Below are 247,960 nucleotides of genomic sequence, written 5' to 3' on the forward strand. Positions count from 1 at the left end.
GAGAGGATGGATTTCACCCCTACTCCTCCCAGGGACATAGACATCTTTAGTTGTCATAATTTGGGGAAGGGGGCGCTATTGGCATCCAGTGAGTAGAGGCTAGGGATACTGCTAAACATCCTATAATGCACAAGGAATTACACAAAGAATTAGCCCCAAATGTCAGCAGTGCTAAAAATGAGTAACCCTGTGCCTAGCCTAACTGCCGTAGTAAGAAAAGCATTAAATTCAACCCTGAGCTCTGCTGTTTCAAAAACAAGATCAAAGGAGGCTAAAATTACAGGAAAATATTTGATCGGACTCCTCCAGACACAGATCCCATCAGAGGAAAACAAAACTCACACTGAAGGAACCTATGGGAAGAAAGTGACAGGGCTCAAGTGAAGGGAGAAGAAGAAACTCTACATGGAAATCCTTGGTGTGGCAAGAAAAAACAATACACAGGGAAGAATACGATATGTTCCCACAAAATGTGAAATAGGCCCAGTCAATGCCGTTTATTGTACATGTTGAACAGCCTCTGAGACCCCAGGGCTCCCATATGAGGTTTTTTTTTCCTTTTTCTTTTTTGCATCAAACAGGTTCTTCCAAGAGCCTGTTTACAAGGAAGACAAAAACAGAGTAATCCTCAATAAAATAAAACAAACATGAAAAGCTAAACAGTCTAGATATGGGGGGGAAAAAAGTAAAAAAAAAGAAAAAGAAAAAACAACAACAACAACAAAAACCACACCACTCATCCCATTTAATTTCCTGTTACATGCACTGAGGAAACTGAGAACATCAGGCCCCAAGGCAGCAGTGCTGAGGTTCTAGCTCAGGTTCCCTCTATGTGACAGATACATGCACACACATCCACACATACCACTGACCCAGGCAGACGCACACATGCATGCACAGGCAGCCAAAGAACCACAGTGAGAGATGAGGGAAAGAGGAGGGGGGGCTGGTCAAGGATATGGTATCAATTGGAGACTGCGGACCCAGAGAACCCTTTCGCTGCAGGCTAAGCGAAAGTCAAAATTAAAACGAAGGCAAAAACACAGGAAAAATGTCAGATAGTCAGAGAGGAGATTTGACAGATGAAGAGGGAAAGATGCAGGAGAAGTTTCTGGGAAGCAGCCTCAGAAGAGGAGGGTTTTTTTTTGTTTGTTTGTTTTTTTTTTTTTTTATTGGGAACTCAGATGAGCAGAGGTCCTGTGACTCCAGTGATACACTGAGGCTGAAGGAATATGCCACTGCATTACCTCTGCCTCCTGTGCTCTCCCCCAAGGTAGAGGGAAACCACAAACACTCACCCTCTAGCCCTCCCCATTGCCACTCTTAAGGGCCCTCCAAAAAATGACCCCCACACACACACACGCACAAAGTTAAGCCCAGGAAAGGGCTAAGCATGGAAAGCCTCAGTAACTCTTCTTTGTAGAACCAAAGCCAGAGAAGCCCATCACAGCTGCCATCTCATCATCCTCCTCAAATGTCAAGTCCTCTTCAGCCCTCCTTTTCTTCTCCTTCTGTTTCTCTTTTTTGTAGGCTTTGGCCTTTTCCTCCTAGGAGGGAAATCATGCAGAATCAGTTCAGACTCCTGAGCCAAACATTGTTGAAAGAGATAGGTGAGCTTTAAGATTCTTTTCTACCTTTAGGAGAAATAGTTAAAGTAAAACTGCAAGAGCAAAGTAAAAGCCACAATAAAGACTATAAGGGATAACAAAAGTTTCAGCTTGTGAAGAGCAGTTCTCATTCCTACTTTCCAGTTCATTTCTAATTCTTAACAAGGTTATGGGAGCAAAACTATTTAAATAGCATTTAACATTCTGAGGAATGTAGCATATATCAAGAACTGGTCTAAGTGCTTTATACATATTATATACTAAGATCTCTAATATGGGGAAACTGAGGCACCAACAAGTTATATATCCATAGCCTGTGAATGTAGGAAATGGAATTTGATCCAGTCAGCCTGGTTCCATGGGCCTCTTGGGGACTAAGTGCATTTAGTTAATCCCCCCTGTAGTAAAAAAAGCATGGCCCAGAGAATCCAGGAGCCATTTCCTTCAGAGTCCCAAACAAGGGAAATGTAAATGTTTCTCTTAATATACAGAAATTCAGGAACTACAGCTATCCTGGGGGGAGTGACAATGGAATGAGGAAGAAAGCCTCCCCATGATTCATAACATAAAATTCTAAGCTGGGGGAGGGAGAGGGAAGACAGTAGAGTTTAACCTCTTCTCTGAGCTCCTTCATCCTTTCCTCAAAATCATAATCCTTCTGCTTCTCTTCCATCTTCTTCTTATTGACTTCAAAACGTTTTTTCACCTGATCCAAGGTGGAACGTTCCACACGCATAGACATGCCCAGGTTTCGCTGATCTGGATGGAATCAGCAGTGAAGAAGGTATGGTCATTACAACATCCACAAAAAGTCTTTCCCTGACATCTTTAAAAACGATCTTCTTATAGAACACAAAGCAAAAAAAATCATAGCTAAAAATAATTCCTTTGGCTTTACTTATTCCCAGAAACAGCAACCCCAGACAACAAGATGCAGATGGCTTTCGACTGCCCTTAGTGAGCTGATGTATGTCAGTGGGGACAGCTGAGCCCATGGTTTTGGCTTGTTGAGTTACGAACAGTGTCTTACCTCACAGCCCCCAGAAATGTTAGATAATAAGTAAAGGATAACCTGAACTAAGGCAACCAGAGAATTCCCCAGGCATTAAAAAAAGGGCACAATAAGGGGTGGCTCCATAGTGTAGTGGTTAGTATGTCTGATTTGCATACAGAAGCTCCTGGGTTCACGCCCCAAGTGGAGCCATAAACCATACCCCAGGTGTGCCAGGCCGTGGGTGTGCCAAGCCCCATGTGCACACTGCGAGGGGACACCTTGCCTTCAGAGATCCAGTACTTAAGGGGAAACAGCAACATCCATGGGTCAGGGGTGGAACCGGGGAGGGAGATTAAAGAGGAGAGCAGAAGAGCACAATAGAACCAACCCTTCCTCCCACCCTCACTGCAAAGCCCATTCCCAGCCCCAGTCACAAGCTACCTCCAAGCCTTACGTTTCTTTCCATTAATGTGATCCAGGAAGTTGATGGAGTCCTTCACAACACAGTCACAGACATTGCAGTAATACCTATCAAACATAAATAGCACTTGAGTCAAATCTGGCTCTAAGGGTCTTATTTATTTCAACCAAGAAACTTGTACTTCTAGGTAAAAATTCTTTTTAGAAACAGCTACCTCTGATTTCCATAAAGCCTTAGCTCTTGGAAGAATGTGGTAGCTAACCTTCAAGATGGCCCGATAATGATCCCCACCCTTCTGGTATTTCTATACTGTTTAGTCTTCTCTCAGTTTGTACCAGTGTTTGTCTGTGTGACCAACAGAGTATGTCAAAATTAATGCTAGATCAATTCCAAGATTAAGTTATTAAAAAAAAAAACATGGCTTCTGTCTTAGTCTGTCCATGTGGATCACTTGCTCTAGGAAAGCCACTTGTTTTGTTGTGAGAACTCTGGAGAGGCCCATGGAATGAAGAACTGAGGCCGCCAAACCAAGCCATGTTGACAGATGTTGGAAGATCTTGCAGCCACTTATACCTCAAACGAATGCAGACCCAGAAGACACCTTAATTTCAGCTGTTTTAGAGACCCTGAGCCAGAACCACCTAGGTAAGCCTTTCCCAGATTCCTCGCCCACAGAAACTGTGAACTATGTTATTTTATGCTGTTAAATTTTGGGTTAATTTATATAGCAATAGATTACTAATACAGAAAAGGATGACAACAGTTTATTTGCTAAGTAGCTCAGAGAAGTGTTACTCTGCTATCTGTGTTGCCTTCCTACTGGAAAACCAACCTAAAAAGAGAGGTAGTAGGCAAAAGCATGAAGAGTTCTTGTGAGACCCTTCTTCCTATAGGTTATAGTCTTGGTCTAGGAGGGAGGTGCACAATCAGGCAATCCATAACAACTACTGCCTTTACAACCAGTCTGGAACCTCAACCCCCTTTATTTACCATCAACAGCTCCCAGACTCCATTCTAGCTCCATCTAATTTCTCCTTTAGAAATCTCCTCAGTGGTCCTTTCCTTCATTTGTTCCTTGGCAGGAGAACAAAACATCCCTTTTAAGATAGTAAATAGTTACAATGCTAATATGAAGACGCCTACAGAATGATCCCCCTACTAAAGATATTATTGTTAACCCAAGACTTTGGGAGGTAAAGAAAAAGAAATCTGAGGATGGAATTACAGGCAACAAGATTGTTAACCTGGGGCCATGAACCCTTCTCAAGACTTCCTAAACCAATGTACTTTATTAGACCTTCTCCTGGCTACAGAGTAAAATGAAAAAGCCACTCACCCTCCCATCTCAGATTGTGGGGTGGTCTTGGTAATGACAATGGTCTTTCCAAGCTTGGATTCCAAGTCCACTTTGTAGTCCCTATGCCGAAGGAGCTCCCGCTTGACTGGTTGCACTGGTTTTCCTGAAATATGAGAAAGGAAGTCCCCTCAATGTTGCAGTCTTTCAACCAGATAGGAAAAGACATGCATGAAACCCAAAATCTAGAGATTTATTCTCATTTCATTTTGAAACCTGAAGCAAAGGATATAATGGGCACTTCTAGTAGCAGCTAGGGAGCATATGACCAGGAAAACTGTTAAGCAATCCTTAACTCGCTACAGCTTTTCTCCACTTTAAAACCAAGTCTAAAGGCAATGTTTTCTATTCATTAACTGAATTGAAGGGGGGGAGTTCTGCATTTCAAAAAAAAGCAACCTTTTAAAAGAAGAGCAAGTACACTCTAATGCTTTCAAATACCACAGATATAACACAGAAAAGATTCTCCTGAGAGTTGAGGAAAATTTAAAAAAAAAAAAAAAAACCAATGTTTATAAATTACCTGTCACATACCAAACACTACAGTTACATAAAAACTAAAAAGGTTAGTGTGTGTAAGGTGGTTTGTAAGTAAAGTGAAAGAAGAATATACGAGTTGGAAAACATGAGAAAAATCAGACATTTCTTTCTGTAGAGGCTCGAGGAGAGAGGTACCGACTCCCTGACATTGTACAAGGCACAGAGAATAGCACGAAGCACTATCATAAACAATCGCACCTTCCGGGTACTCTTGCTCTTCTCAGACTATAAGAAAAGGTTTTCTTTGGGCCAGGAATGTTCTTCTCCCCTTTAAGTAATTTCAAGGGAAAAAAAGGGGTCTTCGAGAGCAGTAAGGCACACCAGCAAAATACTCCGCTAACTTCTCTGTCACTACCAAAGATTCCATTCTCCGTATTTGGAGAAAGTCCTAAATAAGCCAAACAAAGGGAGGGCAAGAAAGCAGAGGACAACAGAGCTGTCAAAGCACCTCAAAACCCCTCTAGTACTTCTCCTTACTCTCATTTTATACATGAAGAATCAAGGACGAGGGAGGCAGCGCTCAGCCAGAGCTTACACAAGGTAAGAGGACAGTGTGTTTCGACTCCCTAGCCGCTGTCCAGGCTCTGCATCGCCTCTACGATACCCTTAAGCCCTTGACGGAGCAGGCACCCACCATCTTTCTTTTCTCTCTCTTCCGTGAGCCTCTTCTCGGCGAGCTTCTCATATTCATCTTTGTCCCACTTTCGGCGAAAGTCCAAGTTTTTTGTCTGTGAGGAAAAAAAACCCTCGAGATTCGTCGCTAATCTTGTCGGACCCCTAGAGAAATTGCATCATCGCCGCTAAGGCGCCCCTGGTAACTGTCGAGAGCGAAGCCTCTCCGGACCGCATCATGAGGCTGAGGTGGCCTCAGGACCCCAACCAGAGAGACCTCCGCCATTCCACTGACCCGGCGCCAGGGCCTTACGGGGAAGCTCTTGCACCCGGGCCATAGAATCGCAAGGAGATGTTGGGAAGCCAGCGGGGTGCAGGATATTCTACGTTAAGAAACCACCCGCTACCTCCCGACCTCAAACCTCCTCCTCACAGACAACACCTACCCCGCTGCCCGACGCCATCTTCACCGCGAAGTGAATGGGAAGCCGGAAAGTGCCGTAAAAAGTGATCCTAAGCCGTAAAGCAACCTTGCCCTCCAATAAGCTGAGTCTCGTGTTCTAAACCAGCTTAACACTGGAGGGCTTCTAAAACAGGCCCGTCGGCCCCGCCTCTGCCCCAAGAAAATGGCGCATGCGCAAAGAGAGTATGAAGCAACACGGAAGTAAGGGCGCGTGCAAACATTTTTTTGCCCCGGCTTTCAAAACAAGCATGGAAGGGCTGTTCAACTCTTCTGTTTTACAAATCAGGAAACTGAGGATCAGTGCCCTTTTCTCTAATCAACTTTGCGTGCATTTCCAAGAGTTTCTAAGCCTTCGTTAAGGCTAAAGCACTGTTATTACAGGCACCAGATGCCTCATTTATCTATGTATACACTAAAGGTAAGGCCCCCCCCTTCCCCCAACACCAAAGTGTTTGCAAGAGCTACCGCCTTCCCAAAGCACAATGATACCTTTTTGCACTTTCGTCTCTTTATCTTGAAGCAATGCTATCACCCTATGGTTAACTCATTTTTCCAACTGAGGAACGTTATAGTCATTCAATACAGGGCACAATTTAATCAACATGATTGGACTTGAGAAGGCCGGCCAATTGTTAGGAGCACTCTAGGGTGAAGAACTCTGTCAGATGGCTCACTATATGCTGATTTAGCAACACGACTGTTATCTCCAAGGGGTGGAGGGTGCAAGAGAAAACTGTGGCTGTCCCCCTTCACTGAATACAGAAATATCACCCCAGGGGGGTTAATCCTAGCTCAAGATTAGAATTCTTCAGTGTACCCTCAAGCACTTTCCATGCAAACCAACCCCTTGATAACAAATTACCCAAACTATTACATTAAATATTTTATTTAATATATTATCCAACCACTTCTAGAACAGTCTCCTCCATGACAGGACATGGAATAGTCAGCAGTGATTCTGGCACAGGAAATGGTCTGAAAAATCTTAAAGATCTGGTCAGACCACCCACTAAGTCCAACATTCAAGATGATCAAACAGCCTCGCCCTGGTATTATTAACAGCAGATGAACTAAAGAGATGCCACATCAATATGGGCACTGCTACACCCCTGGGATAGCATCTCTGTCCTCAAACAAAGCAGAAAGCAGAGATTGCCCCTCCTTGCTTACTCCCAAAAACTTGGATAGGCCCACAGCAGGTTGTGGACAAATTCCCCAGAAATCTGGTTTAGAAGCCACAGTACAGTGGAAGGCTAAGTATCTGACATCTGATCTCAATAGTTCAAAATTCTCTCAGCCTGAGGTGACTTCCCAGAGCCTTGCTCACAGCAAATATGTCAGTACCTCTTGGCAGTATTCAATGACACTTCAAATCTGCCATCTGACTCTGCAGTTGAGCAGGTCTCTTTCACATACCAGCCATCTGCGCCCATGCAGAATAGCTGCTGGCAATAGTCCAGGAGTCCTCAGGGCCTTCTACAGTTCTGTACCCAGGAAGGACGGAGAAGGCAGAAGCATTTGTCACCCATCCTGGCCAGCAGTTGTGAAGTCCATCAGGAATTCAGTCCTAGAAGAAACATTTTCTACAAAGCAGCAGATGGCAATCAAGCAAGGATCAAGACTCAGATAGTCGCTTCTGAATTTCAGCCACAAGATTTTCCCGTTTAATGGCCACCTGAAACATAAGAGAACCCTCATGTGACAAACTAGAGAGTGATACTAGCTCCTTAGCAACTGCTTTCCCAGATTCCTCTTATTCTATATCTGCTCCCATGACTTCTGCAACCAGCGGGGAATAGATTGGGCTTCAAGCTGACCTGGAGAATATTGCCCTGGAGACTAAATGGGGTCAAAATACCTATCTCTGTTTATCTTGTTGATTAATCTCAAAATACTCATTGAGGTTTCATTTCCTTTTTCTTCCCATCCAGCCAATACCATTGGCTACAATGGTTGCCTGGGATAGGTCTTCATTCATCTCTATCATTATTCACTGTGGAGATATTTCCTCAGCCAGAAATATTATTTCTTAAAGAATCTAAACAGGTCGAACACTTGGTCTTTTCTATTTTTGCCTGCTTCACTTACCTCCTCCCTGCTGGGCACTGAACGAAGCTTGATGACCCCTTCCTTCAGTTCTTGCTCACCAATAATGACCGCCAGTGGAATGCCCATGTTCTCACAGTAGTGCAGTTGAGTTAGTAGTTTAGGGTTGTTCTTATATAGCAGCTCTGCCTGAAAAGGATAAAGGTAGGAGTTTTAGAAGTGACCATACCACTCAGGCCTCAGGCAAGCATTTCCAAAGAAATAAGGAGCTAGCCCTCACACCGTAAGAAGACACTTTAATAAAGACTAGAAAGATCTTAAGTTCCACACTAGGCACAAAATAGAAATGGGCCTGGTGCCTGAATTCCACATATACCTAGATGGCTTGGATAATGGCTCCACCATACCTTGATCCCAGCATCCCAAAGCTCTGCAATTAGCTTCAATCGTTCTTGGAGAAAGTTCTTCTGTGGAGTAGCTACAAACACTTGCGTCTCTGTGGTCCGTATCTTTTCACTAGAAGTCTGATAAAAGAGAAGAAAGTAAAACTAAAAAGCTTCCTTTGCACTCCAAAAGACAGGACAAAAAGAATTATCAGAAACAGTCTAACTGCACCTCCGGAAACATTAAAGTTCCTAGGCTTCCAGCCCCACTCTACCCTTACCTTCATTCTGTGCTCCATAATGGAGAAGATTCGCTCTACTCCAATGCTGAGCCCCACACATGGCACATTGTGGCCGTTAGGGTCAAACATGCCCACTAGCCCATCATAGCGCCCACCAGCAGCCACGCTGCCCAGATTTAGGGGCTCCTCCTCAGGCTGAGCGGGGGTCTGTAGCAGCACTGCTTCATAGATCACTCCTGTATAGTAGTCCAGGCCCCGAGCCAGACTTAAGTCAAATGAGATCTGTGGGAACAAGGCTATTGTGAGTCCCAGACAAGACTCAGGACCCTGAGAACCTCAGAGATCAGCAGGAGGTCCATTCCCAACTCAGTTACCTTCCCGGCAATTCCGAATAAAGTCAGGTATTCAAAGAGCAGTTTCAGGTCCCCCAGACCCTCTAGGGCCTGCTTATTCTGAGATATTCTAGGATCCTGGAACATTTCCTCTACCAAAGACACTCCACCTGGGAAGACATGTGGGGAGAAACAAGGTCTGTGCTATTCACCCAGATGTGTTTCATCCAAATTTATCCCTAATGTGCTCCAGGTAGTAGTCCTCTTCTTTTTCTTTAAAAAAAAAAAAAAAAAAAATCCTGATCTCATATGACCAGACTCTCCTCCTCTGCCTCTAACTTTGCCATCTGAAGACGTAGGTGGTTACGATAAGTAAAAGGGAAATTAAATTCAGGCCAGGCTCTGGAGCTTAACACATCTACAGAAAGGAGCTGCTTTAGAGTTAGAAGCTGGTTCTATGATATAGCTCTGAAACCCTGGTTCTTACCATGACATTGGACATAGTCCCCAATTCGATCAGCCACTTCAGGAGCCAGGCCTTTCTTTGCCACCATCTCATGTCTCACATCTTTCCAAGATATCTGCACAAACACCCAAACATTAGCCCAGCCCCAAGATCCTTCTTTCTATAACTGGAAAAGAACATCTCACTTTCACCCAGTATGTCTCATGAGTACTTAACACTATACTCAACAAAATTAGAGGCAGCTTAAGAAATCCAGTCACAATCCCCACTGCACAGTCAAACTCAGGTCTTGCTTTAGAATGGCTCCTTACCTTCCTCCCAGAAATAGCTCACTTCTAGCCACCATCTCCTTATTTTTCTCTAGAGGTATAAATTTGAGGGCAGGACAGACACTCTGATAGGATCTACTGAAGTGTGTCTTCTTTGTTACCTTGTCTAGTTTGTCTATCGAGGAGCAGATGGCACGGAACTTGCTTTCAGGAACACCACAGACAGCAAACATCCCATCCAAAACCCTCCGGTCATTGACCTGTGAACTCAATAGAAGTAACCTAAGTGCCTTGTCAATGTCCTTTCCCTCAAAACAATGGCAGTCCCTATTCTACTAACTCATAAAAGGGATGGAAAGGAAATTTCACAGGATGACGATATAGATATATATGAAATGCAACAACTATACTAAGAAAGTCCTAGAACTGCAGGCTTAAAGGCTGGGGTTATCTATGTTTTGAGGAAGCATCAGGCCAAATCCCGACTTCTCCCCTCAGTGCTGAGCCCTGGCCTCACCTTAATGAGAAAGTCCCCTAGCTGCAACCCATTCAGGATTTCGCAGATGATTTTCAAACATTCTGCATCAGGGATCATAGGATCAAACTGACCAGCAATGTCAAAATCCTACAGCAAAGAAAAAGACAGGAAAAAAATCTCCACTGAGTAGCTGGTTCCCAGGTTGTGGCCTCTAGAACTATCAAACCATGGTGCCTCCTTCTGGTCACTTACGCACTGGCAGAACTCTCTGTAGCGGCCTTGGGCTATGGTTGGGCTCTCCCGCCGCCACACCTTTCCAACATGGTAGCGTTTCATCTTCTTCAGTTTATTCATGGCCAGATAACGAGCAAAAGGGACCTCACATAAATAGGTTAAGGAGGAAGGAAACTATGTCCAAAACTTAGGACCAGTATAAAGACATTTGAGAGGATTATGCCTCTATCAATTAGATCCCATGGATGAGAACACCCACCTTCTCTGTCTTGTTTCCTACTATCCCCAAGGCCCAGCAGTACTTGGCACTCAATATATATAGAATAGTGTCAAATGAAGAAATCCCACCTAACAAAACTACAAGATCAGCAGAAAGCAGGAGAAGCAGAGATAGCAATGACCCAAAAATTTCAAGACTAGGCCATTCCCTCCTATTTGGATCAATTCTCAACCATCTCAAAAGCTTCAGAATTTTGATTTGCTTACAACTTTTATGTCAATGTTTCTTAAATTGTAGGTCAAAGACCACTTGCATCTTAATTACCCAGTTGCCTGTTTGAAATGCAGACTGCTGAACCCCACTTCAGCTACAGAATTAGGAATATCTGGGGTTGGGAGCCAGGAATCTGTGTATCTGCAAGTTTCCCCAAGGAATTCTGATACACATTACAGGTAAAGCACAGTGCTCCAGATCAGGTTCTGCTGGCAGGACTGCCTTCTGGGAGAAACTAGAAGTAAAGACTGATGCCAAGAGACCTATGTGGTCTCACAGTCATTCTTGTCCTTTTTGTCAGAGAAAGCTGTCTGGATTTGGAAAGAGATGATTCAGGCTCCAGCACACAGAAGGATACAGTAAGGTCATAGCGCAGGGACAACAGCTCTCCACCCTGATCCTTCAGATCATAGATGAGCCCAGAGTCCTCTCCATACTTCTCAGTGAGCATTTCCTGCAGGGGTCACACAGAAAGCGCCACAGTTCAAAAGAGGATTCCAGAACATAGACTAGAAGCCCTCAGGAAATGAAGGTAGGTGAAAAAATGGGGTTCCAGCTCTCTTTTCCTCTTACCTTTAGTTCAAATGCTGGGGTATCCAACCCTTTTGCTCCATGACGTTTAAAGCAGCTAACAACAGTATCAAGAATTTTCTCCCTCACGACCATCTGCTGGGGACCAAGATCTCTGGTGCCCTAGAAAGCAAAAGCAGCCATAGTGAAAACAAAAATAAAAACAAGTCAATGTAAGACAAAGAATTAAACTACATCTATATTATAAGGTCTGGAGTTGAGAGTTCAGATAACTCTAAGCCCCAATACCTCAAGAATAGTGAAAATTTGTCTTTCTTTTAAGTAGTCTAAAAAGACATTCAAAGAGGCCAAGAAGAGACAGTCAGAGCAAAGGGCAGGCAGTCCTCCAAGGCACTCTAATAGGACAGCATGGGGCAAAGAGAATTACCTTTGGAGTCTTGATAATAATATTTGATTTCTCTTGATGTGGTTTCAGTTGAGATGTTAACACTGCCTCTGAAACCTGGCAGAAGAAGAAATAGGAGATGTGGCTCCTCTCAAGACTGGCCAGACCTATAACATCTCTGGCCCTGTGGACTACCAACCTGCAAAGGGCTTTGGCCCTGAGCAACAGGAAACCTAAACACTATTTTATCTATCCCAGTCTCAGTCCCCCTCCAAATACCCATGCTGTATCTACAGTCTATATATGTAATACACATGAGGTCAGGTCTATACTACACAAGATTGTCTGTAAAAGCTTAAGCACCTGAGAACAATGAAGGTAAAGAACAACCCACCACTACTATCATCAACCATCTAAGGGCAGGGATTAGTGTGATCTTTTCCAGTTCTCAGTTCTTGTTCAAAGAGCTAAATCAATTTTTAATAAGGTAGCAATGGCCATTAGGCTTGGACACAGGGAAAAACTAACTTGAAGAGAGAAGAGAACCAGCCCAAGGACAAAGAATATGCCTGTAGAATGAACAAGGATGGATCTGCTGTTGGAAAAATAAAGATTGTAAAGATGCTATGACTGAAAATTAATAACAAAGATATGAGCCCTGTTCATGCACAAAGCATCTGCTTAAAAAAAAAAAACAGGGTCCTTCACAAGGTAAAATAGAATCAGCGAAGTTTATTATCAGCAGACTGAATGCCCTTCCAGCCTTCCAGAAATATAAAAAGTGTGATAGTTATATACTTTAGCAGATTCTCTGCTCCAAAGGATGGCAGTTCAAGTCTGCAAACCCTCCTCTGCCATTCTAAAATCCAAAAATCTCTGAAAAATGGTGCGCATTTTCTTTACTCATTTTAAGGTAAATTCTAACGTGAACTAGGGTCTATTTATGATCATTAATCATCTCGGTGGGAATATTCATATATTTTACTTAAGAAGTTTTAATGCCTTACTTCAACCGGTTCAAATGAGGGATTGTGGACCTATATTAAAATTCTCCCTTACTATATATCCATAGGTAGGTAAGTCATTTAACTTTGCAGTCTCCTTTTCCTCAATTGTATGATTTTAATAATAATCCCAACCGCTCAAGATTGCTTAAATGGATTAAATGACAAAGCATCTAAACCGCTCAGCTTAGTACATGGTGGGCACTCAACGAAAACCGATTTCAATACTACTGGAGCACGGGCTGCAAGTCCATGCTTACAGACCTAGAGATCCTGCCCCGACGGACCGGGGCTCGGGGCTATCTCTGGCTGACTCACCTGGCTATGAGAATGGACCGCCCGGAGGCACAGAGCACCGGGCGACTGCCGGAGCTGGCCAAGCAGCGTAGCCCAGGCCCTCCCGTGCAGGAGTCCGAGCTGGGGCATCGTACAGCAAGAGGCTGGATTTCCAAGACAAGAGGCAAAGGACCTAAGAATAAGGCACGTCGGACCCCAGAAAGGGTGCAGAGAGCTGTAGAGATGAAGCCCGAACACCAAAGAAGAGGTGAGCGCTTCTGAACCTTCCAAATCCCGCAAGGTGTCTCGGGTCCTCCCCTGATGCCTCTCAGTTTGGACACTTCCGGTAGGAGCCGGAAGTGTATTTGCCCGGCGGAGGCTCTCTAGGCTTGCGGGCCAGCTACTCGACGGCCGGAAGTCATCCGAGCTGAGGCTGTGGTTACCGCCGCGGATCTAGACACCAGTCCTCACCAGTTAGCAGCCAGTATGGCAGAGCGTGCGGCGTTGGAGGAGCTAGTGCGACTTCAGGGAGAGCATGTACGGGGACTCAAACAGCAGAAGGCCAGCGCCGAGCAGGTGACCCAGTGGCAGGGGAGGGACCAAAGCAAGGCCCGGGAGGACGTCGAGCTGGGGTGGTCTGCACAGGGGACAGGGACATGGGGGAGAAGGGACCCAGCTTATAGAGGAAGATGGGCTGGGTGGTGAGGTAGCCGGGGTAGAACCCGAAAGAAGCAAATCTGGGCCTGGGGAGAGAGATCTGCTCCAGAACCTTATGGAGGGATACTGAATGAATGTCGTGGGAGAGAGGGGAGTAGCAGATGTGATTTCCCAGCACCTGCTTTCCCTCCACAGATCGAGGAGGAGGTGGCAAAACTACTGAAACTGAAGGCACAGCTGGGCCCTGACGAAGGGAAACAGAAGTTTGTGCTCAAAACCCCCAAGGTAAGTATTCCTTTAGGAAGCCTCTGAGAGGGTCCCTAATTCCACTCACAAGGACGTATATGCTTGCTTCCCTGAACAGGTCATTGAGGAGAATATGAAATGCTGCAGAGACAACAATAGTTGCCAGGCTGGATTGGACTCTTCCTGAGTCATTTGGGGATGGCAAAGTGAAGGCAGAAACTAGGCCAGCTGGATGCTTAGGGGAATCTGCCTGCTACTGCTATTCCTTCTTCCATTCTGTAAATATTTATTGAGTGTTTACTATGTGCCTAGCACTGTGCAATCCAGTGAGTATGGCATGATGAACAATATATTCTGCCCTCATGGAGCTTACTATGTGCAATCCAGTGAGTATGGCATGATGAACAATATATTCTGCCCTCATGGAGCTTACATTCCACTGAAGGAAACAGACTTTTAATACAAATAATTCCTTAAGCTAAGATATAATTACAAATTGTGATAAGTAATATAAAGAAATAACAAGGATGATCTGAGAAAAATAAGGCAGTTTGAGAAAGCCTCATTGAAGAAGTGATGTACTAATCAACCTAACAGATGAGTGTGAGGAAGGTAGGTCCAGGTGTAGTATGGACACCTGAAACAGAAAATAACCTTGGTAGTTTCCAGGAACTAGAAAAAGACCGGAATGACTAGACCCAAATAGAAGAGAGGAGAGTGGAATGCAGTTGGAAATTCCTAGCTCAGCCTCCAAGATTTCAGTTCAGATGCCACTTCTTGTAAGTTCAATAAATGGAACTATTTACCCCTTCATCTAGGTTCCTTTGGCACTTACTGTAAATCTCTATCATTACATTTATTGCTGACTTTTAGTTATTCACATGGTTTATTTATACTGAGAGGTTGAGATCAGGTGCCTGGAATTAAATAGGTATTCAGTGAATATATGTGAAATTGAACTCAAAGGAGAAGAGATGATCTGTCTTCCTGGCATTAAGATTTTTCCCCCTTTTAAGGTTAAATCTTTGAATGCCCTTTCTATACAAATTTCAAAGGTTAAGGAAACAATGTAAAATCCCAAGGCAAAGTGATTATCAATAGTTATTCAAACTATTAGGTGAAAAGATTAGTGGAAAATTGATGATAGATTAGGCTGGCTTCACCTAAACCTAATGATCAATTTTAATGTCACTAAAAGTAGGACAACCAGACATTGTTCCTCCTGATGTGATGCAATAAGTACACAGTCCCACCTATGAATTATTCTCCCCAAGAAAATTTAACCTGAATCTAATCAAGTCTTCAGACCAACCAGTTTACTGGAAATATGGGAGATGGAGGAACATATTAAATGACACATTGAGTATATTGGTAACCAAATCTAGAATGAGAAAAATTCTTTAGGACAAATGACTCAATTTCCTCAACAAATAAATGATTTAAAAAAAAAAAAAGGAAACTAAAAAAAAATAAAAAGGAAACTATCGTAGATTAAATAGACATGAAACATATCAACCAAATACAACGCATGCATTTCATTTAGAATCTGATTTAAACATGCCAACCATAAAAAGATATTGAGGCAATCGGGAAAAAATTAAACATGGCTTGGGCATTAGATAATATTGAAGGGTTGGTGTTAGTTTTATTGGTTGTAATAAAGGTAGTGAGGGCTTTTTTTAATCTTTTTATATTTGAGAATCATTCTTAAATATTTAGGGATGAAATGATAGGATCGATGTTTAGGATTTACTTTAAAGTACTATAGAAAAAAAAATGTTGGGACTTATATCAGATAAGAATAGCAGATGCTGATGGTAGTTGAAACAGGGTAATAGATACGTGGTGGTCTTTTGTATTATGCTCTATAATGTATGTTTGAAATTTTCCATAATATAATGCTAAAAGAAAATGAGGTTATACTGGAGAGTTATTTCCCCCTTTAATTTGTTGAAACACATTTCTCGATGTGAGTCATGTTAATAACAAAACGGTATCATTGAGACAGTACTCTTTCGAGGGCTCTTTATGGTCAAAATTATTGTCATAATGTCATTTTTTTTTTTTTTACTTCATTTGCACTGCAGGTACAAAAACACTGGTTAGTAGAACTGCTGTTGTCTTAGCACAAATCAAAACAGTGGCACTAAACAGTACTAATAGCCGTTATGTTCTTTACTTTCAAGCCCTCACAGTTAAAAAAAAAAAAATCAGTTTTACTTAATGTCCTTGGTAAAACAGTAAAAATTAATTTTATTGAATCTTGACCCTTGAATGCATTTTTATTAATGTTCTGTGTGATGAAATGGGAAGTACACATAAAGCACCTCTGCTGCATTCCAAAATAGGAAAAACGCTTTTGCCATTGTATGAGTTGTAAGCTGATCTTTTCACAGAACACCTTTATTGAAAGAAAAATTGAAAGACAAGCTATTGCTTTAAAGGTTGGGTATGTGGCAGACATTTTCACAAAAAAATGAATGAAATGAGTCTTGTCACAGACTGCCACAAACCTGCTGAATGGCCTTAAGTAATGATTTAACTTCTCAACATCTCATAATTCATCTATAAAATGTATCTGCCCAGCCCATGTCGTAAGGCTGTCAGAAACAGAGAATAAATAGAATTCATTAGGATTTTTTTTTTAAGTTATGTTGATAGAGAATATTACTTGTAAAATTTGGAGTTAAACTATTTAATCCAGTCTGAGTTGGTTCTCTGCCTGTCTGTCATCAGGTATGTGTTTTCTATTAGGCGGGAAAATGTTACCCCAGAAAAAGAGTTTTTAGGAAAACTTTTCAGAGAATAGAACTCTAAGATTTCTAGAAAATAGAACCATGCTAAAAAAGGAATGGGTGGTAGCAAATGGGTGCGGCGATGAATAGGGGCTAGTTGTACCTGTTTTAACAACTCAGTGGCCTGTCGGAAAATCTAATTTTGGGGTAAGATTTGCATTCGTCATCATGGAAGTCATGCTTCTTTTATTTCTAGACCTTATTGTTCTTATTCATTTTTAAATCCCATCTTTGGTTCTTTGGCTGATTTTTACTCCAAGGGAACAAGAGACTATAGTCCCCGGCAGATGGCAGTTCGGGAGAAGGTGTTTGATGTAATCATCAGCTGCTTCAAGCGCCATGGTGCAGAAGTAATCGATACGCCTGTATTTGAACTAAAGGTGAGGGATAAGTGAGGAGAAAGTGCATGGTGGGAGAGAGGGTATGTGAACAAGAGGATAACAAGAGAGTGAAGGTCTCTCTCAAAGGTCTCTCTCCTGTTGTGGACAATGATCAGTGGTTTCTTCAATGAGAAAGGGGATGGTACTGGCTTTGAGGGAGAGGCCTTGCCTTTTATTTACCTTGATTGTGGCCAGGGGCTTTCAAAATAGAGGCTTTCTTAGGAATGAAAGTTGTTACAGGTTCTATTTATATTGAATTCCAGGGTACCTGTACTTGAGATGTTTTCTAAAAACATGCAAACCAAACATATAAAGTATAAATATGCCACCAGACACCTATTGATGGACCCTATTGGTAGAGGAGGGCGTGGGAAACAAGTTGCATCTCTCCCTACTTAAACCCCAGTGATTCCCATTGCATGTATAATAAAATCCAAACTCTTACAAGCCTACATGATCTGGCTACTGCCTATCTTTCCCACCTCATCCCATACTATTCTTCCCCTTGCCCATTATGCTCCTCTGGTTTCTTTCTGTTCCTGGAACATAATAAACGTGTTTCTATGTCAGGTCCTTTGTTCTTGCTTGTCCCTCTTCCTGAATTTTCTTTTCCCCTAGCTCTTTGTATGACTTTAATTTCAGATTAGAGATTGCAGATTATAATTTCAGATCTCAGCTGAAATGACATTTCTCAAGTAATCATCTCCAACTTCCTTGTCTAAAGTAGCCCTTGCCTATCACATCGACCTGTTTTATATCCTTTAGAGCAGTTATTACTATATGATGAAATTATCTGTTAATGTTTCCTTGCATTAGTGTATTGCCTGTCTCTTCCCACTAGTATAGAAGATCCATGAGGATATGGACTGCTTTTGTCTTGTTCATTGATATATATTCAGCGCTTGGAACAATGTCTGGTACTGGCGAGTATTTATCTGCAGGCTAAATTCATAGAAATGGAATTGCTGGGTCAAAAGGTTGTTCTCATTTATATTTTTACCAACTGTATTAGTTTACTAGGGCTGCCGTACCAAAGTACCATAGGCTGGGTGGCTTAGTCGACAGAAATGTATTGTCTAAAGGCTAGAAGTGTGAAATAAGGTATCAGCAGGGATGGTGGTTCCTTTCGGGCCTGTGAGGGATGCATCTGTTCCAGGCCTCTCTCCATGACTTGTAGATATTTTTCCCTTGTATCTTCACATCATCTTCCCTGTGTCCATTATTTCCTCTTTTATAAGGACACTAGTTATATTGGATTAGGGCCTATCCTAATGACCACATTTTAACTTAATTACCTCTTTAAAGATCCTATCTCCAAATATAGTCACATTCTGAGGTTACTAGGGGATAGGACTTTGATATATGAATTTTGAGGGAGACACAATTCAGCCCATAACACAAATCAATGCATGAGCATTTCTGTCTCTACATACTGGGAATATTCAGGCTTTTTAAACTTTGCCAGCTAGTAGGTGAAGTAAGTTATCACTTTGTTGAAAACATCACAGGGCAAGGACTGCTTTTGACATTGTTCAAATCTATGGCGTCAGAAAAACATTTATGTTTTTTGATCTAATAATCTGCTCTGAGGAGTTTATCCTCAGAAAAAAATATTCAAAAGAAGAAAACATGTACCCAAATATATTTATTGAAATGTTATGGAACATTTTTAAAAATTGTAATAACCTAAACAGCTAACAGTGTAACCTAGGAAGGAAGGAATATTACACAGCTTTTAAAAATGGTACTTCAGCTCTGTCACAAAATGGAAAGAGTGATAAGCAGAAAACAAAATTGGTGGTTCCTTTGATTATAACTAAATCAAATACATAAGTATTGGGATAGGAAACAGAGGAAATATAGACAAGTTGAAATCAGTCATGTTAGAGTGGTGGGTTTTTGTTTTCAAAACTTCCTTTTAAATTGTTATATTTATCATTGTGACATTCTTTATGTTTTCTCCAGGAAACACTGACTGGAAAGTATGGGGAAGACTCTAAGCTTATCTATGACCTGAAGGATCAGGGTGGGGAGCTGCTGTCCCTTCGCTATGACCTCACTGTATCTTTCTGAATATGTATTCTTGACCCTTTGGAGGGCTGGCCCTCCCTGGGCTGGGGCCATTACTAGCCTCAGGTTTGGGGACAGCCAGACACAGGTGGGATCAGATACTATGCCTTTGGCAATCTCAAAACCATGAGGAGGACTTTGGCTAAACAGAGCTTAGCCTGAGAAGTCTTCTAAATTCTGGGGAAGACCTCAGCTCTATGTCTAGGCCCAGTTCCAACTCTACCAATAATTTCTATGATTTCTGAATACCTCTTCCCTGCCCTGTCCAGTGGGCAGAGTTTTTAATTGACCAACAGCACATTTCCTTTATCTCCATCCAACCTATGTCAGAGACTCCTCCACTTAGAGATCCCACATGGGACACTTTTTCTGCTCCCTGGCTGATCTGCTCAGCCCACTGCTATGCTTACTTAGCACAGGGGAAACTACCAAAATGAAAGAAGCCTTACTCTCTTTTGAGACTTTGGCTGCCCCTTGTGTTAACAAAGTTGATTTTTTTTTCTGATGTTCAGAAATGCTGTTAATCTTACTGGTGGTGGTTTTACCCACAAGGGAGAGACTAGATCCAGTTTCTGTTGGGGATGATAATCAACTTCCAGACTGATAGGAGGGGCTTTCTCCTTAACTCTTTGTCATCAGGTTCCTTTTGCTCGGTATTTGGCAATGAATAAACTTACCAACATTAAACGCTATCACATAGCAAAAGTATATCGGCGGGATAACCCAGCTATGACTCGCGGCCGATATCGGGAATTCTACCAGTGTGTGAGTATGTGAGGCACAGTGGGTAACTTGGCACCCACCCTCAAGCTAGTAAAATCTACTGAATACTCATGGAGTCCTAAGCAAACTTGATGCCCCAGATAATGCCAGACTCTTAGGTTTCTTAAGTATTTTCATGTAGATTTAACAAAGGCCCTGGGGGTGGGGGTGGGAGAGAAAGACAGGGATTATTCTCCCTGTTTTATATATAAGTAAACTAGAGACTCAGCGAGATTAGAGATCATAGGGATAAGAAAGGCAAAGTCAGGACTAGAACTCTTGGTCCAGTGCTCTTCATATTAAATCACAGTGAGAGGATCACAACAGCAAAGGATGAGGAATATTGGATTTGAGATATCAAATCATCCAGCCTGGTAGGCAGAGCTTCTGAATAGAGAAAATGACAAAGAACTAAGGCTGTCTAGTCACCCCTACAGTGGTTTGAGGAAATAAGAAAAAGTAAATTAGTAAGGTAATGAAGGAATAGCCCCATGGATGGGAGGGAAAGCAGGATGCATAAGAGACCCCAAGAATGCTGAGGTTTTCCTCTGGACTGATGAGGAAAGTCTGTGCATGAGTATAAACTGGCCTTCAACAGAGAGCAGAGCTCCTAGGAGTGCCCCCATTAAGAAAGTTAAACCCCTGAGACCCCTAACTACCCATCTTCCTGCAGGATTTTGACATTGCTGGGCAATTCGACCCCATGATCCCTGACGCAGAATGCCTGAAGATCATATGTGAGCTCCTGAGTTCACTTCAGATAGGTGACTTCCTGGTCAAGGTCAGAGCTGAACAGGGCCGGGAGGGCAAAGTTGGGTCTAGCTTCTCACAGGAGAAGGTCTTTGTGCAAGGAATCAGTAGCCCAAGTGACCAAGGTTACTGAGGGTCGTGTAGAGATTCTCTCCTCACTGCACTTTTGGTCCCTGCAGGTAAATGATCGGCGCATCCTAGATGGGATGTTTGCTGTCTGTGGGGTTCCTGATAGCAAGTTCCGTACCATCTGCTCCTCAGTGGACAAGCTGGACAAGGTAACAACCCAAACACCTGCCACTTTTTTCTCCAGATCCCACCCTGCCTTGAGAAATGGAAAACAAGATTAGGACAGAGAGGTGCCTACCTCCATACCCACCAAGGGAAGGTTAACTCAAGGATGTAGGTTGAAAGGCAGCTTCTACTCTAAGACAAGGAGGGGCCCACACTTGTCCTGTGGTGGGAAAGGTGCCCAGAGGTCCTTGACTCAAATCTGTCTGCTCAGGTGTCCTGGGAGGAAGTAAAGAATGAGATGGTGGAAGAGAAGGGTCTTGCACCTGAAGTGGCTGACCGCATTGGGGACTACGTCCAGCAGCATGGTAACAAACCCTGCCTCTTCAGCAGCCATATCACTGACCTCAAGCTTAACGCGGGGAGGGAGAGAAAGAGAACGAATTACACATATATATGTGCAGTCCAGGCTAAAAAGTAAAGCCCTTACCTTTTTTTCCTGTCGGTCTAGCTCACAAATCTGTTTCTCCAGGTGGAGTATCTCTGGTGGAACAGCTGCTCCAGGATCCTAAACTGTCCCAGAGCAAGCAGGCCTTGGAGGGCCTGGGAGACCTGAACCTTCTGTTTGAGTATCTAACCCTGTTTGGCATTGCTGACAAGGTGAGTCAGATTGGGAATGGGAGCCCTAGCTGAGCTCTGGGGCTTCTGATGCTCAATCCTCATCTGGTACTGACCATGTTCTTGTCCCCACAGATCTCCTTCGACCTGAGCCTTGCTCGAGGGCTGGACTACTATACTGGGGTGATCTATGAGGCGGTGCTGCTACAGACCCCAGTCCAGCCAGGGGAAGAGACCCTGGGTGTGGGTAGTGTGGCTGCTGGAGGGCGCTATGACGGGCTGGTGGGTATGTTCGACCCCAAAGGGCGCAAGGTGCCATGTGTGGGGCTCAGCATTGGAGTGGAGCGCATCTTTTCCATCGTTGAGCAAAGGTTGGAGGTAAGTAGATAAAAGGCAGGTGGTGACACCTAAACTATCTTTGATCTCCAAGGGAGCAAATGGTGCTTTTTTGAGCAAGTAGCATCTTTGAAGAGAAATGGAGAAAAGATGATCACTGACCTTCACAGACCCCCACCCCATTATAGGCCAGCTTTATGGATATTTGTTTATTACTTTTTCACAAAATACCTTGCTCTGTGTCCCTACTTCCGTCAGAGCTGTCAGTAGTCTAGGCTGGCATATCCACCGACCCAGATCTTCCTCACAATACAGAATACTTAATATTCTACTACTCTTCGCCAAGCACTGTGCTCAGTACTTTTCATGCTTTTTATAATAAAATTCTTTCAATGGCCCGCTGAGAGTAGCTACTTTTATTATTTAAATTTTTCAGATGAAGAATATAAAGAATTTACCTAAAGTCAAGAGTCTTTTAAGTGGCAGAGTCAGAATTTGAATCCAGGCAGTCTAACTCTGAAGTTTTGCTCCGATATTGTCTCTAAGTGGGAAGCATGCGTCTGAAGCCCTGGGATCCCTCAGATGTCTGTCTTAACTCTCTAGCTTGTGGAGTAACACCAAGGAAGCCCCTCCTAGTCTCAAGCACTCCTTTGCATGTTCTTAATCGGCTGCTTGCGTTTCATCCCCTAGGAATGCTCTGGCAGTAACCTCGCTGCTCCTCCATCCTTTTCTCTACAGTGGAAACCACCCATGTTTCCCAGTTGAAGTCACTGTTCCAGTAGGCATCTTATGTTGTAAAACTATGAAAATAGTTTTCCAGAAAAACACAAGGGGCAGCAGCAGCATTCTCCCTTCCCCTATCCACACATACCCTGGGTTGTGCCCTATGGCAGAAGTGTAAAAGGCACAGTCTCTTGACTGCCCATATGGTTAAGTGGGAACTAGAATTGCCAGGGGTGACTGGATTGCCTGGTGGGTTCATAGTATCATTTCTGTGTGAATGTTCTTATGGGCCCTTAAGGTACTAGATGGAGATGAGCTAGAAGTTACTGTACATAAGTTACCTATGCCTTTAGCCTAGGTCATTTATTCTATCAAGTCACATGTACAAGCCAGTTAGTTCAGTTATATCTTCTAAGAGCTACCTTATGCCCAATTGCTAGATGAAAGACTGGACCCCTGCCCTGGTAGAGCTCACAAAGTTGGGCCTGGTCTCAGAAGCCTGACAAGGGCCTGCTTTGTGTGCTCCTTAAAGTTGTTGTAAAGGGTAGCCCAGCTCTTTGACTCTTATCTGCACCTTCTCTAGGCCTTGGAGGAAAAGGTACGGACCACAGAGACACAGGTGCTTGTGGCATCTGCACAGAAGAAGCTGCTGGAGGAGAGACTGAAGCTCATCGCAGAGCTGTGGGATGCCGGAATCAAGGTATAAGAAACAAGCCCCAGGGTGGCAGTTAACCTGGGAGTGCTGGCTATAGACTAAATAAAAGCTTACTCATAGTGACCCTGCTATTCTGTGATTTCTTGGGGTGGACTAAGAGCAAGGTGACAGGTTGGGCACCTTGGAGGTTGTCCCTAAGGACATCAGAAGCCAGCCTTCATTTTCTGCCTGGGTTCCCTGCAGGCAGAGCTGCTCTACAAAAAGAATCCAAAATTACTGAACCAGCTGCAATACTGTGAAGAGGCAGGCATCCCACTGGTGGCTATCATTGGTGAGCAAGAGCTCAAGGATGGGGTCATCAAGCTCCGTTCAGTGGCCAGCAGGGAAGAGGTAAGTAGGCAGGCAGGAAGAATAAGAGAGGGAATGTATGCCATTTTGATAGGCTAATGTCCATTCAAAACCTGAGCAAAAGCCTGGCATTCATTTTCATACCCACTTATAAAGGACTTAAGGGCTTAACCTGTTACTATAGTCATGGTAGGGAAAGATCTCCATCCCCACATACACCCTGTGTCTCTGGCTTCCCCTAAGAAGCTCTGTCTACCCTGAGTTGTTTGAATGAGTTCCTGCTCCTAGCTATTCCAAGCCTGATGCCTAGAGGAAAGAGGGCCCTCAGGGAACAATTGGGTGAAAGACGCTCAGACCACTTTCTCCCTCATCTTGGCCAGGTGGATGTCCGAAGAGAAGACCTCGTGGAGGAAATCAAAAGGAGAACAAGCCAGCCCCTGCTGAATTGAGCAGACTATCAGAGGACAGTGGGACTGGCACTGTTTATTTAAGGCTTACACAAAACTCTGCATATGTACATCAACAGCTTTGCACACTTCTGTTCCAGCAGGAAGACCCGAAGAGTGGTCAGAACAGAGACACTATTATTTTATTGGTAATCACAGACAAAGATGGCCAGGTACTAGGCCATTTTCTATCAGAGGCCCTGGGGGCTTGGTCCAGTCTGGCTCGTGGACAACAAGGACCCAGCTTGAGATGGCTTCCTTTGCAGGACCCTGCACTAGGTGGAGGGACTGTCCCCACAACCAGTCGCCAAAGGTCCAATAAAATGCCTCAACCACTGGAGCCTGCTTGTGTTGCTATTGCTTAACTCTGCCTTCTGTCAGAGCCTGACCACTTTAGCGGTGGAAGATGGGAGAAAGCCTTACAGCAGGCCCCATGGACTCTGGCCAGGGTGAAGGGTACCCCCAAGTTTCTGGCCTCCAACGCTCATCCTTGCGGGTTTGCCAGCTGTTTCTTAGGAGCTGGGGCTGCCCACAAACTGACCCGCCCGGGTTTCTAGATTTCACCTGAGGGTCAGAGGGTCCCGCGGCGCACGTGCGGCGGATACCCCCACCCCCTTGGGGGGCGGGGTCGTGCTCAAAGCCAATGAGAGCTTGGTGGGGTGGAGGGGTAGGGAAGCTTCCAGAGGCTGATAGGGAGGAGGTTATATAGAGGGCACCGGCGGACCAACGGGAGAACCATGCAGACCAAGCGGGAGTGTGAGGTAGGTGGTTGGCAGCAAGGGGGTGGACAAGCCCCACCTGCGCAGGGAATGGGGGCGCCTGGAGGCGCAGCACGACAGGCGAGGTGGGGGCGGCGATTCGCCATTCCAATCTGCCCTTTACCCCTCAGCTGTGGTGTGAGAGGGTGAATCCAGAAAACAAGGCGGCGCTGGAGGCGTGGGTCAGGGAGACAGGCATCCGCCTGGTGCAAGTGAACGGGCAGAGGAAGTATGGCGGGCCACCCCCAGGTACGCTAGTCCCAGCCCTACGCCTGCCAGGCTACACCAGCCTCGACGGCCCCGAGAAACCCCTTTGGGGGAGACGCCTATATCGAGGTTCCGCAGTCAGAAACTGAACTACCCGTTACCCCCTCCCCCAGCAAACGTGGAAACGTCTTGTTTTTGGCTTTCCACCCACCCTCCTCCACGAGGAATGGAGCCTGCCTTAAGGTGCACTTACAATGTGCCAGCCTCGTTTATGCCAACAACCCGGGGTACGGGCGTTGTACCCATTTCACAGACTAGTACTAACGTGATCCCTCCCGCGCCGAGACCCTGGACTCCGAACCTGGTCCGTCCCGGTGGATGACGGTGCCCCTTCCCGCCCCCTTCCCCCAGGCTGGGTGGGCAGCCCGCCGCCGCCCGGGTCGGAGGTGTTTATCGGGCGGCTGCCCCAGGATGTGTACGAGCACCAGCTGATCCCACTGTTCCAGCGCGTGGGCCGCCTTTACGAGTTCCGCCTGATGATGACCTTCAGCGGCCTGAATCGTGGCTTTGCCTACGCCCGCTACAGCTCGCGACGCGGCGCCCAGGCCGCCATCGCCACGCTGCACAACCACCTGCTGCGGCCCTCCTGCCCGCTGCTCGTATGCCGCAGCACCGAGAAATGCGAGCTGAGCGTGGACGGGTTGCCGCCGGCTCTGAGTCGCCGCGCGCTACTGCTCGCGCTGCAGCCCCTGGGTCCCGGCCTGCAGGAGGCGCTGCTGCTGCCCAGCCCCGGGCCTGCGCTCGCGCAGATCGCGCTGCTCAAGTTCAGCTCGCATCGTGCTGCCGCCATGGCCAAAAAGGCCCTGATGGAAGGTAGGGGTGAAGGCTGCGGGAGTAAGCTGGTCGGGGCAAACGTGTTCGGCCAGGCACTTTACTCAACAGTCAGCCAGTAGTCTCGAGATCTTAGGGTCACGAATGCCGAATTTGTGACCTTATACTATTTGAGCTCAGATTTTAAAATTTCCCGTGGTACTACCACTTACCTAAATTTAACACTTCCCAGGCATTAGCTCCCGACTTAATCCTCAACATTCCAATGAAAATAACACAGATCTCCCTCTTTAGAGATGAGATTGTTTTAAGAGAAGAGGACTTGCCCAAGGCAGTCCAATTGAGGATGTGAGAATTATAGGGGGCATTTTGCATATTCCTTGATTCTTAGCAAGTATTCACAGTAAAGGTTAACTATTATATGGTTATGAGGCAGACAAAGCCTGCATCAACCAGTACTCCTGCAAGAGAATTTAGAAGGCAGCAGTTTTTACATCCCCATTACAAATACAAGGAAGCCTTCAGTTTCTTCATTTGCCAGAGCGCACCACTAGGAAATGGGGAGGCTAGAAATTAAAACAGGCCTGTGCCACTCCTAAGGGCACTTGGGCCAAGGGCTAAGACTTGTCCTGTGTCTGCCTTTTTCTTGCAGGGCAGTCACGCCTCTGTGGAGAGCAGGTAACCGTGGAGTGGCTCAAGCCAGACCTGAAGCAGCGACTCCGCCAGTTCGTGGGTCCCTCTCTGAGGTGCCCACAGCCAGAGGGCAGACGATTGCCCCTGGCCAGGGACAAGTTAGAGTCCCAAGGGGCTCGGGCCGCCCTGCAGCTACTGTGCCAACGGATGAAGCTGGGTAGCCCAGTGTTCCTCACCAAGTGCTTAGGCACAGGTCCTGCTGGCTGGCACCACTTCTGGTACCAGGTGGTGATCCCTGGGCATCCAGTGCCCTTCAGTGGCCTTATCTGGGTTGTGCTGTCTTCTAATGGGCAGGATGGGCATGAGGTGGCCAAGGATGCTGTGTCTGCACGGCTGGTAGAGGCACTGAGTGAGTCTGGGGCCAGCCTCTTGTGGTCTGCTGGGGCTGAGGCAGGTACCATGGTTAAGCAGTGACCCTTTCCTCTCCACAGGCAGCCTGACCAAGCAGGCAGAGCCTGTGTCAGTTCCCAACCCAGCAAGCCTGAATAGCCACCATCTGATCCCAAAAAGGGGAGGAGCATGGGCCCTACCCTAAGCCTGACACAGCCTCCCAGCTGGGGCAGGGCCCCAGCACACCAGGGGGCAGCTCAGGTTTGACTAAGTTGTGGTGAGGGACCTTGCCCCCCTCCAGGCCCAGGGTCTCACATGACCCCATGGTCTTCTTGGCTGTTGTGTGTATGGCACACACATACACACTCTTCCCACAGCTTAGCATGAATCTACACTTATTTTTTTTAATTTGTCTTTGTTGGTTTTTATTTGGGGGCCGGCTGAGCCAAAGGGTCAGAAATCTGCCTTTTGTCCCCACCACTTGGCATTCTGGTTTTGGTATATGTGTATTGTTCATTTTTTCTATGCTGGTTGTATTTATATTAAACCCCTGGTTAGTGTATACCTGTGTCCGTGCTGTCTTGCCCCAGCTGGGGGCTTCCATGAAGAGAATGAGCAGCTCTACTTCCCCATATTGGTGCCCTGAGTCCTGAGCCTCTGTCTCCCAATCTCCTTGCACTGCACAATAGGGTACAATAAATTCATAGCCTCTCTGGGAATCCAGCCCAGGAAGCATAACTCTTGCCCAGAGGACCTGCCTTGAGATCCAGCTCATTCCCTCAGTCACTGTCATCTTCACTCTCCTCTTCCTTCCTCTCTTCTCCCTCCTCCCTCAGTCCTGCAAAGAAGTCATCAGTGCTCCAGGCCTTGCTGCTCAGGGCCTGCAGCGGTCTTCCTTTTTTTTTGCGCCGACGGTAGTCATCTACCACCACAGACCGCAGCTGGGCCATGTCCCAAAACTTGAGGCGTTGGTCATGGCCACTACTGGCCAGGAAGCGGCCACAGTGGGAGAGGGCCAGCTCCTCCACAGGCTCTCCGGCATGCTGTCCCACGCTGCCTACCACTCGGTTTGGCAGGATGTTCACAGCCCTGGGCAGAGAAGAGTATTGGGTATTGGCTGGTTGAGCTTGCCCTTCCTATGACCTGAGGGTCTGGCTTCTCTCACCTGATGACTCCATCAGTGGAGCCAGTGCATAGCAGACTGTCAGTGACTGGGACCATGCAGTCGATGGACTCGGCTCTCAGTGCGAAGCGGTCACTTGTGGCCCCAAAGCCATTCCAGTTGAAGAGGTAGATGGTACCCTCACTGGAGCCACAAACTACCTTCTTCCCGGACTGCAGGGAAATAGAGCAAAACATGTTTGTAGAGCCACATCAGACCAAATCCCTAGCACATGTTCATACCACCATACCCAGCTGTACTTTCATGATTGTGACAGAGGTCAGGTCTCCAGACTGAGGTTCTGAAAGCAGCTCAAACCGGCGTCGCTTAATATTGAAGACACCAAGACAGCCATCCCCACTGCAAAGAGAGCAGCACAGCACACTTGGCCAGAGGCTCCCATTGAGGGAGACATACAACAGGAAAGGGAGGAGAGGTGGCTTTGAGGCAGTACCTGGCTGTCAGCAGCAGCTTCTTGACTGGATCCAGAGCCATGTCAGCAATGTACTCCTCATGCTGCCGCATATCCATTAAGGGGCCTTCCTTCCGCTGGTCCCAGAGCCGGACGCCACCTGTGTCATCTCCAGTGGCCAAAACATTCTCATCCACTAGCAGCAGACTGTTGATGGGGGCACTAGAGAAACAGATACAGCAGTTCTTGGAGCATCTATATCCCAGTAGGGAGCTATAAGTCCTTACCCCTCACCTTAATGCACAATTGGCTTCCCTTACCCATGAGCCTTGGAAATGCGTCTTTCTAGTTGGCCTTGCTCCACATCTAGAACATGAATGGCTTTGTCCTTGGACACAGTAACAAGTTCTGAGGAAAAAAGGTTCCCAGGTCATAGTGCAGCTTACTGCGCCCTTCCCACCACCACACTGCTGACTGCCTTCTGCAATACTCACTCTGCCCATCTTCAGAGAAGACCACAGCACGGCAGGATTTGAGGTGGTGACCTGAGGACCAGAGCTCCTTGGTTTCTCCCTCTTGGCAGGAATAGGAAAAGCTGGGGAGACGTGGAGGAAAGTAAATGACCAGAGATCCCACCTGGGATGCATAGAGTATAAAGACCAACTAGTCACCCTTCCACCTACCTAGGAGTTCCTGCCTGACACCTCTGAACCTGAGTAGCCTACCATCCCATTTTTCCATTTTCAGTGAGCTTCAAATGTTAAGTCTTTTTCTCATTTGAAACACATCAAAAGTACATTTGCTTGGGACTTCTTCGTAACATCTGCCCACCCCTCTTCATCATCATTGAAAGCTTGGGGAAAGATTAGGTCTGGGCCACTGTGGAGGCCCTGAAATATCTGTTAATGATAGAAGAACAACCCCAGAAGTTGGAAATGTAAAGATTAGTAAGGCAGGATTCTTGTACTCCATGTCTGCAGGAGCTAGAGAAAGCTACAATTAATTATGGCACATTGACCACATGCTGAAAAGGAGGTAGGATCAAAATGGAGGTGAAGCAGAGAGGCAACATGTAAGCTCGGCTTCGAGGCAAGAACCTGTTCAGAGGATCCCCAGTGCCCTTGTCAGAGCAGATCCCTAAAAAAGACCAAATGAATTAGTGCTTAACTGCCAGTGCGTTCCAAGTGGTCAGAACAGGGTCTATGTATTATTGTTTCCTCTATCCAGTGCCTAGCATGAAAAAGCCGTCTAATTAACACTAACATTTTTTAGTGGATGAGACAAGCGTTCAAATAATTACACAAACCAACATATGATTACATACCATTATGAAGTTCACGAGAGAAAGGAATCTGTTGCCAAAGTATTACCTAGTAGGTAATCAGTCTGGGGCATGGAGGAAGCGTGAAGAAATGCTGAGAACTCAGGGATAGTAGGTACAAGTGAGGGGAAAGGAGTTTTCCAGGCAGAAGGAATAACATGCAAAGGAGCTGAGGCTTCAGAGACATTATAAAGGTAGAATAAATGAGCACAGAGAACACGGGAAAGCCACCAAGGGGACAGCCTGAGGATCAAGGCCCTGAATGCCGGATTAGTGAGTTTGGACTTAATCCTAAAAGCAAAAGTAAACCAAGGATTTTAGTCAAGAAAGCGAAATGGTTGGATTTGTGTTTTCAAAAGATCAATTAAAGTAGGCAAAAAGCAAAAGTAGGGGCCCCCGCTGGGCCTCTTGCTGGCTCAGTATAATAATCTGGTGGTAAACAGTGCCCTGAAAGCCTTCTTGTCCTGCTGCTTGCTTACTATATCTGGGCTCCATCACGACATTACAGTCACTTTAGTTTTAAGTTCTTTCAAGAGATTTGTGTGATAACTTGTTTAAAGCCGAATGTTAATGAACGAATCTGATCAGATGAGTCTTGCAAATTTTGTCTCCGGCAACTCTCCTCTCTCCTCCCAGCTTTATCTCTGGAGAGTTTCCAGATCGGACAGTCCCCGCACCCACAACGCCCCCAGCTCTGCCGTGCACTTACACGAACACGTCCCCGTCCACGTCCCCAGCCGCCAATAGGTCGCGGGACGGATGGAACGCCAGTCCACTTGCTGGAGCTTCCAAAACGATGTCTTCTGGGGTGTCACGGATCCGGGCCGTAACTTCAGTGGAGTCGGAGTCTCCCTCGTCGCTCCTATCTCCCGCGGGCCTCTCTTCACACGTGTGGTCCATGCACGGAAAGACTGCGAGCCGCACAGCACTCGAGCTGAGAAGCTAAGAACCAGTCACCCGGCAGTAGTAGTGATTCACTCACCGCTTCCGCATTGAAGGGGCGGGTCCGGAAGTGGCGCCGAGGCGTTCCTAACCCGGAAAAGGCGGCCGCCTGCAGCCGATGTGGGTGGAGCTGACCTTAGTGGCCTGGACTCCCGGTGGGTTGTTTTCACGTGTTCCTACCGCCAAGTTTTTGGCCAATTAGACTGTAGGACTATCAATCAATCCCCTCTTTAGTCACTTCAGCGTAAAGTTGAGAACTGCATTAAGTCTTTTCCCTTCATCCTGACCCATGCTGGGGAACATGATCTCAGATGTTCCAGAGAGTAACAAGTTTTGCAGTTTTTGTGCATTTGAAATTAAGTAGGGAATATAAGGAAGGTTACATGAAGGTAGAAGGTGAAGTTTGGATTACAGGATAGTTAAGATTATATGCTCTCTTAAGGGTGGTTATTTCAAAGGTGTGTTAACCTAGATGCACAATGGACATGGCTTTTACTAAAATGTTATGTGACTGGGGCCTGACTACCCATCATGACCTGCCCAGTTAGGAATTGAAAATCAGATCATCCTGAGGTTACTTTCCATAGACCTAGTAAGAACTTAATGCACTCAGAGTTGGGAGAGGACACCACATGTTCACGGCTTGGTGAAACTCAGGACTATGACAAGTGTCAGCCAGGTTCCTCAGGAAGCAGCAAAAGCGTATGCCACAAGAATTTCACAAGGGATGGTGGACAGCAGGCAGCCCACGCACACACTTAGGTTGCTGCCGTCCATGCTCAACACCTTCATGGCTAAAGGAACAGCATGCGGACCGTTCCTAAAACGAGGCTGCAGACCTTCAGTGGGCCAGACCAGCAAGGCTCAGTGCTGGCAAACAGTTGCTGATGAGGAATATGGGCACAACAGTTGATGTTTTAGACATTCCAGTTAAAAAAGGTTCCATAAAGATAGGAGCACTGTGTGGTGGGGCCGATGAGGAGCAGGAGTGCTTGAGGCTGAAGAGAACTCACATGGCTGTGGTCTTAAGCCTTCTACAACATCTTACTTGCTGATGCCCAGCTCCTTTAATGAGAGGTGAAATAAGTGAGGTTAGGGACCTGAGAGGCTCTTTTTCCTCTGTGTGACTGGAAGTGCTAGGAGTCCTTGTCACTATATGGCCAACCAGAGGGTCTTGGTCATCTTCACAATTGATCGTACTTGCAGAAACTGATTTTAAACCGCTGTCAACCCCCAGGTCTTGATCTTAGTGAACCTCTGGGTATCACCACCTGAGCCAGGTCTCTGTGACCTTTTTCTTAACTGAGACCACTGCCTCTAACCATGAAACCTAGGTATCATTTACTGTCTGAGATTAACCCCATTGCAGACAGTGCCCAATTTCAGTTTCCTAGGTACCACACCCAAAGCTGGCTTCCTCAGGAAGCCCTTGACCTACCAAGGTGAAAGTGACCAAAGGCAATGGCTAAGGTGGTCTTCTAGCTTTCCTTGGACCTGGTGAGGTCACAAATCTTAGGCCCAGAATAGGCAGTGGCAGCCAGGGATCCAGCCAGAAAGAAGTGGCAACCTTTATTGATGAATACCAGACCAAAGTACTAGAAATGAACAGAGAGAAGGAAAGGAGCAGGGATGGAGTGATTCGGGGAGGCTAAGGAGCCCACCTTGGGCCCCAGTGAAACTTTTCAGGGTGTTCAAGGACACACCAAAACCTTCTGGCCAAGGACGGGGATTCCCCCAAGGCACTTCTCCAAGGTTATCCCTTCAGCCAGGGAAGCAGCGATATGAGCTTGGAATTACTAAAGCTCCCAGGAGGGCATAAATTCATAAAAAGTTTTTGTCCTCACAAGTGATTCTCACCAGTTGCTATCACCTAGCACCTAGTTGTGCACAACCTTGAGATTAGGCTAGCAGCAGACCACTGGGCAGACCCTAATTCCCAGATAATCTCTGCCCTAAAAGTAGGCCTCCAAATGGACCTGGATTTGAAACCAGTCGTCCTTACGTTCCTCTAACCATCTCTCGCCCACCAGTAAGGGTCACTCCCTTCTTCACTAGGCACCCTGGCTACTCAACATCCTTACTGTCTATGAATCTAGAACCACAGCTTGAAAGAACTGAGCCGGCACTCTACATGTGACTTTATACAATCAATAGAATTAATAGCCCTTATGGGGCCTTAAGGACACTGGAGGGAATATGCTTGACACAGAGAAGACAGCAGAGTTAACCAATTTTAATGGAACCAAATATTATACAGTATTATTTTATATACAGTCATTAAAAAAAAAACCTTTCACCCTTTTTGGGAATTGTAGAAAGCAAGCAGTGGGAAGCACATCGTGTGGAGATCATTCTTGGCTTCGCATTGGAAATGGAAATTAATATTTTGGTCTTTTCACCTCAACCCTGCAATAGAAGGAGAAATGAGTCAGCTTAAGTTTAATACACACTAAGCAATTCCCACTGGTCCCTCAGAGGAAGAATAATGCTGCTCACCCATCGGCTTCCATCTTCTTCCTCTTCTCAATGATCTGCAAAAAGAACAGTTATAGTCAATAGTTATGCTGCCAGTCTAAGCTCACCTGAGGCCCAAGCCTGACCTCTCCCCTACTTCCATGACTCTCCAACTCCTGCCTGCTCCTGGATCTGTGGACCACTGTCTCCTCCCAGCTGAAGCCTTCCCACTAGAAAAGTAGTCCTACGTACTGCACTAATCTTCTTCCACTGGCGATCAAGTTCTGCCTTGTCATTGGTTTCCTTGAAGCGCCTGGTTTTCCGTCCTTCAGACATCTTGATGCCATACTGGAATGCAGCCCTGAGACAAAAAAGAACAGTTGAGGCAAGAAGGCATCAGAGGTTGCACAGTAAAAGCAACATGTTCCCAGAGGACCCAGTGAGCAGAGAACCTATTTGGAAATGTCTCAGCCAGACTACACCCTCTACCCTGATGTAGGCTAGTCTATCCATCACCTTGCTTCTTACTCCCTGGCCATATTTAGCACCAACTTACTTGGGCAAAGCTTCCTTGTTGTTCATATACTCGCTGTATTCCTCCTGGGTATCAAAGTCCCAGCGGCCTAAGGGACCCTTCTTGTTACCCTGTTGCAGGACAGATTAGAAGATGAGGAAGAAAGAGATGTCAGTGGAAATGGAATTTTAACTCTTGAATAAAGCCAGGCTCTCCCACAATTTCAGATTTCATCAATCATAAATCCAACCCTAATAAATACTAAATGATTATTATGTACTTATTATGTGCCAGGCATTACTCTGAACACCTATCTCATTTCTCTTAAAAACTCTATTAAGAGAACATACATTTCTTTCCATTTTCCTGATGACGAAACTGAGGCAAAAGTGTTAAAATGAGTTGGCATAGTCACAGACATTTAGGGTTTGCTGGGTTTTGTTTTCGTTTTCATTTTAAGATTTGGAGGAAAATTTCAAAGCTAGCTATGACAAAAATAAGTTATTCTTTTTTTTAATTCAGTTTTCTAAAGATTCTAATTCCTTCAGCCCTTTTCTACTTATGTACTCGAGGCTTGCTTACCACCTAGGATAGAAATGAAAGCCAGGCACTTTGTAGAAAATAAAGAGAAATACATTTTGGTCCTGTCTCATTTGATTTTGTACAGACATTTTAAAATAGTAAAGCTGCGCATGACCCCACAGCGCTGCTGATCCCACTACTGCAGCTGAGGGACGGTGACAACCAGTAAATGAGGAAAGGGACATGACTGAAGAGTAATTGCCCGAGAGCCCCCACCCATCCTTTCAACTCCACACCTGGTCCATTTTGCTATAATCCACCTCCTCGTCACTGTCTACAGCCATGTCATCCATCCTAAAGAGAAGCAACAGTTAAGCAGATCATGCAGACCAAGACTCCCATGTTTCATCCAGAAACCTACCCAAGTAAGAGGCTATATGCCTAGGGAGGACCATCCCCCTACATCTCTCACTGAGAGTCTAATAGTTCATCCAAGAAAGAAGTACCCCTAGGTCTCAGCAAATCAAATTTCCACCTCATTCCCCACCCCACTTGTTCTCCAATCATTCCAGCCTCCCGTCTTTAACAGAGTCTCACATACGTGGCTGGGTAGCACTCGGCATAACTGTTGGACATGCCAAAGAAATCTCCCAGCTGCTTCTTGTCCTCTGGCTTCTTTAGCATAAGTTATGTTAAAGAAAATTTTAAAAAAGTAAAATAGAAAATAATTCTACCTGTAGCAGAAAAGCTTTAAGGACTAAGGGCTTAGAAGTCCAACATGAAAACTCCAAGGAGAGGACTGTAGACTTGAATGGGTCCTCTGAGAAAGAGGAGAGTCATAATGACTTCATCCCTGTGAAAATTCAACACAAAAGGGAAGGAGCAGGGTTGTGGGCAAGCAGGCACTTGGAAAAATAACAATTCTTTAGAACCCAGGAACATATTGAAATAAAGGATATGATTCAGTGCCTTCCCAGCCAGCAGAACCAGCAAATTTTTCATTGATTGATTTGATCAACTCCTTGGCAGATCCAGGTCCTGGGGGAAAAAGAACTCTATTAAGACAATGAAACACGGAACTCATAGCCTCTTCCCTATAACACACTTTCAAACTGTAGTGTTTTTTTGTTTTGTTTTTTTGTTGTTTTATTTTTGCGAGGCAACCCTTGGTTGACCTCACAGACTGCAAGGACCATGTCAGCTTACAATCCCTTACTTTTTTACTTTTTACGCCTATAGCCCCTGGTCTTCCTAGGTGGTCTCCCATCCAAATACTACCCAGGCCCGACCCTGCTTAGCTTCCAAGATGTATTTTTCATAAAAACATTTTTTAAAGCAACAAAACACTTTTAGCTAACCAAATTTGAATCAAATCCTAACTAATAATGAACTACTCTGGTTGAGATGGGATAGTATGCCCAGGATATTGTCTGTGCAACCTGCCTCACATACTCAAAACCCCAAAGCTAGAGGAATTATGTCTAACAGAGCAAATGACTTGCTATTGGCGGGAAAGCTGGAGGGAACTCCAGACTCATCTTCTATTCCATATAGCAAGATATGAATCTTATGGGAACCCAGAACCAGGAAGTCCCCCAATCCTACCCTTGCCAGCTAAGCTCTAGGTCAGACTCTCAACCCAGGGGAAAGCAGGGCTGCCAGACCCAGGCAAGATGCCTTGGAAACAACCTACCTTTGTCAACGTCCAAGGGCTGGAAAGAAAATAGAAACTGAAGTGAGTGTCACCATGAGATTCCCACTCATCCTTTCCCCGTCTGAATCAATTCTCTACCCGCCCCTGGCCCCATTCCCTGGATGGTTCCCATCCTGGATTAGTTGACCTAGTTGTTAGTATGGAGCCACAAGTTTCCTATATGACAGAAGGGTCCTATACCTGGCTGGGGAGGTAGAGAGATAGACAGCTCTATCACCTGGTACCAGGCGCCACATCTCACCTCATCATCCACTTTTGGCTTCTCAAAGTAGCTGTGCCTCTTCTTCTCCTCCTCTCTCTCTCGGTCCCGCTCCCGCTCCCGATCTCGTTCTCGCTCCCGCTCTCTGTCACGGTCTCTCTCTCTCTCCCTATCACGCTCCCGTTCTCGGTATCTCTCCCGCTCCTTGTCCCGAGGTGTCTTGGTTGTGGAGGGCACATAATCCCCAATGTCTTCAAATATACTAGGAAAATAGAGATCACTAACTGCCAAAGTCACAAACATACTTACACTGGCCATTTCTCTAGATTCTCACACCATGGCCTTCCCAAAATGCCAAAGACAAGAAACATAGAGGCCCCTTCCTCCCTCAGATCAAGTGACAGAGGCTAGGATACATACTTCATGTCAGCCTCAGGAGGTTTCTTCTCTTCCAGCTTCCCTAAAATGTGAAGAGAGGAATGAGGAAAACTCTCCAGTTAATTCCCTTGATATACTAATTCTCAATGCCCTCTGATACATCTTCTGTTCAGAAGACAGGACAACAAAGGCTACCCACACTCTCCCTCTTCACGTCTCAAAGTTGACCACTGCCTCCTGGGTGGGTCAAACAGACAGATGTAACCAATTCCTTGCCAATGGTGCATTGCTTCCATTTTTCTCTGTTTCCCAAGAGCCTCCCTCCAGGGGTAAGGTTTCTCTAATTCTCCAGGTTACCTTTATCCTTCTTCTTGAGCTTCTTGTTGCGGGTGCCCTGCCTCAGATAGGAAAGGATCTGGGTGAGCTTGCTAATGACAATGTCATTTGTGGTCAGTGTGGTCTGGGCCTGAAAACCCAAAGAAGCAAAGTTATCCCACTGAGTAGGAACCTCTCCATTTATTCATTCATCCATTTAACAAACTGAAGGTTAAGTTAGAATTAGCTAGGTGGAGACAAGAAAAGGAGGTGTTGTGGAAAGATATCCCAGACAGATGAAACAGGGTAACGTGATTCCAGCAAATTCAAAAAAGCCAGGATGACTGGACAACAAACAACAGGAAAGCACAGTAAAAAAAGGCTAGAAAGGCCAGAAGTTGCAGAGGCTCATAGGCCACAATAGTTTGCTCTTTATTCTAATAGTGAGAAAACGCTGCAAGCTTCTAGACTGTGGTGAGAAAAAAATGCCTTTGAAATAATTGCTCTGGCCGTGTGTAAAAAGGGGATAGGGACATTTGAGGGGCAGGGGTGATGGCTAAAAAGTACAGCGTTTTTTTCTGGGGGGGGGGCGGTGATGAAAATGTTTTAAAATCGACTGCAATGATGGTTACACAATTTTATGAATATTCCAAAAACCATTATGGTATGGTATGGTATGTGAATTATATCAGTAATAATTAATAAATAAAATACTGGAAGGGAACCAGAGTGCAAGCAGGGAAACCAATTAGGAACCTCTTTTTATAGTTCCATTAAGAAACAATGGCTCAGACTAGAACATTATTGGTAGAGACAGAGAAAAGTAAATGGATTCAACTGAGATTTAAGAGGAAAGAAATAGATAGAACTTGGTAATGCATTAAATGTGGTTGATGATGCCCGAGGCAGAATTGAGGCTGATTCCCAGGACTGAGGTTCATGTGAAAGGCTCTCAGGATTTGGGTCACTTACCTCCATGGTGGGGCAATCAGCTTTACTGCGGATGAGAGTGGTGGGGATGTCTGTGTCAGCATACTCATCGTCCAGGTCTACCACATAGGCCATACGGCCTGGCAGGAACAGCTCATTCCGCTCATACGCCTTGCTCTTGAAGAGCATGCGGTAAACATTGCGGCCTATGAAAAAAGGAAGAGCAGCAAGTGACAAAGAGAACCTTTTAAAGTAACAGTTGCCATTTACTAAGTACTTACTCTGTGTCAGTCACCATGCCACATGCTATGCATGCTTTGTTTTGCTTTGCTTTGCTTCATTCAATCTTTACAACAGCCCTGTGAGGTGGGCACTATTATCTCCTTTTAACTAGTAAGAACACTAAGGCTGAGATTTAAGTAATTTATCTAAAATCATAAAGCTATCAAGTGATAGAACAAAAAGTGAGACCCAGACAGTCTAACTCCAGATCCTGAGCTCCTGTCCACCCTTCTACATTGCCTTCTTAAGGGCGCTATGTGCTTAGCACTGTATTAGGGCCTGTGAGGGAGGAGGATGGCTAAGGCAATATTGATGATGATGGAAAAACCAGCTCTACCACAAGCTCAGCATAATAGGCACATTGCATATATTACTTCTCTTCATCCAATAATCCCATAAAGTGAACATTAAACCCATTTTTGCAAATGGACAAAGAAGCACTGCGAAATTAAATCAATTGCCTAAAATCACATACCTGGTGTGGTTTCATCACCAGGATTCAAACCCGTCTCTCTGACTGCAAATTCTGAATTTTAAATCACCAGCAATGCTACTTCCCTCATAATGTATAAGCCCCAATCTGAAAAAGCTTCCACCCTAACAAAGAAGACATTAGTAACATACACAAAACAATTTAGTCCATGTCTGAATTCTATTAGAGTGTTTTATGGAAACTAGCTGGTTCAGAGGCAAAAAAGAGAAGAAAATGGGCTGAGGGAAAAGGGAAGCATATCTTACCCAGAGAATTAACATCCCTATGATTCATCTAGAATGCAAAGCCATTAGCATAGAAACTCTGTACTCACCCAGACGTGTTTTAAATTCGATTTTATTTTCAGGATCCTCATCTTTCCTGAAAAGACAAAAAAATATTTTTACGAGATGTAGTCTGACTTTAGGTCCCACCTTTTAAACTCTCATGTTCACCATGATGTTTACTTACTTGGTTTCCTTCTGGGGCTTTTCCATTAGCTCTTCCTCCTCTTTCTCTTTGCTGGCAATCTCAGCTCGTACCTAGCAGGAAAGCAAGTAGGGTTTACACCCTTATTCATTTACATGTATTTACTGAACACCACAACACCACACTGTACCAGGAACCAAGAATTCAATACTGAACAAAACAATATAATCCTTGCCCCAATGGAGCTTATAGCAGGAGAGACAAATTAAACAAACAACGAAGTGAAATAACTGTTATAATAAGTGAAACAGAAGAGGGATGCAAAGGTGTAAGAAGTGGGAGGTAAGGAATGGAAGAAGTTAACCATACCTAGGTGTTTAAGAAAGGTTTCCCCAAGAAAATAAAATTGAGGCTGAGACCTGAAAAATTAGTAGTAATCAGTCCTATAGAGGGGACACTGTTAGCCCTTCTAGGTGGTTTGAACTAACAGCAATCTCCCTTTTTACCTCGAAAGGCCCATTCGAGAGCATTCAGCACTCTAGTGTTACTCTCCGCTCACTCACCCAGGCTCACCTTTTGAAGCAGGGCAAAATCCAAGCCTTTCACCAAATGGGTATGTTCCATGTCACCACCCAAAAATTTGGACTCTTGGATCAACTGTCTTCTCTTCTCTGCAGCTGATTTGTCCCTGTATAATGAAAGAGGCCACATTAGAATAGTCTTTTGTGGGGGGCTAGTGCATCTTGAAATGGCATGGTGTGAGCTTCAGAGCAGGAAAAGTGTGAGGAAGAATTCATATTATAATTCTATGACTCTGGGATGCTGAGGGAATGAAGCCCCGGCCCCCTCAGTACTCACGCCTCAGCGGTGGGGCCCACAGCTCTGTAGTTAGCTGTGGTGCTGATAAGCTCAGTTTCCTCATAATCTTTATTTACACCATCTCGACGTTCCTTGGCACGGTCCCGGTACTTCTCTGCTAGTTCTCGCTCTCTCTCAATTTCTTGTTGGCGAAGCTTGGCATAATAACTGTGACCAGAGAAAGGCAAATGTGTACGGCTCACCAGCTAATATCCCAAGGTCAGCAGAATGGTTCCTGCCTGTTTCCCTATACCTTCATCCAACTCTCTATGGCAAAAGTTCATATACGTCCTGACAGAACAACTTGCTACCTCTTGCCAGTCCTCAAAATCACAACTACAGCATCTTCTGGCTCACAGATACATTATTCCAAAACCACCTCAGGATACTCCATCTGTAACTTTAGTATTCTTTAATGCTACCCAACTCTGCATCACTGAGTCTCTACAAATATGAGACTTTTCCCTACAGCGACAATGAAGTCATCTGAATCTTTATCACCTTCCAAATTACAACAGAAAATAAATCATTCCTTGCCAGTCCACTCTCAGAAGAGAGAAACAGCAAAGTATATGTCCCGAAAGTTTAGTATCATAAATGATGATGATGGTGGCCAAGACTTATATGCCAGACACTGGTGCTAAGTATTTACATGCATTATCACAGTTGATCCTCAAGATAATCTAATAAAAGTTATTATCACTATCTCCATTCTACCTATGAGAATATGGAGGATTAGAGAGTTAGTTAAGCAAATGCCCAAGGTTCTCCAGCTAGAAACCAGTAAACATGAGATTAAAATACCACAGACTGACTCCAAACCCCTAAACTGTCGCTCCAGAGAACTTTAAGACAATAAAGAAAAACCTCAATCTGCAGCCTTTTCTCTAAATACTATCCACCTTAAAACCCAACACTCCTCCATCCTTCCTTTACCTTTTCTTTTTTCTCCTTCGTGCAGCTGGGTCTTCATCCTCATTGTACTCCCTTGGCATCCTAGAAGAAAGAGAAATTCATTGAATGCAAAATATTGCCACAATCCCAGAAATCACAAGAAGTAACTGTGAGGACTAAAAAAGAGTCTAGCACACTGATCAAAGCAACAGTTTCAATCAGGCAGAGATCCACGTCAATATATGTATGGGTATCTCCAAATATCTGCCCCAGATTCTGAGTCTCTGGGGGCTGTAATGGACCCAGAAATACACACACCAGCAGTAATTTGAGTGCGAGTGACCCATGGAACATACTCTGAGAAAAAGTGAGACCCTCGAGCATCCCAGTCTACAAAGGAGCTTCAATCTCCAGAGGAGAGACTGGAAATATAAGTTTCAAAAAAGAACTAGCTCTCCAGTTCCTAAGACATCCAGACTGGTATATTTTTCTGTAGGAAGGTAATGAGAGACAGCTTGGATCATTCCAGAACTTACTCATGGTGACGTGACTTAGAGGGTGGTGCAGAGGTAGGTGCAGCCCTTGGGGTCATGAGCAGTTTCCTGAAGTCTTCATTGGTGAGTTTTGATCTAGAAGGCAAAGATTTTAAAAATTAGTACCCAATAAGAATTGGAAAAGGAATATGTGGAAAGTATGGTTAACTGTACTAGAAATCAAGGAAATACAAATTAAGACAAATACATGCCACTTTTAATGAATCAGAGTGTTAATTATTAAAAAGTTTGACAAATTAAGTATAGGTAAGAATTTCAGAAGCTGATATTCTCATATGCCACTGATGGGAATGTAAGTCAGGAAAGTATATTTGGAGGGCAATTTGGCAGCAACTATTAAAATTTAAGTGTGTATATCTTATGACTCAGTAACTCCATTCATCTATGTGTAGCCAATTACTGGAATATATGTATAAAAAGGCCTGTAAAGGTGATTCAATTAGAGTTTTGAAAATACAAACTTGCTAACAACCTAAATATTTATTAACTGGAGAGCAAATAAATTGTGACAGCATTTCTAAAATGTGGGGCAGAGAGCACTGATGGTACAAGAGATCATTTTAATTGGTGATGACAAAGACTCACTCCTTGACCAAACTTTAGTCAGGTTCCTTTGAGACCTCTTCCAACCAGGCCTCTCCCTAGGCCTGCTGAACCCGCTTTTAGCAAAGAAAAAATGCAAGAAGCAAAATAATATATATACAACACCATTTAATTTAAACATTTTAACTCACAAAGCAATGATATATTTTCCTCAGATATACGTGTATGTATATAAATGCATTTAAAGATACACATAAAGAATGTCATAGTGATTTCCTCTAAGAAAGGGACTGGAACTAAGGATATTATCAAAATGAATTTTACCCTTATTTCGGATATTTTAATTTTCTACAAGAATTCCTACATAATGTCTAATTAAACATCATCTTTAAAAACTAGCACCCTGCCTGTCAGAATTTTCCCTCTAATACTTACACAGTTGACCTGATTCAGTGAAAAGGGGAAGTGGTAAATTTTTTGACCATCCTTGCCAACAAAACATTCAGAATTTTTTTTACCACCGGCACCACTCTACTCATTGCCCAGCTCATTTCCACAGTTCTAGATCAAAACACTCACTGGTGGAAAGAGTGAGGATCGTCCACATCATGGCCATCTGGGGCCAAAGGGTTGGAGAACGGCTCGTCTAGGAAAAAGAAATGACATCAATTTAATCAATCTCTTCTGTGTCAGGTCCCATGCCAAAGTTGGGGATACAGTAGTGAACAATATTGATGTGTTTTCCTGTCAAACTGATCACTCTTGTGAGGGAGAAAGGCAAGAACAGCAACAGTAACAATACAATGTAATAAGTGAAACGGGAAAATATAAGGAGCTGTGGGAGCCCAGAGGAGTGACCCCTAAACCAGCGCTAGAGAATCAGCAGACTGCCTTATGATGACATCTAAGATATTACGTGAAAGATAAAGTGGCGCGACCCAAGAGTAAGTGATATGGGGCGGTGTGTGTGTGTGAGGGGTAAGTTCGCAGATAAATTCCACTAGTACTCACTTGGGGCAAAACAAGGATTAGGGACAGAGAGAGCTGCTGAGCCTCACTCAGGGCCTAACTGCTTCGCCAGGCTCCAAACGTCACTCTCGGCCCCTCTCTCCGCCCTCACACGCACACCCGGCTTAAGTTCTATGGACGAAATAACGCGCAAGTTCCCGAGTTCCGCGAGGAAGAAAGGGCAGATGACCCAGACTTACTATCTCGCTCCGGCATTTCGTCCGCGGTGTTTCAACCCCCGCAAGGCCTGGACCTCCAACGACAACACACCAGCGACTGCCTTTTCCCCCCACAATGCACCTCCGCAACCAACCCACTGTGCCTTGCGTTCCGCAGCCTATCCGTCCCCGCTGCCCAATCGAAGGAGACCCGACCCGTGCCTTACAATGCTCTTGAGGCATTGGCTAAACTTGACTCCGCCTCCTATCTCAGCCAACCTATCTCAGGGCCTGGAGAGTCCGCGATTGGTTCATCTGGAGAACTTGGCCGGAAGGCCTGGGCAGGGGTCTGAGTACTAGCACAGATGGCGGCGGCTGCGGCCAGTCGGGGGATGCGGGCCAAACTGGGCCTGCGAGAGATTCGTATCCACCTCTGTCAGCGCTCGCCCGGCAGCCAGGGCGTCAGGTAAGGCACGACGTAGTGAGGCGGGTGGGCTTCGGGGCGACGGGGTCACGACTGCGACCTCCCGGCCGGTTAGGGACGCTCGCGCCTACACAATATGCGGGGCGCTCTCTCTGGCCCCGCAGGGACTTTATCGAGAAACGTTATGTGGAGCTGAAGAAGGCGAACCCCGACCTGCCCATCCTAATCCGCGAGTGCTCTGATGTGCACCCCAAGCTTTGGGCCCGCTACGGTGAGTGCGAGACGCTGGGGTGGGGAAAACAAGGGTTCAGGAAAAGAAAGGGCCGCCCAAGGTCAAGCAAAAACTTGTAGAGACTGGAACTCAAGACTTCAGCCTTGCTTTTGACCCTGTTGCCGACAAGAAAATTTACATTCGTAGGGTTATAGGGTGCTTTGTGTCCCGGGTTACCAGCAGTGTGGAGGCGGGCACCGTCATTGTGTAATTCAGAACAGGTTTTAGATAGGGGAGAAGAGATGCAGTGCTGGGCCAGGTAGTGTTAGAATCTCACTGAGGGAAACCTAAAATGATGATTGTGTTGAGCACGTAATGCTGTACTCTGTGCTGCTTTCCTATTTAAATCTTGATTAATCTTCATTTACTATATGAGGGGATGTTGTAGAGATTAGAAAACTAAATCAGAAATTTCATGGAACATATACCTAAGGTTATGTAGCTAGATGTAGCCTTTATATTTGTTTCCACTTCCTAGAATGCACTACTGCCACACATTATGGCTGGCTTATTATTTCAGCTCTGAGCTTGTATATCACCACCTCAAAAAGGCATTGCCTGACCAGTTATGTAATATTGCTCCCAGACCTTTTTTTAAAAATCATATTAACGTATTTCAGTTTATCACAATATGAAAATTACTGCCATGTTGCCTGACACATAGGCATGAAGTACATTTATACATGCTGACTAGTGGTAATCAGTTTTTTAAATAAATTTATTTAAATTAGTTTCAAGTATACAGTACATTGGTTAGACATTTATATTGTTCATAAAACGATCCCTCCAATTGCTCCCTCCCTCCCCTCCACTTAGTCATCATATTAATGCTAAGTGCATTCCCTCTGTCATGCTCTGCATCCCTGTGCCCAACTATCAACTACTAATTTGTACTTTTTTAACCCTTCACCCCTTAATTAGTTTTTAACTACGCCTTGCCCTACGAAGTCTGGAGGAAGCAGGGTGGGGGAAGGTTATACCTAAGGCAGATTGGTTCTACCAGTGGACACCTGTAGTAATGCCGTGCACTAAAAACTGGGAGAGGAAAAAGGGTCTCCTTCCAAAAGCCAGTAGACCGGAGGAGATGGACTCAACTAACTGTAGTGTGTTATAGTAGATGGACTGTGGGAGTCAGAATGGGAACCCTGTCAAGGGTATGTCCATGCAATGCACTGCTCACAATGGTTAACAATAAATGCCTACTGTGCCCCTTAAAAGTTCCCTGAAACACCTTCCTTACCATGTGGCCACCCAGAATCAGCCAAAATTCTAGTTGGACCTGAGCTTCCTAGATGTATTTGAGACCCATAGGATAAATTCTAGGCATACCAAATCCACCTTGGTCATCTCTTTACTACCTTCTATCGTAACAATACTGTAAGTTAATGACCAAGACCTGTTGTTATACTTTGGTAGCTCCACAGTAGAGTGGATACTGAATCACCTTCCTCTCTCCCCAGCATTTGGCCAAGAGAAGAATGTCTCTTTGAACAACTTCAATGCTGATCAGGTAAACAGAGCCCTGGAGAATGTGCTAAGTGGCAGAGCCTGAAGCCCCCACTGAGGATTGAGAGCAACAACTGACAGCCTGGGCTCTGCTGGACCGAGTACAATGTAGAAAAGTGTGTTTTTCTGTTCTTTATAAAGCTCATGCTATAAGATGCTCTTGTCCTCATTCTACCCTCTACCCCTTATTGTGCAAGAACTTGGGCAAAGCAGTTTAATGTAAGAATAAAACTTTATTCTGTCCTATCAAAAGCCACCTGCTACTGAAGCAAAAAAAAAAAAAAAAAAAAAGAGAGAGAGAGATTCCAAGGCCCCAAAATAAGTGGGCCATAATGATTTCCCTCTGGTCCTTCTGCCTGGATAGCGCTGGGTTAAACAGGAGGAGCTAGGGTCCAAAGGTCTTGGTTCTCTGCTCTTGGGAGCAGAGAACATGATGCCTCATTATGGTCCTAACCCCCACTCCCCATAGGGGCCCCGCAGGCAAGGAACTTGGCAGCGGGGAGGAGTACAAAGTGACATTGAGAAGCCAGGTCACCTATGAAGAGCTGTCTGCTGGAGAACATGCACTCGTTCCTGGAGCTGTGCCTCCTCCTCATGCCTTTCCAGGGCTTGTAGTCCTGACTGCTGCAGGAAGGCCTGGGCAGCCTGAGGACAAGGAAGAAAAGGACTCAACACCTGGGTCCTTGTGCCCTAACACAATTCCTGCAGCCTCATGAGTTAGCCCTTCTTCTTGGGAGAGGGTACACTCCCAACAAGAAGATGGAGGTTCACATCTGGAACCCACAAAGGCCAGCCAGGCTCAGAGAAGTGACTACAATTAGGGCTGGAAGGAAAGAGGCCATGGTGAGACCAGAGGCCTCAGAACAGGGGGGATTGGGACCAGGGCCAGAAACCCACCTCTGGCCTATAGAGGAACAACAGTTGCAGCAGTTCCAAACTCTGGCCTATTACGTCAGTGTCAGAGAAGGCCAGCATGCCCAGCAAGGAGGAGAGCAAGGGACCTGGCCACAGATGCTCACAATAAGCAGGACCCTTCTCTGCAACATTGCACAGAACTGTGAGCACCTGCAGACAGAAACGTATATACACAGTCCCCACAAAGGACAAAAACAAATGTGCCAAGTAATTTTATATGCATGTTCTGTAATTCCCACAACTGCCCTCAAGTAGGATTACTATTCCCGATTATAAATAAGGAAACTGAAGCTTAAGGTGTTAATTGGTTTGCCCAAGGTTAATAACTCATAAACAAGTTTAGAAACTCAAACCTAGAGTGGTCTGGCTCTGAAGTCATCCATAGTACCTGCCAGCTCTCAGCTAAAGGCACTTCTGAGCTCCCCCATTTACACTTTGGGCACTAGACCTTAGTCTCAGATAAGTCTAATACCTACCAGTACGCTCACCACATTAGATACTGGCAATAACTGCAAAAGGGGCTCAATCAGATCCAAGGAGAGCAAGGAGGTACAGAAGCTTGGGCTGTTTGCTGGAAAGGAAAATGTCAGTAAAATCCCTCTAACCAAAGCCTGAAACTTCCCCCTTCCAGTCCTGCCCACCTTAGCCCAGGCCACAAAGAAGTATTCCCAGTATCTAAAGATCAAGGCCTGGACAGATTATGGTGCATACCAGTGAGGTTGTTAAGGAGCCAGAGGCCCTCAGGAAGTAGGCTGGGCTGTTTCTGGAGGAAGAACTGCAGAAGGATAAATAAGGCTGCTACAACACGCTCATCTCTGAGCTGCATTTGCCCTTCCACAGCCTCCGCTGCTGTCTCTGTTAGCAAGTTGCTTAGACACCGAAACACAGGGCACACCAGCTGCAAAGATAAGTTGGGGATCAGATGTAAATTGGAAGGAGCTACCTGCACCTTGGAGAAGGAGCAGAGTAGGAAGAAAGGTCGTGAAGATCTTGACCTGTCCTCTTCACCTACCAGCTCTAGCCCTGCATCCTCGGATCTCTGAACAGCCCCAGCCAAATCCAAGAGCAGCAGTCCCAGTGTGGACAGAGCCCCATGGGTGATGAGCAGGGCATTATTGACCTGGCTAGGCAAAAGGAAGCAAACAGTCACTATTCAGCTGATCCCACCTTTAAGTTGGCAAATAGCTTAGGTTTGTGGGCTTCCTGGGTTCCAAGAAGAGAAGGCCATGGAAGGAAGAAAATCCTCCACAATTCCAGAAACCCAAGTCAAAAACCTGAGTGTCACGAAGGTAGTCACCAGGGAGGTCTGTGGCCCTTTCTCAACTGGCCTGTGTTACCTGCAGATGATGTAGTGAAGGCACCAGGCAAACTCCACAGCGACCCCAGGGTTCAGCTTTGGGCCAGGCTGCAACAGTCGCAGCATGTGCTGGGGAAGAGTGGAGCCCAAAACAGAGCTGCCAACAGAAGCAGAGCTGTGAATAGGAACCATGGGAGGCAAGATGCCTTTCTCTCTTCCTAAATCCTAATAGCAGGTGGGAAGTGTCCAAACCCAAAGCCCTTCCCAACTAGACAAATGGAGTTAAATGTGCAACAGCTTTGGAACCAGGCTCAATAAGGAATCCAGGGGCTACACTGCCAAGTGGGTCACCCCTGCCAATACATCTGGAGACACAATTTTACTTACGGGATGATCTTTTCTGGAGCTTCCTTAGCTTGCAAGAGCTGGGACAAGGCATATCCAAGGGCTTCCAGCACAGTCGGATGGGGGGACTAGAAGGAGACAAGGTAGGGATCTAATGCTGGAAGCCAGGCCCTAAGATTTCCTGAGACTTTCAACCCGTTAGGTTGGAGCTGCCTAACTAAAGCAGCTGGAATATGTGGAAAGAAGTGACGGGAGTGTTGCCCAAGGAGGAAGAAAGAGAGTGGACACTCACCTGGATGCAGGCAGCCAAAGCTGGAACAATGCCCTGTGGCAGGAGCTGCCTTCTCACAGCCTCACTCTCCACAATCAGGTTTCCCAATGTATATAGACAGAGCTCCTGAGAGCAGGACAACAAAAACACTGGGCTTGGCCCAGATTATACCAGGGTTGGGGGTTGTGGTGGGGAGGATGGAACAGCCCTGTCCTTGAGGATCTGGGCACAAGGGAGTAGGAGATGATGGGTATATGTATGGCTGTGGGCATCAGGGGAAACAGGTTTTCTTATCCCTACCTGCCAGCTCAAACTGCACCTAAAAGCACAATCTTTAAACTCAAGCCAAGAACAAGGTAGGAAGGGACAGGGCTTACTATAAAGTCTGAGCTGTGACCGGAGAGGTAGGTGAGAAGGTAGGAAGTGGCTGGCAGGCAGGCCTCAGCCACCGCAGACTGCTCAGAATGAGAGAGCTCATGAAGGCACCGAGCCGCCTCAAGCTGTAGCAGGGCCTGGTTGCTGGTCAGGAGCCCAATCAGGGTCCGCATGCTGCCCTCCAGCCTACATGAGTGAGCATGAAAGCCCTACTCAGCCTGTGGTTCATCTCCCCTCCACACTCCTATCCATCCCTCAAAGCCCCAGACACCCACTCACACCACCCACACTGACCTGATGAAGGTCTGCTGCGTCTCCAGGTGCTGCAAGCCTCGACGAAGGCTGACTAAAGCCCTTTCTCTCTCCTTTTCCTCTGTCCCCCGCTGGGCTAACCGCAGGAACTGCTGGATCTGAAGCCCAGGACAGGGAGAGGAGAGATGGCAACACACAGATGTCAGAAAGCAAGTCGTGAATATTGCTTGCTTCGCCTGTGAGCTCTCCAATATTGTACCATCCCTAGAACCTGTCATTCATACTAATATGGCTAATAAGTGCCAACACTGCAGTAGAGTGGACAGAAGAGGGAATCAGGACTGGATTTAATACTAGCCCTGGGACTTACTCTACATGGGACCTAAACCTCAGTTTCTTACTTGGAAAATGGGAATATCATCTACCTACACCTTCTGACAGTGTTATTTCAAGGATAACATTTAAACCTCTCCTCCTATCATTCTCCCCATGCAACAACACCTAGTGTAACATGACTTTAATGCTGCCAAGATTTTGCACAATCTATGCCTGGCACACCCTCCCCAGGTCCTCCACTCCCTTCAGATGTCTGTTCTTGTCACTGCCCCTGGGAAGTAAGCTCTTTCTGGCTTCCTCTGGCAGACATAGGGGTTTCTATTGCACCTCATGTTTCCTTCATGACAGGTGGTAGCACATCTGTCTCCTTTACTAGGCTATGAATACTTCAGAGAAAGGGACTCTTCATCTTTGTGTACCTCAGTACCCAACATAGTTTCTTGCCATAAAGCATACAATAAATCAATGGTATAACTCTGGCGCCTGTGCTTTATAAACTAGATATGTAAACCTTAACAATATAAACACAGAGAATGTCCAATGCTTGCTGAATGAATAAATAGACAAGTAATTCTTTAATTCACTTATTCAATAAATACTGAGCATCTACTCTATGGCAGGTACTGTTAGGCATCTGAGTTTTCAATGATGACAAAGGGTCTAGGTGCCTGCTAATTTAAAGTCTAGTTGGAGAAATGATAATAAACAAGCAAACAATTATACAATCAAGCATGATTAATAGTCTGCAAACAGTCTGTCAGCGCAGAATATCAAAAGGGACCCAACTTGAGATGCAGCAAATGGAAAGACCTTGAAACAAAAAGAACTGTCACCGAGAACTGAAAAGGGGAGAGTTTAGTTGAGATGAATAAGCTGATAAGGTTGGAGGTAGGCAGAGGTTAGACCATGCTGTTCTTTATAGGTTACAGGAAGGAGTTTGGTCTCTTATGTTTTTAAAAGACGCATCTGACTGATGTATGGAGACTGAACTTGAGGGCGCAAGCAGAGATGCAGTTGACTGGTTAGAGGATGGTGGGAGCTGTGATAGTGAGGCACATAAAGAGTCCAGAGGTAGAAAACAGCCAACACTTGATGAAGTATTGATGTGGCGATGAGGGTCGGAGTTGTGGAGGATGATACCCCATTTTCTGGCATGGCCCACTGGATGGATGGAGGTTTTGAAGGGGCCGCGTTCAGGTTTTTGGGACAGATCTCGAGTACTCTGACGTCAGCCGGTGTGGACCTCACGGGGCACCCTGCCCCCTTACCTCGGCTTCCCCAAGGATCAAGTCCACACATTCCCCTGCGGCTTCCTCTGGGGCGTAGTCTCTCAACAGTCTCTTGCTGACCAGCTGCTGCTCCCTCCGCGCCTTCCTCAGTGCTGTGGGCAAAGAAGCTGGCTTAGCGTGGAAGGGGCATCCAGGACCCAGAACCCCGTCTCCCACCCATGGATCTCCTCACTTATCTCCCACCGTCAAACCCTATCCTCCCATGTTCCCTCGCCAGCCCGTACCAGCCTCCCGCTCCCGCCGACGGCACCGTAGCTCCTCCACTCCGCAGCCCACCGGCCTAAGACGGCCCTGCAGTCGGTTCCACATGGTGGAGCTGCAGAAAACTCGCACTAAGGGAAAAGTTGAAAAAGCAGCCCCAAATTCTGGCAGATGGGCTGGACTGCGCAACCGCAGCTCAGGGCGGAAGCGGAAGTGCAAGCAAAGGCGGGGCGATGAGGGGGCGACTCCAAGTCCTGGGGCGGGGCGGGGCGGGGGCGGGGCGGGGGCGGGGCGGGGGCGGGGCGGGGGCGGGGCGGGGGCGGGGCGGGGGCGGGGCGGGGCGAAGGTAGAGGGGCGGGTAAAGAGAGCGAAGGGATGGAGGGAGAGTGGAACCCGAGCTGGCAAAGGCTAGAGGTGGGTTGCGACTTAGGCAGAAAGCCAAACGGAGGCCCAGCGGCTTTGGTTTCACTTCTTCTCAATTCTAAGAAAGAAAATAAAGTAGTATTTATCGTACGTACTCAGGAAAGAAAGCTCAATCCCGACTCCGGCCGCCCCAGGTCAGTAGCATCACCTTCTACTAAGCAAACACAACCTACCTACTCCTAACACACATTAGAGGAACATTCAAAACTACCCCGAACTCTAGGAAGATATGGGATGCCATTTCACCAATAACACGACTTCCACTGATTAGGACTGGCTAAACGCTGGCCATGCATTGCCATATTGAATATACGCCATAACAAGTATCCCCATATTACAGGTAAGTAAAATGAGGCAAATGTTATTTCACTGCTCTGCATAAAAGTGAGTCACATTATTTTTAGGATAAAGTAATTCTCTCACCAAATTTTGAGCACCACTAAGTACAGGGGAAACACTGGTGCATTTAAAAAGTGTTTCTTACCCTCAAAATTTGAATTGTGGCCTACCAAGGCTTACATGGTCAATTCCCTGCATACATCTCCAGTTTCACCTGGAAAGGCACTTCACCTTACTCATCTCTCTTGGATCTTCTCTTTGTTCCCTAAATGAGCCCTGCTCTTTAACTCCTACGGGCTTTTGCACAGGCTGTTCCTTTGACTAGAGCACTGACACTGCCCCCCCTCCACAGGAACAAGAGCCCTTCCCTTAATTAACACCATCCTCAAGATCTCAGTTCCAATGTCCACTACTCAGAACTACTGGACCAGTTGCCCTGTTATGAGAGTGTATAGCACCACATACTTCTGTACAACCTTTTTCACAGCTGTCATTAAGTTATAGTGTAATTGATGTTGTCTCCTCCCAAATCCCCTTCGCAGCTCTAAGAGAGTCCTGGTAGCATTTTAAAAGTTTCATCGGAGTTCTCTAATTTTTAGAAAGCTATTACTTAGGCTAATGCACAAATAAAAAAAAAAAATCTAGGAAGGAGTATTGTTCATCAAACCAACTTCTTTCCTTGAATTTAATATCACTTCTCAAAATGAAGCATTTAGTCTCTTCCACAATACATCTACTTAAATAGCTGCAGGCCATCATCCTGTCATCTACATCTTCTTTCCAGGTCTAGCATCCATCTAGCCCCTGGCCAGCCACTTATTGAGAACCTACTGTGTACCATGCTCTGGCTGGGGGTAGGGCCTGGGTCTCGTCCCTTTCCTCTTGGACAGACTGACTTCTATATACACATCTTTCTCCTGGTGGGGAAGGTAAGACAAATCCCTAGACAAAAGCTATGTTCTGCCCAGAGTGTCTGCTCATGATAGTTACAGCTGCCCAAATTGCCTTTTTGCATTTATCTGCCTGACAATAGTGTTAACCCTATAAGAAAGAGCCCTATATCCTCTCTACTACAGGGTTAGCTGTTCTTTCTCCAGAGTTACTATGAATCCTTGACTTGTCCTCTTTAAGAGTCCTTTTCACTATGAATAGTAGTTCTGGGTTTGTTTTCACTTCCCTCACCTACTGTAGTATTTAAGGGCCTGAGTGATGGTCATGTTGGCACCCCAAAGCTTTGTACCAGCCCTAGCATTTGGTAGACAAATGATAGCTATGCTTGAATTAAGGTGTGAGTTGGGGGTCTCTGCAGAAACTTATTGCCCTTCTTATCCTGGACTCCTTATCCAGAATGTCTTTGCTAAGGTGATGGGGAATTTGCTAAAGAGCCAGACTTCAGTGGCTTAAGTCTTCCAAATACAGATGCTCTGTTGTAAGAGACTCCTGCGGTACAGAATGTTCCTAGCAGAATGTCTGGTGCTTGGAGCAGCAAGAACATCGGAAGTAGATGTGGACTTGCAGGCAAGGACACATTGCAAGGAGGGTGCATATGCCTGAGTGATTCTGAGACTTCTTGCTCTAGGGACTAGAAAAGGATACTTAAGAGGATAAGAAAAAGATACTTGAGAGGGAGTAGCTGAGAACACGGAGGTGGCTTTGAGGCTAAATTTGGGAGTAGGCTGTAGCTTGTATCTGCTGACCTAAGAGTAACTATTGTTAAATTACAAAGCCAGCATTGTTGTGAAACTTAATAAAAGGCCATGGAGATAGGGGTTGGGATGCTAGCATTGCCAATCCTCCACTCCTTTATCTATGTAAGTTAAACATTTCCAAGGCTCCAACTCTCCTTCCAAACTGTCTCTGCAACAGGCTCTGACAAAGAAGATAACAGTCAGGGCTGCTGTCAACAAATGTGGCTCTGTGCCAAAGACTTAGGATAAAGTCATAGACAGGAACTATTATTACATCCATGTTAAAAGCAGAAGCTCAAGCTCTTTCCATCTCCACCCACTGCAATGAAAAGAGCTGTTGTCATGTCCACATATCTGCAATGGATGGTTGTACGGAACCGCTACAGCTTCCCGATAAAGAGGAACAAGCAGACATACAGCACGGAACCCAATGACCTAAAGGCCCACAACTTCCTCTGCTACAACTGGCCAATTCATCTCAAGATGGTGGGCGTAGAGCTGGCAGTGTGGTGTTGTCGTGAAGCAGAGGTTTGGCCAGTGAAAGATGGCAACCTCCTACGTGCGGACCACCATCAACAAGAACAGCTGGATCATCTTCAGCAGCATCAGGCACATGATCGCAAAAACAAGTACTGCCCGGATCTGAGCATGGCCACCATTCTGAGCAGCCAGAAGCTGGTGATGGTGAAGAGGAAGCAGGCCCACCCCACCAAGAGTTCCTGAACCCCTCCCCCTCAGCAATAAAAGTATCAGCTGACCTTCCTATAAATAAACAAACAAACAAAACAAACAAATAAATAAATAAAAACAGAAACTCAGAATCTGAGGCCCGGAAACTTGCCCAACTCTGACAACCTCAGCGGTAGATCTGGGATTCCTTGCGGGTCAGTGTATTTAACACTGAGTTTTATTAAGCCTCTTGGTCCTTGAGGTTGTCCCAGTGACATGGCCTGAACTTTGGGCATGGCTCAGGGTATCAGGGCATACCCAATAGAACACACAGTGGGAAATGTGGTCTGATGAGGTCTCCTTGTTTGGACTGGGGACAGATGTGAAGCTACCTCTGGAAAATAGAGGAAGTGAGAATTCAGAGGTTTTTTTTCATGTAGCTCTTTCCCCAGAAATCCAAAGGTACAGACCTATGAAGGCAATTGTAAAAGTGTTAACAAAATTCACATACCTGAAAGCTTTTTTAAAATAAAGGGTTTATTGAGCCATATGCTAGTCAGAAAAAGACCAGGTCCTGGAGCATGAAACCTAAACCATGAGTAGCATGGCTAGGTGAAGAAGGTAACATTCTGGAGTGGATGGGCTCTTTTATTCAATACGTTTTGGGGAAGAAATATGTAAGTTGTTTGAAAGAACACACATTGGTTACAGATGGGGGAGGCAGGAAAATGTGAAGTGGAGGCAGTTCTATAATAAGTGTGGTCTGTAGAAAAATATTTACTATTTTTGATTGGATAGACACCAGTCCTGAATGTTCATGGTATGCAGAATGCAGCGGTCTAGCAGAAGCTAATAGACACCTAGAGATTGACTCAAAGCTCCAACATACATTCAGGAATGTGAGCAGTTTTTCGTTAGTTGGCCCACAGCTCCTAACTGGTTAACTATTCCCATCCTTTTCTGTTACTCTCCAGCCCCTGTAATTTTATTTGGAACATCTCATAATTTTTTTCTTGTCCAAGCATAAACCCTACCCCACCCTCTAAGACACTTGCTTTTTTTCTTGTTACTAATCTTCATTCGATCTAGGTCTAGCCCTTTCTTCCTAGAACAGAGGAAATTGTGTTGGGGGAGGGCAGGGAAGAACGAGATGCAAGCTGGAAAACTGTGTTAAAAATATCTAGTTTCTCAGTTTCAGCACAGAGAAATAAAAACTAAGAGAGCAAGTGACTTGGCCAGTGTGTTTCTGCTAAACACCTTTACTTACGAAATCGAATACTTTCTTAATAAAGTTAAACAAAGAACAAGTCAGCAAAAAAAAAAAAATGAGAAGGGGAATTGCTCTTCAGACCAACTTCCTTCTCTTTAACTTAATTCCAGCCATTGGAGTCAATAGATGAAGTTTGTTAGCAATCTGTTTCACAAAATATCCAGTTAAATATCTGAGGGTATTCAGGAGATTGGACTGGGGTGACAGGAGGTTAATAGTAATCACCAAGACTAGAGAAAATTCAAGAAAATTACCCAGGTTGATTCACTAGGATATAGGCAGGGTAGTCCTGGCAAGAGAGAGTCCTGGCAGGAGACGCTGGGGATCTTCCTTTCTCCATAGCCACCAGACAAGACTGGGGTACCCGAGTCATCAGACACCGGCTGGGGCAGAGCACATTGGAGGGCTTATAGAATTCTCCCCACTCTGCCCCTCCTCCCAGCAACATCCCTCATTGCAAAATTTCCCAGAAGGGTAGTTAATAGAGTAGTTGGGTGGAAGAGAGGTGGGGAGTGACCAGGGTTCACAGAGGAGGAAACAAAGTGACGTTCTCGAGGTTACATAAAGTTTCAGAGGCTGCCAAAGGGTGTGTAGAGCCTAGAAGCCAGCGAGCGCCGCTGTAAAGGAAAGAAGCCAGCGAAGCCGAAGCTCTTCCCAGAGACCTCTGGGGACACAGAGGCTCCGAGGCCTTAACGACCATGGTAAGTATACGGTCTTGGGGCAGAACGGGAAACCCTAGGGACTGGCTGGGGCCGCCCTGACCTCCGCTCTCTACCCAGGTGCGCACGCCTTGCCTGCTGCTGCTGCTGCTGCTATGGCCACAAATGCACGTCTCTGCGACCATACCAGAGCCCTGCGAAGTGGACGACAACAATTTCCGCTGCGTCTGCAACTTCAGAGATCCGCAGCCCAACTGGTCCAGCGCCTTGAATTGTATTAGTGCTGTCGAGGTGGAGATCCGTGGTGGTGGCCGCAGCCTGCAACAATTTATAAAGATCGCAGACATCGACCCGAAGCAGTATGCTCACTTGATCCGGACTCTGCCCTTCGAACGGCTCACAGTGGGTGATGCACAGGTTCCCGCCCCGCTTTTGTTCGCCGTCCTGCGTGCGCTCGGGTACTCCCGCCTCAACCAACTCATGCTCGAGGACCTGGAAGTAACCGGCACGCCGCCGCCGCCGCCTCTGGAAGCGACTGGGCCTGCGCTTTCCACCCTCAGTATCCGTAACGTGTCGTGGGCAACAGGGGGTGCCTGGCTCGCCGAACTGCAGCAGTGGATCCTGCCAGACCTCAAAGTACTAAACATTGCGCAAGCGTACTCACTCGCGTTTTCCTGCGCAGAGCTTCGCACCTTCCCGGCTCTCGTCACCCTAAACCTGTCAGATAATCCGGGACTGGGCGAGCACGGACTAACTGTGGCTCTTTGTCCGCACAAGTTCCCGGCCCTCCGGGAGCTAGAGGTACGCAACGCGGGGATGAAGATGACCAACGGCGTATGCGAGGCGCTGGCGGCCGCGGGTGTGCAACCCCACCACCTGGACCTCAGCCACAATTCGCTGCGCGCCACCGCTCCGGGCGCTCGCAAGTGCCTCTGGCCCAGCGCACTGAGCTCTCTCAACTTGTCGTTCGCTGGCCTGGAACAGGTTCCTAAAGGACTGCCCGCCAAACTCAGCGTGCTTGATCTCAGCTTCAATAGGCTGAACAGGGAGCCGCGGGTAGATGAGCTGCCCCAGGTGGGTAGCCTGACACTGGACGGGAATCCCTTTCTGGACCCTAGACCCCCCACGCACCAAGAAGACCCGAATAACTCCGGTGTGGTCTCAGCCTGTGCCAGTTCGACGCTGGCTTTGGGAATGTCAGGAGCTCTGGCGCTGCTTCAAGGGGCCCGGGCCTTCGCCTAACACCCAGGGTTGAAGAATGGATTGGCTAAAATTGCCCTGGCTCTGGGGACCCTCGTGAGACGTCTCAACCAACCAATCCTCTCTGTTGATCTTCATTAAAATCTTATAAAATGATCCATGTCATTTACTCAACAGATGTTTACTGGGCGTCTGCTATGTGCTGGGCACAGTGCTGATGGGGGAATACTTAGACCTTCTTACCTCAACTCCCCAGAAACCACATCTGCCTAAGTAAAGAATTTCATGGGCAGAAGGGAGAGGGAAACCTTACCTGTCTAGGGCTGCATAGGAGAAAGAAAGTGTTTCTGTGCAATCATGGCTTTATGAGCAGATTACCAGCATCTGTGTTAAAGAGTATTTGGTAAATATGCCTAGGAAGATACAGAATGTTCCTCTCCTAGTGCACTTTCAAGAGCCTGCTGGTCCCTTTCAAAGGTCCTAAAACCCAGAGCCATTTGCTTATTCCTCTCTCTAACACTCTCACCCCCCAAGACCCCAGAGACAAGGGACAGCTATGCCACCTGTAGTATATAAACTTTGAGTTTCATAATTTCAGGATTCTTCTACTGTTGTGTAAAGTCCCTCTGCACGCATTGGCACATTGGCTTCTGCTGTCATCCGATGGGGAATTTGGGCATGGGGAAATGATGCAAGATTCTGTCATTAAACAGTCTGTCTCTGAACCAGAGATCTTGTAATTATGTTAGCATATTTGTGTACTGTATAAGAGTTTCAGGCTGGCTTTTTGATTTGCAAATAGGATACACCTTAGACCTTCCCAGCTTCTTAGACCCATCACAAGGCAATTAACAGGATGTGCTGCATTATCTCAGAGACACAGGACATCAGTCAAGAAATGCTGTTCCTTCTAAGAGTCCTGTCTTCATTACATCCTGGAGGCAGCCACATCCATCAGAGAGCTAGATACCTGCCTTACAGGGGACCTGGGAGAGGGGTGGGAGGAGGCATCTAAGCAGAGCCCTCTAGCCTGCCTCCTTCCGGTGTCCAGAACCACACAGATAGGAATGGAGAAAGCAAATTAATATAGGTCACCAGACCACAGACTCAAAAAAAATTATGGGGACAGCTAAATAAACTGTCAACCCTACAGGAAACCCTACCGGAATACCCAAAAGGGACTTCATTCGGTCTGATAGGACATTTTTAGTATCAGAGAATTAACCATTTTAAGCAGCTTCTTATATTTGAGTAACTCTGAGCACTCTTCACCAAACAGTTACAGAGTCTCTGCTCCACTTCAGGTCCTGTGTGCTACAAGACAAACTAGCGTACAAACTATGTTTGTTGATTTTTAAGATGAGAGAAATAGCATGGTTGTGTGCTGATGGGAATAATCCAGTAGGGAAGGAAAACTTGATGATTCAGAAGAAAGAAAGGAGGACTGTCCTTGAGTAGGGAAAGGGGACTGGTATTTAATTCACTAGTGGAAGGGTTGGCCTCCATAGAAATAATCAATTTATAAGTATAGGCTGGAAGGCAGAGTACCTGAGCAAAGATGTTGGTGGGTACTTGTGGTAGCAGGAGTCTGCGGAACTTTGAAATTGAAGCTCTCAATACAGATTGTCGTGTGGCAGGTACCTTCTCATTGTTCAAGGTTCAACTCAAATGTCACCTCATCTGAAGGAGCCCTTCTTGCCTCATCATCCTGATTACGACATCCTATATTAATTTCTTCATATTATATATCAATTGGAAATCATCTTTCTTTATATCATCAGTTTTTGTTTGTTTAGTACTGTGTTGAAAGCTGCATGAGAGCAACAATTGTATCAATCGTGTTCAATTCTGACTAATCTCCAGTCCCTAAAGTAGTGCCCAGCATAAATCCTTACTAAATAATTGATTGAATGAATGAGAGAAGTGGGCTGAAGCCTTTATTGCTCCCATGAATTAGGTGAGAAAACACTGATTTACTTTGCTTAAGTCAAATAAAAAGATTTGTCTAACTGAGGTTAGAGTTGTGTCATGGTTCCAGCTGCAAGGCATATGGTATTTTTTGATTTTGTTATTGCACAGCAGCCTAGGGGCAGAATTTATTCATTCAAAATCATCAGGGATGGAAAGTACAGAGGGCAGCCCAAAAAACTATGTTTGTTGATTTTTAAGATGAGAGAAATAGCAAGGATTGAGCAAATTGTACTGATGTGGGCAAGGCTGGAAAATATGCCCTAGAGAAGGAAGGAAGTGAGTCAAAGAATGAGAGAGAGACTAAGAGAAGCAACGGATCCACTTTCATGTGGCACAATAAGGTGAGACATCTGGTGTGGTGTGACTAATTTTATACTGCAAGGGTAGGATTGGAGGGGTCATAGGACTTCCTCTTCTGAGCCAAAATCAATCTCCCCATAGCTTCCCCTTTTGTTCCTAGTCTGCTATCTGGAACCAAACAGACATCAGTTGTTTTCCTCATAAATCCTTATACTCCAAGTCCAGAGATTTTGTTCTCCTCCATGAAGTCTTCTTTTCTTTAACATCCCCTCCCACCACTTCTAATGTTCAGAGCCCCCTCATTCTCCAGGTCATGGCAGGCTCTTTATGAGCCACTTAGAATGAACTGCAGTGGGAGATATTTGCACAATGACTTGGATATTTGAGGATTTAAAAAATTTCCTAGTTTCTTTTTCAGTATGGTATTAGATATAGTAGGTATGATATTGTGGGTATGTTTAAGAAAGAGTGCTTGAGAAAGACATCACAAGAAAAGAAAATTACAGTCCAATATCTTTTATAAATGTAGTTGCAGAATCACTCAACAAAAGCTTAGAAATTGACTCCAGCAATGTATAAGAAGAATTATACACCGTGAATGCAAAGTTGGTTTATTTCTATACACCGGGAATGCAAAGTTGGTTTATTTCTATACATTTGCAATGAATATCCTGAAAATGAAAATTAAAAAAAAAATTCCATTTACAATAGCATCAAAAAGAATAAAATACTGAGGAGTAAATATATCAAAAAAGCAAATTTACACTTCTAAAACTACAAAATAGTGTCGAAAGAAATTAAAGATCTAAATAAATGGAATAACATTCCATGTTCATGGAATGTTAAGATGTCAATTCTCCCCTAATTAATCTACAGATTCAATTAATTTTTATGAGTCAAACTGATTTTTTTATAAATTGACAAGATGATTCATAAGTTCATGTGGATTTCAACATATGCTGACTAAACAAAAAATCCTTTACAAGAACAAAGTTGGAATACTCACACTTCCTGATTTCGAAATTAGTGTGAGGCAACACTGATCAAAACAGTGTACTGGCATAAAAACAAACATAGAGATCAGTGGAAGAGAAGTGGAGTCCAGAAACGAACCCGTGTTTCTATGGCCAGCTGATTTTGATAAGAATGTCAAGAACATTCAACATGGAAAGACTAATCATTAAACAAATGGCACTGGGACACCTGGATATCCAGATAGATAAATGAAGTTGGACCCTTACCTCAGACCATATACAAAAATTAACTCAAAAAGGAACTGTTAACTAAATGTAAGAGCTAAAACTATAAAGGTTTTAGAAGAAAATACAGATATTAATCCTCATAACCTCTTATCTGGCAATTAATGCTTAGATATGACACCGAAAGCAAGAGCAACAAAAAAAAAATGAGAAGCTGGATTTCATTAATATTAAAAACTTGTGTGTATCAAAAGACATTATCAAAAAGATGAAAAGACAACCTACAAAATGGGAGAAAATATTTGAAAATTATATATCTAATAATGATCTAGTATCCAGAGTATATATAGAACTCCTACAACTCAGCAACAAAAAGACATGCAACCCAAGTTAAAAATGGGAGGAAAGAACTGAATAGCCATTTCTCTAAAGAAGATATAAAAATGCCCAAGAAGAATGTGAAAGATGCTCAAAATCATTGGTTGTTAAGGAAACACAAGTCAAAAACTCAGTGAGATACCACGTCACACATACAGTGTGACTCTAAAAAAAGAAAAAAAAATTGTTGGCAAGGAAGTGGAGAAATAGGAACCATCATACATCACTTATGGAAATGAAAAATGGTACAGCCACCGTGGAAATAGTTTGGTGGTTCATCAAAAGTTAAATATAATCACCATATGATCTATCGATTCCACTTCTTGGTATGAAATAAAAGACATATGTACACATGGATAAATGAAAATAAGAGAGATGAAAACATTTATTCACACAAAACTTTCACACAAATGTTTTAACAGCATTATTCATAATAGCTAAGAGGTGGTAAAAACCCAAATGTCCATCAGTGGATGATGGATAAACAAATTGTGGTATATACATACGATGAAATACTATCCAGCCAAGAATGGGCATGTATTAATTCATGCCACAACTTGGGTGAACCTTTGAAAACTAATACTAAGAAGGGAGATGCTAATAGTCACCTATAGCATAGTTTCTTTCATATAAAATATTCAGGACAGGCAAATCCACAGAGACAGAAAGCCGATTCCCTGGGGAAGGGAAAGCAGGGGAATGGAAAATAATTACTTAATGGATATGATTCATTTTTGGAGGGTGACGAAAACGTTTTGAAACTAAAGAGAAGCGATGGTCACACAACATTGTGAATACACTAAATGTCACTGAACTATATGCTTTAAAATGGTTAATTATATGTATTGTGAATTTCACCTCAATTTCAAAAAAAAAAGATTCAGAGGGAGGAAATTAAACTGTAAGCAGTGACAGATCATAATGACAAGTATTATAAGTGGGATGTGTAGGGAGAAGTGGAGTCCTAGTGAATGTCCAGTTCTTACTAGATAAGGATGGGGTCATCACAGAGGAAGTGACACTGGAACTAGGGTTTCGAAGGAGAAGTTGGAATTCAAGTTATTCTATGCATAGGATGTGTGGTAAAAGGGTTCTTTAAAGAAAATGGGTGCTTTATATTTCCTGCAGAGGGAATAGAATGGACAATAAGGCTCAGGGAGATTCCTGGTTAGCGAACACATTGATGTGCTGGGAGGGTGTCGCACTCCAACTCCACAGGGGCAGGAGCTCCTCGCCAAGGACCCTTCCAGACCTTTCCTACGTATCTCTTCATCAGATTGTTCATTTGTACCCTTCATAATAAAAAGGTAATCATAAGCACTCACTTTCCTGAGTTCTTTGTGTCATTCTAGTGAACTACTGAAACTGAAGGGTGGTCATGGGAACCTCCAAATCTGTAGCCAAGTCAGACAGACAGTAATGCAAGTAACCTGGGGACCACAGTTATGGCTGGCATCTGAAATAAGGGCAGTCTTGTTGAGGACCTTGCATTGTAACTTGTGGGATTTGGAGCTAACTCCAGTAGTGTCAGAATTGGATCAAAATTTAGGTCACCTAGTGGTGTCAGAGTATTAATGTCAGGTACAGTAAGCATAATGAGTTTTCTGGGTTCTGTAAGTTGCTCTAGTGAATTATGGGACTTACAGCAGTGGTGAGAACACCTGAAAGTGTAGATAACCAGTCAGAAGGAGGGAGGACTGGGGACATCTGAGCTTGAGACCAGTGCCTAAAGTAAGGGCAGTCTTGTGGAGGACTGTGCTCTTAGCTGTGAAGCTGGCCAATCTCTGTGCTTGGTGACAGAAGTCAATTCATCCTTACACGGGACATTATTCAGCTATAGAAAGGAAAGAAGCACTGACACATGAATGAACCTTGAAAACAAGCTAAGTGAAAGAAGTCAGCCACGGAATGGTGACATAGTGTATGATTCCATTTATATCAAATATTCAGAATAGTAACTCTATAGAGACAGAACGATTAGTGATTGTCTAGGGGTGGAGGGGGATTGGTTAAGGAGGTCATAGTAAAGGGAACCAAGTTACTTTAAAAATGATATGTGTTCTAAAATTAACTGTGGTGACAATTACACGTATTTGCAAACATACTAAAAACCATGTATACTTTAAATGTATGGTATATGAATTATATCTCAATAAAGCTGTTATTTTTTTAAAGGGGTGGTTATTTTTTTATAAATATGTACTGAAATAGCTATGGATGAACTAAAAAGACATCTGGGATTTGGTTCAATAAAATCCTTTGAGATGGGGAGGTGAACAGAAGGAATAAAACTGGTCATCAGTTGATAATAGCTGATGCTGGGGGCTTGGAGTTTCATTATATTATTTGCTACACAGATGTGTTGAACATTTTTTCATAAGAAGAAAAAAAGAAGCCCATGCAATTTTCTGACTGCCTCAGAAAAGAGGGGACTTTAGTGGCCCCACCCAGAGAGCCTCAGATCAGGGAGATGAATTATTGAGGGGAATCTGAGAGGCATGAAAGCCATGGAGTGTAGAGAGGCAGTAAGCTCAGGGACTGGTTTGGGCCAGGGAAGCTCAGACCCCTTTGCCCTCACTGACCCTTCCGCCCTCACTGACAACCCACAAGCCATGCTGACCGTGGTAGTGGAAGTAGAGCCCGGAAGAAGACCAGGTAAGAAGCTGCACACATTCATTCTCAGAGGCAGAGCTTCTTGGGAGACAGAGTGGGCAAGGCCATCTTAGATTAGGAAACTGGGGCAAAGGTTGAGGGCAGTGCTCGGGAGTCCTGGGAGCTGTTTCCCTCATGAGAGTTGATAGGAAGCCCACCTTTTTCAGGCTCTGAGGAGACCTGTCACCCCACACTCCTTCTGGAGGGGCCCAACAGCATCCGCCTGCTTCAGCTGGGGACTCTGGATTCACAGGTGGAGATGGGATGAGGGGCAGGAGGGGCAGGAGGGGCAGGAGGGGCAGGGGAAGAGGGGCAGGTGTCACACCGCTAACCTCAGCCCTACTCACAGGAACAATGTTTCACCTTTGACAGAGTTCTGGGCTCTGATGCTGCTCAGGTAGGGGGTACTGATAGGGCGATGGGAGGAGGATGGGAGCCCTCAGGAGCCTGGGGTGCTGAGTGCTTCCCCAGCACTTTGCTCAGGCCAGGCTGGGTCAGGGCAGCTGAGACAGGGGACTATGCCTGGGTTTCCCTGCAGGAAGCAGAGCAGGAGCTGCTGGCACAGGTCCAATCCACGCTGGGCTCTGTGGGCCAAGGGTACAGTGTGGCCCTGCTGCTTCGGGGTCGGGAAACAGAGGAACCCCGGCTGGTGCCTCAGGTGAGTCCCAGAGGAGCCACTGGGTGTGAGTGTCATGAGGCTCAGGTGTTGCCTCCTCTAGGCGACTTTTGAGAACCTTCCTCTCCTTACCGTAGCCAGGGCCAAGTTATGCAGCTATTGAAGGTCAGGGAAAGTAGGGAAAGTGGGAGGCTGGAGCCAATGGGGTAAGGGTCAGGCAGGGGTGGTGTGCGAAAACCAAATATCCAGGGAGGTCTAATTTTCACAGTTCTTGGTAATACTAATAATTATAATAAACTTGAAAGTTTTGGTTTTTAGACTTCATCAAAATGCCCACAAATCAAAATATCTGCCTCAGAACCTTGTCATGGGCCCCACTCTAGCAAACAGCAGGTCCCACTAAAAATGTCTACTCACTTGTCTAGCTTGCTGTGAACCATGAGGCCTGACCCTGTTTCTATACTGGACACCATTTCCCCAACACCAAGCACAGGGCACAGCACAGACTTCACCCTCGGGAAATGTTAAAGGACATTTCTTACTCAATCCATTTCAATCCCGACTAAACCCTTTTTCCACTTTAGCTGCTGCAGGTGCTGTTTGAGGAAGCTCTGCCCCCCAGGGGCTCTGATTCTGTGCTCAGCACTCTTAGCCTGGTGCAGGTGAGACCTGGTGGGGAGGGGAGGCCTGGGGAGCAAAGGGCAAGATCATGCTGCAGAAAGAGCCTGAGGCTGGTAGGCAGCCAGAAGAGCTTGGGTCTAGCTCCACTCTGCTTCTCACTTGTGTGGGCTGGCCTCTCTGGGGTCTTCTTTTTCCTGCCTGAAATGGCTGAATTTTGGTTCCTCGCTTGGCCCACAGGGCTCCAGTGGAAGGATCATGTGAGCCAAAGGCTGGGGAAGGGCTTCGTTTGTAACAGATGTTGTGCTTGTGTGATTCCAGCTCAGCCCCAGCGGGAGGACTCAGGACCTGCTCTCTCCAAGGGCAGAGAACCTGTCGGTGCTAGATATAGCTCCTCTGGGCTTGTGAGTGTTCAGGGCCCAACTGGGCTGTGTGGGGGGGAGGGTCCAAGGATGCTTTGTCTTAAGGCAGGCTGATGCCCCCAAACCAGGCACTTAGAGGTTTCTCCCCACTGCTACCTCAGAGGAGGAAATCCCTGAGCTTAGGGTTACACTTAACAGGGCCTGGGTTTGCTCCCAGGACTCCCTCTCACCCTCTTCCCTTCATCCCATGTTCCCATCCCTGTCACTCCTCTCATTCATCCACTTATACCTCTTCAGCTCTGTCATTATCATCCTGGGTGATTTGAGCATCTCACTGAGCAGAACTTCTTCATTTGTAAAATAGGAACAATCCCAACTACCCTGTTTCCCTCACTGGGCTGATGACAGGACAAAAAATAAGGTCATGAAGATGAGAGGCTTTTAGGGGACATACTGAGCCTGGAGCCTTGGGGGTGATTCTTACAGGCTCCTGGGACCCCCATGAACTTCCCAAGCAGAGGTTCTATAGGAGCTGGACAGAACTCTGCTGCTTAGGGCTGAGCTCAGCCTCTCTTTCCTCCAGAGTGGTGGAAGAGGCCAGTGAAGTGGAGGTGTCTGACTCAAGAGCCGCCTCAGAGCTGTACTTACAGGCCACAGCGGGTAAAGGCAGGTGAGGACAACAGGGTACCTGACACCTGCCCCCCACCCCGCCCTTAGGCATTTGGCCTGATCCCACCCTCACCCTCTCCTCCACAGAACCTGTTCTTTGCTTACTGTCACCATGTCCCACCCGGGGCCTGAGCCTCCTGAGGGGAATGGGACCCAGAGTGTATGGCGAGGAGCCTTGCGAATCCTGCAGCTCCCAGGAGCCCTGTAAGTCTGCAGGTGGTGGGCATGGACGGAGGGTGTATAGTAACTGAGACATGGATGCTGAGCATCAGAATCTTCTCCTTTCCTATCTCTGACAGATGGAAGGACTCGCTTTAGCATTTCTTGTAAGGCAGGTTTACTAGCAATGAAATCCTTCAGCTTTCGCTTATCCAGGAATATTTAATTTCTACATTTTTGAAGAACAGTTTTGCCAGATACAGAATTCTTAGTTGACAGATTTTTTTTTTTTCTTGCAGAACTTTAAATATGTCACCACACTGCCTTCTGGCCTCCACAGTTTTTGATGAGAAAATTCTTTTTAATCTTATTGAGGTTCCCTTGTATATAACAAGTTGTTTTTCTCTTGTTGTTTTCAAGGCTCTCTCTGACTGTGGCTTTTGACAGTTTGATTATAAAGTGTCTTGGTGTGGATCTCTTGGAGATTATCCTCCTTGGAATTTTTTTGACCTTCTTGGCTGTATAGATTCACCACGTCTTTCATAAAATTGGGGAAATTTTTGAGCATTATTTCTTTAGTCTTCTTGCCCCTTTCTCTCTCCCTCTTCTATCCCTCGGCTCCCATCATGCATTTATTTGTACACTTGGTGGCATCACACAGTTCTCTTAGGCTCATTTTCCTTCATTCTTTTTCTTTCCGCCCCTCAGATTGGATAATTTTATTTGAACTATTCTTAAGTTCCACAAGATTCTTTCTTGTGCCTGCTCAAATCTGCCCTCTAGTGGATTTTTGATTTCAGTTATTATACTTTTCAGCTCTAGATTTTCTTCTTGATTCCTTTTCATAATTTCTATCCTTCTACCGATATTCTCAATTCATTGAGACATCATTTTCTTGATTTCCTTTAGTTTCCAGAACATATTTAAGATAGCTGAATTTAACTCTTTATTTGGTGAATCCAATGTCTGTGTTTCCTCAGGGACAGTTTCTATTAATTTCATGGTTTTTTTTTTTTTCTATGAATGTGAGCCATAGTTTTTTGTTTATTTGAATTCCTCATATTTTTTTTTGTTGGAAACTAGCCAATTTGAGTATTTTTATAAAGACCATATTTTTTATTATGTTGGTCTCTTAAGTCTCCATCCTTTTCCTTAGTGCTCTGACATTTTAAATGTGGTGTTGTGGTAACTCTGAAAACCAGATTCTCCCTTCTCCTCAGGGTTTGCATTATTGCTTGTTGTGGGCTGGAGCCATGTGTTTGTTCAGTTACTTTTCCATACAATTTTGCAAAGATTGTATTCTTTGTGGTCACTGAAGTCTCCTTTCTAGTATCTCAATGGTTAGCCAGTGACCTGATATCACATTCCTTTAACTCCTGGGATGGATAGATAGATAGATAGATAGATAGATAGATAGATAGATAAATAAAAAGGATGAAAGAGAGAAAGAAAAGGGAAGAAGAAAGAGGAGAAAGAGGAAGAGGGGGAGGAGGGCTGGAAGGAGAAGGAAAAGAAACAAAATTCCCCAGGTTTCTACAGATTGGCTCTGTATTAGGTGACTCCTATGCTTAGCCAGGCCATTTATAGCTCTGCCTTAGCCTCACTTTCTGCCTTTAGTGAGCCTAAAAATCAGCTGGAGATGAAAGCTTATGGTCTTTTCAGGTCTTTTATGAGCTTGCATCCTGCCCTGGGCATATGCGTGGATTTCTAGGTTCCCCAGGACACGTGGGAACTTCTCAAAGTCCTTCTTCCCTCCAAACCTCACTCCCCAGTTTTTCCTCTGAGTCGTTCTATTGTTTGCTCCAACTGTTATTTTTGCTTGTTCTTTCATCTTTCAATGTTTTGGAGGTTTTATGTTTTGAAAACAATGTTTTCAATGTTTGATGTCCTGTGGCATAGCTGCTCTGCCCTGAAAGAGTTCCAAGATAAGTGGAAAAAGGGAAGCCCTTTTGTTGGTCCTCTGAGGGAAAACCTAGCCAGTCAAAAGAGACAAACACAATTCCTTGGGAACAAGATCTGCTCTGTTCCCTCCAAAACCAGGTACTCTGCCCACCACCCTACAAATGTGGGCTGTTGTCTACAAAACCATCTCTGTGCTGGGTGGAGGGGTGGCGGAGACTGGGGCTAGGGTAAGTTAAAACATCACAAAGATCTCTTACTATATTTAAGAAAATATCTTCCTCTTGGTTAAGGATTTACTTCGTTGCTATAAACCTTTTACTATCTCCCAGAGTTCTAATAAGGTTGATTCTGGCCATTTTTGTCAGATGTTTCTGGGAGGAGGAACAGACCACAAGAGTTCCCTATTTCAACATTTTTGTTGATGTCACCTTGCTTTGCCATTTTCAAATTGGGTTAGTTGTCTTTTCTTATTGAAGTGTAAGAGCTCTTTATACATTGTGGATACAAGTCCATTTTTACTATGAGAACATAATATTTGTGTAATTAAAAAATAATAATAAAATAAAGATCTACACAAATTGTCCGGTGGTACACAAATGTTACTGGAAATAGTCAACCTTTCCGTCAGTGTGATTTGGGCCAGTTTCTTTCCTCAACCATCAATGGACATCTTTCTTTCTCCCTCTGGCAGAGACTGCCCCCTGCTGCAGGTGTTGTCTGGTAAGGTAGATGGTGCAGAAGTGGAGGGCTCTCTACCCTGGATCGTCTCATGGCTCCTGGAAGGAAATAACTACAGTGGCCTTCTTCTTCGCCTGGACCCTCTAGGTGACCTGGGGAAAGTGTGGGTTTCTTTGGGAAGCTCTGGGATCTGGCCTTGGGCCTGCCCCACCCTCTCAATCAACCAGTCAAAGCCTCAACTCCAGACCAGAGAGAACCTGACTCTCTAGGAGGACCAGGATTCAGTTTGGTATCATGATTAAGGCACAAGCTTTAGTGTCAGACAGACCTGGGCTTGCGTTTCAGTTTTGCTGCTTACCAGGAAGTTGCCTGACCTCTCTGAGATTCAGTTTCTTCATCAGGAAACTGTAGGGGGAGACAGGATAAAAGCTTTTTAGAATTGTTGCCCCACTGGAGTGCTGTGTGGAAAAAAAAGAGACAATCCATGAAAAGCCTTAGCACAGTGCTATCAAGCACATGTAAAGGCTGATGGGTGTTAGCTGTTTTTACTGTTAATAAAAATTACAAATACTATAGGCACTATGTTTTGGAATCCAGAGGAAGGAGTGATTCATTCTGAGTCTCCCCTCACTAGGCAGCAATCTGAGCTTGCTCCAGGCTGCTCTCTTGGGGGCTGCTGGAAGGAGGATACAGATGAAGCAGGTGAGGCCCACCCTATGGGATGCAGCAGGAGAAGCTCGAGCCCGCCGAGCTGGCTTGAAGAGCCTGCGTTCAGGCCTCCTTGGGGACTCCCTGACAGCCAGTGGGGTCAACCAGCTGGGCAGGGCACTGCGGGAGTTGCGGGTAAGCAGTGAGGCCTGGAGAAGCCTGGGCCAGCAGTGGCTGGAATCCACCTTAAACCCTCTCTCCACAGGTGGTAAAAGCCTGGAGCCAGCGCTTAGGAAGCCGGATGTTCAAAGGGGTCAAAGCTGAGGCCATGGGGCTCCCAGAACCACAGGTATGACTTCTTATCCAACCTCTTCCTTTCCTCTGTTTCAGCACTATGAGGGGAGCCTTCCTTCACTAACTGATTCCCAAACATTTATTGACCACTCACTATATGCCGGGCACAGTGCCATATAGGCTCAAGGAAATCTGTTCTCATAACGTCAAAGGGCTTATCAATACAGGGTTTTATGCGGCATGTAAGCTAGTCTTGGCAGGGGTGGGAAGACTTCACGGAGGAAGTTGATTCTTGGAGGAGATGGCCAGCAATGAGTGAAGAATATTCCAGGCAGAGAAAATAACAAGAAGTCAGAAGTGAGTGCTAGGTCTATTTGGGGAACTGTGAACAGCTCAATTTTTTGGAGAATAGAGTTTGAGGAAGAGAAAAGAGGATTGGAGAGGTCATGTAGGGCTTTGTAAATCTGTTGAGATGTTTGTACTTTATCTTGAATTTCAAGGGGACGCCACAGTACTGTTTTAAGCAGAGAGGACAACATTGCTCCCTTTATTCAGGTGAGCGAACTGAGGCTCAGAGAAGGGAAGTGAGTATCCCACCATCATCACTAGGATAATCAAATGCAGCACAGGTGCAAATGTCAAAGTCCTTAGACTCAATATTGTGCTCTTTCATCCCCTTAGGATGCATGGCCACTCCTGTGTAGAAGGGAGAGCTGTCTTCCATGATTTCCACAGGGTGGCTGGATGCTATCCCATCCAGCCTTTCCTGGTTTTCCCCTTTTCATAACTACTTACAACTTGTTTTTACAGCCCTGGACATTGGGAATTAGGCATGCAAGCTCCCAATGCTCTTTATCTCATTTCACACTATCTACAACTTTTATCAGCTTTTTATGGATGAGGAAATGGAGACTCAAAAGACTAGTCACTTTCCTGAGGTCATACAGCTAAGAAAAGGAGGGGCTGGGACCCTGATCTGTCTGATTTCAAAGCCCTGAGCTTAATCCATGCTGTTGGTTAAAGAGGAAGGTTGTGGAATTCCCACTCCTGATATCTTCTCAGCAGGTGATAAATTCAGCAGCTCGCCACAGCTCACATCTCCTAGGGGAGGCCCCAGGTGGGTCTGGGGCTTGGGGGTGGAGTTGGAGGTCTTCTCCACCTTTGATGTGCTTAATTGCATTTTCCTCTGGTGACAGGAAGAACAGCATCTCTAGGACCTGGGTCCCACCAAGAGCATCTTCTCAGGGACTCTGAGGAACAGGTACCCTCATGTACCCTAGAACTGGAAGCTGTAGGGGGAGTAAAGTTACAGAGGTACAGAGCCCAGTTAATATGTCTCAGGCTTACCCTGCTGCAACATCAAGGAGAAATATGGAGCTTCTGGGAAATAAAGAACCTTAAGGTCTACTGGATCCCTAAGGGAGGGGCATGAGATGGGACTGTTTTCCTACTGGGCTGGATTTCCTACGTGATCTGTAGGCCTCCATGGCATCTCTTGGCAGAGCCAATGCTTCTTTCCCTACATAGCCTCCGAGTCTCTATCCAGACTACAGGCTCTTCCAGTGTAGTTAGGTCCTAAATGTAGTTTTGGGAACAGCCCTGGTAAAGGGATTATGTTGGAAATGCTGGGCCCTGTGTCCCAACGCTTTGTGCCTACATATGCTTCTGGTTGAGCCTAGACCGATGCCACCAAGACTCAACAGGCTCCAGATGTGGCCCTACAGTTCTTCCTGGCTCAGGCCAGGAGGCAGAGACTGCAAGAACAGCAGCACATTAGGATCCAAGAGGAACTGAAACATTTGGAACAAGAGGAGGAGGAGAAGGAGGAGGAGGCAGGAGACCAGGTCAAAGGCCTGATGGCTGGAGAAGAGGTGAGGAGGGTTATGGAGGGGACTTGAGTTCTTTCTAGTCAGGCCAAGCACTGTGCTGGGGGCTGGGATCCAGTGTTAGTCACAAAAGACTGGGCCATACCTTTTTTCTTGGCCCTCACAGCTTTGTGGGGGAGAGATGAGGCAATTCTCAGTGCTAAGCGCTGTGACAGGGGGAGCTAGGGACTTGTAGGAACAAAGGTGTACCTGACCCAGGAGTGGGTCAGAGAAGATGGCATCCGAGCTGAGACTTGACAAACAAGTCAGCCAGAGGGATGGACCAGACAAGGGCAGTTCATGCTCATCCCAAGGAGGCACTCAGTAAATATTTGTTTGAACAAATTAAAAAATAAAATTTATGTGCATGGGGTTTGGGGTGGGATGGGGTTGAAAAACATGTGTTCTGAGAGAGGACAATACTGCCTGACCAAAGGCCTAGAGAGAAGAAATGGCAAAATGGGTTCTGGTTATTGCAATCTGTCGGTCTGGCTGGAGCCTGGCAGGTGCATGGTCAGAGTCAAGGCTAACAAGATCAGTACGTTCCGTGCCTCTGGATTTGGACTTTACTCCAAGGATGATGATGAACTGTTGAAAACCATGTCATCTCAGCTCTGTTTCTCACTAGCCATGTGAATTTGGGCACATTACGTTACTTCTCTGATCCAGTTTCCAAATCTGTAAAATGGCAACTTATCTTATAGGGTTGACATTGGATAAAATGAGATCATACACATGAAGCATATAGAACAGAGGGGGCACACAGGTGGCACTCAACAAAGAGTAAGTGTCCCTAGGACCCCCATGGATACCAAAATCCATCGATGCTCAAGTCCCTTACATAAAATGGTGTGTTTGTGTATAACCGGTACACATCCCCCATGTGCTTTAAACCATTTCTAGTTATACCTTACACAATGTAAATACTATGTAATAGCTGTTATCCTGTATTGTTTAGGGAATAATGACGAGAAAAAAAGTTTGTACATGTTCTGTTCAGACACATAACCACCTTGGACTGACATAACTACATAGCACATGTCAACAACAACGTAACATTAAAAATATGTATTTTCAAACTGTGGCGGGTTGAATCTGCCAACATGGAACTCGTGGATACAAAGGGCTGTGTTATTACTTAAGGAGAGACAGAGATGGCACCGGGAACAGACAGTGCTGAGACTCCAGCTGGAGGCTCTTCGGGCAGAGCGGGACACTGCAGAACAGGACCTCACAGCCCTCTATGACCTGCATGTGAAAGCCACCCGAGCTCAGACATGCCATGTGCTACAGGTCAGTGGGAACAGAAGGCAGGCCTTGAGCTGGTGACAAGGCTGGCTGACTGACAGATGTCTCTGTATCTGGGCACAGGTATTCCAAGCCTGGCGGGGGCTGTGGGAGGAACAGACCATGATCACAGAGCATCACCACCGTAGCCTGCTGGCTGGCGTCCTGCAAGACACCATCGACCTGGCCGCACAGAACCAGGAGCTCCAAGCCCAGAACCAGCAGCTTCAACAGGGTTTGCACTAGGCTGGATCCTGGTCCTAGGGAGGAATTTGGTGATCAGGACTCCTTCAGGGGCAGTTTCCTCTCTCCTCATTCTTGAGGGTTTTAAAAGGGAGAGGAAGTTGGGATGTAATTAACAAGCTAATCTTCATTATGGATAATTAATACCATTATTACCAGGTCTCATTGTGCCAGTCCCTGCTAAGTGCCTAATACCCACTATTTCATTTAGCTTTTTCTACTATCTGATATAACTGTAGGTACCATTGACCCCCATTTCAGAGATAAGGCAACTAAAACTAGAAGAGGTTAAGTTACTGCCTAAGGACAGTCAGCTAATTAAGTGATAGAGCCAGAATTCAAGTTCAAGTCTGGTTGGCTATAGCTCTACACAGCAGACAGTAGTGGTTCACAAGCTACAGCAAGAGAGGAAAAGATTCTCAAACCCTTCTCCCTAAGATTCTGCTTCAATAGGTCTGGGACTTTACATGCATACATGCATGCATACATACATACGTGTGTATTTTATGTATGAAAACACACACACACACACAAAAGCTTACTAGGTATTCTATCATGGGCTCAGGGCCTGACATTTCTCTGGCCATAAGAGCAGATGACAGGCAGTAGGGATCCAGAAGAAATGAAAATCAGAACCACACTGAGTCCTTAAGAGTTCTCTAGCCTAGTTGTCCTGCTAGGCCTAGCACCTTCAATTTCCAAGACTCCCTCTAAAATCCCAGCACCGAAGTTTTGTGCTTCAGGAAAATTTCAAAAGCTCTGTGACAGAAAACAGCCTTGGCTCCATGGAGTCCTCCAAGGAATTAATGCTGCTGATAACACAGGAGAAAACAGACTTTCCTCCTAGTTTATAAGTTATCCCATAATTAAGATACTCAGGGCACCAGGGGAACACATTGTTTGAGAGGAGCTATGCTACACAGAAGACAACAGGACAACCATGGCCGATTGTAAGAACCACGTACACCCCAGAACATTTTATTAACCTTATTGCTTATGTAGTTAGACACACTGATTGAACTATACAAGTTTCCCTGTGCCTGGTCCCAGGTCACTCCATGTAGAGCTTCCATGGCTGTTGGGAGCTGGGACACTGCTAGGCAGGGGCAGGACCCAGTGGGAAGGATGGCACCTCCTAGGAGCTGTAGAGGGGGCAGTGGACTTCAAGAGGGCCTTTGGGTGAGCAGAGAGGTCAGGAGTGTAGGCTTAAGCCAGGGCCCAGGGGCAACATTCCCTGAGATGAATCAAGCCCCAACCGCTCTGGGGTTTCCAGAACAAAGGCTGGGTGTGGAGAGCAGCACTTGGAGGGAGTAGGGGGCACTGTCTCCAGGCGCTGTTGGAATAAGGGGAGCTAGGCAGAGTGGACAGGGTGGTGGGTACGGAATCTGTGGCAACTGGACTTCCCTGTAGGACAGTGGAGGGAGAGGGTGACTAGCCTTTATGAAGGAGTCATGCACCATGGCTGGGCTGAGGGAGCCGGCACCAGGCCTGGAGGAAGTGGGTCTGCTAGGGTGACGGTAGGCAAAGGAAACCAATTGTTGCCCACGCCCCCACTTTAAGCAAGGCATTCATGCAGGTTGAGGCAGGGAACCTCCTCCATCAGGGATGGGGTCATTTCTCAGGCCTAAGTATTGATGCTCCTCCAATTCCTTAGTCTAGAACAACTTGGGGGCGAGTTAAGAATTTCCTTAACCAAACCCACTCTTCAAGTCTCCCAGGAGTACACCTTTATCTATCCACCTCCAGAGACTAACCTGGCTGCTCTCACTTCCGCAGCTTATCTCACAAGGCACTTGTTACAGGGCTGCTGAGGGGATGGGAGGCGCTGGGAGGTGACTTTAATGGTGGCACTCAATCTATGGGGCCAGGAGTCAGGGTGGAGGTGGTCAGGGTCTAATGGCTGCCATAGTACAAACGCACAGCCAGGCCAATGAGCAGTGCGGCCAGGAAGAAGGCAGCTGTGAGCTGTAGCCGCAGCAGGGCTGCTGAGAGCATGGCATTGACCACCAGTGAGCAAGATACCACAAAAAGGCGTGTGATGCTGCTGCCATGCTTCATCACAGCTGACATGAGCAGTCCATTTAGTGCCTGGCTCAGTACCACGAGTGCTGCCCATCCTGAGAAACCTTCCAGGAGGCCTGGACCAGGGCCGCCACCTGCATGCAGACCTAGGTTCAGGAGCACGCCAAAAGTGTACAGGAAGAGGTTCTGAAGTGCTAGGGGCAGCCGCTGTCGCTTCATGAGCAGCTCTGTGTACACGGACGATAAGCCTGAGATGAGGCAGTACAGGATGAGCAGCAGCAGTCCTAGTGGAGTAATATGCAGGCGCATGGGGCCAGCCACAGCTGCTGGAGGGGGCCCAGAAAGGGTGCTCCCAGGGTCCTGGAGGCCACCAGTGGCATAGCAAGCCCCTGCTGCCATCAGCAGCAGCAGTGCTAAGCCCTGGCGTGCAGAGAGGGCGCCGGAGGCAAAGGCAGTAGAACAGAGCCGTGCTTCCAATCTTGAGATTGCTCAGCACTTGGTAGGTGCTGGGGTCCATGTAACGTTGAAGATGGATCACCAGGTTGTTGTTAGCTCCATAGAGCAGGGCTGATAGTGCGAAGGGGGCAGCTTGGCGCCAGGGTGGGGCCCCCCGGGGCCATGCTTGCCAGCCCACAAGGAGGGAAAAGGCGCACAACAGCAACTTGGTCAACTCAGTCAGCAGCACAGCCGAGGAGGGTCGGAAGGGCACTCGGCCATCCACATGGCACAGTGCTAGCAATGGGGCATGGGCACCATACATGGCAGTGGACAGGAGTAGCATCAGGGTCCAGCGAGCCTGCCTGGGACGGCCCAGGCCTGGCACACCCCCGTCCTCTATATTCATGCCCACACCAGACCCTAGGTGGCCTGTGTAGCTAGAAAGGGGCAGTGAAGATCGTGACACGTTTGGTGAAAATCAAGGTATGGAGCCAGTTCCCAGGAGAGAGGAGCCATGGTACATTGCCAGAGACAATACTGAGGATCATAGTCAGCTGCAAACTCCACAGTCAGGGCTAGAAAGGAGCTGGTGGCCCTAGAAGCCACAGTCTTGGGGCCAGTCTCATGGGGTTAGCGAGGGAAGAAGCCCAGTGTGCTGGCTGATGAGCCACTGTCCACCCTCTGCAGGAAGGGATGCGAAGATGAAGGTGGCAGGAGAGCTGGAGACGGCAAACGGGTGAGAGCTGGGGAAGCCAGATATGGTGTCCGTGGTCGAAAGGCCTCCACCTGCAGGCTCGAGTTGCTCATCCTGCCTCCCCCATGGAATCCAGAGCTAGTCAGGCCCCTTGCGCAGTGACCGCAGATAGTCCCTCAATGTCTTCTCCACATTGGGCACAGCATATGACTGAGCTGCGTAGATGCCAGTGCAGGTGCCCACAGCAAAGCCTAATACTGCTGATGCTCTCAGTTTGGCAACCACATAACCAGCCAGGAAACCCTTGAGGAATGGGGAGGACAAGAGCGACCCATCCTGTAAAGGAAGATTCAGGAGAAAACTCAGCAGGCTCTCCCCTTCTCTAATCAGGAGCTACTTAAGCTGAGCTTAGAGTATCCCACCACTTGCTCAATCTTGCTCTGGAAATCTGTAATATTCTCTCCAAAGATTTTTCTCAAAGTTCTGGAAGCAGAAAAAGAATCTAGGAGTCCTAATCACTCAATCTCAGAACGCTGGGGTTAAAAGGTTCCAAACACAGAACCCTATTGCCACAGGGCCAGAGAAGTCCCTGAGGAGCCTGACCCCTACCTGCTTCTCTAGCCTCATTTCCTATAATGTTCTCCCACTACTACAGCCAAACTGAACAGTTTTCATCCCTTTATCATGCTACTTCCCACCACGAGGGCTTTGCATATGTTGTTCTATTTGCCTGGAATGTTCCCTCCTTCCCTCTTCACTTAGTCAACTCCTACTTAAGATCCCAGTTCAACTGCCACGTTCTCAGGGAAACTTTCCTTGAAGTCACAGAGAACAGGCCCTCAACAACCATTTGCTGAATAAATCTCTACCATCCATTCAAAAGCATATTGGGCAATGAAGCATAAGCGGGGTGGGGGGGGGCAGCTGCAACTTTACCTGGCCCATACCACTATTGACTTCGTCTTCTACACGCTGCTGCAGGTGCTCCAGCTGGTTCTTGAGAAACGTCAGGTCCTTAAGCTTGGGCAGAGAATCCTAGGACAAGGGAGAGACTGGCTCCAACAGACAGACCCAGCCCCATCTCCTGCTCAAGTCTATCAGAGGTTGGAGTGGAGGAAAGCCTGAGAAACCTCCTCCTATAATACCTGAGATGCCGGTGACATTGAAAAGGATGGAATTCACATGGTGGCCAAGGAGGGGGTGACTGTTGAGATGGGCATCAGTAACTTAAAACAACTCATGAATTTTACATAGTAGCAGAGTGTAGGGAAGGCAGGAAGAAGAGTGAGGAGATCTTAAATTATATCTATCAGGAAAGCACGAATGACTCCACTATAAGCTACCTAGAAGTGGGGACCAGTCTGTTCTGTCTACTGAGGCCCAAGGCCTAAAACAGGGGATGGCAAGTACTTAGCAAAAGTGAGTGCTGCTTAACTTCCAGACCAATGGTAAGTAACGGCCTGAGACAATTCCCTGGACAATTCTGGGGTAAATGTGGTTTTTGCTCTGGCTTCTCCTCCTTTCCAAAGGCCAGCTCAAACTGAATGTGTGACTGTAGGCATGCAGGCGCGCGCATGGTGGGGAAGGAGGAGGGCTGTGGGTAAATGAACTGAGTGATTTTGATTGCATATAAGTAAAAAATTCAATTGCGCAAGGGAGTGTTTGAATGAGGGTGTGTCAGCGTGAATTGGAAACGTGTCTCTGGGAGGGGCTGGAGAATGAAGCAGAGTGAGCAGTGTGCCAAAGTAAAAGGTTTTGAGTGTAAGTAACTATGGATAGTGAGGGTCCCCAGGAGGAGATACCTGGGGGATCCCCGACATCACGTGCCTCGCATAGTGCTCCGCCACTCTACTCCCCACTAGAGGTACTTACTATTGACACGTACCCAGCGGCAACACCCAGACGAAAGGCGCAAAAGTCCGCCCCCCAGGGGAAGTAAGGGCACCGCCACACATGATCCACTCCAGTATAGTGTCCCCCAGGACAAAAAAGGTGTGGACACCATCCCTACTGCAGATCACTCTCACGGTCACTCACCTTGTCATTCGCCATCTTCCCCGTCGAACTTGTTGCGCAGGCGCAGCCTCCCCGCCTCCGCCACCCACCTTATGTCAAGTGCTATCGCCATCTTCACTAAGGGCAGAGGAACTTCCGGGGCAATTTTGAAAAGGAAGGAGGCCCTTTCGTGGCGACCGAGCCTCGGCGGTCTCCTGCCCGCAGATACTCCCACGTGACCCCTCCCTTCAAGCCCCAGGCTGCGTCTGCGCGCGCGCACACTTCCTGGGCGCGATGATCTCACTCGTGCGCGTCTGAGAGCGGCGCGCGTTTGTCTGGCAGGTCGTTCGCTGCTTGATGAGACTGTGGTTGCGGGGTGGTGTAGGCCGTTCGCTGGCGTCAGTGCTCCTCCCCCGGACCCACGCACGGAAACGCGCACCCATTTGGGGATCCAGACGCCTGTATACACGCACCACCCCTCCGCGGGCGGTGCTGCTCAGGCTCATCCTTTTTCAACCCCAGGATCCGGCCGCTACCTTGTCTCCTTTTTCTGCGGCGCCCGCTGGCCCAGCTCACTCCAGCGCAGAGAGGCTGGGCTTATAGCCGCAGCAGCTCGGGAGGTCGAGTTGGGCTTAGAGTACAAGCCGGCGCAGGCCGGCTGGGACGCGGCCGCGGCTATGCTGGGCAAGGATTACATGCTGGCCATCATTCTGGTCAACTGCGATGGTGTGCACGGAAGGGCCTTGTGGGAGGATTGGGAGCTGAGGGGATGAGGGAGCACGAAAAGTAACCAGAGGCACAAATGCAGGGAGGGGGATACGTCTCGGGGTAAGAACCAGGGCACAAATGAACCCTGATCTTTGTACCGCAATATCCAACATTGCGAACTTGGACCATCAGCTATGAGAGTTGACAGGGTGTTATCTAAACCTACAAATATGCCCTCCTCCAATCCTTTGTTACCCCTTTCCATTCCGTGTTCCTGTAGATGACTTATGGGGCGACCAGAGTCTGGAGGGGGAGCCAGGCCTGCCCCCTGGCTGGAGGAAGATCCATGATGCTGCAGGTACTTACTATTGGCATGTACCCAGCGGTAGCACCCAGTGGCAGCGCCCAACCTGGGAGCCAGGAGATGCTGAGGACCCAGGCACGGTAGGTGGAGTGTGAGGAGGGGGCCTGAGCTCATGTATGTACTTAGGCCTGTTGCTGCACTGACCTAGCCCCCTCTCTACAGAGGACGGAAGGGATTTGGGGACTTCGTCCCCCCAAGGGGAGATCCTTCTCCAGCCTGGAGAGCTCACTGGACCGGAGGTAACAGGGATAGGCCAAGCCAAATGAAAGGCTTGGGGTTCCATGGCACTGAGAGATGCAGCTGGACCCACAGTCTGCTCTTCAGCCCAGGTTCTGGACTCCCATGTTTAGGGCTCTATCCTGTGCTCTTGGCTCTGTCCCATGTACTTGACTCAGTGTTTTGAGTTTTGTCCCTTGTTCCAAGCTGTGTTTTGCCACATGTTCTTTTCCTTATTCTGGGTTGTGTGACATATGTTCTAGACCTTGGTCCCTGTCCTGGGCTCTGTCAATGGAGGTTCGCATCTTGTGTTCTAGAATCCCTTATCCTGATTTTGGGCTGTGCTCTGTGTTCACAACTTCTGTGTCCTGTGTCCTGAATTTTTCTTTAAATTCTGAGTCACACTTTATGTTACATTTATTTAACATGTCCTGGGTCCTGTCCTGCTCTGGTTTTGTATTTGGGATACTATATATTCTGGGTCTAATCTCACCTCTTGTGCTCGTTAAGTATTCTGGGCCTCAGCAGTGTCCCTTCTGTAGGAAGTGTGGTCCTCTTACTAGCTCTGCTCTGTTCCAGTAACTCTCTGTCCTGGTATGGTGAGGAATCCTACATCCAGAGCATGGAGCCAGGGGCTAAGGTAGTGACTTAGGCCTGAGGGCCAGCTCATGGCATTGGGGAGGGTCCCAAGGGAAAGGTCAGGGGTGTGATTGGGCTGAACAGAGATGATCAAGGGTGAAGAGGTTTCAGAGGGTTTATGTGTGTGGAGCCTGTGGCATCTCCCACCCTACTCCACCTCTCTTCACTCAGGGCCCTCCTGTCCTTTCTCACAACCCATCAGTGCTTTGCAGTCCGCTCTCTGGGCTGGGTAGAGATACCCGAAGAGGACCTGGTACCAGGAAAGAGCAGTATTGCAGTCAATAACTGCATCCAGCAGCTGGCCCAGACCCGCAGCCGGGGCCAGCCTCCAGATGGTGCCTGGGGTGAGGTGAGCTGGCTAGCCCTTTAAGGGGTTCAGCCCAGGATTCAGCAGAAGTAGTTGTCCCTGAATTGCCTGTTCCTCATGGAAGCCAGTTTCATCTGAGCTTTGTGCTGCCCTCTGTCCTTGGCAGGGCCAGAACATGCTGATGATCCTGAAGAAGGATGCCATGAGCCTGGTGAATCCCCTGGACCACAGTCTGATCCACCGCCAGCCTCTGGTGCACATCCGTGTATGGGGTGTAGGCAGCTCGAAGGGCCGGTGAGGACCCTACATCCCTCCAAATGAAAGTTGCTCCTTTTCCCTACAGTCTGTGCTCCCCACTTGATGCTGACCCCTTGTACTTGAACCCCTGGACACAGATCCTCTGACATGGACCCAAGCTCTGCCTCCCCTGCCTGGTCCAGCCCTGCTTGGGGAGGGTGGGCCCAGCTCAGCAGGGACAGATGGGGGAGATCCTGAGAGGCTGAGCTGATTCTCTTCTGTGCTCCCACATGCTTCCGGAATAGTGACAGGTGAGTGACAGCCAAGTGCCTTGAGCCCCAGCCCCGATCTCCATGCCCATCCCTGCCATATCTCTTGCCTGACTTTCTAGCCTTTTGCAGGCACTACAAACCCCTGCCCTTACGCAGTCTCTACTCCAGCACCATCTCTGCCCCTGCCCCAGCCTTAGCCCCATCTCTTACCTGCCAGGGACTTCGCATTTGTGGCGGGTGACAAAGATAGCTGTATGCTCAAGTGCCATGTGTTTCGCTGTGACGTCCCTGCCAAGGCCATTGCCAGTGCCCTACATGGGCTCTGTGCCCAGGTAAGGGCCAGGAGTGGGGCAGGGAATGTGTAATGAAGCTTGGTCTAAAGCTGCTGAGGTGGTGAGGGTAGGGTGGTACGGGCTCCCTTAGCTCCACTCTTCTCTCCTGTGCCTTGAGTTAGCTGCATTGTGTTTCAGATCTTGTCAGAGCGAGTAGGAGTCAATGGTGATTCACCTTGCTGTTCTCTAGACCCCATCTCCCCTGAAGACCTGCCACGGCAAGGTATGGGGAGGGATGTGCTGCATTGCAGCAAAAAGCTATTTTAGTGAAAGACGGGGAGGGGGTCTTGGTTATTTTGTACTCTCCTGGAGAATATGGGACTTCTGAGGTGTCCTGGTCCCAGGTGCATCTGTAGTCTTCTGTTTTCTGCTAGCTCTGGCTCTCTTACTAGGGTGGGGAAAGGGGTCACTGAGAGAGCACCCAGGCCAACTTGGTGTGTATATTTCAGTGGAGCTGCTGGATGCAGTGAGCCAGGCTGCTCAGAAGTATGAGGCACTGTACATTGGGACCCTGCCAGTCACCAAGGCCATGGGTGAGGACTGAGCAGGCTGGATGGGGCGGTGGGCTGCATAAGGCAAGGGGAAGGTGGGTGAGGTAGGATCTACCATTGTTTCTCAGTGTGCTTCCCTGGCCCCGTATGGCCCGGATGTACCACCCTTCCCAACTCAGGATTCTAAACCCAGCCCCAGGTATTCTCTTCCTATCGCTCTGAATCCCAAGTTAGTGAGAGGGGCCTAGACACTTCCTGCAGATCCCTTCTTTACATTTGAGAGGTACCCTCATGGGCATGTCCCCTCAGGCATGGATGTACTGAACGAGGCCATTGGTATCCTCACCACCCGGGGGGATCAGGATGCCTGGATCCCTGCCATGCTCAGTGTGTCTGACTCTTTCATGACTGCACATCCCATTCAGGTACCAGAAGGTGAAATTGGAAGCTGGAGGGTGGGCAGGGATGCCGGGGGGTCGTTGCTGCTGGAAGAGCTTGGTGGGTCCAGCCAGTGCCTGGCCCTCTAGTGACTAGGCCTGGTGTGGGCAGGCAGAGGCTGGTGCAGAGGAGGAGCCACTGTGGCAGTGCCCTGTGCGCCTTGTGACTTTTATTGGCGTTGGCCGTGACCCACACACCTTTGGCCTCATTGCTGACCTGGGCCATCAGAGCTTCCAGTGCGCAGCCTTCTGGTGCCAGCCCCATGCAGGGGGACTCTCTGAAGCTGTGCAGGCTGCTTGCATGGTGAGTTGGGGTGGGAATGGTGGGTGGGGTTGCCCTGTACCTGCTTTGTACTGGTGACTGGGGCTCAGGATTGGCAATCTCGCTAGAAATCACAAACCAGTGATCCCAGGGCTGACTATGGTTCACTAGTGTTTTATTTGGCCTTCATGATATTTTTAGTAAGTTTTTAATGAGTTGCCAGTATTTAAGGCCAGGACATTTCACATAATAATTGCTATTCCTATTTTTGTTACAATATCAGAAGCTCTGACACTGGGTCCACATGTATGAATTTCAACATTCAGCTGGAATGATATAGGAGCTGTGCCCTGTAAAGTAGGCATTGTCTTTTTTGGGGGTCTCATTTAGATTATTTCCTGGTATCTCTGGATATTTAATTGTGGGACACTTGTACTCTTCAGCTTATTCCCTCAACAAATATGAGTGCCTGCAGGGTACCAGGCACCAGATGTGACCCTGGGAATTCAGGAGTATGAGGGCACAGCCTTATATTAGAGCAGACAGACTAGAAGGAGGTACAGCACAGAATGAAGGAGGAGACAGCCCCTTCAGGAGTTCAAGAAGACAACCTGAAAGAAGTGATAGGAAAGAGAGTTGAAGCTCCAAGGAGAACGTTAGCAAGGTGAAGAGCAGTAGGAACCACATCTGGGAAGGTGAGAGGTATTAGTGAATTAGAGTATCTGAAAGAATCTAGTGTATCTGGAGTGAAAGAGGGAGAGATGGCAGAAACCAGGTCATGATGGAAGAACTTATAGGTGATGGCAATTTTTTATATATTTTTTTAAATCCCAAGGCACATTGAACCATTGAAAGGTTTTCAGCAAGACAGTGAAGTCAGGTTTGGGGATTAGGAAGACCACTTAAGCTGTAGTATGAGTAAAAGATTTGGAAGAAACAAGAAGTAGGAAGACTTTAGGATCTTCTGAGTCCAAATGAGAGAAGATTGAGGCAGTTGCATTGGAAATGGAGTTTGGGTTGTAGATCTCTTGACTAAGGGAATCCACTTTGCCAGGGACCAGTCTATTCCAATGAGAGATGAAGGAGAATCAGCCTAGTGGTAGGTTTGGTTAAGATCATAGGTTCTGCAGACAACTAGGTTTGAATCTCAGTTCTACCATTTTCTGGCTAGGTGACCTTGGATAAGTTACGTGTTCTCCCTAAATCTCAATTTCCTCATTGGCAAAATAGGGATTATAATACCTGATAATAGGATTATATTACATTATACAAAGCATTTAGCACAGTGTCCTGTCCTCCTTAAGTGCTCAGTAAGTGTCAAGTTTTATGTTTTTGTTATTGTGGTACCTGGGAATGCTGTAGGTGCTCCAGATGTGGCAGACTACAAGTGTCATATCAAACTTAAAACTTAAATCCCCTGTCCTGCAGAAGCTTTCAGGGAGTCCAGGGACAGAAAGGAGCTGGATCTTCACATTCCCCTTCTCCCTAGGTTCAGTACCAGAAGTGTCTTGTGGCCTCTGCAGCTCGAGGCAAGGCCTGGGGTGCCCAGGCCCGAGCCCGCCTGCGGCTCAAGCGGACCAGCTCTGTGGATTCCCCAGGAGGTCCCCTGCCTCTCCCCCTGCTGAAAGGAGGGATTGGGGGTACAGGAACAGCCCCTCGAAAGCGGGGTGTCTTCTCTTTTCTTGATGCCTTCCGGCTGAAACCCTCTCTGCTCCATATGTCCTAAATTGATCTGGGAGGACTGGAAAAGGATGCTCTGGGTCCATGCTCAACTCTGTACTCCTCCATTCCCCAGGGGCCTGTAGCCTCTTACCCCCTTTGGAGCCTTCTCTGACTGCCTCTTCGACCTTTTTCAGCCTCTGTTTATTGCCCAGTTTATTCTTTAAATGGATGGCAGAGACCCTGCACCCCAACCTAGGTAGGTTCTTGGCTCTCCTTTTCCTGGGTCCATGTTCCTTGTCCCTGTCCAGCCCCAGACAGTTGGCTCTACCTCAGCAACACTTTATAGTAAAATCAGTACAAATAAAAATCCTTCAGTGACCTCACAGGGTGTGAGTATATTGGGCTTGGGACAGGGTTGGGGGTTTAATAACCTGTGTGAAGTGTGTGCTTGGTGTTGGTGGCTGCCTGATGGAAGTCTGAGTTCATTCATTCAACAAATATATTTTCTAAGGTCTTTTCTATGCCAGGCACTAAGCCAGACACTGGAGATGTAATAACATAGGGTTTCCTCTTTGAGAATGTCAGAAAGGGAGATGGACAAGAGTCAAATAAACAAGAGAGAAGATAATATACAGTAAAACTAGGAAATCTGAGGGTTGTGAGAGCTCAGATGAGACAGACATACCTAGCCTGAAGCAGTACTAGGCTTCCTGAAGAGTTGACACCTGAGTGCAAAGGAATTCTGTACTAGTTACCAAGCCTAGAGAGCCTCAATGTGCAGGGCAGTGGTCAGAGGCCAGGTTCTAAAAGTCTACCTGCCTAGTTCACAGAGAGGTATATGTGGGGCAAGAACTTGTGGTGGTTTAAACAATCCTGAGAGCAAACTGAGATATGGAGATCGGACGCAGAAGGGACTAGGGCTCCTAGAGCGCCTCCTCCTGAAAGACAGTCCCGTTTGGTGCCTTGCGGTCAGGAAGGACCTCGATGCATTTTTAACCGGAGGATGTGGGTGCGGAGTCCGCGCAGCGGCTGTTAGCGGTTCTGAACCGTCCAACCCAGAGTGCTCCAGGCAACAAAGTTGGGGCGGGGCGCTTGGGAAGTGACGTGTTGCCCTGTTGGCGTCCGGAAGTGGAGATGGCGGAGCTGTACGTGAAGCCGGGTGAGCGTGGTGGGGGGCTAGAGACGCTGGGTCCACCTTTCTCCCCAGGCTGGATCCTCCCTTTCCCCCGGGCTCGCTTCACACATGCCCTCCCGTTCGCAGGCAACAAGGAGCGCGGCTGGAACGACCCGCCGCAGTTCTCCTACGGGCTGCAGACCCAGGCCGGCGGACCCAAGCGCACTCCGCTCACCAAGAGAGTCGCCGCTCCCCAGGATGGAGCACCCAGAGGTGTGTGGGGGACCCTGGGCGCCGAGAGCGGTTGAGAATGGGCAGTGCCCGGGATAAGCTTGGCCCAAGGGCCCTTTTTGCTCCTCTGAGGATTTCCTGAGGTTGGATCCTCAGAAAGAGCCTCGGGGCAGGCCCTTTTCCGAGATGCTCTACTGCCCAGGTAAATAAATGGTACGTTGGTTTCAAAATAATCGCTCTCTGTTTCCATCCAAAGTGATTTCATGCAGACCTATTGTTTTAATGTAGTTTTTACTCTCAAATTATTTTCAGATTTTATTTCCAACCTGGATCTCTATCAGAAACACCATAGTGTAAATCCATTTGTCTGTTCTACATCCTCACTTTGCTATACAGTAAGCATCTCAGACATAACGTGTTACCTATGCGTGATGCATGCATTCATTCATTATCATCTACTGAGCACCAGGTATGAGTCTGGCACTTCTGAGGGCGAACTAGACGAACAGTGAAGAAGACAAAAAGGTTACTGTTTTCATGGAGTCCACACTTTCCCTTTGGAGACAGACAAATGAAATAGTGGTAAGGGCTCTGCAGAGAAATAAAACAATGTGAGAGTGACCAGGTAACTAAGAGAGGTACCTGAAGGGTTGAGTTTTAAGCTGAAATCTGCATGATGATTAAAAGCTATCTCCACAAAGATCAGATGCATTACAGGCATTGGAAATTACTAGAACAAATGCCTAGAGAACAATGACCATCTCGTGGCTAGAGCACGATGGGCTACGGATAGTGGTAAGGGCTAAGGATAGTGGTAAGGAGTAGGCATGGGCCAGGTCGTAGTGGGTTTTGTAAGCCAGGATAAGGAGTTTGTATTTTAATTTATGTAAAGTTGGAAGCCATTGAAATTTTAAAGTAGTTGAGGGCTGCCTTTTTACCTGAGCATTTCTCATGCCAATAGGTGGGGCTGTGGCCCTGAGAAAGAGGCTCAGATTCAGCTTTTTTAGCATCCCTGTATTCACCACAGCCTAACACTGCAGAGGAGTGATATAAGCTAAAGTGTTTCTTAACCTTAATTTTTTGTCTTGAGGGACTGTCCTGGACACTGTAGGATGTTCGCAGCATCTCTGGCCTCTATCCACTAGTTGCCAATAGCACCCTTCTAGTTGAGACAGCTAAGGTATCTTCAGACATTTGCCCTAGGGGCAAAATCTTCCCAGATGAAGAAACACTGAATTACATTTTTAAAAAATATTGTGTCTGCTGTGTGGAAGATTTTAGGGATGAAGTGGAAAGTCAAGAGGTTTTTATGGTAACATAGGCAGGATTTAATGATGTTTTGGACAAGGGTGAGAGGAGGAATTGGATGGATATGGGACATATGGAGAAAGTAGGAATGAGCAGATATAGGAGGCAAGGGCAAGAAGAATCAATGTAACTTGAATTTTTGCTTGAGGAACTGGCTGGTATTGTTCATTGATATGAGAAGCCTGGAGAATAGTGATTTTGGGAGAGGGTAAAAGCAAGCTTTCTGTCTTGGCCATGTTGAATTTCAGCTGCTATTTTGGGGAGAGGTGTAGGCCATAATTACAGAAACGAATCACCATTTGATGTCATGAATGTGACTAAGGTTACCCAAGGAGTGTGTGGACAGAGCTTGCACGTTCTCTAGTATTTCATGGTTGAGTAGAGAAGGAATTAGCAAAGGAGACAGAAATAGCCAAAGTAAAAAGAAAAGTAAAGTTTACTGTAGAAGAGAGTAGAATCTTGACTTAGCCGTGGTGAATGCAGCATAGAGGTCAAGTAAGAGAAAAGTTTTGACCTACATAATGATCACTGATGACCCTAAAAAGTCCATGGAGTGATAAGAACAGAAACCCAGCTGGAGTGGGCTGAGGACAGAATGTGAAGAGGCAGAGAAGTAAGTACAGGCAGCTCATTCAAGAAATTCTGCTATGAAGTAGAGATGAAAAATGGGGTGTGTGGGGGGTACCTGAAGATGGAATGTGAGGTAAAGGAAGTTTTTTGTTTTTAAGACAGTATACACTAGAGCTAGTTTGTATGCAGATGGTATGGTTCAGGAGAGTGGGAGAAACTGATGGTGCAGGAGAAAAAGGTTAATTGCAGGACAGAAGCCTAGAAAAGGCAGGGGAGACTGGGGTACAGAGTTCAGCTGGAGAGATGGCCTCTGATAGCAGGAATCCCATCTATTAGAGGAGGAAGAAAGTGGCCACCATACAGGTGGGGTTAGTAGAACTGATAGTGAGAAAGAAGGTAAAAGTTTAGGAGAAATAAGATATGAAAATTGTTGTGAAGAGTAGAAAATGAGGAAAAGTGTAAGATTTCCAGGCAGTGTTGGAGACCTTTTAAAATCTGTACTCATGAATTTAAGGGGTAACTCAGCATGGTTCTGTTTTTCCTCCCGACAAGTGCAGACAAGCTGTGTTTACCAAGAAAGTGGGACAATGGGAGGGGATAAGTGAGGTAAGTGTTTATAAGGGAGTGATTTAAATGCATGGCAAAGTCTGAGTAGCTAGCTGGAAAGGGAGGAGAGAGATGGTCAGATTTTGGAGATGATACACTGTTGAGAACACAGAAGGGAAATGAAGGGCTGAGAAAATGGGTGGAAAATGATCATTAGAGGTGAGATCAAGAAACCAACAGGCCAGATTATTAGATGACTTAATTTTCCATGTGGATGTTGATGCCTAAGAATATTTTTCTCCTCTAGCCTTCTCTTCTTGTAGCGGTTCCACCATCTCATTACTGAAGTCAGAAGCCAGGAGACGTCCTGGACTCCCCTTCTTCACCCCCAGTCCACCAAGCCCTGTTGCTACCTCCTCTGAAATAAATCTCAGACCACTTCATTTCCCCTCATCTAGTCTTTCACTTGAATCCATACGAGCATCCTCTTCCCAGAGCTGCTCCATTAACTTCCCAAGTGGTGTCGCTGCCTCCATTCTTGACTCATTCTCATCAGTTTTTCACAGAGCATACGGAATGAACTTCTTTTCCTGCCTCTGGGTGCTGCTCTTACTTCCACCTAGTACACAATTCCTTTAGTTCTTCATGGCTGCATCTGTCTCAGCCATCAGTTCCTAATGTCGTGAGCATGTTACACTAATCTAACAGCTGCACTTCTTAATCGTCATTGCAACCCTGTAAAATAAGTGCTATTACTGTGATATTCCTGTTTTACAAAAGAGGAACCCACGCTCAGAGGTTAAAAGTAACTTGCCATATGTCACATAGTGGGTGGGCTGGGATAAACTTAGATGTCATTCAGAAGGCCTTCCTTGAACACAGTCTAGGCACATCATTTTCTTTGTAGCATGCAACATAATTTTGTAATTTTCTTGTGTTTTTTTCCTCTCCCTTCCTCTGGAATTTAAACTGAGGTCAGGAACCTGATCTGTCTGGTCTGTTGCCTCACACTGTCTGGCACGTAGTAGGGACTTCATAAATATATAGTTTTGAATGAAGGAGTTGTTTAACAGAGTAGCTCTCCATAGAAGGGATGAAGTTAGAGTTGAGTTTCTTACCTATTTCAGCCATGTTTGCTTGATCCTGCTTTATCTTTTCAGTCCCAACCTCAGAGACTTCTGGGGTGACCCCAGTGGGGCTTCCACCTCCTTCAAGCAAAGCTTCCAGGCCTCCACCTGTGGGGAGTTGTGCTGCCTCCTGTGTGGAGCCCACAGATGTCCCAGTCACTGAGTGTGAGACTCTGTTGGAAGATGTGCTGCAACCTTTGGAGCAGGCGTTGGAGGACTGCCAAGGCCACACAGAGGTAAGCCCTGGCACACCAGTGGAGTGATGGGGAGGGGTCTTATCAACAGCCAGATGCTCCCAAAGGTAGACCCCCTGACCCTATGGACAGTGGCTCTTAACCCTTTTTGAGTTATGGACCCCTTTGTAACCTGCTAAGGATTTTCCAGAAAAATGAACATAGGGTTTCAGGAAGATTCAAGGGATTTCTAAAGACTAGTCAGTAGAAGAGGCTTATAAAAACCAGAATTGAATTCAGCAGCCATTAGTGATAATTGCTTGATTTTCATGCCTCTAGGATCTCTAGGCCGTTTAGAGCAGAGCCTGCTGATTCTGTGCTCAGGGAGGAGAGGAAAACCCCCCTTTTCTACCTGTAGTGTTTCTTAAGTTCTGTTGAGGTAAGGGACCTGGGGTCTCTTAAAGGAAAAGTAACGTAGTACTTTTCACCTCTTTGGTCTTAGTTTTCTTATTTGTAAAGTAGCACTATAGAATGAGTTTCTTAGAGTCTGAGAAACTCTGGGAATTTTTAAATTCCAGGGTTACATGCATTTTTTCTTGGGAGGAGATCCAAGATTCTCAGTGGAGCCTCTGACCTTAGGGTAGAGAATCAGAGCTCTTAAGTGTAAAGTTCCTGGGCCAGAGAAAGCAGGTGCGTCCTGTGCAGCACTGTTCCCCCTGCCCTGTTGGGCTGGCAGCACTGACTTGGAGGGGCTTTCTGTCTCACAGAAGCAGGTATTTGATGACATCAGCCGACGCCTGGGTTTGCTGCGGGAGCAGTGGGCTGGAGGGAAGCTGTCAACGCCTGTGAAGAAGAGGATGGCTCTGCTGGTGCAAGGTATGGGTGGGTCCCTTGTTACAGCCTAAGTCCCTTATCCTGGCATGGTTGGCTGAGCTGGAATAGGTACTGGGATTTTGACTGGTTGTGAGGGGAGGAGTGGGAGCTATGTCTTTTGCCTCAGATTGATTTCCCAGCCTCTCTCTCTCTCTCTCTCTCCTCAGAGCTTTCAAATCACCGGTGGGATGCAGCAGATGACATACACCGCTCACTCATGGTTGACCATGTGACTGAAGTCAGTCAGTGGATGGTGGGAGTTAAAAGATTAATTGCAGAAAAGAGGAGTCTGTCTTCAGAGGAGGAAGCCAACGGACAGAAATCTACAGCCACAGCTGAGGAGAACCAGACTGTACCAGGCGTCCGGCAGGCTCCATAATCCTGTGGGTTCCCCAGACTCACCTCACAACATCTATGCCTTGTTGTGGAAGGCCTTCTCTTATTTGGTTCCCTTTTAACACTTGGGAGACTGTCTGCCCAATTTGGGTCCTTGGCCTGACCACCTCTAGGGGAAGAGGTCCCACCTGGATCACAGGGAGGATCACTTGTTACCTATAACATACACATTTCAATAAAAACATCTCAGTGGTGGGCCCTGGGTAGAAGAGCCCTTCCTATGCCAAAATGGTCCCTCTGGTGTTCTTGATTGCCGTACTCCTTGATCACCCTAAAAACATCTGTCCCCTCATTAATCATGAATGGCTTTGCCAGGCACAACCAGATTACTGCCTGCCATTTCCCCCCAGTTTAGACTCAGACACATCCCTTGCTGGGCTGAGTAGCCCCATCTTTGGATGATTTCATTTCAGCATAAGAACAGAGGTTCAGATAGCATGGGGGGAATTTTCCCTCAAAAAAAGAGACTGCTCTATTTGTACTGCATCCTCCTGAGGTATGCAAGTGCTACAGAGATTAGAACATAGCTGTGAATGAAAAAGATGTGAATGCTGAGATGAGATCATGATTTGTTTTTCTTAGGGCAGGGGATATGATTATGTGACTTACCAAATAAGCTGCTGTCTCATTTTGGGTCTCAATTTGGGCTTTAAGTTCTCTTCCGATCCTTTAAGGACAACAGAACCAGGTGGAAGGGGCTTGTGAGAAGGGCTTAGTATTGGAATAAGGGAATTGGTACTTAGAGGTGGAAGGCAGGAAAGGCATGGGGAGAGACCTAGGGGTGGAGGGTGGGGAAGCTAAAAGTCTTGGGGATTGTCTTTTTTCCTGCTTTGGAATAGATAGGGGTTACTGGAGAGGCCCAATTAATTGCAAGAAGACTGCTTCCTGGAAAGCCTAGAACAGCCCTTGGCAGGGGTCAGGCTAGTACTGTTTACGGTTTGGTGGCTCCTGGAACCTGCCTTGTAGCCTGCTGAAGGCTCTAATTGCTACTGGAAGGAGGCCCAACCAGAGCTGGCAAGGACCTGGGACCTCTGATCCTAACCAGGTCTGCAGGGACCCTTGACTGTGTGGCTGAGATGGGAAGATGGGCACTGAGGAGAACACGAGCCAAGGCATTTCTTTGAATGTTTACTAAGCAGTAAGAAAGTGACACACTCCGTCCCCCAGTCTTTGCCTTAGCCCCTGAGCATGGAGGGCTAAGAGTTGAAAGGAGTGCCTACAGACCAAAGAGAAAGTAGAGCTAAGGGCTTGGCACGTTGCCCGCTCCTATCCCTGGTTTAGCTGCCCCAGAACTCAGGGAGGCCCAAACCAAGTCACTCCCTTCCAAATTAGATGAGGCCAGCTGGCCTTTGGATAACCCCAGGAAGAGAGGGTGGCAGCAGCGGCATGAGAGATTCCTCTAACTCCATACACGGGCCATTTGCACTGGATTAGATGTCCATTTCAAATTGTGCGTCATCTGGAGAGAGAAAAGGCAGGACAGGTTGCTGGGCTGAGGGTCTCAGGCAGCCTTTGAAACTGAACCCACTCTACTCAACCAGGGCATTTGGATTCAAAGACATTTCTTAATTTTCAGGCCTGCTTTCCTTACCGGGTATCTCTTCCTCTGTCTCCTTCTGCTCCTTCAGCTCCTCCAGCTTGGAGCGTAGGACTGCTGGAGTTGTGACCCCGGGAATCTGAGGGAGGCAGCAGGGGGGCGTCCGGGCAATGGGGGAGTTCTTGCACTCCAGCAGGAACTTTCGGTCGTAGATGATCCTGGTGCCTGTCAAGGGGTAAGGCCTAGGTAAGAGGCAGAAGCTTGGGAACAGAACTGTTGGGGGCCCAGAAACAGGCCTTTTAGGGGCCAGGGAATCGCGTTTCTCTGTTGCAAAGGGCTAATGGTCTGCAGCCCAGCGAGGACCTCAGCTGACCAGCCTTCAAAGCACTAAGATGTCCAGGCCTAACCAAGATGTAGCTAAGTGGGGCATCCCAGCTGGTCCAGGCGGGACCTTTTGGTTCAGGGGGGCTTCAGGAATTTAAGGCTGCTCCTGTCCAGCTCTGTGACTTCACTGTTTTGGTTCACAAGGTGGGGCCTAGACCTCCAGCCTGGATCAGGAAGCCAAGAAACAGATATGAAGGCATTTCACCCAGTGCCCCCACCTGGGCTCTGATACCCTGCAGGGAGGAGCTGTGTTCCCCATGAAACAGGGACATGCTGTTCTTGTTCTGACCCCTCCCAAGTCCTATCAGACTCAGCCCAGCCTAAAGGAACTTGGCAAAGAATCCTGTCCTCAAGGGCCCTGCCCTTGTGCTTAGCCGTCCCCTAGGTCTCCACGTGGCACCAACCCTTGGGTGTGTGGAGCCTAGCAATTCATGATCCTGCACTGCTCGCCAAACCGGCCAGCCACAGATACCCCAAGTCTTTGCCCTCAACTGCCCCACCTGGTCTAGTTGCTTTGCAAGACCTGGTAATTCCTACTGAGGTGACTGTCAGTTGGGGCCTCTGCTCCTATTCGGGATAGGCAAAGTCAGCAGGACTGGGTGAGCAAAGCTCCGAGGACCCAGGCCAGTGAGGATTTCAGCCCGGTCACCCGGAAATGAGGCTTTGCCCCTCACCCCGCCCCCTCAAGCTACAACCTGCAGAGGAGCCCGAGAACAAGTCCAAGGCCTGCACTTCCCTGACGCAACCTCCCTACCCGCACCCCGCGACAGCACACACTCCTGGCCTGCCTGCTGCATGTGGACCCCAGCCCGGCCCGCTGACCTCCCGGGGTAGTTGCGTAGAGCGTGCCCCCCGGCGTGGTGCTGTAGCAGTCCGGCAGCTGGTCTCTGCCCCCGGGAATCGGGCAGCTCGTGGATGTGGACATAGCGAGCGGGACGAGGAGGAAGGCAGTAGCTGGTGCTGGGGACGCCGAGCACAGCGGAGTCTGAGGCGGACTCTGTCGACCACGTGCGGCCTCAGCAACAACACTAAGACGACGTCACGCCCGGGGCGGGGCACCCGCCGTCAATCAACTAGACAGTCCCGCCCCTATCTGCAAGGGCGCAAGCCCCAAGCTCAGCAGAAGCTGGAATGAGTCCCGGATCCGCAAGGGCCTGGGTTTCCTCTTGGCCCAACACTGGCCAGCCAGTATCTGAATGCTGCGGCTATCTACTACTCGCTGTTTATAGCGGGCTACTGGGAACAGGTGAGGTTTGGCACACATTACTTCTATGTATTAATTCACCTATTCTTCTCAACAGTTTTGGACAGTAAATCACTATCATTAGCTACATTTTACGGGTGAGGAAACTAAAGCACAGAGAGGTTACCGGTTCAAAGTCATACATCTTGTAGGAGGAGGAGCTGGGATTTAGACCTGAGTCTATCTGATTCTAGAGCTTGTGCCCTTCAGGACAGCTGTGTATTGCTTCCCATTAATCAATGACAGTACAAGGTTTAAAGTGCTTAGATGGCCTGGTGCAAGCATGAAGGGGAAGGCAGAGGCAGGGTGGCAGGGTGGGCTTTCTGGAGGAAGTGATACCTGGACTGATTAAAGAATGAATAAAGATTAGGGGACAGGAGAGGCCTGCTTGGTCTTTAGCCCTCTGGAAAGGAAGGTCAGAGTCTGGCCTTTGATTTTTTTGATGCGGACAGTGATATGAAAGGAGGCAGGAGAGGTGGTGGAAGAGTAAGTAATCCGTCTGGTACCTATACACTAAAAATCTCCACTTGATCCACTTATCCTCTGTTTGGCTTCTTCAAAATCATTATACCCCCCTCCCCGCCCCCATTAAGTATAGACCACATGACTTTATGCATTTATAAATATTACTTGAGCTCTGGCTTCATCACCCTTACCTCTGATTTCTTCACTTAGTAAAAAAAAAAAAAAACTTGTAAGTTAGTGGTTCTCATACTTTAATGTGCACATAAATAGCCCAGAGAGTTTGTTAAAATGAGGATTCTGATTAAAAAAAAAGTCTGGGATGGGACCTGACATTCTGTTTTTTAATAAGATCCTGGGCGATGCAGACCCTTAAGTCAGCGGGTCCTTAGAATCACACTCCAGGGAGCAAGAATATGTATATTTTATGTTCCAAAAAGGTTTTTGAGCTTCTTTCAGGGTATCTAAATGAAGTATCTTAGCAGTGCTGGCGGGTAAGGCTTAGGAAGCAGATTGTAAGGAGCAGTCTATGGCAACTCAGCTTTTAAGCAAGGTAAAGAGTCTGGTCAGTGGAGTGGGGAATGGGATGGAGGACAGTGAGACTGAAGGTGAAGACACTAGCCTAGTGAAATGGGGTGGGCAAAAAGGGCAGTGACTGTGAGGTTGGAGACAAGTGGAAGGGATTCAGATACATGGAAGAGGAAGGATAAGGTGATTGATTAAGGGTGGAGTGAGGGAGAGGGAGATAAACTAGGATAATGCCCAATCTTCTGATTTGAGTCTTGGTAGCAAGTTGTACTGCCTTTTATAATAGGGAAAACAAGGAAGGGGAGTGGAATATTTTATATTGAAAGTATAAGATGTGTATGGAATGCTCAGAAGGATAAGCACAGTAAGGAACTAGATATACTGAGCTCAGAGAACTCTGGGCCAGCAATTCAGACCTGGGTGGAGTGACATCTGTGAGTGAGGTATATAGATCACTTGGGGAGAAGAAGACACGGGGAAAGAAGAGGCCTAGGCACATCAACATTTATTTAAGGAGTAGTGGAGGGAAAGGATTCATCTAAAGAGACTGTGAAAGACCAGCCAGAAAGGAGTACTAGGAGAGAAGTGTCAAAGGTTTTCAAGAAGGATCAGTGTGGAAGTATGGCTTCCTTCTACAAATCTACTACAGAACAGCAGAAGGTACTACTACTGTAAGGCTGCTGGTAGAAGCTTACTTTTCTTGAGATGCTGTGTGCTATAAGGGCTGGGACACTGGAGAACTAGTAGTTAGCTTTAGAGAGAAAGCCAGACTCATCATCCAAGCAATCTGTATGAAGGAACAAGAGTTTAAATCAGAGGATCAACACTGATTACCTGTTAAGAGTATTGGAACTTAAAAAAAGAAACAAAAAACCTATGCCCAAGTCCTACCCAGAGATCTGACTAAACCTCTAAGGGAATATCAGGTCTTTGCCAGCAAACAACATGGGATGGGTTTGAAATGTATGGGTCCACTTATGTGTAGAGTTTTTTCAATATACAGTTGGCCCTCCATATCCCCAGGTGTCAGATCCAAAGGGCTGACTGTGTGCATTGTTCTGTGCCATTTTATATAAGGGACTTGAGCATCTCAAATTTTGGTATTCCCAGGGGGTCCTGGAACCAACACCCCATGTATACCAAGAGACAGCTGTACTTTGGACTCACACCATCAAGGTAAAACAGGAGGTGAAAAGTAATCACAAAATAGGTTTTCAATCTGATCATTAGATTTATGGCCTTCTTTTCCAAGTTTGGTCTTGAATCCCATGTTCCTGCCCTTTTTTTGAGGTGGTCGTAACACACTTAAGTTTTGGGTATTTAAAACCACTTTTCTCTCACCTGTTTCCTAACAGGAAAGAGTGAAGGTAAAGGAACCTGCCTGTTGGCAAATGGTGACAAATCTTTGAGAATGAATAGACAATGCAGTGTTATTAGAGCTCTTTACCCCAGGACAGGGTTCACTGAAAGACATCACAACCAGCCACACTTCTTGGTAGAAGACATTTAGGTCTAGTTAAAGAACATGATGTTCAGAAGCTGTTTTTGTACAGGCTTGTTTGCCTCTTCATGGGTTTACAATGTGGTCCAAAGGTCTTACTTAAAACAGTGGGACAGAGCCACTCCTCTGTTTGGCTTGAAACTAACTATAATATGACCAGCCTTTCCCCTCTACAAGCTATCTCAAACTGAGGACGGATCTCTCCTGTACTAATTTTGAGGTTGGGAGAAGAATTTGACCAGAATCTACAAGAACAGATGAAAACCGTAGTTGCAAGACCTGAGATTTCTTACCTCTGGTTAGGAGAGGCCACCATAGGCTGTCCAACTCTCTTCTTCGGTCTGGTTAGCTGAGGTGTTGGGATTTCCCCTTTGAGAGCAGGGACTGAAGGAAGCAGACTGGCCTATAAAAGGGCAAGTCAGCACACTGTAGCCACAATAGGTTCAAAGGGTCTTAAAACATCAATAATTTTATTGATAGTGAAATTTTTTTTACATTGAACACAACTTGAAATAAGTGGGTCCAGAAATCTTGATGATATAGTTTTATTCCTAAAAAGGCTGTTATTCTCATGCGGTTTGATCTATGCCTCAACAAGATGTTTCTTAATGACTTGAGGGGCTCACTATGGATGTGTAAGATTTTCTTCTGCCTTCACTAAAATCTCAAAATCAGTACTGGCTCCCACAACAGCAGGCTTTTGATTCCATGTGAGAACCAATGGTAGGGAGCTCTTAAACCTCAGCAGTGTAAACTTTCTTTTGGTTTCCAGTATTATTATACCATACATTCTTATTCACAAGAAAAAGAAGAAAATTTGTGTTAGAACTAGGAGACTTTTTGAGTTCACATATGTTCGATTTCATTTTCAGATACGGAAAGTAAAGCCCAGAAATGAGAAATTACTTGCCTTAGGTAATATAGCTTCAAGTAGCAGAAATGAAAATAGCTTCAACACCAATGATACTTTCCAAATCCTGCCTCCCCCCAAATCCCTTATATATTTTGAAAGTAATTAAGTTCTTACCTGAGCTAGGTTTAATCCAAGGTTCAAGTTGGTAAAAGGCAGTAAAGTAATGCCAGGAGAGGCAAAACAGAGGAAGAAGAGATTGTAGCAGGCAAAATAGGGTGGGGAGTAGGCTACTGGGATCCAAATAGAAAAGAAGGCAGTGCTGGTAAGAGGGCAGGGAGGAGGGTATTCTAAATAACTACTATTAACTGTATAGCTCCTGTTTCTTCCTAATCCTCCTGGGGGTTTCTCATAATTGCCCCCTCTTCTCATGGATTCTATTTCCTGAGCTGAGATAAAATTTTTCATTCTGTTGTCCTCAAGGCACAGAAAGTAGGGTAAAAGCCTCTTCCAGATAATCCAAATGTATGGTAGATAGTTAAGGTAAAACAAAACTCACCTTTTGTCCCACTAAGTAATTTCCTTAATATCATCTCTCACTAGTGTATGCTTCATAAAGAGTAGTGGCATTCGTTTTACTAATATTAGGTGATTTTTATTGTTGTTAGTAGTAAGTGGAAACATGATATATAGGTGATCCAAGGGGTCTTTTCTCCCCATCAAGATAAAGGGGTCTCTTGAGAGCACTACAAAGGCAGTAGCTTCAACACCAATGATACTTTCCAAATCCATTCAAAATAGAAAATAAGGAAATGAGCCTAAAGAAGCTCTCTCATATGTAAGATGATATGGAAGATAAAAAATCCAGGTATGTCCAACACAGAGCAAACATGGTATGTCTCAACTAATGGTGGCTCTGGGAGCCACATAGAGAAGACTGAGAATTCCTGTTGGTATGAGAGAAGTCCTACTTGTATGGTTCTGTTCCTAGTTACTATTTTTGTGTGCATCCTTCTTTGCCTTGATATGTGCTTTGGCTTCTCTAGCGGCCTCAAGCATTTGTTTTCTTTTTTGGATTGCCTATATATAAGACCAGGAAATTCAACTGTATTAAAACATGAAAAGTTGATGGCTGTTCTTTTCAGTGGGATAGTTTTTCCTTCTCTATTGCATCAGATTCTTGGCATAACATATGGTTTGGCCAAAACAATTCAGTTAGTGTTCCTGTGTTTAGCTTGTTAAACATATTGGCTCTTCATACTTAGGGCCATGGAACTAAGCCCAGAATTAGTCACATATTTATAAACATTACTGAGCTGATTTGACAGAATACAACAGAATTATAGGAGTCACCCCTGACCCCTCCTATGTCCCAACTCAAATAAAACTTAAAACACCTAAAACCAAAATATTTAGACGAAAAAGTCAGGAAGCACAAAAGGAACCTGAAGTTGATGATTTGGGTGCCCTTACGTTTGGTCAGCGTCATATGATTGAAATCCTACTGTTCTTATTGACATACTCAAGATCCATAAAGAACTAAATCTATCAGTGGCCTATCTGCTAATGTCAGATAAAACACATTGCAGGAGCTTAAAACTTTGTCACTTATAAAATGATACGGAAGAGAAAGAGAACAAGGAATGTTTAACCAATAGAAGATAAATAGTCTTAAAAGTGCTTTTTCAAGGCAGTCAAAGAATGGACTCTAAAGTGTAAAATGTGAGAAATCCAAACTGGTTCAATATGATTGTGGACTGGGTGGTATCTGCATGACCACTGAAAGGATCACACCTCACTTCTAAAACACTGTTCATCTTTTTATTGAATATTCTGGTAAATATTTCACATTAATACAGGCTACATTAAGTAGAGCCACTATATATGACAAGAAATTTACTCAACTTTTTCCTTTAAGTATGTAAACAACTGTACATGTATTTACCACCCTAAAAGGTTGAAACATGTAATCATCTAATTCTCTTCTGCATACAAGTAGCATTCAGTATGTTTAGCCAAAAGCACTAAGTTCAAAATGGCTAAACTAACCAGACAACATAATCAAGTGGCTAGGAAATCACTTTTTTCTTATACAATGGGCAATCAAATTTCCATTGCTAAAGCCTCAGAGAAAATTTCTTAGTTAGGCACATTAAAAAAAAAAAATCCCCAGGGTTCTTCCAAGGTCATAGGTTTCTCAAACAAGGCTAAAGAAAAGACCTTCTAACTTAGTTGACATATTTGAGATGCATGTTTCCAATATGAGGTGCCCACGTGCCAGGCCAAATCTGAAAAGGGGGAGGAAAAATTGGAATTTCTAATTAGGAATCTTTAGACATTTACAAAATGAATATATAAATGCAATGGCAATTCACTGTTTCTGCCTAGGGAGAATACACATATATGAAATAAAATGTTTAGAGGCATCATCTCGATATTGAAAAACTTAATTTAGATCAAGGTGGTCAGATGTCATGATTTTTGATATTCGGAACTTACACTACCCAAAAATGACATGACAAATCTGAAAAAAATAAAGGAGTATTAAGTCCATTTTACCTGCTGGGCATCAGTGCATTCAGCTGAATTTTGAATAACTTTTATCATAGGGTTCCAAGCAGGATCTGGGTTGTGAAGTCCATTAAACAGAGGGCCTCCTGGAACATCAGCAAGCTGAGGATGAGAGGGTATTATGGTGCCTCCATACATGGAAATTGGCAGACCCTAAAACAGCAGAAAGAAGTGTTAACCATGAAGTAATTATAGACGATGATTCCATAATACCAGTTTAGATTTCTTTAGTTTCCCTTCAATCAGAGGATCCTATAAGTACAGCACTGAACAGTGTTGAGAAACCAGAACAGTGTTGAGAAACCAAAAGTGGTTATCTGTATCAGCACCACTTTTCAATGAGAAGAGAAAAAAACGACTAAATCCAATATCAAATTATCAGGAAATTTCCCATATTTAGTTTCACTGATAAGCTTGTGTTAAGGAAAAAAGGGAACTCTACACAATTGCCTGAGGCCATGATTTGGTTTTATGGCAGCCAGGAAGCTTTTAGAGCAGATAAGAGGGCATTGGGAGCTCACAGCCAGCTTTCTGAGGGACAGAGGGCTCCCTCAAAGCTGTGGCAGCAAAACCCAAATCACTCAGGCTTTCTGGGAGGACAGGGTCATCTTCAGGATAGTTTGAGGATGGACTACTGTGGACAACCTAATCAACTCTTGAAAATATCTGGCAAAGTCATGGAAACAAATTATTTCCAACGAAAGGAAGAATGATTTCAATACAAACTATTCCTTAACATGTGCTACGTTGGCTGGCAAAGTGTTAAACAAGTTACAATGATATTTGTCAACTCACTTTAGAAAAATCCACAAAACTGCTTGCCATAGGCTGATGAAAAATGTTAGAGGGGGCTACCATTCCAGAATCATCTCTCTCCATTGGCTGATGCTGGGAGAATGTGCTTGGGTCTGATAATTGTTGATGCATTGGATGGTTCCCTATCACAGACTGTGACCAACTTGATAAGCTTTCTAGAAAAAAGAATTGAAACAGGGTTTGATGTTTATTTGTAGAAAATAACAAAACATTACCACTTGATTGTTTTTCATACTAAATTTTATCAAAATCCCTCTTCTGAAGAGCTCAGGGCATGTTCATGACAATCTCTGCAAACCAAGTTCCTGGAAAACTGGGTGAAGCCCTTTAAGTACCCCAAACATTCTTTCTTGTCCTTCAAAAGATTAAGTGCTCTCTGAAAGAACTCAAAAGACTATCCCATTCTACAGCGAAAAGCTTAAGAGGGAAAGGAAACACTTTGAATCTTTTACTTCTAGCCAACTCTGTTATTTTGTATATATTATATATTATTATTATATATATTACATATATTATATATAATCCAAATTAACATTCCAGAATCTTTGACTGGATTGAATTCTTCAAAAATATAAACACTGCTACTAATTGTTAAATGTAGGAACTAAGCTTTTTTGTTTTAAAGAACTAAGTTTTAATGGCAAAAACCTACAATTTACTTGAGATATCCCTGAAGACAGAGGACAAGGTAACTGTACCTGACATAGCATTAACACCAAATGACCAGATTCCGCTGTGTCCAACAGGAGCGACAAAACTGGTCCCCACAGGGGCTTGTGCGACAGATCCTCCTTGCCGAATCCGGGCTAGTCTCTCTGTTCCAATGGGGGGAGGTATCTTCCGATCCTGACTGGCATTACCTCCTTTTGGCTGGCCCAATGTTGGTGGGGCAGAAGTGGCTGAAAGAGGTGAAGATGATCCCGAAGAAACAGATGGAATAGGAGAGTCACCTGGTGGCAAAATATTTCTCTATTGTTTTATTACATATAAAAACTAATGATAAGAACATGAGAAACCTTGTTGGAAAGAGCCATTCCACAACACAGGTTCTGTAAAAAAAAAATAGCCTTTATAATTTTATAAGATTACTCAAATGAGAATATGTAAATTTTATATAAACATTTTTTATGCCACTTCTGCCTATATCAAGTATAAGCAAATACTCTTAAAAATTTCCAGATTGAACTGAACAAGGCTAGAAAAGAAAAAGACCACGTTTATTCTTATTCTGGTTCTAAATAATCTTCTCAAAACACATTTTAAATGAACTCACATGTGGCAATGTTTGCACAGTACCTGGCATATTGTCTGTAAAAAAGCTGCTGGCCCTCTATACATATTAGTTGTTTTCTTTTTTCCCTTTTCTATAGCCTTTTGTATTCATAATGAAGAAAGGTTAAATATTAACAAAGCATAACAGAATTCAGTTTGTGGCTGTTTCTTAATGGGACTGTCAGGTAATATGGGTAGTTTTCCTTGTTAAAAGAGCCAGTATTTACTGACTACTTCATGATGCTCATTAAAAAAAAATCAAATCCTGTTTAAGTCCTGTTAGAACTTCGTTGATTCTAAAAACTGAAATAAACAAGTTAGAACAGAGGAATACTTTTACTTATATATGGCAATAATACGATTGCCTAATATGTAAAAATAAAAGAGGAATCATACCAAATTGACCAGATATATAAATTCAGCTTCTTTCCAGACTTAAGAAATTATTTCACAATACTGCCCCTGTGAAGGGTCTTTCTATGAAACTACTTGTAAAACCTCTTCTTGACTCAACTCCCAATATAAACATGTCTGGCGTAGAATAGCTTGACCCTTCTTAAGTGTTCTATCCTACAAATGACTGACCATTTTGCCATGACTGCAATACAAACCTTGGGCATCTGCATACCATTTAGATAACTAGAGTTACAATATAGCATTCCCTGAAACAAAAGGTTTAATAACTTATTCAAGACTCTTTGGGAAGAGTTCCTCTAGGATCCCTACATGAGTTTGAGGCGCTTGTCCAAGGATGGGGAGAAAAATGTTGTCTGTTGAAACTAGGAGTCCCAACAGGAGCTGGCCCTTGCAGGAAAACGCGTGTTCCTGGTATGCCGGAAAAACTTGTCAGAGGAGCAGAAGAGGAAGATGGGGAGCTGCCTGATGGGTCAATGGATGGTAACCCTGAAATAAAACAGGTCCAAGACATCCGATTAGCCAAGGCTTTAAGATGGAAAGTCCAAGGTCCACTTAATTTCTCTTTAAAAAGAAGAATGCATGCTGTTAATTTTGTAGAGTACAGTAAAAGAATCCATTCATGTGATACTGTTTGGTATGGCCCAAACCCACTTTTTTTTGCAGTCCAGAAAAACATCACCAAACAGCACTAGATATAGAAAAGTGAGCCCAATGTTTAAGAATGGCGGCCTCCTGTAGCATGTTCTGATAAACCTCAGCTTTCACTGGAAGGGACTTGAGTGAGAGCAAGTTGTGATTAAGTGGTGCCCATCAATAACTTTTGCTTTCCCTTTTGTGGAAATTCTCAAAGTACATTTGTGCATCTACATAACTTCAGTCACTTCCTATGGAAGATGAATAACAAAACCGACATGTTTCCTTCATAATGCTATTTTCAGGATTCCATCTGATTAAAAAAAAAAAAACAGTTGAAACTATATATATCAAAGTTTTTATTTACTTTGCATAAGTTTCAATTTAGTGGTCTTTTCAAATTCCATTGCTTTCTCTGGAGAATGCATTTGGGAAAACAGACAAGGTTCTGAAAAAGGATTATAGGTGCTTACTTCAGGAAAAAGTAGTTAATAGCTACATTAAAAAAACATAAAAACCTCTCTCAAGCAAGTCTTATTCATCTGATTAAAGTATACAATTCAAAGGCTTTTAGTATATTCACAGGGCTGTGCAGCTATCACCACAATCAATTTTAGGATGTTTGTTTTTACCCTAAAAGTAAATCTGTACCTGTCAGTCTCCACTGTCCTTTATCCCATATCCCTACCTCTAAGCAACCACTAATATACCCTCTGTTTCTATAGATTTGCCTATTCCGGAAATTTCATATAAAAGGAATCATACAATGTGATCGTTTGTGACTGGCTTCTTTCACTTGGCATGCTGTTTTCAAAGTTTATCCATATTGTAGCATAAATCAATATTTCCTTCTATTATATTTCATTATGTAGATATTATAGTAATATATAGTAATACATTATGATTATATGTAATATATATCATAATGATAATATCTCATTATATAGATACACCACATTTTGTTTTTCCATTCATCAATTGAGGGACATTGAGTTGTTTCTACTTTCTGGCCATTACAAATAACGCTGCTACGAATATTTATATACCAGTTTTTGTGTAAACATGTTTTCTCTTTGGTATTACTGGATTATATAGTAGGTCTTTTTAACTTTTTGAGGGGCTGTCAAACTGTTTTTCCAAAGTGGCTGTATAATTTTAAATTCCCACCAGCAGCATTTGAAGTTTCAGTTTTTTTCACATTGTTTCCCATTTTTTTTTACCTATAAACCAGGAGAATAAACTATATTCATGAAAGAAGAGCATCAACAAAAGAAACCATCCACGCAGTTAAGAAATTAGATCAAGCTTAATCAAGCCTGGATCCCAGAAAGGTCAAGGATTAATGCTTGCTTTTATTATTATTTTTATTAGTATTAGTATTATCTTAATTAGCAATAAATAATTTTGATGCTCTGAATCTGAAAAATTAAAGTCCCCAAACTTTGTTTTCTACCAAACTAGATGGATGATATCCTTGACTTTTTTCTTTTCCAGACATTCATCACCTGCACATCTGTGATACAGTATGTGAAGTACAAAAACTCAAACACTGGAATATGAGAGACTTGAAGTCCGACTCTGGCTAAGGTACTCTAATTTCATATATTAGTTAGTGTCAGATAAGTTAAGAATTAATGCTATTTACCACAGCCTGAGATGTGGCAACGAGCTCTTCTTTCACCTTGGGACCTTTGAAAATCTCTATTAAAATAGTTTCCCCAAATGAAAAGTTAAAATAGATACCTATTTATAGAAAAATAAATCTAGAAAATATTTTGGACCATAGATAGTCTTATGTAAGCTTGAATTTCTATTAGAAAGATGAAATAACAGCTATGTTTTCCTGAAAACATAGTAAATGGAAAGTAAATGGAAAAATACCAGAGATGAAAGCTAAGGCTGGCTATACCATATCCATGAATTCACAAATTTTAAATAACATAGATCAGTTTGTAATTAGCAAAAAAGGAAGGATGGACTACGGGACAGTTTTCCAACTAAAAGAAAAATTCTTAGTGCTAATAGTTCCCCTTACCCTCATTCTAGGTCAGCCATAATTTCTAATTTGTTTTCAGAAGAGTGCAGATGGGACTGAAATTTGGCTCTTACACTCTGGAAAATAGATTCTGGTTTCAAATATCTCCAAGCTAACACTGGCCTCATATCTTTCTGTACATTTTTTCAGCAGCTAATTTCTGATTTCGAGAAATGAACAGATGAATCTATGCTGGTCTTTTTAAAAGTAGAGGCCACAAATGACTGCAAATAGCTTTATCTTATATAAATAATAGAGTACTATTAAACAATACTTAATATTTGGTCTGAGCACCCAAGACTGAAAACAAAGAAAGAAGATTATGAGCTGGTGCCTAAACACCTTTGTAACTTGAATTTTTTAAATTTGAGAAATGTAAATAATCACTGTGATTTTTATTTATTTATTATTATTTTTAGGTGAGGCAACCAACCCTTGGTTGACCTCACAGATTGCAAGGACCTTGTCAGCTTACAATCCTTATTTTTTATTTTTTACACCTATAGTACCTGGTCTTTCTAGGTGGTTTCCCATCCAAGTACTAACCAGGCTCGACCCTGTTTAGCTTCTGAGATCAGACGGGATTGGGCTTGTTCAGGGCGGCATGGCCATAGACTGTGATTTTAAAAAGTCTATACATTTGGAGTCCTTGAGGCATCCTATGTGTCCTTTATTATTAATATCTTAACACCAATTCTAAGAAAATGGACTGCCCCAAGGTCCTTTCTATGAGGGATACAGAGATCATACAGAGCTAACTCATTATGTGTGAGTGACTTACCTGGAGCCACTTTTTGGCCTACTCAATCAACAATCATTAAAGGGTCTTTCCTATTTATGATATATTTTCATTTCTTTAAGATTATGCAATATTATATACAAAACAAACGCTTTATTATCTTGGAAGATTAGATGATGGCATTAGAGCCCCAAATTGAGCAGCAGCAAAAGTTCTAATAACTTACCAACTGGACTAGTAGAAACTCGCTGGGCAGGTGGTCTGAAGCCAGGTGCCTTGGAGTTGTCAGGGTGCACGTTTTCCAAGTGTCCAAGTACAGAGTTACCCAGGAACGCTGACTGAACAGTGAAAGAGGCATCTGCAGCAACTCTTGAGGACAGTGGACCATCTCCCCAACCTTGGTTAGCTGGTACCTGACTGCTATCAAAAAGACTACTGAAGTGATTGAAAAGTGTGGCTGGGCCAAACGTAGGTGGCAATGATTTATTTGCCGGGTTAATGTGCATCTGAGAACCATTCATAATGTTCATGGCTGAAGAAAGCTGCACTGTAGCTGGTGGGCCTTGAGGTGGTGTTAAAGGAACTGGATTTGTAACAAAAATAGACTGGGGATCCTGGTGTATAGTTGCATTTGGTACCACTGAGTAAAAAGAACCTCTGGGCTGCATTCGATGAGAAACTCGAGGTGCTGGTACAGCTAATTGAGGTAAATTATTGGTATCCTGATTATCAGCAGCAACCAATCTTGGTGATGCCAAAGTCAATGGAGCAGGTTCGGAATTAGATGCAAAAGGCATTGACATAGGACTTGAGTCAGACACACTGGATGGCTGGGCCTCCTCCTGTGTGTTGTTGGAGGGAGGAGTGGGACTACTGGATGGGTGAGTTTCTGGAGCTCCTGGGGTGTTACTGGCAGAGCTGCTGCAGCTATTTGCAGTTGAAGATGGGGTACACAGGTTTGCTATGGGCTGGTCCTGTGTGGACACTTTCTCTTTAGGAGGTGGCATGACAGAGAAAGACTCCATCTTTTGTGAAGAAAGCTGTGCTTGAGGAGTACTTGAGGACAGAAATGTGGTGGGAACTTGCCCACTAGTGATAGGTGCAGAGGAGACTGAAGGCAGGGAACTACAAGTGCTTGTTACAGAAGAAATCACTGTTGCTGGAGGACTCGTCTTAGGCACACAGGCAAACAACTGCTTTCTGACTGATGAAGGAGTCCGGGTATTAGTCACACACAGTTGCTGACTGGCAGCAACTACAGAAGAGACAGTGATAGGACAACTGGCAGTAGCTAGTCCAGCAGACTCTGAGGGTAAAACAGTTCCACTCTGGTTAGGTAGACGGCCTGTATTATTATGCTTTGGAGAGTTATTTGTGTTGCCAGGATTCACAGGTCTCACTGGGAATGGTCCCCAAGTGTTAGGAGAGGGTGAAAAGGTTCCTCCAAACTGGGCCATGGGTAAGCGAGGATGCCGAATCTGTTGCATAGTCTGAGCAGCCAGCAAGGCAAAATGAGGGTGGGGATAAGCTAAGGGTAGAGAAACTGGGAAAGAAGAACGTACATTTGTTGGAACGTTCTTATTAAGTTTATTACTGGGCTGGAACGTAGATAATGTTGTTGCCTGTGAAGTTACAAGAGGTGGAGCACCCAAGGGAAATGCATTTTTACTGGAAGTTGCTGTGGTGCCTACTCCAGATGAAAAGTTTGCATGAATAGATTTGGTGCTGGTAGGTGTTCTGATGTGATTTTTAGGAATCAAATCTTCCAGTTCCTTAGCAGGATCTTGAATAAGTGCATTGATAAGCTGAACTGCATATCTTGTTGATTCTGTACCACCCCTGAAGAGAAAACAAAACAAAACAAAAAAAACAAGATTAAAAAAACATAAAACAGGTAATCTTTACCATAAAATTCTTGATTCTACCACACCTAATAAAAGTATACTTCTAATAAACTATAATTTCCACAAAGAACTAGCAATATACATTCTTTACAATTACCGTATTGTGATCATTCTCTCGCCATTCTTATCCTTTTGTTTATCCACATCAATGTGGGCACCAGTAACATCCTGTATTGCAGTGATGTTGCATCCTCCTCTTCCCATTATCCTGGAAACCACCGAAGCTGGAACAGACAATTTCTTTGACCTAAAAATGAAGACTACACATGAGCTTATGAAATCAAATGTCTTTGAAAAGATGTCTCGGTAAGTATGTTCACGGACATTTATAGAATGAGATTTCTCAAATCTTAAAGTGCAAATTACTAGAAATTTTTAAAAATTGACCTCTTATCATAATTAACTTAGTACAGGTAAAAATTGCATTGCCATTGAAAACAAAAATTATATTATCTAAGTATTCAAATTTATCCAAAATATCATGTTAAGTAAACTGCAGTGACCATAAGTATTAATTCTTTCTAAATTAAAATAATGTATACCATATTGTTAAACTTCATACTAAATAACAGAGGCTAGCTTATCAATATCAATAACATATACTTACAAATATATACTTAAAAAATAAAGCCTTAGATTTGAACTACATTAAAAGCAACTCACAAGTAGAGCCCAGGACTTCCACTTGTGTGTAAGGTAAGCAGAGCCAGACAGAAGACCTGAGCTGAGGCTGACCCCTTGGTATCTGACAAAATGGCCTGACTACCCCACAGAGTTATTAAAGTAACCCAGTATTTGCTGGCAAGACTATATGAGAGCAACACCCATTAATTTCACGTGGGCATTGCTGAAGCCTAGGATTCCCCCTTTGAGGGAGGAGGGACCTTCCAACTTGAAATATTCCTTCCAGAAGAATGCCCAGTGGCAGCCCCTAAAATATATTTCATAATCAAAATTTATTATCTTAATATAGACAAGGTGGGAAGAATATATTTAGATATTTTGAAAGCTAGATCATAGACTAGGCTTTATGACATGAATAATACTTAAACTGATCTGATCATCAAGTGTGCATCACTTCTGTGTGCCAAGACGTCTTCCTTTTTTGTTTGCATTTATTTAATGGACAGAATAAAATTTTGTTCGCATTTATTTTTTACAGAATAAAAACCCAGAAGTCTCGGTCTTTGGTGATTAAATGCACCTTAGCACATCTATGTCTTGTCTTGATTCCTTGCTATAAAGCATTAGTAGAAGCTAGAGGTATCATCTGGATGGTGCAGAACATTTAAAAGCAGTGGCCCCTCTCTGCTTGTATTCATTTCACCTGTATGGTTTAAGTACAAAGCAGTGGAAATGATGGAAATTGGGAAATTGTCAGGGTTAGCTGCAGGGGTGTGGTAGTACTTTTTTTTTTTTTTCTTTTTTTTTTTTCCTTTTTGAAGAATGAGGTGGTTGTAATTTTACAGGTTCCCTTACCCCTTTTTATGGTGATCTAATTGCATTGGTGAAAAGCAGCTAACCAGATCCTAAGAATACGTTCTGTACTGAAGTCTTTATTTAAACATTGTAAATGGATAAGCCTGACTGAATGAACCAAAAGGGGACCATTAAAAAAACATCGCAACACTCACTAATAAGATTGTGACTTTGCTGTCAAGTGTAGAATCTTCCCTTGAAGAAGAAGCTTGTAACCATTTTGTATGGTTTGTCTAAACTTCTGTAAATCTTATGTTTTAATAGAATATTTTTTGTCATTCTAAAGCCAATATTTGTTGTGTTGTATAAAATACGCAGGCAAAATTTGCACATTGCTTCTCATTTTGCTTTAGCCTACTCTAGATTTAGTATGGCGCTACGGTTTAAAATAATAACTACATTCACATTATTCATTAATTAATTGGGTAACCATCTCACAAGAGAATCTGTATGGTCTATGAAAGTTTAAAAGATGACCAATTCTACTTACCTTCGTACAACTTCTTTCCATCCTTCTTCTCTTTTTTGTCCCCTTTTAGGACTGGTCAGGGTCAGCTTTATGTTTGGAGAGTTTAATGGCAATGACACTGACTTGTAGCTTGTTGATAAGGAATTAGGATTTACTTCACCTTCAAGTCTGAAAAAAGAGAAATATCAAGTCCAATAAAAGATAAAATTTAAGTTAGAAACTCAAGAGATTATTCCTTTATAGACAAAGTTATGCTGAAATAGTTGAATTAGAATCTGGCATTTCAAATTATCAACAATTCAGAAAAATAACACAGGGCAAATAGTCCATCATGTATTTTAGTATTAAAATGGATTCAGAAGCCAAAAGTTGTACTATAAACAATAAAAATGACAGTTAAAATCAAGATGTGCTAATATTTTCAACTTCAAATTGAATCATAAAAATTTCTAATAATCTCATTTCATAGTTAACACATGCTTAAGATGGCATTGATGAATTTCAGTTTTGAATATTGAAGACAGATAATGTCATGGTGGACTTAAACTGTTTTAACACAACTTGTGCTTGAAGTATGTACTTCAAATTCTTGAGCCAGGCATGAAAAAGGACAGATGGATATAGAGTTAACGATTAGAAACATTTACCGGGTTTGAGGTTTAGAAATAGTGGCACTTGTTTTTTCGTCTTGGGAATGGAGTAGCAGTGACGGGTATCTTCGATCACCAGAGGAATTCATATCCATAGCGAAGTTTAACTCTTGACTTTTACCACCACTGCTACTCTCACTGTTGCAATCTGTGCTGTCCAAGTTATCTGAATCACTATTTCCACCTGCACCACCACCTCTGGGTTCGCCATTTATTTTATTTTTATCTGCCTTCTGCTGTGCTAAGGATATATGTTGTTCTGGTAGTATTAAAGGTGCAGTGGGAGGGGTCTCTTTTGTTTTGTTCTTCTTATTTTTCCGATTGGTGCTGGGGGTTGTCACCACGTTGGCCCGTTTTTTCCCAAACACATTGGTGAATGTTGCAGATGTTGCTGAGATGCCAATGGTGGTGGTGGTGGTTGCACTAGGAGGCTCTATGGGAACTTCTTGCTCCACTGAAATTATCAAAAAGGAAAAAAACCACATTGAGAGCCATAGATCTCAAAATAAACTGTTAGAGATATACCTAAATATTTCATAATAATTCAGTCCCTTGGTCATATTTTCCTTTCATGAGTATTCACTAGTAAATAAAGAAATCTTTACTGTTGTTAGAACAAATATATCTATCATATTTTGATGTCTAAACTGGTATAAAACATTCACATCATTAACATTCTTAACATCTGAAATGCTAGTCTTATGAACTAACCAAAAATAACGATAGTTTGAATTTAGGAAGTTTTTCAAATAGTATTTTGGAATTAGAATTCAAATACAACATAATTATTTGCCTACTATAAGCACTGCTAGACTGTATAATAAACAAATCTGAGAATAATGAACTCCATTGCTATAAGGCCTTGAGCCTGAACCCTAGCTAAAAATTCATTGAGGAACTGGGCCTCTTCCAGTTTCCAACTAGGGGAAAAGAGAATGGGAAGACCCTGGCAAACTTCTTACTATATTGCTTTTGGACATACACAATGTTTTACAGGGTGACTTAAATTATAACTGAACTTCAAATTATGGGCTTGTTTTCCTCCTCTCCCTTTGTGTCGCTTTACAGTGTAAAATATTTAGCAATATTTACTGTAAGAGTCAATTGTCAATTTCAGATTAAAGCAACAATATTTAACAAGAATTAATTAAAGCAAAAAAGCACTCAAAATAAAGTGTTAAACACAGGAGAGTTTTATTACTAATTTGAATGGGTTATTTCTTACCATCTTCATCATTCTCCTCCTCATCTTCATCCTCTGGTAGTTCTGAATTCTCCTTAGGTTTGTTTTCTTCATCTTCTTCTTGTTTCCTTTTCTGCTCCTCTTTTTTCTTTTTTCTCTTTTCCTTCCTTTTCTCTCTTTTAGCTGCAAGAGCCTGCTTTCTGCTCTCTTCTCTTGACTATGAATAAAGTAAGTATATCATTTTACCAATAATGTAATAATTTAAAATAAACAATGATATTTTTGTTTATGACATGAGGTGCTTCCCTTGGATGTCAGTCTCAAAACACATTTATGAAAGTAACAAGAGAAACAAATAGATAAATTGGATATCATCAAAATGAAAGTTTTTTGGGTTTCAGAGGAACCATCAAGAAAGTACAAAGACAACCCATTAACTGGGGAAAAATTCTGCAAATGATTCATCTGGTAAGGGACTTGTATCAAGAATAAAGGAGTCTCTCCTTAACTATGGTCTCACTTTCCGCAGTTATCTACAGTCAGATCATATGGCTTGCAAAGCTTAAAATATTTACTACTGGTATGTCATAGAAAAAATTGCCAACCCCCTATGTAAATAAGAAATGGGCTGAGGATTGAAATAAGAGATTGTATATCAGTTAAAAATCATTTCATCACTGTTGGCACAAAACCAACTGGCTATTTAGGGAACTACTGACCATGTCCCTGGGGTAGTTACACAAAAATAAAAATTATAGATGTAGATAGGACCTTAGCTGTCACCTAACTTCAAACTTCACTTTATTTAAAAATAAATATATATTTTTTCTTTCTAATTTTAACTGTAATCAAGTTCATCATGGAGGCACTAAAATTTAATTCCCTAATGATAAAACTTTAAGGTTTATACTTTTCCCCTTATTATAAGCAAGGCAATGATGAATGTCCTTATATACATTCATATCTTTGAGCATTTGTCTATTTACCTTAGGTTAAATTTCTGTAAATGAAATGGCTGGAGTAAGGGTATTCACCTTTTTATTTATTTTGTCTTAAAATCTTTCATGCCATTTTATTTTTATTTTTTAATTTTTTAAAAATTTCAACTTATTTTTTAATTTTTAAAAATTTTAATACTGACATTCAATATTATATTAATTTTAGGTATACAGCAAAATGGTTAGACATTTATATAACTTATAAAACGACCCTCCCAATAAGTCTTATACCCATCTGACACCATACATAGTTATTACAATATTATTGACTATATTCCCTATGCTATACTTCACATCTCCAAGACTGTTTTGTTAACTGCCAATTTGTACTTCTTAATCATTTTCCCGTTTTCACTCAGCCTCTCATGGTATTTACCTTTTTAACTGATTCATTTGTCAAAGCACCTCCATTAATAGTTACATTAATTTACATCATACATTTAAAAAATCATACTAGAGGACTAATTCTCTATACTCTTGCCATCAACAGCTATTACCAGACCTTCAGATTTTAAGCTTTGGCAGACTGGTCAAAAAAAAATTTAAATGACTCTTTTACTGTGTATTTATTTATGAAGTTGAGCATTCTCCATCTATTTACTGAACATTTTGTATTTCTTTTTCTGTGAGTTGCTCATTTGTGTGATTATTTTTTATTCTGAGCAAGTTATCTTTTTCTGTAATTTATAAGCAATCCTTCCTTCTGTTCTTAGCTTACAAAATTTGATTGGTATTTTTCAAACTAAGAATTGGTGTCAAAATTTTAGCATCTTTCCAAAGGATCTTTTTCTTCCTTTAATCATCAACAGAATATCTTCATGCTAAGCTTTCTCTTGCATTCCTAGAATAACTCTATTTGATCATGGTGTTTGCTCTTTTAATATAAATTCTGGATTCAATAACAATACCTTCATTTTCTAGATAAGCAGACGGAGCATCAAAATAAGGGATCTTGTTTTTTTAAATCTTTTCCATTATACCACATAACATAGGACACCTGACACTTAATCTTAAATTAAGGATCTAATAAACCACTTATATAGCCCAGATCTTATAACAAACAAATAATTTCTAATGTTTTACCATTTTTTCTCAGACTGATGTTAAAGCCACTTAGGCAGTAACATCATTTGGTAAATTGTGATCTGCTTGAAAACTAGTTATTCACTTATATGGTTCAAAATATTTTTTACTTAGTCCACCATCTTGACCCCAAAATATTTTTTGTAAATGATAGGTCAGAATCAAAAAATGATGGTGCTTTGACAATCTAGCAATCATTTCCTTTGAAAGAGATTCTGTTAAGGTAATTGGCCATATAGGTTGCAAATTTATTCTAGCAGATTTTTAACAATATCTAATAAGGAAAATTCTTCTTCCCACTCACCTTTTCCAGATCAAGTTCCTTTAAAAGAATACTTGCATTCTTGTTTGCTTCTGCAGCCTGCTGGTCTTTAGCCTTTACAATTGTCTCAACACATTGGTGACATTTTTTCAACAGTTCCTATAGTGAAAAATGGAATTATGTCAAAATCGAAACACATAATATAAACAGGCCAAATAAAACTTGAGCTGATGAGCACATCAAAGTCTAGGCCTTAAAGATCATATAACTGAAAATTCATTAAACCAAAATAAAACATCATTTGAGTCCAGTCATGTATCAATCTTTTCTTAAAATAAGGCACCATTTCCTAAAAAGTTTCTTTGTTCTTAGAAAATTTTCTAAATCATGCTAATGTTCTAGTAATAAACTTTAGCTGCAGTCACTGTAATTATGGTCAACAATAGCAAGGGAATAATTTATCAAAAGTATTAAACTCATTGACCATTTACAAATGGAGAAACTAAAGCATAGAAGGATCAGGTGATTAGTCTCATAGAAGAGAAAAGGAACAGACTGTTAATTGCACATTTTGACATATAATTCCACAAAGAACAAAAATGTGCTTCAACAGCATATTAAACCTACCTTATCTGTAATTGTTGCTATGTATCTCATGCATTCAATATCAGAAGGGAACTGATTGACTTCCTTCACCAAATATTGGACAACCTTTACATGACCCTGTAAGAAGTACAAGGAAAAATACATAAAAGAATCCCTTGAAATTTTGCCCACATGCTTAAAAATTTAAGAGTAAAGGGTATAGGAATACTTCCAGGTAGTTTACTAAATTTGAAATTATGAAAACAAGAACACTGTTGAGTTTATAAATAGAAAAAGATAAATACAACATACTTAGGAATATCAGGTGCTATTTCCCATTGCTATATGCTATTTTCCATTGAAAGTAGAAAAGCTTTTGTAGAAGATATCTCTTAGAATAAATTTATTAATAAATTAAAAATTGGTAATATGAAATGAACCTCAGTTTAAAAAAGAAATTAGCTCTAAAACAAAGAGAATGTTCTAGATATCAAAGCATTATTTTGGCTCTCGCCTCAACATTTATCTGAGTCCTATCACCTAAATCTAGGTAAAACATTTTCTAAATGCCATTATCAGGGGCTATAGAATCTAATAATCTAATAAATTGAAGTATATCTATTATAACCAAATTCGCAGTTTCCCCTCCTACCAAGGTTATATAACATTCTCAAGAATTAGTCTGATGGTGACGAAAATCAGAAAAGAGGTTGCCTCCAAGGCAGAGAAATGAGAACACATATGATGAAACTCTGTAGGATTATAGAAGTATTTTATATCTTTATGGGTACGGGTATATGTATTATCAAAACTCATTACACAATAAACCTTAGATTTGTGCTTTTCATGATATGTGAATCACACCTCAATTAAAAGGGAAGAAAAAACTGAAAAAAAAAATTAAGGTCAAAAAATATTTTAAGATTTCCTTCTAAGACACATAACTTACACTGCTCTCATTCAGTAGCTATTAGTTGCCACCTAGTATGTGTTGGGCATTGTACTAAACAGTGGGTATAAACAGTGGTGCAAAAGATAGTCATGAATCTCGGTCTTCATGGATCTTCCAGCTTAGCTGAGGCAGATAGGCATTAAAAAGTATACATGTGTTTGAATGCATGATTACAAATTGGGATAATGAAAATAATAGCGTACTATAAGAAAGAAGGACCTTTTTCAGATTGGGTGTCAGAGAAGGATTATCTGAGAAGTGACATTTAAAATGGGAGCTAAAGGATGAGTAGAAGTGAGCCAGGTGAAAAGCAAGGGAAAGAACATTTCAGGAAAAGAAAACAAGTGAGAAAAAGCCCTGAGGCAGTTAAAAATTTAGTTCATTCTAGGCCAGCTGCTGAAGTGTAGTGAGCAAAGGGGAAGGGTAGCATAAATGACTGGTCTGGGAAGCTGGCATGAGCCGTATCATGTAAGGCTTTTTAAAATATAACAGACAAGTGAGCTTTAATATATATAGGGATCCACTCGTATTTTTCCTTTTTAGGTAGACAAGACATCCATCTGCATATAATATTTTGTCCTTAAAGCTCATGTTTTGTGTACAACATCATAACAAAACTGGTCAAGACACCAAGTGATTTAATAATAAAGTTGCTGGTGGTGAACTGTCATATAGCTCTTAGATTTAGCCTAAAAGAGAGAGGAAAGACAGCAGTGGTTTATATATAGAAATAGAGTTAATTATCCAAGATCAATTTATTTTTCTCATATGGTTTCAACTTAGAATTGACTTAAAATTATTAAACATGATTTTTCCCCCCATGTCAAATTACCTTGCGAAATGCTGACATAAGAGGTGTGATTTTCCGGTTGTCCGCAGCATCCACATCAGCACCTGCTTGCACTAGCAACTGCACCACATCGAAATGACCACCATTAGATGCCAACCAAAGAGGTGTGTTTCCTTTCTTGTTATGAACATCTATATGGGCTCCCCTATCAAATCAAAGAATGTTAATGTAGTTTGTTTCTTATGAGAAGAGGCAGACTTTTTCTATTTTTCTTTGTCTTTTATCTTTTACAAAATACACAAATAACGTTCTTTAAAATGTCAGTAAAATGGAACAATTTTATTAACGTTAAAGGCTGTGGAAACGGAAAAAGATTATAGGAAGTTCTATATATAAACATAAAATTTACCCACCTACTAATCAGGAGCTCACAAAATTTGTAGTGACCTTTGTCCGCTGCTATTGTTAAAGCAGTATCTCTTGAGGAAGGCACAGGGGGGGCATTGACATCTGCCCCCTTATCAAGAAGAACTCTTCCAACCTCTGCATATCCTCCAGAAGCAGCTTCCATCAAAGGGGTAAGACCAGTCTGTTTAAACCAAAAATTATAAAAGTAAATTAATATAATTTCTTTAAAGACATTTGACTTGTGTTTTCTATTTGATTTTCTCTCATAAAAGAGCTAAGCAATATTCATAGTCTTAAATTTCACTAAACAGCAAGTGAAAATTATTATATTCGGTTAGACAAACTAGAATGAATTAACTCATACTACCTCATGCTAAAATAAAAAAAGCAATTTCATAACTTCTATGCAGTTATAAATTACATGAGACAACGTCATTGCAGAATGAACAGAGATTAAAAATGAAAAAAAAAAGGCATAATGTTCAATGGAAAAACTTTTTTTAGAATATACTTTTTCTGAGACTGCAGTTTGCTAGGTAACTGAAGGTAAATTCTTTCAACCCTATTCAAACGTAGGTAAAATAGATTAAAATATCATTTTATAAACTTTATGCATATTTATCTTTTGCTCATTAGTCTCTTGACATTTTTGCCAAAAGACATTTCTGATATCATTTCCAAAATAATATGGATTTCTCCAGGACTCCTACTAAATAAATGGGTCATACTTATAATATTTACCATATAAAAAGATAGATAGCAGGAAAGGCTCATTTCTCTTTATGTGATGAAAATTCTGAGGGATTTTTCTAGTTTTTCTAGTGTTGTCTAAGTAAAGAAATTAAAAACACTGACATACTAACTCCTATTTTCTAAATGCCAGATAGTCATGAAATTGTCAGAATCTGTCATGGTCAGATTAGGTTTTAGCTGTGCTAAATTTAATTTTTTGATTGGGGTTTTTACCAATGGTAAGCACATGCCACCTTGAAGGACTCTACAAAATAATCTTAATTCAAGTATATAATTATAAAAAATGTCATATTATGGAATATCTTACTACACTCAAAAGTTGCAAACTGGAGGATTAAGAGAGCCACTCAAGGCTGAGGCTGGAAAAAATACCAATTCTGTTGTCTTTACTGTCCTTAATAAAAGTCATGAATGGTGGGTGACCATGTGTCACTGACCACTGTATAGCACAATTCCCCAATCTTGCATTGGGGCATCAGTTTTAACTTATGACAATTTAAAACACCACCTCCAATTTGAGTTGAAATGCCATGCTCTTTCTATCAGAAATATACCTGAAGTAGTTGACAAGTTATAAAATGCTTACCTTTGCCCTATGTTCGACATTGGCTTTTCGGTCCAGAAGCAAACTCACTACTTCTGCTCGGCCTTGGAAACAGGCTAAGGTGAGAGCTGTGTTCCGATTGGTCTCGATTTGGGCATTAATGTCTGAACCCATATCAAGCAGCAGTTTCACTGCAGGAACATGTCCATTCATTGCAGCCAACATCAGAGGAGAAATACCTAATTTACTCCCAGTCCTAAGAGGGGGAAATGTGCTTAGAAAACTAAAATAATATGTTGCCTATTATTTTTTCAAAAGCATCAAAAACAAAAGATGAAGATGTTTCAGTAAAAAGACAGGTTTCTAACACTAATGAATGATTTTATTTGTTTAGACTAATAATTAGGAATAGGAAAGTCTCACAATTTAAAACATAATCCCTATTTAGAGGTTATAAATTTCCAACTATCCATAACAAAGTTCTTTTTGAATGACACCTCTTTCAAAACATCTACCTTAGCTGAAATAAGCTGTGATTATTTATAAGCACATTATAGGAATAATTGTTGGCCTTGCAACTTTAGTACTATCTTAATTAAAAATGCCATCTGTCCAAATATTTAGGGGAAGACACTTATTCTAAATAGTAACTTACTAATAATGAACAGGTGATAGATACCTTGAATTAATTTCTGCACCAGCATTAAGCAGAATCTTAATGATATTAACATATCCTCCAGATGCAGCGAGACTCAGTGGTGTATAATCAGACACATTTCTATGTTCTTTATTTGCACCTCGAGCCAGCAGCAAGTCTACCACCTACAAAGTAAAACATGAACAGAGAAATCCAGTTTACAACAAAGGGCTCAACTTAAAATAAAGGAAGCACTAAGAAATGGGATCCATAACTTCCTTGTTTAAATATCTGACATTTTAAATAGGCCCTACATACTCAAATATCAATATTAGAGAAATGGATTCAATTTCATATCAAGGAATTCAGAGTGCTTTGAAATCCCAACTGTATTGAAATAACAAGATGCTACTCCTATTTGTCAATTGTTGAGTGATGAATTTGCCTTTTCTATGTGTTAGGCTTGTGGTTCATTCAGTCCCAATAAATGTAAAGACAAAGAGAACTTTTATTTTGTCTAAAGAATAAGAAACAGGTTCCTTAAAAGGGCATTTATTATTCTTATTAACTTCAGTATATGGAACATTTCAAAACACATGTAAGTTTCTTATTCATATAGCTAAATTACTAAGCATATGCATATTTAAAATACAAGCAAAATGTTTACAAAACGAAAATGAAAATTAACACACCTCCTGACGTCCACCAGAACATGCCAATGAAAGTGGAGTATCCTTAGTTCGTTCAGATTGTGCTTCTATATCTCCACCTTTATCTAAAAGGATTTCAACAACTCCAACATGCCCTGCTGTTGCCGCTAGGATCAGTGGTGTGAAACCTAAATCGGAAAACAAAAATCTCAAACAAATTTGTGGTTTTTACTTTTTAAGCCACTGTTTTCAATCTTCTATTATTTTAGTGGAAAAAATATTTAGGGCAGATACTTATAGCTATTTAAATAAAATTTTTCTAAATTCTAATTTTGTTAGTGACAAAATCTATAAACACCTAATAAAAGGGAAATGCTCAAATAAAACTATAAAGTTTATACACATAATGAACGGATACCTCTGCAAGCTCTACTTTTAGGTTAAAGAGAAAGGCAACCACAATTTGCTGTACTGCACTGATGATATACAGTTTAATTTTTGAATTTTTGGAGAATAATTTGGCTCTGTAGATAACAGATCTGGATTTTCCTCATTGAAATAATATGCTTATCCATATTTTCACTGAGTTGATCTAAAAACTACTTATTAAGAGTGATAAAACTCTTTTCTGATGTAACTACACTCAGGTTTTATTTCTGACATTTCTTACCTTTTTTGTCTCTGTGTTCAATTTTAGCATCTCGCGCAATAAGTACAGATACAAGTTCTTCATGACCCCCTGCACAAGCTAGTGTTAATGCCGTGTCATGATTGCTCTCAGTCTGGAAGGGAAAAAAAATAAGTTGGATTTTGTTTTGTTTACAATGGGGTTATCAACTGAAGAGCAAATAATATTTTCACAATGAATATACAACAATTTTCCTTTCCAAACAAAGAAAATCAAAATGTGCTAAGTAAGTTTAGATAAAGCAATCTACTCACATGTGCATCAATGTCAACTGAAGGATACACAGGAGGCATAGCCTGGGAAGCCACATTGCTTGGAGACAGCGAACAGGGTTCAGGTGTAAGACATTCTGTAGTCTGAGAGGAACTGTTTGAACCAGTGGGCACTCTGCTACTCACAGCTGAAAAACAATATTCATATTACTGAATTCTACTTAAAACAAGTCATTTATGTACAAAAATACAGAAAACATTAAATTCTATAGCAGTAATATAATGTAGTAAATCATAAGCTTTGGAGTCAGATGGACCTATGTTTGAATCCCAGTTCCACCACTAACTTTCTGATCTTGAACAAGTAACTAAACTACTCAGAGCTTCAATTTTCCTATGTGTAAAACAGAGGTGGATAATAATAGTACCTGTCTTGTAAGGTTGCGGGAAAAACCACTTGAAGTAATGCAGGTAAGATACTTGGCACGGTGCCTGATATTTAGTGCAAACACAACAAATAAATAGCTGCCTTTTACGTTGTCAATAGGGAGAAAATAGTTTCTAATAAAAATAAAGAAATTTTATATTGTAATTTGTGAAAGGTGATTAGATAATATCCTGAAGATAATGCAAAAAAAAGGGGAGGGGGAGAACAAGTTAGAATATTTCTCCATAAACCTTAAAGGGTGTATGTTTCTAAAATTCAATATTTAGTTTGAAAATTTGCTAAGATGAATCAATGTCTGAAAATCAAAAAATAACTTTTATTTGGGATCTCATCTGGTGTTTGAAAACTGAGTTAACTGAAATTATATTTTTATGTCTCTGTATATTTGTTATCATTCACTAGAGATAAAATTTGCCACCTAGAGCAGGAAATGGGACCTAACTCAGAGGGATGTTGTGAGCTGTGTGAGAGATAATATATAAAAAGCACACTCAATACATGCAATTATCAGATATTTTATAGATATTACAGTACTGTTATTCACCAAATTGAAAATAAAAACATTACTACTCAAGAAAAAATTCAGGAAAAAACATATAATCGTTATAATACAGAAAAAGACAACAAAGCTTCAGTGATAGCAATACAATCCTATAGCCCCAAATAAAAATCAATCAAAAACAGGTCTTAAAGGAAAATGTAAGGATTTCAAGTGTTGGACAATGTTTTTCCTCTAGAATTTTGATAGGACTGGATCCCTATCTAGGATACTGTTCACAACAGCACTCAACTTAGTATACTACTTTTTAAAATAACAGCAAATTTTAAGTTGTTCAGATATATTTCTATATGAGCTGTTATTCCCTCCTCCCCACCAATATATATAAAGTATCTTGGCAATATGAATTTCTCCAGCTTCTGTCACCACATAAATATACATAATTTAACTATTGCTTTACAAACAGGAATGATTATAATTTGTTTCACTTATAAGAACAAGCGCATGGAAAAAAAGCTTTAAAATTTTTTGTCATACAATGAATTAACAGCAGATAGTATTTTGTTATACCTCCTCCAAATAGCTGATATATTTGGGAAACAGCTCCAGACACTAAAGACTGATATATAGAACCTTTATAATAATAAGATTTTTAACAGTGGTCTCATAATATTAACATATACCTTACCAGAGAACTACTTTTCTATCATTAATTTTGTTTATTCATGTTCTATTTTCATTATTATAAAAATATTTTAAAAATTTTAAATGGTTGATTAGACTGTTATGCCAGAATATGATAGTATAAAAGGCTTTACAGTTAACTTTTAAAAAATACTTTTGTGCATTTGACAGTTCTACTATCAAAAATGTGTTATGACATCAATTATTATACATTTTCTACATTATCTTAGAAACATTTTTCCTTCTTGCAATAATGACAATCAGAAACATTCCACAAAAGTGACTCTAATAGGATTTTAAAATAGCAAAAATTTAAAGGTACATGTGGAATAAAGGTTTACTAAGATTAAATTATACCAGGATCATGACATGTTCATAATCCTAAAATGTTTCCTAACTGTGAATAAAATGTCTCTGAAAATGACTAAGATCACTCCCACAAAATTCACTATGTAATTCAAATTAAATTTATGCACTATCCTAAAATGGGGTGATAAGAGAACTAAGTATAATATTCCACTTAATTCTTTGTGAAATTTAAGAGTTTTGTAAGCAATATGGAAGATAATAATAAACCTTACTATATAAAAATCTCAGATACTAGGCGTACATAAACAATGTTGTAAGTTTTCAATAAATTAAATCACTATAATCTATTTTATAGAATAGTAACTTTATTAAATGGCTTCATGTAAACAAATAAAAATCTATACACAAAATATTAACATACATTAGAGAAAATTATTTAAAGATATTTTATTGTAAATTCCCTCAAAAATAAGATTTCCTAATTACTTTTTATTTTTAAGCCTACATTGACTACCATAAGAGTGTTTAAAGAAAAATATTTTTGAACTAGAATTTATTGTAAGAGAGACTATTAAAGTGTCGACAGCAGTGACAATATGCTAAAGTCACAAAACTATATTAAACTTTACATGCACATCAAATCTTAATATAAAAATTAGGAAATTTTTATTTAATAGAATTTAGAAGACTAAAGAAATAATATCTTTAGGATAAATTCAGAACTTGAAGTTGAATCAGATATATGAATATTACATCTAAAGTTCTTAAACCTGGCTGAACCAACTTTGAATCTTGGCATCTACTAGCTACTTAATTTCCATAAGCCCCAGTTTTTCAACAGAAAAACAGGGGGGAAGTACCTATTGTGTAGGATTATTATAAACAGCCCATGAGATAATGTATATAAAGAACTTAGCACAGAGCTTGGTACATAGTAAGTGCTCAATAAATATGAATAAATTGACATTAGTTGATTTTTACCAATTTTATTTATATGTTAATAATGAATTTTTTCTAGATGTTTTTAGAACCGTTCAAAGGTCAAAGCTATTATGAGTTTCTTTAAATTGCTTTTAAAATTCCAGACCTCAGTTCTAGACACTTGAATTAAGAATCACTTACTATTATGATAACTTCTAAAAGCCCAACCCCCTTACTTTCAGAACAAAAGGACCCGAAGAACAGTGCTCCCAATCAAGAGCTTACATATATTCTGTCTGGGACTGTATCAAGTATGACACAAATAAGACTATATACTAAAAGGCTCAGTCAGCTAGTCAAGTCATGAAATTAGCAAATTATGTTTCTAACAAATCATTATCATGACAAATTCTGAGAATCGAATAGCAACAAAAAGAAAACATATAAAAGTGAAATTTATTGCTATTATAAATAAATATTTCCCCTAAAGTAAAACCGAAAGATGTATTCTTTCCTTTATTAAATACAAGGAATGAGAACCAGATTTAATTTAGGAAAAAATAATTACATCTTTGGTCTGATTGATACTCCTATCAATTTTAATATATCATATAATTGTACAATTAGGTATATTCACCTAATTCATATTTGTCTAAATTCTTTTACCTTTAATTGAGAAAATTAAAAGGAACTTGGACTTAATAAAATAACTTTTTAAAACTTTGAGACAGGTTATCATCTTGAACAAAGAAAATCTAATTCTTGCTATATATTTTAAAACTTTCAGGAAAATGGAAAAATTTTATATCAAGATAATTTTTGTTTATTGGCTGATTTATAAGTTAAAGATTATTAATAAAAAATATTGTACAACATGGTAGGCCAATTATTGCTAGACATTAATGTCTGAAAGAAATTATATTTTATTAGTTTATGTTAACATTTTATATAATTACATAAAAATATAAAAGGTGTTTTCTAAATCAGTTTTTGAAGTTTCATGTGAACTTTGTAAAAGACCATTTCAATTTAACAAATATCTCAGTGAAATAAGATTTGACCTCCCCTATAAGAACCATCCAACCATCCATTAGTAATATGGGTTTCATAGCTGCAAACCGAGCATTTAATTAAACATTATAATGCTATTTATAGAATCCTGAGTCTTAAAAATGTTATTCCCAGGCTACGGGTTTCATAATTATTCATAATTGCACTTCACACTTCAATATCTGCTTCTACCTAGTCAGAAATTAGAACTATAAACGAACTATAAGAGTTTATTCATAATTTATAACAACTCTCAGTGCTCATGACACAAAATTAATTTGAGTTAAGTGGCTGTGGGCTGAAGATATAAAATCCCAAATTAAAGAATAAAGAATGTAACTCCTTAAAACATTTCCCAGCATTTTTATTTTCTTTCTGGAACCTAAGATATTCCTCCTCTGCACAGTGATACCTGTTACATATCAGAGGAGACTCACAGGCAGTTTTGTAATTCTATAACCATTAGAAGTCAAACACATGCCCAATAAAATTCCTGATTTAGATAATCTTATTCCACATTTTTAAAGATTCAGTAAAGATTAGGAAGACTAAAGGCTCACAAAAAAAAAGAAAGGAAACTGGGATAGCATAATTGGGATGGGAAGAGGGGAGGAGAATATGACAAGAGGAAACAGACAACAGTAAGGAAAAAAATGTTGCAATCAAGAGACAGAGGACTGGCCTGCCTTTGAATATCACTCCAGCTACATCTTAGTTCTTGGTCTTCATCCACTGTCAACAGCCATTCTGGCTGCATTTCTGAACTGGGCTCTCATGGAGGTGATACATTCACCAGCCATCTTTAGGAAGGTAAATGATTAATTGCACTGTTTTCCCACTGCTGCAAGGACAATGAAAGGGAAAGTAAACTTGTGCACCTCATTTCATATCTAGTTGTAATTTTCCACAAAAACAAAACAAAACAAAACAAACAAACAAAAAAAAAACCCAGAAACACATACTTTAAGGTTACCAGGCCTTTCTTTTTTTTTCTGTGTGTGCGTGCACGTGTTACGTCTGTCTGTGTGCTTTCATTAAGATAGTTAATATAACAATCCCAATCTTTAAATCATTGAGCTGACAATAAATTCTATGTACTTTATCTCTTCTAACCACAAATATCAACGAGAAAAGCTTATAGTTTTCTCTGAACATCCCTTTTAATTAGAAATAGTTAAATTGATCTAATAAAATTACAAATAAAGAAGTAGTGTGATTCTGATTTCTAAACATCAAAATCACCAGTGGGAAAATTAATGTATAATCTGATATGAATATCAATAAAGCCTACAAAGAAATTCTACTTTGAGCTCTCCTACTCAAGACACAACAAGGGGTGGTTTCGATACCAAACATCTAAAATACAGGATAATAGCAATTTTATTTCTTTGCCTTTGCAAATAACAAAAAAGTGGGGAGAGAACACTCTTGAGTGTTAGTGCTATTGAGTTAAGTTAAAATCACTTCCAAAACACCTCAAGAAATAAGTAATTTTACAGTGGAAAAGTACAAAATTGGTGTTTTGGGAGGGTCGTGTAAAGAAGTTGAGCACACAGATTAAAGAGAAATTATTACAGATATATTTCTTAACCCACCTGCTATCAGGTCATCAAGAGTGTCGGTAAGCGTCTGGGCTGGAGTTGCAACCATTAGTCCATCTGGTTCTTGAACTAACAGCCCCTGATCATGTCCAGTAATAGCAATCTGAGGCTGTCCTATAATCTGATGATTACCTGATACTTTCTGAAGTTCAAGAGCATTTGTCCCATTAGAACCTAAGTCACTGGAAAAGTTACACTGTGGAGATGATAAAGGCTGGACTGGGACAAAATCAATTTGTTCTGCCGATGGTGGAGACTGTTGCTCATCATCAACATCATTATCTTTAAATAAGATTGTGTCAACCTGAGGAAACTCTGAAAAGTGATCCTCTAGGAGACTACCATCTCCTTCCCCTTCTGGGAAGACTCCTCTATGAGAGCACTGCTGGTGTAGAGACACTGTGTCTTTCTGACCTTTGGTTTCCAAGTATTCTTTGGTAAATTGCTGCTGTGTTTTCATCTGCAACTGCCTTTCCACTTTCTGCAGTTCTTTCAGTATTTTCTTCTTCTTCTGGACTTGCTCTTCTCTGTTCTTTTTAAGTTCTTCTATCTTATCTTTGTTCAGAGGTTCACCTTGAATTAACTCCAATGACTTAAGCTGTGCTTTTTCAATAGCACTAATTCTTTGTCCCAGTTCATTCAGCTTGCCTTCAGTCTCCTCTACTATGCACTCCAAAGGCTGGTATGGGTGAAAAGGTGGCAGTACGTCCTGATCTGCTACCTGCAGGGAACTGGACTTCTGCTTGGATGTACCTAAGCACATGAAAAATGTTTGAAAAAGTGCCATGCTAAAAAAAAAAAAAAAAAATCAGCTCCCCCTCCCATACACACGGATCTCCCTCCCCAAACCCTTAATAGCTGTAGAATGAATGTTCAAAGAGTCACACAGTGGTAGGTAGATTAAAGACTATGCTCATCTATTTCACACAGCACAAACTGAGATGTTGCCAATTCAAAAAATGTGAATTTTTTAATAAAGGAATCTAATATTTAGGATAGAAAGATTTTGGAAATTCAGACAGGGGCAGGGAGAAAAGAAAATCAGAGAGGAAAGAATCTCAAAATTCTGCTTATTTGATTGGACTTTTTAAAGAACATCAAATCTAAAGCAGTATCAAAATAGTGTTAGGATACCATTAATGTTAGCTTAACTGTCCAATTATTCTTTTCACAATATTAACTGTGTAAGTACAGGTTACTACAAGAAACTATAACTTGTAGATCAAAGTGTTTTTCAAGTTGTCAACATGTTTCTCTTAATATATCAAAATAATGAATGTGAAATCCGTTTTTTCAAGACATACCCTTCTAAAAATTTCCATTAAATAAGTCGTTGACCCTTCTGTACCTGAATGCTATGTTAAACTTATATCACAAAGGACAACTATTCTAAGTTTAAATAAACTCCTCATGTAAAAGTCTATGAGGAAAAAAAATAAGGTTACCTAGAAGAAAATCAGATTCTCTATCTGGGATTACTCATATTGACAATGTATCTTAAAAATCAAGTAAATATATCCTATTTTGATTTAATCACATTTAAATTACTCCCCTCATGACAAAATAATTATCAGTATTAATAATCCTAACATCTGGAAATAAAATGGAGAAAATAGGTAATAACTACTTTGAGGCAAATTCAAAGCTTAATCTTGTTTAAGAAGAACTGCAACTATTAGCAATAAAAAGAAATAAACTACTGATACATCCTACAACATAGATGAATACGTATTGCCAAGTGAAAGACAAACACAAAATTCCATTTGTATCATAACTATGAAGTTACAGTAGTGAGAATGAGGACTGATCACAAATAGGAATAAGAGATCTTTCTGCAGTGATAAAAATGTTCTAAAACTAGATGGTGGTAATGGTTGCACAACTCTATAAATTTATTAAAACTCATTGTATTGTACAATTAAACTGAGTGAACTTTGTGGTATATAAACCAAACAGCAATGAAGCTGTTTTTAAAAAAGAACTGGAGGCAGTGAAAACACACAATGCAATATACATATGCCTTACAGTTGAGTTGTACACTTGAAAATTGCTGGATTTTGTTAACCAATGTCACCATAATAAAAAAAATTAATTAATTTAAAAAAAGAGAACTGGGTAAAAAAATAGTTGTATACTCTTTTGGATTAGAGTCAACACATATGAATAACATGAGTAACATAGAATTTTAAAACATAAGATCATCCACTGCATTCAAAATGACTCTCAAGTCCAAAGGAAAAAAGTCACCCATTAGATGTTAAAATGCTCTGAATTGCAAGAGGGTGAAAAAAAGTCAGAGATTCCATTGCTTTTTTGCTGGAATAGGAGATCTTAAAACTGTAGGTAGCTCAAACATATGCAACATGTTATTACTGAAAAAGTCTGTTTCTCCTCTAGATATTGTTTTTAGCCACAGCCAAAATGACTGTCATCATTTTAAAAGACTTAATTATTCTTTAAAAGCAAACTTCATCAAAATATGTTGTCTGTATTCAATTTTATATTTCTATCTGAGCAAAGTGGTGGGGAAAGGTTTTATTCTTTCAGAGCAAAAACTTTAGGTTTGTGAGATAATTCTATACTTACTTCCATAAGATCAAATAGGAATCCATAATCCTATGATTTGTTCAAAGTATCTAATGACAATCAACAGGTATGAGGAGGGAGGTTAACTGGCATGGAGAGCAATATATATATCTGCTAACCCAGCAAGAAAATTTTTAGTCATATGACAAATTCAAAGACATCAGCAGACTAAATTTAGAAATTCTATGAAGAATGAATACTCCTTTAAACTTTTATTAATTTCACAACACCCTTATATAATTGCTATGTAATTTGTATGTAAGATTAAAGAAATCCATGTAAGAGTTCAATACGAACCAGATGGTAATTATATGATCACATTGGATGTTCACAAATTTAAAATCTTACAAATAATAAAATGATCCAAAATAAGACTAGAATTTTGAGGACAGTAACAGATAAGAATTGCCCTTTCCTGCTAACGAATAAGATGTAAGAAGCTTACAAAATTACTAAAGTAACATTTTTAACTGAATATAGAGACTAGAAGCCCAGAACATATGTAGCAGTAAAATCAAGGATGGTGAAAGTAATGCATAAAAAGTAGTTCTTCCCAAATTCTGGATATCTGTAACCATGGAGTTAATGCGATTTCTTAGAAACATATCAAAGCACTAACACAAGCTATAGCAACATCAAGAATAAACCAGATTGGTGAAAAATAAATCATGTCTTAGTCCTAGAAGCTAAAGCAACACCATCCATTTTTGGGAAAAGAAGAGATGTGACAAGTGTCCTTTTAGTAACAAAATTTTCCGTAGGTAGGAAGGTCATAATATAAGATGCCAGAAAATAAGAGTTCCATCCCCTTCTAACATCTCCCACTGTCAGATATAAATAAATAAATCTATTCATTGGTAGAATTGAGTGACTTTACAAAGTATTATCTAGGAGAATAAGTAAAGTCTCCATCTCATCTTTTTGGTTTAGTTTCTATCCTATTTCCTGACCTTTTACTTTTCTTCCATTAATAAAAGTAGAATAAGTTTGTAATAGGAAACCATGATATAGAGACAGCTTAGAAATGCCCCCTTTTTTATAAGCAGTGAGAGAATGAGGTGGATATGACTTGCCAATTGTTTAGTTTACTATTGAAATGAGTTAACTTTATCAATCATTTTTGAGCCTAAAATAATTAGTATACTGCATAATAAAAAAAAATGGCCAAAGGACAAAATACATGACATACAGATGGACAGATCTGGTTTCATATTTATTTACTTGGTTTTGTCTAATCAAATTTAAACCTGTTCTGCAATTCCTTTTTTTTTTTTTTTTTTATTAGAATGATTCCTTATTAGAATGACCTTAAAACAGCATTCCCAACTGGGTCTTAAACAAAAATAAAAAAAAAAGTTGATGAAATAGAATGGAAAATAACACTGTACATTAAATGTAGTAAGTATGTATTATCTAACAAAATTTGTGTTTTGATAAGTAGATGTATATTGTGTCCTGGATTTCAATATAAAATATTTCTTATTGTGGTTACAGCCGAAAATGAAAGCCATTGGTCTAGAATTGACTCATTTTTTTCTTTATGTCTAAATATGTCTCAAATTTCCTAAAGTAACAGGGCACATGCTACACATCTTTAACACAGTAAGGTTAAGCAGGAGTATCCAAAGATAGAGCACCTGTGTTACATGCTAAGAGATTCATTCAACCTCTGGCTTTTACTATAAGCAGTTATATGTTAAAAGATATTATTAAGTTGGGGCACATGTAAATCCACGTAAGCCTAATTACATAATGGAAATAAACTGAAATAGAAAATATCAGTAGTAAAATTTCCATTAGAACACTCAATTTCATTCACTGTACATGTATTATTTTCTGTACACTTTTAATTTGATAAAAAAAAGAGAGAGAGAACTTTTCATGTTACCTATGCCAATAACGAACCCTGGGATATAAAGCAGCATGTTAATTCTTACTTAACATTTATATTTCTTTTTGATCTTTTCCCCACCACTCTAGAATACTACTTCTTGATTAATTTTTTAAAACTTTCTCTTTAATCACAATGTCTCTCTTCTTAAAGATTCTTAATAATTTTTTTTTGCCTTCAGAATAATCTGTATTCTTAGCCTGGCATTAATTATTCAACAAATAGTTGAACATCTAGGAAATCAAGGCATAGTAGACCACACCAAGGTGAACAGCATAAACCCTGCCCTTGAGGAGCGTACAGTCTAAAAGAGAAGACAGAGATGTATGAATCCAAATGTAATGATAAGGGCAAAGGGTGGCAGGCATGAAAAATGAGGGGTGAGGTGTAATATAGGAACCATTACACATTGCTGGTGGGAGTGTAAACTGCTTTAGCCATTCTAGAAAGCAAATCTGTAGTAGTCTGTAAGATAAACATTATGCAATCCTATGACAGACACTTTTGCTCCTAGTTTATCCTAAAGAAATTTTCACATAGATCCACAAGGGGTGTATACCAGGATTTTCATCACAGCATTGTCTGTGATGTTAAGGAATGAGAGACAATCTGGGTACCCATAGCTGGGAGAAAGAATTGGTAAAAAATGGAGAATACACAGGTGAAACACCTTGCTGCAGGCAGACACAATCTAGAGGCAGACACATAAATAGACTTTAAAAACAGTATTGAGCAAGAAAAGTAAAAATCAAAACAGGATTACAGCACAATACCATTTATGTAAATTAAAAATACCCAGAAAGTAGTAAATATTTTATAAGAACTTATAAGAACAAACGGATTTGCACATCGAACATATCAGAATGATTGCCTACAGGGCAAGTAGGGAAACAGAAAGACAAATAAAAGGGAATAAGTAAACAAGAGAGAAGCCACAATGTCAAAGTGCCAGGCATATGATCAACATGACCTTCTACACCTGAAGTCCAAAGGGGAGGAGGGTAAGGAGCAGGAGTGATCACAGCCAGAAGGAAGATCCAATAAACTGCTGTAGGAGTTCAGAAAAAAAAATTACTTTTCAAGAGGGCTTGAGGTGCACACAAAAGATGCAGGTTTTGTTAATCTCGATATTATTTAAATGCTTTGCAATAGATTAATCTAAGTTGTATAATCTGCAGAGAATAATCATGAGTCCTCTCTTCTAGAATCTCCGGAGAACCAGTTACAACAAATAAATTAGATGCAACGAATGGCTTTAATCAACAAATTTATTTTAAAAATGGATTTTGGAAAGACAAAGGGTTATTATTACTTACGTATCCTTTCTCATCTGAATATTCATAACTATAGTTAATAAATCTAAATAATGCTAGAAAACTGAGCATATCTATCTCTCTCACCTAGTTTCACATTTTGTTTCTAGAGGTGATTCTGAGGCCTGTCAGATGCCACTTAGAACTACGAACCCTTGAAAACCAACAATGGGTAAGCGAGATTAGTTGCCTAAATCGGGAGAATGTGGGTCAAGACAGATGGAGCCTAGACAAATGGTGCACATGAGTCATGAAAGAAAAAAGAATATGTGAGTGGGATATATATACATAAAACAACTGGGTAAGATTTAAAGGCATTAACATATTTTAAAAGAATGTAGATATGAATAATAAAAAGATTTATTTAAAACAGGAGTAAAATGTTATAAGAACTTGAAAAGACGATTGCTAAGACAAGAAAGTTTTAGAGAAGAAGCCTTCCTCCATCCCTAATGACATGTGAAACACACATATAATTTAGACTTCGAAGAAACAAAAGGGTCAGTCAGTAATTTCACCTCTGTCTAGAGACATAATGAGAAGTTTTAAGGAGAAAATGCCACTTTAAGGAGAAAAATGTAATAATATATCTTTAATAATTTATGATAGGTTTTTCTATCTATCCTGTTGATTGCATGCACTTTTACATCATCAACTGATTTTTCCTCAATCAGACTGATATGCTATGATGCACATGATTTATCCTAACATTACATTTTAACACGATGCATCATTATAGTTTGATCGTGCATAAAAAATATTAGGCTGGCGATGCCACTTGACAGCTAGCAACAGCAAGTGCTCAAGTATTTAGATAAAGTATTAATTTTTTCTTTCCTTAATAAATTAGAAAAGTGAAACCTTCCTTAAAAGATAGTTCATTTTTATGCTGTTCAGTAAGTAATAAAACAACAAAGTGAAGAAAATAAGTAGCTATTCCAAATAAAAAGGTATCTCAGTCAGCAAAACATGATTACTCACTTGAGTAGCAATTTAAAAAATCACTACCCAAACATTTCAGTTTACTTACACATTAAATCTAAATTTAAAATGTTTAACTTCCTATCTGCACATACTTCATGTCCTTCCTAGCTTATTTTTTGGTCATTTTGTGGCTCTGTGTTAACAACATATTCTTTTAAAGATCTCTGGTACTGACTTTGCCTGGCATAAGATACTGTAGTCCTCTATAGGATTTAACCAAACAAGAAACAACAAAGACAAAGGTGTTTAGGTTAAACATTCTACTAAAGGTTGTCAGCCAATTACAATGCTCAGATTCCTTAAGAAGTACATGCTTACTTGCTTTGATTTGTTAAGATTAAAAATGGCAATCTTCATTTTCTGAAAAGTTTGACTAGCTAGTTGTCCAATGAAAAGTTGCTAGAACTAGCATAAGTCAGAGATTACAAACATTTTGTCTCTAAAATTAATAGTTTAGAAATGAAGTAATCCTTGATGAAGGCCCTCAATACTCTAAATTAGTAAAACTGACATAATTTGAAAGAAGCTTGTTTGCTGCTCTAACAGTTAACCACTAAACAACTTTTCTTACATCATAGTATTAAAGATACTAATACACACACACCTCATTGTGACTTCAAATATCTAGGATTTGATTATCACATTCTGAATGAAATATGCTCATAACTTATAACTTGTTTTTAGATAGTTTTTGATACCTTACAAATTACCTATTTTCTTATTTCAGAGAACTCAGATGTGACAACTATACATGATTATCAAGTGATGGTACTTTTTATATCTATAGATGAAAGGACAGCAGAAAAACACCAGAGCTTATAAACCTGAGTCTTTTAAATAGTATACACTCCTTCTTAATATTCGCTTGTATATTACATATTTTTTGTTAGCTATTTGTCCAGGTTCACATACTAACAGATGTTAACCCACTAATTCTGCATTACATGAAAGAAACTAAGTGTAATTCTTAAACTTCTCACTCACTGAATTGATGGTACTAAGACTTAACCAGAAAACAAACACATTTTTAGTCCTCACATACTATTGTTTAGCTAAAGAATTGTCGAATGGGAAATGAATGATAAATTTCTGCTACTCTAATATAATCGAGAACTTGGTTTGCTTCTTAAGTATTTTCATTTGTGCCAGATAAAAAACCTAGCAGTATATTAGCAGGAAGAAGTCATTTTTCCTAGTAGTTATATCTTTTCTATTTTAAATAGTCTGTAAGGTTATTAGCATTTTCAGAATTACCTACCTCAATTAACCATGGGTATACTTTTATGAATTCATTAATTAGATGACAACATTCCCATTTTAAGGAAAATAATCAATAACTAACCTTTCTGTACTCCTAAAAGGGCAGGGGAGTTCTCCTGTGAAGTTCTGTCAGGTTCTTGCGGAGGTACGACCATGGCAAGTGTATGCATTGGTACACGTGGAACCTAAAAAGTCAACTCAGAAAAAAAATAATCTCAGGCCAAAGAATAAAACAAAGGCCCATGGATGAAAGAGATCCTTTTTTAGATTTTCGTCATACCACCAAATTCACTTTTTTATTTCTTAAAAATTAAAAACAGACCTTCACTAAGGAATAATTTCTGAGAATACTGATTGGACAACCACAGGCAATCTATAAGTAGTGAATGATAAGCTAAATGGAATTAAATATTACTCTCTTGCCAAGAAAACCTTGCTGGTTTCAAATATAGCTAGGAGTACAAATCACATATTCATTGGCCAATTTTCCCCTGTTCAAATTCCATATATGTCAAAAGAAAAAAATCCAACATATTTCCTGCACTGGGGTATTTTTAGCATTTCTCAGGATAACTTCGTAGAAAAGAACTTAAGATTTCTTTGAACTTTTGATACTTAGTATACTCTCTATACTCTCTTCATATTTTTAAGATAGGTTTAAAAATTACTTTACTGAATTTTTGGTGCCTGTATCCTTGTTAACTATACTTTCCAGGTTGACAAAGTAGCTATCTCTAGGATAAAAAATACTGTCTTGGGAGGTATAAAGGGAAAAGCTTTCTCTTGGTTCAAGATTATGTTTAATAATCACTAAAAAAAAAAAAAATTCTAAAGACCTAGTTGTAGTAAGATGACAACTTGGAATATTTATATTTGGTATTAAGTGTTTTTTAAAACACTATTTTTAGTAAGCAAGATAAAAAAATTTCCATGTACTTTCCCCCTCATGTCCTTTAAAGAAAATAAGGCCTAAAAATTTAGTCTATGTTTATCTCAATATGAGATAAACAAACCAATTTTGTCCAAAACGAATTTTAAACAAAAACTCCCACTTTGTAAGAATATTTCTATTTACAAATAAACTCTTTTTTACTTTACCTGAGATTGATCTTGGGAAGGTGGAGTGAGCTGAGACACATCTGTGGTAGGAACTGACAGAACGTTGTTTGGATAATCCAACAAATAAGAAACAACGTTAGTATGGCCACCTTTTGCAGCTTCAATGAGCATTGTTGAGCCATCCTGAGAAAAATTGACGCCATAATTATTACTAAATTTTTTCTCATGATTACTATGCGCATTTAGTTTCTTAGTAATGCATATAAAATCAAAACTCATTTAAACAGTAATAATATTAAGCATTAAGAGATCGAATAAACTTATATTTTTCATACAATTTAATAGTAATGTATATATTACTTATTTACTTATTTTTAAGTAGGATACCTTGAGTCGATGGGTAGGGTCAGCCCCATGAGCCAAGAGTAGCTCAACAACTGCCAGGTGACCTCCTGCACATGCCAGTGACACCACTGTATGATCATTATTGGCTGTAGCCCTGTTCACATTGGCACCTTCAAAGAGAAATAAACAGCCATCTTAGCAAAAGCTGGAATCAAGCCAGTTTGCAGAAAACATCATTTTAAAGATTTTTTTGAACTACAACATAGATACAAAAAAAAGTGCATAAATCATTAGTGTATAATTTGAAAATTCTCCACAAAATGAACACACCTGTGTCACCAGCAACTGGATCAAGAAATAGAACATTATCCACGTACCAGAAGTCCCACCTTGTGCCCCCTTTCAGTCAGTACCCACCCCTCCAACAGTAACTACTATCCTGACTTCCAAACTGGTTTTAGTTTTTGAACTTTATATGAATGAAATCATACAGTGTACTCTTTTGTTTGTGTCTGGCTTCTTTCGCTCAATATAATATTTGTGAGATTCATCCACGTTGTTGCACGTAGTTGAAGTTCGTTCATTCAATATCACTTTTAAAATGGAAAATCTAGAAGACTAAGATTAATAAATATATACAGGTTAACGTAAGCATCAAATAATAATATCATATGTAACTCTCAAAATGTATCAAAGACATTTTTGATCTACTTCTAGAATGTGGCAATATAGCCAGGTTTCAAAGTAGAGAAAACAGATTTTTTAAAACTGTATTTAAGAGAAATATAATTCTTCATATTGTGTATTTTAAAAGTCAGAGGGATGTGAATACAAAGAGAAGACATAAGATTATCCAAATATGTTATCTTAAAGGCTATTTAATAAGTTGTTCAATAGCTTTGTACAATATGAACTGAAGAATACCTAAATACAAAATCTTTTCTTAGCCTCTTTTTGATGAATTGTTTTTGACCCCTGGAAAAAAGAACTAATTTTTAGTTCAACTCCCTTTTACAACCCCAAAAGGTCTCAACTAGATAGTTAAGACTATAGCAATATACATTCTTCCTTCTTCCTTAATTCCAAACTCACTTTATGAAGAGAAAAATAAACCTACATGTGAAACTTCTATTATTAATTTAATTTTCAGAAATATCCAGCTGAACCTAATCCTAACTTTCATAAAAGTACCTTTGGGGAAAGGCAAGGCACACAAATGAATATCTTTACATTAGCAACATGAGATTATTTTTAAAGTTGTCAATAATAATTTGAAAGGGTAGGACTATTTAGCATAGTCACTACAGCCTAGAAAGGCTATTACAATCAGTGTATTCCTGCTCCTGACAGGCCTGATTATATGCTTAGTAGGGTAGTCATTTGGTATGCTTAGGTTAACTTTAGTAAAAGGGCATGAGAGAACTCCAAAGGTTAACCATCTACTTATTACTTCTGTGAGGTTGAGGTAAACAGTTTTTATACACTATGTTATTATAACATTATATAAAAATATGCCTTACTTGGTAGCAAAAATGTGATGTGAAGAAAATAAATCTAGTTTTATCCAATTACAAATATTGTATTGCATTCTTAATAGCACGAAATGTTGGTTTTATTGGAAGAGATATAAAATTTTTATTTTAATAACACATCACTGAGGGGACCCTCAAATTTTACCATCCTATTCCAGGATTTTTCATCCAGAGTACCTTTAACAGTGTTAGGCTTAACTAAATGAAATTGCTGATGTTACCATTGTTGAAGTATAAAATGACAATTTTATATGGTTTTACCTAGCACAGGTTCAGCATCATTTCACTTTTCTATAGTAAACAGTATTGAACTACCTCTTCATCATTTGAACTTCTTTGCCTAAATATAATCTAATAAATATAATAATAATAAATAATATGCTTGTATACTTGATTAATTCAACTATACCATAAACAATAGTAGCAGACTTTTTCCCCCCAGCCTCAGCAGAGCTGCCTTATCATTAAGTACTAAATAATACTCTAGCTACTAAATATAGCTGAACATTTTACATTTGGCTTTTACAACTTTTGGGAGCAACCATCTGCTGTTTGGCTGATAAAAACTAATAAAGATCCCAATATGAACTCTATGATTACGAAATAAAATACAACAACAAAAGACTAGAATAAAATACTTATACTGCAGGTAAAGGAGCTTTAACATAAATTACAACAGTTCAGGAATTTTTTTTAGAAATTGTAGCCTCTTAGAAATGAGTACTGCACATTCTTTACCTTTGCTAATAAGAAACTGCACAGTGCACAAATGGCCAGCTCTTGCAGCTTTCATCAGAGGTGTTCTTCCACCTTCAGATTCATGTTCCTGTTAAAGAAACAAAAAATAATCTATTGGTGCCAATTCATTAAGCATCTGCTTTAAATACTTAGTACCAACAACAAAGAGATAATGATTTAATACTTACTCAAAATAGCCACCTGTACTACCTCTCTCTCAATTTCTTCAAAATATAGGACTAATTTCAGCCTACCCTACGTGGTGTAACCTTTTAAGGTCAGTTCAGTTTTGCACACTGAACAATAACCATCACTGATAATATTTATGTTTAGTCTGTTCTCCAAAGAGAAATTGCTGCACTTTCCTGATCCCAAGATTAAAAAGATGTTTTCCTAATTATTCATCTGAACTGAGAAAAAGAAGCCTTAGTCTTATGAAGTGATTAGAAGGATCCTGATCTTATCATATCGGAAGCCAATAAGGACTCTTATCATAGGATAGAAACCAATCCCTGAAGAAACACTATGGTATTTCAGGAGTGAAAGGAAAAGGAAAATGAAAAATATACCAATTTGAGCAGATTTTTTTTAAGAGTAGAAATTAAACATTTAAATATCAAAGCAAAAGAAACAGCTTTATAATAGCAGAAAGATTGTTACTATTTCTAGGAAGTTTGCCAGCAAGAGGAATGAATGATAAAACAGTTTCTAATCATCTTAATATCTAATGCCACTAAAAGGAGCTTACTTGTGTGGTAAATAGTACCTGTCTGTTCAGAGAATGCTAACTCTTATTATATTTATCTAAGTACGAAAATGTAGCTGATAACATCAAAAAGTTCTCTCACCTATGCCCTCTTTCACTATGTATGCAAAAAGTAATTTCTGTTGTTCTGGTCCTTTTTCATTACTAAGAAAAACTTGATAAAGAAAAGTGATTTAGTCAGCCTTTATTTCGGCTTTGTTCTAGTTAATTGAGGATCCTTTAGCTCCCACATAGTCAACCTAAAAATAGTGTGCTCTGCAATAGAATGCAATTTAGCCTATTTATACAATTATATCTGATCTACAACTAAGACAAACAATGAGACATAGAGTGGATTGTCAACCTAATGGAAACTTTACACTAGAGGGTAGTGAAAGGAATTTCACTCTAAAAGGGATTTAAAAAAATCTCGATAGTGTAGAATCTTTGAATATCCTATAAAAATTAGTTTATGCTTTGACTTTTTAATTGTTATGTATACTGATCAGTATGGAAGAATGGATAATTATAGATAATGCCAAAATAATGTGGCTTTATAATTTTAGAATAGCTTTTGAACTTAGAATCAAGTGTAGGTAAATCTAAGATTCTGGCAATTTACTTCAAACAAAACAGAATATATACCATGAAGAGCCTACTCAGAGAGACCTAGAAAGTTGTTTGTCCACTTTTTATCTGACTTATTTTTTAATTATCATTACAATCAAAGACATAATGGAAATAAATGAATCCTTTAGCAACCCGTTATTTTCCTTCCGGCCTCAGGGCCTTTTTGCTCAGGCTGTTCACTTCCTGTAACACTTTTCTATTAGCTCTTTTTCATCCTTCATATCAAGTGTTATTTCCTCGAGAAAGACCTCCCTGAACTTCTTGACTAGATCACTCTTCCTATTATTGACTTACAACTTTTATGAATCACTCCTTCAAAAATTCCAATCCTATATTAGTCTGAATAACTAGTTGTCTAACATGTCTCCGCCACTAAAATCTAAGCTCAATGAGAATAGCAATCATGTCCATTTTTGCTTATCATTATAAACCTAACATCTAAAACAATGAAATGCCTACATTATACTGTTTACTAAGGAAGACTCTAAGTATAACTGACCTCTCAAATCTTCCATCTCATAAGTACTGAAGTTTTAAGTTTTAATTTACTAGGTAAATAAGAAAATGAAAAGTTAATTTAACAGGAAATTATAATAGTAGCTAAACTTAGAGCAAGACATTCATTATCTGCATTTGATAATACATTATTACTGAAACTTAGATGTGTAATACTAATGTCACTTTTCTTTTTTTGTTCTTATCTCTTAAGCCTGACAGTGACATCCATCAACATAACTGAATTAGTAGTTTAAAATCAGAACCCGTGATTAATAGCAAAGACAAAAGATTTTGAAAGCTCTGCTTTAGAATAAACTTTTAAAGTAACTGCTAATTCTGTATAATCAAATCAAATTTCAAAATTCAACACACTAATAAAAGTTCTGAAATAAATGGTATGAAAAACTGCCTATTTTATTTTACTCCCGAAAAATAAATATACATTCATTCCTTTGGTTCTGAACAATATAACTGTTTGAGAAAGTGGCTGGTAAAACAATGCCACAGTTTTATAATGTATTTATAATATTTAATGTATTAAAATTAATACTGTATATCCCACATGTATCATTTGTACCAAAATATCTGATTACTAAATACTACTTTTAAAATAGGAACCAAATTTGTAATATACCTTATTATGAATGTTGGGTTTATGGCCAATATTTATGATCAATAACATTTTAGGATATATTATAATTTTCCTTTATAAGCACAGAAAGTTATTTTCCAAGGTTATAAACTTAGATGTTGTGCAGTTTAATGTACAGATAGAGATTATCTACTCGAACATTTGTTAATACCTATAAATCCATCTGGTCCAATTACCTTCTTTGGATGGCTAATTTTAAACTACTAATTCACTTTGTAGTAAGGTTATTATTCTATTGAGGTTTCCTATTCTTTTTTTAAATTTTTTTTATTTATGCCTACAGCACCTGGTCTTCCTAGGTGGTGTCTGATCCAAGGACTAATCATGTCCGACCTTGCTTAGCTTCCGAGATCAGACATCGGGCTTGTTCAGGGCAGCATGTGTATAGACTAGACTGTGGCTCTACTGGGGTGCGAACCCAGGACCTTCTGAATGTAAAGCACACATCCTGACTGCTACACTGTGGAACCATGTCCAAGGTTTCCTATTCTTGAGTCAATTTTGATCATTTATGTAGTTATAGAAAAAATCATTATTCATTTCATCAAAGTATTCAAATTTGTTGATTTTCATGTGATTGCCTTGTAAAATTTTAAAATCTCTACTGTATCAAATAGTTATAATTCCAAGTGTCTATTACTTACACCTCTGTGAAAAAAAAAGTCTGGCTCATTTTATCTATTTCGGTAGTTCTTTTATTTTTTAATCAGCTTTTGTTTTTCACACCTTTTTAATTCCTATTTTTATGTTGTTTTCTATTCTATTAACTTGCTTTTATCTTTATTATTTCCTTCTTTGTGCTGTTGTTCTTTTATTAGCTTTATTTTCTTTCATTATGTATATCAAATTTTGCTTCTATGGACCACTTTAGCTGTATCCTCTCATCCAGATTTTGATGAGTATTTTTTGTGATACTTTCTTCTTTGTAATATTTAGTATGATTGCCTCTTTAACCCATGAATTATGTAAAAGCATTTTTTTCATTTTATATATAGGAGATATTTTTAAAAAGGTTTAACTGTTGATTTGTAATTTTAAAGCAATAAAGATCAGAGGATGTAATGTAGTCCATATGATTAAGGAGTTTGTTTTAAAGACTTTTTTGTGGCCTAATGGATAATTTTTGTAAATGCTCCCTGTATTGGAAAAGAACATATAGTACATTATTTATAAAAGCAAATTTAATTTTTCTATTCTTAACAATTGTTTTATCTGCTTATCAGTTTCTTGGAAAAGTGTGAAAAATCTTACCACTACAAATATAGATATATTTTTTTATAATTTTATAATATTCTATTTTATCTGGGGGATAGATTATTAGTTATTGATTAATGAATGATTATGGTATCCATTGAAAGACTATTTATCTCTAAAAACGCTTGTGGCCTAAAATTACATTTTGTCTGATGTTAACATTGCCTTCCATTCTATGACTTTTTCAACCTTTCCTTGTCATTTTGCTTAAGGTTTGTCACCTAAAACTACCTGCTTTGCTAGATTTTGATTTTGAATCTAATTCAAAAGCCTCTGTTCTTTAACAATTTATTTCAACAGATTTATAGTTGTTCTGTTTACTGATACATTTTTTAAAAAAAATCTTTAAAGTTATTTAGTATCTGATTCTCCTCTCTTGAACAACACAAGGCTTCTAGAATGGCTTTTAACCTTTTAACACATCCTACTGAATTTCATGCTGTTGCTGTCTAGAATTTTAAGCATATAAACTTGGCTTTAAGTATATATATTTATGTTTTACACTGAAAATTTTTATTCTTAGTATGTTTTACCAATTTCTTTGCTTGCATCCCTTGCCTTCCTCCAGGGTTCTTTTTTCTCATTATTGATGTACACATCTTGTAGCTGTTCTTTTAGCAAGGGTCTTAGGTGGTAAGCTCTTTTATTCTTTGTAGATGCTTATTTTCCCTTCTCTGGAATGGTAGTTTTAAACTGTTATTTTTTCTTGGTATTTTGAGGATATTAACTCCCACTATCTTCTGTGACATCATTATACTATAGACATCAACCATTGCTTTATTAAGGCTTGGTATAGTCCACCCCAGTGACACTGAAGGTGGAGGCTCTGTTTGAGATTCTGAGCCACAGTCTATTGTGCTCCAAAAACATCCATCCTACAGGATGGGAGGGGGGTAAATGCAGATAACTTGGGGCCCTTGGCAGGCTAGTTCTTGCAGATCTTGGGCTCTGGTAAAGGGGGTGGCAGAGTGTGATTATTACTGTTGATAAGAACCTGCTGGCAAAAATTTGTTGTTCTTTATTTAAAATGTTGTTCTTTATCCTGAAAATTCTAGTTTCATTTGTCCTGCTTAGTAATTAATTTTTCAATTAAGGATTCATGTCTGGCTTCAATTCTAAAAAATTCTACATCATTTACTATTCAAACATTGCCTTTGCTTTCTACATCTAATACCTCTCCTTCAGAAACTTCAAAGAGATGTATGGTGGAGCTTTTAGATCTATTGTCTTTCCCTTAATTTCTCTTAATATTTGTGCTATATTGTGTTGTTATTCCTTGTATAATCATCTAATTCACTAATTTTTTATTTAACTATGTTAAACATACTATTTTTCCTATACATTGAGTTTTTATTTCTACAATTTCCCCCCAAAGTTTAAATTTGTTTTATATCATACCCACCTGTTCTTAATTCCTAATTATCAGCTTTTGTTTTATTGTCTCACATTGTTTTACAGCTATTGTCATAGTTTATAATTTTACAGCTATTGGTCATAGTTTATAATTTTACAGCTATTGGTCTTAGTTTATAATTTTCAAAATTAAAGTCTATTATTTCAATTTCCTTGGGCATGTAGTCGCCTGTTTTGCTTTGCTCCATTTCTAGTCCATAGAGTTTTAAAATCTTGTGTCTGGGTATAGCTACGTATTTTTTAGTCTAGTTTGTTTTTCTCCCATATTTTATTTATTATGTTTATATACTCCAAATGATAGATAGCAGAGAGGTTTCAAAATATACTAACACTGACTTTACTTTTTTGACTAGAAGTCAATTGTACTTAAATAACCTTGAGACAGCTGAAAAGAACTCATTCAACATACAATAACCTAGAAAAAGAGAACTTGTCCTTTAAAAAACTGCATTAAGAATTCTGTGTATTTCACAGATAGTTTTATCAAGAAAAAATTGGTACGTTTTCCAGGTTTGAGTAGTAAAATTAAACAATATGTATGTGTTATTCCTTAGTAAAAAGCTAACATTTAAAAAATGGGAGGTCACATTTAAAGTTTATTGAGGTAAACTAATCATTAACAATTAAAATATATTGATAAGTGACAATTAGAACTCATAAGCTCCCTAACAGCTTATCCATGTAAAATACACTGCCAAGATCTAGTTCTGATGAATAAGCACTATGAGAAAAAGGTGCAGTTTTTTCTATGTGGTGTTAGACTACAAAATTCAATTTTAAATTAAGTTTATTTTCTTTAAAATAAGTTGATTTCCTTTAAAATCACAGTCATGGGTACCCAAGGCATGTGTGTGTGCGTGTGTGTATTTTAATTAAATTACAGAGGCTGTGTTTCTTGATGTTGGAGAACACTACCTAGGGGGAAGGGCCAGAATCATAAGAGAAGGGAGGGTGACTCTTTTATACTACATATGTACTAGAGGACTCTGATACTCTCCCTTCGGGGTATGTTCTTCCAACCTACCACTGGGTATTAATCAATACCTTAGTGATCCACTGTTACTGATGAGATTAATATCCCTTGGGAGAACCGAGATGGAAAAAAGATTAAAGGCACTGTTCTAGGGCTTTTGTATTTAGCTCAGTTTCTAAAAATTGCAAGTAACAAAGAAAAACCAAGCTTATTCAGTTTGGATGAAGGAAGAATGATCAATTATAAAGGAAAGGTGAAAAAAGAGCAGAACTCAACAGTGGTACAAATTAATTTGTAGAGACTCTAGCAATGTCTCGAAGTGGGATCTATAGAAGTCTTGTCATCAGAATCTCCGGGGATATGAGTTAAAATGCAGACTCCCATTTCAGATTTGCTGAATTTGAACCTCTGAAAGTGGGGCCGCAATTCTCATTTTAAAAAAGTATCCCAAGTTTTGAGAATTACGGTTAGAGAAAAAAAGATTTATAATCACATTTCCTTTAACAAATCTGGGAGAAAGAAATACTTTATCTGAAATAACACTTAGCTTTACATAGCTTTACATTTTTGATAGGAGCCTGAGATATGACACAAATTGAATAAAAGTTAATATTTTCACATAGTATTTTGTGAAATGAATTTAGTTTGTTGAATGTTATAATGACTTCTTATTCAATAAGCCAATAATGAACATACTTAATAAGCATTATATTTAAGATTGGCTTGATCTGAAGAATTTATTTTAGATGGCCTAAATTAATTATGATCCAATCACAGTTTATTCTGTATTATAAATTAAGCACTCCTCCTGAATTTAAACAAATCTTTGTGGATTACAATGGATATTAACTTTGCTTGACTTTTAAAACCATCAGGCACAAATTCCACACATTTTCAAAAGAAATGTTTGCCTATGAACAAGTATTCACCTTCTTAAAAACCAATTTCAGAATGTGGTAACAGGAGACAATTTTAAGAAGAAAATTTTAAGTTTATATAAATTAGGGCCTGAATAATATAGTAAATAACTATTTTTTTGTTTATCTAAGGATTATGTAAAAACAATCCAATATCACCCTAAATCTGTTTCAGATTTTTGATGAACAAGCTAAATGCAAGGGACTTTATAATTGAGACTTTCCTGTATCTTAACTCTCCCAATAAAGAAAAAATAAGAACTATCTGAATAAGAAAATCTATTTTCACCTAAGAGATCTTTTAGGAATACCACATAAAAAGAATACTAAGGAAGCAAATTACTAGTAATGTAAATCTCTTTTTATTAGAACTTCATATTCTTTTTCATTTGAAGAGGATTTCCTTTATCACCCACCAGGGTCCTGGAACTTCTTGGCTGGAATTCAGATTTCCAGAGTTCTGGTAACCTACAACATCTATTCTTTATGTAGTAGCTTACAAGCATCAAAGGCCACCCTCACCTGATGCTTGGCCGGATCTATGCCCTCCAAAATAGTCTTCATGTCCTCCTGCTTGTCCTGTGAAAGGAAAAAGAAGAACTCACGGATCTGATTCCAAAAATAAAGATCACATTTGGCCATGAAGACCTTGTGACTGGTACTTTAGATGCTGGGCTGTGTTAACTCAAGATCTTCAACTAAAAAGATTCTCATCTGTAGGGACCATAACCTTAGGAGCAGAGAACGATTTTTTTTAAGGTATGATAATGTGGTTCTCTACCACTATAACTTCAATATAAAGCTTAACATGAAGATATAATTCTGCTGAATTATTTGAATTCATGCCTTTGTCTCCAAACACAACTAAAGCCACAGAATTAAGAGCAATATCTTTTAGCATCTAACCAAAGAAAATAAATCAAACGATTTGGGAATATCACAAGTTGGAAGAAAAATTAAGGGAAATACTGGAAGATGATTAAAAGTAATGTAGCGCCCTCCCCCCCATTATAAAGGCACTTAGTGCTTACATTTTTCAACTAAAATGAGAGCCTTCAAAGAACTTGAGAGAGAGAATATCTATATTTTCTCTAGATCTAGACTCCTTACAGAGAAAGTACTTGAAGTTGAGATAGGGATATGGTTGAGGAAACAGTAATAAATTTTCAGTCATTGATCAAAGTTAATTAAGCCTCCAAATAAAATAAGTGTAGCTCAGAGAAGATGTCACTCTAAGTCACTCCTACCTCCTACCTGGGAGATGTGCTTACCCTAAGGAGCTGCATGCCCTTATGGTAGAGATTTGGTGAGGAAGTATTTTGAGACAACATGATTTGAAGAAGCTGATTGTTAAGGCTCATTTCTTCTCCCTGCCCCAACCCAATATTATTTTCAACAAATAGGAAGCCCCATTCAAATGTGAATGATAACCACAAAGTATCCAACATAGAACCTACTAAGAAGTTCCTACAAAAATGAAAACAATAAAATTTTAGTCAAATATTCCCCTACATATTCAAATAAATTAAAGAGAACATGAACTCTTTAACCAGCTGGACAAAGTGATATAAAAGCAAGAGGAAGATTTAAAAGTGATTTGGAAGAGCTGAAGAAATTAAGTAATAATGAAACCGTGAAAACCGTATTAGAAGCAGCAACAAGTATACAGAAAAAACAGTGACCTGAGGATGGACTTAAGAGAGAAACAATGCAAAGGAAAAGGACAAAGAAATGAAAAGAATTAGACATAAAGATGATACTAATAGGGAGAGCCAATATATGGATAAAAATATCTCAGAAGAAAACAAAATAGAAAAAGAAGTATTAGAAGCTATAATAGAAATAAACTGAAGGAGGAGGAGAAAGAGTAGCAGCAAAAATATTCAGTTAAAAAGCACTCACTATCCTTCAGGAAAGACAGAATAATAAACACCAAGACACATCGTGATGAAATCACAGAGGTTAATGTATAATGAAAGAATCTTAGGATAATCCAGGCAGAAATATAATGGGGAATATTCTAGAAGGCTCTGGCAATATTCGATATCACAAGACAGAATAGAGGGCTTAGAATTTTGAGGGAAAAAAAACAAGTGATTCAATAATTTTCTATATGGCTATATTAATTTATAAATACAACATGCAGTAGTCTCAAAATGCAAGCACCTATGACCTTTTTATTTTTCAGGGAAGGGGAGTAAATTCAAGTCAATATGCCATTATCAGCCAGCCAAAGGTTAGGGAAGTTCTGAAACTCAGGAATTAAGAAACTACACAGGAAGAGGGGAGGTAGATGGGGTACAAGGAGTCAAATATGTGGTGACAGGAAGAAATCTAACTATGGGTGGTGAACATACAATGCAAAATATATATGACTTACTGTTGAATTGCAAAAGAAAATAATAAATAAATAAATAGAAACTACATAATATGAACAACTATAGTAAAGACTGAATCCACCTAAATGTATAGTTCACGTTAAACAATTATGAGAAATAGTCATATAACAGAATGTAAATGTTATAAAACCATGATATTGTAAAAATAACTCTTGAAAATCCTCTTGTAGAAGATACATTAATCTTCTCTTTCAGAATAAAGTCAATAGACATTGTCTGAATATTTGATTTTGAAAAAATAAATTTGTTTTTTAAAGAAATTAACAAAATATTTAAAAATTTCCATTTAAATGATGTCTGAATATTCTTCCAGAAAGTGACTTTATACCTGTGTTTTATATAGTTCATCAAAGCTATATGGGAGTGATTAATGAGCAGCTCATAGGGCTACTTGGAATACAGGGAGATATTTAGATAAAACAAACATGGAAATTATAATCAAAGATTAGATAATTAAACCATCCAGAAAAGAAAGAAGGAAAAAAAGAAGGAAGGAAAGGACAGTAAGAAAAAGACAGAAATCTCATTCAGGTTAATGAGAACCTGTGGAATCAGGAGGTATCAATTATTAATAGAAGTATAGACTGGTTCAGCATTTTCACCAATTTGGCAGCAGCTATTAAAAATTTACATGTGGATCCTATGATAACCAGCAATTTCACTTCTAGGAATTTATCCCTATAGATATATTCACAAAAGTAGCAAAGATATGTAAATGTGCTTAACAATTTTAGTGCAGTACCATTTGCAATATTTAAAACTGTAATAACCCAGATATTTATGAATAAATAACTGGTTAATAAGTTATATAAAACACTGGGTACCTTTGAAAAGGAATGAGAAATCTATAAGAACTATCACAGAAAAACAATTTAAAAAAAGTTGCAGAACAGAATATGGGATAACAAATCTATTTGTATAAAAAAAGACAGATAGCCCACATACATAGAATATACTATGCTTGGGTGTATAAAAATGTCTAGAAGGACACTCAAGATATTGCTTAAATTAAAAACAAATCTTATGAAAGAGGGCCTGATCAACATTTCTGTTTCGTTAAGATTTAATATAGATAAACCGATCCTTCAAATCCTGTTCTTTCTTTTAAGGGAAGTCCATATCGAATCTCATTTTAAGGAAATAAATTCCAGGAATAAGACAGAGGATGCTAATGTTTCCATTAGCTCAACTAATCCAGGAAAATGCCCCCTAAAAGTTCATTTGGCTGGCAGTAGCATATTACAGTCCAAGGAAAGCAACAAGGGTCAGAGAGCTTACTTTATGGTTAGGGATGAAAATCAGTGATAGACCAGTGAGATATTCAAAAGGTCCAATTTCCTCAATTTTTATTAAAATGTTAAAAATAAAAAACCCTTAAAAAAGCCATGGTCAACACTACAGAGAAAATCAGTGTTATGAAAACCAAAATTCTATTTCAATAGGTAATTATATGAATAATTAAACACTGATAAGAATGTTTCTTTCAATATATTTAACTTTTCATCATATATACACAAAATATCTCTGAAAGGATACAAGAAATGAACAACATTAATTACTAATAGAGAAGAAAATTTGGGTACCCACGGGACATTTTAATACTTCGTGAATTTTGAATCATGTAAAGGTATTACCTACTTAAAAATAAGAAAAAAATTTTTTTTCAAGCAATTTTAAAATTCTGTTAAAAGTTTAGCCACAATAATGAGGAAAATGACTAATTGACATAGGACCAACTATTATTCAATTGACATAGGACCAACTATTATTCAATTATATAAATATTATTCAATATGGCAAAACCTCCATAATTAACAACACTGTGTGCCTACTACTTCAAGTTGGTCCTATTTTCCCTGGTTCGTTTCATCTAAAGCAGATTCATTATGGGCATAAAGAAATCTTGTTCTATCTTGCATGGTATCCTCTCCCACTTCCACCTCTATCTTTAAGGTAACAAACATCTTAAAGTAAAATGGCATTCTAAATTCCTTGTTTTTCACTGAACATTTCTTATGTATACTTGAAATCTAAGCTGAAAAAACAATCCTAAATGAAGGAAATTTTGAAAAGTTTGAAGCCATAAAAGATGTAAAGATGATGTAACACAAGTTTATTCTGCTACTTAAAATAAATTTTAACTTCAGGAAAAGAATACATGTACAACTGAATAACTCCAAAGGTAACTGGAGGGACTACATTCTAGGCTAACCTTAGTATTCTACAAGGGAAGAGGAAATAGTTTGCTTAAGACAAAATCAATGTCAAGAAAAATCTTCCTACTTCTTTGGTGATATTTAAGTAGGATAAAATATTGATAGCAAAAAGATTGATAGTGGAAGAGATAATGATTTAGCATTATAATGCCATATTATTCTTTATTGGGGTATCCTTACTAAATTAACTGCATATTTCAGAGACTAATCATTTTTTTTCTATTAAAATAACCAATGAAATATATAAAAAGCTAAATCTGCTCATTATTAATTTTAAATAACTTTCAAAATAATGTTTGGGGTCATTTAAGATACATCAAGTATACAGGAAGATTTTAAGGGATAGAATAATTATGTAATCTTATCACATTATAAGTAATGATGATTTATATTTCTAATGTTCATTTTCTTTGAGGATCTCATAGCACTTTACACAGTCTTGAGCTAACAAAGCACTCAAGAACATCTAGTCCATCTAACACATCCAAACAGGTAGTTGGTTAACTTGTTCTTTAAAAGTCATAAAATTAGTTTTCTTAAGCTAGGTCATTAAAAATCATCTGGTCCCAACCCCCTTATAAATAATGGAGAAGGAAAAGGATGAAAAGGAGGGGAAAAAACCCAAGAGAAGCCTATGAAAATTTAAGTGATCTATGCGAGAACACCTAGCAGAGCCAAAGTAAGAATATTTACATGACCCTGATGAAATAGTCTGGAAAATAATACTAGACTTCATTTTACAGATGGGAATACTGAGGCACATGTTTGCTTACAGATTAGTGATATTTCATGGCAATGATAAAAATTTAAGTGACCTATCTAATGTTCAGTGCATCAGCTCTTTCTAAACAACTAAGCGTAGCCTTTGTCACTCATTAGACCTCCGTTCAGATCTAGGATTATGGGATGTCTTTCATAGGCATTTCTTCCTTTAAGTAGGTCTACTTTTGAATAAAAATGCAAGCCTACATAATGCTAAATTGGGCCACAAAATCTCTTGATAAGAACATAACTTAAATGTATTTACCTTCTCTAATATCTGTTAGATGTTCATTATGGGAAATTCTCCTTGAGTTCAAAAACTACTGATCAGTTATTCTATGGTATGCCTCTTCTAAAAATAAAAGGCCAAGAAGCTGGAGACAAGAAATACTTATTTACCTGATTTCTATATTGCTCTATCTCCCCTTCCAGGGTTTGCTTTGTTGGCAAACACATATGAAGAAAATTCTACAGATGACAAATATTTTCTCTATCTTAACAAATGTATCAAAGTTTTAATGCTGAAATTAATATGCCATGATGTAAAGAGAAAGATTCTATCATCTTCAAAAATGGTTTGAAAACACACTCACCAAAAGAAACCTCTTGACATGTTAGCCAACACAATGTAGCCATCTAAATATACTATCCATACTATCATTAGGGCCTTTGGAAACTCAACTGATAGTTGCCTTTCATACGCAAAGATCATGTTTATAATAATAAAAATGCTGGGCATGGAAACCAGGAAAACACAGGCAACAAAGTAGGTCAAAATTAAAAGCGAGCAAGAGAAAAAAGAAATTAGTGTTTTATAACCCAAATTATACTGTTCAATAGTTAACTACATAAAATTCTCCACCTTGAACTTGAGAAGTAAAAGTGAAGGGGGGTTTGTAGACTGTGGTAAAAGAAATCAAGCCCTAAGTGCTTGAGCTGAAATAAGCAACAGAGATGACAGCAAGTACGAAATATTAAAACTTCGCCTTCTGGTCTAAAGACTGGTAATTGGGGAAAATGACTTAGGGTAATACAGGACACCACAGCAGTGGCTCAAAGATCATAGGAGTCTGTCGACTTGTTTTTAAATGGTCCTTATTGGTTGTTTCTGATAAAGTAGTTTAGTAATAAATTTGTAAGGAGGCTGATAATATGAAAACTCCTTCTCAAAAATAATTACATTTCCAAAGAGTTTGTTTGTTTTTCCTAAATATTTCTTTTATATTTTAAGTACTACAGAATACTAATGGTTTTAATACAAACTTTCTAACAGCACGTTTATATCATACTACACCTGTAATCACAACAACTCTGAACCCAATAAACAAAGATGCTATGTAGAGGAAAAAAACACATAAAAGAATAATATTTATTTCAATATACAAGGATTCCCATTAAGGTGGCAACAAGAGATGTAAATAACAGAAGATATTAATTAGGTCATTTTTTTTCAGAGCTATTTATAGAATAAGTTCAATGCTTATAGTTAAAATGATTCTGAATGTTAAGCAGAGAATTTTCAAAAAAACTCTGGAATTAATGAACAATTTTTAATTTCATTTAATTATTGACTTTTTGAAAAGAACATTTTAAGTGGTCTATTTAAGAGTATTAAACTAGTGCAAAGGTTTTAAATAATGGATTATTCAAATTTATGCAATTAATAAAAAGTTAAATAAGCTACATAATCCATAATCTCTAAATACAATGGGTATTCAGTATGTTTTTAATTGGAAATATCTATAAATATTTTTAATTTAAAATATTTTAAAAGTAGAAAAACGAAGTTTCGAGTAACTAAGTTTCAGATTGGAAGATGTACATATTTCGAGGATCTATCTGAAAGTGCTCTAGTATGCCATCAATTCTGGCTGTGAATTTTTAAAAAGCAATAAATAAGAAAACTCCTAGATTTCCTTTAAAATTCTATTAAGTTCTCAATTATACATACTACATTTAGATGAGAGGCGATAAAACTTCTCAGTTTCATCACAGGAAACAATATAAGAAAGCTAAACTGCTGCATTAAATTTTTTTAAACCGTAATATATTAACTGATTCTGGTGCAGAATATTTTAAAGAATGGGAAACAAAAGTTTTAAGGCTCTTTTTTAAACAATATAATATCAAAACCTTGAATTATGACAAAAATTAATTCTAAAATCTAACAAAGCATAAGGGTTGGTCCAGATTGTGTTCCAAAGTTACTTGTACATCCTTATTTAAAACTGAGGGTAAAAACAGTTTCCAAAGTAATGAAGGTTCTCAGCCAGCCTATAAAAACATGTATTTAACTCAAAGAACTAGCAAACCTAGATATCAAGAACACACCTGTGAGATGCCAGAAATGGAACAGATCTCCACTCCATGCAATGGGAGTGGAGAGTTTTCCATCTGCAAACCACTGGAGGAAATTACTTTAGTCCCAAATAGATACTAGGAGGTAGTAGCAAAGATTGAAGGACAAGAAAGATGCTACTGCCTTGTTAGGTTCAGCTAGTAAGAATTATCAGTTACTTTTTCTCAGAATTTAGGGAATGATATGCCTGCTTCAATTACTTGTGTTTGACTAGGTCTTTTATCCCCCTCTGGATAATAAAGACTGAAATTACAAAGTTTACCTATAGGTTTTAAATGTCAAACTTACTAGACTTTCCAATACTTTCTTTTTCTGTAAAGAATATATAATTAGAAAAAGAACTAATATTAAAATTGAAATGTCTCTCCATAGAGTGCAAAAGCACAGAACAGGCAATATATTTTTAAATGTTAAAATCAATATATAAAATAATTCAAAAGGAGAAAAAAAAGTTATGTCCATGAAGTTATTAAATCTAACAGTATTTATAATAGTAAAAAATAAAAAGGTCAGAAGTTCAATAATAAGTAAATGATTATGGTTCATCAACTTGATGGAATATTATGCGAGACATAAATACAGACTATGTCATAATATGAAAAAACACAGAGGAAAAATAGAAAACAACTATATTATACTATAATTACATGTAAATATGAATGCAAAATAGAAAAATAATCAATTATGTTAATAGTATTACCTTTGGATTTAATTAATATATGTATTTATCTGAGCCATTTTTTAAATTTTATATTTTGAATATAAAATAGTAAATTCAAATCTTTCTATCTGTTCATTTAATGCAATTCTCCTAAGAAATTCTAATTATAAACACTCTGCCTAATTCCAGAAGACTATAAAAATAAAACACTTGAAAATATTTCATACTAGGTTTGTAACTTGGTCAAAATTAGTTAAGGTTTTGCTATATATTGGAACGCATTTAACGGACATTTCCTCTTTTTCCTATTTAATATTTTTGTAAGAACTCTCAGCAAACACATTACGAAAGCAACTTTGCTCTAGAAAAATGGGAAAAGGAAGAAAAAATTCAGATAAGAATTCAGAGGATAAGAGTATTAAACTTTGTTTACAGTATATAAGCTTTAATGCTCTACCCAATTTCTTTATTTCAAGTGATGAAATACTTTTACATTTTTATAGATGACCCAAAGCAACTCTAAAAAAGAAAAAAGATATAGAAAGAAGGCAGAAGATCGAGATCTACTTAACACATCTGTCATAATTCTCAAATAAAAAAGTACACCTCAGAAATTCTAACTAATGAAGAAGATCCTAATTAATGAGAATGAATGCTAGTGTTATCATCATAATATTAAGAATTCATAGAAATGATAATAAATGACATACACTATACATTTACTTTAGTCAATAATTATTTTCCAACAATGTCCTCAGGCATCTATTTGGGAATGTCTGTTATTGGAAATGGTTTAAAGGTAATGCTTGCAGTTTTTCTCAAATAACTGAAGCTATTAAAGTGGATTCATTATAACATGTCTCATAAATTTTTATGAAATATATAAGAGAATTCTGGGAGTTACTCTAGAAAGCAGTTTAAAGCACTTTCACAAAATAAAAATAAATCAAAGCACACATTTCAGCAAGAAGCATGAACCCTTAGGTAGGATATGATTTACAATTTCCAAAAGTTGTAAGGAACATTACATATATAAACCTGCCAGCTAATTTGAATTTTGAAAAGCCAAAGCAGAAAATACTAAAAACAGAAAGATAATAGAATGCTTTAATAATATCATTAGGAAGATGATAGTAGTTTTGTTTCTAGAGAAACAAAGAAATCACTCATCGTGACTTGACAGATTATTCTATTTTGTAAGCATATCATTGAATTTAAGGTATGTCTAATAAAGGGCAGTTTAAAAAAGTTCAGGAATGCCAAATGGGATTGGGTGAGAGAAAGAAACAAATAGTTTTACCTAGGAAATGAAATAGTATGCCCATTAAAAATAAAGTGTTTTAAAATACATTTAATAAATGCAACGAAACTAAAACAAATAGCAAAGCATACAAACTATAGATCTTTTTTACTAGTGTTTCCTAAATATTAAAAATAAATGAATATTAACACAGAATTTAAAATTAAAAATATCTTACTAAATCAGCCCCTGCTTGAAGAAGAACATCTGCAACATCTGTATGTCCATTTTCACAAGCATAGGTTAAGGCTGTGTCTCCTGTTGCTGTAGTAGCATGAACATTAGCACCTAGCAAACAAAAAGAACCATACATTTACTTTGGGCATTATAAAATTATATCAGAAAGTTTAATTTTACTATTTTGTGAAACTGATAAACCCAAAGTATGAAAATATTAGTATGTATTTTTATGTCCTAATTTTCCTTTAGATATGCTTTATAAAAATGTTTTTAGCCATATCGAAAGGAACTATATCAAATAATTTTAAAACACAGTAAAATTTGCCTATACATCCCCAGTAAGATATACCCTAAGAAACAAAAGAGCCTGCAAAACCAAAAAATGTCAAAGAGTTTTCAGAAATCATAATGGTAGTAGTGCTGGATTATATTCTGAGACAGTTCTATGGATATTGTGGGAAAAATCAAATGTGTAATCCTTTGGTGAAAAGGGAAATTTTGGGCATGGTTCGGAGAAAACATGAGATTGTTGAAGTAAAAAGCCAATGGTTCTGAATTGGAAGTACTGACATAAACTCATGATTTATTTTATCTATAAGAAGAATATTTCCTAACTCTGACCTACTAAAAAGGTCTTGACACAATGATAGAGCAAGTAGAAAAACAGTAACTCTAGCTGAGAATGTGGTCTCCAAGTACCATTGTAAAGACTCAAAAATAATAAAAAATGAACAGGTTGAAGGGTACCAAATTATGATCTCTATGTCATCCCCACCTCTTCTTATTAACAGAGACTAGGACAAACTAACTTCTCCCTTCCAGAAGCCACAAACCATTCAATAGAGAGAGGTCAATGAGAAGCCTTATAATCACTAAGCAAACATTAATAACAATAAGAAACCTTTTTAAAAATGATATTTTTGGATATTTAGGAGCCTAAGAAGTGCAATTAAATTGTAAATCTGTCTGTCGACTTTTGCAGAAATGAAAAAGTTAAAGTTCATTATTAAGTTGTAAGAGTAATATAAAAGCTTTTTCTAAAAGGCATTTTTAAAGCGACTTACCAGCAGCCAGTAAATATTTAACCAACTCCAGGTGTCCCTCCTGAGAAGCTTCCATCAGAGGTGTAGAGCAGCCAAGTTCTATATCAGCTCCTGCCTTAATCAGAAAGTCTGCAACTTCAGAAAAACCTCCACAGCAAGCCAAGGTCAGAGCAGTTTCTTGGGTTTCTTCTGTCTGGGCATTTATATTTGCTCCTGGGGAAAGCATAAAAATAGATAAAACTAGTTGCAAAAGACTTATGATAAAGATATTAATTGTTCTAATTGTGATAATCATCTCTTATCTTCTCTGCTTCTGGGGTTCCTTCCAGGGTGTTGATAATTTACTTTACCATCAATGTAAAAAAAATACTTTACCTTGTGCCAAAAGTAGTGCCACCATCTCCTCGTGTCCTTCCCGAGCAGCTTCCATCAAGGGAGTATATCCTTCATCATTAACTTCTTCAAGATTTGCTCCCCTTTCAATAAGTAGAGCTGCCAATTCAACGTGTCCTCCACAGGCAGCTAGTGTTAATGGAGACTCGAATGAATCTGCAGGCATGTTCACTTGAGCACCACTGTCCAGAAGCAAACGTGCTACCTCTACATGTCCATCCTGCAGATTTTCAGTAGTAAAGCAAAAGGAAGGAAAAATTTTTTTGAGGTTTTTAAAGTGGGAAAAGAGGAGCAAGAAATTGAGGTGAGACAAAAGAAAAAAAGATGCAGCTTAAATGCATATATATTATGTGAGCAATGTGAGATGTCTTACCAAAAATCTATTAAAATGATTTTACCTTACTTTTATGCAAGCCCAAAATTTTCCAACAGAATGTCTTGTGGCAGTTAGAATTCAAATAATTTTGAATTTCCACATTCTTTGAAGTCCAAAAAACTGTTAAATCTAGTTAACAGTATCTCAAAATAATTAATGTTTATACTATTGCCAGGTCAAATATAGCTATACCATCAAACTTAGGTGTAATGTTTCAGTGTAGAAACTGTGTTAGATTTATATAAGAAACAAAGACTAGACAAAAAATAACACAACAAATTCTGTGACGTCATTACCACTTGGGATTATGTCACCGAGGTAAACCCCTATGGACTGATATCCTATATTTTTCCTCATCACTAGCCTGTTGCAGTGAGGCAAAAAATTTTACAAAGATGTAAAAATAAATATCTTATTCCCTTGTAAATAATTTTACCATGGGCCCATCTGCATAGATAGTAAGGCAATGAACTAAAACATTCTCATACAGGGTACGCATTCTATGCCTCCATCACCATAAATACCTTCCGTTAATTTCAAATTCTTTAATTCAAAATTTTACGTAGGCATATAAAGTCAGATGCTATGTTGTTCTATATTTCAAAAATGACCAAAATACTGCTAATGAAAAGTAAAAACAACATAAAAATAAGGTTTTATATGGTTGGGTGATTCTTTTATTAAAGAATTTTAAAAGCCTTAATTAAATGTTAGATTTCAGTAACCATCCAGAGTTTCATTATACTTAACTAAATGACTAGCCTAGCTTTAAACACTTTTTGACATGATGCCAAAAATAAATAACTTTACATTAAAATTTTAGTTTTACTAATTCTTCAGTGTATGTAAAATATATTTAATCCAAATTACTGTATTGAGTTATTTGGTGTTTGAAATACATTTCTAATTGAAAATAAGGATTTATAAGTGTTCACAGAATGGGAGAAAATATTTGCACATTATATATCTGATATGAAAGTAGTATCAAAAATATATATAGAACTCCTAAAACTCAACAACAAAAAACTAACAACCTGATTCAAGAATGGACAAAGGATTTGAATTGATATTTCTCCAAAGAAGATATACAAGGGCCAATAAGCACATGAAAAGATGCTCAACGTCACAAATCATTAGGAAAATGCAAATCAAAACTATAAGATACCACCACCTCACAACCATTAGGATGGCTGCTATCAAAAAGAACAGAAAATAACAAGTGCTGGTGGGATGTGGAGAAATTGGAATGCGTATGCACTGTTGTTAGTGGGAAAGTAAAACGGTACAAGCACTGTGGAAAACAGTATGGTGGTGGGTCCTCAAAATATTAAAAATAGAATTCCCATATGATCAAGCAATCCTACTCTTTGGTATATACCCAAAAGAACTAACAGCAGGGACTTAAACAGATACTTGTACGCCTATGTTCATAGCAGCATTTAGCATGGAGCAACCCAAGTGTACATCAATAAATGAATAGATAAGCAAAATGTGGTATATACATACAATGAAAAATTATGAAGCCTTAAAAGAGGAAATTCTGACACATACTTCAACATGGATGAAACCTGAGGACACATTATGCTAAGTGAAACAAGCCAGCCACAAAAAGACAAATACTGTATGATTCTTCTTACATGAGGTACTTAGAATAGTCAAAATTGTAGACAGAAAGTAGAATGGTGATTGCTAAGGGCTGGTGGGGAGCAGGGAATGGGAAGTTGTTATTCAATGGACATAGTTTCAGTTTTACAAAATAAAGAGTTACAGATTACAGAGATGGATGGTAGTGATTATATGGTTGCAAACATAACCTCTGAACTATACACTTAAAAACGGTTCTGGTGGTAAATTTTATATTTGTGTATTTTACCACGATAAAGGAAATAAAGAAAATAAAAAGTATATCAGTGAGTTGGAAATGACATATCCAAGCCTACCTTCTACATTGTACCCACACTGACAGATTTACTATTAAAAGTTAAAAAAAATTATATACTTCCCCTTCCCTCTCTTGTATTGTATAATTTTTTTAAAAAGTCTGATCTCATAATAAATATTTTTCCAAAAAATTAATAATTCTTAAAAGTCTATACACATATGTTCTTCCCATAAAATCTCAAGTGAGTGCAATTTAAAATTACCATGCAAGCCTCCATTAAGGCAGTGTGCATCTCATCTGTTTTGTGCTCTTGATCTGCACCAGCATCAAGTAGAAAGCGAACCATATCCAAATGGCCTTAAAAAAAAAAAACCCACAAATTTAAAAACTATATTTCTAAAGAATTGAGTATCAATGTAATTCATAAGTATTAAAATGGGGAATATTTTCTTTCAGATGTCTATACAAAAATTTAAGAGCACTTATATTGCATTCAAGAAATAAATCAATGACAGTTTTACAAAGCCAGTCCGATATAATAAGCAGACTCTCGTCAAGGTATCTAGGTTTTAAAGATTAAATTAGTCCAAAGCACATAATTCAAGTTAAGTAAAGCAATAATACTTATTCTTTCATTTAATCTACATAAACTATATCAAATCAAAGCACTGAAATAAAATAGAATGTCAGGTAAAGCATGTTTGGATCATTTTTCGGAAAAATAGCTTTTAAAATAATAGCTATAAACTCACTGTGGCAATGAACAGGCACAGAAAATTCCATCAAAATAATTTCAACCCTCTTGATACATTTAATACATAAAAAGCCTTAATAGTCAATAAGAAAAAGACAAACACTCCAGTAGAAAAATGAATGAAGGACATAAAATGGTAATTCAAAAAAGAATGCAAATGAATATTAAACTGATGAAAAAAATATTACACCTTCCTATTAAACAAATGCAAATTAAAATGACACACCATTTTTTACTATCAAAATGGCAAATATTAAAAAGAATGATAATACCCAGTGTTGGTGAGGGTGTAGGGTGGGGTAAAGGGCACTCTCAAACACTGCTGGTGGGAGTGTAAATTGGATCAACCTTTCTAGAAGGCAATTTGGCAAATGTATCAAAAGCCTTAAAAATGTCCATACCCTTTGACCCAGCAATTCCACTTCCAGGAATTTATCCTAAGGAAATAATCAGAGATTAGGCAAAGATGTCTGCACAAGGATGTTAACACAGTGTTTTTAATAATAGTGAAAAACTGGGAACAATTCAAGTGTCCAACAATAGGCAGTTATGGTGCATCCATTTTATGTTTTTGGTAGAGACTGCTAGTTTCCTACTCAATATCTATTTTTCGATGTTCCTTAACAGAACTCTAATTTTATCTGAATGGCAACACGCATGACTAAAAGACTACATTTCCCAGCCTCCCTTGTTGCTAAGTGTAGCCAATGAGATGTAAGGGGGAACTATAACACAGAGCTTCTAGGAAGACTCCTTAATTGGAAGGCACTCCCCATTTTTGCCCTTGCCCTCTTCATCCTTCCTAGAATATGGATTGCTAGGGCCACAGCTACCGTCTTGGTAACCTTGAATATAGAAACCACATACTAGGATGGTGAAGCAGAAAAATAGAATGCTGAGATCTTGATAACAATGAAACTGTCATACTAATCTTCGCCTACTCCTGGACTTGTTTTATATAAAAGAGAAAAGGCTTCTCTTTTGTTCAGATCATTATTAATTTAGGTTTTGAGGCATATAAGCCAAATCCACTAATAATTGCAATAGCAAAATATCATTATGTGACCATCAAAAGTTGTATTACAAAAATATTTAAGTGGCAAAATATTCATGATGTACTGCTAAATAAAAGAAGCAGATTATAAAACAGTGTTAAGAGTATGACCATTTAAAAATACAGGCATTCCTCATTTTATTGCACTTTGCAGATGTTGTAATGTTTACAAATTAAAGGCAAGACCCTCTTCCCTCAACAAGATTACAGCTTGCTTTACTGCAAGACTTGCTTTATAGCAGTAGTGTGGAATGAAACTCGCAGTATCTCTGTGGTATGCCTGTACATATATATATTTGTTTATAAATATACTTTAAAAACATACTGGAAGTAAATACATTACAATATTGTTTACATCCTTTAAAAATCTTCAGATAGTAGCATTACATGTAATTATAAAGTTTTCTTTATACTATTTTGTGTTTTTCAGGTTTTCTGTATCATTGTGATTATTATATTATTTGAGTGTGTATTATTTTTGAAATAAATGCTGGAAAAATCGTATGAAACAAAAATCATTAAAGAATGGAAACTTCTAAATCTGTACTAAGAGCTGACTTCATCGCTAATTGAATAAATTTTAATTAAAATAATAAAAAAATACTTTAGGAAATACAGGCTAAAATGGACTTTATATATAATCTCTTATAAGCTAGATAATTTTATAGCATAGGGAAAACATAAGCAATGTAAAATTAACTCAAATATTCAAATATTCAAAGTCATTATAAAACATAAATATTCATATACATAGAGTACCTTTGTAGCATGCAAGTGTAAGAGCACTTTCTTTGAATTCGTTAGAATGAGTGTTGATGCCTGCTCCATGATCTAGAAGAACTCTTGCAACTTCTACATGACCTGCACTGGCTGCTTCCATTAAGGGGGTATGTCCATTTTCATTATGATCTTCTATATTTGCACCTTCATTAAGTAGCACTTTCACAATGTCAACAAATCCTCCAGCACAAGCATAAGTTAATGCAGTGTTTCCTAAGAACAAAAGAAATACAAAATTATGATAAAATGGATATAATTATGATTATGCTACTGCTCTGATTCTACCTCTTCCATTCTTATATAAACCAAACAACTGTCATCTTAAGTTTTTCGTTGTATTGGTTAGAAGCATCATCATAATTTTTTTACTAATTAAAAGGTTTATTATAAACAGGTCAATTTACCTCTCTTCCTATTTCCTTAGCTTGTCAAATAAGCTTGAAAAATCCCTTTCGACACATTTTTATCTAAAATATTCTAATGTATCTTTCAAAATTAGTCCTTTATCTTTTGATACTGTACAATTTAGAAACACAACATTTTCTTTCTATATATATTCATTTCTTCATTTTCTTTTACCTCTCCTTTATCTTTACAGATTTATTCATAAGACAATTCATTGTTTTAGGTATATTTTCCTTCTGAAACATATAGTCCATCTATATTTATGTGACCCAGTGAGATATACATAAATCTCCCTCAGTATAACTCCTTCAAAATAAAAATTTCTTTAAAAGGTTTCCCACTTATTTCTTTCCTAATTTTGTTTCAAGAATTTTTATTTATTAAAGGGAGTAGTGAGGTTTTTTAACCATCCAACAGAATGAGACTGAAGAAGGCTATTTTAAAGGTTCAGCAAAACTATCATTTCAGAACCCAGTTTGTTCAGAATTCAACCATTTAACCAACTCAAACATTATGCATATTAATATTACTACAACTAAGACAATGTGGTCAGCGAAATGACCTAGAATCCTTTCTAGGAAGGGTTGCTCATTTAAAAAATAAATTAGAATACATTTAACATATACTTAATAGCATGGAACACTGATATGCTTTCATTATTTACTATATTTTAAAAAAACATTTAGTTGCCTCACTAAATGCAAGGAATCTCATTACTAAAACTATACCTATAACTCAAGACATATGACCAAGGCTCTGCCTGTCTATAAATCTGGGAAATATAAGTAAATAAAAGAATGGTCTTTACTAGAGTAGCTTTCATGCTGCCACAAGAATATCTTAATAGTAAATGCATTCAGTACACTTGACATGAAAACTCCTATAGAGTAAATACTCTCAAGTTAATCTATAACCTAAAGTCAAGGGAGTTGTATTTAAATGAGATAAAGTATTATAAGAAATACAGTTCATAATTTTGTCTCTTTATACATTACATATCATTGGCAGAAAAAAAACTGTGCTCCACAGAAAAATTGTTGATCTTGATCAATCAGAAGCTAAGTATGTTTTAAAGACTTTTGAAGATATCAAATTAATCTATATTTTATTCAGAGATTCTAAACAAGGGTTAAGATTTTCATGTAGATTTACAACTGCTTTTTACTAGGAATCAAATTTTTATCTCTCACATTATAATTAATTATATCAACTTATTTTCCTCAAACTCATACATCATTTTCTATATACCTGTTGCAGACTGGGAGTTGACATTTGCATCATGAAGAAGTAATAGTTTCACAATATCTAGATAACCTCCACTGGATGCTGCCATTAGGGGAGTTATGTCTCCTTTAGTCCCTCGATCTTCAACATCAGCATGCATAGCAAGTAATACCTTTAAAACACATATACACACAGAGAGAAATGATCAATTCTTACCATTAATAGTATTTCTAGAGAATATACTGAATCTGGGAAGATATTCTTTTAGAGTTGGGGCGAAGAAAAATAAGAAAATAATCATCTTTGGGAAAATATGGCAGTGTTCAGTGCTCAAAACACCATGTTACATGCTGTATTTTACAATACCATTACATATATTAATCTTTAAGTAAAGTACATAATCACATTAGCCATCCTATTATAAACTATAACTACTCTTGTCAAAGAATCTGTTATGTTTGGGATTATCTAATAAGAGAATAGCAAAACTATACTCACAAGACAGAAACTAACTGGTAAACACATGGCTATTTCCCAATATTGCTCTAACAGAAGGAAGAAAATTTTTAAAATTGGGGTAATCTGGCAAAATGAAAATAAATCACTACTTTCTACTATAGTTGTGTATTATTTCTAAAGCAAGTTTTAAATATTATTTTTTATGTGTTCCTTATTCATTACAACTAGTTTTGACTAAATGGTAGAAAAATGGATCATGCCTAGTTATATTTACAGGCAAAAAATTAATTACATATTAGTTTCTATTTTACCCACTACCAAAAAAGGAAAGGCCTCTAATTATAATTTCTTTTACTCATGATAAAAATAAAACATCAAAACCCTTCAACAATTTTAATTACTAAAGATTATTTCTGCTTACTTGTGCTAATTCATAATACCCTGCTGAACAAGCCAAACACAACAGGCTTTCTCCTTCTTCTGTATGTTCATTTACACTTCTGCCTTCATCTAGTAATTTACGAACAGCATTTACATCCCCATCTGAACAAGCTTCTGCCAAACTGCGACTGAAAACAAAATCGTCAACAATTAACCAACACAAAAAGACTGAGGGACTAATGATGATAAATTGCATTATATATTAATAGTTATACACAGAAAAGTATTGATATAGTAAGAAAAAAATTGTATGATCATCTGTTTGTAATATTTATTCATGTATGTCAACCAAGCAAGAATAAAAGAATATGAAATAGCTGTCATTTTTATCTTTCAAAATGTCCTAAAGAAGTGTCATATTAAGTTTTAACTAAACTTTTCTAAAGCACTACATGTACAAGTTTGGTGCACTCAGGGGGAGATGGCACACCTGGGATTTGGTCTGTGGCTCCACCTGGGGCGCGAACCCAGGATCTTCTGCGTGTAAAGCAGACATGCTAACCACTATACTATGGAACCAACCTAGATACACAAGTTTTTAAACTCTACTAGTGTAATGACTCCCAAAGACATTCGGAATATAATCCTATGGCTTAAAATTTTACTTGGTAACAGCAGAAGGTAAAAATCTAAGTAAAAATTTTACTGCAGAATGATTAACAAAATCGGTGAATCTCAAACTTTAATGTGCATACAAATCACCCATGTTTCTTTTTAAAATGCAGATTCTGATCCAGTAGATTCACTTCTAATAAGCTCTGAGGTAATGCTGATGCTGCTAGTCCATGAATGATGTTTGCGTAGCAAGCACCTAGATTACTGCATTAGCAAACTATTTCATTTATTATTACACAAGCAGTCAGTTCAGGGTTTACTACTATAACTGTTAAAATTAGTAACTTCCTTAGAAATGGAAACCAGGTCTTATTCAGTTTACATTCCACAAGGTAGCTCAATGAATATGAGTAGAATAGAAGAATAAAAATATAATATCCATTTTTATATTCATATATATACATTTATATATCAACTTAAAATACAATATCCATTTGGCTAAAGCCCCTTCAAAAGATATATTTAAAATTCAAAATTTTCTACTTCTCCAAAATTCACTCAAGAAAATGTCTAAAACCCAGCAGAAGTCATTCAGTACATACGTGTCTATTTGTCCTGCATTGTGGCCATTTTCCGCTTTCATACGTGTCAGTGCAGCAGCAGCTTCATCCAGCGCACAACTTACTGAGGACGTCAGTCTCCGGAGTACTTCGGGATCTGCAAAAGCTTTACCGTCAGCAGTTGACAATTTGCCAATTCCTTCATTGCGTGTCAATCAATCAGGAAGTGCAGAGAAAGAATAAAAGTGCAAATTGTAATTATATTTCTAAATACTATTACCTAGTACAAAAATGGCATAGTTTCCATAGATAAGGCTGACAGTCAGATTAGGCTGGTAATTTTGATTTTGCCACTAACATCAAAAGGCCATCATAGGACCACCTATGTTTCAGTCTTTCCATGTTTACAATGCACATAATATTAATTTGTCCTCTACCTAACTCCAAATATAACTTAAAACTTATTGTATAGCAAGTAAATGAGATTCCTTTCAAAGTGTACAGTCATACAATAAGATCTCTGGTATAGAATCATATCTGTCTATACTATTTTCAGTAGTAATAGAGGAGATATCCTATAACATTAAAACAAACAATTCAATAGTTTCGTCCTTTGGTTAAATAGCCACCTAGAACCATCTTCTAGAGCTGAACCATAAATTAAAATAAATTCACTCTTATCATTAATATTTATTATGTGCTTATGATGTGCCAGACACAAGGGAGGCAAAAAGGAATATGTCATAGTTCCTGTTTTTAACAGAGCCCATAGTCTGGTAGGACTATCAGATGTCCAAGCTGTCAATAAATCTTTTTCTCTAGATTCAGTGAGGAATCACTCACTACTGTAATGGAAAATTTTTGACAATATTACTCCCTGTTATTGCTGAATTTTTCCTATAAAGCTGCTCGTACAAGCAAGAGAAGTTATAGATATACATAAACTACAGCATAATTTATGATATGGAAAAATTGGAAATAACCTAAATATCCCTCAATAACTAACTGGTAAAATAAATTATGGTGCATCCAAACAAAATATTATCCTACCCTTTAAAAGGAAAAAGATCAACATATCATGTTGTGGAAAGATGCCCGCGATAAAGTAAAGAAAATTATTACATATTCTGTATATGATCCTACTTCATTTTTAAAAAAACTTATATATATTCAAACATATACATGTATTTATATAACTATAAGGGAAAAAATCTAGACGTATATGTAAAACTTGACAATGAGAAGGCTTTATAATCTATTTAACACATTTCATATAGCTTTAGCTATTTTATAATTGAGAAAAGAATTTTTAAAAATTCTTGAAATGGCTTTAATTCTTAATTTTCTCTATGACTATCAAAGAAAATCTTAAAGAAAAAGATATCTTCATCTCCATTTTTTCAGTTAAAATCATGTTAAGAATTCTATCTTCAAGAAGTCTAGGAATACCTAACACATTCTCATAATTAAAAACACAAACGTGTTTAAAAATTCCTCTTAAAAAGTTATAGGCTCAACACAACATCCATGTTCCAAAAGCAAATGAAAATACTGAGGTGCAAAAATAATTTATTTAACAACTTGCACAGAGCTTAGAAAAGAGCTCTGAGAATTTATTTGGACACAATATTATATTCAACAATGTCTGGAGTTTAAATTGTTGAAATACACAAACATTTAAATTCAACAGTTTCTGACACCTCCTGGAAGCCAGAAAGTCATGATTTTCAAGGTTTTCTAATAATAGGTATGAAAAACAAGGAATTCTAAGGTATCTTCCTGTGTATACCAGACTTACCTATGAACCTAAAGAGAAAAGGGGGAAAGCAAAATGCTTAATGCATGAGAAAAGAGCCAGTCCTGTGTGAGACTCATAAGGTGCCCAGAAAAAAACGAATTTAAAACCCTGAACTAGGGGTCTGGAGTAGTACTCACAACATGAGTAAACTGTTGGCCTAAACTGGAGAGCAAAGATATACCACCACCCCTCAAAAAACTTGGTTTGGGGAAGAAAAGGAAAGTAAGTAATCCAGAAAAGACATGGAGAAGAGAATCACCTTTTCTCCACATTTCTCTCTAAGCAAAATATAAGATTCCAAAGCACAGGAAAAAAAAAAAATAGAGGGTGGCCATGGCACTCCCATTTCAATCCCATTTCAAACATCTTACACTGTATATCCCTAAAGCATAAGTAGGAGACTCACAAGAAATCAGACAAAAAGGGAGGGACACCCAATGTAATGAACTAATGTGAACATCAAACCTTTTTTTTCATTACTAATCCTACCTTAAAGTCTCTGCTGGATACTAAAATATTTTGTTCAATATAATTTTAAGTTTGTATCAGTTCCAAAAAGACATTAAAAGGACTAAAAGTCAATCTGCTACAAATCATACCTATGCTTTTCCATAACAGGATAAAGTTAAAGGAATAACAAGATGACATCAAATAAACACATTCCTAACATACTATTTATGTTTTTCCAAGAGTGATTTAAAAATACATATTTCTTTTAGCTCTTACTTTTCTCCTAGTCATTATATGGTCAAATGTAACACTGTTTTTTTCTTCAATATGAAATGTACTAAAAGGCTGCTGTGATTTTTCTGAATACCCATCTTTCGTATAATGCTCATTAAAGCACAGTTGACCCTTAAACAACATGGGTTTGAACTGCACGGGTCCACTTACACATGATTTTTTTCTAAAAATATACAGTCGGCTCTCCACATCCTTGGGTTTCACATCCATGGATCTGTCCCACGCCTTTTTATATACCAACTTTAGCATCCGTGGATTTTGGCATCCGCGGATTTTGGCATCTGCAGGGTGTTCTGGAACCAAACCCCATGGATACTGAGGGGCAATCAACGAGTTTTTGGGGAGTCAAAGTTATATGTGGATTTTTGACTGTGTGTGTGTGGGGGGGGGTTGGCTCTTCCTTCCTATGTTGTTCTATGATCAACTGTACTCAGAAACTGAGTGAAATTTTCTGTACTTTAAAAAACTTTATTTTGTATTTTTTACATTTTAATGGCTTTAACATGGCATAAGGTATATATATGGCCCCCTAATTAAGTTTCTAGGCACTATTTTAAAAACAAAATGTAAATTCTAGATTAAATTCTTATGTGTTAAATGTGCACATATATTTATATTAAACAATAAAAGGAGTGTCATACAAAGTGAACATCTCAAAAGCAATATACAAAGATCAGAGAGTTAATTTCCTTCTTAAAACACAATTTTAGGAGATAAAAGCTTTTCATTGCAGTGTAATGGAAACTTTGTACAGTGAATAATGAGCCGGTTGTACAATATAAAATACTGGTAAGTATACATTATTTTGAGAAAGCTTATCACAGATTTTTCTTTTCTGCCACTTCAGAACAAGAAGTTGACATAGCTTGGTGTATTGGACTAGAGCTGGTCCAATTTTGTGTTTGATTTTTTTTTTTTAAAGTTTCCCAAGTAAAAAATAGCAATTTATAATTAAGATACACATAGACTAAAGTAAGTAATCACATGCCAAATTCCATAAATCAGTTAAAAGATTCACAATTTGATGAACTATATTTTTCTCTCACATTTTAATTTTATAATGTAATTGATAATAGATAAGTTTTCCTTAAAAACTAGCTAATTATCTAATATCTTATTATAAATGTTAGTTTAATCCAGAAATCACTTATTGAAAACTTTCAACCAAGAATTATTAAAATATTAAACGTGAACATTTTCTGTAGGAAAAAAATATAACTCTACTGAGATTTCAAATTTTGTATAATGTTATACAATTTGGGGGTAATCTTATATAACTTTGTATAGTAACCTAGACTTTTCAAGAGATGAAAAGAGAAACAAAAATAAAGTACCTGCTGCTTCTAACAATGCTTCTAGTCGTGCCTGTGTCTCTGGATCCACAGTGCGCAAGTCTGCTCCTTCTGTAGTACTTGATAAGAATATCTCTGACGTTGTTTTAAGCACTGGGTTATCCAGATCTTCTTGGTCCAAAATAAATGATTCAACCTGTTTATGAATTAAAGATGCAATATCCATGAAACTGATCTCAATTATTGTTTGAATAACTACAGTTTAAGGTAATATGACTTCTGATTTGGAATTTAAATATAACCAGGTAAATTATTTTAGAAATATTGGGCTGTAGGAAAGGACTTTGAGGAATCCTCCCAACTATCTGCTTATCTTCAAGACCTGACTACAGGTATAGCCCAGACACATCAGATTCAAGTTTCCTGGAATCTTCTGTGCCTAACACAGAGCCTGAAAAGCAGTACTTTTACTTTTAAAAATGAAACAAGTGCATGAACATAGATCCCAAGAGGATGTTCCCAAGAGGATGTAAACAGGACTAGACAGTAAGAAGACTAGATACCATAGATCAATCACTGAGGCACAGCTTTTCCTTTCTTCTAATTAATTTACTATGACTCTCTAATAAAAAAAAAAAAGAGAGAGACTTAATCCACTGCCAAGTATCTAGAGTCCAATAGACAAGAAATCTCCATGAGATAAGGAACCATACCTATTTGTTCACTGTTCTATCCTCTGGGCCTAAGAATACCTTGAAAATAGTTGGTATTCTATATATTTGTATTCAATACATATTCTAGACATATGGTATGTGCAAAATCAACTTATGAAAATAAACATAACACTGTAATTTTAAATCAAGTTAATTCTAAATAAATTTTCTTAAATAAAATATGCACAACCTTTCTGGAAAGCAATTTGAAATGTATATTGAAATGCTTTAAAAAGCTCATGCCCTTTGACCCAGTAATTCCATTTTAAGGAATTTATCCTTTAAAAAAATGATCTGAAAGCAAGACAAAAATATGCAAGGATGTTCACTGCGGCATTAATTATAATTCCAAAAATAAGAGGAAATAAACCACAATAGAGAATTTGGGAAATACAGTTTGTACATTCACAGGATAAACTACAATGCAGTCATTAAACATAGTGTTTTTGAAATAGATTTAATGGCATGAGAAGGCATTCATAAAATTAAGTGAAAACACCACAAGATTCAAAACAGTATGGTCTTTATTTTGCTAAAAGTATATATGTACATATAAGTAAACATGAGCATGGGTACTCATGCATACAATCATGAGTACGTATTTATATACCTATATATGTCTATAATACATAAATATGTATAACCATGGAAGTTAACATATTTGTAGACAGGTTGAAAAACAGGAATCTAAAGAGTAAGTACTTCTTCAAGGTCACACAGCTAATAAGTGGCAAAGCTAGGTTTCAGACCCAGGCCATAAAGCTATAGTCTGTGCTCTTAACCACTAGGCAATACTAACTCACAAATTTATAAACAAAGGGCCACAGTATTTAGACTACATTATTTGGCACATTTGGCTAGCTGGTCATCAGTTTTCACAATGGACACCAAATAAAGATATCCTAATAAAGACAGTAAAGTTAAAATGATTTGGATATAATTGATCTAGTGATGTACTATAATTTTACAAAATTAATCTTTAACTTCAGATCTAATAACATTGAGCCATGTACTATGTACTTAGTAATATGTAATAAGTAACACAGCTTCTCTAATACGTAATTACAAAGATAGCACTCTAGATCCATGCCAATAGATACATGTAGACTATTAGTTGTCAAATGATATTGAAAGGTAACTATTTGTACAACCAGGAGCTTGTCGCAAGCCCAGGAAATTATTAGGTATTTTTAGATATATATATATATATCTGCCAGTTGTTAAAGATAAAATCATTATTCCAAATTCTGGAATTTTTTGTTAAAGATGGTGTTTAGATATTAACATTCCTATTTTATAAAAAGCATTGGTCTGCTGTGGTATTATACACATTATGGAGACAAATATAGATCATACGTATCATGTAACACTTTAAAAATCCAAGTTAAGTATTTACGATTTTCTTCCATTTGTTTCTCCAATATCTACTGAAGTCCTGTTTTATACAAAGCACTATGACAGTACAAAACTGTAGAAGAAATAAGTCAAAGACTATTACAAAAGGCCTAAAGAGAAATAAATGGTATAACTATATGCATTGGAGAGAAGTCACTTCTAGCCCTGGTAATCTAAGATTTTGCATGACTAGTAGCATTTGAGCTAGGCTTTTAAGGATGCATAGAATTTCAATAGGTGGTCAGTCATGGGGGGTGCAGGTGGCATAAAATGAAATAAAAAATAGGCTTAAAGATGCATTTGGAAAATGATAGTCTACTCTCAAAAAACATAAGGTCCTTCATATACTGCTAGTAGGAATATAAATGATACAGCCACTGTGGGAAAGTTTTCGACAGTTCTTCAAAAATTAAACACAGAATCACCATATGACCCAGTGATGCCACATCTATGTATATACATACCTAAGAGGATTGAAAACATACATGTTCATACAAAAAACTTGTACACAGTTCATAGCTGCATTTTGCATAATAGACAAAAAGTGAAAACAACCTAAATCAAATGTCCATTAACTGGTAAGTGGATGAACAAATGTGGTATTTCCATCCAATGGAATATTACTCAGTCATAAAAATAAGCAATAACACACACAAGACATAAAAAGGCACATATCATATGATTCCATTTATATGAAAAATCCAGTACAGGCAAATCCATAGAGACAGAAAGGAGATTAGTGGTTGCATGAAGAGTCAGGGATGGAGGAATGGGAGTGACTGCTAACAGGTCTAAAGTTTCTTTCTAGAATGATGAAAATGTGTTTGGAACTATATAGTGGTGAATGCTGTATAACCTTGTGAATGTACAAAAACCAATTAACTGTACATTTTAAAATTTTATGGTATATGAATTATATCTCAACTTTTAAAAATCCGTAAGTTACCTAGTGTACAACTATGGCTTTAGGCTAGAAAGAACAACTGGGGATAGATTTGAGTAAGACCACGTAAAAGGTAATAGCCTGCTCATTGCCTGCCTACTTGGTCACCACCACTAGGAAGATAGAACCACCAGCAATGTCATCCTGGCTGTCACTAACATTAGCATCACATATACAAGACAGGTCATTCCTAAGTGCTCGGGAAGAATCGAGTTCAGAAGAAAAACCCAAAACAGGTATGTGTCTCATGCCTTCAGAGGGCTTATAGCCTCTCTTTGAAAATTATAATTCATTAAGACGATTCACTGAGTTTAACTCTCCAATATCTTAGAGTGCCCATAAATTCAAGTTTCAATAAGGCAACAGGGCATAATGGAAAGAATATCGCATTCCAGATCAGGAAAATTAGGTTTAAGTGCTAGTTCCATCAAGCACTGTTGTGAGACTTCATGCAAATCACTCAACCTTTCTGACAGTCCATTTCTTCCTCAATAAACATAGATAATACCTGCCTCACCTACCTTACAGTGCTATCAAAATGAAATAAGGTAAAAGCATTCTGAAAAGATAAAACTAAATAAATGTAATTTTCAGAATACAATTCTGTATAATTACAACTCGTCCTGTCCCTCACCAGTGTCTACTTTCTATGCCTTTGAAAATGGAAGAATGATACTGAAAATCTAGTATGATACACTTTTATCAGCATTCGCTCAAAATTTTTTCCATTTTATTTATTTTTTCCAGTTTTATTGATGTGATTGGCATATAACATCGTATAAGCTTAAGGTGTATGACATAATAACTTCCTATATGTACATATTGCAAAATGATTACCACAATAAGTTTAATTAACATTCATCACTTACACAGTTACAATTTTTTTTCTTCTGATGATTACTCAAATTTTCAAATGTAGTTTTAGCCATTTTATAATTAAGTACTGACCTACAAGATCAAAAAATTTTAAATATCCACAACACTTGTAGAAAAAATATTAAGTTCCCAGGATAAGATGTAGTTATATATAACTAAACACATAAATGATTTGAATACATTTACGTCAATTCTAATATTTCCTTTGTCCTATCTTCTCTAAAATTTTAAAAGCTTGTCTCAATGTGGAATCAATAAAATTACAAAATATCCAATTATGCCTATCACTTCAGGAATATTTGGATATTGCTTTTGGCAGTTCATAAATATCTTATCTGATAAATTCACTCGAATATGTACTCTTCTAATTCAGACTGTTATAACATTACCTCAAAATATATCTGGTCAGCCAAAATAGAAACCATTTATAGCTACATAAAAACATTAAAGACCAATTCTGCACATTTGGTGATACAGGCTTAGTGATACAGTACCAAAAAATGTCTATATAATGGATAAGTCCAAAATAATGGTATATATAAAGAAATTAGTCTTCATCATGCAAATGAATATAAAAGCTTCATAATTTCCTACATACAACAGAAGGATCACAGAATTTTCCTTATTGCTTAATGACACAGTTACATAGCTCATCTCTATTCAGTATCTTCATTTGGCAGCAAATATAAAACATCCACCTCAAATGGTAATGTTTTTGCCAACAGCAAGAAAGCTTACTTCACGTCTTAAAACACTGCAGATTTTTTTTCTACCTCGTCCTAAGGCAGAGGGAAAAGGATGAGAAGGAGTTTGGACACTCCAAATTACCTATTTTTCTTTTATAGGCAATCTCTTTGAAAACACTAAAGCAAAAACTTTATGTCTTCCTTCTCACAAATCTTTTTTTTAACCTCCCTTCTTTTAAAAAATATGTGTGGTTTTTAGCTTTAACTAGAACTTAAACAAAGGGGTGGAGGGAAAGGGAAACAAGAATTTTGCCCCATTTTTTTATTCCATTTGACATTTCAGAAATGAACCACTGGATGGCAACAGTTACTAGGGAGATTAACCACAGACTCAGCTATTATCACCTAAAAAAACAAAGTCAGTCACCCTGGCCAAAACCTAGTTAGAAATTTCTCAATCTATGATTTAATCATAACATGCTTCCACTAATAAACAAACAAACAAACCACACACAATTTCTATCAAGTATATGTAAGCGGGAATATAATTAACTTTCAATATTAGTGTTTTGAGTCTTTTAATAGTTAAATAATAAAATCTCACCTATGCATTTGTCAATAACCAACTGTTACCTTCTCTAAGACTATACTTCTGTAAATAGCAATTGTTTCGGAACTTAATAAAAATGAACATTCTATCTTAAACATGTATATTATGTATTTTTGTTTATATATTCTCTAGTCATGTGGTCCTATCATGTAACAAGCATAAGGAACACCATCAACTTCTCAAATATAAGTAGGAAAAACACTGTTTTACATAGAATTTTTAACATATAAATGGATAAAATTTTTATTTTTAACATGTTAATTTTTATTCTGAGTTAGGAACTAAAATACTCGGAGCCACAAATTTTGTTTCTACTGACTTTTAAGAATAATTATCATTCCCATAAATTCCAACTGGAGATATGAGAAAGTTCAAGAAAAGGCTAAATCTTTATTTTACACTACCTCTCTTCACAAACCTTCAAAAATGAAGCTCCCTTAAGAAATTCAGATTCAATAATTAAAAATAAGAAGCTAAATAAAACATTTTAAATATCTAAAATATATTTTTTAAAATGTTCTTGCTATTTCTCCTCTTTTATTTAGTTTATATTTGAATAAACCAACACGTCTTACCTTTCCCCACCTAAAGTAAGCCCTCTACTCTAAGTCAAAATTATCACTTAAATCAATTTTGGAACACAGATGGCTTACTATTGATTTCTAGCTGGTGCAGTAAAAAGGATGGGTCAGTGTTTCAAGAGATAATTACTGAAAGACACAGCAATTCCTTTTTGCAAAAAACACAGTACTCAAAAGTTTTAATAGTAGTATCCACCACAAATATGCTCCATGAACCACTCAAAGGGAGAAAGTATCACAGTTGCAATTCAGGACCCAGTAATGATAATTTAGGAATGAGTTTTGCTGATACTGTAAAGCCTAATCCAACAAAATCAGCAACATCTTGAAATACTAGAATAAAAAGTCTGTATTCCTTAACATAAAAACTTCTCAGATTTCTTTCTACAAGGAAACTGTAGTCCCAATTTAAGAGGTCTCACAAAACAAACGGTATCTTGGGATTTCTTTGGCTTCATGAAAGAACCATCATGCTTTTCCTAATTCTATGTTAAAACTGGAGAAAGCTAACTCTACTTTGCTCACCTACAAAAACTTCATTTCTAAACTATAGTTTTAATATAAAATATATTATTTTGAAGCCTCTAATTAAAGATAAATCTTTTTAAAAAAATAACTACAATTAAGTACTTAAAAAAACACCATTAATAAAATGCCTCATATGTAGCAGCACATTTCATATATTATTCCGTTCAATCATCTTACCTACTCAATGAAATAGATTGACTGATCTTCATTTTAAGTAACTGAAACTAAGAAAAGGTAAACAACTTGCTCAAGATCACATAATGCAGGGATGTATTTCAGATTCCAAATCTCACACCTTTTCAGCACACCAAACTGTATTAATGATACTTTTAAACAATGGAGTATAACTAAAATAAATACCAAGCCATGACATAAGCAAAGAATCTACAAATATTGCAATGCCGCAGTTTAACAGTAATAGTAATGCCAGGAAAAACTTTTAAAAATTAAATCAAATGTAATGGATTATCAAGCCCACTAACTCTTCTCTGCCAGAGACAAATCATATTTTCATTTACTAGTTTTTGGCAGCTACATCTACCTGATTTCTAACTAGCATATGTACAGAATTTGTGCCACAATCGGTTTTTCAAAAAGACTGCTTACATACTCATTACAAAAGCCACAGGAATGAAGTATCCAGCAATTAGGGCCAAGAAAATCTTTATGTTGAAGAAAGAAATGTTACTCTATATATCATAATAAATAGGTAAGGTTGAGGTTTAGAAAGAAGTCCTGACTTCTGCTCATTATCATCAATAGAAAATAAACATTGAACACTCCGAAGGAATACTCAATTTTAATAAGTTAAAAAGAGCTCCAACACCCATAAACCTCCAATTAATACCAATAAGGGGAGGACAGCATAATGACTAAGAGCAAGTCCTCTTAGAATACCAATCCACTGTTCACAGAGTGACCTAAGTTAACTTGTTTTACGTCTTAGCCTCATTTTCCTCAGCTATAAAATAAAAATAGCAGCAACTATATCAGTTATTGATGATTAAGCAAGACAAGTGTATCTAAACTTGAACAATGGTGCTTAACACATGGTAACTGCTCAACAAATATTAGTTGTTATTATTACTATGAATATTACCACTACTACTATTATTAAAGTCAGGTGCCTAAGGACCTTGTCTTCCTATATTCCTACTCTCTACTCCATAAAAATAATATAAAATCAATTAAATTGTCTTAGATTAACGAGTAACCTTAGCATATTAAGCACTGCACATACATTCATTCAACACTTATTAAGCACCTACTATGTGCCAGATATTCTAATATATACCAGGAACACAAAAATAAATAAGACACGATTCCCGCTCACTAAGAAAGATAATCAAATAAATGCAATAAAGTATTACAGGCTCTATAATAGACAGTTATATACAGACAACATGGGAACACAGAGGAAGAAATAGTCAATTCCAACTGGGACAGTAATGAAGGAAATCAATTAGAGATGATGACTCTGAAATCAGCAGGTATCCAACAGGATGGGGAAGAGGGACAACAGTGATAGCAGCAGTGTAGAGTGGTAGCTATAAACATCAGCTTTACAGTCAAAGAAATCTAGATTTAAATCCTAGATGCATGACTTCGTATATGTTACATGTCTCCAAGCTTCAGTTTCCTTATGTGTAAATTGGGAATAATAGCACATTCTTCATATGGTAGTTGTAAAGTTTATTTGAGAATATAAAGAAAAGCCTTTAGCCCAGTGGATAATAAGCACTCAGGATATAGTAGTTATTTTTATGATTCTAGCGGCCAAAGCAGTGGAAGCAAATATACTACGACATCTATACCTTGATATGTTCAGAGAACTATGGCAATTTTGTACGGCTGAAAAATAAAAAGCAAATAAAGTAGGGTACAGCAAGGATAGGGTTGGGAAAATGTACAGAAGCCAACTCCTAAATATCCTGTAACCCAAACCAAGGAATTTGGATTTACTCTTTATCTAAGGAATGAGAAGGTATTTTGCCAAAGGAGTGACATGAGTGACCTGGCATTAGAGAGTTTACTCTGATAACACGATAGAGGAAGAATCAGAGAGGTGTAATCTGGGAGGCAGATAGAGCCAAGAATTATTGCAATAAGTGCAGGTTAAAGATGATGGTTTGATGTACAGCAGAAGCAGTAGGGATACAGGGAAAGGAACACATAAACTAGATGTTAAGAATGAACCTACATGACTTGGATGTGTGTGGTGAAAAGAAACAGATGTGAGCTCTGAGGTTTCTGAAGGATAGTGACTGGCTTTAGGGTGATGTAATTTATAAAGGTGGGGCAGGGAGGATAAGGGTGGAAACATAATGAGTTCAGTTTTAGAACTGGTGAGCCTGAGATGTTTATGGAACATATATACAGCAGGCGGTTGGAAGGTCTCTTAGCAGAATGCTAAAAGAAGTGAGACAGGAAAGTCACATGGATAGCTAAGAGAAGAATGCTGAGAGAGTGAACTACAATGCCAAAGGCCCTGAACCAGGACATGCTTGGAGTTTATAGAACATAATGAAGCAGTTGTGGTTTTGCTCAAATAGGAACACAAGGCAATCTTATGATGGTGGACTTTGCAGCCTCTCATGAAAAATCATTGCCCCTTAAAACCTGCAACTTAAATCCCATCAAGCATCAAACTTTACAGTGATCATCCAATGCACATAGGCCAATGATCCATACATTAGCTCAGGATCCTGTACTGTCATGACCATAAGAAAATGAAATGAGGTGATGTAATTAAAGTGCACGATGCCTAGAGCAGACATTCAAATATAATGTTAGTATATGAAGAGAGTTTAGTAAAACAAATACGATTTGAAATAATTTACCTATTTTTATATTCCCTGAAATGCTTAGCTCCTAAAAAGACTGATGGTCTTTAAGGGGTAGGGACCACATCTTTTTGTTTTTAATTCCAAAGCTAAGCACAAAGCTTAACAAATAGTAGGCTCTAGATAAATTATTGTGGAATAGATAATAAATTCACTCTACAATACTCATCAGAATTCTCAAACAGACTGCCAAAGATTCTAATCTCTGAAAGACATAATTTTATGATACAAGAAGTGGATTCATGAAGAAGAGGCCCTACCCCAAACTAAACTAGCTTGATTTTCTTCTGTAGAGAATGAATGAATAACTGTAACAGATTAGCAACAAGGAGATCATCTACCACAGTGAGTACCTTTAATACTGTATTATCATATTACTCTAAATTTAGTCAGTGGGTGGTTATAGGTCAAATCCACACACCTGATTTAAAAGTAGCCTTAAATAATGGTCTCTTCAAATTAAAAAAAAAAACAACTTTCCTTTGTTAACCTGTCAATCAAGTCATAAGTAAAACAGGTACTAAAATATAGTACAGACTCTCACTGGTCATAGAATTGACTAGTAATTTACCATAATTGGGATAATTTAAGCAGTGACATACAAGGTTTGTTTCTGCAGTTTAATCACACAGGTGATAACACTGGCTTGGGTGTCAAGCAAATTGTATGTCACTCGAATTCCTACCTCTTAAGCAGTTGTTAGATGATACCAGATGCAAAAACTCTAATTGGTATATTTTTATATGTTATTCTACTTATTCATTTGTTTATTATCCTGGAAAAAGAAATTCAGTTCATATTCTTCTTGCAGACTATAGTCCACATCAGATACATTCAGAATACAACCACCCAAACCAACCATCTCCTCCAGCTGCAATTTTATTTCCTTTTGAACAAATATTCAGGCTTTGCTGGGGAGGAAATGCATGAAAAAAAAAAATCACTAATACTATAACAACGTGCTCTTCTGATAGCCTGGCAAACACAGGTTTAAATTACATAAGTCCCCCCACTGCCCACCCCCACATCCATCTTTAGCATATACAAGAAGAGCAGAAATTTTGAGAGATGGAATATTATTAATTGTGGTTGAGGGAGGATCTTTTGTGTATGACCACAAATTCTGCAGCATATTAAATACTCTCCATTAAACCTCTCCTGAAGACCATATCAAGAGAACAAGAACATAGCTAATAACTCGGGATAGAATGATCTTGAAAAAAAACAAAGTTGGAAGACTTAAATTTCCCAATTTCAAAATTTACTACAATATCAAGACAGCATAAAACTGGCATAAGGAAGACATATAAATCAATAGAATAGAACAGAATAGAATAGAATAGAATAGAATATAATAGAATAGAATAGAATAGAATAGAATAGAATAGAATAGAATAGAATAGAAGTAAACCCTCTAGAAATAAACCCTTACATTTATAATCAATTGATTTTTGAAAAAGGTGCCAAGACAATTCAGTGGAGAAAGAAATAGTCTTTTCAACAAATGGTGTTGGGACAATTGAAAATTCAAATTCAAAAGAATGAAGTTAGACCTCTACCTCACATTTCATATAAAAATTAACTAAAAATGCATCAAAGACCTAAATATAAGAGTGAAAACTATAAAACTCTTAGAAGAAACCAGTCATAAATCTTCGCGACCTTGAATTACACAATGGTTTCTTAGACATGACACTGAAGCACAAGCAACAAAAGAAAAAACAGATAAATATAAAAATTGGGCTTCAGCAAAATTAAAAATTTTTAATGGCACAATCAAGAAAGTGAAAAAGACATCCTAAAGGAGAAAATATTTGCAAGTCATCTATCTAAGGTACTAGTATCCAGAATATATAATTTTTTTAAAACACAATTCAACAATAAAAAAACAAATAACCCAATTAAGACATGAGAAAAAAATCTGAGTAGACATTTCTCCAAAGATATACAAAAAGCCAACAAGCACATGAAAAGATGCTCAACTTCATTAGTCATTGGAGATATGCAAATCAAAACCACAATGATACTACTCCATACACATTAGAATGGTTATAATAAAAAAAATAAAAATAAAAAAATAACAAATGTTAGCAAGAATGTAGAGAAATTGGAACACTCATACATTGCTGGTGAAATGTAAAATGTTGCAGCTGCTCTAGGAAACAGCTTGGTAGTTTCTCAGAAAGTTAAACATAGAGTTATCTTTCAAGCAATTCCACTTTTAGGTATATAAGCAAGAGGAATGAAAATATATGTTCATGCAAACTTGTACACGAATGTTCATAGCATCATCATCAAAACATGGAAATAACTCAAATGTCATCAAGTGTCAATCAACAAAATGTTGTATATCCACAAAATGAAATATTATTCCAATGATACATGTAGAAACCTTGAAAACAATATGGTAGATGAAAGAAGCAAGGCACAAAAGACTACACATTGTATGATTCCATTTACATGAAATGCCCAGACAAGGCAAATCCAGTAAGTAGATAAGTGGTTACCAAGGGCTGCAGGGAGGGGAGAATGGGAAATGACTACTAATGAGTATAAGGTTTTGTTTGGGGATGATAAAAATGTTTTAAAATAGATAGTGGTAATGGTTGCACAATTTTAATATATTTAATATAATATATTTAGGAATATATTAAAAACCACTGAACTGTACACTTTAAAGGGTGCATTCTATGATGTGTGAATCATTTCAATTTTTAAAACTTTGAATTTGAAAAATACTTCAGAAGTTTGTTAAATGTTCTATTTTGATAAAAGCACTGTGGTTACATTTAAAAATGTCTTTGTTGTTAGGGAATGTACATTAAAGAATTTAAGGGTAAAGAGGCATGACACATGCAACCTACTTTCAAATGGTTCAAAAAATAAATTATTTGTTAATGAGAGAAAGAGAATGAGACCAAATGAACAAAATGAATCTGAGTAAAGAGGATATGGGAGGAGTTCCTTGTACTATTCTTGCAACTTTCTAGTAAGTTTGAAATTATATCAAAATAAAAAGCAACAAAAAAAAAAGAGAATGTATCCAATATAAATGGACTACTTCCCACTTTAGGATTTGCTCTTTGATAATGATAGTTTGTTTCACATGTTACTAAATTTAGCAACTGTACAATTTTTAAAAGAAAAAAAATGTAGAGATTTAGCAGAAAAATAAGTAAACACTTAGAGGAAAAAAAAATCACTTAGAAGCTGATAAGAGCTGAAAGTCTATTCAAAGTGTTCCACTCAAAGTTCAATTGACATGGCCGAACTTTACTTTCTGCCTCAGATCTCATAAAATGCTTATGAAACTTTTTCAATTCTACATCATTAAAGAAAACACTATAGGTTCATTTATCTAGGTTAATAACATTGAGATAACTCTTCCAGAACTCACCTCATCTCTAATCATAAAGAATAAAAAACACTCTTCCTGGCATTTCATCAATATATGAAGCATTGTGATCAATCACAAATAGTCAATATGAGGACAAATCAGGAAAAAAATAACATCTATTCAGAGCACAGTATTCCATGTTAGCTAGGTTCAATGGTTTCAGGGAGGACATCAGTGAGTACTCAGTCTCTTCCTTCTATAAATGCTTTTTAATATTTTGCCAGACTCAAGCCTTTTATTTGCTAACACCTAGTGCGATGAAATAATTACATAATACTTGTATTAAAAAGCATTCTATAGAGTCAGTGCAATCCCTATCAAAAGCCCAACAGCACTTTTTGCATAAATAGAAAGACTCATCCTAAAATTCATGTTGAATCTCATGGGACCCTGAATAGCCAAAACAATCTTGAAAAAGGAACAAAGTTGGAAGACTAACACTTCCTGATTTTAAAACTTACTACAAAAGCTATAGTAATCAAAATAGTGTAGTAGTGGCATAAAGACAGACACATAGACCAATGGAATAAAAAAGAAAGCCCAGAAATAAACCCTCCCATATATGGTCAATTGATTTTGCCAAGACCATTCAATGAAGAAAAGAGTTTTTTCAACAAATGGCACTTGAAAAACTGGATATCCTCATGCAAATGAATGAATGAATGAATGAATGAATTTAGCCCGACCTTATACCACGCACAAAAATTAACTCAAAATGGATCAAAAGACCTAAATGTAAGAGCTAAAACTTTAAAATTCTTAGATGAAAACACTAAAAAAAAAAAAAAATCATAATATTGGATTTGGTAACAATTTCACAGATACAACACCAAAAGTACAGACAACAAAAGAAAAAAATAGATAAATTAAAAACTTAAGCATGGAAGGACACTTTCAAAAGGGTGAAAAGGCGACCATGGAATGGGAGAAAATATGTGCAAATTATGTATCTGATAAGGGATCAATATCCAGAACATATACAGAACTCCTACAATTAAACAATGACAAAACAGCTCAATTAAAAATGGGCAAAGGATTGAACAGACATTTCTCCAAAGAAGATATACAATGGCCAATAAGCACATGAAAAGATGCTCAACATCACTAATCATTAGGGAAGTGCAAATCCACACCCCAATGAGATACCACTTCATACCCATTAGGATGGCTATATCAAAAACAAAACAAAACAACAAGAATTGTCTAGTGGAGAAATTGGAACCCTTTTGTATTGCTGGTGGGACTGTAAAATGGTATAGCTCCTATGAAAATCAATATGGTGGTTCCACGAAAAATTAAAAATATAAGTACCATATGATCCAGCAATCCCACTTCTGGATGTATACCCAGAAGAATTAAAAAACAAGAATTTGAACAGATATTTGTACACTCATGTTCACAGTAGCATATTCACAACAGCCAAAAGTTAGAAGCAATCCAAGTGTCCATCAATGGATGGGATAAACAAAATATGGTATATATAGCAGTCTTTAAAAGGAATGAAATTCTAGTACATGCTACAACAAGGATAAACCTTGAAGACATTATGCTAAGTGAAATAAGCCAGTCACAAAAATAGAAATACTGTATAATTACACTTATTTGATATACCTAGAGTAGTCAAATTGATAGAGAAAGAAAGTAGAAATGTGGTTGCTAGGGGCTGGGGAAGAGACGCGGGGGTATTGTTGTTTAATGGTTATAGAGTTTCCATGTGGAAAGATGAAAAAGTTCTGGAGATGACTGGTGGTGACAGTTACAACAATGTGAAGATACTTAATGCCACTGAACTGCACACTTTAAAAAAGTAATTTTATCTTGTCTATTTGAACACAATTAAAAACAAACATACAAAAAGGTCAAAATGGTTATTTTGTTATGTATATTTTACCACAATTTAAAGAAAAAGAAAACTTGTTCTCAGTCTAACTGTCCTCATTACAAACTGTTAAACATATCAAACTTACCTTGGCAACTTAATAAACCGTTCTTCTGTTCAATTCTTTAGTACTTAGGGCTAATCCTTGGGGATATACTTGAATTTCTCTTTTCAAAATTGCACATGAATGCAAGTGAAGCAAACCGCTAGGATACAGTGGCATAGCTTTAAACACACACACACACACACACACACACACACACGCACACGCGTGCGCGCACACACACACACACACACCCTTTCCACTACTGAAAACAGCATCCATTAAAGATAAAACTGTGAGAACTAAAGTGTGTATAGTGGAAAAAAACCAAAATGTGCTTTTTTGACAAAACAGTTGCTAAATTTCAGTCTAGCAAATAAAAAAGAGCCTTATAACACAACTTTACTTTCTCACTGATTTATGATTTAGGTAAAGTTGGCTGGAACAAAGGTAAACCAGCCGATCATCATAAAGCGAATGATCTTCATTCATAAGAACCATACACTGTTAGTAACCTCCAATAGAATAGTACTGATTTTAATTTTTATAAATTAATTAGAGTTAATAATATTTCCAAAACAAATGTTTCCCATATTGGCAAAGGTGCAAAGTTGGGTATATGCCTTAAGTCTCTTAAAATGAATAATGACAGGCCTGAACTTTTCATGTAAGTTCAATTACAAAATTACCTGAGACTAATGCTCCTCCTATATTCAATGGTATATCTTTCATTTGTCTTAATATATTTATCTACATAGTAGTTACCAATTTTATTAAATAATATAAAACCTTTCCAACAAGGTCAACAATGGATAATATGCTAATTTGAAATAGACATTTCTTAAGCAACTAATTAATTCGTTGGTACAATGCATCATAAGAGAAACAGTAAGCAGGGCAATACAGCAGGTAAGAAAACTAGAATGTAGTCAGATGACATATTTTCTACTAAACATTAACTGTGTGATTCTGGGCAAGTCACTTAGCTCAATGGTTCCCAGGCTTTTGAGGCCTTTACCCAGGGTCCTGACATGAAGTTGCCTATTTGATATTTTGTCAAATATCATTTTGTTAACAGTAGGAAGGCAATTATCTCAAAATAGAAAAAATTTGGAAAAATAGCTTTATGTGAAATTCATTACATTGTCCTTACTTTTAACATTTCACTTGAGATCCGACAGGGACTAACCAAGCATTTATTGGAGAAACAGTGTTCGGTAACCAAAAACTTTGCCTATTTCTTAATCTGAAGAAGCAAAATAGTAGTATGGGTTTTGGATTCAGTACTGGGATTCAAATCCTAATTTACCACTTACTGGCTGTGTAACATTTTAACCATTTTTTTGTTTTTTGGATTCATCATTTCTCTGAGCCTACATTTATTCATCTATAAAAATGTAGATAATACCTACCTCAAAGGGATGTTGAAACGATTAAATAAAATAACGAAAGTATCTAGTACGATACTGGCATATAATAAGCATTCAATAAATGGTAGCAGTTACCTAAAAATGAGATGAGATAGGATTATCACCAAGATTCTATGACTTTATAAACAAGTAACAGGAGAGGAAAATTCTAAATAATAAGGTCCAAGAAGACAGATATATTGAAATAGTTCACTTATAGTGGGTTAAAAATAAAGAACTGATTTCTCACAACTTTGGTTCTGTATGAAATTTGACAAAAAAAAAATTGGTAGACTCATTTCTTTATACTTGCCAACTCAAGACTAATGCTTTTAAAAAACTGCTTTGCTTTCTCTAAAGCAACATATTTTATTTATATTATCCATCATTGCATCAGAAGGCCAGAATTGATTTTCAGAGGTCATCTAGTACACCATCATTGTACTACAGGATAGGCTCAGAAAGAAATATCATTAAACTCATTCCCAATGCTTCATTCTTAACATGTTTTAACACTTTGATTAGATAAAATGTCTAAATCATTCTCGAATTTACCATTTAAAAATCTCGTATGAATAATGTTATCTTTTGTGTAACAATGGGGAAAATAAAAATATATATTTGTATCTCCATGAAGAAATTCTGAAAAAAAATGTTTAAAACAAAAAGTGTGGAGGGCAAGATATTGGGAGCAAGGTTGAGATCAAGACTTTTCACTGTATTTGTCTTTATTTTACTGTAACTTATGAACTATATGAATGTAATCACCAATTGAAACATACTAAATAACCAAAAGAAAACCTCTACATTCTTCAAATTTCACAGTAACGTTTACCTCTACCTATACCTAATCAACTCTGTTTTGATCCACCATTCTTACAGCCATAGTAATTAATACATCTTTTTGTACATAGTCTTCAGGCTTTAAAGAATGAAACTTGTGGAAGCCTGATACTCATGAGCTATAACAAATTGTTACAGTTAATAACCTGTAACTTTTCCTTCAAATAAACATTTCTAATGTCTCCAAAATTTGCTCGCTAGAATACAAAGTTATTTCCTATTTTATCACTACCAATAACAATTTATGGACTAAAACCCTTTCTACCTTGAACAATGTCCCCACAAAGGTTTTTCAGAAATTCATTTCCTGGTCAATAAATGAATTTTTCAAAAATAATACAGTATTTTAAGTGAAAGTTCCCTAGAATGACAAATTTACCATAGAAAATTTATAGCATTAAACCTTCCAGTACCCTTGTTCAATTTCTCTCTTGTTCACGTTATAAGCTTAAGCCTTTAGATGCTATTAAAAGTAGTGACTCACCTTGTTTACCTGAAGTTTGAATACAGAGTATTCACGACAAAATTGCCATCCCTGACAATAAGAGTGCCCTCTAGACCAGTGGTTCTCAACCAGGGGTGATTTAGCCCCCAGGAAACACTGGCAATGTATAGAGACATTTTTGGCTGCCACAGCTAGATGGGTTTTACTAGCATCTGGTGGTTAAAAGCTAGGGATGCTGCTAATGCATAGGCAAGCCCCTCATAACAAAGAATTATCTGGCCCAAAATTTCAATATGTTGCTATTGAGAAAACTTGCTCTAGATTTTAGATCATAAATAACCCTAAAGTAAATAATCCATCTCCTTTCCTATTAGAGAAAATCAAAATGGAACTTCTGATGGACTGTACTTTTACTCTTAATTTTCAGGAAAAAAAATTCCTAAAGCTTTTGTAATAATTTGATATATAATTTGATATAAATTACTATATACAATGTCTGTGTGCTTTTACCTAATTATTATCATTATTTTTTTACACCTACAGCACCCAGTCTTTCTAGGTGGTCTCCCATCCAAGCACTAACCAGGCCCAACTCTGCTTAGATTCCAAGATCAGATGGGATCGGGCGTGTTCAGAGTGGCACAGCCATAGACACTTTTACCTAATTATAAATATGACACCTGCCTCAAAAAACAAAACAAAACAAAACAACAACTTCATTATGATATAAGCCCATGCTTTCTAAATGGATATCTATCTTTAAAGCGTGTGTATACAAATATGTATACACACATACATAGGCTTATATGAGCCTGGACAATTTACTTTAAAAAATTTAATACTGGTTACCTCTAAGGAGTGGGCTTTAAAGGGTCAGTAAGGGTGAGAAGGAGGACTTTCACTTTTCACCTTATACCAAGACAATAATTTTAAAAGGAGAATGTCACACATACACATACAGTATATGCATGGATTCTTATGACAGAAAATTAAGAGTCATAACTTGCTAAAATAAAAGACTACAAATCTAAAATTAACATTTAAAAACTGATGTTTAAGAATTTTCAACCTGATCTCTATTCTGAACAATGGGTACATTTCAATAAGGTCCAACTTCTGACTTTAAGACCTTTGACAGCTAAGGAACATGTTTATTATGTCTAAAGAAAAATGAAACATATATTTATCCTAATATTTAAAACAAGAACCTAAGATCCCAAACAGTGGAATTCCTTAAGGTAGCACAATTCTAATATGTAAAATTTACAAACAACCCAAGCCCCTTCCTCAAGCTAAAAGGTCTTTTGACTTAGACAGCAAGGAAAAGGAACTGTTTTTTCTAAGCTAAAAGCTCTACTAGTGAATAGAAAAAAAGGTTCTTAGAGTATCTATTCCTCTGTATACCAAATATATAAGACGTTGACTAATTCTAGAGCAAATATGCTAGGCCTCTATGTTTCTTACTCGTATCTCACCTAGTCCTGTCCCATTTGGGGAATTAAACAAACTCCACTCTCAAACTACAAACTCATTATCTCTGGCTGTCTAAATTCTAAATATTTGGTTCTAAAACATCTGCGAAAGATGAAAATAATGGTTTTACTATTATTCATCAAATGACAGTTTGGTGTGTTTTTTGAACAATATTATTTATGGTCATCACACTGGTAATTCAAAGGCAATAATATGGGAGAAGACAGTTCATCTTGTCAGAGAGGAAAGGGAAAAGGCAAGAAATATGCTTGGGCAAAAAGGGTCACTTCATTCACAAAGGCATAGACTACACATTACCACATGTGCTCTACAGCAGACTAGGTACTCCAGGAATTTCTCTATGTAATATGGGAGAAACGGGACACAAAACCAAAATTTCATTTCTCCATAGGTTAAGAAAGAATCTACATACACACTGACAATCATCTTAGATAAGGCTAAAGTCTCTGGGTATCCTAGAAACTCCCACTCCCAAACTGAGATCCACATATACACTTAATATCAAAATCCTTTTTAGGCACAGAAACAGGAGAATAAGGGGGTCTTTTTAAGGAAACAGGAGAATAAGGGGGTCTTTTACCATTAGCTTAACTGAGTATAGGAATCCTGAGTAAACATAAAAATACCCATGAAAGGTCTAGATTCTGGTCACAGCTTTAACCACATGGTCAATTTCAAAAGAAATGCTCTGTGTGTGTGTGTGTGTGTGTGTGTTTGTGTGTAAGCCTCACAGAAATGGTTACTTCAAAAGCTCATTTCCAAGATCTAACACATGAGCCCAAAGAGTTAAAGATTTGTGACTTTGGAGGCTCCATAAGCATTCCACCTCTGAAGAAATTTAAGACTACTACTTATGTAAAACCAAATAGTGATTTTTTAAAAAAATTTCACCTATGTTAATTGTTAAAATAATCCAGAAAATCAAGGACTTAGACCTTTTCAGTCTTACAAATTTCAAAGAAAAATAGACTCTAAATATATTCCCACTTTGTTTCCTAGGTAAAAAGTACATGTGTTCTAGGTTCATCTCTCATCAGTTTTCATTGAAAGGATAAAGGAAAGCCTCCCACAAGCCCAAGAGTGGAGGTGAAATTCAAAGATACAGAATTCAAGGGACTAGCTCTCTTACAACCTATACACTGTTTTTTTCCAAAACAAAACATTGGGGTCAGAATGTACGAAGGTTTTCAATCTAAAGGAACCCCTGTTCAGACCTAGAATGTAAAACCGTGCACTAACTGTATTCTGCAACCCACAAATACAGTTTCTCCTATTCCTCTCAAATACAACAGCCAGGACAGTTGTACACAAAGAGAAATCCCTGTGCTTTAACACCAAGATCAGAGGTTACAATAATTGGTCATGGGGAATGAACCAAACACCTTAGAACCAAAATAGAATACTCAGCACTCAGAACAATAGTCATCACAGTAAAGGACTATATACAAGCCATAGAGAAGAGGAAAAAAGTACACATATAAATTATCTCTTTCCCTAGAGCCCAAAAGATGACGTCTACCATTCTAGATTGCTCAGATCTAAAAAGACCCAAGATATACATAAGAGTTAAAAGAAATGAAGGACTTTATAACTAATTTCACTGCAGAAGGTGTTCATAGGGTGCCTCACCTTCTCCAAGTCAAAATATCTTGACTTCATCTATCCTGCTACTCTGAAGTCCAAAAATGCAAGGGAACTTCCTTTTCCTGTCTAACTTCACAAAAGGTCCCAGGTGCAAGACTCACGTGATTTTTCAGTGTAAAAGCAGCGAGCTCCGTAACACTCACCTGTTTCGAACTAAAGAAAGGAATTAAGAACTCGACTTAAATACACAGGTAAGGCATAAAACAAATAAATGTCCAGCCCCTCAACTTTAGGGAGAGGCATAATGTGGAAATGCTCTTTGAGCTAGCAAGCTCTGCCTCCCTCCTCTGTCTCAATCTCTCCCCTCTCCCTCTGTCTCGTTCTCTCAGTACCAAGGGCAGGGACTCTGGCAAGACCCCGCCCCCCCAACTGCAAAGCGGGGTGGGCGGGAGGTAGCCTAGCGAGTCCTTCTTCCCGCGCGAAGCTCAGAGACCAAAGGACTCCCCATTGTGGGTCTACAGACGGTGACGGGAACCGGTCCGGCTCGAGCCGCAGGCTGAAGAGTAAGCTGAGGGCGCACTAGGCCCGCACCAATGCCACTGCCGACTTGGAGCCGATCGCTGTCAGTGAACGACTCCGCCCGCGCAGCGGGAGGGTGGCCCCTGCCCTGTGCAGGACCAGAGAGCATTCATGCCCCACGCTGTGTGGGAGGTGGGGGTCCTGTAGCCGTACCTCGGACACTTCGTCTTCGTCGCTGCCAGAGGCACCACCTCCACCCCCGGTCCTCAACACAGCAGCCGCCAACTTGAAATCCAGCGCCGCGTCCCCTCCGCCCGCACCGCTGCCTCCGCCACCGACTCCCGGCGCGGGCCCGGCCTCCCCAAAGAGTCTCACGGTGCGGATCCCCAGCCCGACCCCTCCCGGCGGAGGCGGCTCCGAGGCCCCGGCTGGGGCGGATCGCGGAGCCACCGAGTCCAGGTCCTCCTCAAAGGAGGTGCCGCCGCCTCCGCCGTCGGTCAGCATGGTCGCACGCGGAGCCGGAGACACTGCCGAGTCACTCGCGGCCACCGCCGCCGCCGATCCCGGGAACGAGAGGAGCAGCAGGAGGAAGAAGCGTCTCCTTCCCCCCGTCCCAGCAGCGCCACTAACTTCTCACTGCCTAACCTGCTGCCTCCCGCCCCCTACACTCGCCACTGGCTACAGCTCCAAAGCGGCTGCAGATCATTGGCCAAGGTGACGCGTCGCTCAGACTCTTCGTCACGCGCTGCTCGCTGGCTCCGGGCCCCCAAGCTGCGTTGACCTGCACAGGCCTAGGCGGTTGCGAACACCCGCCTCCTACACCCCGCGCGCCGACTTCCGGTCTTTTTCTATGTCTATTGGTCAAACTCTCTGACTATCGCATCACGACCTTAAAGTGGATTAGTTGGCCTTATGGTCAGTCATAGTGACCCCTGACAATGGAAGACTTCATTGGCGCCATAAAATGTCGGTCACTTTGTCACAGGACGTCGCGTGGTATAATTGGCCGGTAAGAGTACCATTCATCCCGCCTCCATCTGAGGTGACGGGAAAAGGTTGGGGAATTTCCACTTCTGATAAAAATGACGGCTGAGGTGACGACCCGTAAGAATTAGTGGGATTTGGAGTAGAATTCACCGTGCGTTCAGGGAGGCGTCTACGTCAAGTATGTAAGAGGCACAGAGGCATCGCAGTTCCCACCTGTCGCTCTCGGAGGAGCGCGGAGACTGCGGCCGGAGGTTTGCTGCACGAGGATTGGAGGAAGAAGCCATCAGTCCCAGCTAGGCTCCACCTTCCTGCAGGGCCCTGGTTGGAGGAGCAGAGCGTCAGTCACTAGAACAGTCGCCCCTTTGGGACAGGTGAGGCTGCCTAAGTTATCAGCCTCAGGCTCTTTGGGCCGGAGGAGGGGGTTGCGAGAGGCGAAGCACAGGGCCAGCCCTGCTGCACGCCTCCCGCCTTTCCGAGCGGATCGCTGCGTACGGAGCTGAGGGAACCATAAGGGCTGCTTGGGATGGCGGCCCGGAGGCGATTCTGCCCGCCCGCGTACCAGGACGTGGCTGGGCGCGGCAGTTCTACAACCTGCGGGCGGGATCGCCCCGCGGGGCCGCGTTCTCTTGCTTGTAGAAGGCGGCGGGCCTGAGGGCTGGACAGCGCCATGCCTCAGTACTGGGAACTGTCCCACTAAGGAAGGTGGGAAGGCCGCGAAGAGCGCGCGGAGTCAGACCGCGGGGTCGAACGCAGTACTTAAGAGTGCGTGTTCTGGAGCAGTTTCGAGTTCTGGTACCGCCACTTATTTGCTGTGTGACCTGAGGGCGTTTGTTGTTTAATTTCTGTGACTTTCAGTTGGTTTATCTGTCTAAGGCGGGTTACAGTACCTCCCTCATTGGGTCGCTGGTATGAATAAATTAGATAATAACTTCAGGCGCTTAGTAAAATTTCATACTTACAGTAAAGACTCGTTTTGTTAGCTACTCTTCCTTCAGGAGCCCTCACCTGCCCCTGGGTCCAGCCATCCAAACCAATTCTTGTTAGATCTCTGTGATGCAAAACAAAGCTAGCTAAGGGGAATCTTTCCTCCTCTAAGGATCTCTACTTCTGTTTGTTATCTCTCTGTTTCCTTTGTCAATAAAGAGTGGTTTAAAAATGCTCATGCTCCAACTAAATCCTGTGATCAAAGATCACACACAAGAAAGGTGTTTTGTGACGTTTGTATGGCAAATGTCCTTTGACCCGGAGAATGTCTGTAGAATTTTTAGCCAACAGGTTGGGTAAAAGCAAACGATTTGGCATTGTCTCCTCTCTTGGAACTTTCACAAGTTATCTATCTATCTATCTATCTATCTATCTATCTATCTACCTGTCTATCTATATATATTTAGGCGAGGCAACCCTTGGTTGACCTCACAGATTGCAAGGACCTTGTCAGTTTACAATCCCTTAATTTTTATTTTTATTTTTTTACGCATACAGCACTTGGTCTTACTAGGTGGTCTCCCATCCAAGTACTAACCAGGCCCAACCCTGCTTAGCTCCCGAGATCAGAGGGGATTGGGCTTGTTCAGGGTGGCATGGCTGTAGACTACAAAGGACTTTGTATATCTTGATAGTGCAGTATTTAATATTTTACCTCCTTGAACTGGAATCTGAAAATTTTATAAAGAATATAATGATTTAAAAAAAATACTTTTAAAATGGATTCTGCTAGACATTTAGAGAACATTTTGAAGATTATGAACATTTCTTTGGCTTGATAATTGTTCATTTGGCATTTCACATGCAAAAAAAAAGACCGTTTTCTATGACATGTTAGCAGAAAGAATATTTTCAGATAGTAAGTTGTTCAAAGGGCAAAAAAGTTTTGTATCTTTCTAGAAAGCTATTTTAATGTAGGCTTTAGTTAGAATTTGTTGAACTTAATTAGCCTTATCCTCAGTGTTGTCTAAGGCATGTATGACTAGGTCACAACCTAACTAATAGCTCCAACAAAAGAAACCCAGCACTGCCCAACCCACTTCAAAGCTGGATTATCCAGAATTGGTATGGATACATCCTTAGGCAAAAACAGGTATTGACTGGTGCAGCATTACAAAAGAACTACTTGTCATTCCTACCACTAATACAAAATAATTTCTGATGCAACTCCTTGAACAAACTCATTAAATTCTTTAAACAAATGTAATGAATCTCAAGGACAGAGAGAAAGGAAATATGAGGATATACATTTTCCCCAGTATATTTGAGAGAGAAAAATACTCTCTCAGTATATAAAAAATACTGTACTCAGTGCTTAGCAACCAACCCTGAGTATGACCAGGAAAACATGAGCAGTAATCTTTGTTTCTCCTGAACCTTTACCTAAGACATTTATTGCCTTAGTTTGACGGTCGGTGTGGAAGTTAGGAATTCCAAATCTCCTAGATTTTGGTGACTGCTATATAGGATCTGTATTAAAAAAAAGATTGAATATTTGCATATATACCACATTCATGTGGTTTTATAAATGAGAAAACTAATTGGTTAATATATAAAATCACAATGAGTTCAATATAAAATATCAACAAATACGTGATTTAGTGGGTAACCTTAGTTTTGATATGTTGTATCTTAAGATGATATTTACTACTGAAAGAAAAGTAATACATTGGTTTTTCAAATGCTGAATAAATCATAGCAAAATCCCTCTTAAAAGTATATTTGTTAGAAATGTGCATTAGTCTTTCAGATAGGGAAGTAAAGGGGAAAAGGGCACACTGTATACTCCAAGGATTTTTAAAACTTATTCATTCCACAAAAGTTGTAGATACAGGGAATTTAACTATAGATAGATCTTTCTCTATAACCTGTGTTTCCTCAAGACATTTAATTTCTGCATGTCAGTCCATCTCAGTTCAGTCCATTTATATAAGGAAAGAAGGTTAAGTAAACCAAATTTGGTATATTTGGATGTTACAACCTTTGTAATAACCCTATCAAGATTTTACCCATTTTACAGATGAAGAAATTGAAACTCCAAAAAGGTTAAGTAACTTACCCAAGCTTATAAGGCCATTATATGAAATGGCTATGATTTGAATTTGTCTCTGTCTCATCACAAAACCCATGCTCTTCCCACTATATCACATTGATTCCATGGTATCCTTTATGGCAAAGGAACTTCGTCAATCAGGTAATCTGATATAATACTCCAACATTATATCATTCTTATAAACCTGCTAATTAACCTTGTAGGTGAAGTTATCCGTAACTACCACCAAATATGCCACCTTCCTCCTTTGTAAATTAAACATTTAAGACATATCCTGGTTTCTGCAACTATATTATTAGTTTCATAGATCATATAATTTCATGTTTAAAAATCTGAATAGTCAGAGAACCAGGCAAGATGACGTAGATGATAGAAGCTTCGCTCATCCCCTCTTGCTACCACTTCAAAGTTGAGATGGAAATACAGAGTAAACGGCAATCAGAGTCACCTGGGGGTCTAGATGAAGAGAAGCACTACAGCTAAAGAGAGAAATAAGAAATTGCCCTGCAAAGGTTGGAGGTCGGAGGGGGCGAAGACACAAGGCTGCTAGGTCACTAGTGGCTGAGTGAGACAGAGGCTACGGCAGCCAGCCGGCAGCTGTAGATCCCTCTTAAAGGGGCTGTGTCTGCCAGCAGATTTTCACAGTGCTCTGAGCACCAGTGCTGTGTCAGTTGCTTGGGGGTCACCAGGGACTTAGAGGGGGAAACTGAGTTGTCAAAGCGAAGGCCGGAGGCAAGGCTTTCTACCAAGCAGAAGTGCTGGCAGTATCCATTGTTACTCTGTTGAGCCCTCCCCGCTTCCAGTGTGTGGACACAGCACCACCATTGCTGAGATGTCATCAAACTGGATAACAGAAGTTGCTCTGCCCAGAGGATTCCTTGAAACTCTGCTTCCCCCAACTCACGGCCCCACCCAAGTTACATTCAGCTGTGTCCTCCACGAGTTCTGTGCCACTTGCTGAGCAGTGTGAATCTGTGTCAAGATTCACACTGGTGGCAGCTGACCTTGGTTTCTGGTGTGGCTTCTTGAGGCAGCTATGAGCACAGCGTCTATGGGTTGCTTGCTGAATCTTCACAGGTGGCCCTGGGAGGGGCACAGGCTGGAGCTAACCTTGGCCTGCAGCTGAACCCCTCTCAGGACTGCTGTTGCACACCTACTACACAAAGCCACGCTAATAAGACTGGAGACTTAGGAGCTTTGATTAGTACATAGAAACACAGAAAGGCAGTCAAAATGGGAAGACAAAAAAGCAGAAACCATATGAAAGAACAGAATGTAGATCAAGGAAAAATGGAATCAAGCAATTTCACAGATGCAGAGTTCACTGGTTATAAGGATGCTCAATGAAATTAAGAGAAAGTTAGATGAATTCAGTGAGAACTTTAACAAAGAGATAAAAAGCACAAAAGTGGAAATTATAAAAGAGAACCAATCAGAAATGAAGAATACATTATCTGAGATGAAGAGTATATTAGAGGAAATAAACAGAGTGGAGGAAGAAGAAGATCCAAACACCAATATAGAGGATGGGGAAGCCAAGGATACCCAATGAGATTGGCAAGAAATAAGTAACCAAGAATATAATAATAATTTAAGGAGACTATGGGACAAAATTAAGGGCAACAAGATCCATGTCATAGGGGTACCTGAAGAGGGAGCACAAGAAGTTGAATATATATTTGAAGAAATAATGATGGTAAACTTCCGTAACCTGGTGAAGGAAATAGACATACAACCCCAGGAAGCTCAGAGAATTCCCAAAAAAAATGAACCCAAAGAGGCCCACACCAAGAATACTTTATTCAGTAAAGCTATCATTTCAAGTTGAAGGATAGGTAAAAAGCTTCCCAGACACAAATAAACTAAAGGAATAAATCAACACCAAGCCAGTATTACAGGAATTGTTGGAGAGACTTCTTTAAGAAGAAAAAAAAAATGTATCACAATCATAAATAAGAATGGTAATAACTACCTATTTATCAACAAGTACCTCAAGTAGAAAAGAGTTAAGTGCTTCAACCAAAAAATAGGGAAGCTGAATGGATAAGAAAACAAGCCCCCTACATATGCTGCCTACAAGATACTCACTTCAGATTAAGACACACAGAATAAAAGGAAAGGGGTGGGAAAAGACATTGCCTTGATGGACCTAGAGGGTATTGTGCTGAATGAAATAAATCAAAGACAAATACCACATGATTTCACATATATGTGGAATCTAAAGAACAAAATAAACAACAACAAAAATGGAAACAAACTCATGGAGAAATAAGAGAACAGAATGCATGTCTTTTTTTTTGTAACACAAACCGCGGCGTACTATACATACTTCTGTATCTTACTTTTGTCACCTAATTTATTCTAGAGATATTCCATGTCTGTATATAAAGCACTCTGTCATTCTTGTTTGCTACTTCACAGTATTCTGTTGACTGAGTATACCATTTATTTGTCCAGTTCTGCAATGATGGACATTCAGATCATTTCCCTTTGGGGGAATGGTTAACAAACGGTGCTGTAGATGTCTACTTTCTAACCTACTCTCTATGCTCTAGGAAATACTGGACACATTAGTGATCGGTCAGAGGAGACGAAAATGAGGATGAGATTGAGCCAAAGCGAAGTATAAAACAGGCTTTCTTAGGGTCTGCGGGTGAGGTTCTCTGGTCCCGGGGAAAGGGGGCCACAGAAGTCGCACGTGTCTGGGGTATAGGCGCGGTTTTTAAAGGTTTTGACCCAAGATGTCGGTGGGGTTACAGGGCAGGGACTTTTCCGTTTGGCTGATTTCGCCCCCCGGGAAGCCTCCACTGTAACTTTAGTCGTGAGCCGTGGGCCACCTTAGATATTGAGCCACCTTCCCGCTGGCGTAACGATGCCCATGAGCAATCGAACAATTAGTTTAACTGAAAGTTGTAGAAGTGCAACTAGACTGAAAGCTACCACTAATTTGAGCTATAGTTGAATATACCTGCAAGATGTCTAGCAATATCTAGGATATGGGCATATTTTAAAAAAATAAGGAGCTATGCCTGCTACTGGACCACCATGAAGCCCAAGAAAATTATAGCTAATTATTCAGAAGTTTATTCATGTATTCTGTTACTGAGTCTACCCTTCCTAAAAAGGGACAAAAATATGCACACACACACACACACATACAGATTTGACCACTAGACGTTTCATCCTTGCTGCCTGCCCAACAAGAATGAGGCGAGTAAATGATGATACCCCTTTTGATTGTACATTTTTAGTGCCAGGAATAGTTTTTTCCCAAAAAAAACTTGTAAATGAATATGTAATGAATATATAATGAATGAATGATAAATACCTCTCATGGTGGCAGTCACACAGGTTCTCAACAAAGGAGACAGGAAGGAGCAATTAATATCCATGGGGTTCTGCCAGGATTCCTTAATCCTTGAATTGTTGGATGAAGGACTGCATGTCAAAGAGAATATGCACTGGGTTCTTGAGAGGAAGTAGGATTTGGTGGCAGGTTCTTCAAGCTGGGTGTCAGAAATACCAAGTCCCCTTCAAGTATACTTCTGTGCGTGATGCTCTTAGACCTAAGAAGTTTGTTTGTCTATTTGACCTTTAGAGGTATACTTTAAAGGTACATAATTTCAGAGGGCATTTCATATCACAAAATATAGTCAGTACTTCAAATCAAATACCACATGTGCATAAAAAAAGCATAGTAGATTATGCATGAAATCAAGATTTTCAAGGTTAATAGTAATTATCTTTGATTAGTGGAATATAGAGAGATTTAGAAAATTATTTTTTTAGAATATTTATATTTTCTGAGATTTTTTAGTTTCCCTAAAGTGAGCATATACTTTTTATGTCATAAAAAATTAAAATATTTCAAATCTTGCAGGTTCTTCATCTGTTCAACCAACATTTATTTAATTTCTGCTATGTGCATGTACTGTGCCAAGAGCTTTAGAGAAAACATAAAAGCAGAAGATTTAATGTATTTCCTTTCAATTACACTGATGCATATACTAACTGATAATTAGATAGATAAAATGCACTTAGAATAATAGAGAACAGTCTTAAACAACAAAAAATCAAATTCACAATAGTGTAACAACCTTTTACAGAATTGAGTAGACAGGAAGTAAAAGAGAAATCAAAATGGAGTGAGTTTGTTTAGGAAAAAGCTTTATGATCATTTTGAGCTAGGACACGGAGGGAAACAGAAGAGATTAGGCATTTCAAATGGAAAGGAATGGTAGGAATGACAATGAAGAATTGAAAGTCTTCAAATTGTGTGTCAGGATGGTAAGGAGAATATCTTGGTCTATGTAGAGAAATCAGAAAAGGAATTGAAGAGAAATTTGGTTAAATGTTGAATACTGGACTTAAAGCAAAGTTACCAAGATAAAAATTGCTGAAGGACGATTGCAATTTTTGTTGTTTTGGCTGCATTGTATGAGTTGGGTTGGAAGAAGGAGATACTGTAGTCTCCTAAACAAGCAGTCTTGCTGTTGTGCTTAGTCCAGGTGTGAGGTAATGAAGGCCTAGATTAGAAGAGTGGCTATCAAAATGCAAAAAAAGGAACTGTCAGCAATCATAAAGAACCCACATGACTTGGGGAACAAAGGAGTATAAGAACAAATGTTACTCCAGAGAAATCAATACAAACTTTCTGAAGAGAAATGTGGCACTGTATATCAGGATCTTTTCTTTAAATTTTTATTTCCATCTATTAGAATGGCAAAAATCCAAATGAATAACAGTACCAATTGCTTGCAAGGATGCAAAGCAACAGGAACTCTCACTGCTAGTGAGAATGCAAAATGGTGTAGCCACTCTGGAAAAGAGTTTGGAAATTTCTTATAAAGCTAAACATAGTCTTCCCATACAATCCACAGTTGCATTCCTAGGTATTTACCCACCGATTTGAAAACTTTTATCTACATAAAATCGAATGTTTATAGCAGTTCTATTCTTAACCACCAAAACCTGGAAGCAACCAAGATGTTAGTCAATAAGTGAATGGATACACGAACTGTGTTACAGCCATATAATGGAATATTATTAGGTAATAAAAAAAAAAAAACGAGCTATCAAACCATGCAAAGACATAGATGAATTTTATTTATTTTTTTTGATTAAATCTATTGGGGTGACATTTGTCAGTAACATGATGTAAGTTTTGAGTGTACAGTTCTATGGTACATCATCTGTTTTATTGCATTGTGTGCTCCATCATTGCATAGTCTCCCTCTGTCACCATAGATTTGACCCCCTTTACCCTCTTTATTCTCCCCCTACTCCCCTTCGCTTCAGGTAACCACCATACAGTTGTGACATAGATGAATTTTAAATGCATATTGCTAAGTGGAAGAAGCCAGTCTGAAAAGGCTACATATGAATGGTTCTATTATATGACGTTCTGGAAAAGGCAAAACCACGTAGCTGAAAAACCATTGACTGCCAAGAGTTGGGGTGGGGGAAGGGTTGAATAGGTGAAGCATGGGCTTTTTTTTAATCTTGATTTTTTAAATAAATTTATTTATTTAAATTAGTTTCACGTATACAGTACATTGGTTAGACATCTGTAATGTTCATAAAATGATCCCCCCAATTGCTCCCTTCCTCTTCTGGCCCTCCACTTAACCATCACATTAATGCTAACTGCATTCCCACTGCCATGCTCCCCATGCCCAACTATCAACCACTAATTTGTACTTCTTTAACCCTTCACCCCTTTCTCCCAGCCTCCCAGCCTCCCAACCCCCCTTCCCTCTGTCCGTCACCAAATTATCCACTATATTTGTGAGTCTGTTTTTGGTTAATTCTTTTTGCTACTTAGATACCGCCTATAAGTGAAATTATATGGTATTTATCTTTCTCTGTCTGACTTATTTCATTCAACATAATAACCTCTAGATCCATCTATGTCGTTGCAAATTGTAGAATTTCATTTTTTTAATGGCTGAGTAATATTCCATTGTATATATAAACCATAACTTCTTTATCCAATCATCGGTTGATGGGCATTTAGATTGCTTCCATATCTTGGCTAATGTAAATGTGTTGGCATGAATATTGGGGTGCATAGATCTTTATGAATTATTGTTTTGGTTTTCTTTAGATAAATACCCAGAAGTGCAATTGCTGGATCAAAAGGTATATCCATTTTTAATTTTTTTAGGAACCTCTATACTGTTTTTCCATAAAGGCTGGACCAATTTTCAATCCCCCCAACCATGTATGAGGGTTCCCTTTTCTCCACATCCTCGCCAACGCTTGCTGTTTTTTGATTTATTGATGATAGCCATTCTGACAGGTTTGAGATGATATCTCACTGTGGTTTTAATTTGCATTTCTCTGATGATTAGTGACCTTGAGCACCTTTTCATTTGTTTCTGAGCTATCTGTATTTCTTCTTTGGAGAAGTATCTGTTCAAGTCTTCTGCCCATTTTTTAATTGGATTGTTTGTTTTTTTGTTGTTGACTTGTATGAGTTCTTTATATATTTGGATATTAACCCCTTATCAGATGTATCATTAGCGAATATCTTCTTCCAAACGGTCGGTTGTCTTTTTGTTTTGTTGATGGTTTCCTTTGCTGTAGAAACATGGGATTTTTTAGGGTAGTAAAATTCTCTATGATATTGTATTTTGTATGATGCTACAATGGTGGATACATGGTACTATCTGTCAAAACCCATAGAACTTTACTGTACAGAGTGAACTTTAATGTATGAAAAAAATTTTTTAATCATATAGTAGGTCAGGGACTTCCAGAATGGAATCCTGACTATGACAGTAGAATCTAATTGTATCACAAATGTGATACAGCCTCACTGAAGGGAGTGGAGGAAGAAGATGCTGACCTATGTAACTCTAGAAATGAGTGGTGGCTCTAAGACTAAAGTCCAAATGAGCAGCACATAAGAACTATACTGTAGTTAATAAAATTGTTTCCCATGGGGATATGATATGCATTAACAGTTCTGAAACCACTATAGACATGTACTGGAATTTTTTAAATGGATGGCAGATGATGGGGCCTTAGTTTTTCACCGTTGGAAGTAGGAGATTGCAGATAAGCGCGGGAGGAAACTAGAATGATTTAGGTGGTAGTAGATTAGAGCTGGAGACATCAGTATGAACTCTTTTCCTTTAATATAGTTACAAGTGGATACATGTAGAAACATGTATAGATATGTGTATATGCCCAAGATAGTTTATACACATATTTTTCCTCGCTCTGTCAGTGAAGGGGACCTAGAAACAATGACATTCCAGTAACAACACGCATACTTTGCACGCAGATCTTGGTTTTCAATATTCGACTCCTGGAGAAGTGGCTAATTCTAGGACTGGGGCAAGAAATATACAAGATAAGCCTGGAGCATCTTATAATGCCAGAAAGTAAGAAGATACTAAACACACACACACACACAGCGCGCACACGCACACACACACAATAATGAGGGTGTATCAAAGAGATACAAGACCAACTGAAAGAGTCCCCAGTGGCCAAAGCTGAAACATTTTGAGCAAAGAAATAAGTAGTATTGGATTATAATCCAAAACATAACATAAATATTCATGAGTCCATACGGATATAAATAAATGATTGCACGAATAAGTAAATGGGGAGAATAGATAAATCTTCCGTGCAGAAGAATTCCAAATTTATGTAATACTCTGCTCTCAAGGAAGTGAAGCATTAACACCCCTCTCCTAAGTGCAGGCTGTGCACAGTGACATTCTTCCAAAGAGCACAGTATGAAAGTTGAGGAGGGATAATTTTATATTAAAGAAACCTGACAAACACTACCTCAGCCAGGTGATAGGTCATGCTGATATTATGTCACCTTGATATCTTGATATTACGTACAAGAAAAGTCTGAGAAACTGTCATTGTCAAGCGTAGCCTAAGGAGACATAATGAATGGCTGAATACTGGACTGAAGGCTTTCAGGTTGGTTCAGTAGGCCTCCCACCTATTATCCTGGTATCCTGGATGGGATCCTGGAACAGAAGGACATGAGGTAAACATGAAGGAACTCTGAATAGAAATTTAAATAAAGCGTGGATCTTAATAATAACATGTATCAATGTTGGTTCATTAATTAGGACAAATATACTATTTTAATGTAAGATGTTGGTACTAGAGGAAACCGGATATGGGCTATGTGGGAACTCTACTATCTTTGCAACTTTTGTTTAAATCTAAAATTATTCTTAAACTTAAATTTTTTATTTTTAATTCAAAATTTTTATTTTATTTTTATTAAAAATTTAAAGTTTTCCAGTTTTATTGAGATATAATTGACATATACCAACCATCATATTAGTTTAAGGTGTACAACTCAATGATTTGATATATGTATATATTGCAAAATGATTACTGCAATAAGTTTAATTAACATACATTACCTAACATAATTACAATTTTTTTTCTTGTGACGAGAACTCTTAAGATCTACTTTCTTATGAAAGTTTGTTTTTTGATGTCTATTCCTTTGGATTTCTAGAGATCTATTTTTAAGAGTTAATCAGACCTGGCAATAAAATACTATATATATAAAAATTAATACAACCTGAATGTCTTAACAGGAAAATAGTTAACTCAATTTTGAGTCATAGTCACTAAAAATGAAGTTCACATTATATTAAAGAAAAAATAAAATTATAAAACAGAAGGTATATAATATTCCTAATATACACTAAATGAATAGAATAGTCACATACATCAAAATGACATATACCAGATAGATTATCAATGGATGGTAGGATAATGGGTGATTTTTATTTATTTTATGTATTTGTGGTTTCAGTTTTTCAATAAGTAATATAAATATTACTCTGGTAATCAGAAGAAAATTTTAATTAAAGTTTATAGGAAAAAAAGAATCACTACTTGTGTAAAATAGGGATTGATCAAATGGGATATTTATGGAAATGTTAGAAAAATAAGCAGGAATAATTCTTTTTCAGGTACACAAGATGATGTTGGGTCTAATCTATGTGTTTGATTTCAGGCAGCAATGAGAAGAACTTAGCCAACATAGAACATTACATGGTAAGTCATCCAGAAACCCTTATGAGAAACATACAGAACAGGAACACAGATAAATATCTTCACTGTGATTGGAAACAACTTTTTTAAAGATGTCAAATTGTAGCTTTGCTTTTTGCAGAAGGAAGCATGTCTCTGAGAAAGGTCATGTGGTTAATAATGAAAATTAAGGCACTTTTTCCTGTGGTGAATCCTTGGTAAATATATTTTGGCTATTACCTCTACTGAAAGACGCATACTGAAAACATGAGTACTAGCAACAATTCTGTGAGCTTCCCTCCACCCCTCAGTACTAATTAAAAGGGAAGGCCAAGAATCACAGTGAGGAATAAATAACAGCAAGTATATAGGGGTTCAGCCCAGATGACTTGGTCCATAGTTGTACAAGCTCTTTGATAAAAATAGGGTTCTAAGTACTTGCAATCAATAGATGCTTTGGAAAAACCTAGAAGCTTACCATATGCATCACAATGAAATCCCCATCTCTCCTCTCTCACATTTAGGAAACCTGAAGCTAACCACTCCAAAAGTACTGTTTCATATATCCACTTGAACCCTACAACATGGGCAGCCATACCCACCTCTAAAAGCTCTCTTTGGCTGTACTGTGGCACTCTGCCACAGATTTTAGAAGGTCCCAGGGCTGGCAAAAGTTTGGAATCTCATAATCTGAGCACTTTCCTGATGAGAGAACAGTTAGATAGTAACCCCCACAGCAAGAATCAGCTTATTTTCCAGATCCTGGTGGTCTGACATGTAGTAAATCAGTACTCTTGAATCAGAAGGACCTTTGAGGAGGCCTTTAGTCTTCACACTGTCCTTTTTAATGAAGGAGGAACCAGAGACTGGGCATTAGGGTCACTATCTCCCAGGAAAATCTCTTAGGTGACCTACATGACCCCCATCCATTGCCCTGTGATGTTTCCATCAGAAATACATCATTGCTTACCAGTGTGAGGAGCAAGCAAGCCCAGGATTCCAACCTGGGGAGCAATTTTGGCTTTTAAGTGAGAACTGAGTCACTCTGAAGGCTGACCTTGAAGACTCTTGAGTGTTTGAACTCAACTTAGTTTACCACACCCCTTGCTCATCAAGGCAGACCCATAAATCAGGAGACGCAGCATGGCATTCACCTGCAGGGCAGGTAACAGTGCCACCTCCCAGATATTCTTCCCCAAGGAAGTAGCATGGTGTCTGCTATGGCCCCAAAAAGATACCTATAGATAGTCTAGTTGAGATATGACTCTGATACAAGATCACAGGAACTATAAGAAAAATTGTGGTCAGGATTCTACCCTGAAATTTTTCACCTAAAAGGCCTTCTAAACCCTAGCAATTTTGGCACCTTTGGTGACAAGGAAATAAAACACAACAAGGGGTGGACTTCTCCATCTAGCAGATGCAAAAGGTTTGTCAGTTAAAGAGGATTGCTTAACCATTACAAGGGTTATGGAGGACAGACATCTTAGAAGTGGGCAAGCCTGTCGGTAGCTTCTGAGATTTTGTTAAAGCTCTAGACTGTCCCAGTGCCTCTGCCCATAAGCTAGCAAGGTATTAACTGAGACTGAGACATAAGAAAGAGTCCAGAGAAAACAGCAATACTGTTCTGTGTTCCAGAGGTTTCAGATGAATATTAAGATTCCTGGAGAACGACTGAAGGACTCAGAGATATTTAAAAATCTCAGGAGCACTGGTGAGACGAGAGCCTGATCATCTCATTCCCAACAATTGCTCTCACAAGTTCCCCGTTGCCCTCTCATACACTATTAGCAGGAGTGTAAATCGATGAAATCTCTGTACCTTCAAATTTTTAAATGCACATACCCTTTGACTTAGCAAATCTGGGGGGATAGTGGCACAGGGGCACTTACACATGAGCTCAAAAATACGTGTTCAAGGATATTCATTGAAACTATGCTTGCTCATCAGTAAAGAAGTGGTTGAATAAGTTGTGGTACAGCTATAAAATGACCCAGTATACAATTCTTAAAAAGAATGAATGAAATCTTAAGTCAAATGTTCATGGAAACTGCTGAGCTGGTTTTGAGTAAAAATATCTTATTTGTACACATATTTTAATTTGTTCACATCATGCATATGACACTTTTATAATGAAAGAACTATTTCTAAAAGCACCCTAGTTATTACCTTAAAACTAAACTCTAGAGAGTTGGTAGATTATTTTATTTTTTAAAAATCTTTTTTCGTATGTGTTTAATGATGTTTAGCCAATAAATTAAAATTGGTAGGAAAAAGCAAATTAAAATTTACAATGCACTTTTCCAAGTCAAATATAGGTAATTACATTTAACTCAGAGAAATGTAAACTTAGAGAAGAAATATTTTACTTATATTTCAACATAACACACACATGCACACGTATGTTATCAGAATTCTCATAACATGGTCTAGAGACTCCTGGAGGCTCCAAGGCTTTTTCAGGAAGTCCATGAAATCAAAACTGTTTTCATTATAATTCTAAGGTATTACTTTTCACTGTCGACTTTTATACCGAGAGTACAAAAGCAATGGTGGGTAAAAATTGCTATTGCCTTAGCACAATTCAAGGTAGTGATCAAACTGTATAGAGTTTAATGTAGTCTTTCCCACTGAACACTCAAAGTGGAGGGGAAGCCAGTTTTATGAGAATGTCCTTAATGATGCTGTAAAAATTAATTTTATTAAAACTCAATCCCTGAGCATATGTATTTTAAATATTCAGTATGAGAAAATGAAAAGTATACATAGAACACTTCTGCTATACATTGGTTGTCTCAAGTACATTGATTGTTTCAAGAAAAAACAATGTGCAACTATTCCAGTTGCACGCACAACTAACCACTTTTTCATGGAATACCATTTTTACTTGAAAGTATGACTAACAGATGAATTTTGGTAATTCAGACTTGTGTATTTGCAGACATTTTCTGGAGCCTGCCACTTGAAGGAAAATAACTGACAGTATTTGTTTCCAATTATAAAATTCAAGCTTTGGGGGAAAAAATAGGATTTTGGAAAATTGATTGACAGTTTCCCAAATATAAAGACTTTTCCGATGAGATAAATGTTATTAACAAATGTGTTTTTATATAATAAAATGTGTCAATATTTGCAAGATCTGCATAACTCAGTGAACAATATTTCTTAAATGATCAATGTACGATTTTACAAAACCATGCATGAGTAAGAGGACCATCCAAAAATAGACAAATGTATTTTAATGTAACAGTATGAAAAGTTTATAGTATGGTTTCAACCTTTATAAAACTAATAGTTGTTTAATTTTGGTGTGGTATTAAAGGGAATAATCACAATTATCTGAGAAAGCCATTAAAAATTCTTCTCTTTTCCAATCACATATCTGTATTAGTCCAGATTTTCTTCATATTTCTCAATCAAAGCACTATATTGCATTTGACTGGATACTGAAGCAGATATGAGAATCCATCTGTCTTTTATTAAGCCAAGCACTAAAATTTTTACTCTTATTAAGGTTTTGTTTTACAAAATATATTTTTCATAAAAATATGTTACTTATGTTCTCATTTATGAAATGAACTTACAGATTTTTAAAAATTCCTGTTTTAATTTCTGATATAGTAAATATCAATAGATAAAGCCCACATATATAAACAGCTTGTTGGGTCTTAATAATAAATAAAAGCTCTTAGAGTGTTTAATAATTTTTAAGAGTATAAAGGGGTTCTGACACCACAAAGTTTCATAATTGTTGCAGTACTATGTAGCAGTTCCAAGAGAGGCAGAAGAATGGTAGAGATGACCCATGGAAGCTGCTTGGTTTTGTGTGTTTTTTCCCACTCAGCTAACTCTCTTCTTTACTGTCACAGCCAGAGTTTGGGAACAAGAGCTCTGAAGTGTGTTCTGAGTGTCTCTGGTGAATCTATAAAAAGGAAAACGTACTCCTTTCCCTCTTTCTCCTTCTCTAAGTCTCCAGACAAAACTTGAGGGTAAGGGATGCAGGTTGGAGAGAGAGACTAGAAAAGGGCAGATGAGGGTGAGGGAACCAGCCATTAAGGTGCTCATTTAGAAGCTCTGAAGTTAGATGGTAAGGACAAGCTGTCAGGTATCACAGCAGGTCCATTCGGGTAGAGGAGCAAGGGACGTCCCCTAAAGCAGCAAAGCTCTTATTCCCTTCCTCCTGCTCTGGCCCATTTCTTAAAATGTACTAAACCCTTCAATGACCTTTAAGGACCAACAATTGTTCTAGCCCACAATACCACATAGGTAATTAGAAAAGGTCAGTATGGAAAGAAATCAGGCTTAAAGAGAAAAAAATGTAAACCAGAATAGTAACAACTACTACTTTACCTCCCACTTCCCCTTCCTACTGTCCATTTTCTACCCCTGGCCTGAGCCCTGTTCTTCTTTAGGCTATATTACTGATTCATTAGGGCTATAGTCACTAGCATGGGGAATTTAGGGGAATGATTTGAGTCCCCTCTATGCCATTCGCTGGCTATGTGATTGAGCACATAACTCTCCTTCTCTGAACCCTCAGTTTCTGCATCATTCAGATGAAATGATCTTCCAGGTCTGTGAGGCTATGGTTATTAATAAACAGGAGATATGTCCATATTGGAGCTATGAACTCTGAAATGAACATATTGTCATTGAAAAGAGCAGAGAATCAAGAGAGGGAACAACTCTAGTTTGCATCATTACACATTATCCCCTTTGGACATGGATATATTCATGGGAAATGAACAAAGACAGGTTTCTGAAAACAACCCGGAGAAGCCTCCTAAGGCTATAAGTCTTCCCTTGGGTTCAGTTAGCTAGTAGGTTCCTGGAGTTGGTATTGGAGAATTCCCCAGTTCTTGCTCAGCAGTGGTAATTCCTTTGGTCGTGGAGGCCCTCAAGATTTTTAGCCTCCCTGTCATGACCCTGCTAATTAGATACCAGGTGCTGACCCCTACCTTTCTATTTTTTTTTAACAGCTTTAATGGAATATAATTCACATACTGCACAGTTCACCCAAAGTGTCCAATTTAATGTACTTATATTCACAGAATTTTACAACTCTTATATCTATCTTAGAATATTTTCATCACCTCTAAAAAGAAATTCTCTACCCCTAAGCTATTCTATCTCAACCACCCAGGTCCACAGGCCTAGGCAACCACTAGTCTACTTTCTGTCTTTACAGATTTGCCTATTTTGGATATTTCATATGTATGGAATCATATAACATGTGGTCCTGTGTGACTAGCTTCCTTTGCTTAGAATGATGTTTTCAAGGTTCATCCATATTGTAGCATGTATCAGTGTAGCTATTGTGAATAAGTTTCTATGAACATTGGTGTACAAGTATCTGTTTGAGTTCCTTCTTTCAGTTCCCTTGGACATATAGCTAGGAGTGGAATTTCTGGATCATATGGTGATTCTATGTTTAACTTTTTGAGGTACACAAACTGTTTTACAGGGCTGCTGTACCATTTTACATTCCCACCAGTGATATATGATGGTTCCAATTTCTCTACATCCTCACCAATACTTATTATTTATAGCCATCCTAGTGGGTATACATGGTATCTCATTGTGATTTTGAATGTGTTTTCCTGATGGCTAATGATGTTGAGCATCTTTTCTCGTGCTCATTGGCCATTTATTTTATTTTTTATTGGTTTTGGGTATATTGCACAATGGTTAGGCATTTGTATAATTTATGAAGTGATCCCCCCAGTCACTCTAGTACCTATCTGGCATTATACATAGCCATTACAATATTATTGCCTATATTCCCTATGCCGTACTCCACATTCCCATGACTGTTTTTTACTACTAATTTGTACTCCTTCATCCCTTCACCTTTTCACCCTGCCGCCTATCTCCTCATTGGCCATTTATATAGCTCTTCAGATCAATGTCTATTTAGATACCTTGTTAATTTTTAAATTGGGTTATTTGCCTTTTTATTACTGAGTTGTAAATGTTCTTTATATATTCTAGATACAAGTCCCTTATGAGATATACGATTATAAATATTTTCTCCCATTTTGCAGGTTTTCTTTTCACTTTCTAAGTAGTGTCATTTGGAGCACAAAAGTTTTAAATTTCGATGATGACCAGTCATTATCATTATTTTGTTACTTGTGCTTTTGGTATCATATCTAAGAAACCATTGCCAAATCCAAGGTCCTGAAAGATATACACCTATGTTTTCTTTTAAGAAGAAGCAGTTTAGCTGTTATATTTGGGGCTTTGATCCATTTTGAGTTAATTTCTGCATATGGTTGTGAGGTAGGTGTCCAACTCCATTCTTTTGCATGTAGCTATCCAGTTTTCTCAGCACCATTTTTTCCCCAGCACCATTTGTTGAAAAAACTATTCGTTCACTATTGAGTTGTCTTGGCACTCTTGTCAAAAATCGACCATAAGTGTGAGGGTTTGTTTCCTGACTGTCAATTCTATGTGATTCCTTATGCCAGTACCATGCTGTCTTGATTACTGCAGCTTGAAATAAGAAACTGTGAGTCTTCCAGCGTGGTTCTTTATTTTCAAGGTTGTTTTGGCTGTTCTGTGTTGGCCCCTACTGTTTTAACACCAAGGGACAAGAAGTCTTCACCCACTCTACCTCTTCCAAAGTATCCAGTATGGTAGCCTAAATCACTAATCCTCATCCTCTCTGACCTCATCTTGCAATGTTCTCTTCCTCACTGCTTCACTCTGGTGACATGGGCATTCTCTCAGTTTCTCAGTTTCTCTCTTCCTGCCTAGCGCTTTTGAACTGATATTCTCTTTGCCAAAATGCTTCCACTCTGTTGCCTCCTCACTATTCCCAAGACTAATTTTTTTCTTTGTCATTCAGGTCTTTGCTCAAATGTTATCTTCTCAGAGAGGTCTTCACTAACCCCTACTCTAAAGTAGCTACCTACCAAACCCACCCTCTTTATCACATTAGCCTGTATTATTACATTTATCACTGTCTGAAATTGTCTTTTGTATAAACTGTTATATTTATTTTTATGCCTCCCCATACTAGAATGGAAACTCCAAGAAAGCAGAGTTCTTGTCTTACTTAACATTGAATTTCTCCACATAGAACACTGCCTGGCATATAATAGATATTTAATATATATTTGTTAAATGAGTGAGTCAATCAATTAATCATTCATTCAAGCCCTGGACAGCTCCTATAGAGGGATTCAGCACCAGGAAGCTCTAGAAGTAAGGAACAGTGAACTGGCCCTCAAACCAGGATGACTTTCCTTGTATTTACTTTGCCTCATTTTGCACCAGTCAGCAATTCCTCCCTCCTCTTATTCAAAGGTTTCCTCTAAAGCTTCTTCCTAACGTCTGTCTACATTTGAGAAGTAGATACAGACACATTCCTGCCTCCTCCAATCTCTGCTTTGGATTGCTTTGGGAAAAATGACCAAAGATGTCTCTGACCATAGTATATATATACAAGTGCACATGCAGGTGCATTTGCAAAGACAAAAATCTAGAGTGTTGGGAAGCATGAGGCACAGACAAGGGGACAAAAGAACACAGAACTAAGAAGACAAGGATCTAGAATCTCAGGCAAAGAACCTTGGAATTTATATTATAACAACCTTGAATTCTAAGGCCCACAGAAGCTTGAGAACCATTGTTCCACAGGTACAGACTGAAGAGGAGAGAGCCTAGGTTACTGATATGAAGACTTGATTTTCCCTGGGGCTTGGGAGGCTCTAATAACCCTCTATACAGCCCTGAGTCTTTCATCTAAAGATCTTAAAGAATGTTACAAGCATCAATTAACCCTTGCAACACTCTAGAATCTAGGCTCTCGGCCCTTTTTTACTAACAGAAAACTGAAGCTTATGGGTTAAAGCCAGTTCAAGCTCATATGACCTGAACTGAGCAAACTGAGGGCTAAGGTTGAAGCCAGTACAGACCTCAAAATCTTTTCCTTATGACAGAGGTTCACAATATGGGGACAGTAGAGCACTTAAATTCATGTATATGTTTACCACACTTTTACTGCAGGCAGATGATAGTTTGGCTGGTTCCTTATCACTCAGATCTCAGCTTAAAGGTCACCTCCTCAGACAGGCCTTCTGTGAACATCCGTCTTAAGTAATATCTTCTGCCAGTTCCTATCATATTACCCTGTTTGATTTTCTTCAGAGTACTTGCCATTGTCTGAGATTATTTTGTTTTTTGCTTGTTACTTCTCTCATTCACTATAATGTAAACCTACCCTCTTTATCACATTAGCCTGTATTATTACTTGATAGAACATTGTTGATGTTCAATAGGTATTTGTTGAATGTTTAAATAAGTAAGTCTAAATGAAGATGTTTCCAACAATATGTAGATACTGTTGAAATAAGTGAAATATACAGTGATCTAAATTTATCTCAGTCAGTAGATATTTAGACTATCATGTTAGGATTATTCTTTATAACATTCAGAATTTCCATTTCTTTCATTTTATGGATTAAAATTTCTTAGCTAAATTTTCCTAATCTTCCTAACTAAAACAATTAAAATGCTAGGTTAAGTATAATTTTTAACTTTAAGATTCATAAAGGACCTGACACACAGTAAAGAGTTAGGATGACCCCAAAACAAATTGTAACCAGAAATGTGTCCCTTGAAACATTTTCTTTATTTCAAGAATGACACCATGTTCTCTTGGTTTTGGCTTTCATGTCACTACCCACTCTTCAGTCTCCTTTCCTGGTTGTTCCTCAACTTCCTATCTCTTAACATTAGAGTATTCCAAGATTTGGTCCTTGGATCTCTAACTACATCCACTCCTTTGGCAATCTTATCTGGTCTGTTTTAAATATAATTTAGATACTAATTAAGATATAAATTTTTTGATCTCTGACTCTGAACTCCCCCTTCAACTTCACATTTGCATGTCTAACTGCCTATTTCACATCTCTTCTTGACTATCTAAAAGGCATCATACGCAAAATGCCCAGATATGAACTCAGTCAATGGCAAGTCCATTCTTCCTGTTGCTAGGTCAAAAACATTGGAGTCATCCTTGACTTCCCTTTTTCTCATTTACCAAATGAGTAGAGGGAGGAAAATGAAAAAGAAAAAAGACAAAAACAGCTAAATCAATTCAAAATAAGGCCAGAAAAGGAAAAAGAAACAGAAAAACAGGACAATAATAAAACCAAATATATTAGCAATTTACTCTAAATATAAATAAATGTAATGAGTTCTCTAGCTGAAAGCTGGATTGTCAAATTGGATTAAAAAAAAAAAAAAAGCTAAATCTGGCTATTTGCTGGTTATAGTAGATATACCTAAAATACAAGAACACAGAAAGACTAAAAGTCAAAGAATGTAAATATATAATATAGATACATTTTAACCAAAAGAAAACTGATTTAACTATATTGCTAGGAGACCAAATAAGTTTTAAGCAGAAAGCATTACTGGTCAGTACAAAGTAAGACCATTACAAAATAATGAAAGGATCAATTAACCAGGAAGATATAACAATTCTAAACTAGAAAGCACCCAATAACTCAGCTTTTAAAAATACATAAAAGCAAAAATGAACTCTACAAGGAGATGGTGAAAGATTCATTTTCATAGTAGGTACATTAACATACCTCCTCCAGTATTTGATAGTTCATACAGGCTCTCCAAAAGTCATGAAATATATAGAACATTTTGAACAGCACAATTAGTAGGCTGGCCTAAGAAATAGATAGAAAATTGCTCCCCAAAATTGGAGAATAAATATTTTCAAGCCCACCTAGAACACTTACACAAAAATCAACCACATGCCAGGCCATAAAGTTAGCCTCACAAATCTCTAAATGTAAGTTAGAAATCAGTTATGAAAAGGATAGGAAACATAAGTTTGGAAATTTTAAAAATATACTTAACTATTGGGTCAAAGAGGAATTCATAGTAAAAATTAGAAAATACTTAGAAATAAATGGTATTGAGAATACTATGTCAAAACTGTGGGATGCAAGTAAAGTGGTACTTCGAAGGAAATCTGTAGCAGTCATGCTTACATTAGGAGATATAACTAAGGCTCATAATAATGAGCTAAAAAGTTAGAAAAACAACAGAATAAATCCAAATAAAATGGAAAGTAATAATAAATAGCAGAAATTAATGAAGTAGAAAAAAATTCAATAGAGAAGATCAACAAAGCCAAAAGGTAGTTATTGAAAAATACTAATAAAATAGACTTAACTTCTGGCAAGAGTAACCAAGAACAAAAAAGAAAATGCATGATAATATTAAAAATAATAAGAGAACCATACCTAAATAGCTAAATGTGCTACATAGATTAAACAGATAAGGATTATAATAATTTTATGCCAATAAATATGAAAACTGAAATAAAATGACTAGATTCCTAGAAAAATACTATTCACTAAAACTAGCTAAAGAAGAAATAAAGAGCCTGAGAATCCTGTAATTTGAACCTAAAACTGCTCTAAAAAAAATAATAAGTTTTTAATTAAAAAAAATCCTATAACCATTAAAGAGTTTGAATCGACTTAAATTTTCCACAAAGCAAGGACCAGGTTTCAGAGGGCCTCACCGGTGAGTCAACAGAAAAGTGGGTAATTGAAGTGTGGTAGAGTCAGCCTGTGGAGGGCAACACAGCGATGCAAATGGAAATGGAAATGGACAGACTACAGCTGCTGCCCACATCCACGTGCTTGGTTCTCAATGTCGAGTGAAAGAAGCAGTCACAGAAGAATTCACACACTATGATACCATTTACATAACATTCAAAAATAGGCCAAATAAATACAGAGGGTACATAAAGAGTTATTAAAACTATAAAGAAAAGCAAGAAAATAATTACCTTAAAATTTAGATAGTGTTTACCTAGAATTGAGGATGGAATCTGGGAGGAAACTGCAGAGGGGCTTCTGAAGTACTAGAAATAGCCTGAGTGCTGGATACTCAGGTGTTCCTTTTATTGTTACTCTTTCATTTCACTCCTGGATATATACTCTGGAGAAATCCTTGCATTTGCAGAAAACATTTTATATACTCTTGTATGTGTGACATTTTTTCAATTTATAAGGTTATTCTATGCAGATGACAAAAGAACGAGGTAGATATATGTATGCACTGACGTGGGGGAGATATCCAACACATGTCTGGGGACAAGCGTGTTGTAGAACTCAACAGTGTAATCCCATTTTAATAAAAATGTTCGTGTATCCATTGAAATAAATCTGAACAATATACCCTAAAGTGTGAATACTGGTTATCTCTAGGATGGTTTCCATTTCAAAATTATACGTTTCTGTAGATTTCAGTAGTTTGCAGTAATCTCATTACTTTTGTGGTTAAAAAAAAACATTTTTATATGTGAAAAAACTGTTTCAAATAGAGGAATACTTATTTTGGAAAGGGAGACTTTTTCTCCCTTTTGCAAGCCAAAAAGTGTTCCCTGACAACCCCCCAATTCCGTAAAAGAGAAAGTTCAAAATGGTAAGGGCCTATAGATTCAGATCCCTTTAATGGCGCAGAGAGTGAATGAGACCTAGTCAGTTCCTCTGGCTTACCAGCCTTTCCTAATCACAAAGCAGACCTGCTTATTGCCTGTCACTCTCCGCCCCAGCTCAGGAGGGTGACTGAAGTCTTGGCCAGCTGCCTTCCAGTCTTGACCCATTGTTCCAGGTTCCCAGCTGATTGAGCATCTGGCAGTTAAGCGAAAGGCCAACAATGTCCTGACTTCCTGAGTAAACACCTGTGAACTGAGAGAAGGCACGGCGGGGTCAGAGCAAGAGTTCAGGGACACAGTAGGGCAAAAAACATAGCAAAGCCCAGGAGATCTTGTTCTGGGCCAGCTGCTGAATCGCCCTTCTCCCTCTAGCCTCCAGGAGTTTCTATTGCAAGTGGTGGGGCTCTTGGGTTCAGAGATGCATGGAGACTAAGATGTTCTGTGACCCAAAAGAGAACTCAGCTTATCATGGGGGGAAAATTCCAGGCTTTGCACATGTGCCCTCAGCTTGTCCTGGCTAGCTTCTACTCATTCTTCAGATTTCAAATTATGGACGACTTCCTTGTGGAAGCCTTCCCAACTCCCAACGCCCCACCTTTGCCATCCTCCAAGAAGGGCTTAGTGGCCTCTGCTCACTTGGCTCATGCTTTCCTGTAGCCAGCACTACCCCACTCTAACAGTTGCCTATTTGCCTTTCTCACTGGAATTTTAATTTCCTGAGTTCAGGGACCATGATTGTCTAAACTACTGTATCTCTAGTACTTTGATACTCCCTAAGTACTCAGATAAATGGATGAATAGGTAGCCTGGAGAGTGTCATTGTTAGCTATTAAAGCCCAGCATTAGGGATGGTCAGAAGACTCCCTTGGCCCCCTCCTCGCCCGGAGCATGGCAGCAGAATCCCATTTCCCAGACAGAATGGCAGAAAAGGCAAGTGAGAGAATCCCTCCATTTGTTTGGAGTTTGGTTCTCAGCAGCCTAGGGAGGAGCCTTCAAAGGCAAAGGAAAGCAGCAAAGAGATTTATCCTCCCTTCTCCCTCTGGGTCCCATTCTTTTGTCATCACACCCCTCCCCTTCCCCACCTCCCAACTCCACAGCCTGTTTGGTGTGAGCTTGCGCTCCCTCTACTGGCCAGGCTTCAGTGCTGCAGGGAGCCAAGCCCAGGTACCCTCCCTTGTTTCTTTCTTCCCTCTGAAGAGGCTGTTATACCCCTCCCTGACTCTGGGTTCATGAGAGACTGGAGCATGAAGAGAAAACAGTAGTGGTTTCCAAAGTCTGAACCCCCACACCCACACCCACCCTCAACGCCAGGGGAATGTCCCTCACACCCTCACCTCATGCTCAGTTTCCTGGAGACTCCACTCCCAGACTCCTACTCCAGCTAATTCACAGAGATGTTGATTTCAGGAGCCTTTGGCTGATACATCAGGTCTGACTGTGGGCAGAGATCCCAAGATGAGTTGGGAATAGACAGAGAGACAGCAGAGAGAAAGGGACCCCGAAAGTGGTAGGACACAAATACCCACATTTAAGACAAAGGCAAAGATCAGGGTTAGAAAGACAGCCCACTAAAGCTGTGGCCCAGTCCTTTCCACTCCCATGGGCTCATAAACCAGGCCCTCTGCCCTAAGAAGAAAGATTTCCCTCACACCTTCAGTGTGCCTATGCCAAAACAGAGTGAAGAGGAGTGACTGTATTGATCAGATCTTCAGGCTTAATAGAGATATTAGACTTTAGGGTCAACTCTCAAATGAGAGCGCTCTCCCCGCCCCTGTCCCCGTCTCCTGAGAGGGCCCATCCTGGAGCTCATATCTTCACTGTCACTTGCACTGAATGAGTACTCTGGCGCCAGCCGCTTCTCAGGGATGCTCTTTTTCTCTGGCATCAGCTCATCCAGCCAGAGGAGTTCCTGTGGTGAGAAGACCCACTCCAATGCCTTTCGGACCCCCACCAGGCCCAGCAACTGCAGGGATGGAAACAAAGCCCAGGGCTGTCAGCAACAGCAGCAGAATCACTAACAACAGTATCATTTATTCAGCACTTCCTATGTGCCAGGTGTTCTGTATCATTTCATTGAACGCTAACACATTCCTACAGGGTAGATATATTAAGTATTCCCATTGCGCAGAGAGGGGAACTGAGGCCCTTGGCTGTGATAATCAGATTGGTCCTATGGCAAAGCCTGTGGCTCCTAATTTCCTCAGTAAGAGCAAGGCCAGAAGCCACTTATGTTATCATCTCACTGAGTAACAAAAGGGATAGCGTTGCCTTTTCCAGGGCCTCAGTTTGTTTGTTTGATTGTTTCTGGGCTTTATATCCCTACCTGTGGTTGATCAACCCAAAGAGGTTGGGAAGGGAGTTGAATCAGGTATCCCAGGACGAGCCCACCTGTAGGCATCTCTTAGCCATCTTTCTTTGTCCTAGGATTCCCAACCATGCAGAGCCAAGGCCAATGAGAGAGAAAAGTCTTCCTCTTATGGAGGCCTTGGCCATCTTCCCAGGCTCCGAGTCTCCCAGGAACCCCCAGGATACCACCCAACCCTGAGTCACCATGATGGGGAAGATGATGGCTGCAGGGGTAGACTTGACAATCCAAAGCAGACCCAGGCAAACAAGCTGGATGGCTGTGAAGAGGTGGACCCTGCTCAGAGGCACATGCCTCAAGAGCAGGAGGTCTGGCTGGTGTTTTGCTGGCATCAGTAATAGCTGCACCCTCTTCGTGAACTAGGGGAACAAGAAGAGGTGGAAAGCAGGGTACTCAGATGTTAGCTATTAAAGACCAGCATTGGGGGTGTTTAGAAGACTCTCTTGGCCCCCTCCTCATCCATAGCATGACAGCAGAGTCCTTGTACCCAGGAGAAACAGGAAAAGAGGACAGGAAGAGAATTGGCAAGTGCAGGCAGGAAGTACAAGCAGGAAAAAAAGGGGGGCGAAGAGGGATTTTGATGGACTCACCTGGATGCTGCTAATTGCTGCCACCCCCATGTACAGAAAGATGCCATAGAGCACAGGCATTGGGATGAACTGGTAGAAAGAAGTGGAGAAGTGGCAAAGGAGTTCACCTCTGCCAGCTGCCCAGGTACCCCCATCCCCTTAGGTTCCAACCCCAGCATCTAAGCCTACTCAGGTTTATCTCTTTCTTTCCCTCTTGAATTGAATCTTCAATTGGTTAAATGAGGTAAATTCTATAATTGTCTCCATTTTGCAGATGGGGAAATTGGGTCTCAGAGAGACTAAGTAACTTGCCCATTATCTGGCCGACCTCTCCAATATATCATTTTCCCCTCTACTCTGTCTGTTCCTGCTATATTGGTCTCCTTTCCTTCTCTCAAAATGCCCAAGTTTATTTTTGCCCCTTGCAAGGCCTTTCGCTTTGCTAGTTCCCTCTACCTAAAATGCCCTGACTTCCTTCTCACTACTCATCTCTGACCCCCAAGAAAGGCCTTCCTTGACCATCCAATCTAAAGTAGACCCCTGGCACTCTATCATCTTACTCTCTTTTACTTTGCATAGAAGTGATCACTATCTGAGATTATCCTATTTTATTTGTTTATTTTTTCATCTGTCTCCTTTCACCAGACTACAAGGAGTGGATGATCTCTTTTGATCACCACTATGTCCCCAGTCCCTGGGACAGTGCTTGGCATATGGCTTATGCTCAGTAAATATCTGCCGAATGAGAGGCACCTAGTTAGTAAGCAGCTGATCTGGTCCATCTGGCTCTTTCAACTACTCCACTCTCACCCAGCCTCCGTGACCTTTCCTTCCCCTAACCTCTCATGCTCCTGCTAACGACTTCTGCGCCATTCTCCACACCCTCCTTGACTATTCTGCTGCCTCGGCTTGTTGAACCTTTACACTATTTCTTGTTACTTAATTTTTGTTCTTGTGTGTGTGTTGCTGCCATAGGCTTGGTTCCATATTCTTGTACAGTAACTACCCTCCACTACCCCCAGGCGCCTAGCAGAGCCTTACACACAGCAGTGTTCTGTAAACATCTGGTGAGGGAGAAGTGAAGGGCTTTTGCCTCAAAGTTTTTCTGGGGTGTGATGATCACACTCTGAAACTAAGGCTTTTGGGGAGGCTGGAGCTAAGGCAGTGCTTGGCCTCCAGGGGATGGTGGCGTGCCTACACCCTGTCCACTGGGTAGAAAGCCCACTGGGTAAGAGTTTGGGTTCTCAGGTAGATCTGAAAAGCTAGCTCTTTTGTTGCCTCGGTACGCTACTTTGCCTCTTCAACCTCAAGGTTCCTCATTTGTAAAGGATGTGTGCTGCTCAGGGTTAATGTAAAGATCGAATGTGACCAGGTATGTAAGAACTGAACACAGTGCCTGGCATGCAGTAAGCGTTCAGCCAGTGTCGGTTCTGACTGTATTTATTATTATTGCCCTACCCCTGCCAGCCTGTCTAACAGGTACCTTGAGTACAGGTGCCAGGAAGACGGAGATCCCTGTGAGGAGGAACACCATCAGGCCTGTCAGCCTCTGCTCCCTGTGGGGACAGGGAGGAGTTAGCCAGGGTCTGGGAGGGGCCCTGGGCTACCCAGGCTGGAGGTGCAAGCCAGACGCCACTACAGACCCTGGCAGGAAGGAAATGGAGGGCTCCCCCAATATTCACCTGGCGGGGATCGGGGCTTAGCTTGGGGAAAAACTGGTGGAGAGGAAGGAGCATGGCACTTCAGTATGGGGTCCCAGGCCTCTCCATTAGCAATTTCTATACTGCCATAAAGACTTTCATTCAGTTTACAAAGTTGATTTCACATACTTTGGACAGATAGTGTTTCCGACAGTTACAAAATTATTTTTGAGATAGTTTGTAACATTGGTAAAGCACTTCTACACTGCTTGGGGATTATTAGGTGGCACCTCACCCTCACTCAGCCCTGGCTGCTCCTCTGGAGGGCCCTCCCAGTCCCATGGCTGAAAGAGGAGAGGGAGGATCTGAAACACCCATCTGAGGGTCCAGAACCCTCCCATTCACCCCACTGCAGTGGTCATGGGGCAGTGAGAGAGCCCTATGGGGTCACCAGCTTAGAATTTAAACTGCCCAAATAACTCTGCCTTGTCCCCTGCTACCCCACCTTGCCGCCCACCTCTCATTCCAGCCTTCTGAATACTGGCCTCACCTGATGCCCAGAAAGCTGGGGGGCTCCCCCAGGGCACAGGCTCTGCTCTCTCTCCGAAGACTGTCCATGTGGGCCAGGGAGATGACAGTGGCTGAGACATACCAGGGCAGCCCAAGTGCTGACGTGAGCAGCATCAGTACAGCCACACAGAAGAGGTCCAGGTGGAAGCCAGCTCCCTTCTGCAGGTAGCGGTGGGGCAATGAGGATGAAGCTAACTGGGGTGGGAGAAGGATAGCCTGGAATGCACCCTGGGGCTTCTGTCCCTTGGTCCGGAGCCTAGAGTCTCACCTGCAGTCTATATTCAGCACGGTTGAGGATGACTGCTGTGATCTGCTGGTCCATGAAGATGAGGATAGATAGCAATAGGGCAGGCAGGGCAGCTGCCACACTCAGCCACCAGGGGTTGGCTCCAAAAGGTGACACCAGCCAGCCACGTCCAGGGAGTGTGGGCTGGGGGAAGGCATTTCATAGACATGTTGGAGAGGGTCTCCGAAGAGCACTGCACCTGCACACTGTAGCCTTGGCATTCTTCCACAACTCCCCTTATCGCGAGCCCTCCCCCAAGACCCTGGATGCTAGGTGAGAGCAATGTGTGTGCATACACAGCTGATTCAAAGCACCCCGGTGCCTTAAAAGAGGGCAGAAGGTGGGGGACCAGCCTGGGGGTTGGGCTGGAGCCAGGGCCTCTGGACTTTGGTTCTCAAGGTCCCTCATTGCCTGCAAGAGGAGGAGGTGGTAGTAGATGAGGCCTGCCCGTACTTCTTGGTGTACAGAGCTCTCCTCCCTAGGCACCACTCCTCAACATCCAGGGTGGGGCAACTCAGGCTCAGACCTGCCTCAATCTGGGACAGGGGCAGGGGCAGGGCTGGGTGTGTCTGCGTCTGCTCTGAATTACTAGCGTCTGTGTGGGGGAGGGGGCCCCAGTTGCTGTCTCAGGTTCTGAGCCCCTGAGGCTGCCTCAATTGGAGTCCCCCTGCTGTCCTATCCTGGGAGAAGCCAGAGGGGAGATCTCCAAATACACAGGCAAAGTCTAGGTGCCAAGTTAGTGCTAAGCCTTGTCCTGTGCACTGTCATGCCTGGGGAGGGAGCTCCAGCTTTACTGCATCAGAGCAGGTAACCTGGGGTCAAAGAAGAGAGTGGGGAGTAGTGGAATGAGTAGGGAGGACCTATAACAATAGTTAACATTTAGTGAGGTCTGTGATAAGTGCTTTACACCATGACCTGTAAACTTCAAAACAACCCATGGGGTAGAAACTATTGTTAATTATTTCAATTTTATAGATGAATAAATTGAGGCTCAGAAATGTGGGTTAACCTGCCTAAGGTCACACAGCTAGGAAATGGCAGAACCGGAACTCAAGACCCAGAGCTGGCTGACCAGAACCCATCCTCTTAATTCCATACATATAATAATAGCTACCGAGTATTCTGTGCTCACTATGTGTCCAGAGCAACACCTCATTCACCCTCACAACTCTGTGAGGCCATTATTATTACTATTTCTATTTTATGAGTGCAGAAATGGAAGCTTAGAGGAGGAGAAGTATAGGACCTACGGATCTTCCTCCTTCAGAGTCCTGTCTGCTGGTCTTGCTTTCCTCTCTCCTAGTGCTCACCTTGAACTCTTTGGGCACCATGAGCTTCGGCGTGGCTAGGCCCAGGAAGGCATCAAGGCCACAGCCCAGCAGGATAGCCAGGACTGAGGAGAAGTCGCTGAGCACCTTGCGCACCTGGCCACACAGCAGACACACAGTTAGGTTCAGGTCCACCATCCTCTTCTTGCTAAGAGCTAGTCTTCTCCCACAGAATGAGAGGCGACACTCACCACAGAGGGGAAGAAGCGGCTTGTCTTTACATGCTTCAGGGCCACAGCAAAGAAGAAGGAGGTGAGGAAGAGGAGGAGGGACAAGAAGGCGATGTCTGGGACTGTATGACAGCCCGGGCCACGAGGGTGGCCTCCCCGTCGGGCACACTCAGGTGGCGGTAGCAAGGATGCGTTGACCAGGCCCAGGTCCTGTATGGAGGAGTGGTCAGGGATGAGGTTGTAAGCAGCGGAATAAACATCCACTGATGCCCACTGAGACAGAAAGGCTCCAGGGCAGAGGGTCCCCAGCCATACCAGATGGCTGGGCCTCAGTGACCTCTGCGGGTTTCTCTAGCCTATGGGATGGAAAGAGCCAAGAAGCACTAACTTCTCTGGCCTCCGCCCTTTCTTTTCCAGGCTCTCTCAGGAACAGGCACTCACCATGCTTAAGATGTCATCTCTGTCTTTTGGCTTTGTCCTTGTCCACTGAGACTCATTTCCTGGGAAGCAGAGAAGAATTTGGGTGTATGCCCCCTCCCCTGGGAACCTTCTTCAGCCCCTGAGAAGCTTAATCTCACGGGTCCAGCTGACCCAGAGAGCCCTTAGTTCTGACTCATGGGCTGACTCCACTCGCTACCATGTCTGTGCTCCTCAGGACACTGTCTCATGCTCTTGCCCCTTTAAATTCCCTTTTTATCTGTATCCCTGATGCCAGCACAGGACTAGCGAGAACAGATGCAAATGTTTGCTCGATGAAGGAGCACACAAATCTGTGGGTTTCCACCAGTGCCAGAACTGGTCTTGTTCATGCCTGGCACAGAGTCTGGCACTCTTGAAAGGATCCCTCTCCTCCAGGTATCTTTCCACATGGAGGGATGTGTGCAAGTGTAAATACTCTGAGCTTTTCTCCACCTGATCAGTCACTCAGACCCAGGGGAAGGGGAGAAGAAGCTGGGTGTGCCTGGCCCTGCCCCTTCTTCTCCCTCTTTCAGGAGTAAGCTGCCGGCACTGTGCGCGCATCTAACTCTGCTCTTCTGGGGCAAGACAGTCCCTGTCCAGTGCGGCCATGACTAGGTGCGTAAGCCTACTTAACTTGGGTTTCATTGTTAGGAAGCCCATTCACCCATAGATATAACCATGTTCTATCAGCATCGTTAGAAATAAAGATGATATTGGGCCTGCTCTGTTGACTTATTTTTCACCTGATTCAGAATCAGAGGGGGGGGGGGGCGGAGAAGGTTGCTGCTGGTTATTGGGTAAGTACTCAGCATTTTGCTTAATGTTATGGAGATAGGGGAACTGTAAGGTGACCCCCTTATCCCTCTTCATTCTTCCTCATCTTGCCATGTTCCCTATTTCACCCACCTCCAGGGTCTGGGTATTGGCAGAAGCATCCATAGGCGGGAGAGCCAGGCCTCTGGATGGGATAAGCATAGGTCAAGCTCAGCATTTTGCTCACAGCATCGTAGATGAAGATGAGGCTGATCAGGGCACAGAAGCCTTCCTCGGTGAAGCGGGTAAAGTAGCGTACCAGCACGCTGGCCTCCGTGGCCACTAGCACCAGGCAAAAAGTGGCCACCCAGATGCCCACCCACAGGCGGAAGGGAAGGTAGTCCAGGCTGTAATCTCTGGGGCGAGGGGGAGAGGGGAGCAGAGTGAGAGACAGGCAGGGCTTGGCAGGGCTGTTCTGCTCCCCACTAAACCGAAGTCAGGTGCCCCTAGAGCCAGACGGTCCCACCCTCCCCTACTGACTCTGCCAGGCCCAGGCTGTGGGTAGTGAGTCTAAGGAGGTGAAGGTGTCCTACCTGCTGAAGGAGAAGAGTAGGCGTTCAAAGACCAGCACTGGTCCAGTGCTGCTGAGGATGGTGAGGGGCTGGCCGGCCATCAGGCAGAAGGCAGCTCCAGCCACTGCCGTGCCCAGGAAACTTTCCAGCACCCCCTAAAAGCCGACAGGGCTTGTCAGCACAGAACCCTGGAGTCCTCAGCACAGGAACCCAAGCCTCCAGGCAGCCTCCTCAGCCCACCCATAGCCCCAGGGAACCACAAAGGGCATGGCTGGAGGAATACCAGAGCTTGTGCCTGCCTCCTTACACCTACCCACCCACCTGAGCACCATCGGTGGCTTCTCCCAGCAGCCCCCCGAAAGTGATGGCGTTAGTGATGGTGGCCAGATAAATGTAGAGCACAGCTGAGAGGCACTGGGGGTGCAGGGCATCCAAGAAGTCGCTGGGGTACCATGAGGCCTTCCGGCGCACGTCCTGGACAAGGCCCCCAAACAGCCTCCCACCCATGGGTCGTCAATGATCCAGGTTCCCACACTCCATTCCCCTAACCCCATTACTGTCTGTATGGCCTGGTGAGCCCCTCCCACATCTAGCACACACCTCAGTGCTCCTGGGACTGCTCCCTGTCCCCCTACCCTTGCTCCCACAGCAGCTCGCCTCACCTGCCGGTCCGCTGCAACTCTGGGCTGGGCTCATGCGGCAGGTGGCCGCGCCTGTGCTCAAACCTGGCCCTACGCCAGGCAGAGGGGCTCTTGGCCTCCTGCATTTGCAAGGGGAGCCTGAGGAGAAAGGGAACCCCGGTTGACTGAGGATCTCCAACTCGTCTGTGACTGGGCGCCGGCTTCATGGCGCCCTGCCCCCTGGCGGTTGTTTGTGTCTCTGCTGGCGGACTCCAAATTCAAAGGTAAGTAATCCTTTGAGCTTTCCTAGGATCCCCTCTCCTCCTCAGCAGTGGAACTGGGCCCAAGGCTGTGGGGAATGATCTGTATAGCATGATGACCCCAGATACCTTTTGTGCTGCGAGGGCAGACATTTAGGTGGGGAAATCCGGGCTGTTGGGTCCCACCGACCTGGAGGAAGCACTGTCACCTCCTCTAGGAAGGCGTCCAGGGCTGCCAGAAGATCATGAAGGCTGCTGGCCCGACGAGCTGACCATTGGAATTGCTGGAAATAGAGGCACAGAGGGGCAGTAAATGCAGACCTGGACTCTTAAATGCATTTTCACAGTCAAAACTAGACACATATGAGTCACGTAGGCTGACTAGTCACTCAAACATTCATTTATTAATATATGCATGTAGTATCTATTGAGTGCCTACTGTGTGCCAGCACTGTGCTAGGTAAGGAGGCTACAGTAGCAACCAAGGAATCCTTAGGCCTCCACTCACAGACACAAAGCCACATTCTGCCTGATTACTCAGCCACACATACAGACTCCACACACATACTGACACGAGCCTATTTGTTCAAGCGCACACAGACACACACACACCCCTGCCCAGCTCACCGGGTCACTGAGGAGGATAGCCACTGCACGCCCCATCTCACGGTAGCTCCTTCCCAGTGTGGGGGGACCAAGGAGGAGGCAGAAAAATCTGAAGAAGGAACCAGGCCCCAGAGAAGGTCAGAGACTGCTATCCCATAGGGCAGACATGACCTTTGACTTCCCTATCAGCCCCCCCAAACACTCATGCACACCTACTTTGCAGCCCTGACCATTCCACCCTCTCCAGACCCCTGAGCACCGTCCACCACACATCCTGAGAGAACTGGACCAGAGACTCTCTAATCTCCTCCCTAGTAAAGGCCCTTCTGGGCTCCAGAACCCCTGACTCCCACTCAGCTGCCTTACCTGCTGGGGAGGGACACCTCAGTAAGGGGCCCCAGCACCACTGGATCCCGCAGTCGCACAAAGGCCCCTAGTGGCTGTGCCAGGAAGCCCAGCTCTCCTGCCAGCACAGCCCCCACCTCAGCTCCTGGAGGCAGCTTCTTTCTCAGGGGGTTCTGACGCTGCATGGGGTTCACAGAAACACAGAGGTTATTTGGGGAGGGGGATGTTGGCAGGAAATTGACTGATAAGGCCAGTGAAGGGGTAGGCCTCTGTTAATGTCTGATCCCTCTCCCAGTCCTGACCAAAGAAGGGCCACAAACCTGTTCCTTCAGGGGAGCTTCCTCATCGTGAGAAGCCTCTCTTGGATGCGCAGACCCTGCAAATGAGGATTTTGCAGTGATTAAGAGCACAGGCGTTGGGACTGGATCCACCAAGGATCCCTGACTAGCTTTGCCACTGACAAGCTGTGAAAACTGGAGCACACCCTTCCCCACTCTGAGGCTCAGTTTTCTCATCACCAAAATGGGGGTAATTGTGGTACTACCTCACGGGGTGCTTGTAAAGATTAAATGAAACATGCGAAGCTCCCAGCACAGTGCCTACCAAGAACACCCCTTCGCACAGCTCTGGCTTTTATGGTTCTAGCCTCTCCGTTCTTCTCTCCTCATCATTATCCCCACTTCCTCTTGCCCATGAGTCCTGGGTTGAGGTGTGAGCTGAGGCTAGACCACTCCTGGTCCAGGAAGGTGTAAGGGAGATCTGGGGCCCTCCCACCCTGGGGGTTTTGGCCCTGAGCTCAAGGAGGGGGCTCTCACCCCAGCAGAGCCTGGTGTCTGTGCCCTGGATGAGGTGCTGGGGTCTCTGCAGCAACAAGGACTGCAGGTGCTCTCTCAGCTCCGGGCTCAGTGACTCCACTCCGGTCACTTGCTCTGGAGAAGAGAGGTGGGGCTCCAACCCTTTCCTGACAGCTTCTTGCCCCCAAACTCTTCCCCTGTCCCCTCTGCCCAGGTCCCTTGCGCTGGGAATGCAGAGGCCAGTGAACTTCCTACTCCACTCTGTTTTTTCATCTCCCTCTGTGACAGGGATGGGTAGTCCCTAAGGTAGATGTGGTAGGCTCTGGAAAATTCCGAAAATTTTTTTTTGGGGGGGGTGGAATTCAAATACTTTCTTAGGGAAATGGTGGAATGGCTTCCCAGGCCCTCCCTTCAAAGGCTCCCAACATACCTACAAGCTCCAGGAGGCTCCGAGCCGGACAGTCCAGCAGGACAAGGCCCTCAGCCAGCAGGCTGCGGAGCTTCTGCAGGCTTGGCAGTGCCACGGTGGGCACATGGGGAGCACTCCACCGGCCCGCACCCACCTCCAGCTTCTCTTCAAACAGCACCCACCTGTGGTGGAGAGGGCTGGACTGTGTTATTGGGGGCATCTCTCCCAGATCCAGGAGTGGGGACACAGGAGAGCCAGGGAAGGTAAGGCATTGAGGGAGTTGTGGGCCCAGAGGTACAGAGTATGCCCCTCCCCAGACAGTCACCCCTAGTCTTGGGTCTTGGGGAACTCAAAACTAGACTGCAGAGAAGACAAAGCGTCATGGAAGATGAGGCCTGAAATGGGGACAAAGAGAGGAGCTCCTGATTGGGGGTAAGGACACTCCCCACCATGGAAGTGCTGGGGACATGGAGGAAGCCCCAGTTGGGGAGGGAAAGGACCCTGTAAAACTGGCCTGGGTCTCACTCACCTGCCTGTCTCTCTCCACTCCAGTGCCTTGGGCCAGCCCATCAGCTCATTCAGCTGAATGAAGAGAAGAGGGTCCTTGGTTACCCCTAGTTCCCGGCTGTCAGTGTCTGAGGAGCCACTAGGGCTGGGCCTAGAGCCAGGGCCACTGTCCAGCTCTCCTGTGGGCACATTTTCATAAGCACTGGAGACATCAGACTCCTCCTGGCCTGGCAGCTTCATTTTGGTGAGGCCTTTGGGGCCGGTGCAGTCCTAGATTCTGAGTCCAGGGGCCCTCGGTCTGGCTGCATTTATAATGTAGCCCCCCCCCCCCCCACTCAATGCTGCACAATACAAACAGAGCAAGTCCTGTTGACTCCAGAGCCAACCGGGTCACCTCCTCCCCTGTCTGCTTTCCCCAGCCCCCACTGGACTGAGAGTATAAGGTTAGCTTGAACTTTCCCAGGCTCTCCAGAAGAAAGTGCCCAACCTGGGACCAAAATGTTGTGTGCATTTTCTGTGGTATCAGATCTGACCTTACTGTGTTTTGTGTAAATAAACAGGAGTAAGTTGTTGACGGGGGTCTGAGGACTGCTTTCCCCAGATTATGCTGTCCCCTACTTTGTATCACATACAAACACCAAACACCCAGGCCTGTTTTGGGTGTCACCAACACAGCCTGAGGACACTCATCTGGACAACAGAGACCTAATAAATAACTGGGTCTGTAGAACCTAGGCAGGGTGAGGGAGATGGCAGGCAGGGGCCCTGCCCATTAAATGAGCTAATGATGGAAAGTGGAGGCAGTCCATGGAGAACACAATGGCTGAGTCTCACATTCCTTTGTCCAACAATACCTGGAAATTCCCCAATTTAACTGTCCCCGGGGTCTGCCCCTCCTCCATCCTCACTCAGCCCCCCAGCCAGGGTGCGTGTGTGTGAAGGAGTTCCTGGGCTAAATGAGTAAAGCAGAATGTGGGCTATTGCCAAGTCCAGCAGGCTGTACCGTCAAACTATAGTCAGCACCCAACCATATCCCCCACCTCCAACATAACTACCCTGACTGAAGCCACCATCATGTCTCACTTGAATTCTTTCAATAGCTTTCTAATTTCTTGTGATAATCTCCCTGCTTCCACTCTTCCTTGCCCAAAGTCCATTTGCCACACAGGGGTCCGTTTAGAAAGCAATTGAGCCACATTAGTGCTCCAAACTCACCCAATACATTCCCATTACTCTTAGAAGAAAAATTAAACTCTGTCATCATCCCATTCCCACCCTCCCGCCACATCTCATATCAGTTTCCCTTCGCTCACGCCTTTCCAGCCACACTGGCCTTTGTCTGTTTTGCAAGGCCTGCTCCTACCTCAGGGTTTTTGTAGTAGCTTTTTGCTCTCTGCAAGGAAAGCTTTCCCCCAGATCCTCTCATGATTGGATCCCTCATGTGAGTCTCATTGCAGACAGTATTTATTCAAGGAAACCTTCCATTTCCATCCTGTCCTAAGTTTCCCTCTTTGGTCACTCTCCATCACATTTCTCTGGCGCGCGTGCGCGCGCGCGCGCGCGCACACACACACACACACACACACACACACGGGAAAGTACCTCCCACAGAGCAGATATTTTATCTATCATCTTCACCGCTGTCCCCAGAGCACCTAATGGCGCTTCATAAATACCTGTTCAATGAGCGCATAGAAAGAGTGGGCCTGGGAAATGAGATGCGCTTCTCCTCGTGGCCACACGAGGGCGCAACGCCCCGCGGACCGGATCGATAGGGCCGCTCCTGTGGGCTGACCGGCTGGATGCCAAGGCGCTAAGGTGAAAGGGCAAGGAAGGGTCCTCGATCCTCCGCCTTGCCCTGGCCCACAGCCGACCGGCCTGGTGAGATGGGGTCTTGGGGAAGCGCAACAGGAGTAGGGAGAGAGGGCCAAGCAGGCTCATCTGAACGTGGGTCCAATCTCCCAGTAGATACCTGGGACCCATCTCTCTGAGAAAATGAAACTCAGGCTGGCCCTCCCCACCACCCCCAGTTTGGACTTTGATTTACCGAGTCCAAGGAGGTCACAGGGCAGGAATTAGAGGAATGAGTCACTATATTATTACCAGTTGGGGATAGGGTGCTGAGTCCGAGGGGAGAGTTGGTTTCAGTTCCAGGAGGAATAGAAACTGGCCTAGGGCTTGAAAGGGCCTGGAATCCTGTGACCACCCCCTTCAGGAATGTGCCCCAAGCTCAGGGGCAAGTGATTCAAGGGAATCTGAGGGGGAAAAGAGCATGGGCTTCGCATGAATACCCTCCCCGCCACGCACACACACCCGCCCATCCCACCCCAACTCCTGCCAAAGTTCAGAGGGTCTGCCTTGCCCTCTCTGGCCCCAACCAACTACCCTGGCTCCCAAGGCTGCCGTCAGTGGAGGGCTACCATGCCTCTACTTTCCCCAGGCCCCACCTTCCCCTCTTGGGCCCTGAGTGCCCTGAGCTGGGCACATTGGTGAGGGACACAAGGAGGAACCCATAGGTCAGCTCATGAGTACCAGCGGTCTCCCAGACAGGGCCCGGTGAGGTGTTCTGTGTGGGTGAGCAGCCCTGGGTGTGGGCACTGGAAATTACCTTGGTCCAGGAGTTCTAAGACTGAGGACTCATCCTGGCTCAGTCACAGACTTATTGGGTGTCCTTGAGCAAAGCCCTTCCTGAGGTTTCTTTTTTTTTTTTTTAAATCAGCAAAAGGGAAATAATAAAAGTATTTACTTCATGGGCTTTATTGAATGAAAGAATGCATGTAAAATAGGCCTAGTATGTAATAAACACAATAAGGGGAGCTGTTATTATTATATAGCTATGAAAATACTCATTCCCAGAGCAGAAAAGAAAGGAACTATCATATTGTTGAAATGCTCCCTGTATCCAACCACTGTGCTAGGCACAGTATAATTATCTTATGTAATTCTTATTACAAGCTTTTAAAAAACTTTTCATTTTTAAAAACTTATTTAACTTATTTTTTAAAACTATATGAGTTTAATTATAGAAAAAACAATACAGAAGTTGCAAAAATAAAAAATACAGTGAGATTTCTGGCTGGTACTTTTCATCCGGCCTCCCCCAATGGTAACATCTATGTAAAGATAGTACAATATCGAAACCAGGAGAATGACATTGGTACGATACCGTTAACTAGACTACAGGCCTTATTCGGATTTCACCAGTTTCTACATGCATGCACTCGTTTATGTGTGTGTGTTTGTTTTATCACACGTATAGATTCACTTACAAGTTGGGCAAATTGCTCAAACTCTTTAAGCCTTGGTTTTCTCATCTATAAAATAGGAGTGAAAATACTGTCTTCCTTAGGGGACCGTGGTGAGAATTCAATGAGATAATACATGTAAGGTGCTTGGCGTGGTGCCTAAAATGTAGCAGGCACTCAATACATTTAAATATTTATTTTAGAAAAAGTATGTTTTGAAAAGTGACTTAAAGTATATAAATAATTCATATTGGTTATAGAAAAACACAGAAAATGCCCGCAAGAGTAAAAATAACCTAAAATAAAATTTTCATAATAGCCTTACCGAAATATAACCACTGTTAAGAATTTTACTCACACTACAAATTTGAGGTATATTTTATCATTCCCACTTTATTGTAAGAATGCTGAGGCTCAGAGAGGTTAAGCAATTTGCCACAGTCACTGAGTTTCTGAGTGAGGAACTGTGATTTAATGCAGTCTTGCCTTCAGGAGCTCACTGCTGGGGGCGGAGATGGGTCTATGAGTGATACCAATCCAGGTGGACTGGGATGAGCAGCTACTGCTGGCTTCTGAGCACTGGCTATGTTCTAAGCACTGCCTTGGCACCTTGCAGGTTATTTCAGTGAGTCTTTACAACAGCTCTTTAAGGTAGATATCGTTCCCATTTCTGGAAAATGAAGCTCAGAGAAGTTTCTTGCCCAGGATCAGAGCTGATGGACCCAGGGTTCAGAAAGAGGTCAGTTGCATGTCCCAGCTTGAGCTTCAAAGCCTCTGCTCTGAGGGCTTCAGACAAGATGCTAGGGGAGTATGTGTGAAGAGAGTCTCTCCAATTGGAGCTTTGAGCATCTCTAATCCTGGAGCTGAGGTGCCTTCCCTGACCCTTGACCAGCACAATCTAGCCAAGACCTGGAGTGGGCTCTGACAGCTTGAGCCTGATTTTACCCCATAAAATGCCCACAGCCCATCTGGAGTGGAGGAGTGAGGGCCTTTGAATGGGAAGAGGCAGAGGTACCAGAGAGATTGAGTCTGCAGAGCAAAACCACCTGAGCTCTGCCTTAGGCTTTCCAGGCACCTCTGACTTAGACTTCCAGACTTAGGAAGCATTAGGAAGGCAATTGCAGGTATATTTTTGAGTTTCACACTAATTGTGCTTTCCTTACTTCCAGAAAAGATTTAAAAATAATAAGAGACATAGATACAAGTAATTATTTAAAGAATGATTAAAGAGCCCCATAATGAAATCAAGTTGGAAAAGAAATAATTGTTCCCAAAATGCTGGGCTAAGGGTAATCACTGCAAATGAGCACCAAAACTTAACTGTGAGCTTCCTGGCAGTGAATACAAAAAGGGTACACATGAATCCCACATCCGTTATTATCTAATAAAAGGAAGTACCTATAACAGTCACGAGCCAAACTTCCTAACACTGAACTACAAGAGAAATTTATTACACTTTATTCACTGGTACTGGCTAGGAACCTTATATGTAACAGTATCTAGAACAGCATTTTGACAAAGGATACAGAAAGGCTTTTCATGTGAATATCTTGTGTGAGTAGTTCTCAACCCTTTCACAACCAATGTTTTCTTTTTATAACAAATATTGTTAATACCCATTTACTATCCTGAAATGAAGTTCACAGGCATCTTATCTGCACATTTATTCCTTAAAGAAAGTCAATACTCTAATTAATATAAAAGAGAAGGTGATTAAAAATAATTTGTATCGAATATGCAAATATTTTAGAAATCTCAATGAAATTGTAGTCCATTGCTTGCACTGACACAGACTCACCTCGAATGTGACAGCTACAAAGTCTGACTAATTCAGCTGTGTTGTTTGGTCACTCAGATACCACCAAAATAAACAACTAACACTGATTTCTTCCTAGAAAAGTCAGTGCAAAAACTTTTCATAGTTTTGTGTAAATTAGAGATAATTCTAGGCTCAGGTAATTATAATCACTTTTTTAGCCCTATGAATGGCTGGCGGAGGACATTCAAAAGGATTGTGGAAAGTGGGGGCAATTCCTAATTCTGTAAGCTTGACAGCTCTCCCCACCCAAAAGCCTGAGGACTCCCCAATCATTGACAACCAAAAACTCCCCCAGAGATTTCTAGAATGTCCTCTAGGGGTCAGTATCCCTTTCCTTGTGAACCACTGTCTTAAATCAAAAAGCAAATGGACAACGTGAACCAGCAGCTCTCTATGACTGCATCTCTAAGAGGAGCTGAACTCACATCATTCTTGGTACAGGATTTTCTGTGACCTCATTCCAAGGTCAAGCCCTAGAGAAGTTAATAACAGTACTGACCTATTTACATAGAGCTTTTTATCTTGCCTAGCATTTTTTCAGTGATGCTGTCTCTTTAAATTGTCACAAGAACTCCCTACGTAGATTGTTATTCTCCCCACTGATAGATGAAGATCCTTCCCACCTCATCCATTCCTATTTTTCATCTTATTCAAATAGATCCTGACCCCAAGCAATCAGATATGAGAGTCTGCCTACCCCCAGTGTGCAAGAAGCATCATCTGATTAAACCCCCAGTCAGCATAGGAGGTGCAAGGGGGCCCCAAAGGGCAGACCTGCGTTCAGCTCCAGCTGCACCCCCAAGACTGCTGGATCAGCTGGTTCAGATGAGGATAGAGAGTGGGTTGAGAGAAGCCAGTCTGGGGCAGGGAGTAATGACCCCTTTCTCTGAGCTTCCAAGTTTTGGGTAACTCTGGGCTCATAGCCACTGGTGATACAAGTACCTTCAAGAGACGTTCCCTCCTTTACTTCTCTCCCCACCTCTTTCCAACTGGCAGAGCTCCGAGTCTGCCTGGATTCATGTCTCCTGGTCAGAGTGGAAAGGGAAGGCAGCTGAATCCTCTTCCTAGGGAGCACATGCTTCTCTCTGAGATCTGAGCCAGGGTTGTTCTCTTGGGTGGAGGTTTCCAAAACTCCTAGTGGCCTTGCAAATTCACCATTTCATTGATAAGCATGGCCATCTCCTAGCAGAGAGGGACCACTTCAACTCTAGGGATGGCTGGTCCAGGATAAAGCAGCACCTTATTTAAGTTCCCACTAGAAGGAAGAAAGGAAGAAAGGAAGGAAGGAAGGAAGGAAGGAAGGAAGGAAGGAAGGAAGGAAAGAAGGAAGGAAGGAAAGAAGGAGGAAGGAAGAGAAAGAGAGAGAGAAAGTGAAAGAAAGAAAGGAAGGAAGGAAGGAAGGAAGGAAGGAAGGAAGAAAGAAAGAAAGAAAGAAAGAAAGAAAGAAAGAAAGAAAGAAAGAAAGAAAGAGAAAGAAGGAAAGGTAGTTGTTTTTAATTGTAGCCGTCACTGAGTAAGCTCCTACTGTGGGCCAGGCATCATATTCTGCTTTATACACATAATCTGATCTAATCATCACAAGAGCCCTATCATAATAGCTACTATTATTATCTTCACTTTCCAGATGGGCAAACTGTAGGTTAGAGAAGTTGAGTAACATGCCCAAAGTTAGAAAGCTAAAAAAATAGCAGAACCAAAATTTGAACCCATGGCTGTCTAGCTTCTGAGAGTTACTAGCTGCCCTGCTGCCCTTACCTAATCCTCCTTCCAACCTGTGAAGCCAAGATTCTTATCATCATCATCCAGGACAGAAGGAGCACAACCTCAGTAAAGCTGATGATGTTACTGTCCATAAAAGCAGAGAGAGGGCAGCCATCGCCTCATCCATTTGTTCAGGGTAGTGTTGAACTTAAGAGCACAAGCCCAGGAAAGAGAGGAATTCAAATCGAGGCTGAGGTTCTTACTAGTTGAGTGACCTTGGGCTAGTAGTCACCTCTTCAAGCTTTAACCCTTTAAAATGGGGAGGATGATCTAGCTGCAGGGCAGTGGGAGGATCATGCAAGATAATGCAGATGAAGTGCTGAAGACGTGGGAAGCATCATTACTTAAACCTCTTCTGCCTCTGCCTCAGAGGTTCAGATTTTGTTCAGATGCTTGATATGCTGTCCTAGTTAATTATGCAGACCAGTGCTTCTGAACCTGGCTGATGTCAGAATTACCTGCCAAAAGTATAAATGTTTGGTCCCCACCCCAAGAGATTTTGAACTAGGACTGACCTTGGGCTTAGACATTTTTATCCCAGGTAATTCTGATGCACAGCCATGTTTGGGGGATCTAATCTACTAGTGTAGACATCTCAGCCACAATAGGGAAGGGACTCAGATTGGTTTCTAAGTCCCCTTCCCCCCTTTCTTGTCACTAGCGGCATCCCTTTTCCCCATCTCCTCTCCACTGCCTTACCAGTGCTCTCCCCAAATCAAAGTCTGTATGGCCTAGCAATGAGTCAGTGGCACTCAGAGGATTATGGACCTTCCTTTCCAGAGGAAAGCAGCACAGGGCTGGGAAGCAGGCTGCCAGGGTTTATATCCCCTCTGACTCATTGGTGGCCCAGGGTCAGTGAAGCCTCCAAGCTTCAGTTTGCTCGTGGTTAATAGATAGGGAAAGTGGAGTGGCCCATTTGGACTCCGCTTCCTTAGAGATGTGTCCCTGGCACTTGAGAGCCAGAGAGCAGGTGGAGGAAGATGTAAAAGAATTCTGCATAACTACTTTCTCATCGACATCTCATTTGATGCTCACAATGATAGGGAATAAAATCCAGCATTTAGCTTGCCCTGTAGCATCCTCCGTTATCTGTCCCTCAGCTTTGCTCCAGTGTTATCTCAACCCTCCTTCCTTTTCTGGCCTCCTTGCTATTCCTCAAATGCTCCATGTTTGTTCCCACCTCAGAGTTTTTGCACTATTTGCGTGGTTTGGACCGCTTTTGCCATGAATGATCACAAGCCTGTTTCCTTCTTCTTATTCAGGCCTCAGTTTACATGTCCCCTGCTCATAGAGGCCTTTACTAACCAATCAATGAATCTAAATTGTCATTCCCAAGCACTGGAACACATTTTATAGTACATCATTGTATTTTAACTTTCATCTTGGCACTTGTCATCACGGCATTTATTTTTCTTTGCTTTGTCTTACTTGTCTTCTACTACAGAATGTAAGCTCCATGAAATCACGTCTTGGTCGATCTTGTTTGTTGCAGTGTCCCTAGCGCCTGGAAAAGCATTCAGTGAATTTTTGTGGAATCAATGAGTAAATGAGGTTGCCCCAGCGTTAACTGCAATCCTTTCTTTCTTTCTTTCTTTCTTTCTTTCTTTCTTTCTTTCTTTCTTCTTGGAGGGTAGGGAGGGCGGGCGGTAGGGGGGGGCGAGGGAGGGCGGGAGGGAGGGATGGAGGGCAGAGGAAGCGGAGAGAGGGCGGGAGGGAGAGCGGCGAGATCGGAGAGGGCGGGAGAGAATCGAGAGAGATTCTCGAAGTATCGCGTCTCTCTCTCTCTCATCGTCCCCCCATCCATCTCCTCCCCTTCCTTCCTCCTTCCTTCCTTCCTTTCCTTCCTTCCTTCCTTCCTTCCTTCCTTCCTTCCTTCCTTTCTTCCTTCCTTCTTCCTTTCTTTCTTGGTCAGAGGACACTCAGTGTTTTGAGAGGGGAAGTGACTGTCTCAAAGGCATTCCAGGCCTTTTGTCTTCTTTTTCCAGGCCCTTCCCGTAAACCCTGGCTGACACACAAACCTAGCTGGGGTGAGGCTTCCAGGTGTGATGAAAACTTGGACTTGCCCCATGAATGAAATTAAGGCTGATGTGGGGGTGAGAAGGCGGAAGGACAGAGCGTGAGAAGGAAAAGGCAGGCTGGGACAGGAGAGCAGGGTGTGAACCTGGCCTCCGTTAGGGAAAGAAGGGTGACTTGGCTGTGTGTCAGGAAGTGTTTCCCTCCAACCTCCCCTGGGGAGAGCGCTGATCCCAAGGTGGCTTTGTTTTGGGGAAGCAGGTGGTGGAGCACCTGCTGAGGGAGAAAGAACAAAGGTGTGGCCTACATGAGGACCATCCCCTGAGTTCCAAGGCCCAATAAGGAATAATTCTACAGTGGCACTTGGCCAAATAGTTGTCAGGTAAGCTTCCACCTGAAACCACTCCAACCACAGCATAGAGGTCTTTGCTAATCATTGAATCTAAATTGTCATCCCAAGCACTGTGACACATCACTTTATAGTACATCACTGTATTTTAACTTTCATCTAGGCACTTGTATCATGGACCTTCCTCAAATCTGTGGGGAAGAGAGAAAAGAGGCCTCTAAGGGAGTGGAGTGGTCAAGGTGGAATGCTCAGTGATGATGTTGATGATGATGATAATGATGATGATAATGTCACATTTTATTGAGAGTTTATAACATACCTGGCACTATACTAACTGCTTTATGTACTGTCTCATTTAGTCTTCAAAAACCTCTCTACAAAATAGACATTAATATTATTGTTGTTATTCCCGTTTGAGGGATGTGGAAACTGAGGCTCAGTGACATTAAATATCTCGTTCAAGGTCACACAGTAAGTAGCAAAGGTAGGATTGCAACTTAGGTCTGTAGTGATTCCAGTGCACCATGGAAACCTAGGTGTGGTGAGGGCTGCTGGGGGCAGGCTAAGACGGCAGAGGCTGACTGACTCCTGCAGAAGTGGAGATGAGGAGGAACAGTGGGATAGACTGTGTATAAATAGCAGGCCTGTTTTTATCTCTACGCATGGGCTGAATCAGACAAGCAGTTCTATCTGGCACAATTTAAGGGTTCTGAATGCCAGCCCAGCCCCGTGTCACACAAATCCCTCTCCAGCACATCCCTGGGAGATGAAATACCTATTCGAGAGTCATTTCCTTAGGTCAGAACATTTGACTCCAGAAGACCCCTGTAAAAATGCATAGGATGGAAGAGAAACACATCAATCCTTGGCACCTGTTAACATAGCAACCTAGGCTAGCCAGATATGCCCTGTGGGAGGTGACCACAGTTTTCAAGTTGGGGAATAACTTGGTGTTGTTCAAAGGTAAAGAAAAGCATGAGGCTTGTTTCACAACCTGTGTCTCTCTGATTCCAGAAGCCTGGGAATTATAATCCTAGTTCGAAAATCCTGGCTACTGTGTTCTTTGGGGGAAAGATGGGGGAAGTCACTCCCGGCTGGAAGAATCCTAACTTTCTTTGCTTTTGCTGGATTGATATCAAGTGCCTGCAACTGCAACTCTGGTTACCCTGGGCTCATGAGACCTGCTGGCATTCATGTATCTAATTTTTAAATGATAAATTTATTATTATTATTATTATTATTATTATTATTATTATTGGCAAAGAAGCAAGCTTCCGAAACGCAGAAGATGACATGGTGGAGACCCCTGGTTTGGAGCAGGGATGGCCCTAGGGAAAGAAGGAGGGGTATCCAAAGGCAGAGCTCAGCTCAGCAGTTTACAAGGCTGCACGACAAGGGTTTGGGGAAAGGTAGGAACTGGTCCCCGCCACCTGCCGGTCACCAGCCCTACCCACAGTTAGGCCGCGGCTGCCCTGGCCTGGTCCCAAAAAATGTGAGCACCGCCCCTACTCCCGCCCCTTTCCCCGCCGCGCCCGCCGGGTCGCGGGCTACGCTGCAGGCGCCGAGAGCCGGGCGAGCGTCCCAGCGCGGGAGGGGGAGGGGACGGCGCGGCGCGGGGCGGAGCGTCGGCGCCTCCCGGAGCCTTATTCCCGGCCGCGCGCGGGGAGCGCTCAGTCGACCCAGGGAGCTGCACGCTGCAAGCGGCTGGTCAGCCTGACCGCAGCTCAGAGGCTGGGGCGGACGGACAGACGCGCGCACGCACGGACGGCGTGAGCAGACAGACGCCCAGCGGCCGCGAGCTCTGCGCAGGTCCCAGCCGTTCTTGCACCCAGAGGCCGGCAGCAGAACCGTGCCCGGCGGGATCTCCTGCGCTCCGCCCGCCGCGGTTCTCGTGCCAGCGCCCCACGGCCGCCGCCTCCAAAGTGATCGCTGCCTCGTCGTCTCCGCCGGGTCCGGGACCATGAAGCTGCTGCCGTCGGTGTTGCTGAAGCTCTTTATGGCTGCAGGTAAGAGGGCTGTCGACGCCCCCGGAGGTCAGGGGAGGGGGGATGGGGACGGTTGCTGGGGGCACGGGGAAAGGTCGCTGCAGCGCCCCCGGCGCGGGCTACTTGGTGGGGCCCGTACTCCCTGGCAGGCGGGGGCTGGCATCGATGCGTGACGACCCGGGGTCTGATGCAGCCTCGCCCTTCGCCCGCAGTGCTCTCGGCGTTGGTGACCGGAGAGAGCCTGGAGCGGCTTCGGAGAGGGCTGGCGGCTGGAACCAGCAACCTGGGCTCTCCCACTGAATCTACGGACCAGCTGATGCTCCCGCCAGGCGGCGGGGGCCGGGAAGTCCTGGACTTGGAAGAGGCCAACTTGGACCTTTTCAGAGGTAGGTGTGGGGGCTATCCATCCACAGACCCTGGTGGATAGGTGAAGAATAGGCAGATCTGGGATTCATGCTGTTTGGGCACACCTGTGGGTGGGTGGTATTCATGGAGGACTTCAAGGAAAAGCTGCTTGGCCTGACAAACATACTAAGGGATCCTGGAATGTGGGTCCCGCTGTCTTTCTTGCTCTGGGATCTCATATGTCAAGTTGCTGCCCTTTCCCGTACTTTGGGGCAAATTGGGACAGGCAAGGTGTCTGGCCTGGGGTCAGTACATTCTTCTGACTAAGCTGGTCGGTGGGAACAAGAAATGCTTGGGATGCTTTCTCGAGGGTTTCTGTGTAAAAATGGGCACGAGTCCTAATTCTCACATCGAAAGGCTATTATATATATGAAATAATAGATGTGGAGATGCTAGGCACATCGTAGGTGTGCAGTGTTAGTCTCCTCTATCCACCTGTACCCAGGTTGGGGAAAAAGAGGAAAATGAGGAGCTCTTGGTCTCCCCAGGTGAGGCCAGCACCTCATGGGGAGACTATGAATGATGAACACTGGATCCCTAGGGAGCAGTTTTGAAATGATGGGTGTCTACAAATCTTACCCAAAGCCTGGAGACTGCCTGACCACCTTGAGTGCCTGAGAGAAACTCCAAGGGAGGAAGGGCAGGATGAGATCCTCCAGCAGACAGATGTGGCTGCTGCTGAGTATAGGCACAGACAGGGCAGAGTCCAGAGCCTCTGGCATTGATTGCCTGCTTCTTGCTCCCAGCCACCTTCGGCAATTCTTGAGGGTGGAGCAGAAACTGAGTCTTGGAGGCCCGGAATAACTATATTTGGTTGGAAAGATACCCACCTGTTCTAGCCCCGCCCACTCTGCAGCCATCCATCTCCCTTCTTACCCAGAGATTCCCTTAGGTCCTGTCTGCTTTGTATAAATCAAGGGTCTGCTACAAAGCTGAGCCTGGGATTCCACCCTTCATCCTTTCACGGTGGCCCTTTGGTGTCACCCCTGGATTCTCCTGGCCCTTTCTTTCTAGGTTGGGCAGAGCTGGGCTGTGACTCACCCTCCACCCACACAGCTACTCCTCATACCTCTGCAGACCTGACTCATTGCTCCCTCTTCTTGGCAGGAGCTTAGCTGTCACTCTGTCACTCTCTCCCTCCCCTCTCTGATTGGCTTGGGCCACCTGCCTCAGTTTCACCACAGCTCTGATTACTGGGTTCTTCTGAGCATCTACCTCACCTTCTGAGGTCTTAAGTGGCCTGGGTCTGCACCAGAGGAAATGGGACTGTGAGACTACTGGCACCTATCTCTCAACTTCTCTTGGCTTTGCTGGGCAAAGACTGTTTTTCAGGTCTGGGTATCCTATCACTTAAAATAATGTTACCATTTATTAAGTGCATACTGTGTTCTAGGCACTCAGTGTGTTATTGTGGGTTAATTAATCCGTATAGCAACCCTCTGAGATGGGAACTCTTGCTGTCCGCTTTTTACCGAGAACTCTAAGATTTAGAGAGATTAAGTGACTTGCCTAGGATCACATGGCTGAAATTGGAGCACAGATCTGGCGACTTCAGAGCCCATTCATTGTCTCATTCTGGCTCAACATCCCAGGTGCTCTAGACTTCTCTGGAAGAGGGGACGGGGTATGTGAGGCAGCTTGGTGTATTGGGAAAGAGCCCTGGATATGGAGTCTGAAGACTATATTTCTGATCCTGACCCTATATGACCTTGGGCAAGTCACTGCCTTTTGGGACCTCAAGTTTTTCATCCGAAAGTGGAAAGCCATGATATTCTTTGAAGTCATTTCCTGCTTGAGGATCTTAGGTCTCCAGTCTAATGTATCATGCTCACCCTTCTGCCAGACATGCGGCTACAGCCATAGACAGTGGGTACCTTTTTACTGCTGGGGGCCAGGAAGAAGGAGACTGGTGTGAGACTCCTGTGCTGATGGGTGTAGCCCACGGTCCATCCTAGCTGGCTGTCTGTGTGGTTGTTTTTCCCCTTCGAAGTGTGAAAAGAATGGGGGAGTCATAGTTGTTCCAGTTCCTTCTGAATAGTTCCTTACTTTTCATCTTTCTACCCCTTTTACACACTATACTCCCCATCCTAGAGAGCTATAAATACTAAGTTGGGGATAAATGTAAATGGACATTAGAGAGAAGTGGTGAGCTGCAAAGGGCACATAGTAGGGTAAATATTTTGTTTGAAATAAAAAAAGCAAGGCCCTGACTAGGGGCAGCTTGCTTGCTGTCCCTGAGCCTGGCTCTGCCCTGGGCTCATGGTATCCTGGTGCTAATGGGTACCCCAGAGGAGGCCGTCTGGATATGGGCACTGTACTTATTTTAGGAGCTTCCTCCTCCCAAAAAACCCCTTAAAGTACCTTCTCTAGAGCAATTTTTATCTCTGACACTGTCTTCCTGCAAGTGGGTCACTGAGTACGGCATCAGGAAATGAGACTGATTTAAGGCCAAAATAGAACCAAGTGGGCGTGGGGGAATAAGAGATGGAGATTGACAGCGGGGTGGGTGTGAGGTTGGTAGAATTGCTCAATCAGCTGTAGTTACTCAACAGAAGTTAGTGTTCTTGGAATGAGGTGCTTAAACTGAGTTCGTGAAATACCTTCCTTGGGACCCCCACTAGTCCTGAGTTCCTTCACCACTTTCTAGTGGTTCTGCCCAGTCTTCCTTCACCCTTTGGGAGGCACTGAGCCAAAGGGCCTTCCCAGGCCTCTGGCTTCAGGTGGGATCAAAGAATAATACATCCTCCTTCCAGATGCTGTGCTATTCTGATTCTCTCCCCTGAGAATCAAAGACTTAACAGAGTGCTTTTTCTCCTATAGCTGCTTTCTCTGCTAAACCACAAGCTCTGGCCACACCCAGCAAGGAGGAACGTGGGAAAAGAAAGAAGAAAGGCAAGGGGTTAGGGAAGAAGAGAGACCCGTGTCTTCGGAAGTACAAGGACTTCTGCATTCACGGAGAATGCAAATATGTGAAGGCAATCCGGGGTCCATCTTGCATGTAAGTGTCCCTGCCCTTCTGCGGACTCTCAGCACACTCTGTCAGCCACGTGGCTTCCTTGTTGTCACTGTTCCTTGAATTCATAATTCCACCCAGTTTCTTCTCAACCTCTAGGCGGAAGTTGGGAGGAGGTGAAATATTTTTAGTCAGAGGAAGGGGCTCCCCCCGCATTGGATGCAATTTCCTGTGGCGTGGGTCTGTGATATTCTTCATCCTTGGGGATATTTCCTGCTTGCTCAGAAAAGCATGTGGCTAGGAGAGCTGACACCTGAAGGCAGGTCCTACATTCCCGCCTCATGCCTACTCCAGATGAGGGAAGCCAGTAGGAAATGTGGCAGAGTGGGCTTCCTGGGTGGAGTGGGACTCCTGTGGCCTTCTTTCCCAAGCCCTGCAGGCGGGTGTGAGCTGCATTTGGACACATGCCGTGCAGGTATGTGTGTACCTGGACATGTGTGCACATTTGCACATGAGTGAGCAAATGTAGGTTGAGTCTAAGGCATGGCAGGACTGCACAGAGAGTGATCATCGTGAGAGTGGGCAGAAGCCCCTCCTCCCTTCTTCCCCACTCCTCCCACAAGGGCCAGGAGGTGGGGGACATGGTGGGTATTGGCCTTTGGCCATGGGGTGGGAGTACGCTTCCTCTGTGCAAGATTTATAGGAAGTGGAACCCAACCCAGGAGGCATCAGCCATCAGCCAGGCAGCACCTCCCTTCCCTGGGCAGGGGTGTGGGTGGAGGGGCTGTGCGTTTCCCAGCTGATCTGCTAGGCCAAGCCCAGCAAACGGCTGTCTTGGCAACCCCTCAGGGATGACGGCACTGCCATGCTTCTGGCAGGCATAATGTCGCCAGTGTACCCGAGGCCAACAGCCGCGTCAGGCTGTAAACATCCATTCTCTTCTCCTGGGCATGAGGCCGTATGGGGAGGCAGGCTCTGTGACCTGGGAGACTCTGGACTGTTGGGTGCACACTACCTCCTAACCTGTCAAGGAGGCTGTCTGCTTGGCGTCTCTTCTCCTGTGATTTGTGCAGATCCCTTGGCTCTTTAAAGCTTCCTTGTTGCATCTGATCTCATGTAGTAGAGCTACCCTGTACTTGGCAATTGGCAGACAAACCCCATTACTCCTTACCATGTCCATGGTCACTTGTGCGTCCTCTCCTATAACATCCTTGTCAGGAGCTTGGTATTGCAGGTTTTTTTTTTTTTTTTTTTTTTTTTAAAGAATGACATAGATAGTCCTCATGTTACCCTTCCCAAAGTCTTGGGATAGGGCAGGAAGTGTTTGTCTTAAATTTATAAAATGGCATCATTAGCACAGGGTGGAGGCAGTGACTCTGAGGGTAGTCAAGATGGGCTAAGGCCAGGAATCTGTTTGGGCCAAACTGGTTCAGGGCATTGGTGGATGAGAATTGAGAACCCTTGTAAGACCGTTCTCCTGGAGAACTGGGCTCAACCGACCACCTAAGCCCAGAGAACCCAAGTGAGGTAGCCCTAGGGATGCTGACGACAACCATTATGATGCTCCTCTCCTTTGCCCTGGAGCTTCACAGTTTACATTGAATATGAGTTGAGCCCAATGGGTATGTGTCGAACTTACTTGGCACCAGCTATTCTAGGGGACGGGGAGATGTAGTCCAGTCCTTGAATTCTCAAAAGCCCTCTGTTGGGTAGGCAGGGCTTGCTATCTCTCTTTGAACGATGAGGAAATTAGAGCCAGGAAGTAGGAAGTGATTTGCCTGAGATCAACAGCTAAATAAGTGGATGGAAACAGGACAGGGACTCAGGTGCCTGACTTCTAGTCCAACATGCTTTTCATGTCCCCGGGCTGCCCTGGATGTTGGCTTGCATCCTTCTCCCCTGTCTGTCCTCACAGAGTTGGAGCAGGATTTTATACCAGGCAGCTGTTAGCCTAGAGGTCTCTTAAGGCTTTTACTAGCCCAAGAGCATGGCAGTCTGATTTGCAGACTTTGTGTCTGCTTCCTAGGCAGATTTTCAAGGGGCTGGATTCTGTGTCTGGTGTGGCTGCCTCCTGCCTCCAGCACTTGGTACTCAGGGCAGAAGGCAGCAAGAAGACATAGAACTCCTGGTCTGGGGAAATGTGACATCTAGGCACTGGCATCTGGGGTCCTTTGTGGCTCCTCCTTGCCTCTAGACCCAGGAAGCGCCACAGGGTGTGTCCAGGCTGCTGTGGTGAGCTTGAGGCTAGCTGGCTTCCTAAACCCGCCCTCTACAGCCACCATCCACAGGAAAACCCTTTTGTGTCACCAGCTAAAAGTTGCCCTCAAAGAGCAGGTTCCTGGGGCTCCTGACTGGCTGCTGACCTAGAAATTGGCTGCAGAGTTTCCTGTGGCTTCAGGAAACCTGGGGGGCAGTTGAGCTGAGGACTCAGAGCTGACAGAGGAACAGGCCTGGGGGCCGCACTTGCCTCACTGCCAGATGCCGAGAGGGGATGGCAAGTGCCTTGTCTTTGGCTCAGTCTGACTTTGGTGCCCCACTCTTCAGGTGTGGGCAGTAGTCTCTGGAATATGATTATTATAATAACTTATACATATGTGAGACTTGGCCTCTTATTAAGTGCTTTTATCTATATTATTTGATCTTCACAATACTCTAATGAGATAGACATTTATTATTCCTGTGTTTTACATGAGAAAAACCAAAGCCTGGAAAGGTGAAAGTACCTTGATCAATATCACCTGGTTAGGAATAGCAGAACCAGTCTGGAATTCATGCATTCTGGGTTCCCTGCAACAAATGGTGCCCCCTCCACCTTCTGGGCTAGGAGCAGAGAAACTCAATTTGGAAGACATCTCTAGACCATAGGGGGTTCTTGCTTCTGTTGTAATACAAGTTCTGAAATGGGTCACAGACAAGGAGAGGAGGGACATGTCCCAATTTGATGGGTCATTGGCTTTGGGGAAGACACACGATCTTGCCCCCATCCTGGGATGTTTGGAATGTACTCATCCCCCTCCTTCCCTGGGGAAGCCAGGAGTTGGCTGCAGAGGGAGAGGGAGGTGGGTAATATTAGGATGTTTACATTATTATCCTTTTGACTCAGGGTAGGGGTGGAGAGATTATGTAACTGAATGGCAGGACTCTGAGGCCAAGCTTTATTTCTATCTTCTGAGTAACCACCTGTGGGCTTTGAATGATGGTCTGGAAGTAAAAAACAGGCTCAACTTCAGCTTCCCTCCCCGCAGGAGAGCATAGTCTCAAGTCATCCAGACTGCTGGGTCGAATCCTGGCTCTCTCCCTCACTCGCTGTGTAATCTTGGGCAAATTATCTAAGAAGTTAAGCCTCAGTCTCTTCATCTTTAAAATGGGGATAGTTACTCCTACTCCATAGAGGTGTTTTTAAGATTAAAGGAAATGATCCTTGTAAAGCAGCTAGCACAGCATACTCGTAGTAAACCTTTAATGCTAGCTATTATTTATTATTCAAATTTAATAATAATAATAATTAACAATAATACAGTCAGAGAGCAGGGTCAGGCAGCCAAGGAGCTCATCAACCCATAAGGTATGTGTTTCCTTGGGGTAGCCTACGCTGTTCAGAATGAAAAGAGTCATGAACTTGGAATCCGCCAGGACTGGTTTCTAGTCTTGGCTCTGCTGCTTCCTCATTGTATAACTTTTGGCAAATCACTTAATCTTTCTGACCCTTAATCCGAGTCTTTTAATTTGTAAAACTCGCCTGTCCTTGCCTACCAGGGTGTTATGAGTCTCGGTTGAGTTCGCAGATAAGGATAGTGTCTTATAAACTATAGACTGCTATGCACAAGCGATTCTGCAGGTACACTCTGGAGAGCTTCCTCCATGTTTTGGCAGGATGGGGATCATGGTTTTGCCCACCCGAGCCAATGGGACAGATGCATGGAGAGGCCAGGCAAGGAACTGTGTCCTCTGCTGTGTGTATAGTATGCTTGACTTACATTTATCCTGCAGTGAGGTCATTCCCCAAAGCACTCAGGAAGAGCTGGGGCAGAGAGGTGCTAGGCAGGAAGGAAGGGGCAGCCTGGCCTCTCTGCTGCTGCCAGATCTGGGCATATCCACTTTCTGGGTGCCTCTCAGCAGGAAGCTTCCTTGCTCTGAGGCACCAGGTACAAGACTTGTTTCCCAGAAGGAGACAGCTCAGAATAGAGGGTCCCCAGGTTCTCAGTGGTTCCTTCAGCAGCTAGTGGCCTAAAGTCCCTAGGCAAACAGTGTACTGATTGGGCTATGGGCAGTTAATGTGTGAATGGGCAGGCACTGAGCTCAGAGTCAGATAATCCAGTCCACGCCTCTGCCCTGCTGTGTGCCCAGGAGAAACAGCTGTCTTTGCTGCATGCCCATGGGGCTCCTACCTACATCAAAGGGTCTCCCAGTGCTCAGAGAAAGAAAGTGACAGAATGTGCTTGATCAACTGTGAGCGCTTCTGAGTCTTCCTCAGAGCTTCCAAGAAATGCTTTGTGTTAAAAAAGGCAGTTGCCATATGATTTATTTCTTGAGTAAGGAGAGCCAAGGGGTTGTTTCCGACATTCTTCCATGCTTTGGCAGGGCAACTGGTCAAGATGTTATCTTGGTTTATTTGCTTTGTCCTGTGATGAAAGAGGCCCGATAGCCTGGTATTCAGAGGCTAAAGGCCGAAGTTGAGCTCTCAGGTTGGGCCCTATACCCAGGGGGTGCTGGGAGTTAAATGAAGAGAACTTGAGAAAAGTGACTCCTGGCAAAGGCATAGAACCTATTAATAGGCTGGGCAGTGACGGAGAGGGACTGGACACAGGAAGCATCATTGGGGAAGGCCGGGTTTATTTCTGGGTCAGAGTGTTGAGGGGCCTCACTAGAGGGAGTGATACTGAATACCCTCAGCTCAACCCACCAGCTCTGTGACTAAGTCCTCTTTACACACATGCAATAAATAATCCACACATGGAACATATCTAGCTGAGACCTTGAAGTTCTTTCTCCCTTTTTGCCTGCCTGGAGCAAAGAACTAAAGGGAGCAGAGAAGAGGGGATGAGAGGTGAGAGAAGAAAGCCGTGGAGTCCTCAGTGAGGCCCTTAAAGAGTCCTTTGCTAGAGAAGGATAGGGGAAGGGCTGGGGTCACGGTCAGGGCCGGGTAGGCTCGGAGTGCGAGCTCACATAGGTGGGCCATTGATGAGAGTAAGAAGCCCAACCACAAACCTCATCTCCTCTTTGTTCTCTCTTGAACCAGCTGCCACCCAGGTTACCACGGAGAGAGGTGCCATGGGCTGAGCCTCCCGGTAGAAAATCGCTTATCTACTTATGACCACACAACCATCCTGGCTGTGGTGGCCGTGGTGCTGTCGTCTGTCTGTCTGATCGTCATCGTGGGGCTTCTTATGTTTAGGTGAGTGTTGGGGGCCCCTGCAAGCTGTTTCTGCAAATCACTTCTGTTCCTCCTCCTCCTACTCCTGGGGCTTCTGCCTGGTGACCACATGAGCCCTCCAGCCTCCCCAAATTTGGGGCTAGGAGTCCGATTGACATTCCTGAGGATAGGTTCTCCAAGAACCTGGCTTCTTTGGCATGACCTGAATCCAGTGTCTAGAGCCCAGGGCAAAACTTGCCATGCCACAACAGATCCTGCTATTCCCAGCAGTGCCAGTAACTCACCCATGGTTCTTTCTCCTGGCTCTGTTCTTTGATGGCATTAGTGTGTGGTTTGATAGTCAAGGCATGGTTGTGCTATTGGCGCATCCTTTTGATTCTGAGGCATCCGAACCTTAGGCCATGTTTCTGGTCTAGGTTATGTTCTAGATTGGTGGAGACCTTCCAAGCACTCTGTGCTCATTTTCAGGCAGCACAACTCATTTACTTTGAGACCTGGACCAAGTTACCTGTCTTTCTGAGGGTTGTAATCTTTCCGTGATTGTAAGTAATCTTCATCCACCTACCTGTAAAGATGTTGTGAGGATCATGTAAATGAGTTGAAAGTTCTTAGCAAATTGTAACCTGCTGTTAAAGACGGGCATCCCTTGGGGCAATTGGACCTTTGACCGGAGTCTGTTAGACTGCCATTTCTCTGGGCTTTTCCAAGAAGTGGAGGGAAGCAGCATGACAGTGTCCTTTACAAGGACACTGTCTGGGGTCTGCACCCTGTTGTAGCAGGCAGAGCTTGCTCACAAAACTTAACCTTCCTTAGGTACCATAGGAGAGGAGGTTATGATGTGGAAAATGAAGAGAAAGTGAAGTTGGGCATGACTACTTCCCACTGAGAGACCCGTGCTCAAGGTAATGGTCCATCATTTGCCCCATGGCACCATCACCACCTTTCCTGGATCTGTTTCAAGGCATGCTGAACTCTTCTCCCGCTTAGGGTTTGGGTTGACCTGGGGGCCAGGCTGTTGTAGAGTCAGGGTCCTATTGCAGAATTGTTTTCCAAAAGGCTGTCAGTGCTTCATCTCCACTTAGAGTGAAAGTCGTTAGAGAGATACCCAAGAGAGATGCCTGAGAGGACAGCTTCTCCCGTCCTCATCCCCTCTCCTTCCGCCACCTCCCAGATGATCTTTTTACTTCTTAAGACGGATGTGGGAGACTCTTAAGACCTTTAAAGTCTGGATGCAGCTTTAAAAGTCTTCCTTTTGTATTTTAGGAATAAGCTGGGGACCGCTACCTCTGAGAAGACGCAAGCTGATCACAGACTCTCCAGAGGGGAAGGACTTCACAACTAGCCATGAAGACTCCTTTGTTCTCAGTTGCCATCTAGATTGGGTCTCCCATAATTGCTTTACCAGAGCCTTCAAGTGCCAAACAGAATATGTCCAATGGGATCTGGGTCAGAAGGAAGCAAAAGTGAGGGACTTTCATGCACTTCTGACTCCCCTCCACCAAACCCTGCTTGACCCCATAAAGTTTGTTTAAACACTTATCTTCTGGATTAAGATGCCAGTTAAATTCCATATGCTCCAGGATCTTTGACTGAAAAAGAGGAGAAGGAGAGGAAGAAGAAAAGATTTGTGGACTGGAAGACGGTAATGAAGATTGAGAAGCCATGTACTCAAGTAGTCACCAAGGGATCTGCCATTTGGACCCTCCAGCGCTGGATTTGATGAGCTAACTGTGAAATACCACAAGCCTGAGAACTCTGAATTTTGGGACTTCTACCCAAATGGAAAAATAACAACTATTTTTTTTGTTGTTGTTTGTAAAATGCCTCTTAAATTATATATTTATTTTATTCTATGTATGTTAATTTATTTAGTTTTTAACAATCTAACAATAATATTTCAAGTGCCTAGACTGTTACTTTGGCAATTTCCTGGCCTTCCGCCCTGCATTCTCCCACCGCCTGGCTCAGCATCACCCTCCTCTGCCGCAGATCTGAAACGGCTCTGCGACCCATTTGTGGTAATCTATCACACGTCCACATTTCCGAAGATGTTCCATGATCAGAGTGCCATGGGGAGCGGCCTGTACGGTCAGGATATAGGAGTTAACTTTGTCAGATCCACTCTATGAGTTGGACTGCAGTCTTGCCTAGGCGATTTTGTCTACCATTTTGTGTTTTAAAAGCCCAAGGTGCTGATGTCATCGTGTAACAGATAATGCTGTTTCCCCGTGTCCTCTCCCTGCCAGATCTCAGAAGAGGTTGGGCTTCCGTGCTTGCAGCTTTCCTGGCCCCTCACCCCCTGTAGCCCCAGGCCCACCAAGTGGGATCTAACTCTCCCTTGTGTCAAGACATTTCTCTTACTCCTGCCATTCTTCTGGTGCTACTCCATGCAGGGGTCAGTGCAGCAGAGGATAATTGAGAGAAGGTATTAGTGAAGAAAAAGGCTGAGGAGGAACAGGAAATGTTGGAGCTGACTGTTCTTGGTAATTGATAACTTATCATTTGCTATAGAGAGGTCGGAGGTGAGGAGGGCTTTTGGGTAAACCCACCCACCTCACCAAAACTACGAACGTATGCTGTCATAGTCCCTTCTGGAAGTTTCTGGTGCCATTTCTGAACTGTTACAATCTGTATTCCCAAACCTGGTTCATATTTATACTTTGCAATTCAAATAAAGATAACGCTTACTCTACAGCCTTCTGTCTGCTTGTTTTAACAGGGAACCGATTTGACATAGGTACTTGCTAAGCCCTGACTCGTAATTAGGCCCTATGCCAGACCTCTTTATATGCACTATCTCATATCCCCAACAACACTTTGATGAAGGTACTATTGTCCCATTTTTCCGAAAGAGGAAACTGAGGCTCAGAGAGGTTATGTAACTTGCCTGAGTATAAACAATTGGTAAGTGACAGATCTGGGAGTAGTAGTCTGACTCCAATTATTTATCTTAATACTTAGATCACATTACCTCTGAGACAAGAGATAATAGACCTTTCACATAGGAAATTTGGCCAGCCGTAACCAGGAAGACAACTACCTCTCAATTAAAAGACCCCGGACTCAGGGCCTGATCCTGTGTTGTATATGCAAACATGTATTGCTCCTGTCAGAAACAAGGCATCTTCGACTCCCTTCTCCTGTTCCACAGTCAATCCATCAGCAAGCCTTATCAGCCCTACCTTTAGAATGTGTGCTGGATGCAGCCATTTCTCATATCTGCCACGGCCATCACCCCTGCCCAATGCACCATCATCTCTTACTTGGACTATTGCAATGGTTTCCTGTATCCTTTCTTT

At 41.1% G+C, this 247,960-nt stretch overlaps 18 protein-coding genes, 2 long non-coding RNA genes and 4 pseudogenes across 41 annotated transcripts; 11 read left to right on the forward strand and 13 right to left on the reverse strand.

The window, feature by feature from the left end:
• Positions 1-471: 471 nt before the first annotated feature.
• Positions 472-6,749, reverse strand: ZMAT2 (zinc finger matrin-type 2). Its single transcript, XM_016166353.2, has 6 exons — positions 5,975-6,749; positions 5,551-5,644; positions 4,359-4,482; positions 3,056-3,129; positions 2,221-2,366; positions 472-1,547 (listed from the first exon to the last, which is right to left on the reverse strand). The coding sequence occupies exons 1-6, from the start codon at positions 5,990-5,992 to the stop codon at positions 1,404-1,406; spliced, it is 600 nt and encodes a 199-aa protein (XP_016021839.1). The 5' UTR covers positions 5,993-6,749; the 3' UTR covers positions 472-1,403.
• HARS2 (histidyl-tRNA synthetase 2, mitochondrial) lies at positions 5,550-13,474 on the reverse strand. Of its 2 annotated transcripts, XR_004951853.1 has the most exons (14): positions 13,173-13,474; positions 11,893-11,967; positions 11,508-11,627; positions 11,293-11,388; positions 10,460-10,585; positions 10,247-10,354; positions 9,891-9,989; positions 9,482-9,575; positions 9,037-9,164; positions 8,702-8,944; positions 8,445-8,561; positions 8,080-8,226; positions 7,336-7,666; positions 5,550-5,644 (listed from the first exon to the last, which is right to left on the reverse strand). XR_004951853.1 is itself a non-coding variant. In XM_016166351.2 (13 exons), exons 1-13 carry the CDS (start codon positions 13,278-13,280, stop codon positions 7,607-7,609), a joined length of 1,521 nt encoding a protein of 506 aa, XP_016021837.2. In that variant the 5' UTR covers positions 13,281-13,474; the 3' UTR covers positions 6,862-7,606. The 2 variants fall into 2 exon arrangements, 1 of the variants encoding a protein (XP_016021837.2); XM_016166351.2 differs by lacking the exon at positions 5,550-5,644 and having other exon boundaries at positions 6,862-7,666.
• Positions 13,475-13,509: 35 nt separating this feature from the next.
• On the forward strand, positions 13,510-24,487 carry HARS1 (histidyl-tRNA synthetase 1). Its single transcript, XM_016166360.2, has 13 exons — positions 13,510-13,706; positions 13,983-14,072; positions 17,089-17,208; positions 19,174-19,269; positions 19,918-20,043; positions 20,714-20,821; positions 20,970-21,068; positions 21,296-21,389; positions 21,554-21,681; positions 21,775-22,017; positions 23,282-23,398; positions 23,597-23,743; positions 24,082-24,487. Exons 1-13 carry the CDS (start codon positions 13,617-13,619, stop codon positions 24,148-24,150), a joined length of 1,527 nt encoding a protein of 508 aa, XP_016021846.1. The 5' UTR covers positions 13,510-13,616; the 3' UTR covers positions 24,151-24,487.
• Positions 24,488-24,624: 137 nt separating this feature from the next.
• Positions 24,625-27,528, forward strand: DND1 (DND microRNA-mediated repression inhibitor 1). Its single transcript, XM_016166362.2, has 4 exons — positions 24,625-24,908; positions 25,037-25,154; positions 25,524-25,985; positions 26,596-27,528. Exons 1-4 carry the CDS (start codon positions 24,885-24,887, stop codon positions 27,048-27,050), a joined length of 1,059 nt encoding a protein of 352 aa, XP_016021848.2. The 5' UTR covers positions 24,625-24,884; the 3' UTR covers positions 27,051-27,528.
• Positions 27,357-30,854, reverse strand: WDR55 (WD repeat domain 55). The gene is made up of 7 exons (XM_016166361.2): positions 30,571-30,854; positions 29,035-29,135; positions 28,861-28,948; positions 28,583-28,762; positions 28,389-28,488; positions 28,132-28,301; positions 27,357-28,055 (listed from the first exon to the last, which is right to left on the reverse strand). Exons 1-7 carry the CDS (start codon positions 30,759-30,761, stop codon positions 27,746-27,748), a joined length of 1,140 nt encoding a protein of 379 aa, XP_016021847.1. The 5' UTR covers positions 30,762-30,854; the 3' UTR covers positions 27,357-27,745.
• Positions 30,855-33,016: 2,162 nt separating this feature from the next.
• On the reverse strand, positions 33,017-43,221 carry IK (IK cytokine). The gene is made up of 20 exons (XM_016166354.2): positions 43,070-43,221; positions 42,441-42,507; positions 41,301-41,393; positions 40,807-40,866; positions 39,871-40,038; positions 39,586-39,700; positions 39,055-39,125; positions 38,918-38,964; positions 37,872-38,035; positions 36,942-37,050; positions 36,627-36,666; positions 36,249-36,468; positions 35,987-36,005; positions 35,253-35,331; positions 34,895-34,975; positions 34,590-34,647; positions 33,814-33,902; positions 33,510-33,618; positions 33,300-33,334; positions 33,017-33,209 (listed from the first exon to the last, which is right to left on the reverse strand). The coding sequence occupies exons 1-20, from the start codon at positions 43,083-43,085 to the stop codon at positions 33,182-33,184; spliced, it is 1,668 nt and encodes a 555-aa protein (XP_016021840.1). The 5' UTR covers positions 43,086-43,221; the 3' UTR covers positions 33,017-33,181.
• Positions 43,222-43,331: 110 nt separating this feature from the next.
• Positions 43,332-45,381, forward strand: NDUFA2 (NADH:ubiquinone oxidoreductase subunit A2). Its single transcript, XM_016166363.2, has 3 exons — positions 43,332-43,493; positions 43,616-43,722; positions 45,183-45,381. The coding sequence occupies exons 1-3, from the start codon at positions 43,393-43,395 to the stop codon at positions 45,272-45,274; spliced, it is 300 nt and encodes a 99-aa protein (XP_016021849.1). The 5' UTR covers positions 43,332-43,392; the 3' UTR covers positions 45,275-45,381.
• A 60-nt stretch (positions 45,382-45,441) lies between these two features.
• TMCO6 (transmembrane and coiled-coil domains 6) lies at positions 45,442-50,712 on the reverse strand. 5 transcript variants are annotated; one of them, XM_016166356.2, is made up of 12 exons: positions 50,533-50,711; positions 50,288-50,400; positions 48,726-48,841; positions 48,434-48,617; positions 48,078-48,182; positions 47,828-47,913; positions 47,481-47,597; positions 47,156-47,267; positions 46,855-47,041; positions 46,620-46,714; positions 46,126-46,293; positions 45,442-45,873 (listed from the first exon to the last, which is right to left on the reverse strand). In XM_016166356.2, the coding sequence occupies exons 1-12, from the start codon at positions 50,615-50,617 to the stop codon at positions 45,760-45,762; spliced, it is 1,482 nt and encodes a 493-aa protein (XP_016021842.2). In that variant the 5' UTR covers positions 50,618-50,711; the 3' UTR covers positions 45,442-45,759. The 5 variants fall into 5 exon arrangements, with proteins under 5 accessions (XP_016021842.2, XP_016021841.2, XP_036079942.1 ...); XM_016166355.2 differs by having other exon boundaries at positions 46,855-47,267; positions 50,533-50,712; XM_036224049.1 differs by lacking the exon at positions 48,434-48,617 and having other exon boundaries at positions 50,533-50,675.
• A 2,547-nt stretch (positions 50,713-53,259) lies between these two features.
• On the forward strand, positions 53,260-53,727 carry LOC118605448 (annotated as a pseudogene).
• Positions 53,728-55,482: 1,755 nt separating this feature from the next.
• On the forward strand, positions 55,483-56,913 carry CD14 (CD14 molecule). The gene is made up of 2 exons (XM_016166396.2): positions 55,483-55,599; positions 55,678-56,913. The coding sequence occupies exons 1-2, from the start codon at positions 55,597-55,599 to the stop codon at positions 56,797-56,799; spliced, it is 1,125 nt and encodes a 374-aa protein (XP_016021882.2). The 5' UTR covers positions 55,483-55,596; the 3' UTR covers positions 56,800-56,913.
• Positions 56,914-63,112: 6,199 nt separating this feature from the next.
• On the forward strand, positions 63,113-72,601 carry LOC107521536. Its single transcript, XM_036225067.1, has 16 exons — positions 63,113-63,260; positions 63,407-63,510; positions 63,607-63,654; positions 63,796-63,915; positions 64,458-64,535; positions 64,813-64,895; positions 65,437-65,523; positions 65,610-65,726; positions 68,275-68,408; positions 68,896-68,963; positions 69,175-69,258; positions 70,266-70,320; positions 70,400-70,629; positions 70,883-71,074; positions 72,212-72,361; positions 72,440-72,601. Exons 1-16 carry the CDS (start codon positions 63,113-63,115, stop codon positions 72,599-72,601), a joined length of 1,860 nt encoding a protein of 619 aa, XP_036080960.1.
• A 940-nt stretch (positions 72,602-73,541) lies between these two features.
• Positions 73,542-75,496, reverse strand: SLC35A4 (solute carrier family 35 member A4). Its single transcript, XM_016166332.2, is given in 2 exon segments — positions 73,542-75,056; positions 75,058-75,496. Coding segments are annotated over 2 exon segments (972 nt in total). The 5' UTR covers positions 75,465-75,496; the 3' UTR covers positions 73,542-74,491.
• On the reverse strand, positions 73,542-77,895 carry LOC107521545 (SLC35A4 upstream open reading frame protein-like). The gene is given in 4 exon segments (XM_016166334.2): positions 73,542-76,088; positions 76,689-76,787; positions 77,790-77,840; positions 77,842-77,895. Coding segments are annotated over 4 exon segments (387 nt in total). The 5' UTR covers positions 77,881-77,895; the 3' UTR covers positions 73,542-75,890.
• A 110-nt stretch (positions 77,896-78,005) lies between these two features.
• Positions 78,006-84,741, forward strand: APBB3 (amyloid beta precursor protein binding family B member 3). 4 transcript variants are annotated; one of them, XM_016166328.2, is made up of 13 exons: positions 78,006-78,473; positions 78,736-78,899; positions 78,982-79,058; positions 79,615-79,675; positions 79,877-80,023; positions 80,148-80,275; positions 80,524-80,529; positions 80,708-80,822; positions 80,961-81,045; positions 81,272-81,355; positions 81,623-81,738; positions 81,863-82,054; positions 83,502-84,057. In XM_016166328.2, exons 1-13 carry the CDS (start codon positions 78,425-78,427, stop codon positions 83,736-83,738), a joined length of 1,461 nt encoding a protein of 486 aa, XP_016021814.1. In that variant the 5' UTR covers positions 78,006-78,424; the 3' UTR covers positions 83,739-84,057. The 4 variants fall into 4 exon arrangements, with proteins under 4 accessions (XP_016021814.1, XP_036080576.1, XP_016021816.1 ...); XM_036224683.1 differs by lacking the exon at positions 83,502-84,057 and adding an exon at positions 84,648-84,741 and having other exon boundaries at positions 78,278-78,473; XM_016166330.2 differs by having other exon boundaries at positions 78,278-78,473; positions 79,846-80,023.
• On the forward strand, positions 84,724-90,241 carry SRA1 (steroid receptor RNA activator 1). The gene is made up of 5 exons (XM_016166319.2): positions 84,724-84,833; positions 84,936-85,061; positions 88,604-88,806; positions 89,511-89,619; positions 89,784-90,241. Exons 1-5 carry the CDS (start codon positions 84,809-84,811, stop codon positions 89,993-89,995), a joined length of 675 nt encoding a protein of 224 aa, XP_016021805.2. The 5' UTR covers positions 84,724-84,808; the 3' UTR covers positions 89,996-90,241.
• On the forward strand, positions 85,068-87,806 carry LOC118605291. The gene is made up of 2 exons (XR_004952042.1): positions 85,068-85,232; positions 85,332-87,806. It is a non-coding gene; the product is annotated as an uncharacterized LOC118605291 (long non-coding RNA).
• Positions 90,242-91,125: 884 nt separating the features above from the next.
• On the reverse strand, positions 91,126-94,239 carry EIF4EBP3 (eukaryotic translation initiation factor 4E binding protein 3). Its single transcript, XM_016166335.2, has 3 exons — positions 92,756-94,239; positions 91,604-91,774; positions 91,126-91,471 (listed from the first exon to the last, which is right to left on the reverse strand). Exons 1-3 carry the CDS (start codon positions 92,856-92,858, stop codon positions 91,443-91,445), a joined length of 303 nt encoding a protein of 100 aa, XP_016021821.1. The 5' UTR covers positions 92,859-94,239; the 3' UTR covers positions 91,126-91,442.
• A 4,085-nt stretch (positions 94,240-98,324) lies between these two features.
• Positions 98,325-188,616, reverse strand: ANKHD1 (ankyrin repeat and KH domain containing 1). 5 transcript variants are annotated; one of them, XM_036224673.1, is made up of 35 exons: positions 188,188-188,616; positions 167,229-167,382; positions 163,395-163,551; positions 162,218-162,365; positions 161,362-161,509; positions 159,688-159,921; positions 157,383-157,477; positions 154,845-155,082; positions 154,491-154,682; positions 153,425-153,534; positions 144,072-144,128; positions 136,468-136,555; positions 134,240-134,367; positions 133,892-134,035; positions 132,876-132,978; positions 124,754-125,512; positions 119,290-119,435; positions 119,018-119,129; positions 118,390-118,535; positions 117,740-117,882; positions 117,103-117,316; positions 115,769-115,944; positions 115,398-115,560; positions 113,656-113,751; positions 113,071-113,187; positions 110,728-110,902; positions 109,500-109,956; positions 108,874-109,020; positions 107,002-107,151; positions 105,227-106,839; positions 101,903-102,079; positions 100,603-100,803; positions 99,884-100,059; positions 99,077-99,241; positions 98,325-98,805 (listed from the first exon to the last, which is right to left on the reverse strand). In XM_036224673.1, the coding sequence occupies exons 1-35, from the start codon at positions 188,476-188,478 to the stop codon at positions 98,746-98,748; spliced, it is 7,680 nt and encodes a 2,559-aa protein (XP_036080566.1). In that variant the 5' UTR covers positions 188,479-188,616; the 3' UTR covers positions 98,325-98,745. The 5 variants fall into 5 exon arrangements, with proteins under 5 accessions (XP_036080566.1, XP_036080565.1, XP_016021807.2 ...); XM_036224672.1 differs by having other exon boundaries at positions 100,603-100,854; XM_016166321.2 differs by lacking the exon at positions 144,072-144,128.
• On the reverse strand, positions 104,759-104,877 carry LOC118606335 (annotated as a pseudogene).
• On the reverse strand, positions 184,912-185,030 carry LOC118606157 (annotated as a pseudogene).
• A 397-nt stretch (positions 188,617-189,013) lies between the features above and the next one.
• Positions 189,014-204,402, forward strand: LOC118605292. The gene is made up of 2 exons (XR_004952043.1): positions 189,014-189,332; positions 200,965-204,402. It is a non-coding gene; the product is annotated as an uncharacterized LOC118605292 (long non-coding RNA).
• On the reverse strand, positions 190,435-190,553 carry LOC118606123 (annotated as a pseudogene).
• A 7,343-nt stretch (positions 204,403-211,745) lies between the features above and the next one.
• Positions 211,746-226,804, reverse strand: SLC4A9 (solute carrier family 4 member 9). 9 transcript variants are annotated; one of them, XM_036224682.1, is made up of 23 exons: positions 226,434-226,804; positions 224,780-224,832; positions 224,272-224,432; positions 223,863-223,976; positions 223,368-223,423; positions 223,069-223,226; positions 222,724-222,811; positions 222,226-222,380; positions 221,879-221,995; positions 221,538-221,712; positions 221,238-221,371; positions 220,798-221,060; positions 219,874-219,932; positions 219,454-219,642; positions 219,245-219,358; positions 217,917-218,078; positions 217,629-217,843; positions 216,922-216,994; positions 215,460-215,528; positions 215,055-215,228; positions 214,315-214,467; positions 213,839-213,939; positions 211,746-212,757 (listed from the first exon to the last, which is right to left on the reverse strand). In XM_036224682.1, exons 2-22 carry the CDS (start codon positions 224,818-224,820, stop codon positions 213,886-213,888), a joined length of 2,724 nt encoding a protein of 907 aa, XP_036080575.1. In that variant the 5' UTR covers positions 224,821-224,832; positions 226,434-226,804; the 3' UTR covers positions 211,746-212,757; positions 213,839-213,885. The 9 variants fall into 9 exon arrangements, with proteins under 9 accessions (XP_036080575.1, XP_036080574.1, XP_036080572.1 ...); XM_036224681.1 differs by lacking the exon at positions 226,434-226,804 and adding an exon at positions 226,121-226,342 and having other exon boundaries at positions 224,780-224,936; XM_036224679.1 differs by lacking the exon at positions 226,434-226,804 and having other exon boundaries at positions 220,798-220,849; positions 220,964-221,060; positions 224,780-225,828.
• An 8,805-nt stretch (positions 226,805-235,609) lies between these two features.
• On the forward strand, positions 235,610-247,355 carry HBEGF (heparin binding EGF like growth factor). 2 transcript variants are annotated; one of them, XM_036224659.1, is made up of 6 exons: positions 235,612-235,950; positions 236,142-236,315; positions 239,155-239,332; positions 244,527-244,682; positions 245,475-245,563; positions 245,925-247,355. In XM_036224659.1, exons 1-5 carry the CDS (start codon positions 235,905-235,907, stop codon positions 245,545-245,547), a joined length of 627 nt encoding a protein of 208 aa, XP_036080552.1. In that variant the 5' UTR covers positions 235,612-235,904; the 3' UTR covers positions 245,548-245,563; positions 245,925-247,355. The 2 variants fall into 2 exon arrangements, with proteins under 2 accessions (XP_036080551.1, XP_036080552.1); XM_036224658.1 differs by lacking the exon at positions 245,475-245,563 and having other exon boundaries at positions 235,610-235,950.
• Positions 247,356-247,960: the final 605 nt, after the last annotated feature.

The sequence above is a fragment of the Rousettus aegyptiacus genome, unplaced genomic scaffold, assembly GCF_014176215.1.
Source record: "Rousettus aegyptiacus isolate mRouAeg1 unplaced genomic scaffold, mRouAeg1.p scaffold_m13_p_7, whole genome shotgun sequence".
Lineage (NCBI taxonomy): Eukaryota > Metazoa > Chordata > Mammalia > Chiroptera > Pteropodidae > Rousettus > Rousettus aegyptiacus.

Excerpts from the sequence above, each read along its gene's own strand:
- DND1 (XM_016166362.2), top strand. The coding sequence starts at position 24,885 with ATGCAGACCAAGCGGGAGTGTGAG. Across the intron at positions 24,909-25,036 it reads AGACCAAGCGGGAGTGTGAG|CTGTGGTGTGAGAGGGTGAA; the intron begins GTAGGTGGTTGG and ends TTTACCCCTCAG. Across the intron at positions 25,986-26,595 it reads CAAAAAGGCCCTGATGGAAG|GGCAGTCACGCCTCTGTGGA; the intron begins GTAGGGGTGAAG and ends TTTTTCTTGCAG.
- LOC107521536 (XM_036225067.1), top strand. The coding sequence starts at position 63,113 with ATGGAGTGTAGAGAGGCAGTAAGCTCAGGGACTGGTTTGGGCCAGGGA. Across the intron at positions 63,511-63,606 it reads TGGGGACTCTGGATTCACAG|GAACAATGTTTCACCTTTGA; the intron begins GTGGAGATGGGA and ends CCCTACTCACAG. Across the intron at positions 64,896-65,436 it reads GATATAGCTCCTCTGGGCTT|AGTGGTGGAAGAGGCCAGTG; the intron begins GTGAGTGTTCAG and ends TCTTTCCTCCAG.
- ANKHD1 (XM_036224672.1), bottom strand. The coding sequence starts at position 188,478 with ATGCTGACCGACGGCGGAGGCGGCGGCACCTCCTTTGAGGAGGACCTG. Across the intron at positions 154,683-154,844 it reads GGCACTACTTTTGGCACAAG|GAGCAAATATAAATGCCCAG; the intron begins GTAAAGTATTTT and ends TGCTTTCCCCAG. Across the intron at positions 113,752-115,397 it reads TTATGTCAGCATTTCGCAAG|GGTCATGTAAAGGTTGTCCA; the intron begins GTAATTTGACAT and ends TACTTCTTACAG.
- HARS1 (XM_016166360.2), top strand. The coding sequence starts at position 13,617 with ATGGCAGAGCGTGCGGCGTTGGAGGAGCTAGTGCGACTTCAGGGAGAG. Across the intron at positions 21,069-21,295 it reads CAGTGGACAAGCTGGACAAG|GTGTCCTGGGAGGAAGTAAA; the intron begins GTAACAACCCAA and ends CTGTCTGCTCAG. Across the intron at positions 22,018-23,281 it reads TCGTTGAGCAAAGGTTGGAG|GCCTTGGAGGAAAAGGTACG; the intron begins GTAAGTAGATAA and ends CACCTTCTCTAG.
- EIF4EBP3 (XM_016166335.2), bottom strand. The coding sequence starts at position 92,858 with ATGTCCACATCCACGAGCTGCCCGATTCCCGGGGGCAGAGACCAGCTG. Across the intron at positions 91,775-92,755 it reads CTACGCAACTACCCCGGGAG|GCACCAGGATCATCTACGAC; the intron begins GTCAGCGGGCCG and ends ACCCCTTGACAG. Across the intron at positions 91,472-91,603 it reads GACAGAGGAAGAGATACCCG|ATGACGCACAATTTGAAATG; the intron begins GTAAGGAAAGCA and ends TTCTCTCTCCAG.
- SLC4A9 (XM_036224676.1), bottom strand. The coding sequence starts at position 224,997 with ATGAAGCTGCCAGGCCAGGAGGAGTCTGATGTCTCCAGTGCTTATGAA. Across the intron at positions 223,977-224,271 it reads GAGCCTCCTGGAGCTTGTAG|AGCAAGTGACCGGAGTGGAG; the intron begins GTATGTTGGGAG and ends TCTCTTCTCCAG. Across the intron at positions 219,933-220,797 it reads CCAATACCCAGACCCTGGAG|GAAATGAGTCTCAGTGGACA; the intron begins GTGGGTGAAATA and ends TCTGCTTCCCAG.
- WDR55 (XM_016166361.2), bottom strand. The coding sequence starts at position 30,761 with ATGGACCACACGTGTGAAGAGAGGCCCGCGGGAGATAGGAGCGACGAG. Across the intron at positions 28,763-28,860 it reads CGCATTTCCAAGGCTCATGG|TGCCCCCATCAACAGTCTGC; the intron begins GTAAGGGAAGCC and ends CTGTTTCTCTAG. Across the intron at positions 28,489-28,582 it reads AAGCTGCTGCTGACAGCCAG|TGGGGATGGCTGTCTTGGTG; the intron begins GTACTGCCTCAA and ends CTCTCTTTGCAG.
- NDUFA2 (XM_016166363.2), top strand. The coding sequence starts at position 43,393 with ATGGCGGCGGCTGCGGCCAGTCGGGGGATGCGGGCCAAACTGGGCCTG. Across the intron at positions 43,494-43,615 it reads CCCGGCAGCCAGGGCGTCAG|GGACTTTATCGAGAAACGTT; the intron begins GTAAGGCACGAC and ends CTGGCCCCGCAG. Across the intron at positions 43,723-45,182 it reads CAAGCTTTGGGCCCGCTACG|CATTTGGCCAAGAGAAGAAT; the intron begins GTGAGTGCGAGA and ends CTCTCTCCCCAG.
- APBB3 (XM_016166328.2), top strand. The coding sequence starts at position 78,425 with ATGCTGGGCAAGGATTACATGCTGGCCATCATTCTGGTCAACTGCGAT. Across the intron at positions 78,900-78,981 it reads ATGCTGAGGACCCAGGCACG|AGGACGGAAGGGATTTGGGG; the intron begins GTAGGTGGAGTG and ends CCCTCTCTACAG. Across the intron at positions 80,823-80,960 it reads TACATGGGCTCTGTGCCCAG|ATCTTGTCAGAGCGAGTAGG; the intron begins GTAAGGGCCAGG and ends ATTGTGTTTCAG.
- HARS2 (XM_016166351.2), bottom strand. The coding sequence starts at position 13,280 with ATGCCCCAGCTCGGACTCCTGCACGGGAGGGCCTGGGCTACGCTGCTT. Across the intron at positions 11,628-11,892 it reads TTATTATCAAGACTCCAAAG|GGCACCAGAGATCTTGGTCC; the intron begins GTAATTCTCTTT and ends TTTGCTTTCTAG. Across the intron at positions 8,945-9,036 it reads TATTCGGAATTGCCGGGAAG|ATCTCATTTGACTTAAGTCT; the intron begins GTAACTGAGTTG and ends TTGTTCCCACAG.
- ZMAT2 (XM_016166353.2), bottom strand. Across the intron at positions 4,483-5,550 it reads AGAGAGAGAAAAGAAAGATG|GAAAACCAGTGCAACCAGTC; the intron begins GTGGGTGCCTGC and ends CTCATATTTCAG. Across the intron at positions 3,130-4,358 it reads CCACAATCTGAGATGGGAGG|GTATTACTGCAATGTCTGTG; the intron begins GTGAGTGGCTTT and ends TATGTTTGATAG.
- IK (XM_016166354.2), bottom strand. Across the intron at positions 38,965-39,054 it reads AAGCCCCAGAAGGAAACCAA|GAAAGATGAGGATCCTGAAA; the intron begins GTAAGTAAACAT and ends TTGTCTTTTCAG. Across the intron at positions 36,667-36,941 it reads GCTCAAGAAGAAGGATAAAG|GGAAGCTGGAAGAGAAGAAA; the intron begins GTAACCTGGAGA and ends TTCACATTTTAG.
- TMCO6 (XM_016166355.2), bottom strand. The coding sequence starts at position 50,617 with ATGTGGAACCGACTGCAGGGCCGTCTTAGGCCGGTGGGCTGCGGAGTG. Across the intron at positions 50,401-50,532 it reads TCGGCGGGAGCGGGAGGCTG|CACTGAGGAAGGCGCGGAGG; the intron begins GTACGGGCTGGC and ends CTTTGCCCACAG. Across the intron at positions 46,294-46,619 it reads CTAATGTGGTGAGCGTACTG|GTGCTCACAGTTCTGTGCAA; the intron begins GTAGGTATTAGA and ends TTCTGTCTGCAG.
- HBEGF (XM_036224658.1), top strand. The coding sequence starts at position 235,905 with ATGAAGCTGCTGCCGTCGGTGTTGCTGAAGCTCTTTATGGCTGCAG. Across the intron at positions 235,951-236,141 it reads GAAGCTCTTTATGGCTGCAG|TGCTCTCGGCGTTGGTGACC; the intron begins GTAAGAGGGCTG and ends CTTCGCCCGCAG. Across the intron at positions 244,683-245,924 it reads GTGGGGCTTCTTATGTTTAG|GAATAAGCTGGGGACCGCTA; the intron begins GTGAGTGTTGGG and ends TTTGTATTTTAG.
- SRA1 (XM_016166319.2), top strand. The coding sequence starts at position 84,809 with ATGGCGGAGCTGTACGTGAAGCCGG. Across the intron at positions 85,062-88,603 it reads CCAGGATGGAGCACCCAGAG|TCCCAACCTCAGAGACTTCT; the intron begins GTGTGTGGGGGA and ends TTATCTTTTCAG. Across the intron at positions 89,620-89,783 it reads GATGGCTCTGCTGGTGCAAG|AGCTTTCAAATCACCGGTGG; the intron begins GTATGGGTGGGT and ends CTCTCTCCTCAG.